Source organism: Motacilla alba, chromosome 1A (genome assembly GCF_015832195.1).
Source record: "Motacilla alba alba isolate MOTALB_02 chromosome 1A, Motacilla_alba_V1.0_pri, whole genome shotgun sequence".
Lineage (NCBI taxonomy): Eukaryota > Metazoa > Chordata > Aves > Passeriformes > Motacillidae > Motacilla > Motacilla alba.
Genome location: NC_052031.1, coordinates 27,874,214 through 28,152,565, shown reverse-complemented (window position 1 = coordinate 28,152,565; position 278,352 = coordinate 27,874,214). Strand labels below are relative to the sequence as shown.

At 38.4% G+C, this 278,352-nt stretch overlaps 1 protein-coding gene and 1 long non-coding RNA gene across 2 annotated transcripts; both read right to left on the bottom strand.

Moving 5' to 3' along the window:
* Positions 1–40,710: 40,710 nt before the first annotated feature.
* Positions 40,711–249,835, bottom strand: CNTN1 (contactin 1). Its single transcript, XM_038155003.1, has 24 exons — positions 249,671–249,835; positions 191,469–191,512; positions 115,127–115,259; positions 106,827–106,956; positions 104,007–104,179; positions 101,822–101,917; positions 100,745–100,951; positions 99,414–99,510; positions 99,076–99,257; positions 97,778–97,902; positions 95,621–95,738; positions 93,871–94,021; positions 93,273–93,400; positions 91,794–91,969; positions 80,728–80,848; positions 77,971–78,129; positions 74,612–74,761; positions 71,144–71,214; positions 67,639–67,873; positions 63,933–64,036; positions 57,540–57,726; positions 55,933–56,045; positions 54,650–54,806; positions 40,711–43,285 (listed from the first exon to the last, which is right to left on the bottom strand). Exons 3-24 carry the CDS (start codon positions 115,239–115,241, stop codon positions 43,206–43,208), a joined length of 3,075 nt encoding a protein of 1,024 aa, XP_038010931.1. The 5' UTR covers positions 115,242–115,259; positions 191,469–191,512; positions 249,671–249,835; the 3' UTR covers positions 40,711–43,205.
* Positions 249,836–264,182: 14,347 nt separating this feature from the next.
* On the bottom strand, positions 264,183–267,675 carry LOC119708393. The gene is made up of 3 exons (XR_005259067.1): positions 267,583–267,675; positions 265,155–265,408; positions 264,183–264,625 (listed from the first exon to the last, which is right to left on the bottom strand). It is a non-coding gene; the product is annotated as an uncharacterized LOC119708393 (long non-coding RNA).
* Between the last annotated feature and the right edge of the window lie 10,677 nt (positions 267,676–278,352).

Genomic DNA, 278,352 nt, shown 5'->3' with positions numbered 1-278,352 from the left:
AGAGAGAAATTCAAGGAGCAGTGAGATTGTGTGTGATCTAAGAGTCAACCTGCCCAGTACTATAAAAGCCAAATGCTCCTAAGCATGCCTGTTTAGCCTTTTAGGAACCTACCTGATAGAAATTAACTATGCTGTCAGCTTTGGACACCTCCAGCAGCTGAACAAGTGGTTTTTCTCAGTACTACATTTCTACTGTAGGCCTTGGTACAGTCAAAGGTAGATATGAGCACTCCAATGTGGTTTTTCCATATACCTTTTTAGCAGAACATTTTAATAGTAAACAAATTTGAAGGAGGAAATGGCTCCTACACCTATTTTGTGGATGAGGAGGTAGATAATTAAATTCTTTAGATTCTGGGTCAGAATTATTTGCACAAACTGGAAATTTGTGTCCGAACAGGAAACTGGGACTTCTCTTTCTCTTTAGCAGACTATGAGCAAGGCAAAGCCATCTCAAACTGGAAGCTCAGGCAGAGAAGGCTATGCACTTGACCTATATCAATACACTTGTTTGAGCGTTGAGGCTGCTTTTTCTTTATTCCCCTGTACTTTTCCCCCCCCTCTCTCTTGTTCAGTGTTAAACATAAGCTACTTGCTAGTACTTAACATGGCAAGAGAGAAGGAGCAAGAGGAGGTGAGACCCAGGCTGAGAGAAAGCAGGGGTGTGTGTGGGTTAACCCCTCACAGCTGCCAGGTCTGTGCCACCCTCCCCGAGCCAGGCTGTGCTGGCTGCCCACCCTGCCCAGCACGCCTGCACTGCTCTGCACACCGTGGGGCTGGCTGCAGCCCCAGCAGAAGCTGCTAGCAGTGGCTATAAATGTAAGGGAACATCAGAGCCTTGCCTTGCCTTGGGCCTTTCTACCTCATTTCCCTTTCCCAATCCAACTGTTGAAACCTGCAGACGTCACAGGTTTTAAATTTGTCCCTGCAGAGCCGGTCCACAATGCACTTGCTGCAGACATCTCCTTTCTGCACAGAGCGGCTCCCTAAGGGTATGCAGATGGAAAAAGCTTTCTTTTTTAGCACCCATTAAATCAAGGGAAAAAAGTCTAAGGGGATAATTTTTCACATTATGAATTCTCATCAGTTGCTGTCACTGAGAAGAGCCACTCACTCATCTTATGAGGTGACAGAGCCTAAAATGGACTGGAAAGGGATCACCTCATTGCTGATGACAGTCTCTCCTGAGAAGCGTTAAGTCCTCTTGCCCTTGCAGTACTTGATCAACCAGCAGACACCCCAGTGGCTGTTCCTAGGGCTTCCTTTCCACAAAGCAAAATGACATAAACACCTAAGATGGAAAAACAGTCACCCCAGTATTAGTAAAATAAGGTACCACAAACTGGAAGAGAAGCAGAACCTCAGTTTCCAAGTCAGCATGTCTCAGTAAAGGCTTTGACAGCTGTTCAGAGTAAAAGAAATTGTTCAGGGTATTTCTACCCTTTTGCATGTTTCTTTCCAGTGTCACATTGCACAGCCTTTAGAAAACTGCCTTTACCTATGCATTTTTTGTAGTACTAACTTACACATCAACTGGTAAGGGAGGCAAGTAAAAAATTTAAAAACATATATGGAAAGTTCAGAGTGAAATATAACAAAATAAAAATAAATAAATGTGGGAATTTTGTGGTAGGATTTTCAGAACTTTTATTTAAATAATTCCTGAATTTAAGCCTTTGAAAATAAAGTTAAATATCATTGCCACCAGAATGTGGCTGGTCTTAGTCTAAGCCAGGTGAACAGGTTAGGAAGTGTGTGCAGCGAATTTTGATTACTTTATGCATTTTAAATTGACACAGATTGGAAAAAGCTATTAGTAAGTCAAAGAAAACCAGTCAAAAATGAAAGAAGCCAATGGTAATTGGTGCATGGCAATATGGGAATCCATGCACTGTTTCAGTGTCAAACTCTTGCATGATACAGTATCAAAAAAAAAAAAAAAGAAAAGAAAAAGAATAGGTTAGAAAGATGGAAGCAATAGAAAAAAAAAAAGGAAAATGAAACATTAATATCTTGTTGTTGATATGGGCCATAAGATAATCATATAAGAATATGTTTCTGACTCTTCTATATGTTCTATTTGTTTGTTACACATACCGTGATTTATGCAGTATAGAATATCCTCTTTAATCCCATGCCTGTTGCCTACCTATACAAAATAGGTTAAACATAAATAGCCAAGGAGCACTTTCCTCCGTTGGTGTTCCTCAAATATGAAAGCTGTGATACTCCAAATATTTAATTGACCCCAAGGCCAGTCCCTTTGAGATTCAGCTTACATTAACACAAATAATGCAGTGCTAAAAAAGAAAGATTCGCTCATATACTTAAGAATTCTAGTGCACTAGCAAACATGATTCCTAGATATATTTTACTTTCTCCATGAGACATTTACAACATTGAAGTTTCATGATTGCATTTGACAGTAGAAATAATATGCAGTAATGGTTTATAGTAGTCAATCTTTAGAAATGTCAGCATAATATAGAAGCAAATATTATGAGCAAGGAGAAAGAATGAGTTTGGATTTTGTAGCTTTTCCAGCTCTTGATCTATTTAGCCTTATTTTTCTCCCAAGCCCAGTTTTCCTGAAGTTATGCTTTCAGAAATTACTTATTAATGAGTCTGAATTAAAATGCATACAATTGCTTATTCCACAAGTAGACTTAAATCATCTCAATGGTTTGTATTTTATTTAACTTATAAATAGGATTTATTGTACTTATGTCGAAGACCACCTTGACGAGTTACTCTAAAAACACATCTTGAGCATTATTTTTTTCTATCAGAATGTCATTAAAAGTAGAGAGAACTTGCTCCAGTTTGTGATTTTTTTTCTCTTCCTTGTAGGTGTGTGAGAACTGCTGTTATTTCACACAGGTGCTCCCTCTCTGCCCTCAGCAAGACTGGAAACCATGACCTCCTCTGACAGATGGTGGCTTTTTACAGTATTTTGGGTAACACCTGCAAGGGACAGAACTAAAGGAACTGCAGGGAGCTCAGATCAGTCTCCATTATCAATGCCTCCATACTTTCTGTTCCCTTTCCTCTCTCATTCCCAAGCCAGGCAGAGGGCCACAGTGGGCCTTTAACTGTGTTGCCTGGGAGCTGGCAGAGCAAAGACATGGCCTCCTGGTGTTCCTGGGGGGGAGGGCATCCCCAGGGTGACAGAAGACTGGCAGAAGATTTGGCAGAACAGATGAATGTGGTTTTCCCAAGAGATATGGATCGTGTCTGGTTCTTCTGATGTTCAGTGACAGTGGGGTTCATGTTGTCCTTTGGTGGGTGGGAAGTCCCAGGGGAAGGGCTTTCTCCTCTAGAAGTTTGCCAGGTTTTATTTAACTTTTAGGATCTTTTTGTCTCCTACACATTTGCAAGATGTGGTTGAAAGACATGAGGAGTTTAAACATAATTAAAGAGTGTATCCAAAGAGGAATGCATACGGGCAGATAAGACCAATGCCAGATCTTTTCTTAGAGACCAAACTAAGAAACAGTCTGTGCAGATAAAGCCGCAGTGAAGATGTTGTGGCTGTTTATGCTAGCACTTGAGGGAGTGTAGTTTAGCTGAACATCTCCTGGAAGAATGCTCTCAAATGAAGTGGGTATCTTCTGTTTCTGGGAATGTCAAGAGTGCTGAATTAGAAATTTCAACTACATGGTTTAATAGTTTCTACCATAATGAGCCCAAAAATGGAAAAAAAACGAGAGAAATAACTTTCTGATGCTTGAAAATGTTTTAAAAATATTTTGAGTTTGACCAACAATATCTACTCCTCTTTTTAAGAGACTCAGACCTGAAAGATCAGAGATGACATCATTAAAGAATATTTGGACAAATTAAATATACATTTTTCCTTAACTGCCTATCATCATGGATTCATGAGTGTTAATTCTGGTGTACTAATGCAACTTTCTAATGACTACCTACTGCTGCACTGAGGATTGACATGTACAGCCTGATAGTCTTGTTGTGGGGTGTTTTGTCAAAGTGCTAATACAGCTCCTCCCTGCTGTATTACCTCATCACTAATTTTTTTAACCTATAAAGGTTTTCAGAAAAGAAGCTTGAGTTTTTAGAAATGCTGAGCAGCAGGATGCTTCAGTGACATCAGCAGGAAATAAACAGGTCCAAATCAGGTGCACTTTTAGACAGGATGAACATGCTTTTTCTTCCTACCTATTAATATTGTCCTGTTCAGCCCACTCAGATGTATTTTAAGATGTTTCCACCCTTCATGCTGGAGCTGTGTAATGGATGCATCAGCTTCTGCTTGTATCACCAAAGATTCAGATCAATAACATACAATGTAGTGTAAGGCTCTGATATTAACTTCTAAGAGGCTCCCCACCTAAGTGAGCTGGATTTGGCCCTTGGTTATGTTTTAAAATTAATCAAGGCACAGCCAGATGTTCTATATTAATTTTATATTTTGCTATCATGATTTTCTCTTTTAAAGAGAAGCATAAGCTGAGGTTTGGGACAACTTTGCATTTCACCTTAAATGGGAAAACTTAGATGGCCAGTGTGTTATCTGGTATATGCAGAGGCAGGGTTTGAAATGTATTACATCTCATTTTAAGGCCAGAAAATTTTCCAAAATTAGTGGTGATTCAAACTGTAGTAAAAGCTGAAGTCCTTCCTAGATCATACATATTAATATGCCATCAGCATAAAATGTCACTTCAAATTCACTGATTCCAGTCTCCATCCCACGAGGATCTGAAGCAGCATTAACAGCTTCTGTGAAATGTTCTCACATTAAAATAATGCAGCATGGTGGTTGGAAATAGGAGAGATACAGAAAAATACCTTTTTTCTGTAGTAATCAGACTTAAAAGTTTCCAAGTTTCTTGCTCTCTACAACATCAAAATTTATCCAGCTTTGTGTTTGAGCAAGCAGTGATTCACTGCTGACTAGGACAGAGTCCAAAAGTGGCAATCTTTTTCTCTAAGGCAAAAGTTAGATGAACATGATCTTTTGGCAGCCTACATATTAAGAACTCCCCTATTCCCAGGTTCTCAATTGAGGACCTGCAGTGAGGTTAGCAAAATGACATTGAAATCTGATTTTGTACTGTTTGGGAACTGAATTTCAGTACCTCAGTCTTCAGGCTGGTTTTTGAACGTGACAGCCTTGCAAATAGTACCAGCTGTCTGCAATACCCTTCAAGCAGTGTCAGTCAGACAAGTAGGAGCTTCTCTTTCCATTAGTCCCACTTTCAGCTTTATTTTAGCAACTAAGTTATTTCCTCCTTTCCTTCCCACACAAATAATCTGTTCCTAAAGAAATCCAGCTTTTGGAGATTAATAGCATTTTGCAGTCTGTCTAACCCTTTAGTAACAACTGTCACATTGTCAAGGCCAGAGGGATCAGAGCTCAGGGTTGACTTTCCTTATTCCTAATTCTGCCTCTGACATGCCTTAGGATCTTTATTAAGTTAATTAACCTCTGTGACTCAGGGTAAGCACTGCTGTAATGCACGTAGTAATGCTTAACACAGAGTCCCACAGATGTGAGGCATGATAAAAGGGTAGAGGACTGTTATTGCTACTAATGATCATTAGTTTGAAATCATAGTCAGGCAAAACCAAGAATAACAAGACCATTACAATTAGTTGAAAGGTAGGGTTGTGATATTTAATCATCATTAAAAGGGTACATGATGAAAAATATATTACGTATTTTCAATGAGCGTCAAGAAATAACTTTGTGCGATATCTGCAGTAAAGACCATGAGTAACAGCTCTGAAAAACAAGGATCACGAAACCTTCTGGTCTTTTGCATCCAGAATAGAGGTTATTTTTCCTACTGTGTCACACACTGTGGCTACTAGAGAAAGTCTATATTCAGACATGTGATACGATGGAGCACTGAAAACTAACAAGTCATAAGTCTGTAGGTTTACCTCTGACTTTTTCATTGCTGCTATTATCTTTACTGTGCTTAATACTAATTATATGCAATTTCTAGAGAATCACAGATTTGGGTCAGAGCAAGCACTTTTGTCTTGTGTGCTGTACAAATACATTATAAGATATTCATTGTCTCAAAAGAGGTAACAAAAAGAAGCTGACGCTGTCATACAGCACAGTTGTTTATAGCTATCTGTCAATTTTTTTTAAACATTGCCTCTGGGATATAATTAGATAAAGAAAAAAACCTCATCCATCAATTATGATATTAGTGATCAGAACTGAATATTGGCAGTCTCAAAGAAGACATTCCTTTCCAGCTATCAAGAATTTTCCTTTACTGACTTGTCTCTTTCAGTCTATCAAAGAGAAGTTTTAATTTGCAGCTGAAATCCTGATCCTACGATGAATCATGTTTTCTCTTGAATGCAAAGGGCGTCTGTCTGGCAAAGTTGGCTGCCTGACCTCTGTAAATATTGTTCTATTGATAAAAAGAGGAATTGGATAGAGAGACTATCCAAAATAAATATTTTGCTGGGATCTTGAATGTCTGACTACAATAGAGCAAGGGGATGTTGCTGCATTTGAAATCATTCAGACATGATTTGAAGTGAGTATTAGTTTTAGTTGAAAAACTGTCAAAGGCAGCCTGCACCTTTCCTTTCAGAAATGAAAATGGACACCTATTTAGGGATTGCTCTTTTCAGTTTATTTTCACAGGGATTTGCCATTGGTTTTGTTGGGAGCAAGTCTGGGCTTCTTGATTTCTAGGAGAATTAAGAAAATGTTTCAATAAAGTATTCAGAAATACCAGCATGATGTGCTCCTGTCTTTTGGATGGAGGTGGATGGAAAAAGAGCCCTTTGTGCTGTCCCTATGAGAAGCCTTCATAGGCTCAGGGAGGCTTCCTCAGCATGCCCTTGGGACACATGTGCAAGTGGAAAATCAGCTGTGCATCATAGGCAGCAGACAGGCTGGGCAGCCCCAGGGATCAGGGGAAGGGAAACCTTTATGCCCCCACTTCATACTGAGGAAGAACAGAGGCATAATTTCTCCCAAAAATGTAATTGTTCCAGTGGGTTGCCTGACATGGCACATCTCCCCACTGTTTCCTGGCAAAGCTGTATCCCAAAAGATTAAAAAAAGTGCTGCTCTGTGCTGCCATACCTCCTCCTTTCTGTCCCCTTTGCTCTGACAAAAACTGCTACATAAAGCAAAAAGGGTGTGCAGAAGGAGGAGGTGTATGTGAAGGATTACAATGAAAAATCCTCAGAATAGCTGATGAGAGGTGCCTCAGCACCATCAAGTCACAACAAAAATGCTCTGATACAGAGGCATGAGTGAGCTTGTGCTGAAGCCAACAGAGCTGTACCTTTGCTTAACCAGTGACAGCCTCCTGCTGCTTTTTCCCAAAAGGAGCAACAGAGAAATTTTTCCCATCAGACACTTTTTCTTCTTATCAATAAATTACACCATGTAGCTGCTGCAATAGATAGTCTGGGAATAACAGAGGACACATATTTTTATTGGCTCATCTGTTTAAGCAAAGAGAATTCCTGTCATCAGTGCTGAGCTGTAAACTAAAATTTGAAGGTAAGATACCATCTATTTCTTCTTTCTCCTGTAACTCACAGCACTGCTGGGACTGCTGTGCAAGGGAATGTTTGTCTAGTGCATGTGACAGATACCCTAACACTTGCTGTTTATCTGGTTCTCCCTTCCTATGAATCATACTCCTTTCTGTACTGTATACCTCCTGGAAAGGGCCTCCTGTTTCAAATTTTTTTTAAATTCATGTTTACAATAAAATCATAATAAAACAATACTTTTGCAATAAAAATAATTACATTATTTACCTGGAATTTGATTCTTCTTTTCTGGAACTTTGAGCTGAACTTCCTTTTTTCCTTATTTTCTAGATCATGGAGAAGATTGTCATCTATCAGCTTTCTTGGATATGGATATATTTCAGATATGTCACCCTCTCAACATTTTGAAAAGGCTGTCCTATTTTTTTATTTTAAAGAGGGTGACACCACTTGCATCCTCAGTACCATTTGCAGGAATCAACCAAAGGCCACCAACTAAATCTTAAACATGTGTATTAGTCACTCAAAAAAAGAGTGAGAGACAGGGATGGCATTCTCCTGTGTTAACCCAAATGTTCAAAGAAAATTTAAGAAAACCTGTCCATGCCCAGAACAAAACACAGAGAACACTATTCACACTCAGAATCCACCGCCACCAGGCAATTCCCCATCACTCTGAGTGTACAGGCACTGCCCCCAGAGCACACTGAAATGCCTGCTGAAGTCATGCAAGCAGAGCAGGGCTGTGTGAGTGCTGAGGCTGTAGGAGGCTGCCCCAAGACCTCAGCTCTGCACAGTGGTGACAGTGCCCCACACTTCAGCAGTGCTACGGCCCCACTTTGTGCCTGTGACCCCAGACACTGCCTGCTCCACCTCTGCCTTAAGTGAAGCTAATGGTGGCTTCCTGGCCATGCTCCTTGCACAAACAAGCAGTGAACCTGAGGAGAAATAACAGTTTGTAAAAGGAAGTAGGCAAAAACCCAAGACAAAGAAAATAAATAGTGGTTTGTGAAAATCTCACACAGTCAAAACCAAGGGCACAGAATTTATCAGGCAACCAAAGAGAAACACAACTGTGCTTGTTAGGTTGCCATCTGCTAGACTGCAGGTCTTCAAAGCTGTCAGAGGAAGGCTGTCTGCCTTATCAAAACACATCTCCTTCTCCTGGCTCAGTGATTTAATACCATTGCTTTTGGGAGCAAAGCATTCTCCTAAGTACCACTGGGCTGCAAGTTACAAGAAAGTCTTTCTGGCATATCTGTCAGAAGTCTGATTTCTGAGCACAAGCTGAAGCTACTGGGGAATTTTGCTTTAAGTCAGACTCTAAATAAATCTCTGCATAATTGTTATTCCCTTGTTCACACTCTTCTCTTTCTGCTTTTTGCTCTAATTCTCATAGCTAGAATTGATAAAATGGGGGGATGAAAACCAGGAGAAACTTCATTGTTTTGTTCTACAATATTAATGCAACTATTTTATCTCTGGGACTGCAATGGTTTTTCACTAGCAAAACCTTGTGCACCAGTACAAAGAGTTACATTCTCGGACAAAGTTTTAAGACTCTGCTTCCTATTACATCAAAAAGCCACAGCAGACTTGCATCAGTGCATCAGCAATGCACAGAAGGATCCATATTAAATGCTTGCAGTCCTGTCTTAGAAGCACAGAACAAATCAAGCTTCCTGAATCCAGGCATCTAGTGCCACTTGCACATTCTGCCATGTCCCACTTGGTTCCTTGTCTGTCTCTCATCCCAGAGAGTTCCCAAGTGCTTGCAGCCAAACCTGGCAGTCCCTTGCAAATGTCCTTAGTGTATTTTCCCTCTTAGTAAATGTAATCAATCCACTGATGACTGCACATCTAATTTCTTTGAACCTCTTAACTACATCCCAGGATAAAAAGATCAATTCCTTGTCTTCTGTTTTTTAAGCAGAGCTTTTGCAGTGCTTGGGGTTTGCTTGTAGAGAAATTTCCACAGCCATCATGAGCACCCCTGTATACTCTGGGAAAGCTTTCTTAAGTTTCAGTGAGCTTTGAACAAAGCTCATGAAGTTACTCTTAAACGACAGCTAGAGACCTCAGCTGAGACAGACAAATACTAAATAAGAGTTAAGAACTCCCCAAAAGGTTCTGAAATTAACATCAAATAGATGTGATAGACAACAGGCAAATAAACTGCCCCTTTATAAGTATAAATTTATATATTTTTAAAAATTATACTTATTTTATAGATTTGGTTTCTACTATAAACACCTACAAACATATGGTGGAATCCAAAAAAGGAGACTACTCTTCCCAGGTCCCAGGTCAGCACTTTACCTACAAAGACATTCTCTTCACCTATTAGCTGTGAGACAGGAAACAGAGACTAGGTTCAAGATCATTACTAAGAATTCAGGAGTTAGAAAATGAATGATGACCAGGAACTTTGAAACAGCAAGGCAGTGTACATGTCCTAGGATGCCATCTTTCATCACCGGTTCAAGTTTTTCCCTTTCCATGGGTTCTTTCTTAGTGCAAAACCCTGACTGTATTCAATTAATAACAGTACAATGTTATTTTCCTTCCATTGTTCAGTGCAAGGCTGTCCGGGTTTCAGCTGGGATGGAGTTAATTTTCTTTCTAGTAGCTGGTACAGTGCTGTGGTTTTTGGATTCATTATGAGAATAATGTTGATAACACAGAGATGTTTTAATTGTGAAGCAGTGCTTACCCTGAGTCAGGGACTTTCCAGTTTCCCATGCTCTACTAGGAAGGAACTGTAAAAGAAACTGGGAGAGGGCATGGCCAGGACAGCTGATCTGATCTGGACAAAGGGGTATGGCCATGCCATAGAACATCATGGCAAGCACACAAACTGAGGGGATCTGTCTAGGAAGCACTGATCACTGCTTGGGGACAGGCTGAGCATTGCTCATTGAGTGGTGAGTAACTGGATTGCACATCGCTTGTTTCTCTTGGGTTTATTTCTCTCTTTTTGTTCTCTTCCCTTTCAATATTATTATTGTCATCATTATTATATTTTATTTCAATTATTAAACTCTTTTTATCTAATCCTAGAGGCTTTATTTTTCCAATCCTTCTCCTGATTCCACTGAGGGCGTGTGAGGGTGAACAAACTGTCTGGAGTTAAAACACAACAACAGCCCAAGCTGTCATTCTTCTCCATGAAGCTGTGTCGTGAAAGTAGGGTTATTCACATCCTCAAGAGCTCTTTACAGTGCCTTTCATTGCAGCATGTGTGTGCTTCACTGTAATTTGTAACCTAGTTTCACAAAGCCCTCTGAGACGTGGACTAAGTGTATTTCACATGTTGCAGGTTTGTAAGTGCAGTGCAGAATGACTAATGTCAAGTTGAACAGCACATGCCTGCTTAGGGCTGCAAGGCCCTTGGATGTGCTCTGGAAGCTCTGGCAGGGAGAAGTCACATCTCTGGAGGCTTTCACTGGTGAATCACAATCACTTTCTACAGAGATGTTTTGAACTTCTCCAGAGAAATGTGGTATTTCAAAGGGCTGTCTCTTGACCAAAACTGAATTTTCATAGCGACAGTAAAAGATAAGCTTCTAGTATAAGGTTTATCCTTTTGTGAAACATCATATCATAGCACTAAATTGTAAAAGAAACTACATTTAAAGTAAAAGAAGATGTGAAGTTCTGAAACAGATAGAAGTATATTCTTTATCCCCAAAACACTGGCACTACAGTTCTAGCTTTCCCAAATATTCAGGAAATATTCTCTGGAAAAATAAAATAAGTTAGATGGAAGTTAGATGGAAAATTGCATTCTGTACGGAGGAAGTTTGGAAGAGTTGTGAGAAGCTAAAAATGGGGTATTGCAACAGGAAATGTGCAACCTCAGGAATATGCTACTGGCCTCACTGCAAACTCAGAGAGCATTCAAAAAAGAGATGAAAAAGAGTGTACTGTAATGCTGAAAAGAAAGGAAATCACAAGAAGAACATGTAAGAAAATAATGACTGTCAAAAAATAAAGAATGTTTAACAGGCAGTTATCCCATAGCATGTTGTGCATATTCCTCTGGTCATTCTTACCCAGACTTGTGGCACCATGCAAAAATCCTTTTCTTGTTTTCCACTGCCAGCTCATACAGAAAAAGAGCTTGCTGGTCATATAAAATGGAGGTTATCAGCAATATTGCTAATTAATGGTGTAGTTGCCAAATAAGAAGTTAAACTCTGGCAAACATGACCTAATGTTACACAAATATGCTTCATCAATCACAGTTAAAAAATTACACAACAGGCAGCATTTTTTTTTTTTGGACAAGTAATAGAATCTAATGGCAGTTAGTATAATTAAAGGCTAGTAAGCAGATGAAAATGTTTGGGGGTTTGTAGACTTGTGTAAAGAAAAAAAAAAGACAGAAGTGTTTTTAAAATTCCACAGCTTTCTTTAACTGGTTGTTGCTTCAAACGGGAGGACATTAGTGGGAGCCCAAGGATCTACAGGCAAACCCAGGTTCAGCATGGGGAGGTCTCAGATCTCTGGGCACAATGGGGCTGTTTTGGATGTCCTCTGATGGACACAGCTGTTGCTGGCACTGATCTTGCTCCCAGCAGCCAGTGCCAGTGCACTGTGGTACTGGCATCCCCCTGGGTATCTGCCTGCTCTTGTGACATACGGGCTATTTTCTTTGTCCCCTCGTGTCCCATAAAATTTGAAGCTCTTGTGAAATACTGGAAATGTGGAGAGCTCTGAAGGGCTGTTCAGGAGATGGGTTTGCTTGGCCTCTTCCCTTTGAATGGAGCAGAAGGAAGGAGAGTCTACTTGTTTAATGTATTAAGAGCAGAGTTTTTTGAATGATGGCTTGTAACAGGTGGGAGCTGAAGAGTGCAATGATGAATAGGGAACTTCAACAGCAACCTCAAATGAGACATTGAGCAGATTATGTTCTTAGGTTTAGATGCAAGGATTAAAGACAAGGGGAAAAATCTTGCATGGGAGAATTCACTTTACTCATTTAATGAAGTTAAATCAAAGTTTTTACAATTCTGTTTCAAAACAATGAAGTGTAGTGATGAGGATGAACCAAACATTCTCATATATTTGCCCTGACTACTGTTTCCCCACATCCAAGAGAATTGATTGACTACTTTTTTAATGCTATCAGAAAAGCATTTCTCATCTATTTTAGTACAGACTTAGTAAATCATTTCACAGTAATATTTATTTAAGCAGAAAAACATTAGTCAGTGACATTGAGTAGTAAAGTTCCATTTGTGCTTGGCAATTTATCACTAGACCCACTGGATTCACATACCATCCCAGGAAGATAAGGAATGCTATGAAAAACTGTTACTTATTAAAAGGAAAATCAAAATATGAATATTAAATAGACTGCACTGTGATGGAGGTTTTGTTTTAGTACTGGTGAAAGAGAAAAGCATTATAAAAGCAAAACATGCTACATGAAAAGAACATGGATGGAAGTAGTGTCAGTTGATAGCTGGCTCTGAACCTTTTGTGAACCTGCTGATTTCAGTGGCCTTTGGATGAGGACCAGACAAAAGCCACATTTTTATATAGCAGGCAAGTTTGATAAAAGCACAGTCAGAAGCAGAAACAAAGAAGCACTGAGGAGCTTTGCAGAGTAGACAATGAAGCAGAAATAAACAGAATCATACAGCCCAAAGGACTAGAATTTGCATTCACTCACATTGAAGCCACTTGACTGATTTCCATGTAAGGAAATTTGAGCTGGAAAAAGAAACCAGAATTGAAAAAAATTTCAATATCTGGATTATAAATCTAAGATAAGCACTGCCAGAAACAGCGCATGTATTATGCCTGGCATTTGGCCCATGCTTTGTATTTCAGTTGGATTTCACTAATCACAAATCCCCAGGAGTTTATAACTTCTTCCTCTTTTCATGGGATCACCTGGCCAGCTCCCCATTATACTTCCAGCACAACTAAAGCCCATGAAACACAACCCACAAACACTTTGTCTCCTCATGAACATGAGTAAGAGCTGCTGTTTCCACTGATGTAGGACTGGGTCTCCAGTGAAAGGTTTTCCTTGTTCCAGATGAAATTGTGAAAGGTCCCTGCTGAGATGATAATGCACCAGAAAGAAGCACACAAATGTTTAGTGTGGGTTTACAAACACAACTGCAAAGCTGCCATGCCAAACCCCTTCATACCCCTGTAGGTACTAGAGCTCTTCAGGTGCCTTGGATTTTTAGCTTTTCCCAAGATTGTTTGAATAAAATGCAATTATTCAAGTGAATGATTTCAGCAACACAAGATATAGTGAATCCCTCTTTTTTGTTCCAGTAAGGATGGGATTTGTCTGACCTTGTTTTCAGCTTCAGTAGAAAAAAAGACTCTGTCTGGCTCTTAGGGCAGCCAACAACTGGGGGTGAGGGCACTCTTTAAGAAGCCCAGCCATATGCCTGCAAGTTTGTAGGAGAAATTTGGATGAGCCTTTTATTTCCCCATCACTCTTAAGTAGTAACTAGAAAGGGAGGCAGAATAATGCATGATGCCTCCCTGGAACAGAGTGTTAATGGCTGCACAGGCCAACCAGGTTGTGCTAGTGGCAGTGTAATGCTAGATTTAAGATACATTTAAATACACATCAATTCTGTTATCTGTGTATTATGTATTTTCCTGCTGATTGATTGATTCCTGAGCAGAAACAGCTTATTTTGTGCTAGATAAAGTTTTTCTCACTCCAGAAGACTTCCCTCTTCCTTCTAATGGAGAGACTGACTGTCCTGCAAGGACAGCAGAGACCTAGGTAGGAAAATGTGAGAGCTCTTCTAATGCTGTGTTGCACTGGCCCACAGAAGTTTTCTTCACTTTTTGTTCCACCACTGATTGTTGTGTTTGCTCCAGAAAATTTTTTCGAGAACAGATCTGCAGACAAGTTACATTATCTCTTAGCAGATGCCCAAGGGGGTTTGTTCTTCAGGATCCCAAACAGCTCTGCTGCCATGGTGCTTTGGCCAGCAGACTTTTCTCCTGGCAATCCAGACCAAAGGTGTGTGTGTAATTGCATCACCTTCTTGAGTGTTGTACTGGTTGTCTCAAAGTCCTTTGTGGGGAGTTTGATCTTCCGCACGCACCACAGGAGTAACACAGGCACTGCAGGAGTTTGGATTCTGCAGCAGAGGCCCTAATTTTAAATTAGGGCAATTTAGTCTCTTTGAGGATCTGGCCATTTATAAATGGTGAAAAGCAAATATCCTGTATTTGCACATGATTGACAACGAAAGACTTTGGTAAAGATAATTCATGGCTTCTCAAGAATGTCTCATGTTAACAGAGTCAAGATTTCTTGGAACAAAGTTGTGCTCATCAATCTACTGCATGTGAGGAACTTTTTCAGAAAAAGAATGTGAAAAATTACTTATGTGTCTTTAGAAACAAATATGAATGGCTACAATAGACCATTATTATGCAAAAATTATTTTTTTCTACAATCTTTATTCCTCAGGCTTCTGCAATGATGTCTTATTTTATCTCCTTCTCTGAAAACAGTACATCATTTGTGATTCACAAACAAGCTGCTTTCATCGCCTTGGAGCAGAACAATGACAATGGGAACACAGTAAAATATTATCAAGTTAGAATGGCCAAACTGCCATAATATTCTTTGTATTACAACTTAAGATGTTTTAACTGAGAGGCAAACCATGTGACATTAAGCTAGCCTAATGCAGGCTTGAATAGGCACCCAGACATAACTGCAAACCGAAACACAGCATGTGTGAAACAAACTTCACAGAAGTACCTGTGACAGAACTTATATTTGTAAATAAAACACATCTACCCAAACATCTAGAGACTAATTGCATTCTTAATTAATAAATGTTACTCAAAGCATTGTTTATATTATAAAACCTGTGGCTGGGAAGAAAACGTGTTGGGCCTTATCCACATCTATTGTAGCCTAGGAATACTCTGAGATAGGTTTTGGATGAAGATGCAGGCACTTTGAGATGAACAGGCACAAAAAAATCTAAATTTCATTGCCACTGGATTAAAAAAGAAAGAAAATAAAGTATGCTGGATCAAAAGATTGCTTTGTCCAGTCACAGATATGTAGTTTCAGCTTTCTTGCTTAGGTATCTGTGCTTTCAGCCAGTGGTCTACTCAACACCTGTCCACAAATGTTGTTCCTATCCTTCATAATAACTGTCTTGGGAAGCCTCATGTCAGTTCTGCCATGAAATAGATTAAAAGAAATACCTCAGGGATCCCAGATGAGGTACTGCACCTTTGTCAGTATGGATCACATATCGAAATATATATAGAAGATGGAAAAGAAATCTTAGTGGTTTTGTCCCATTTGATATGTCCTGTTTTGAGTGGACTTAGATGCAGACACATTAAAACATGTAATGCTAGCACTACATGTTATTTTTGACAATTTTTATTAGTCCTAAATTAAATCTAGCCTGGCTTCTGTGATATGTGTCTGACTGTCTGATTTCTTGAGAACACATTGTTTTTTACTTTGGAAAGAAAAATGAGGCTGTGAAAACCTTGAGGACAAAGATTTGCTCTACAGATGAAAATTACTGATGTTAATATTTCTATTTGTTTGCCAAAAATAAAATTTAAATGCCCAATTTTGTTATGGCAGACTCTTGCATTCACAATATTTAATTTAGTTTTTTTTAGGAAAAAAGGACATATTCACAGCAGCATAATTATTTAGAATGAGGGTTTAAAATTTTATAAGATCATTCCTGCTATTAAATTAGAAATCATTTGACCAAGGATATAATTTTACAAATCGTTAAATAAATGCTGAGTAAGCAATACAATTTCCTTCTGTTGCCTTTAAGCGTTGCACAAAGTCGTGGCACACGCTTAGATGAGACCTTTTCACTCTACTACAATGTTTTGCAATGGTTTCCACACCCATACTGGGGACTGAGAGAGGGATGACAGACTGCTTCATCTTCACTTCAGGGAAAGAAAAACTGGTTGACAATGTACTCAAAGGGAAAGAGAGAGGAAGAGGGAAAGAGAGAAATTTGTTTGGAACCCACCAATGTTATTATGAAATATCACGTTCTAATCCACATGACTCATACCAGCTACTCTCCCCAGGCTGGCCAGAAGACAAAGCACATTATAATTATGTGGGTAAGATTGGAATGCTCTGAAAGCCTACGTAAGTAGCCTGCTGGACTCCACTGAAACCCACCAAGGGCAGTAGACCTCCTAACCAAAGACCATACCTAGAGATTACAAGAGGCAGGGCTGTAGTCCAGTGAAAACACAGTGCTACTTGCAAATTGTTTCTCCCTAAAATGATTGCTCTGCTGAATGCCTGAGAAGAGTGACATCAGTAAGTGGTCACCCATGACAATTTTATTCCTTCAGCCATTTCCTATCATTTCAACTGCAAGGAAAAAGGTTTTCTTTCCTTGCATAAAACTCCATTTGAAATGAATAGGCCAGGGGAAGCTTTTCTAAAGCTAGAACTCTCACTCCTTGAGTAAACAAGAAAATTCCTCGAAGGATTTATTCATAGCAAGATTACTGTTATGGCATGGATTCTTCAGCAAAATAATTTCTTATTGTATGTGAAAGAATTTGGGCAAATGAGGACAAAAGGAGAGCACAAACTGCTGGTTTCACTGGCTGGAATAGATCAGCCTTCCTGACTAGTTTGTCCATTCTTTTGCTCTCCATTCCATGTTAGAATGAAAATAACACCCTACAACGTGTTTGTAAAAATGTCTTCTCCATAAACAAAAAATTGGTTTTGAATAGCTAGTTCTCAGTGAATTGCAGGCCACCTAGACAGGTTTAAAAAGGCAAGGTAAAAAAAAAGAAGAAAACAAGCAACAACAACAACAACAAAAAAAAAAAAAAAAAAAAAAAAAAAAACCAAGAGAAAATGTTTTCAATGTCAATTAAAAAAATCTACTATCTCAAATACAGTCTAGAACCACAGATCCAGGAAATCGTGCCTACAGATTTCTGCTTTCCTTTACTCATTCAAACTTTTCCCATTCCACTTCCATTTTCTCAAGGATCTCGGTATTTGCTTCTTTTCCTCAAATTGTTTTGCCTTTCCCTGTACCAGTCCCTGGCCATCCTTGTTCCAGTCTTCAACATGCCCAGTTCTTCTCTCCAGTTCTCTATCCTTCCCCTTTTTCATCTGTGGCTGCTACATTTTTTTCTATTACTCCTTTGCTAGTGAGGAGCCATGAGCTAACAACTTCTCCCTGCCACAGAAGGGAGACAGGAGCACATACAAAAACAAACTCCTGTGGGAAACAGGGAAAAGTAGAACTCCCACCCAGCTTACAAAAATCTTAGTTCCTCCCTCGTCCCTGTACATGAGGAATAAGGGAGTAAGAGATCCCTCCTGGAGGTCCCAGACTGTAAGAACATCAAGAAAAGGAAACACTCCCTTCTAGCAAAAGAAGAACAGATGTAGTTTGCCCTGAACCTTTAGAAATATTGCACAGTCACATCCACTGGAGAAAATAATTCATCACTTTTCTGTCTATTTTCAAATCACTCCAATTACTTCAGTTCTTCAGATTAGATCATCACCTGGCACAGGCAGCCACCAGTAGCTCACCCTGCTCTTGTAAGTCCCAGGTTTCCCAATGAAGAACTCAGGAAAGTGACAATATCCATCTTGATTTTAGTATCTTTCTTTTTAAACCCTTGCAATGATGTGAAAAAGAGCTCTTAGAGAGCTTAGATGTTTCTAGTAACTCAGTTCAAATGCCTGCCATATCTGCTGCTTTTCCCACTAGCCTACAGCTGTTTAGTCTCCTTTGTGAGACCTAGCTGGTGACCTAATCTACCTGTGGTTTATTTTTGGCACTGGATAAGAATTGTATATTCAGCTTGTGAGATTATTAAGGAATAGTGCCAATAAAAAACCAAGCTCTTCTTTCTCTGAAATCACTGAGAATATGTTACTCAAGTACAGTTTACACAGATTCATGATTAGTAAGTAATACTGGATAATTTTTTTCCTTTGTTTTTAATTTTGGGGGTAATGTTTTTATTTTTGATTCATGCTTCTTAAGTGAGGTTTCAAAGGGTAATAATCACTCTCAGTTTACCAGGATGTTGTTCGATGCTTAAGAACAAACCTTGCCTTTAAAACACCCCATCTTTCAGCTAGGATTTTTTGCAAACAACAGTGCAATGGCACTACTTGGATTTTGGGGGTTTTTTTAAGTTTCCTGAACTCGTCAGTACAGACAGAGCTGTTGAAAATAGCTTGATGCTGCTCCTTTGCCTCCTGACATTAATCATGGTTAATTAAGTAAGAATAAAGTTTGGGTTAATGCAAACAGGCATTAATTCCTGTCATCTCCCCGCTCTTAGGAGTATACAAATTGGACAAAGAGAGAAAAAACAACATTGAAAATATATCCTGGAAAAAAACATTCAATTAACATCAGAATAAGAGGTCTTGTCAGAGATCTGTTAAAATGTGTTCCCCATATTTTCCCAATAACTGCATGAAGACAAATCCCAGTGTCTGCTCAGTGAGGCAAAGGATTGAGATCTACTTTACTAGCACTAGGATAAAATCTTTTGTATCCTTGCAGCTGAATGTATGCCAGGCAGTGTCTGGCAGCAATTGTGCCAGGCTCATTTTTCTAGAGAACCTTATTTCAGAAACACTGAAATTTTCCCTCATGCTGCTTAAATGTAGAAAACTAAGCCAAATTAGGGATGAAATACAAGTGATACCCCTTGAGTGGAAAAAACTAGGTTTAGAAAGAAAGATTTAAGTAAATAGGTCTCTCCTTTTTTTTTTCTTTTTATTTGGGAAAGAAGAATAATTTAACAATCAAATTGAAAAATCTGAATAAGTGTCACTAGGTGAAACACTGTTGTTCCAACCTGTGTTGGCAGTAGTCCTGAAATGCTTCTTTCAGCTCAGTGAGGCAGCAGTTAGATATGTTTGTGTATCACTCACAGCTCAGTGCCTATCCTTAGTGAATTAAAATCTGTTTCTCAAAGGGTATGAAATACATGAGGTCTGTTACTACATTCAGCTAAAGCATTCACATCTCTGTTTCTAGATACAAGACCCACACAATCAGCTCTGTCTTTAAATAATTTCTCCATGGGCCTTCTTCACGTTCTTCATGGCCTCAGTTCAGCTCAGCCATTTGCCACCACCAAACCAATGCTCTGCTGCTCTTCCTCACCTGCTAACCAGCCCTGCAACACTAGTGCCACTGGCACTACTGCTCTGAAACTTGCTGCTGCCACATCCCCATCACAGTCTCCTATTGATCCCCATCCCACAGAGTTCTCACTCACAGTGCCCCTGCAGCTTCTGCCTGCTGGAGAAGTTTTATGGCTTACAGGAGTGGCTCCTTCTAAAAGGAGAAGGCAGGAGAAGTTGGGATAGGAGTTGCCTTCTTTTACCCTAAAAATAGTGAGAAGTTTATTTGTGGTAAAAAGGCATATTCAATACTTGAACTGTCCCATCAGCTCCCATGGTTCTCAAACAGATTCTTAGAGTGCGCTGCTGTCTGTCTTTGGCCACTTGTATTCAGAAATTGGAACTGCTCTCCAGGCAGGACCCCTGGGCAGCACATTTATACCCTCAGTCCACAGAGGGAACAGAGGGATGGGGCACTGCCAGGGGAGCTGTGAGCACCCACCCCAGGGTGCACCCCTGGGGCTCCCTGAGGGCAAGCCAGCCCTTCCACAAACCCATCTGTGACTCCCTGCACCTCCACTGCCAAGTGGCCTGTCCTGGGGACCCCCCTGAGGTGTGTTTGTTTTTGCTCTGGATAACACCAGATAAGCAGAAGCTGAGAGCCAGTGAGTGTCTGCTTTGTGGCTTTATGGATGACTTGTGTTGGACAAAAAGTGTCTTTAAAACAAAGTTATGGAAGGACATTTGCAAAAGAAAATGTGCTCCCAGCATTATAAGTTTCTCATAGCAAAAATTTTAATAAATCTTTTGATTTGGGCACTCTTTTGCATACTGTGCTGTACACTTACGTGTTGGCAGGTATAAAAGCAGGCTTCTGTTGCAGTCACAGGAAGAGAAGCTGAATTATTTACAAGGGGAAACTTTTTCAGCCTGGGAATCATAGTCAAATGAAGAAAATTAAAAATCTTGACTGCTGCACAGTCCAAAGACTATAAACATAAGATCTCCCATCTCAATTTTTTATGTGGCTAACGGACATCTATATTCAGCACAAAAAATAATTAATATACAAATGGATGCAAGGGGACCTGCTTTTCCCTGTTTTGACTCTTTATGCATTAATATGTGGTAAATACATGATTCAGCACAGAAACTAAACATAGCCTTTGAATTGTTTGTCATGGGCTTATTTTTTCAAGATTTTGCTTCTTCTATACAGTATCAGTACATTCTGTTATCTTCATTTTTGAGTTCACAGCATCACAAACCTGCTGGGTGCAACAACTCAGCTGTTTTTCTCCTCTCATTGCTGCATACAGCACATACAACTCATAGCAATGTGGAAGGGTAAAAGGAATGTGGAAGCCAGATAGAAAGCATGTTTTTTTGTAGGTACATATATTCAACTATTGCATGGTATAGATACATAAATAGCTATGCTCTTCATCCATGTCAACTCATAAAATTCATGTTTTAAAGATGCATTAGTGTATTATAACAAAGAAATAGCAATGCATTCTCATGTTCATATTACAGTGACACTATGGGATAAACAGACTTTACATTCCTTCTGTAAAAATAATTGTGATAAGGACAAGTCTCTTCTACTTTTGTTTATTGGTGTTCACTCCTCCAGAAAAAGCTTTTATTAGAAACATTGCCTTGGCCCTCACCTGCCATCCCAGAATGGGGACCTGAACTCTCCTGTACCTTTTGATGAAGAAGTGCAGTTGCCTCAGCTTTCAGAACTGGATTGCACAGAGGACCCACATTTAGATTCATGTGCTACAGCTTTTCTTTCTCATGGTAAGCAACTAGCAGAAAATAAATTTGTTTCCCCATTTCTAATACAGCAGCTCTGCACTTTTGCTAATCCTTCCTCTAGCAGAGGAACTGAGTCCTTGAAGAAATCACAAGCATCTGTCTCTTCACTGAACCACTGAGTGGGGAGAAAACCCAGAAACTGCAGAATGAGAAAACCCAGCTCATTTTGGTTTCTTTTTTACCTTCCCGACACTAAACCTGAGACAGCCATAATCACAACACTGGCTCTACTCCTTGAAAAACTTGATTAAGAGGTGGACAAATTATTCCAAGGAGATCCTCCAAGAATTATTTCCATAAAGGCAACACCATCTCACCTGGTAAAAACTATTTTTCATCTGCTAAAAGTCAAAGGAGGAATTTAAGAAATACAGAATTAAAATTTGCATAATTTTCTTCCTTGTGTTCTCTCATATCCACTTTCAGCCAAGACCATTAGTGCTTATGAGGAAGCTTTGCTTTAAAAATATTACAAAAAATCAATTATGACTGCTAGCTTTACATAAAGAGGTGACACTTGGGAGCAATCTGGATTGCTTGATAAGATGTGTTCCTTTGAACCACACACACTTGAACATGGTTAACATAATGTCATTAACCTTGACACAAGAATGTAGGTCACTGTTACAGACGGGTGATTGTATTTTGGAAATCAATAACTACATTAAGGACTTAAGGGTCATCAGTATGAGGGAGCTAATCATACTTTCCTTATGCAAGGCTCATCCTGATTTCACCCTGCATTTGTGCAGAATGTGAAATTAACTCTTTCTGTTACTAAGGTCTAGCTGAATAAGTAGAAATCCAACTAGAAGACAGGAATGAATGAGAAGTTTTTTAAATAGTATATTGCCTTAAAAAATAATAACTCAATAGTCAACTGCCTTTGCCTGGCCTCCCAGAATCATGCAGTCATGTCAGAATTGCAACTTGCATTAAAAGGTGAACAACCCTCCACCACATATTGCTGCCTGATTGCTAGGGAAAAGATCTGAAAGCATAAACCTTGTTTTTATTTAAGTAAGTATCATCATGCTTGGACCTGCCATGCTTCCTATACACCAAACAGGGATAACAAAAAACATTTTCATTTTAGAAAATATAACAACAAGGAGTAGCTAAAATTAAGACAGTTTCTAATATGAAGATACAATTTTGTTACCAAAGGAGTTTCAATCTTCAGTTCGCACTTGAGAAATGAAGACTACTGCAGCAAACAGGCTGGATTGACTCAGTTTATGTATGTCTGTAGATGGTGAGTACATTGGGACAGTCCCACCTAGCTCTAAAGCTTTGGAGCTGTCCATCTTTGCTTTTTTGGCCCCAGCCAGCAGGATAACAGAAGTTCATCATCTGTGTTAGCTGGTAATTAGTTAGTTTTGCCAGCTGTCAGCTACAGTTTTGTCAGCTATATGTCAGCTGTGTCTTTCCTGAATCTTGTAACCTGGAAGGTTTTTTTTGTGCACCAAACCACTAGAGCCAGCTGGTCTTTCTAAAACACAGAGATCAAGGCCTGCATTAGGGTGCCATTAAAAATAGACACATTTGGGGCCAGAACTCCTGAGCTATTTCTTTCTGCCAAAACAGGTTCTCAAATACTCGCTACACTTGGTCCTGGCATGGAGCAGGACCTGATTACAGCAGTTTTATTCCCTCTAAGGAAAAATCTGGGTGACCAGCATGGACTTTTCCCTGCCAACCTTGCTTTCTTTCCAAGTCATGGCCTTGCAGCCAGCGATGTGTGCTGGCTCTTCCTGGACATCACAGCTCCTCTCTGCAAAGTCTCCCCTGGGGTCACCATGCCACCTTCATACCTCTCTCCTCAAGCAAGAGTTGAGCTATAACCCTGTGATTCAAAAAAAAAAAAGAAATTCAGAGGCCCCAGCATCAGGCACACTCTTTCCCAAAAGGAAGACTCTTCCTGTACTTTGTATTTCCTTCTGGTCCTCCTGGAGGTTGTCTAGGTGGGTAACTAGAGCCTACTGCTTCCTTGTGCCTCCAAAGCTACTTGACTTTTCCTTTGTCTTTTTTTACCAGAGAGAAGCATTTGCAAGGCTTACAGTGCTCCTGGCATCCCTCAGCTTTGACCAAAAGGCCTTTTTTCCCCAGCAGTCCTTACCAGTACTCTTCTGTCTTTAACTCTCTGTTTCTGTGCCAGGATAGCTTGCAGGAATGGGGCTTATATGAGGATATAATCGCTTGGGAAAGGAATGTAATTAAAAGCAACATATAAAGCAGTTAAAAAAAAAATCTTCTGAGGACACTCAGCTGGCACAGTGAGAATCTTGCTGCGAATATTTAATTGTTTGCATTATTAAGTGCAGACAGGTTGGTTTTAATTCAAAACAAACATGGCAATTAAATAAAAATACCTATGTCAGTACAACATTGTAGCTGGAGAATTAAAAAAATGAAAATGTAGGAAACACAAATATTCAGGCTTTCAAAAAATGGGAAAGACTTACTGGATTAACCAGTTAATTTAAAAAAAAAGAAAACAGTCCTAAAGTTCTATATCAGCTATGCTATAAGGAACCAGATGAAACACTGATGCAGCTGCCTTGATCATTATTATTTTTTTATTCCTGTTCTTCCAGTTAAATATGCAACAGAACACAGAACATATAGCATCTGATTTCAAGTGCGTGTCATAAGAAATGCTTGACACATGAATTTAAATTTCTTACATTTTCTTTCTTTAAATGGTAAGATATGTCCTGTCTTACCATTTAATTTTTGAAGTCTTAGCACATTGACATACTAATTTAGGTTTTCAGTTTCTTTTCAAAGAATATATATATGTGTGTATATATATTGTTTTCAAGTTTGATGGAAATGTTTGATAGAAATACTGTCAAATATCAGATAGACTTGTGTGAGGTAATGCCAAAATTGATCAGAAAAAGTCAAAGCTAATTTATTTTCTTATTTTTAACTAACTGAGAAGGAAATCCAGGCTTCTTCTGAAAGACACTACATGGTTTTATCTGGTATATCTCTTCCGTGGATAATAACATATTAACTAATTCTTACCTGAGAGAAGTAGGAAGCATTTAGCCCTGTTTGAGAAATGGGAAGCCTAAGTAGGGAGATTGTTCGACTACCATAAATCCAGATGAGGAAACTCTTTCTGTACTATTATTAGATGTTAGGAGATCTGTATTTCTTACCAGCTGCTCAAACCTATAGACAGAATGATGCCATCCACTTCAAAGAAAATACTTAACATCTTATTCTCTGGAATGAAGTATCATTAAAAGGTGTATTTTTCCCCAAACTGACCAATCGTTCTTTTGGAACCCTTTCCTGAGCTCCTGTATTTATTTCCATTATACCCTTACTGCATTCAGACTCTGCCTAAGCCAAGTCTCAGCACAAATAAATTTTTCCCTTTTGTCAAAACTAGTCTGGGGAGGAGGGAATGGAGGGTGCTTGGATGACAGTGTTGACACTTGAGCTGCTGAGGAGAATCATAAATATGATGGTCTAATACATAATCCCTGCTGACAGGTTAGAAATCAAAGCTCATTAGCACAGAAGGAAGACGAGCATTTTAATGCCTCTGGATTCCATCCACTGCAATTAACAGCACATACAGCACATTGTTCACCTAAAGCCATAAATCACAGTAAAAAGTGTCATATTATACACAGATCCTGAAACCACAATAAAGAAAATGAGAAATGGTTTAGAAAAACTAGGGAATACCACATTTTTTTATATAACCAGTTGGAAACTAAACCTAGTGCTGAAAATATTCAAAGCCTTGTGAGATGGATGGTCCTCATAAATAAGTCTGAAGGTCTCCATTCACCTGAATAAACTGCATTGCTGTAATGCCTGTGGGTCCAACCCTACCAACCCAGGAAAGCAAGAGTATGGCAATGGTACTACTGAAGTGAATAGATGAACTTATGTGCTTTACTCTGTATGGAACTTAATATAATTTGTGGTAGAAGTCTTATAGAATTTTTTAAAGGGAAAATTAGTGACCCTTAAGTTCAAAGGATATCATAAGAGCCAAATCTGAACCTGAATGTGACATGCAGATGCAGATTATTTAAACTAGTGATTATTTCTGAGTATTTCTATTTACAGGTGTTGGATCCCAGGAAGGGGAGTTGTTAGATTGTTGTTACTGTTTAAATGCATCCTCAAATCCACTATGTCAAATTCTTTATTTTAATCATTTGATGCACTGCAAGAGGAGGCAGAACTCTTTACAAGTCCTGTGCCCTGTTTGACATCTTCCTGTGCAGATTGTCACTTAATTGGTCTCCTTTCCTGTTTAGGGCATTAGGTGGGCACACCAACCATCTGAGACAGAGCTCTGAATTGAGACAGAAAAGTGCTGGGAGGGGAAAGTGTAGTTCTGATATATTTTGCAGCCTAAAACAGTGCTGATCTATTTTGCAGCTGAAACGTGTACAGCATCAGCGAAGTGGTGCAGTGGCCTGTGACAGCACTGGGGATGCACAGGGCACTCTGATGGCCAGCACTCTGTTCAAGCATACAAAGGAGGTTCAGGAAGCACCACCAACCTGCAGCCTCCACCTCCTCATCCACATCCAAAAGCACCCATGCTGGCCCTGCAGCAGATGATATTCTGAAAAATGTTTCTTCTGCTACCCAGGTGTATCACTGAGCACTTCTTCCTTCTGCCTCAGCAAGGAGAAAAGCAGGATGGTAGGATGGTGCATGACCACACAAATTCCACATAAGCTACATCACCCTTCCCAAAAGGGTTTCTGCCAGCCCATCTGCAAGCAGAGACCAGAAACGTTTCAGTGGTCATCTCGGGAGAGCTTTGGTTTTCCTGAGGGACAAAGAGACATTATGAACCCCCCTGTTTATCAGACTCACCTCTGTCCTGGTCTGGCCTGTCTATCAGACCCAATCTGGGTGCATCCACGTCTCAGGAGGGATTGTGCAGCTCTGCAGCTGTGCAGGTGCTCTCTAGTTACATGGAAAATTTCTCAATAATCTGGGCTTGGCTGGGTGTGGAGGAGAGCACCAGGTCTCTATTTGGGAGCTTCTTGTTGTAGTAGGATATAGGCTTGGCACTGGCCATATATGAAGAGTGGCTCTTTCCTCTGTCTAATTACCATTTTGAGCTGCGGGCCAGGAGAGGTGAGCTCTTGCTGCCAGTTCCTGTGTGTGCAGCTCCTGCACAGAGGAGCCATCTGGGTGCCTGCCCAATCCCTGGTGATGGAAGGAGATTCCTCTGAGAGGAGTTCCACTGCCTCCCCCTTGGCTGGGGGGTGACTAAGGGACAGCAGTTTCACCCCCAGCTCACCCTGAGACCCTACCTTTGGGATCAGGCTATCCCTTGCTATTTTCCTGGTCCATGAGCCTTATGTTCCTGTCAGCAGGAATCTGACAGGAACATAGGATCTCATCCCTTCCCTTTGCCTTCTCTTGAGGATGCTTTGCTGCCTAGTGGTTAAAAAGAGGCATATAATCCCTTAGGAGACAGAGATTATCCAGATAGTCTTCCTAAGAGCGGTTGCAGATTGGATCCTATCTGAGGAGGAAGCTGATACTACCAGCAACCTCAGCACTTCTGCTCCATAGGAACATTAACCCTGTCGTGAACCTGAAGGCCTCCACATTCCATGGACAGAGGAACAGAACACAGCCCTGAAGTAGGTGTTTCAGGGCAAAACAGGGCTGAAATTCAGGTGTATGTCTATGTCTACCATGTCCTGATGGTTGCTCTGTCCTGATCCTGCTTGATGAGTAAATCTTTCTGGATCAAGGTTTAAAGGCAGAAATCTTTCCTTGAGTAGGAAATCTTGTCTTACTTAGGTGGTCTAGATTTTCCTGCCAGATATCTCTTTCTGCCTGTTGTAGCTGTCTGCTTCTTGTGTTGCAATCTCTGTCTTGCCCTTAGGCAGCAGAAAAAGAAAAATAATCCAGTTTAATGTCAACAACTGGTTGGAAACAAACATATTTCTAAAACACCATTATTTCATGTCAGGTGGAGAAGAAAGACCTATAGCACAGCAGTGAGAACAAGCCTCACAAATGCCTCTGCTTTTTTTCATGTTCCAAAGGTATGCATCCAGCCAGAAACAGGAAACACATAGCAGAGTAAGGGGTGGTAAAAATTTGACCTTTATGCATGTTCTGAAGTGGTCTTTGCCCCACTTCTCTTGTATTTCATTATACTACCCAAAGCACTCAGTTACACATCTGAATTTCCTCAGCTTGTCAACAGAAATTTAAGAATTTGGCTCTTTTCCTGGAAGGGTATGGCTGCAGCTGAAGGAGAGCAAGATTCTTACCATAGTTTTCTAATCAAGTGTTTTCTGTGAGCAAATATTCCTTGTCCCACCTTAAGTGTCTCTGAGGAAAGACACATGCTGTCCCATGCTCCATAGTCATCAATTATCTGAGCACTACCAGCAGCATTATTAAGATGGAAGAGAGCACTTTCCCACAGATATGCTCCTCATTTGATTTTCATGTAAAAATAATTTTTAATTAGCCAAGCAAATATATGCTGCAGGGAGCACATGAAGGCTGCTGGCCCCAGCTGGTGGGTGGATTACTCTGCTGATGTGGAAGGGACTCAGCATGGGCCTGGTAGGGGGCTGTCATGGCATCAAAGTCCAGCCTGGGCTTCACACCACTGTGATTAATGAATCGTTTTTTGAAACCAGTGGCACATTGTGAATGGCCTTTGGCCACTGCTCCAGCTTCAGTGACCACATAATTTACAGCTGTAGATCCGATGAGTGCATGATTGAGTGTGGACAGCCTGTGGCACAAGTCCATTGCAAAGGTTTAGTCGTGCTACTGTGCCACAGTGTACAGCCTTTAGAGCATCTTTTACAGCTGAACGATCACAGAAGGAGATTATACACTTGTCTTTGTGTGTTTCTGGGATCTGAATAAACCTGTGACAGCTGCAGCTGAACAAGTGACTCCTCTGCATTACAGATAAGATTCTGGCTGAAGTCCCTACAGTGTCCTCTGCTTCCCTCCCTGCCTTCTGCAGTCCTCCTTTTGTAGTGGCCACCACTGGCAGGGGTTCAGCATTTCCTTCCTTTCTCTGCCACTCTTTGGGTAGGCAACCTGTTCTCTCTGTCAGCAATCCTAATGTACTAGCAAGAGTGGATTGTCCCACATTTACAGAATCCATGTGGAAGAAACCACAAGATTTCTTAGTGGATCCACATGCCTGAATCTGCTGTGACACTTTTGTGGGCCCATATAATGAAGCCAAAAGAAGAGATCAACCTGCCTTGACCTGTTTGCTGCCTTTAGGACTTTTCTCAGCAGCCCTGAAGTTTCGCCTGAAGTAACCCAAAACTGCCTCTTACATTGTCATACTTGTTCTGTGGGGCTCCCAACAGTTATATGGCAAAAACTAACCCAAGACATTTCCAACAACAAATTAAATAAAATAAAGCAAGTACTAGCAATCAAAGATGCATGGATTCTGTGGGCAAAACCCATAACAATTTATTGTCTGTTTACATTCCTTTAAAAAACTCACCACTTACTCTACAGATGTGTTTTGACAGCAGCATTTTGGGCAGCTGCCAAGTAAAGATAAACAGAGAGAGCTGGTGCTCATAGGGAAAAGCACAAGAAATAGAAAAAGGGAAGAAAAAACCACACATGCACATAGAAAACCCAAAGGATTTTGCAAGTAGATCAGAAAATGGGAAGAGTATTTAGAAACAAGTCTGAAGTGATTGAGCATTGGGAATCACTTTTCTGAGAGGAGCCATCACAGCATCAGGACATGAAAGGTCCTACCCAGTGGGCAGGCAAGTGTGACCTCTGCTGTCCACACTGACCTGACATGAAAGCACAGGCAAGTGCTACAGGGTTGTGTTAGCCTGGCACTGTGCTCAGAGGCAGCTCTCAGCCCAAACCTGGGTTATGTCTGACCAGCCTGAGGGTGATGGGAATGCCAGGTTTGTCTGCATCAGTGTCTATGGGCCTGGGCAAAATTGCTTGGCTGAGCTATGGACTTCTTACAGGCCACAGTGGTTGATAAATTAGATGAATTGGTTAAAGACTAGGATCTTCCAGAATACAATTATGTCATTATCAATTAGAAGGGAGGTGTATTTGAACTTTCAAGGTTCTGAAAAATGTTAAAATTTCTCCAAAAAGGAAAGCTTTGACCCTGCCCTTTTCTGACAGACATTTTCTGCTTTTCCATTACTTTAAATTCTTCCTGTCTCAGTTTTACTGCTAAATCATAGACCAGTGCCACAACCTAGTGCTTCTCTCCATCCTGGCTCTTAGAAACATCTTTTTTCCCAAAACTAATTCCAGGTTTTTCTCTGACAGTTGTGCTGCTCACCTTTGAATAAGTTCCCAAATCCCTTTCCCTTCTAACTTTTCCAAAGATCTCCCTTAGAAATTTCTTCAAAAGTGGTGGTTGTAGAGTAGTTGGCTAGCACCCAAAAGTGTCTGAACAGACACCCAAAATCAAGATTTAGTATGTATATGCAGACCTGATATCTGAAAATACCCACCAGTAACACATAACAGATAGGTGAGGATATGTCTAGAAGAGAAACCAAAAGCTAGGATGCTGTGTAAGTAGCTTAAATTTCAATAGGATCAAGCACCCAGTAAATTTCACTGAGACCAAGAGAATTATAGTCTGATTGTGGCTGTATTTAATACAAACTCCAGTAAGAGAGACAGACACAAAAAAGGCAAGATTACACTTGAAAAGCTGACTACATGCATTTTCCTCAGTCACTATTTGTTGCTACTTGTGACTATATGTACTGATTACTCATTCCCTTCTGCACATCATGTTTGTGTTTGTCACACAGTGTTGTTCAAATAGCCCAGATGCTGAAGCACAAGCTGTTGCATTTTGTTGGCCAGCTGCACAAGGAAGAGATATTCTGTGCTATGTGTATATAAGAGGTACTTTTTCTTATCATTCTGTGTAAGGGAAAACAAAATACAATCTCCACCTTTTAGAAGTAATTCCCATGCTTTAAGTCCTTCAGGCCCTTATCTATGAGGATTAATAATTCTAATTCTTTCATTACTGAACTGTTGTAGGTTGAAATCAATTACACATGGTGAAGTGCTCCTGTACCATTGTAAAACACTAATGACAAATACCAAGATATGTAGCTCGTTACCAAGTTACACAAGTTAAAAGTCACCAACCTCGTTTACCAAACCTACTTATCTGATTAATATAATCTGATGAAAATACAACTTAGCCCCAAAATACATTGCCTCTGGATATTTTAAGATCAGATCCTGGATATTTTAAGACAGATGCTACCTTGAGACCACATACACCTCCTGGTTGCTTGTTAGGATGTGCTGTGGAGTGGACTGTGACACAGGGAACTGCTGCTGGCAGAGGTTTACAGTCCCTGTAGTTTAAGATATAAGTTCAGCTCTGATCTCACACACCTGAGCTTTGCTTTTCTTAAAACCTTCTGCCTCAGGAATGCTCCCACTGCCACCACCCTTCCCTGCCCAGTGTGTTGCTGGTGTTCTGCTCTCTTGCTGGGAGTCGATGGGGGAGATGCTTCAAAGGCCTTGACTGTCCTCTTTTCCTTGAGACCAGAACTGGAACATACCTCTAGCTGTTCACAAGAACATAATTATAGGTAAGTTAAATCTTGCTGGCTTATCCCCCTCTATCTGCGTATCAGCTCAGAGTACAACATCTAATGGAAATCCAGTATTTCCACAGTCCTCAGCACTGTACCTCAAGCATAAGTAGGAGGTGTGCAGGGTGTGAGGAATGTATTAAAAGCATATATATTTGAATGCCTAAATGCCTGCATTTGCCAGCCTTGCCTCCCTGGCCTCCCTTGATAGTCAGTGCAGACAGAGCGTCTCCCCCGGCGGGCAAGTCAGAGCGTATATCCAAGGCTCCTCTCTGAGTCACCCCCAGAGGTGTTACCCTCATCCCCTGACTCTGAAGGAGGAGAGGGAGACTTATTTCTCCATGCAGGAATCCCAGTTCAGTGCATAAGCCTTGTCAGTCTTACTGTTTTCCATCTTCCCTGGATATTTTCTATTTTAGTTTCTTAAGAGAATAAAAAAATAGTGAAAGAACTGCAGGTATTACAAGGACTTGAACTAAGCCCAGACTAGAGAAAATAGACTGTTGCCACGTTGGCTGAATGGAGAAACAAGCCCTGGCCAGGAATGTGTGACTGCAATGTCTAAATCTGAATGACAGACTGGGATGATACATGGTAAAGACAAACTTCCCCACTTCCAATGAATCCTAGGGCATGTATATGCCCATAAGCAACTGCTCCATGTATGGGAGGAAACTGGTTGTTTTCCAGTGCATCCTCAACTCTATGTAAACCAGGAGGTGAGCAACTAAAGAGAGATCCTAAATGAGATACCAGATAGTTCTTTCATCCAGTTTTAAATATATGAATACATAAATCAGTGTGCATGTTTATGTGTCTGGCTCCAATTAATAAGCACCCGTCCTATGCCTCAGGCTTCCTGACAAGCATCAGAATTAATAATTTAATACATGGAAGAATGATAATCTTGTGGTTAAGTAATTTGAAAGTTGGATCAGTTCTTGGCTCTGCCATAGATTTCCTGTGTGACCGTGGGCAAGTCACTTAATCTCCTTGGCCAAGTACCTCAAAGGTATGTAGGTGCCTGATCCCACCAGTTAGGCGCCACTGCTATCTTCAAAAAAGCATTGCTTAGCTGTTCCTTTAGTTGGTAGGTGTCTGATTTCTCTCAGTAGGCATAAACGGGGTTTGCTGACATCATCCTACAAATTAATGAGCCACTTTGAGGCCTTATTCAATTTCAAACTCCTGGGTCCCCACTGTGTCACAGCTGGAAAAGCTGGCTTCCAGCTCATGGGACCCCGCATGGAGATGCAGAGGACGTGCCTGCTGAGCTGGAGAGAAGCAAGCAGTTTTGGCTGGGGAAAGCACTGCCTTCTTGCAAGGGCTTTGGCTGCTACAAGTCCTTTCTCAGCTGGGAAGGCTATTTCTCATCCATCCCATGTCTGGACCCCTGCACATTCAGTTAGGTAGCAGGTAATCTCAGTTTAGGAGACATTTTAGGAATGACAGAGCAGAAGGACAGAGGTTTAAGCCTAGGCCAGGACAATGCACCCTCTGTGCCTCCCAGAAGGAGAGCAGCCATGTCTGGGCAGTGTCAGCCTGCCCACAGCAGCCCAGCAGTGCCTGAAAGCTGTGTCTCTTGACTCACTGTCTCCTCTTTGCTGTGAGCATCCATTGCCCTCCCTTTGTCTTTCTCCTAGTGTTGCTGCCTTTCCAAGGAGGAAAGCTGATGCTCATCACTACTGCAAGTCCTCACAACAATAGCAACAGGCAGCACCCTGGGGAGTTGGAGTTGTGATCTGAAACTCAGAGCAATTAAAAAAAAGAGTCCACCAAACATATTTGCCCTTGCAACAGACTGAGGGGACACTGACCAACACAGTGACAGGAAAAATCCTGCATTCTTCCCATTTCCAGCTATTGTCTGAGGGTGGTGTGTGAGGCATCTTGGCATTCACTGGCCAGAGCTGTTGCTCAGAGGCCCCTGCCCATCTTTCCAGAAGGACCCAGAAACCTGAGCAGCCCCAAGTAGAAGAATGAAGGTTTTAGACTTTGAGGACTGGATTTAAACAAGTCAGTCATGTTGTTCAGGTCTTTAGCATACCTTCTAAGCTCAGCCCGTTTATTTGATCCAAAGAAAGAACAAGGAGAGAAATTTTACACGGAGGAAAGGAGCAAACAGAAAATGCAGCACTGAAATTAATTTAGTTGGTTTAAGAAATTATTTCAGCTAAATGCTCACTTACTCTTTTAGCTCTTTTAAGATATTGCAAAGCAATCAAAATTATATAGAAAATTAGATTTTTCCATGTGTGCTTTAATGGTTTCCATAAGAATGTGTAGCTACTAAATTTCATTAACCATACATGAGAAAATCGAAGCTCTCTGAGCACAACTGAAAGGCACTGAGCTACCAAGGTAAGGAGATTTCGAGCTGATGAAAGCTATTTCCTGAGGTCAATGTACTTGTGGATGTGCAGAGCTGTCTCTACTGCATATGTTGTGGGGGTAGCAGCTTCAGTGGAGGAAAAAGCAGGCCCTAGTGGTTATTTCTCCTTCTGCTGAAAACACAAGCCTCTCTTTTTGTCTCATTTACTGGCACAGCCCAATGGAGTGAGCCTGCTTGCTGCTGCTGCTGCCCACAAGGAAGAGCTCCCAGCATGGGGGATGAAGACCTTTCCCAGGAAAGCTTCACCTGTCATTCCCTGGACAAATGCCAAACCAACCCCATTCTCTCCCAGTAACAATGGCAACTTGATGCTTCAGTCTTGATTTGTTCCCTGTTGTCAGTTGTAGCTTCTCCCTTCCTACAGTGTGTACCCAGGGAGGTAAAGAAGAACCCCACAAGAGATCTCAGCTGTGGCCAGAAGGGCAAAGGCTTCCCCAGCCTTACAGGTGAGGCTCTGAGAGATGTCAGCTGAGATCACAACTTCCCTGGCTCTTGGACAGATTCACTCAAGCTGGAATGAAAGCCAGCTTTACTGAGTTCAGTGCAAAGTTCAATAGACCAGGGTTTGACAAATGAACTCCCTGACACACATTACAGGAGAGAAGTTAGGTTCAAGGTTTCTCCTGTGCCTCCATGTTGTCAAGGAGTGCAGCATGGCAAAAATGAAAATTTAGGAACTCCTTTGTGACTTTTAAAGTTATCCAGAAAGGGCTTTGGGTACACAAATTGGGACATTACAATGACAAACAAACAAACAACAAGAACAACAACAAAAAAAAAAAGGAGGAGATTCATAAAAATAGCGCAACATTTAGAAAATAAATATTTTAGAGAGGAAAGCAATTCTTTTATACCTCTGCTGTCTGCATTCTCCAGAAGCAATCTCAGTCCCAGTCTGCTGTCATTATAGTCAGCAACTGCCATAAATGGATTCAGGCAGGATCAGGTCTGTGTTGTCCTTCTGGGAAGGTTTTTTTTTAATTGATAATGTGACAAATAGAGTAAAAAATGTGCTACTTAACAGTTTTCCCCTTCAGCTCAATCATTATAAAGGTTGATTTTTTTTTTGTTTGTTTTTGACAGTTGATCCAGCATACAGGCATTGAATAAATAGCAGATGGAGGCTTAGCCAAGAAATTAGTCTACCTGTAGGAGGAACACTGCTTACAAAATGTGGTGGAAAGGCTCCCAAAACAGCTCTTACACTACTCTGGGCCAAAGTGAAGGTTTGTCCTCTTACTGACTGGTAGAAATCAACTGTTTCCTTGTGGCCCTGAGCCACCTGGTCTAGTGGAAAGTGTCTCTGCTCATGAAGGGAGGTTGGAACTAGATGATCTTTAAGGTCACTTCCAACCCAAGCCATTCTATGATTATGCTTTGTTTTTGAAAGAGAACATAACCATTGCTCTCCGTGCTGTTTTACAGGCACATAAGCATGAAACACTTTGTGAGCTTAGTCATTATTATCCCTAATGATAAGCATTTAGAAATAGTTTATTAACATCTGGCAGTCATCAGCTTGTAATGAGAGTTCATTTTATTATATACATTACAGAAAATTACTTTTTGATGCTTAATGGACAGAAACATTAGCATCCATAATTGAAGGATTTTTTTTAACATCTTCTTTCTACATATTTTACTTATTTTCCTTTTTTATAAGTGAGTTACTTTTTACTTCTGGTTGAGCACACACTTTGCAAAGGAAAATTAACAGAGGCTTGCTGGTATGAGCCAAAGGAAGTAAAAAATAATCAAAGATATTTTAAATGGGTATTGTCAGAAAACCACATAATGCTTTTTCACGTGTCCTTAATGAAGTGTACATTTGATTTATCTAGCTTTTGTGTGCAGTTCTACCAGAGAGAAGCAAGGTGATTATATGTTTAGTATAGCTACTATTTAATCTCTGTTCTTTCAGCAGTTTGGATACACAATTAACTTACAGGTCCTGTCAGCATCTACTCATGGGATGAAGAGCTGCAAGAGGTAATTTATTTTTTCTTATTTATCCTAAGAAGTCATCAGAGAACACTAGGCCAGTGAAAAACTATTATTTAGTAAATCAGGAATATGGAAATCAGAAAAGACACCACCACTTCCTACAAATAAACATGAAAAGTGAAAAGCTTAAATAATTATCATAAATATATATATTTGCCATTTAGAAAAGTATCTACTTAGATGCGAGAACTCCCATTGTATTTTTACAAATGTTCTTTCCCATGAGATTTTTTCATCCTGTGTTTACTTGCATTTTTGAAGGTCAGAACTGGAGTTGACTTCCCTGGAGTTTGATTTTGTACAAATTCTCGATAGATATCACAGCTTTTGGCATAACATCAACATTATTTTAGTTTATATGCAATTATTCTCACAGTAGTTCTAGTTCATTAATTTCTGAGAAGCTAATACTGTCAACAAGACTTTGCTTTTCTAATGCTATCATTAGAAAGAATCTTTTTGCTTTTCATCTGTTATTTCTCCAGTGGTGTACTCCACAGTAGTAACTCCTTCCTTTCAGTTGCCCTGAGATTCCTCTGTGCTATGATGGCACAAACTCCTTTTCTCTTGAGCAGACATCCCACAGGATTTTACTTTTGGTATAATAAGGTTCAAGTATTTCACTGATAATCTAAATTTTCCAGCATTTCAAGATCCTGAAGCAAAAAAAAAAAAAAACAACCCCAAAACACATACATTGGCAACCTCTCTTGGGGCAGACAGTCTCCCTCAGTTTCTTTTATAGCCCTGGGAGGTAGCCAGCCACCCAGGTGCTCCCACCCAGCTTCAGCAATGAGCACAGCTGAGGTGAGCTCTGCTTGCCACAAGCAGAGGTGAGGGGGATCAGCCTGTCCCAGGGCTAAATGGCTCACTGAAGCCTGCCTGTCTGGCTCCCCAGACATGGGGGAGGTATCATGGAGTAGGAGCTAGGACATAGAGGAAGTCATGGAGGTACCTGAGTTGGGGTAGATCAAATTGTCCATAGCTCGTAAATCCTTTATTGATTAAATCATCTTGTCATTCAACACAAAGCCAAACTTAGGCATATCCCCCCGCCATTCTGCCATGCTGTATGTTAGAATAAATGCTGGCATCCAAATATCTATCAGGTTCATTAAGAAACTAGATTAGAAATTGCAGGTTGGTCATTTGGTAATGCGTAACACGTGTTTTAGTTTAGTTTTCAGAGCATGTGGCTTCAAGTTCTTTAAGATGTCTGACACCGATGTCAAGTCTTTTTAAATCACTGAAATATATGCTTGACCCTCCAAATCTGATTCAGAGCTTTGGGAAGAAGCCTATGCAGGGCTTGAAAGACTTAAAAGTCATGGTGGTTTCACCTACCTCTTTGGTGCACCAGAACAGTCCGTGAAATAGAGTGCTTGCAAAATCTCTTGGACACCTGGATAGTCATTAGGGATTCTTCTTTGTTTCAGAGCTTAACTAGCCATGATATTTCTTAGTGATGGCTTTTTATTACCAGTGTTCAAGTTCCTATTCAGTTTTTCTTTTGAGAGAAGGAAGAGAGGAAGGGAAAAGGGGAAAGCGAACGAGGAAAAGCGGGGGAGAGGCAAGAAAGAAAGAGAGAACAAGAGTGAGAGAAAAAGAAAGAAAGAAAAAGTACTTTCATCATGGAAATATCCATTTTTGTTTATCTTTGCTGAAAGGCTGAGTGCTGGGAGAGCACTGGACAGAATCCATCAGGTTATCAAATTCCAGCAAGGATATCCTGGAAGATGCCAAGAAGGGATATAAACTGCGTTAACTAAGTTCATGCCCCCTGTGCCCTGTGTTCCTGACAGAGTGAAGGCTTCTAGTTTTCTCAGTACTGATTAGAAAAAGAGCAAGCCAATGATTATGCTGTTTCTATATTTAAAAAATCCTTTTTTTCCTGCCTCCTGGAATCAATAACCCCCAAAGGATCAGGTTCTTTTGTAGTATACCAACTGTTTTTAACATTGAAAATTAATGCTATTTTCTAGGTCATTTGTATTAGCATGTTTGGCTCAGTCTTGAGTGTTTGAATTATTGATTCCTTCCTTACTTACACAGAACTGTTTTACCCTCTTCTCCTGTACTGCTGTCTAAGTCATCACCTCTGCAGCATCACACAAGTCCGTGCTATAGGTTGATGACAGAAACCTTTGCTGAGCAGAACCCAGTAGAGTCATTCTGTGTGCACTTCCTTGGCTCTTGGAGCACAAAGTTTAATCTGTCTTTATAAAAGCTGCCACAAAAAACTCCAGAGCTCCTCTCTATTGTTTTGTGGGTTTTTTTGCTTGAGGTATTAATTTTTGTCAGATTATGTTCCAATCCCAGTGCATGCTTTAACCTACTTGCACAAAGCTCACATATATAAATACACTCACCCTCTGTAGACCCTTTTGGATCATTCCATCACGAGCTTTTTACTAGGGATAAGTCAGGTACTGAAGCTGGCTGAAGAGTCTTGTGATTTGATGCCAGAGGAGACATCACCTTGGCTTCAGCACACACGTCAGAGGCCTGCAGTGGTACTTGGGTGCTCTGTTGCTCTGTCAGAGGAGGCTCAGAGGAGCACAGCGGAGAACTGGCTGATTTTCAGCAGCTCTTTGAGCTGCAGGTAGATCCACAGGGAGTGTGATATGCATTATTCTGTCAGAGTACAGTTAAATAAGGATCCATAATTAACTGCTTCAGTCCTGTCAGAGATCTGACAGACGCTTATTTCTCAGGATCTATAGCTAAAAATCTTCTGGGCAGAGAAAACAGTATATGACTTCATTAATGTTATTGGCTTATCACAGACTCACAAGACAAATAATAGCAGTTTAATGTTGAAGTGCAAAAGGTGGGTCTGCAAAAGCCTCACCAGAGAGTCTTTCCCTAAAGCCCAGTGCATGTCTCCACTCCCTTCATAAGCGCGGATAGAGATAAATTAAGAGTAAGGACTAAGCTTTTGTGGGACCTACAGTAACCCTGAAGATTTTAAACTGAAAACTAACAAACCCAACCTGCAGCTGGTAGTGCCAGCCCTGGGACACAGACTCCTCCACTGCTAAGTGGTTGCCAGAGGCTCTGGCATGGCTCAGGGCTGTGCCATCTGAAAACCAGTCCTGGGAGGAGCACTGGCCATGAACAGCGCCTCATGAATGGTGTCGTTAGTACAAGATTTGAGCAGCCTGGAAACACCATTTGATTCCACCAGTCCAATTCACCTACCATAAGTGCTACCACGCTGCAGGCAACTGTAGGGCAGCTGTTCATAGAGAGCTGTCTGGATGGGATGAATTCCCTGAGTTTAGTGCCTCTGGGAATTTGGTAATTTTTTAATGTGTTTCTCCCTGTGAGAATAAGAAATGAATGTCAGTGTGCAGCTAGCACAGTTATTGGCACATGGGTCCAAGTTGCTGGGCAGTCCCAATGGCTTTCCCTTCAGGGCTCACTGGATGTTGAAATCCTTCCTGTTCACATCATATGGACCTTTATAATGGAAGGTATTTGCTTCTCTCCTCCCACTGAGGAGAATTCAGTGGCTTGTGCTGGATGTATAGTTTCTGAGGCCAGGGCACTGTTTCCGTGTCTGGAGAGAGGCTTTGTGCTCTGAGGACAACAGCTCTTGCCTGTGTGCTCTCCAGTGCCCTGGGCCCACACCATCTGGGTATTTCCTGAGGAATTTAAGACCAGCCCAAAGTCAGGCAATGACCCCTAGTACCATTCACTGCTATGGTGTGTGCCCACTTGGAGCTGCATGCCATGAAAAAGGATCTAAATTTGGCTGGAGCTGGACTATCTCAGTGCAATGGAAACACTTCTCTATGTGCTGCTTTCTGCAAGCATCAAATAACTGAAGGACAGAGGTGACATTGGTAAATAGCTGCACCATGACAGCCATGAGGAGGGGATGATGCTCAGTCAGTATCTTTGTATTCTCTGTTTGGATTTGTCTTTTTGCCAGCAGATGATACTACACACTGTCATGTCCGCTGCCTGCTTTGAGAGAAAAAAAATTATGTAATACCTTTTTGTGAAGCAGACAGGTGGTGGCTGTGACAACACAGTAAAAGAACAAAAGCATCAGGTGTTAAAAGACATGATTAGATTATTTAAATGTAGACCAGAAGAATCCCATCATCAGTGCTCACCAGGGATTACTTGTTGAAGTTACCACCTAAATCATGAGCTTTTTAAGTGTTTTGGAGAATAAAAATTGGCATAACTTCCATTTTCATTCATTAATCAAGAGAATAAACCAGAGTAAAGGCCAACTAAGATGAAGGAGGTACTTTTCAAGTGTCTTTCATGATGTTAATTGGCACGGAGGTAAAAGACAAACGTGTTAGCCTGTCAAGAAAAGACAAGACAGTGCTGCTTCTCTTTGAGATGTGAACACCATTTTGTATTTTCTATTCAGGAGGATTTTTCTGCATTCTCTCCTTTCTTCTGTTTTTGGAAACAAGAATTTTTAAATGGCAAAGCAAAAGGAATTAGTGGTAGAAAAGTTAAAAAGACAAGTGGATCATCTCTGGAAGAAATGGAGAAGGGTGCAGAAGGATTTGGGAAGGGACAGCCGGGACAGCTGACCCCAAAATGACCAAAGGGATATCCCAGACCTTACGCCACCACCCTCAGCATATAGAGATGGGGGAAGATGAACGGAGTGGGGAACATTCAGAGTGATGATATTTGTCTTCCCAGTCACCATTATCCATGCTGTCTCCCTGTTTTCATGGGGATAGCTGAACACCTGCCTGCCCATGGAAAGTGGTGAATGAATCCTTTGTTTTGCTGTGCATCTGTGCACGGCTTTTGCTTTTCCTATTAAACTGTCTTTATCTCAATCTATGAGCTTTCTCACTTTTACTCTTCTGATTTTTCTCTCCACTCATGATCAGACAGTGAGTGAACAGCTGTGTGGGGCATAGTTGCTGGCTGGGGTTAAATCATGACATTTATCTACTGGAATAGAAAACGTTACCTGAAAAAATACTCTCCTTAGTTATCTCTTGCTTCCAAAAGTGCTGAAAAGCTCTCAGGATGCTCTCTCTTACTAATTTTAGGAAAGTCTTTCTATCTGTATCACCTGTAATCAAAGCAAATAATGCAGAAAAGCTCTTAAACTACAGCAATAGTCACAGGAAGGCAGGGCAAGGATACACAGGACTTCACTCTATCCACACCTTTACTATCACAAATAACCACATTGCTGTTATGAAATTAGAAAGCTCCAATTCAAAAGACAGTTATAATACTTTGAGTAACATTAATACATTTATTTAATTGTCATTTACTTTTCATTCATAAAAAGGACAAAGCACAGTCCTGTTCTACTCATTTGAAAAGAAAAGATAAAAAGTAACTAAAAAACCAGTTCAATATTCATCAGTATCAAATAATAGCAATATCAATTTTCCTGAAATATAAGGAAACAACAAATATGTCTATCTATATAAACTTTAATTAAGAACCTTGCATTTTAAAGCAGATGATACATTAGTTTGTTTTTTCTTGACAACAATTTGAAGCTGAAGGTCCCAGTCAAATTTACACAATTATATGAAACAGAAAATTCTGCAACTATCTGATCAGTATGTGACACCTACCTCATCCACGTTGCTGATTTAAAAAAAGAGAAGTGGCTTTCCTTTTCAGGTCATTTTCATGCAAAAGATGAAACAGTTTTGCTTCTTACACCATGTATTAGAAAAGTAAAAGGCAATCATGCATTTGGCAAAATATGTACTTGTGGTTGTATATTATATAAAAATGAGTCATACTGCAAAAGAACAAAACCAAATGAAGCACAATAAACCACATTTTTTTTTTGTACAGAAGGCTTACAGCATATAAGTCTCTTATGTATGAAGACAGCTCATTTTTCTTTCAAATAATTATACAATTTATGAAACTCAGTAGTGTTTGACACTTTGACATTCCTCTATAGGGGAGTATCACTTTTGCCTATTTAAAAAATTTTCATCTTGTAACAAATAGTAAAATGAAACTAAAACCATATTATTGATATTTATTAATGAAGACTCTACGCTTTTACATGTAAATATATAGTACAAAATTATACAAATAAAAGAAAGGGGTGTAAATTATTAATAGACCTATTCTTGCTTCGTGTAAATATTATTACGGACCTCTACAGTATCAGTTCTAAAAAGATAAAATCTATTTCTAAGTAGCTAGCAAGGTTGTGCTAATAAAATATGATTCAAAGCTTATAATTCTTGAAGCATCAGACATTGCACTATTACTTGAGCCAGCTGATTCAACATCACTGTGTTTCTTCATCATTCACACTCAAACTAATTCCCAGCATACCATGGAAAATGAAAGGAATGTGCATTTCTTTAACAACGTAAAAAACCCCAAACAAACCAACAAAGAAACGCAGCACTGAAACACTCTAGACACAGTCAGAACAAAAACATTCTCTATCTCTAATAGATTCCCATTTTGAAAAGGCCATAGTAAACATGTAGCTTTGACTAACAGTTGGGATCTGACTTTCACGTACTAACACACAGTTGGATCATCCAGTACTCTGTCAAATAGAGAAATGGTCTCAGAACTTTAAAACTCTTATTTACAACACTATGAACATTAGAATAATATCAAGTTCTTGAAAAAGCATATAGTTCCCCCAAATGTACGCCTTCAATACAGGAAGGTAACACCTGGTGTGTGCAGCATAAAAATGTAAATATAATAATTTTTTTACTGTGCTACTCTGCTTTTGCCATTTATTGTATATCTTTTTCTTTTTTTATATTTTAAATCTTTTCACTTTAAAAAATAACATACATTTCCTACCATTTCATGGTCCACTTGGCTGTTCTTAGCATGGACTTCATCTCCAAACTCCTAAGTGTTATATTGCTACCTTAATAATAACAATAGGAATAAGACTAAATCAAAACCAGTACATTACGCTGCTTCCCTGAAAGCTGACATTTGACTCCCAAAACCAGCAACAATTACCATAACATAATTTTTCAACTGAATTCTTTTAAGAAAAGAATATAATAAATCTCGGGTCAGTGAAGCACAGGTAAATTCCTTTAAGCTGAGCATGCTATCCATGCTCGGGTGTTCTGAACATATTTAAAACAAAAAATCTTTATCACTGACTTTTATTTCAATTCCTTCAAATTCTATCCAATAACCTCAAGAAATATAGCTCTAAATAATTAAATGTTTTTGCTTTGACTGTCTCTCTAAAAACCAGTAATCCCAATAAATGATGACGGGGCTATTCAAAAATATGCAGTACACAAAACATATAGGATAGTACAGACAGACGTAGTACTCTTACATTTATCACATACAATCAACATTTCAATCTCTATTATATTTCACAATTTGTTATTCAAGTTAAAGCACCTACGTATGGTGATTTTACTTTCACTGTACAGCCTATGTTATTGGGTTTTAACACTGTAACTTGCCCCATTGGACCGAATCATGCAACTGTCACAGATCAGCATAAGTGTTTTATAAGGCATATTGGAACAAGTTAAAAATTCTTAGCCGTTCAAAAGTTGATTTACTTCATGAAGGAGTTCCTGGATGCCTCAGTCCTCTTAAAGTTCATAGGAAATCGGTAGGGTAATTCTTTTTAAAGTGTAATTTATTTGGCTTAGGATGGTGACACAGGAATCACAAAGAATCGTGGTCCTCATTGTCAAAGGGAATCCTTTGTGTTATGTGGAGGACAAGGTGAATCCAGCTACATTCAGAATCCCGAGCAGGCAAGGACACCCAGGGCAGGCACCACTAAGACCAGGAGCAGAGTTGGTACTCCAACAGCGGCACCTGTGCATCGAACAGAAAACACAATATTGGTCTTACTCAATCTTACTTCAGCACTACTTGCAGTGGGGGAATGATCCTGAAGTCCACAGAGTATGGAGGCTGGAAACCAGCTGGCATATCTCAGCACAGCCCTTACCTGGATGAATAATCTGAAGTGGACAGAGACAAAGGACTGTTACAGTAGGACAGAGGACTCGCTCTTTTGTTCTGCAAGAGCTGCATGTTTATGCAGCATGTTTATACAAGAAACAAGGCCATTCAGGACACATCAGTGTATTTTGATTTGGCCAGTCTGACAAGCCTGGAGGTTATTATACCAGGAGTCAAAAGGTCAAAATAAATATTTAAGCATGTGAAAACAAAATTAATGGAGTCTTTGAAATGTGACAAAGCAAAGAGACACCTTTGGAAATGTTAATGCTCAAATGAACAGCAATAATCTGAGAGATGTCAAAGAGTCTGGTCCGTTTGTTTACCTGCCAAACTACAAAGTCCAGATGGCCAACTTCTAGCAGTGTGGCATTTATGACTGTTAAAGTTACAAGGGTATTTCTTAAACAAATATTTTAAGACATAAAATATTAATCTATGGCTTACAAACTTTACATGACTCGCTCTGGCAAACAGAAATAAGAATTGCTATTGTTCAGAGATTTGTGTTTTGATGGTCCAGCTCCCTGTTAAGAAGCATCTATATGGGAAAATAACCCAGCCAAACTGTGCCTGGCTGTCAGTCTTGGAGATGGGCCAAAGGAGCCTGAGAACTGGATATTCTTTCATCCCAGAGAGGGCTTGTCTATATCGGGATGGTAGATGGGCAGTGCAGGACCCAGCTTACTGCTGTCGAACACTTAGCACAGAAGTGCTTGCGCCTAGTGCTGAAGGTGGTGAGGTGCTGCTGGAACAGGCCCACTGGACAGCTCTCCAGAAATTGTTAAATGAAGAAAAACCATACTGAGAAGGTAACGCACAAACTGAGCAGCAGAGATTTCAGCAGGCCTAAAAACAAGCACAGCATGACAAACTGTGAAAGCACAGGGATTCACCTTATTTTTTCATCTTATTTTCATCTTATTTGTCTAATTTTTTTATCTTATTCATTGTATTTTTAGTGATTTATGAGGCACATGATTATTTAGTTTTTAGTCTTAAATATCAAAATAGAGGTTCTTAATGAATGAAGCCATAGGAGGAAAAAAAAAACAGGTTTTGTGTTTAAGAATATCCACAGAAAACCGAGCATTCTGCTTTTGTCAGACCAGGATAGTGCAGTTGGAAAGACACAAATAAATATTTTGAACACTTCTAATGGAGAAAAACAAGACAAAAAGTTTGCTGAGTAAAGCTGAATGATGTGAAAGAATGAGGAAACATCTGTTTGCATGTTCTTGTTCTACAGAGAAAATCTTCCTCTGAGATATTATCCCAGTGCTTACTACTCCAGAATAGTTAGCAATTCACCTCATTATAGTGGGTCCTTACAAAGTTTAGGCACTGTTGCAGAGATACATTTACCAGCTTTCTTAAATAAAGCAGGTCCTATCCTTGGACAGCACATTACCAGAACATCAGCAGGATAAATGCACATTAAGCAGATCATCTTTTTCTTTCTTGTTCGATTACTGACCTACATGTAAGGATCCACACTTCACTGCAAACACTATTTGCCATTGCATGACATCCAGTACACTCCTGTAGCTCATGAATGAAAGAAAAGTCTTGCCTAAGAATAGACTACAAGAATTAAAAGAATTAAAATTCTGTGCAGTAATGCAATTGTGATCTGTCAGTTTTAGCAACCTTTAAAAGCTAGAGAAATGCCAGATGAAGGCACAATGGATGCGTACAAATAAATATGTGAATGTAAATTAAAAGAGAGGGATTATTAAGCTCCCTCTGAAGTCTGGCCAGGTATGAGCTGGATATATATAGTGCCTAAATATTCTTTCTCTCCTCAGTGTTATAATGTGTGATCTCTCCTCTCAACCAGCATTTTATGGTTCCAATGTGCAAGCAATTGCAAACTAAAGACATAAAAATCAGTGTCCAAACCAAATCAGCATCACACAATCCAACTACCACTCTAATGCACCATGTGAACTTACTATCAGGAATAAGTGTGAACTTATTGTTAGGAGTCCTCATTTATTTTAAATAAACAAAACACATGCCCTTAAATTTGGCTGGGTTTTTTTTTTTTTTTTGGGGGGGGGGTAGTTTTGGGTTTTTTTGTTTTGTTTTGTTGGGTTTTTTGTTTTGTTTTGGGTGGTTTTTTGGTCATTTTGTTTGTTTGGTTTGTTTGGTTTTTGGTAGGTTTTTTGTGATTTTTTTTGTCTTTGTTTTGCTTTGGTTTGGTTTTGGTTTTTTGTTGTTATTCTTTTTTTAATTTTTTTATTTTTCCCCAAAAGTCCCAAGCAAAAATAGTGAAATCTTGTGCAGGCTTTACTACTGTCTGGTATAGAATTCCTTCAGCTGACAATTTTTAAGTTTAGGTCTAAACTATCTAGAGAAGCATGTAGTCAAAATGTAGTTTAACATCAAATAAAATGGGATGCATGAAGTTAACCTAACTTTTTTTTTCTATCTCCTGTTCTCGGAATCCTTTCTCATACAATGTGGTTGTTCATCTTCTGAGTAAATGAAAAGAAGAACTGCTGGATGGCTTTTCCTTCAGCTAGATTTTTATGTATCAGAGAAACTCCTTGTAAAGACCCACTAATCCACAGCTTTCTATTACTATTTTAAATTCTCCATTGCCATCTCAATCACATAACATCCAGGATGAAACCTTCACATTTCTGAAAGGAGATCCTGAATTTTACTGACATCTTGAACAGTATGCAACAGTCTTCCAAATACACTCAAAAGAAGTAAAGTCAATGCCTAAATGAAATAGGCATTAAAACAGTTCCGACTTTGATGTATTTCTTAAGCCTTTGTGACAATTTGTTACATCATTATTTTCTTTAAATATTACTTATCTTTATCTATGATATTTTTGGCCCTTTTCCCAACATCAGTGTCTTTTCATTGTGAAAAAAAAGATCTCTCACAAACCACAGCAAGCTGCAACCTCCCTTTGAGTGGGGCCTCTCAGAGCCAGCAAACTCTCAAGTGCTCAGAGGACTGCTGATGAATGCCAAGGACACAGCCTGGGCTGATAATCCTCCTCCTTGAGGCTCAACCCTTTGCCTGTGGAGATTCAAATGCATTCAACACTAGCTCTTCACTGAACTCAATGGGAATTATTCACACACTCCTTTAGGTCTGTGTGCATGTGAGTGTGAATGTGCCACAGCAAATGCACTGTGAATGTTGCTCTCAGATTTGCAAGTATGTTGGATTCATAAGTCAGGCCTAGGAGAGAGTTACTGATGTGTTTACAGTAAATTCTAAAGAACCTTTTCTTAAATTGTTCGAATTAGGCTATTGATTAAGTGCTGTTAAGTTTAAATGCTGCTAAAAACTCTAGGCCTAAATCGTTGGTCAAGTTGAAGGCTAAGTTTGGTAAAGGGGGTCCCCTTGAAACATTTTGACACAACTGGAGAGTCTCCCTCATTCCTTTGTATCTTCACCCTTCCCCATCCATACCTTTTTCCATTCTCTGCCTCCATGTAGATAATTCTAGGTTTATTTTAGTTTTAGACTGATTGATTTTATATTTTATTCTGGTTTTTCTCTGAGTGTTTTGTCCATCTAGTAAGTAGAAGAGTGAACCATACCAACGAACTTTGTCGTACTTTCGTTTTTACATTAAATCTGCTTTTGCTGATACCTTTGCTGGTGATTCTTCAAACAACCTAGAAGTTCATTCATGGCAGTCTGTCTTTGTGACTGTTTTGCAAAACAGACTTATTTTTTCCTGAAAGGATGACCAAACTCCTACTCATTTTCCTGTAAATAATACTCTCCTTTTGGTCCAGGATCCAAGGACCTATATTCCATTAGGGCTCTTTGGTTTTTAGCTCTCCTTTTTACTACAAGAAGGTTAATTGTAAAGCCTTAATCTGTTTCTTCTTGAATCTAAGTTTGTCCACTTCTGTGTGAAAAAAATAGGCCATCTGAAAAAAACTGAAGGGATTTTTGCCTGTTCCAATCATTAGTTTCTTTATCAACTATTATGCTTCATTTGTATCTCTTCTCTCAGTGTTTTCATATTTACTCAGGTAGAACAGAAAAACAGAAATGGGGTGAAACATAATTTCTTTAAACTGCATAAAAGGAAGAGGTAGGTTTGTGGTTCTTTTGACTGGATATTGAAAAGAAACTGCTCTTGTCCCAGCTGGAAATATCGTCTCCATGAAAGTATACTGCAAAAGAAATAGGTAGTATCAGCTGACATGATTCAAATTCTGTTATCCCTATTCATGGTAAATGGAAAATAATGGAACTAATTATCTTGCATCGCTGGCATAATTACTAAATCAAGTGTCCAACTTTCCCTTGTCTAGGAAACCTTTGTGCACAAGGAAATTTTCCTCTTACCTGTGCCATAAACCTTTCAAGAAAGGCACTATGGAGTGATTCACAACTCTGTGATTTACTGTTTTTACTGCAGAGTAGATGTATGGGATGCAAACAAAGCTGTCTGTCCATCTGCCCATGCTTTGGGCTGTGCTAAGGTTTGCTGTGCATCTGGGGAACTGCTTCAACTATCCTAAGAAAAATATATTTGAATTGCTGCTGATGGTCTGGGGGGTTTTTCCACCCCATGATGTTAGTCTGTCCTCTCCTACTTGAAAATTCTGTCATTGTGTTTTATTCTGAGAATAGCATCTGGAACCTTGGCATTGTCAGCAGCTGGGGCTTCTATTTCATTTATTCTAGCCCTGCAACAGACCTGGGCTGCCAACATGAAAAGATGACCTAGACTCCAAGAAAAATCAGAAAATTTTCAGTCATTGGGTTATTACGTAGCTGTCAATAAACATAGGTTATTTCTCAAATACCTCTCCCCCCTCACATATACTGATATTCATTACAGATTAAAGTTGTGCACGCAACAAATAATAGCATGAGGAGATTCTTCTGCGACCTAGGCAGAGGATCTTCTTTGGCCAGCTGGCATGTCTAGGGATTTGTACTCCTCCTCGTTCAAGAAAATAGGGATTTGTAAATTTTTCTTACAAATAAATTCAGCCCAACTATATACCAGCCCTGTCACTCTTTCTGACTTGCAAATAGTCCACATTTAAAAAACCACCGGGTGCAATGCGTAAACAGCAGAAACTCTTCAGGTGCAAAGTGGTGGCACAGCCTCCCTTCCTCTGCTCCCTGAGTACTGCAGCACCACGAGGAATGATCAGTGGGAACAAGCAGCACCCAGGGCTGGAGGACAACATGAAGAATAAGCAGACAATGAAAACAATGGACTGAGAAGCAGCAAAGAAAATAATTAGTCCAACAGGACTGATCAGCTTCAATTTGGCCTTGCTCTTCAGCAAGGTAGAAAAAAAATTCTAAATTGGGCATTAAAGTCACTGCAGAAAGGAAGAAAGGAAACAGGGATTATCACAGGAAAATGCAGACTAAGAAAACATAATTAGATATGAAAATATTTCCACTATCTGTCCAACCTTTGAGCTTGAATAGAAGAAAAAGAGAAAAAATTGAAATTAATAAGGCTTAGAAGGAAGCAATACCAATAAATTAGAATTGTGATGAAATGAAATATGATGATGAAGAAAAATCAATAAAAATACCAGAGAACAAAATATGTTAATTTAAGCATATGTATGTACCAGATCAGAGGGCATTCTGAGTGTTTTCTACTTAGTTTTTCAGTCGTGAGACAACAGCAAATATATTTTGAAAGTTAGTCTTCTTTTAGAGGAGAGCTCTTTCAGAAATGTACTTTTAGTTCAGTGGAAGTTTTTTGCTATATTCTTGTACCAGATGCAGAGGAAGTTCCAAGGTGAGGAACAAAGGACTGTCATGCCCCAGCTAGGCAGAGTCTGTTTTCTTCAGTGTTCTCTCTACCTGTGTTCTCCTCCTCTTATTACTACAATATTCTTTGCAACAGATGGGCATTTTCAAATCACAATCAAAAGATTGTGATTATACATGAGACGTGAATGATCACCTGATTTACTTGATACTAATGTGTGCAACAAACATTTGTCCCCTTTCAAACAGAAATGGAAAAAATGAAAAGATAAATAATTAAAAGGACTGTGTAAATTAGTACAGGCAAAATTTATGGATTTTCCTTTGAAAGAGCTGTACTTCAAAGTAAATACTATTTCAGGATCCTAAAACATGCCTCTGGCAAATGGAATTCATATGTGTATATATATATATGTGTGTGTGCACTGAACACAGAGAAACTGTAATTTTGTTCTCCTGCTATAAGCCTATACAATACATAAATTATTCTTTGTCCATACCACTGTTAAAATGGAGACATTAACCTGATTTCACATGTGAAGCTGAAGGTGTATGGTACTTCCCTTTCTTCCCTAATATTTATCCAAAGAAGAAGAGTAACCCTCTCCTCTTTCCCACCCTGGATGAATATTTAAAACTTGAGAGCTTCATTCTATTTTTCCTTACTCTGGCATAAAGCAACTGCACTGGGGCCAGGGCAGTTACACAAGTGGAGTGAAAAAATAACGAAGCACCATATGGTTTTAGTTCCTACTGATTGCAAGATTGTTTTGATTACACTAATATTAGTATATGACAAAGCACTGCAGTCCAAAAATTATGCAAGAGACAAAAAAATTTCTCAGCCTTTACTATATTTCAAAGGAAACAGATAAGCCTATTATTAACTCTTGAAAAAGACTCCATTGGTTAAACAAGTCATTCCAACTTTCATCTGGTAACTCAAGAATTAATTTTAAATTGTGTAGCTCATTAATTTACTATAATGGGCTTAAAAAATAAAGCTCCTTGCTCTACAACAGGCACGGGCTAATAAAATACAAAAGATCATGGCTATATTTTACACTGATTATAGCTGTATGCTGGAATGCACATATATAGAGAGTTACTTTATGATAAGAACTTTTATTTCAAGATGTTCATTAAAAAGAAAGGCATGCAAGATAGCTTTGGATACTGTTTGACAAACTTCATTTGTATCACTCTCAACTAAAATAGTGTAACCCACTGGAAGCTGACTGGCTACAAGAGAACAAAGTGGCTGCAGGCTTGCCTCCCTCTTTTGCAGGTGACTAGGTTTTCTGTGAGATGGAAGAGGATGAGGAAAACAAAAAAGATGTTTTTTCCTTGAACAAGGAATTGAGATAGAAATAAAATCTACTTCTAGTTTTGGGTTTTTTTTTTTTTTCCATTTGAATTTCAAATGTAATTATGTTAGTTAAAACATGCCACAATTTTAGTTCCAATGTTAGGACCTCAGGGCCAGTTAGTGCTCTTGAACCTGAAATATAGGATAAAAGGTGTGTGCTGGTGTCCTGTCTGGCCTCCACCTGTGTCCTGGGATGACTTTATGATGCTGAATTACATTCCCATTCATTTGTTTAGCCCAGAAAGAAGTTTTGTGCTTTTAAAAATAGATCTGAGAGAGAAGGAAAAGCAGTGGAATTTTTTCACAGCTGTATTCAAAAACAAAGAGACAAGAGCTGCAGGTCTCTCTCGGCGCGCCTTGTCTGCAGCACAGACAGGGAGTGGGAGAGAGCTCTCCTTTGCTTTTAGTTAGGCTTTAGCTAGCTGAGGCAGAGAAGTTCCTCAGACTGTGGCTTTTTCTTTTCCTGGAACTGTTCAAACCTGCTCTGGAATGAAAACCCAGAAAAAACACTGAGAGCTCACACTTGTGGCCCACTGGGGGCCGAGGACGCTGTATACCAGCACCAGAGGGACTGAGAGACACTCGGTGAGCCGAGAAACACCCACAGAACACTCTCTGAGCTACAGAAGGACTTTCTGAATTTTCCCTCTCTTCAAAACAGCAAAAGGTTTTATTGTTTATTATTAATAATTTTTTATGCTTATAAATACTTTGCTTATAAAATAAACAGGTTTTTCCACTTTTCTCAAAGGAAGTTTATCACCTGGACAGGTGGAGGGAAGGACCACTGAATTTTGCCCTTTAATGAATCATCCCTTTAAAAGTTCCCTTCTAAATTTTTCCCAAACCAAGACAACCTGCCTATCCAGAAGGCCTCAGGTCCCCTGTATTTCACATCATGCCTGTCAGAATTGCGTCCCTGGATGTAGTATTTGAGATGCCCCAGGACATCCCTGGTAAACTGGGGCATCTCAAATGCTACAGGCTTTGTTTAACATTCTGAATTACACCCTAGATGACAACTGATTATAATGGGAGCTTAGACACCTAACTCAGCCATATTATGTAGATTACTTTGGATTTGATACCCAGTGAACAGCAGGGAAACACTCACTTGGATGACACATTGATGTTGTAGACACTCCTTGTTTAAGATCCTCCCACTCCTGGTCACCATATAGGCTATTTGGAACCTCTGCCCTAGCTGCTTAATTCTCCCCATTCACTTCTGCCCAAAATTAGGTAGGTTTGCAAACATTGGAACCAGATGCCTAAAGGTCATGTAAGGCAAGACTCTCTGAGTTTGGTAAGATGCCTTATGTTTTTCTTGAGCTGTTGTTTACATATCTGTGTAAATATGTAACTTCCATTTTGGTCAGTCAAGCACCAAAACATGCATTCCTATCAAACTACATCTCTTCTTCGCAATTCTCTGAGAAAAACCGTAATCTAAAAAAAAAAATTACCTACTCTATCATTCTTTTGGGATAATTATTCCAAACCCTAATGCATTACTAGAAGATTTCCTTAAGAATAAAAATTAGCAGACATAATTTGCCACGTGTAAAAAACTATAAAAAACAATAAAACTATACTTTGTTCTGCTTTTGGGAAAAGCAGCCTAGAAATAACCTGAAATTCTTTCCTGATTGGCTGTATACAATGTGTTCCAAAGAGACTACCTTGCCTTTAGTCTATTTTTCAAACTTTCCTAAACTGAGTCCAGGGTATGCTGTCTCTGTCTAGGTCACCAGAGGCACAGTCAGTCCCTGTCTGTCTAGCTGGTGTATGGTAGAATTTACGGATGAGAACTTGTCTGCACTGGGGAAGACAGTTCAATGCAAAACTGTGCAAACCAGCATCAGCAGGGTGCTAACTCTCCCAGTGGTGCTAATTCTGTACAGGCATACTTGGGACAGGTCATAGTCTTGGCAAGACTGATCAGCTTGGGCTTGACATCGCACTGACACGATGCTTTTGGTCTGGGAAGTAATCTGCCAGCTGCAACCTAAAGGCCTTTGCACCACACCAATGGAGGTTGTGGCACATGTTTGATACAAAGATACTTAGGACATGTCCTAAAGGCAGCAGCTGCCTAAACACTTTTGCAGCTTATAAAATACATTGAAAGTGACTGTCCTGGCGTATGACAATACAACAATATATTTCAGATTTCTTTAAAGTGGTTGATTTACTATCCCAAAATAGTCTCATAGAACATGGTACACACAATTAACACGTTTGCTAAATGGATTAAGAATTCAGTCACGGGCAGATTTCAAACAACAATTATTGAAGAATGGGCACTGAATTTCTAGTGCAATTCCACACTGAACAGCTGTAGACTGAATGCAATCCATATATTTATATCAAAAGCAGCAGAAGTAAGCACCTATGGAACCAAAATGGTAAACAGAGGAAACAACAGATTAATATAAAAATTCAGACAGCACGGGGACTTGAACCATTCAAACCAACTGTGCTTTTTCGTAGCCACAGGAAAAATTAAACACAAAGTTAAAAGAGACATGACACTGTGGTAGTACTCTGCAAATTATGAGATACTGTATCCTATAAAGTAAGGATTCCAGGAAGGATTTACAGATGGTTTTGGACAAACAAGATGAACATAATTTCCTAGCCCCATGAAAGGTAATAAATGGCTAATGAAAGCCTTTCATAAATAATGCTGGAAGGAGTTAAGTGTGGGGAGGCAAGAATTTCTCTGCAGGCAGCTGAGTTGAACACAGTGCATATGCAGTGTATCTACAGTCTTAAAGGAAGTATCAGAAGCTGGAGAGGTGAAGAAAAGAGTTGATGAAATTATTTAAGACCTGATGACTGTAACTGAGGAAAAATTCAAGGCACACAGTGTTTTAAACATTTGATTAGTCACTTGGCTAGTACAGATTCATTTCTTATTGGGAACAATGTATTAGACAAAAAAAGGCTCTTTAACAACAGCTACAAAAGGAAACAACACTCTGACACCAAAGCCAGAAAAACAGAGATAAAAAAATTAGACAAAAAATGTCAGCTGTGCAGGTGTTCACTAGAACAAAATACACACAAAATAAAAACTTAATACAAAGAAAATGGTGATATTCATGAGCTCACACCAGATTATATAAGCATATATATTATTGAAAACCTGCAGATGGGAGGTTCACTCCTTTAGGCATGGGCAGCTGCCCTCGCAGTACAGATAATACAGCATAAGCATTGTTCTTTTTAAAAAGTCACATTAATGATTGCATTGCTTCTGTGACAAGAATATTGTTGATATTTAATCCTTTCTATTCCCCAAATTAATTTTTAAATTAAAAAAAAAAGAATACAATGTAAGTGATGGAATTATAACCTTGCAAAGACACTATCCAATTCCTTGATGTCTATTCATATGTTCTCTTTCAAAAAAAATAGTGCCAAGGAACGACTTAAGATAAAAAACTAACAGGAAGGAGATGTGCAGACCATGTCTGAACTTGTATTTGTAGTCACCATTGAGCCCAATTTGAATTATCCTAAGCCATGGTCCCTTCTCTTCTTTACCAATCATCCAGACCACTCTGAATTAGGGCACGTGGAGTTTCTCACTGCTTATTTATCATTTTTGTGCCACAGATCCTCTCTTCACTGAGAAGGGGAACTTCCCCAGCAAGTGGTCTGTGGATCACTGTGGGCCACTCCTTTTCTCTATTATTTTCCTTTTAGCAGCAGTTGTCAAAGGAATGAGATAGAGGCAAAAGGTGCTAGGACTATGGGGTTATTGCAAGATGACACCTAGATCCTGAGGTATGCACCATGTAGTTATGCTTGTGGGACATTACTAGAAGAGGCAGCCTAACCAGGGGGGGAACCAGTAAAAGTACTCTGTAAGATTGGCAGTGCTTCCAGGATTGAGCTGGACTGCTACAGATGTGTCCTGTGTATGTGCTATGAGTCCTCAAAACTGTTTTAAGATATATTCTTATTCTCAGTGCAGTCACCCCTGAAGGGCTACCTTTCCAATTTTGGGTCTGCCCATCTCTCAATAGCATGCAAGAGGAAAACATCAGGCCAAAATTTCCAAGGAGCGTGGCAAAGAAAAAGGGAAGTTATCCGCTCACCTGAAATTTTTATTTGGGCTACTTCTCCATCTCCTCCTTCACTGTGTGCTCGCACCTCAACAACATATTCACCATCACTGGGGACTGGGACCTCTATCGTGTGCTTTCCAGTGGAAAACAACTTGCCTTCATGCTGTCCATCTGGCCTATAAAGTACCTAGGAAAGTCATGGTAAACACAGTTATTGAAATGTTACATTTCCATGAAGATACATTTCTGTATGTATAGTGTGTCAATGAAAAAGTATTGGGTTTTTGTTGATATGAAACGCTATGTATACAGACACACGCACATATATATTAAACTTAGTGGCTAATACAAATTTTTCCATATTTACACAAGGTGAATTTAGACAGGATATCTTTTCATTTTCTATTACAAAATCATGCCACCTTTTGAAAAATAAGTTTAGCACTTAAACTCAAAAGAAATACTTAAGTGATGGAGAATACCAAGGCAGGGTGGCAGAGACCATCAAATAAAATTATGAGAACTCAGCTGGGTTTTCTTACATAAAATTTATAACCATTTTCATAAATGAGACAATTAGCAATTTCATTATTAACTCTCAATGATGCTAAACTATTGCAAATGGGATGGTACATGTCTTGTGGGACCTTTAGAAAAGATCCCATTTCTTTCTGAAATAATCTCTGTGAAACATGATTAGCAATTCCCAGGAAGGAGTTCAACTCCTCAATCAAATTTGCAAATGAAGACTATGATACTAATTTTCTTACTGCCAAGCAAATAGCAACATTAAACAGGAATTAACAGCTGAAGTTTTCTATATGCCCTGTAGTCAGCATATACACTTGCTGTGGTTACAGAGTGACTGCATGGTAGTCACTCTGCCTTCCCAGACTTCAAAAACTCATGCTTCAGGAACTGTAACCCCCATGGAGATGGGAAAGGAAAACTGGAACAATGCCCACTGATAAAAGGAAAAACTATAAAGTGTATAACTTTTCTATGCATTATTTTAAACCAACAGACAATAAATGTGATCATGTGGGAAATGAGGCTATTGCAGTCACTGCTATGAACTTACCCATAATATGATTTGCCACCCAAATGAATTTCAGTCCCCTAATATTTTCTCATCATATTGACTAAGCCCACTGGCTTTGCCCTAGGTCTACTGGATGGCCGTGATTGCTGAACCTTCCTCTTCAGCATTCAAGTGTGTGTAAGTCTGATTACATACAAAGATTCAACACTGTCTATAAAATGCACTACACAAAGCACACATAAATATAAAAAAATATTTTCAGATATCATACTTTGTATCCTTCCACAGCAGACTCGTTTGACATTGCCTTCACATGATCCCAGGTGATGATGTACCTTGAACCAGATCTTACAGAACTGATAATTCTTGGGCGCTGGCTTGGAGCTGAAAAGCAACATATGTATAATGTACACATAAATGAGATTTCATAAATGTTCAATGATGCTTTTATTAAGACATGCAAAAATGTAAAAGTGTGAAAATGGAAATTAGGCTGCCATATATATAAGTAAGGGATAGTCTCCTTCCTGGAATGAACTGCTACAGATCCAGCCAGGCAATTTTGGATGGCTTTGTGCAGTGGCTGCATTGTGGGTCTGCCTTTCTGTGTTGCCAGAATGGAAATGACCAACATTACCCTCCACTGTGTTGCTGATCACCTGTGTTTGCTGGCATGCAACTACCTTCAGAACCTCCCAGAAATGTGGCATAAGTCATATTTATTCACTGAGATCAAATATTCAATCAACTATTTACAGCCATTTCTACATCCTTTAACTCAGATCAGCAGAAATAACAGTACACCACTAGAGAAACCATTAATTATAACTCACACAGTAAGCTTATAAAATGGACTCTTATTAATGAACCCTGCAGGTGCAAGTTGCACAATACACTATTTACTGACAGAGAGCCTCAAGTTAGTTACATGCATTTTTAGCCCAGATGACTGCATTTTAAATCCACAAGATGCTTTTCTTACATTGTTCAGTCAATGCTAGTGCTAGGTATCCTCATTGAGTCAGGAACAATATTCAAAAACCTTTTATGGTACGTTAATTCTAGGGTGAGATTCAGATCAACCACTTCTCAAGGCTGCCTGAATCTGCTGCTCTGCAGCTGATGAAAATGGCAGCTGGTCACATTTCAATCTTCATTGACAACGCAGAAGGGCAGTGTATAGATGGCTAAGTAATAGCTGATCTCAACTGCTCATCATTTAGAATATTGTGTTCAGCTTTGGGATTCCCAATACTTGAAAGACGCTAGTAATCTGGAGTGAGTTCAACAGAGCGACACCAACCTGGTGGGGATCTGAACACTTGATTTGTGAAGAAAGGGTGAAAGAGCTTTACTTGTTCACCCTGGAGGTGAGACAGTTTTGGAGGGGCCCTAAGAGTGCTCTGTCCTGGCAGGGGGTTTATCAAGAAGGATCCAGGCTCTTGGACAGCATAGCAGGAGGATGAGTAACAAAAACACACAATATTGATTAAGAGTATCAGACTAGACGCTCAGAATGAGTCAGGGACTGGAATAGCTTTCTTAGAGAGGTTGTGAAGTTTTTATCCCTTTAGGTTTTCAAGATCCAGCTGGATAAAACCCCGAGCAACCTGATCTGGGCTTTCAGGTGACCCTCCTTTGAGCCTATAATCTTAGCATCTTTACTGCCCTTTGTCCCTTTACTGTCCCTTTACTGCCCTTTACTGCCCTTTATCCCCATTATACATAGCAACAAAAGAGAGGAAGAAGAATTTTAGCAGAAATTTTCCGACTAAGAAGCAATACCACACAAGGAGAAAACATTCTATATGAATGAGAAGCCATGTTTAAAAACACAATGCACATGATTATATTTGACCTAATACTCCCTTTACTTACGTGCTTTCCTTGTAACAACATCAATGGTGCTGCTGGGAGGCCCATAGCCTGCACTATTGAAGGCAGACACATCCACATGGTAGCGAGTGTTAGGCTTCAGGTTTTCCAGTTTGGTTGAATACTCTTGATTGCTCACCTGTACCCGCTGTGCTGCTGCCTCTTTATCATGAGCAGCCCAGTAACGAATCTGTAAGCATGCCAATTGGAGGATTAAATTCAACATATTTAATAATAAAGAAATTTTATAAAAACTCATTTATATCTATACTATGCATTCAGATATAAGCCAGCTACAAGAAATCTAAGAGCAATAGCATAGAATTCCTTCCATAGGCTGTAATTTTAACCAAGTTGTGTATAGGCATAAACAGAAATAAGTGTAGAATTTATTAACTAAACTTTTCTCACAGTGGTTTAACTTGTTCCCAGCTAAGTCACTAGAAGCCTGGGAGCTGGATAATTCCTTCAAAGCAAGATAATGCCTTTTTTCTTCTTGCTCTTCTGTTTTTGCATTCTACTCTGAACTTTAGGATTATTTTCTTACACTAGTAGAGACTAAACTCTGAGAATGTTTTTGGTGTGTTTTGCTTTGAATGTCTTACAAATTTAGGCCTTTTGTACTTCTATCTACAGAAAGCAAAGTATTCAGTCATGTTAGTTGCATGTGTAGGTCTGGATAGGAGTACGTAACCATTTTCTAGAGGTTTTCAGCTAAACTTGATTAGGTTTCATAGCACGATATAACATTTGTCAAAGTAAATGAAGAAGTACATGAAAATACTTACAGTATGCAAAAAACATGACTGTAAGCTTGTAACACCTTAAAAACCAAAGCCAATTAAGAGCACACAGAAATTCCATTTTCCATTCCAGGTTGGTTTTTTTTTTTTTTCCCAAGAACTTGTTCCATCCTACTTTAACTCATTATGCATTACAAAAGCACCAGGTGAAAACAGTGTAATTCCTATGGAGTGATGCCATTCCATACAGTCCCTCACATACACAGGGTCCTATTCTGCATGGCCTTGTGAGATGCAAATGAGAGTGAAACACTGTCAGTCTGTGGGTTTTGTCTGGTTTATAACCATTTGCATAAGAATAAATTACTGCACAAACCTGAAAGAGCAGAAAGCCATGCCCATTGCATTTTGGTTCTGAGTGTTTTCACCCTCAGCATTTCTGCTCAGCTTCTGCCTGACTTCATAATGAATTTTGTCTATGGTATATTAGGGTGTTTAAACTTTTTTAGGAAGAAGTTAATACTGTTGGTAAATTCAGGCTCTAGGAAAAATCTTACTTTGTAACACATCACTGGTATCCTGTCATCTTTTCAATAGCAACTGCTTTAACCTTCTGTTTTTCTGACATTAGCTGTCCATGAAAACTTCCTTTAAGGAATAGTTAGAAGAACTGATGGTCTGTCAAAGTGTTAATATCACAAATTCTCTTCTTTACAAGTTGTGGGTACAGCCCTTGTTTGGTGAGGTTTTATTTTCTCCCATTTACATTTAAATTACAATATTTAATAAAATATTGCTTTCTTTTATCTTAGAACACATGCTGTGGTTGAATAATGAGAGATGCAGGGGATTTAGCAGCGGATTTCTCTTTACCTACTTCAAATGTCTTTGGACATGAGAACAGTATCACCACGCAGAGACTACTGTCAACTAAATACTTCTTGGAGCTTTTCTCTTGTCAATGCATTTTGCCACAGTCCTTCCCACCAGTGTTACAGGTTACTCACTCTGATTACTATAAATGTGACATCTTAGTGGCCTTTGTCACTCTTTCCTGCTGCAGGGAGAATCACACTATCTGCAGACCAAACTGGATTAGCTTTTTAAGTTCAGCATGTACACCTGCTTTCCAGCAGGCACAAAAAGATAATCTTCAGTTCCATAAATGTATGTCCTGCATTTTGTTATAGAAAGTATCATCCACTAGCATCTTAAACATCAGTTTACTGTAATTTAGGCAATCACACTCATAAAAGTCATACTTATAAAGGTGGCTATTTTCCCAAGTAAACAGCCTTTACCCTAAAATAAGGCGTGTGCATCCAGTCCATTCTGCGGCCTTCAGCAGTAGAGTGGCAACCTCCACCAGATGACTGGTTTCAAACTGGCATAGATCTGAAACTGTGACAGCCATTTCAGCTGAAGGTCTGATAGTGATCTTCAAGTCAGAGCTTCTTTTATATCATTACAATTAACATATTGTTGTAGATAAGCAGGTCTTGTTGAATGCAACTCGCTGTACACCATAAGGTGTTAACACTAAGTGGCTGACTCAGGTGAGAGAGGGCGTGTACATCAGGAGCTAGAGAACGTCATGTCTATCTCTAAGTTCAAACAAGTTTCTAGCCTGCAGCAAAAGAATGTCTGTAAAGTTCTAGGTGGCCAAAAGTTTATTAACCATGACAGGACCAATGGTAGTTTTGTTGTTGACTTTAGCTGGCCATTGAAAAATAATTAATTTTTTAGCATGATCTATTATGTTAATTAAGTAACAGCTTTACCTAAAGATAGAAAACACACTTTATATGAAGCATTTATTAATCATGTGGCATATTCTGGAAGCCTTTGAATTCCTCTATCTAGCAAAGCTTCTAACAATCTTAATGTTACAGTGTCTTAATCTTTACAGTACAGGGAGGCTAATGGTGTAATACAAGAGTAACACAGAGCATCAAAAAAGACAAGCAAGAACAATGAATAAAAATGCAAATTTCTTCACCGAGACCATACTACATTTCAGACAGAAGTACTATAATTTAAAAATTACTCAAGATTTAAATCCCAAATACAATAGTTCTTGGGTGCACTGTTGTGGACTTAACTCCTATACTGTGTGGGCTACATGTCATGAACACAGAAAGTTCTTCTCTAATACACAGCCATATTTACATATTTTGACCATTGTAACAACTCCCGGAAAAGAAAAAAATTATTATCTCCCTGAGAGCTAAGAAAACTACTGTCTTCTTTATACCATTCCTACATTTCTCACTTTATTTTTAAATAATTCCAAACTTTCTTGAAATAATTTGGAAATTTCTTTCTTGCCTCTGGAATTAAACGCCACATTGCTTCAAGGGGTCACACTTCCCCACTCTACTGAATAGCCCCTTTCTCTTTTTTTTTAAAGAGCTTATATAGCAGCCCCAGACAGCTTTCTTATTTCTGGTGCTCTGCATTTACTTTGTTAGGGTAATCCATAGGCAATGAATTCCAAGAGGACACAGAAGGGGATTTCAACCAAGCTCTAGAATTTTTGTGGGAAATAAGCCAGTTGTGATTTGTGCAAAGGAATGCCTTAGCCATCATAAATTAGTGCATCCCTCTGTGCTAAAATCAGAGAAAAACCTGTCTTTCATGGTTTTCTCCTCTACTCAAACTTTAGTATACTGAAACAGTTTCTATAAGTATCATGAAACAAAAACTTCCATATTCTTGAAGGTTCTACATAGAACTGACACAAAAATATACTTTACTCATATTGAGAAAGAATGCTAATAGCATATTTCAGTCTAGAAGAGACATGGGTGGTGAGCAGTGATAAATTTGTTTAATAAAATATACCTACATTGCATAGAAGCAACACGAAATACAAATAGTGTCACTGCTGCATGCACTGCAGAGATGTGGCTGTTAGCAGTCTATTGTAAGAACTCATCAATCTTAAATTCTCTGTGTGGATGGAGATAGTTTTCATACTTTATCTCTTCTTCAAGTGTGAGCTGAGGATACTCCTCTGTAATGGCAAAATGTATCAGCTCACACTCATCACCATGGGAGCTGTCATCCTGACAGTATGCATTAGTGTCAGGAAAATCTGACTCCTCCTGGTGTGAGAAGCATTGTGTCACAGGTGAAATACCTCAGGTTCTTTGCTCAGGGCACTCCCACCTCTTAAACTCTAGCATTCAAAAGTCAATTATGCAATTTTCAAGAAATTAATAAAGACCAAAAGGAAACTGAGAAGGTGCTCTGGTGAATGATGGTTTCTATTAACCTGTGTTATACCTGAGCAGTAATTTAAAGCTAACTATTTATCAATGCCAATGGATACAGAGCCTTCCAGAGATAGTCACTAGAATTTTATAATGCACTTTCAATACTCCTTCCACCACAACTTTTAGTGCAACTTCAAAAATGCTATCTGAAGCCTTAATTTTCCAGAACAACCCTCTTTATTTTTGCCCTGTCCTATGGCTCCTTCAGGACTCATGGGGGTTCTGATCTTTAGGAACACAAGTCTTTCTTTTCATTCTCAGTGAAGAAGCATGGACTTTCCTTTTGCTGCCTTCCCCTCTACTAGAGTGAGACTGGTGACTGCCCTGGGGAAAAATATCTCAGCATTAACACCTTATTCAGCATTTTGGGGCAGTAATTTGGGACTATCAGTCTGTTCATTGTCTAGCCAGATGGAATCTTTTACATCGTCCTGATAATCAGAAGATTGTCTTAGAAAAAGGGGGAAAAAAAGGGAAGACATTTATATTCTAATGTAGCTCCTTACTGTACACATAAAAGCCAGTCAGTTCACACTGGATTTGTGAAAGTGTATTTCTCCAGGAATAGGTGGATGAAATTACACTACAGCTATCAAAACAATGCCACACCCCAAACATCCATAGTCCATGTACCAAATGGTCCATTCCCAGGATATCTCACCTTTCTAACAGTTGTTCTCCTTTCAGCCCAAAGATCTCCCACATTTCTTTCTGATTTCTTTCCTTTTTTTTTCTATTGACTGTTCCATTCATCCTGGTCTTTCCTGCTAAATCTTCTCTCCTCCCGTCTTCCCCTGAAGTCCCCTGACACAACTCAGATGTCTTTATGTCAAATAAGGTAAAATTAAAAAAAAAAAAGGCCAAACATGGGTTGCCTATGGGCATATTCTCCTACCATGTTCTTTCCATTTATCTTTGCTCCTCCTGCTTTACTACTCTATTCCCTACTACATCTCTGAACATCCATCTTCATGGTCCATCACAACTGTAATCCCAGCTTCTCTCAGCACTCCTTGCTGCTGTTCTACCCACCAGAGAGAGCAGCTGCCACTCTCCACCAGTTGTGACTCTCTACATTCCCAAAGTCCCCATGTGCATGCCTGCCAAACGTGTGTTCTGCATGTGAAGGCTTCAGTTTCTGGGCAGACTGTCCAGCCTGGGAGTGCAATGCTGCTCCAGGGCTGCTCCAGGGCTGTTCAGGCTCAGCTCACAGACCTCAGCTAGGACCATCAATTTGTCCATCCTACTTGAACTGCAAAATCCCTATGAGACACCAAACCAGTGGGCTGCCTTAGTAAATTAGGAGCTACCACTGATATTAGTGTCTTAATTTCAAACCACAGTGCCCTCTGTTTGTAATTTTAAGACTTTATGTCTGTACTGTATAAAATCAACCTTTACACTATTCTTGTTATGGTATCACAAAAGTTTTACATAAATCTCATGGAGACAGAAACAGAGATCAGGAAATAAAAAATCCCAAGCATTACTTATTTATAAATAGATTTTAAGTAAAAAAGCACATTCCATGAGATTGCTACTTATTTGTATGTCCTTATTTTGGAACATAGAGGAAAGCTTCAAGTACCTGAAAACTTAAATCCCAAGGTAAGTCACTAACAAACTAAAGACCCAAACCCCTATTTTGGGTTGCAGCCAAAGCAAGCAGACTGTGCACTGCAGATTTTGCCAGCATCCACTGTGCATGGCTGATGTTAAGACTTCCCTGCTAGAGTACTACATGGCCATTTCTCATTGCACTCAGCCTATGGTTGTTGTCATCTCTGCAGAAGGACAAGAACAATTTTCACCAGTAACACCATTGAGATGGACCAGACAGAACATGCCCTGAAGCTCTTTTTCATGCAGAGAATAGTAAAAACCATCAAGAAAACATCATTGTCTCGCACAATAGCAGTGTCTCTGCTATATTGGATTTTGACATTTTTCAAGCAGTCCCACTTACTATAGGGTTTGTGGGTGAAATATATTAATAACTGCTTGTAAGTTAAGTGGGCCAGAATTAGTTACAATTTTGCAGGTGTGTTGGAAATTACACCTAAAATTTAATTTCAATATGTTTTAAGAAGTTATAGATAGGCATTCAATTACATGAAAGAGACAATGTTCTTTCATGAAATAATGGTGCCTTTTGTTAGCTGAAAAGTGCAAACATACATTTCCTAATCTGTTTTAGTAATGAAGTACATAACACCAAAAATAATCTGTTTCTCAACATGCAAAATCTGCATGGAACATGCTAACTAAAGAGAAGTGAGCCCTAAGAGATGGAATGCCAGAGTAGGACTTATTGTTGGCTATAACTACAGACAGTAAATTAATAAATGGATTGACAGTGCCACTACTAAACTCACCTGATATCCCTCCACAGATTTATCAGAAACATGGTGCCAAGAAACAGACATTTCAGAAGATGACAAAACCTTTACGCTCACATCTGTGGGTATTTCAGTTGGAGCTGGAAGATGAAACAGATGTTAAATATTCAATCTGATCCTGTGGTAATGTTATACTTGTTTACAGGGATTCTCCTCATTTCAGCATTTTATAATATTTTCAGTATTTTATATAATTTTCCTGATATCACTGAGCTATATGTTAGTTTTTAATCTGGTTTTTCTTGAGTAAATTTCAAGTCCCGTGATGACCTGTAGGGAAGGGAAGAGGACTCTGTAAAAACAAAGCAATGACCCTGTTACTTGGCTCAGACTACATATTTTTACACTTCAACAGATTTCATGCTGAAATTTGTGTAAACTGAAAACAGCCTTTGATAAAGCCTTTGAAGCATCCAGTGATCTTTTACTAAATGGGACAGCAGCTCACATATTATATACATGAGATTTTTGAAGTTATTTACACACAAATACTCATGTATGTCGCTTAGTCCTAATAATGCAAATTTTTTGTGAGAGCAGACATTAGATACACAGCTGTCCAGTGGCACATACAAACTTGAACATAGGTGTGGAATAATCCAAAGTACGTTTCAGTAAGGCATACATCATAAAGTTGATTTTGTTTGCATTCTTAGTTCTGAACAGCAGACATGGAGTACAGACCATCATAATGCGATAGACCTTTATCCAGGGCTTAGAATATTACCGTCTAGTTTCATTTCATTGCTGCTTGAATTTTAAATGAGGTAAAGAATAAAGAAAGGCATAAACTTAGCAATGTCTGTAAAAGATAAAGTTTTCCAAGTTAACAACAGTTCTCTGTCGTGAACATTTTGAAACAAGTTGCAACAGACAGGCATGGCAGCCCTAGCTGAGGAAAGCTTTCATATACCTAATCTTCCAACTGGGCATCCAGTCAACTATGCATCAAAACAGCCACTGTTAAGAAAAAAATCACTAACATCTCTCATGAAAAGTATCCTAGGTAACAAAATAATCTTATATGCAAAGTTACCTTTTGTAATTGTCTTTCAATGGCTGTTAATAATGCAAATGTCTAATTAAAAAATTATACATTATTGCAAAATTGTTTTCACAATGACAGGAATTTAGATAAGCAAGAGGCCTGTGCACTCATTACTAGCACTCATTACTCACTACTAGCAATGGCAGATATGACTACCAGTTGTCAGACATGGAACTTGGCTTATTCTGTGGGAACACAGAAATTCCCTAATCACTGAAGGGAATAACAATGCCCAGAGTTACAACTAGAGAAACATAGATCTATTATACAACACACAAGTTAGTGAAAAAGTTGCCACTATATTTATGTGTATATGGATATTTATACACATCTGTATGGAATATTGCATGACCATATTGCTTTAAGATTTCCCTGATACCTTTGAGAAGTTTTGTTGTTTAACAGTAATTGTATCACCTGCTGACTCAAAGGTACAGAAGTACAAGTGGAATAGAAGTACAAGTGATCATCCAATCTATTCCCAAATCACTGCCAGACTCTTCTCTACTGTATCCAATAGAGAACTTTCCAAAAAATTTCATACTGAAAAGTTTCAGCTGCCAGGGCTTTTGCTGATACAATACTCTAACAATATTTCATCTGCTCATGCTTGTTTATGAGCTGCAAATAATTTAAATCCCAATTTGTCATTTAGGTTCTATAAATATTTTGCAGCCTCTCCTAAGTCAGAAAAATGGCATCAGTTGCTTTCCTCCAACCTTCTAATTCACTGTTTTTACCGATAAAAAGAGAAATCACTCGGTCATCACAATATATTCTCTTCAGTGAAGATATATTGGTCATCACACAATTATCTTCTAAGCAAAACTAAAGAAAGTTCAGGCTGGCAGCCAGTAAGCATGCTACAAGGTATGGAAGAGATTTTTTTCATGTCCTGATACCAGGAGACAACTCTCTCCTCAATGCTCTTCAGACTAACTTCCATTACATCTCTTGGAAAAATTCCCTCTAACCCGCCCTGAAGTTCCTGGATTGGATATAGGCAGTAGTCAGGGTCACAGCTCTGCACAGGAGCTCTGAGCACTACTGGTAAGGTTTGTGCTCTTGTGCTTGAAATCAAAGGAGTAGGTTCACTGAGCTTCTATTTCTTTTGCAGCCTGCATCTGGCATCATTTAACCACAAACACTTTTTATCAGGTATCTGGACTTTGCTAAAGTCAGTGTTAGAACATCAGCAGCCACTCAAGTGACCTCTTTATCTGGAAGCTGGCACTACTGCACATTTGCTTTTCCTCTGTCTTTTTGAGCTACTAGGCTCTACCAAGTCCCTGAACTTGGAGTCCATACAAACACACTTGCCACTCCTGACATAGTATGGGTAATCCTAACATAAACATGTGGGAGCTTATCAGTCAGCTGTCGATAAAGTCTCTGAGGAAAGATGGATACTTAAGTGTAATTTGACTGATATTGCTTTCATTACACCATACCTATTTACTAACACACTTATACAATTGCAAAAAAAAACCCCCTCTGTGCTGTTGCAGCAGCTGTTGAAGATGATTTGCTAAGGTGTGCTTTCCTGAGGAAAAAAGATTAGTATTATCCCTATCAGCCAGCTGGGTATTGAGGACTCTTCTGTCCTTTCTCTGTGTGTGGCCCATTTGTGAGTGAAGTTCCCATTAGTGCTAATGGGAACCATGAACATAAATCTTCCATAAAGTACACAGAGTACAGAACAGAATCGGATGTGTGAGAATGTGACCCTGTTATCATATCCCTCCTCTTGGCTCTTTGGTCTACATCTGTTGACTTTGTGGAGATTTTGCTCTATAGAAAGAAAAATACTAGCAGTTCTTTGGGTTTCTGGCAGATATTAATAAACTGCATTTTTTTAGAACAGGCTTGAGTGATGATAACGCAATTAAAGATGTTGTATATATTTCTTCTGATTTAAAGTAAACTTTCTTCCAGTACTTTCTCTCTTCTTCTAAGTTTGGAAATGTCATTTAAATTTCAATCCTAACGATCACAGCATGTGAAAAAATTACAGTGAGAATTAAGAAAAATATTTTAATGGAATGTGAAAGAGGTTTCTATTAAATTACTCACTTGATAGCTCTAACATGCAAACCAGAATAAAGTATGTAACAGGGATAATTTATATGAGACTCTAAACATGCTGGAAATGTAACTAGATACAATTGAACTATCATTCCTTCACAATTTTGGGCTAAATTCTGATACTGGTCTACTAAAATACTAGGCTTTAGTGTGGTCTGTTTAGAAGAAGAAAATTAAGCATATGTCAAATACATGTATGAAGATCAGAGAGACATTGCTGAATAAAGATCTAAATGTTTTAGGCAACCACTGTGAAGAGAAGAATTATTTTTTCTATATTCTTAAATCTTTTAACAAACTGTGTGAAGAATCTTGCATCCTGCTGTGTATTGCTTATTGCCACCAAGTACCACCAAGTGCTCTGCATCACACAGAAAGCAGAAAGTGGGAGTTGGCTGTTCAGAACAAGTGTTTTGTGCAGGCAATGCACAACCTCCCTGCTGAAGATGTATCCTGCGATACAAATCAGTGCCAAGGACCAGGTTCTACTGATGTTGGTAGTGCTGATATGGACCCACAGTGTAAAACTCATTTGGAACACTTACTCACCATCTTGTGCTGAATAAATGACAGCAGTGAGACTGAATGGCCCATCCCCTTTGTTATTAAAAGCTTTCACTTTTACTTGATACTGAGTTGAAGGTGGCATTGATTCATCCTTGTGGACATATCGGCCAATTTCAGGATTAGTAACTGTAACTCTTCTCCATTCTTTCTCACCAAATGGCTTGAAGGCCACTATATAACCAAAGTTATTGCCATAGTGGTATTCTCTTGACAAAGGCTGCAGAGACAAAAAATAAAATGTTAATTTTTGCTAAACAGTTAGGTCTAGAAATGAAATATAAATAATGCAGAAAGCATTGATATGCATATTGTAAAAGCACTGAACCAAACCTCCATTTCATCTTGATTTCCTTCAATGGCTTGCTTCCACCCCCTTTAAAAACAGACCCTGTTAGATCTGCAGTATTAGTGTATTTGCTAGGAAAACATTTTAATAACTTTTTCCTCATCTGAACTCAGTGCAACACACATCATGTTATCTCCCACAGAAAGAAACCAAGAATAATTGTGTAATAAAACAGGTGCAGCTAGCAAAAGAAGACCTAAGGAATGAGGCACAGCAGATATGTAACACAGACATATTATGCCAGTATAGGAGTCCATGTATGTGTGGAGATAGATATTCCTGCAAAAGAATCACAGTGAAGAGCAAATCTATGTGGCTGGCCCAAATTACAATTATTTACTGAAAGTCTGTCACCTAGGCAACTGGCACAGCTGATGAAGAAAGATGGACACATTCAAAGAATGACTCATCCTACCACTTTTCACTGATCATGGAGAGGATCCAGATACTGATTTAGACAACCTAGCTTCTAACTGGCAAATTCTTTGAAATTACTCCCACTTTCAGTACAGGCATTAAAGGTACCTATCCAAAGTATTTCTTAAAACTATAGCTAATTTCCTATACCTAGGAATAGTGGAAAATATGAACTTAAGGAAGACAATCTGCCATAATGGATTTTTCTTCTTTTACCAACACTCTACATTCAATGGTCCCTTCTTAGCCCATAGAGCTTTTACCACAACTATTAGACACTGCACCCAAACAGCCAAAATCACATCATTCATCTGTGAATCAGGAGGTTGACCAGAAGCATCCTTTGAAAATAAGCTTTCTGCATCACCTTTTTTCCCAATGGAAACCTCACAGAGATGAAATAGCTTGAGGCAAAGGTCTTGGAGCGGTAACACAGAAAGTAAGTATTCTCCTTAGGTATTTGCCCACTACTGAAGCACTTCAGCCAACATGTGTGAGATATTCTGAGCAAGGTTTTATGAAACTTCCATGTAGCTGATCTTCTGAATCTACCACTGTAACCAGCTGCTTAAAATAAACCAGAATTCAATCTCATATGCCAAAGTAAGCAGACTGGATGAGGCCCTAGCCTCAGAATGATTTTCAGCCAGAGCAAACTTTAGAAAGCCAGGAATGGCACATAAAAATTATACTCTGAAAAGTCTTATATGAAATTTGAAAGCAGCTTTCTCTCCAATTGCTGCACATAATAAGTAGCTGCATAGTTTGTAGAATCCACTGAAAACTTTGTAAATGGAAGAAGGAAACACAAATGGGGAAAAATGAGGAAAAATGCGCATGCTACTCCTAGCTCTCCTTCTCAGCTCCTCTTTCAAAACAAGTCTTAGAAGAGCTTTGATTACATCTCTGGCTGTCTCATTCAACCTGGGCTTATGAATCATAGAAGAAGCTGAAAAGCGGTTGGCAGCAATATGTGAACCTGCCATACATTTTGTTCTTCTCTTCTTAATTAAGGACTATTTAGAGTAGCATATGCAAATGTCAGCACATTTGGGAGAATCAATATGTATTTTTATCTTAGCCTTACAGATAGATATATTGCTGTCTGTCAGACTCCATGAATCTACAGCCTCTATTTAAAAACCCTTGCTAGACATAGGATAGAAGATTCTTGGGAAATAAATACTTGGAGCCATGCTTAATTCATCTCTCTAAAGGAGCTACCCAGAACAGATGTGAAAAGCATAACATTAGGTAAGAGAAATAATGAGAATATAAATCTGCCTGGGTCTACAGGAAATACTAAACTGGTCTTGTACTTCTGGTCTTGCATTAGTCACTATTCTTTCTCCTGGTTATATTTTCTTTGTTTAGTTTGGTCACAGCCAAGTTATCACTGTATTGGAAATGCCATAAGTACCAGTCTTCATATACAATGCAAGAAGCAGCTCTGCAGTTTGTTAAAGTTTTTAGAAGAAAAGCTTGTGAAGTAAAATAATCTATGTCTTCTGCAATTGCCCATTGAATGTGTTCTTTTGTTCTTCAAAAATAGAGACCAGAATTAAGCCAATTAGGACACATTTACTTCCTAAGCTATTAGGGGAACTAAAATACAACCTTTCCAATATATTGTAACAGAACTGTGGACCTCTTTTTTCAGAAACTTATAAATCTTTTCTTCACTGTTAAAATACTTAGGAAGACTGAATAAGTATTTTGCACTCAGTTAAGAAACAAAAAACCCCCAAAACTCCCAAATACCCCAGCCAGGAAAGCACAAATCTGATAGCTCAAAGATGTCCTGGCTATTTGTGTCATACTTGAGAACTTTTACAGATATATGATCAATCCTAAGTACAAAAAGGAAATATGCATATGGATGAAAAACTGCATATTCATTAGGAGAATCCCTATACAACAAACGTGCAGTTGGAATTATGACATCTTTACATTACTTCCCCCAAGAAAAAGCACCCTTCCTAGAGGCAATTCAGCTGCTACATATGAAACAACTATTTCCCAGAAGACACAAATGGCATAATGTGCCATATGTATCTCATAGCCTTACAACAGTGAACAGAGAGGTCAAAAGAAAACAAACTTGGTAATTTTCTCAAGCATAACACAACCATCTTTCTTTGCCAGAGGTAATGCTGCTGTATTTCTGTTTTTCCTGGATACTGATAGGCTCTGACAGCAATCCAACAACTTTTTTTAAATTTTATTTCTTCTCCATAGCTTCCCCAAATACCCTGCAGTAGATTTCAGTTCTCTCTTTCATGATGCTTTTGCCTGTGCAACTTTGTTTATAAATCCTTATCCTCTCTTGTGCTGTGACTTGTTTTCCTCTTACCTTGGTGTCTCTTTTCCCTTCTTGTTTTACCTATATCCACAGAATAGGTAAGTTTTCAAAACCATTACTTCAATAGCAGAATGAAGTCTGCTTTTAATGATGCATTATCATAGTCAGTATGTGTTTCAATCTCTTTGTTTTAGAATGTTTTAGATGATATTTTAGAAATGTCCAACACATAAACCCCAAAGGTACTCTCTTCCTCATTCCTTTTCACATACTTTTTCATGAGAAAAGTCTGAAAATTATATATTATATACAAATCCTGTTCTCACAAGACCCAGAGACAAACCCTTCACAGGTTTCAGGAGGAGCAAGATCAGATATGAGATAGTACAGCTTTCATGCCATCTTGCATGAGCAATACTTACCATCCATGTTATTGTCAGCTCTCGATTGCTTCCACCCCCTCCTCCAACATCAGAAGGAGCCACATTAGGAGCTAGTGAAACAGAATAGACAAGAACAATTACTACAAAGTATGCAGCAGACAGCTGCAAGGCCAATGAGCACACGTGGCACGCACAATTAAAGTAATGATGGTGTGCAATCTGCCAAGACTAATGTATAGCTACTGCTTCAGGAAATGTGCCAGCTGTAACCATAGAAATCATTCTTCCTTCTCCTTGTATTATCTACAAATATTTAATTGAATATTCAGGAATGGAAAATTTCTCATAAGTCCTAAGAGAAGCACACTGTGGGTTGTTTTTGTGCTTTCTCAGATGTTGGTATGCCAAGGGCTCAAGCACCTTGGACTTGCACGTGTAATTACCTCAATGGTAATCAGTGACCAGTTGCACCTACTTCAATGGATTTACTTGCCATGTGTAAGGTTAAACCTATAGGTCTATCTCTGAAGCACTGGCAGCCTAACTGTATTCTAGATTAGTAGCACATGTCTTCTAGATAGTCATGTTCAGGACGGGTAGATGTATCTGAACAAAACTGGCATAGCTATAATTTACTAATTGCATCTTACACTGACATTCTTTGTAATGAAATACAATCTGTTGATCCATCACTGATGCACAGCTGGGTGATAAAGCAGGATACTTTCGAGGACTCCATTATAAATCATTCCTACGATGTCATTTCTCTCAGACTCTTTGCACTGAGTGCAATGATTCTGTTGCTATCCTCTATGGTGTTTGTGTATTCATCTGCTGTCACTCAATATGGACACACAATGTACCACTGAAAACTTCGGACATGATAGCTTATCTACAGGGCACTAATTATGCCTCAGATATGCATGTATGAGCTATATGCCCGACCTAAATTAATGTGTTCTTTGTGTAAAAATCTTCTGATAGGATCAGGCATTTTCTCCACTACTCAGTGAAAGCCATAACTCATAGTGCTCAAGCACTACTTAAGTAAGATGTTTGCTGAGGCCTTCTCTGAAGGTCAGCTGAAGAGGAACACAAAGCAGAGCAGAACTAATGTTTTCAGACAAGATAAAAGTATGTAAAAATAAATTTGAAATTGAAATCAGCATTCAGTGCATGGTTTGAATTATTTATTTCTGTCCTTTCTGAAAACAAATTAGTGGAGATCAAGACTAAACATACATATGACAATTTGAGGGAAAGCTGAAGTTTGTCACTTGACCTTGTAGTCACGCTATCTATTATAAACATATAGCTTTAGAGCTATGTTAGAAGTAGAGGGTTGCTAGAATGCTTAAGTAGTCCAAGAAGATAAATAGACAGGCTGCCAAAGAACAGAAAAACCTGACTGTTTAAAGTCTAACAAGTCATTATTTTCAAAAGAATCTTCCTCATTCTCCCAACCATTAAACCCAGGTTTCTCTCTCTGTTAAGACCAGGTAACTAACTTGGACAACTATACTTAGACAATTACTCACCGGAAGCTAAAATACAAAAATACATATCTTTCAAGAAACCACTGTGAAATGTTATTGATGAAGCAAGCTGTTTCATTAAAAACAATTAAAAAAAATTGCACACAGTCTTAGCATGATAATAAGTCACTGAAATTAGTTATCTACCAGAAGAGAGGACTTCAAAATTGAAAAAGATGCTGAAAACTTCAAGTGTAACAGACATTATTTGTCATCCACATAGTACAACAAAGACACAGCACTGTTTGTTGCTGTTTAACACAGAAAATTTTAACAATAACTACAATATGTGGGCACGGCTTTTTGTTTTTATTTACCTTTTTCAAAATTACATGAAAATGCACATAGACCTGTGCTTACTGCTTCTGTAGTACCCTTGACATTGACAGTGCAACCCAAATCCTACTGTTGCTCATAACAAATTCCAGCTCCTGGCAGAAAACTCACTTGGGTGCAGAAGTTAATCTGTAAACTGTAAATTATTTATACCCTATTTTGTCATGACAAGAAGTGCTGACTGATGCTTAAGAAGACTCTACTACCATTTCGCATGGTTTGCCAAAAACTGTCATACAGTCTGCCAGGGCATGGTGCTGTGCCTGGGGAATCAGACAACAGTAAATAGATTCATTCTTGCAAAAGAGGTACATCCTGCTACAAAACTGGAAAGTATGCCATTTTTGGGAGCCTACAAAAAGTGCCATGAATGTAGCACACTGCAAACTACAAGATACAACCCCTATTCCCCATTCCCCACTACCCCTATTCCATTCTTTCTCTCCTTATCTGTGTCTTTTCTAACATTTTTAGAACTTCTATTGTGCACCAGATTTCTCCTCTGGATTTCTGGGCCTTCAAATGCAGCTCTTGAGTCATAAAACATGAGGCTAATAGTCAATTTTCTAGGTAGTGATTATCTTTTACTTTAGTATTAAAGCTTTTCCTTCCTTATCCAAAATAATTTAACCAATTTCTTTTCTTTCTCCCCAAGCAACAAAATTTTAATGGATTTGTCTTTAATGAATGTTTTGAAATTTACAGTACAAATAAGTTTATTTTGAAAATACTATTTAATCAAAGTTATGACCTAGCAGGTGTAATTTCAAAAGTTGTTTTCCACACTTTAGTTTTTCATTTTTAGTTTCAAAATTCAAGCTATGGGAAACAATTATAAAGAAATCTAGACTGCACGTGGTTGCTACTCTGTGGTATACAGGTTTGTTTGACACAGTCTTTGTGCAGTGATACATTATCCCCTAGGACACTGCTGTTATCTCCTCTGTACAGTCAAACTAGAATGTATTATGTGGAATAGTAACATCTAAGTCCTCATTTTGTAGAATTCATTATAAAGAGGATGTGCCTGAGCCTGAAGAATATCCTTAAATATGCTCTGAGCTATTAACACTGAGCAACCAGACTCATAAGAGAATGCATTGTTTTGGATAATGTCACATATGTGTCGTGACGTAAGAAGACACCAGACCAAACCTGCAATCACAGAAAACTGGCATTATCCAATGGAATACATATCCTGTCATGTATTCTTTAGTTAGAATACAAGCCAAATGGCAAATGGACATTTTCCTTGTTAAATACATGCATTCTTTTTCCTAAGTAAGTCCTGAACCACACTCCCAAACATGTGCATGCAGTCATACACACATAGCCTGGCTGACAGATACAGCAGGGGATCTCTGAAGGATGTAGTATGATTCTGTTTCAGTAATGAAGACAAATTTGCCATTTCATGATGTTTCTTTTCTGTCTGCTTTGATGCTATCCCATCTTCATAGTTTGGTACTTGCTTACTACAATCTGTAGTAGTGGTGCCTGAAAATATATTCTCTGCACACTGGATCTTAAAAACTGTTTTTTTTAAAGTAAAACCTAGAATTACCAAATTGGTGAAGAAAAATGTAAAAATTAAGAAACAAGTTTTAAAAATCCCTGGCATTTTCTGTTTACGTACGAGCGCCTTCAGTTCTAATCCTCGGCGATGGCATACTGGGTTCTCCTGTCCCCAGAGTGTTTGTTGCTATTATCCGGAATTCATACTCCATCCATGGAATTAAATCAATCACTGTAGCAGATTCCATATTTCCTTCAATATCTGATGGGTCTAAAAAAAGACAAATGCTTTAGAAAACAGCTTTTTCCCACTTAGGTCAGCAACAGTGTGCTTGATTGCAACAAAACTTGCACTATTCTGCAACCACACATAGAAAACAAGCAAACTTGACATTGTAGATTAGGAATATCACATTTTACAAAGAGTTCCCACAGCAGTGACTGGGAATTTGGAAACTATGACACTATCTTGGATAAACCCTTACTGACATGTAAGTTTTAACTGGGTGTGAACTAGTACATGTGGTTATGAGATTTCCTTACTAATTACATATTGTAGCTGTAGAATTTCATTTCACCTACAGACAAATGCAATGAGAAATTCATAATGCAGAAACAGTAAAATAAAAATTCATTACATGGACAGATAAGGACTAGACATGTAGGGTTCAATCAATTGATGAAGAGTGGTTTATAAAATGTGGTCCTAATTAGTGAGCATGTTATAACTTGTTATCTGGTTCTGATCAAGAAATGTAAATGTTCTTGCAATTCCTGTGAAAAGACTTGTAATTGTGTTAAGGATGAGCTTCTTTATCATAAATAAAATGAGTAACTCATGACTGTCTGCAATTCACAGACAATAGGGGTTGTTTCTATAGCTGTCTGCAGCTATGGAAAGACAGGGGATTTTCATTTATATGCAAACAAGAGTTGTTTGTCAAATTAGAATCTTGTGCTCAGAGGAGGGTGAGAACTGAGATATTCTGCACTGGAAAGGCAGCTGATTTAGAATTAAAATATAAATGCAATGACTGCAAAAAACACAGGCAACAACAGTGTAAGCACTACATAGTGACAGCACTTCCCTCTTCCTAATGATCATAACATTTCATTCCAAAGTGAGGTCTTGAAGGAGAAAGGAACACACTTTCCATTTTTCTTTCTACCTGACCACCACCCTCCCTCATCCTCACTCAAATTATTTTTCTGTCTAGTCAGTAAAGCTATTGCAAACCTCTCATGTCATCCAAGTTGTGATATAAGTGTAACATTCTTTCAATGGCCTTCCTGGGATATCTGATCTCTTAATTCAATTTTACTGTCCCACAGATTCCCAGAACCATTATGAATACTTGGCACAATGAGAATCTGAATCCCCTTAACTGGAAAGAGCAACATAAATGTAAACAACATTACATAATCCATTCATACATATTTCCATGCTGTGAAGTAGAATACATGTCTTCCACAAAACACACTCAGTGTTATGAAACCTGAGATGAATGATTTCGTTGGGGGAATAATGTTAGTAGTAATAATAACAATATTTCCAAAAGGCAATGCCAAAGCATATTTTCCTGTTTCACACATTGAAAATTAGCAGAATTAACCGATAGTCTAAACATTTGGTGACAGATCAATTTGGACTGTTCATCATGATTCATAAATAAGAAAGTTAACACTGAATCAAAATGGGAGCAGCTCGGCAATTAGGTAAAAGCTTGCAGTGATGCCAGTGATGGTTAATATGGTGATTTTACCTATTTTGAGGGAATAATTTATTTATCAAAATTCCTAAGTGTGATTCAAATGAAAAAGCAATGATTTTGAAAACACCAGAATAGTTACTTCCAACTTTTCAGAAATTAATAATCTATATCTTTTGTGTTAGTGTCTTTAAAAAGGAATTCAACAATCTGGATTCCTCCCTGTCCCACCCAAGACGTAAAACCCACTCAGCATTCTTTAGGGTAAGATTCAAAGTCTGACTTCATGTCTCAAAGACTAACTCAGTAATGCTGAGAAGCAGAGAACTTCAGAGGTGCAGAGAAGTCCATCCCATCATGCCTATAACATTGCAAGAAGGGAATTCTTCCTGAGAAGTGAGAAGAGTGGCTTCAAGTCTCTGCTCTGAGACAGACAGAATGAAGATCTGAAACCAACACTTATGTTAATTCTTACACCTCCATTTCCAGTTCCAGTAATGCACAGCACAAACAAAACAGGATCAGTTGCCACTTGAAATTCTTCGCATTTCCTTATTTTCTTTACTTGCAAAGTACAGAATGAATAAGAAATAAAATGAACTTATCCAGTCTAAAAGGACCTTCCCTCCTGCATGTATTTTTACTGAACCAAATAAGCAGTTATTTGAACAGCTATAATTTCTATATTAATTATTTTATTTTAAAGTTCAAAGAAATCCATTCTAAAGAAGACATTAAACAAGATATAAGAGATAAGAAGGGGCTGGGGAGCCTTCTGGGTTCATTTTCCAAGCTCTCTGACATAAAAAATATCAGTGCTGGCTGATGGAGGCAATCATATCCAAGTGAACTTCATATACTACATAGTCTCAAAGAAAAATATTATCTGAGGCAGAAGGGCTACTATATCTAACTTTTTACCCTAAAAAAATGTAATGGATTTTCAGTTCAATGTGTCAGTCTGTTTCTTACATGTCTGCAGTTTCAAGTGAAAACATAAATGGAAGACAATCACTGAAACTAATATTATTGTTAGTATTTAGAAATGCTGAGTATGTGATGTCTTAATTCCACAGGAAAGCACTTAAGTTATAATTTATAATGGTGGGATAATGAAACACATTGATAGGAAAATTCTGTATAGCTTGTGACAATGGTATCCTTCATAAAGCAATCAGAGATACTAGTAGCTCAAAAATATATATAAATTTATGCTTTTATGTTAAATCCTGCAAAAAATTCACATTAGCATTTCCTGTGCTCAGGTAAGTTCCTCTTTAACTGCAATTTTTGTGGCACAATGATGACATCCAGTGGTTAGAAGGATAATCTTAGCTATGTTTTCCCTAGGGGTGCCAGTTTTAATGCAATTGGAACTTAGTCTGCTCCCAGGAAAAAGCAGACAATTTTAACCAGCTTACTCCACAACAAATACAGAAATGACAACATCCACTTTTCATCCAAATTAACCTATAAATAAATTTTCATGATTCCAGCAGTTGATGTTGAATGTTTCAGGCAACAAGGAAAGAGGCAAAAAACCAGGTAGCAACTCTGGCTAGTTCTTTTCTGTATTTCTTGATATTCAGTTCAGGCCTTCAAAATGCTGCAAACAGAGCAGCAGACAAGAAACTGACAGGACAGTAAGCCTGCAGCAGACATCAACAGACTCCCTGGTTTCCTTCTACTGTGATTACTTTCTGATTAGTCAAACTTTCTTACAATCATACTTTAAACTTACTACCTTTATTTCTTCTGGCATTACTCTTACCTGTTTTGGCATCTTTCCACTCTTCAGATAGGAAGGTTTTTGATTGGATAGTGTATTTAGAAATAGGACTATGATTGTCTGTTCCACGACTCCAGGTGAGTGCTACAGAGGTGTCTCTAATTTCTTCTATTCTTATACCTCCAGGGGGGCCTGGAGGACCTGGAAAAAGAAAAAAAAATAACTAGTACAATTAAAAAATTAAATGTGCTGAAAGTATTATAGTTCATCAACTTTTAATACTCTACAGAATGATTCAGAGGACAGCTGCTCTTGCATTTTATAACTACCAAATAAAACTTCCATGATTCTTGCCTCATCAATATTGAGATAATTTTAAGTGAAAAGATGATACTTTGAAAATGTTCCTGCTCTTTTTACCAAACAAAACTGAACTCAGGAAAAAAAACCAAAAACTTTTCTTTCTCAAATTCCACCTAATGCTGACCTTATTGGGGGCCCGCCTTTAACCTACACTTCTGCTTGTGCCATATAGGCCCTGGCTGCTGGTTATGTGGAAAACCCTGTGACTTATTTTGGAGAAGAATCATACCCTAAAAGAGATTTCTATAGAGAGAGATTTCTATGAGATTTCTTCTCATTTTTCTTGGCTTTCATATTACTCCAATGTGGTAAACCCCTCATCAGGTTCAAAGTTCCTACAAAGTTCTGGTTTTGTTTTTGTGCTTCTGTTTTATATGATACACAGTTATCTGATACATATTAACTGTTGTGTAAAAACAGATACAATGCATTAGGACTACTGAGATGTATTTTCTGCTCCAACATTCAGAGATAATAATATGCCAACATGATTGAGATAATTATCCAACGACCTGATTGAACAAGTCCCAGAGAATATTAAAAAACCCAACAATCCCATAATATATTTGTCTGCACACTATTTACTGAGAAACCACAGAGAATCAAAACAAAACAACAAAAAGAATGGAAGGAGATTTCTACATCAGATCTGAACACACACTGTTCCAAATATATTTTCAGCTCCTCTTGAGCTCTTGAGCTCTTTATTTTTTTCCATACAGCTGAGCTAAAGGACTCAAATGAAATGAACTGAAACAAAAGTATATACTAGCATAGGTTGCTGTTCCTTTGTTTCAATGGATATATCCTTCAAGCAAGAAATTTCATTCCTTGGATCTCCCTTTCAAGATAAGGACTAAATACCTCACTGCACATGGAAACAGCATTTTACTCTTCACAAAGGATGCAGAAAGTAGAAATTGTTGTAAAGAGCTGATTTTAAAGATGAGGGTTGTTGCTTAACTCTCCACCCTGATAACATGCATGTTTCCTATCCCAGCTCGAAGGACACACACAGGTAAGGTCTGATGAGAGACCCATTCTCCTGCAGGACTGTTCACTCAGGCTGGAAGCTATGGAAAGGTTCATCAGCCCCAACAACTTTCCTTCTTTCTTCAGAAGATACCTCTTAGAGCTTCTTATGCTCTGGAACATAGTCTTTTCATTCTCTGCTGTTGCTTCTTCCTTACCAATGCAGTGAAACTACAGTCACACATTTGTCATATTTCATTAGATATTTACTCTTTTACTCTTGGCCTGGGTAAGATGCTGAGTCTTGCACTCACAAAAATAGCAGATGTAAGCAGAACTGCATTCATTGCAATAAAATCTGAATTTTGAGAACAAAAGGAATGCTAATTTCTTCTACAAAATAGTCTCTGAGAAACTCTAATTACTGGGTTGGAAGGGGAATCAGAAGCTTGATAAGGCACCTTGCCTTTTAATTTTTAAAAGGAATTGCTTACATAATACTAAGGCATATGAACAGATCCTACTCTTTTACTTTGCAGATCTATTATGTAGTTTCATCACATATTTGCTTTGACATTTTATCCAGAAACTGGTGACATTTCATGGGTTTTTAATACCCAGCGAAAAATTAAATGCAGAAATATTCAACTGTACAACAACCTGAGATAACAGAAGCTCAGAACCACGACACTAGCTATACTTCAGCTGCTACACAGCTCTGAGATGTGACTCGAGTGTGGGGCAAAACACAACAGCAAGGCAACTCAATGTACAAGTTACATCAGTTCTGAATTGTCAGCAAAACAGAGCATTAGCACTTCAGAATGTGTGACGCCCACAGGCATAAAAGAGAGCAAAATGCCTAAAGGACATTAACTCATGCTATTAAAACTTGGTAACAGATCTTATAGGATGTATACTCCATGAGCAAGAACAGCATTTTGAGACTGCAGTGACACTTAACAGACATGAATCAGAGAAAAACTGAGAGATGAACTTAACCTTAGATGTCTTGGTTTCTGTAATTTCAAAACTCAAAATCCTTTTAATGTAGGCCTAGTATTAGACAAAATAATTTAATCCATATAGCTTTATGAAAAATGAGAAGTGACTTAGAAATGTATCCAGGAGATACACTGAAATTATCTTTGAAATGTATTTTTAATAATGAACACCAAATTAAATGATCTAAAAATTGCTTTCACATAAGGAAAACACCCATAATCAAAAAATCCTTATTTCTTTTCAGGAAAACACATGCTTAGTTAGACCTCTAAATGTCTGCACCCAAATCAGTACCTTGAGTAGACTTTGGTGACTTTGCTCGCTTATGGACTTCTCATTTTAATTTCTGCCATCTGTTGATGAGAAATTACATATCCTAAACAATGAGAAACACTCCTGTCTTGGTGTCTTGTCTAGGTGAAAACCAGCCACATTTCTGTATTACCTGGAGAAGCTTACCTCTTACCACAAGGTCAGCTGAGGCTGAGGAGTTGTCCACAATGGTCTGAGCAGTGCACATGTACCTCCCTGCATGCCGCAGCTGGACATTTTTAATCAGCAGCTCACCATTGGATTTAATCTGTCATGAAAAGAACACTTAGTGAAACTGGTAAACATCCCTGTGCAGCTATGTGATACCTGTCTATACATCCTTCCCAACTGACTTACAGAGGTTGCTAATTCTAAAATGTAAGTGCTTACTTAGAGGATGGATCACCCTCAAACACAGATCTGATTTATAGGACAGCTGAAAGTGTCCTGTGTTTCCTGAGGAGCTGCTGCTCCTTACTGGACATGAAAAAACCAGACACCTTAGTAAGTGATTATTAACAAGTCAGCATTTCCCTCTTACTTTTTGAAGCCCATATCTGAAAACTAAACTGAGTCAAGAATTTGCTCATAAACCACAGGCACATAATTTTTCTGCACCATTACTTGCTTTTTTTAAACACATTGGCAGGATAGCATGTCATGGAGTCTTATTAACAGAGCAGGATGCTGTTAGGCTCTTTCTTTTTAAACCTGAGTTTTTATTTCAGAGAGGCTACAAGCACAGCCTAAACCCTGAGTTTTTATCTCAGAGAGGCTACAAGCACAACCTGAACAAAGGTGCACCAAGACCTGCCCTGTACTCCTCTGCCCACCCTTGCTGCTGAGGCCCCTGTCAGGCTGGACATGCTCTTCCCCCAGCTCAGCTCTCACTGCTCCTTGGCAAACAGCAGGACCCCAGGGAAGTAGTTTGCCTTTCAACAAGGCTCATACACCCATCATCCCTGACCCTAATCCTTCCTTAACACTCTTCACCAACGCCAGACTATTGGGAAATATGCAGCCATGTTTTCAGATGGCTATGTGGGCCACTGGCTACCTTTGACTGCACAGAGAGGCAAACAGAACATAGCATTTTTATCCTATGACACTTCTGAGTAACCAGATGTGCACCTGTAAAACAGGTGAGTGGAACAGAGACCACTATGTACACCACAGCTATTTCTTAATGAAAAACACATTTTATGTGGAGATTTAAGTGTTAAAAAAATAACTCGCTTGAAATATTTTGCTCATCCGTCCTACATTTTATTCCAGACAATATTACTAGGCTAAATCAATGGTTTATACATGTGCTAGTCTTAAAGGGATTTCCTAAAAACCCAAATGTTCTCACCAAAATACATCTGAACTTTCATGGGAGTAAAAGTGCTACAAAAAATTAATACATGGATTTATACCACACTATATCAACAGGGACAACCTTCAGATTTCCTAATTCCCTGAAAATTGTTCAAAAATATAACTGAAACACCCTCCCCCCCCAAAAAAAAAACAAACCCACAAACATTGAGATAACTCACTGCAATCCATAGACATTTACATGCAGGAATAAAAGCAATTCAGATGCAAAATGGTATATACAAAAAAAACCTGCAAAAATATTTAGGTGTAAGAACTAGTGCTATCATCATCACAGATGCTGGGTAACAAAAAAGACCTTTGAGACAATCTCTAATAGTATGGGCTGTGTGTCTGCATTTAGACATTCAGAAGATACAAAATAAAGCTAACACCATGCAGTTTATGTTTCCTGATTGAAAAGGATGGGGGGAGAAAGCAAGGTTAAATCTTTTCCAAATGCTCTGAAACTCAAATGAGAGCTTATAGTCTATATTTAGGGGAGATTAAAATACCCAGATAACACTACCCTTTTCCTTTCCAGACTCCAGTGAGGATTTTGGTTGCTAGCTTCAATTTCTGCTGGCATAAAATTTCAGCACAAACTGAAATCTGTCAGCATCAATTTTTTTAGGTCTAACAGAAGAATTCACATATTTAAGAAATTAGAGTGGTAAATAAATAATTGGATGAAAGAAGAATCAAGTGCACATGAAAGAAAGTGCTGGACTCTGGCTAGCAATACTTCAGCTGATTGCCCTACAGGTCAGCAAGAAAGGCAGGTTACACTGTGCCTTCTCTCTTTTTGAGTGACACAAGTGCTGTTAGCAAGGATCAAAAAGATCTGCTGGATCAGTGAACAGTCCAGTATTCCTGATACATTCCAGATAATTTCTCTCTCAGTTATTATTATACTATTTCCATGTGTATATATATATATGTAGTCACACTTTTCACTCAAGGCTAATATGGCTTTTAATTTGATTTTCCAAAATGCATGCATCCTACAGAGATGAGGAGAGTCTGGGATAGTGTCGTTTCTATGCTCATGCCTCCCCAGTTTATTAACGAGAACTCCATGCTGTGGCAGACAGCATCCTTTGAAAATCTGCTGAAATTACTGCATAAATGAACACTGTCTGGCTGAACACCTGACAAATCACATGTGAACCCTACAGTGGGCTGAGCAATTCTGGCAACAGCTTCCAGGGAGAAAAATCATTCAGGGTGTCAGTAGCTCTATGGGAAAAAAGAAGGCAGCCACCTGATCCTCTGACCTCTAAAAAATTACAAAAAAGAAGCTGTAAAAAAATCAAACTCTGATTTTTCAGTTCCTGTTTTTCATTTGGTTGTCGGTGTTTGGGGTGTGTTTTTTTTTTTTTGTTTTTGTTTTTTTAATTCTGCTTTTACTGGTTTTGGTTTTAATAAAAAAGACAAACAGTTCCCTGTTTGACTGCTGTGTATTGGTTCATTAACACTAAATGTCATCTAGAAAGAACGACAGTGCCTGTGATTCTCTGATAATTACTTGCATTTTTATCTGCAAATAAACTTAAGCAAATGCTGGGAAAAGCAATAAAGTTTAGAAACAGACCAGAATTCTCATAATCATATTATTACTTCAATGGCAAATGATTGCAAATTCTGACTGGAGCTAGTACTCATTTCTATGCTAGCACTTTAATTAAAATAATTTATTGTATTTAATAATGATGTGCCCATATACTTGCCCTAACAATAATTTCCCTTGTGGCAACTTGGTCTTATAACCTAAATGATGAAAAACAGATGGGAAAATGTAACATAATTTAAAAAATCATCAAAAAATTATAGATATGGTGTTGTATCTTGCTGCTTCAGAAGCTCTCCTGGAGCAAGCCTTTATGCAGTTGGTAATGAATTTTTCCATACCTCAGAAGAAGCCTAAGTTCTTGGTGGTAAAAGAAGAGCTTACCAAGCAAATTAAGAGCACAGGCATCAGCAAATTCTGTCCACAAATTAGATATGAATGTACTGTATGTTTTCATCCCAAAACCTCAGCTTGGCTACATTCAAAAATGCCTTCCTTAACTCAGAGAAGACTGAATCACAGACTGGAAATAGTGATAGCAATACTCAGGGATATTCCAAGGGTATCTGTGGTTCACCACTCAGTATTTACCAAGTTTCAAGCAAATACTTGCATCATATAAGCCCTATATTTATGATTTAATAGTGATGTCAAAAATAGCATTCTATGACCTATTTCTGATAGTCACTGTTTTTTTTTGACCATCACCTTTGCCACGGCACTGAATTGCCAAAAGCCATCAGAATGTGCCTCTGTACAATTAAGTATCATTTACAGGAAACTAGTGTTTTGACTGAAAACAGTGTCTATCCACTTTTGCTGGGCCCTCAGAGACAATAAAGGAACTTCTGTTAATATAAGACTTACAAGCCCAAGTAATAGGAAAGTTAACTTGGCAGAAATAGAAGAACCTGGTAAGCAGAGACAGAGTGTTTTAAATTCAGGTACTAAAATTAGACATCTGAGCTTCAGCATTGTTTAATACACAGTAGATGTAAAATGTAAGAGAATCAATAAGAAGTAATCCAGAAGAGATGGGTTTCTTGGTGATGAGATCAGCTTGTCCAAAGCTGGAATTAATGTTAAACATCTTTTTCTACTACCTGTACCTAGAATTATTAACTCTAACTGAGCTCATGTGAATTGGTTTGATCCTGACAGTACAGAATTAGCTGAGTGGTTGCTAAAGCCAGAACAGATAATCCAACAGCTCTTGAGGTATGTTAATGTAAATGTGACTACAGATATTTTCTTTCTATTGATATTAGAGACATAGGGACAACACCCCCAGTGCAACACTACTGTCTTAAACTTATTCGCCTGAGATCTTGTTTTGTTTTATAAGCCATAGTTACAGATAAATAAAAAACTCAGCAGGATAACGATGACAGTCATTCCCACTAAAGAATCTTTTCCTTCAGTGAGCTATATTTATATGTAAAGGATATACAATGTTAATTCTACACTTGAGACATGGACCAGGAAGTATTTCCAACAAATGTATTACTATTCTTCTCTGGTCACTGTACCACTGAAAATTCCTGAGCACACTGTGCTTTGTACCAGCATCCCTTTGGTAATGGGCCTTGTTATTTCACTTATTACAGCAGAAAAAGCCTAGGTACTTGCTCACTTATGCTCACGGATCACAGCTTAATGGCTGGTGACAAAAATTCCCAATACACTGCAAACTACATTTATCCGAGTAGTGTTCACTCCTGGCTTTCTTAGCTCCTGTTATCTAACTACAAATGGTACGTGAATTTTGGTAGCCTGGTAAGTCTCACAAGCACATAAATGTTACAGTCAACTGCTTTTGCAAAGTATTTTTTAATTCTAGCACAGAAGTTGGCAGATCTTCTAAACTAATTACAATTCTTTGTGCTGTAAGTAGAATAAGTTTCCTCAAAGGCTTCTGCCAGAGCAAACTGCTTGTTGGCTTCGCCCTCAGCATTATATCTTCTGCTTTCCTTCCCTTCCTTGCTCCTAACCACTGACTCCATCCATCACATTCCATGCTCACTAGGTTATTATTAGGCCATTGCCTCTAAATATTCCTTCAAACCGACCCAAAATTGAGTAGCTTTGGAGTAATACTTAGAGTCACTTTCAGCTCACTCATGTCTAAAGCACCTCCCTAACACATCATGGCACTGAAAACAGTGTATTGAGACAGTACCTTGAGAGAGTCCTGGAACTCTCTTCCATAAAAAAAAAACAAACCAGTAAGCAGTTGATTTGGTTGGCATGCTTCATCAACAATCACCTGCCACCTTAATACATTCAAACTGTACTAAATGAGCTCACTACAACTCCAGCTTTATTCTAGCCCATAAATAACCTCTTCTTCCTAATCAGTGTGTAACTCAGCTTTCCCATCTTGATTTCAACAACCAGGTGGCCTCTTCATCGGGTAAGGGAAAGGCTGTGGATGTTTTCTGATGGATTTTAGAAAAGCTTTTGACACCATTTGCCACAGTATTATCCCGCATAAACTGTTTTCCTATGGCTTGGATGGGTGGACTGTTTGCTGGGAAAATAACTGGCTGGATGGCCAGACCCTGAGAGTGGTGGTGAGTGGAGTTACTCCCATCCAGCTGGCAGCTGGGCACCAGTGGGGTACTCCAGGGCTCAGTACTGAGGCCACTCCTGTTTAATATCTTTACTGACAATGTGAATGAGGGGATCAAGGGCATGCTCAGTGAGTTTGCAGATGACACCAAGTTAGGCAGGAGTGTTGATCTGCTGGAGGGCAGGAAGGCTGGGCAGAGGGATCTGGACAGGCTGGATCACTGAGCCAAGGCCAATTGTATGAGGTCAAGGCCAGGCGTGGGTCCTACACTTGGGTCACAACAACCCCAGGCAGTGCTACAGGATGTGGGAAGAGTGGCAGGAAAGTGGCCTGGTGGAAAAGGATCTGGTTGACAGCAGCTGAACATGAGCCAGTGTGTGCTCAGGTGACCAAGAAGGTCAGTGGCATCCTGGCTTGTATCTGAAAAAGTGTGGCCAGCAGGACTAGAGCAGTGATTGTCACTCTGTACTTGGCACTGGTGAGGAGGCACTTCAAGTACTGTGTTCAGTTTTGGGTCCCTCACAGCAAGAAATACACTGAGGTGCTGGAGCAGGTGCAGAGAAGGGCCACAAAGGCTGGTGAAGGGGCTGGAGCACAGGTGTGATGAGGAGCAGCTGAAGGAACTGGGGGTGTTCAGCCTGGAGCAGAGGCTGAGGTGGGACCTTATCACTTTTTACAACTACCTAAAGTAGTGAGGTGGGGTTGTTCTCTTCTCCCAAATAACAAGGAAAAAATCTCAATGGAACAGGTTGTCAGGTGTTGGAACAGGTTAGCCTGGGAAGTGGTTGAATTATCAACCCTGGAGGTATTTAGATGTGTAGATGTGGCACTTGGAGGTGGACTTCACAGTGCTGGGTTAACAGTTAGACTTGGTGTTCTTAAAAGTCTTTTCCATCCTAAACTGTTCTATGATTCTATAATTCTATCTATTTTACTCCAATTTTTCAGTTCTTTTGAACTTTCTATTAATTTCCTGGTCTATACCTGGAGCAAGACTAAACACTTTGCAAGGAGGATTACCAGGGAAAGCAATGAAGAAAAATGGAAATTAAAATCCTTGTATATTTTCTGCTGCAGGTAACAGTGGAATCATAGAATCATAGAATGGTTTGGAATACAGATTTATGCAATAAAACTAAGTGTCTCCATAGCAATCTATTGAAGCAGGAGCATGCAGTAGAATAACTTTGTCTATCCATGTCAGCCAACAAACTGAAATTTAAAATAATGTACAAAAAACAGGCAGCTGTAAATCTCTACTCTTCTAATATGACTCTTATAGTTGAACTTGTTCTTTGTTGTTTATAAAACCATCAGTTTTGGAGAAGAAACAAACAAAGTGTTTTGGCAAACACTGTCTTCAATCTAGAATTCATCTCACCACTTTCAGAAATCTGCAGTATGAATTTTGGTATCTGGACTAATCATCTCTAACAAGTAAAAAAAAAGAAACAGGCTCTTCCATTTGTGTTACACTTATTTATGTGTGAGAAGTACCTGTCTGGCCGTGTATGTCCAGAAAATTATGAGTCTCGTCCTAGAACACTGTAAAGCTTTCTGTACTCAAAGAGAGATAAAGTAAGAGGAATAATATTTGCATAAGGAAAAAGCAAGCTTTTTAGTATTCAGCGAAGTCTACACTACTGCAAGTTAACCACAAGATAGCTGCAGGGATACAGAGGTGGTTATGCACAGACACCTTGGACTCAGAAGCTACTTCAAAGCTGAATAGAGCCTGAGCTATGGGTCCTGCAAGTTCTATGCTGAATGTATTTGTCTGCCTTTGTGCCATGTCCCTGCACCTATGAGCACTGGAGAGAACACTGCAAACTCAGAATTCACACTTCAGAGTCACCGTGGATTCAGCAGGTTTTGCTTCCTGCTCTGTGATGTCGCTGTAGAGCACGACACAGTGCAAGGCACCAAGACTTCATTAGAAGGACCGTAGAAGAGCGATTTATTATAGCAACATGTTGCTTTTATAGTTTTTCAAGATATTTACATTTACTTAACAGACACATACATTGCCCATTGGTCATAAGAAAGAAAAAAAGTTCTCAATAGGTGAACAAGGAGCCACGTCATTCTGTGAGCCAACTAAAGTCTGTATCTTTTCACTTTCTCTCTTTCATCACATTGCCATAGTGATAGCCTTGGTGTCTTCCTGGAGAGAGATATGGGGCTTTCCTTATTTTCTGGAAGCCTTCGCTGGCTCACGAGAACAGCATGAAAATGTCTTTCCTGCTCTGTAGCATTCATGACACTGAGGTGTGTCAGCCCCAGCTTGAGAAATACCCCTTTATATGAGAAAATGTGAAGAGGTAGCAAGTCAGTTGTCTCTATGACAAAATTCATCACCTGGCTTTACTGTATCTATCACCACTTACTCTTTCTTGGAATATTTAAAGAAGAAAGCTATTTGCAAGAATGACAACTTCCTGAACATTTGTACAGTAACTCAATTTAACTTATTAAAGATAAAATGGTGATAAAAATATCAGGGTTTCGGGTTCACTGATATCAATTAAGACAACTAATAAATAATGTAGCAAACAGAAATATTGCTGGTATGGGAAGCGTTTTAAAATGTATTTCTGTCATTATGTCACTCAGACAACTACAGTCTAAACTTGAACTCTTCTTAAGTCTATGAACAAGTTTCTGACTTGAAGCAGTTAAATTATGGAGTTCTTTTTCCTGACTATCCACATGAATGGACTAGTGGGACCCAACAGTATAAAAAAATACTCTTTTTTTGGTAATGAATTTAAAGGAATATTCGTTTTTGGATACTTTATGTATTTTTTAATATAAACATCTTAAAAATAATCTTTTCAATCTTTAAAAATATATGACAAAAAAGCAGATCTATAAATAACAAACAAATATTAGAGTTTTCCAGAATACTTGAAGAGCTGTATCTTTTTGGGACTTGAAAAAATGTGTTAATGTTTAGTTCCTCAATCAAATAATCAGAGGAACATTCACATGTAAAGTTAATCTATTTAATAGTAAGATTTTGAAGACTCCATTTGACTTTTGGAAGCTAAATAAATTTTTTTTTCTTCTTTTCCCTCTTTACATACTGCTGTCTCAGGAAATGAAAACAGAACTGACAAATGTCCTTTTGAGAAATTAGTTTTAGTATTAATGTAATGCAAATTAGCTTTGCCTTCAGCAATGATGGAGATACCAAAGCTTGTGTTTAAAGAAAGAATTATGCAGGTGTTTACCTGAATTTAATTAGCATTTCATTATGTCTATAGGACAATAATAATAGTATTATTTTGAGAACTGAAATACTGTGACTCTATCAAGTTTCAGCAACTTGATTTGCATAGTCACATAAATTAATGGTGATATTATCAGAGGGACAGATGAGGATCCTTCATCAACAGGAAATTATGCACATGCTTCATATACCCAGTAATCCTAATATTCACAGTGGAGTATCTTCTTCTTTTGTGTTTGTGAAGTGCTGGTGAGCCCGTTTCAAGCTATCAAGTGTAAACCAGCTCACCCTGTACATTCAAGAGAGAGCCTGAGCAAACCTGCCACCCAGTGACTTCAGCCCAGAATTGCCAGGGAGAGGGAAACTGGCAGGAGAAAAGAGAAAATCCCTTTGCTTGCCCAGGAAGGAGAAAAACCCTCAATGCTATGATACAATAACAAATGAATAGAAGAGAAATACAGAAACTGCATATTTGTCTTAATTATATCCCACATAAACCATTGCATTGGATTTGCAGAATCTGTTAAAAATTCTGCATTTGTTATTACTTAAGCACTGAACCACCTAATACCTACAAATGCAGACTTCAAATGCAATCCTACAGTCTCCTCTGCCCCAGATAAAGACCAAGGTACCTGTGGAAGAGTAACAAAGACTATTTGCACTTGCTTTGCATTTGAAAGCCCAGAATTAAGGCTTAGGAATGGAAAACTAGAAGACACCTCTGCTAAAAGAATTTCTACCAGGTTTGACAGATCAAATGCAAAACAAAGCAAGAAATATCTTTCAGGAAGAAGGATATTCTTCAGGGTATCCTGAAGTAAATTAATTGATAATAAATTCATTAACTGATAATAACTACAAACTCTTCTGATAAAGCCACTTTTACCTCCCTTCCACATCCGATTCAACAACAATTTCAGTCTGCTTTTCTGTTCTATGGGACAAATTTCTTTGTGTGACATCTGCCAGGTAGCTTAAAGCAATCAATTAAATAAAATCGGACACAGACTAATTTTGATAAAGTTTACTGGGGCTTTACTCTTTTAAGCTCTTATTTTGTCTGACACTCATTCCAGTCTTTATCTAAGGACAAACTAATACAATTAGGAGGCAATTCAAGCTTTTCCAAGGTATTCCTATGCATCAATTACTCTACCAGAGTGTAAATATGGACCTATCAAAAGTGTGACTTAATAGCCACCTGCAGGAAATGTTCTGAAATATGCCAGTGCACTGGAGAATAACTACATCCTTATTCATTCCTGAGGCAACACAAAATACACTGCAGACTACTTACTACCCTGCTACTGAGTGTGGACACAGCCTTTCAGGAGATTTATTGCAGAAAGGAGTGGCTGTCTTTGGGTTTGAATGTTTGTCAGCTGATCCTAGCATACCTCTACTGGCTTGCTGGACAAGGACATGTTCTCTCGCTGAAAGGGAGCACTGTGGCTTCTTAACTATGTCTCACAACTCAGCAAATGCACAGGCTGAGGCAACTCTTGACTCCTCAAAGGTCTGTTTTGTTCCAAATCAGACTAAAATAGTTACACTTTAAACATATTTTCCCATGGAGATAAACAGATACTGAAAGGAAAAAAGGGAATTTCTTGGTCCATGGAAAATCAGATAATATTGCCAGCCTAGGAGAAGGACTCTTCAGGGGGCACTGGTACATCATTTTGAACACAGAGTTGAAACGAAATGTGTCTGGTGTTTCCCGACACAACTACCATTAGCAACTATTTCTCTCCATATCCACAGTTTCTCTTGGAAGCACAAAAAAAATGATATCTAAATATGAGGATATTTGTATAATATAAGTCCAGAATAACAGAATAAATATTTACACAAGTAGGCAACCACTTGAAGGTTGCTGAATATTAGGCAAATCAGCATGTGATTAGAAATAACAAGGAAGGATTTCTAATAGAGATATTAATTTTAAATAAACCTGATAGGAGACTCTAAAAACATAACTATACATGCAAATACAAAGGAACTATGATTGTTCTACATGCCAAAATGAGTGCCTCTGTATTAACTTGTTTAGCTTTCTCATAAACTGCTCTTCCTCAGTGTTTACAGACTGTTTGACTCCTACCCACCATCTGGCCCAGTTTTGAGCCAAATTCCAGAAATGTTAATGATAAAAACAGGGTTAAGTAAAAATTACTGCATATGCAAACTTTTTTGAGGTAATTTGCACTCTGTTTACCATCAGGCTATCTACTTACCAGCTATTTTCACTAATAATCAGAGTGGGATTTATCTGAGGTACCAAAATACTTACATCAATTTAGAGATCTGATTTCAGGTATCTGCCTGCAAGTGTCTATGTGTCTGTAAGGTGTCTGAATTGTAATTCTATTTTATTTCTTGGCCTACTGGAACCCGAACCAACACAGAAAAGACAACTATTCACAACAAAGAAAACTGGGCTTTCATGTAGTAAATAAAGTTCTATAGTATCTTACCATAACATTCCGTTCATAATGTTCATGTTCTTTCTCAAAATCTATTACAAAGCCATTTAGAGACCAGATGAATGTCAGGTCTAATGTGGGATCATGGGATGCAATGCACTGCATGGTAGCATTCTCTCCAACGGTGACATCAACATTCAAGGGGGCTAAAGTAATTCTTGTAGCTTCTGTGAAGTTAATGACAAACATGGAAAATTCCAATAAATAAATATTTATTAAAATATAAGCTCAGCTCCATAACTGTTTGATCATACATTAAACTACTCCCTCGAAGTCTAGTTTACATATTATTCATACAACTACATTTCAAAGGACCAAACTAAAGACAACAAAGAAAGCACTTTACAACTAAAATACCTGGCTTCTGTTTAGCTGTTTAAATCTCTGAATCACATTACAACTATTTTTATTCATTGACTATGTCTCAAGTAGAAAGAAGACACATGATGGATCTTATGTGACTTGTGTTGCATTTCTTGTTTCAATGATAATATTTCCTATGTCTTAAAACTTGTCTCTTTAATGAATGAAAAGTTCTACTTGGTTAGGCTGAGTCAGATTTTCATTAGAGCATTGCAGGGATTGTGATCTTAATTTATCTATTGAGAAACAATATAATAGATGCATAACAAATTGTCTAAATGGCTACATGTGAAAAAGAGAAAACAATAAAAGAAAAGGAAGAAAGCACATCAGCATTGAGCTGTCACATCCAGCATGATTTCTGGAACAGAGATTGAAAACCTATTTGACAAACGACTCTTCCACTATCAGTGGTACTTGATAGACATAGGTCTTTCAGAATGCTGTCCTTCCTGTCTGTAGTCTACACTTATTTAGTTATTTGACTTCAGATTTAAAATACAGTAAATTAAGGATATCAGTACTCAATCAGTAAATAAAAATACTAATAAAGGAAGGTAATTTAGAAGTGCAATCATATGGATATATCCCCTTATCTCACAAATTTCATGCATATTTCTTTAACAGCAATGCTCTCTCAAACATGCTTATACCGCCACCAACAACAACAACAAAACCACCACCAAAACAAACTAATAAACAACCAACCAAACCAAACCAAACCCAACCCCCTACAAAACAAAAAAACCCAACACTAAGGAAGGTCATCACGAGTCCCATTTCTCTGAGTCATGGCCCCAGAATCATACCTTAGCATTAGTGCTAAGCTACCAAATAAAGGGAATGCATTAATATCTGTCAATTTAATGTATCTTGTTTAGTAATCTCTTATGGAAAAATCAACCCTGAAAATGGAGATATAGTGTTAGAACTGATGCAAACGTACCCAGTTTCAACTGAGCAATATGCTTTAAAAGCATCAATTCAGTGTTAATGAGCAATTAAATTAGAAAGATGTAGAACAGCTTGCAAAAGTTGTGCAATGCTGGAACAAAAATTTGGGCAGGGATTCTGCCCAAAACAAACTAATGCAACTCTGAGGCTCACCCGTCATTTCTAGAACACCAGTGCTATTGGCTTTTCCTCGGTTATTTTCTGCAAAACAGGTGTAGCGACCTTCATCCAGCTTTGTGACATTGATAATTTCCAGGCTCCCATCATCCCAGATACGTATGCTATGGAAAGTGCAAGAGAAATTAAATTCTATATTAGAAAGCAATGCTTCCTGTAGAACTGTAGTAAGTGAAAAAACAAACCATAAACATCATTTGAAAGCTCACATCTAAATAGTGCATTTATAAACATATCTACAGTAAAAATATATAAAGAGACTGCGGATTAGACTGAGGCATTAGATGTCTCAGATTGCTGGAGCAAGAGAATGTACTTCTATTCACTTGTACTCACTCAAGTATTTTTCTTATGGTAGAATTCAATTCTTAAACCAGACTGGGTAATGTTGGATACCCTGCTAACTCTTTGAATCCATACTGCCAGCAACATTTTGGCAGATTATTTTCCTGAAGTTACACATTCTCCTGTCCCTGAAGTCTGCAAAATGGAGAATCATCCCATGGGATAGACAGACAGATACATAAGGTTACACTTTTAAGGCTCAAAGTGTTCAATGACAGTCAGTACTAACCGGCTCCCATTTACAAGCAATTCTGTTCCTTTGCTCCAGGAGAATTTTGGCTTAGGAGCAGCTTTAGGCTTGCATTCAATGATTACACGCCCCCCTTTAGCTGCTAGGATTTTCTTCTTCATAGGGTTCAGTTCAAAAGTAGGAGGTGAAGCTGAAAGCAAAAATTAACACAAATACTGCTGTTAGGGATTTTACTGCAAAGTAGGTTTTTTTCCAACACACAATAAATGATAGAACTATTGAATTGTTTACAAATGTTCATTATGCAGACTAGTGAGAAAAATATTAACAACACAGAGATGTACTGGAAGTACATGGTGATCTACAAGAAGCATGAAAAATCATTACGTAGTTCTGTGCTGTGCTACACTAGAGGTTTCTTTCTATTGATTTCTGAACTTTCATCTGACTTCAATCTAACAAGATCAAAGTCCACTGAAAGTTCCTCCCTTTCAAAAGGTCTTTTGATCAGTCCTAATAAAATTCAGATTCCTGGAGATAAATTTCTTTAACAAGTTGCTCACTCAATCATAATTCCAGAGAATACTTGGGTTTACTTTTCAGTGGTTTTAACCCTTTCTACAAACTATAACTGTGTCCTTCTTATTCTTCATGGTTTTCTGTTTGGCCAGCTGGCTGTAGGTGCATTCTTAGCTGTACAAGAATACTGAGATGTGACTGTCATAAGCACCACACTTATGTCTCTGAGGTCAGATCTTTGCTTACTAATTTTTTTCTTTATTTGAAACCAAATAAAAGAAAAAAGCTTTTAATTATTTTGCATCTTGGCATACCAGCAAGATAATCATGCCAGCAAGTGTGTGCACAGCCTGAGGAAATAAGGCTATTATTTAATTACAGAAGTACAGAGCAAAACTCTGACCAATATTCACATATTACCAACAATGAATTTTGAAAACACACATTTAAAAATGCTCATTTTGTGTAAACCAAGCTGGTAATGAGTACATAGTAATGGAAGAACAGTGTAGAATTAAGCACTGATGTGCAATGGGTAGGGAAAATCAAGAATAGTTTTGTTCTTGGGAGAGTCTGAAAGCAAGTGTGAGATGGAAAGAACAGCAACTACCACAGGGAAATCTCTGCTCTAATGAAATCAGTAAAAAACATCAGGAATTGTTTGAAGGCTGAGAACTCTGGATCTGAGAGTCAAACTTTCAACAGGATCCTCCTCAGGAAAACACGGTGGACTCATAACTACATCCAGCCATCAAACAGCACAGCTATTTGTGGGCAAAACCAAATATTGTGACTTTAGTGTAAGGGGTTGCAGAAAGCAAAACCAAAGAGGAGAACAAAGACAAAGAGCTCCAAAGGCCAAGTAAGTGACAATGTGGTTTCTTAAAAAGCAGATTTTACCTCACAGAGGAGTGATCATATGTGAGCAAAAATGAAAATGCTTCTTAACCAGTTTTGCAAGCTTAAAAGTTTAGGCTGCAACTCTATGTGCTTCATATAACTTCAGCACTATCAGTTCCTCTGAGGGGAACACCAGGAAACAAGCATCATAAATACAAACAGAAAACATGCCCCACAAGTTGGTAAATTTATTCCTCAAGTTGTTGCCAAAAAAAACAACTAGAGAGCTCAAATAAACCCCATCTCACCTAGATTGAGTGAGAGTTCTTAGCTTCATCCTCACAGGAATCTGTTACCAAACAGTACTTGCAAATATAACTGCTATCTTACTCAAGCCTGAAATAGTAAATAGAGAAATAATCCCACTGACCCACAATCTTCAGTTCAGCATTTGCATAAATAATTCCATGCATGTTTTCTGCTATACACTGGTACATGCCGGCATCGTCAAAGGTCAGACTTTGCATTCTTAGTTCACCTTTCCGGAACTAAAACACAGAATCAATAAAATAACAAGATATTAAGACATTAACATAAACTACATAAGCTGAAGAATTCAGACCTATCCAAATTATTTTTTTTTTCCTTTTTCAGTATCATTGGGTTCACCTTTTTCTAAAGAAAGAGTCACTGTCATTCAATATTTAAGTTTCTGGGAAAGTCCTAGTTGAGTGTCAGTAGAGAAATTTACTCTCCAGTCCCCTGTTATCATATCAATGCCCACTACTGATTCAGAAATAAGAAACAAGGAATTAAATTAATTTTATGCACATAAGCTTTGTTATGCCATGCTCACTGGTCAGTGCTTTCTGTTGTTACATCATTTTACAACAGGAATAAGTCAAAGCAAGTCCCAGTGAGGTAGGAGTTTTTCAGAAGATTCCTCTGAGAGACAGTACAAAATATTTTCTATTACTTGTTTTGAATGTAAAAAAGCAAAAACCAGTTGTTTTGAATGTAAGAAAGCAAAAACCAGTCAATCAAAATAAGGTAATTAAGGTGGGGTATTTTGTAATGCAGATGTCAATCAGTTATTGAAAGATCATGTTAATGTGTTCTGTTTTCTTGAGAAAATAAAACTGAAAGCTTTAACTCTTGTATCTAAGTGCATTGGAGTGCATGGAGCAGTGCAAGATTAAGAGAATAGTACTTAGCTGAAAAGAGAACAGATTAAAGGAAGCATATTTTCTGACTATTTTATGTGAAAATGTTTTAATCAGATTTTATACAAGGAATCGTTGTTGTGCTCTAAATGAAAGGCCTAATTACAAATTATCTGCTTTAGAAACAAATTATATTTTCAAGGCAATTAGCATTTCTATCTTCCATTTGGAAATCATCTTATCATTATAGTAACATACAGCATAATCTTCTGGTGTACTACAGGAGACTTGCACACTGCGTTCTGCAATCCAGTATGCAGATTTTGTTAGTGAAAGCCAAGTTCAGTGGGGACCAGCAAGTAACTCACTTGTTAAATTATTTGTTTGCAATAACTACCAAAGCTAGACAAAAGCACTGTTTTTCAAGGTTTAAGCCACCTCCACATAGCAGATGGTGATACCCCTGCTCTGTCTCCACCACCATACATTTTTCTTAAGATATACAGTCAAAAACCAAGCTGCCTCATTGTCTTTTTGTTTGTTTGCCAAGAGTCACTACTGCTCAGCAGATGCAGAGCAGCATTGTGCCCTTGTATTCTCTTGGTTTTTAATGGCTTTTCATGCAGTGTAAGCACTAGACTTTGAATACACTGTTGGAATGCCTGAACAGGTTTTTCCCAGAGAAACTGTGGATGTCCCACCCCTGGAATTGTTCAAGGGCAGGTTGGATGGAGTTCTGAGCAACCAGGGCTAGTGAAAGGTGCCCCTGCCCATGACTAGGGGGTTGGAGCTAAATAATCTTTAAAGCACCTTCCAACACAAACCATTCTATGATTCCAGGATCCTAAGAGAGAAAATTTACTTTGTTTAAACCAAATATCCACTGTAATGGAATTAAATTATCAAACAGTAAACAGTATCTTTAAACATCTTTTAAATATCACCTAAACATTTGCAACACTCTGTGTCTAGAAAAAATGTGAAAAAATACAGAATATAGAAAGACCACTGATACTTTAAAAAATAATCTTGATTTTCATATCTCCACTGACTATTTTGTTTTATATTTTTAAAGACACATTCATGTTCAATGTGGTAAAAAGAATTAATTTTAAAGAAAAGCTGACATTTTTTATCCAGAGTGAAGAGCATTTACTTAAACAGGCCTGGAGAAAAAGGGATATCTACCTCCTAAACACGTGGTCAAAAGTTAAATTCATAAGTCAAAGCTGAATACTAAAAAGCCTGAAGAAATAAGAGAAGATTGAGATGAAACTTTAAAAAAAATATTTTAATGCCTCATGCAAGTGGCATCAGGAAACATTTAGATCATTATAATTAATTTTACTTTAACCTTTTAATAATGCATGCTTCAAAAAACTGTTTCACACTCAAGCCTGTGTTACCTACAGCAATGCACTCACCGAGGCACCATTCTTCAGCCACCTAATTGTTGGAATAGGCTTGCCCGTAGCTACACAAGGCCAGTACAGGTCACTGCCTATATCCCTTTCTGTGTCATTGATATGTTCTACCCACTCAGGAGCAGCTGCAGAATAAAATACACGATGCATTGTAAATCTAGCACATATATATTTAATTAGCATTACGTTGTATTAATTCCACTGCTTTTTCCATGATACTTAAACAGGCAACTCAAAGTAATGATGGTAACTCAGCAATGCGCCAGCACAAAAAAGAAGCTTTGTCTTACAATATAGATTCAAAAAAGCTTCAAACTATTTTTTATGAGAAGAAAATATGGAATTGAAATAATGGCTCCTGAATGACAGAAGACATAAGATATCACCACTTAAATTGATCTGTAGATTATTCAGTGTGGAAATTACTCAGTAGCACCATGAAAATGATAGTTAAATGACATGAAATTGTGCAAAACTGTGTACATACTGAAAGGCTCTCCAAGAAATTATGGTCTTGGTCCAAACAGTATATGTAAGAAATTAATATTGAAAATGGTCCAGCATATTTGCTTTTGCTAAGCAAACAAACCTCTTTATAAGCTTTACTTATTATAAGCAGTAATAACCTTCCCACCAATTCTGAGTTTGATCTTCTGAAGTTCTAGCACTTAACTGAGGATCTTAACTCAGAATATCTTCTGTACAGCCAGTGAAAGAGACACAAATCTTCTGAAGGTGTTCAGATGTTACGTGTGACCTTTTCATGTCATTGTTTTGGGGCATAAGCCTCAGACAAGAAGCCAAGTTACTTGGGATAATTTCACTATGAGCAGTAAGATACAGTTTTTGGTTATCTAATTTAAACAAATGTAAAAAGGGAAGTGACAGACTGTGGAGGAATAAAAAACTGTGCACAGCTAATAAGACAGAGAGCTAAGACAGAAAATACAAACAAAATAAGAAAACAAGAAATCCTAACAAACCTAATGGTCTCTTTTTCTTCACAGAAGTTCTTTCACTTCAAGTACTATAAATTGATTTAATTTACATTATGCCTATGTATAACAGGTAACACAGAATTTTCTAAGTGTATATACCAGCTATCTAACCAGAAAATTAATACATAAATATCATGCCTGGCATTTAATGCAAGAATTTTGATGCTGCTCTATTAATTTGAACAGCAGTGTGTGAGGATGATGGTACGAATCAACACAGACATCTACTGAGAAAACACAGACACTTCCAACATAAGTAAAAGCAACACAGATCATCAAGAATAAAATTGCTCTTCCTACCTTGTACATAAACTCTTGCTTGGTGTTTATCTTTTCCTTTATAGTTTTCAGCTTCACACTCATAAAGTCCTTCATCTTCATACTGAATATTGAAGATCTTAAGAACTGCACCAGACATGCTTATCTCAGCAGAGGCTGGCAAGGGTTCAAGGTATTTACTCCATCTGAGTTCAGGAACCGGACTTGAAAAGGTACAGTAAAGTACAAATGAGCGTGTTCAAGAACTGGCCCTTAAATTGCAGACTACAAAAAGAGCATTTGATCATGAAATATGTATTTTCATTCCCTGAAATAATGAAAGCAATTCGTGCTGTACAATAACTTTAAAACACACTTACTTTCCAAGAGCGAAACACTCCAGTGTCACGTTTTGTCCCAGGAGAGCGTATGTGTCCTTGAACTTCACCTTGATATCAGCAGGATATACTTTTGCTCCTAATATGAAAAGAAATATTCTAAGAAAAGGCATGTCAGAAAGTTAAAGAGCTACTAAAATTTAGGAAGTTAAATAAAACTTTTCTTAAAATTCCAGAAAAAATTCTTCTTTTAACTGCAACAGCTGTCAATTCATAAAGCACTGAACTTTTACTAGTAAGGCATAATTGTTTTACTCAGCAACTAGCTATCTTTCTCTGGATGACTAATCCTAACATTTTTTACAGAATTTCTAATTGCATTTAAAGCATGATGATGTACTGTACATGTGGGTAGACAAAGACCTGAGTCTGTTTTCTCACAAGTTTTTTTAACTGAATAGAATATTTTGAATTATTTTGAATTTAAGCTCAATTTTATCTCAGGAAGGGTATGAAGGAGCTAGAACAAGCACATATACAGTTTAATGAGTGCAAAGGGATGTCAAATCTCCCTATTAGCAATCCCTGTATGAACCCTCTTGCAGTTCTAGATGAAGAAGGCAGTGTGAATACTGGAATATTTGGTCAAAGATCACTAATTTGAAATTATATGAATTCAATCAGTAATATGGAAAATTGTATAGATAAAAAAGACACTGAAAAATTAATGATCAGTTTATGAGAACCTAGTGAATGACAGTCTGAAGTGGCATTTGGGAACCAAAAGGGAGTTTGGTTCCTATTTAGAAAACATGCAGTTATCCTGAAGAAATGGTGACAGATAATCCAGTAACATAAAGCCACAGAGGAGCCTTAGGAGACTGAGAGACACAAAGCTCTCAGGCCATTGTTGGATAGGAAATTTCATCAGGGTAAAAGGATTTTCCTCTTTCATGGGGGATTTTCTGGGGGAAAAGAAGCAAATCCTGAAGCTGCTCATCAACATTTACATGAAGTTTCTACTTTTCAGACATACTCCTTTGAACCAATGCCAAGACTAGAAAAGATACAGAAGATTTTGGGATCAGGGGCTTATCACATAAAAGAAATGGGGATTCTGGGGATAAGAACTCTCTTCTCAATGATTTGAAAGGAAATTTGTGAATTAATCAATGGAGATTTTTTTCACAAAGTTTTCACAGTGAATGGGAATGATTTGTACCTCTGCATCTGAAACACCAAGTAACATTGTGCAGCAGCCATTATAACTTGCCATATAATTCTCCTTACAGAAATGAAAGTAGTCAAGAATTAGCAAAATTACAATACAAACAGTTAAAATGCTGTGTATAGTATTTCCAATAAATACTTACGATCAGATTGCGGAATAAGTGGAATAAATTTACTGAATACACTCTTTGTTATGGAAGGGCTGGACACAAAACATGAATAATTGCCCTTATCTGATGCTTCCACATTTGCAATGTAGAGATTCCCATTTGTCTGTGACACAAATCGTCGTTTGTCCAAAGCAATGAACACTGGGAACTCATTTAGAAGCCAGCGATAACTGAGGTCATCTGGAGGAAAATACTTTAGTCAATATTAAATCTCAACACTATCAGCTATTTAAACCACAGAATACTGCCTGTATATAAATCACTTGAGTCTAATTTCTAGGTTATAGATCTTTTTTTCAGAGAGGCAGCTATGCGAGACAGATTTATACATGTCTCAGCAGCTGGCTCATTCCTGAGTACATGGAACACTGGGGCACTGCTGCTGTCAGTGCAGGTTACTGGGGACATGGCTACAGGGTGCACACCTTGCCCTGGGCACAACCATCCCACAGGAACTGAGTGGGATGGGATGAGAGAGGCAAGCTGGGTCTTGACCTCATGCAACTGAGAAGATGGGAACTGTTCACCAGTCTTGCGATTTAGACAAAACCTTAGCATATTTTAACTAGTAATATGTCTCCATTCTTCAGTTCCTTGCAGTGCTTAAACTGAGCATGAAAACGAAATCATTATTCCATTTTTACAAGGTAGAAGAGATGCTAACAGCCAATTTCATCCCTCATGATGGAACTCCAGATGCTTGAGATTATGGGTATAATCCCTGCAGAGCTCTTCAGTAGCTAATGATGAGAAAAAGTCCCTTCCAGAGAATAAATAACCTCATTTCTGACTCTCTGGGGTGCTTGTGCTGTTCCATGATTTTAACAGAAGCCCATGACCATAGCAGTTGAGGTGACTTTACTAGGTGCAATGAACAGTCAACATACGGTCAACAACAAACTTTCAAGACAGAAACATAACCTAACTGGTAATTCTCAAGCTGCACAAAAGTTACTGTTTAAGTGAGTGAAAAGAAAACTTGCAAAAATAAATATTAATTCATCTTTTACTCTTCAGGCATTGAAAATGAAGCACTTTGAGCTGGATTACCTGGGTAGTGATAAGGGGGCTCACAAAGAAGCACTGCCCCAACACCTTCTCGCACTTTAACCTCATAACGTTCCTCAGGTGGAAAGGGATCCAGATCTAGTTTTTAAAAAAGCAAGGGGAGGAGAATAGGGATTTTAACTACAGTAAATTTTTATTATTATCATCATTACTTTCTGTCCTGTAGCAATTAGTATAGAAATACAGCAATACATGGCAGATAGAAACTTGTTGACCTCTAATGCCAGTTTTGCTTATTTGTCATTACCAATGAATTTTTTGCTATTTTTGTCATCATAATTTTAAATGCCATGGGAAATAATAAAGTGATGCAGACTTTATCTCTAAGAGTAGTTAGGTTTAAAATACTTTAATGAGTATTAAGGCACTGGATCTATAAAGTATGTATTCTCAGATGGAGAAATTGATGAAGTATATGAGAGAATGTGGACTTTGTTCCACGGTTTCAGTAAATTTGACAACAAAACACAATTACAGCTGGTCAAGACTTTTCAATTCTTCTAAATGGTTGCTGACATTTTTCAACCAGTTTATGGATAAGCAAAAGAAAAAAACTTACACTAAAGATCAGACATTTTCTATATTAATGTTAGCAACTCTATTCAGTTCTTTAGAAAGAGTGATTGTAGAAAGAAATGTTTTTATAGGTGATCATTAAGAAGGAGAAAGGAAGAAATACAACAGTATAAAGAAGAATGAAAGCAGGCCTTTTTTAACAGATAGTTACAGGTTCCAGCTATCTTTTCACTATTCCTTACAGTACTTCACTATTCCTTACACTATTCCTTACAGTATTTCAGTTTACATATTGAAACACTGTATATTGGGGTTCTGTTCAGCACAATTTTTCAGTATACTATCAACATTCAGCTCATGCAGCCAGCGAGCTGGTAGGCAGAAAACATGCCTCAGACTGTTTTGGTTCTATTTTTTTTAATTTATTAGGTTTATAGGTTTACTTTTTTATCCTATTGATTATTCAGGACTGACATGACTGAAGCCTGCTGTGGGTATAAATAAATATCAATGTTACAATAAATATCAATTACATTACATAAATGTAATGTTGATATTTTCTCCAATAAAAAAGTAACAACCTGCCCTTCAATTTTTTTTTTCTAGAAGATACACTGGCCAAATACAGACTAAGACTATATTAATGATGATATGATCCATCAGCTCATTATAGCTTCTGACTTTGCCTAATATTTGTAGTCTCACAAGTATTATCAGAAAGCTGAACTTTTCACTAAATGTCTGATCTTCTACAGCAAGGAATGAATTCTACTTATGGAGGCTAGTAAAAGACAAGAGGGGACCAAACAATTAGTGTGTGAGCACCTATGGCTTTGTGAATGGACTCAAGTTAGAGTAGATTCTTTTTATTTGGGATTCCTTTTTGTGCTCTCTGATGATAAAATATATCTTGGGAAAAGGCAACTTTGTGAATGGACCCCAGTTAGAGTGGATTCTTTTTATTTGGGGTTCCTTTTTGTGCTCTCTGATGATAAAATAAATCTGGGCAAAAGGCAACTTAAGTCAAAATAAAACATAAATCCCAAACACTGTCTTAAGTCCATAAAATTTTTCCTAATTCTTCATTTAGTACATCAATTTTTTGTAATTCGTGTATTGGGTGATATGCAGGTCTGTACATGTACATGTCTTCTCAAGACTAGCTCATGACTGTCAGAAGTTGACAGAAATTTCTCCCAGCATGGTTTTTTCACTGTAGCCTAGGAGTTGGGGCATGCTTTACTAGCAAGTGCTGTGCCTTCCTCCTGCAGTTGTGCTTGCACTGCACCTCATCACCATAAGCCCTCACTTGAGCCTTTCTTCTGTGACTATTCCTCCTCAGGTTCTACCATGATTTTAAAAGAGTCTGGACATTATTATCTCCAGATCTGGCTCCATGAGTCTATTCACTTAATAATTTAACAATACCTCACTGGGAAGGCTGTTATGTTATGTCAGCTGAATGCTATAGAATATAAAATGCTTACAAATTTATTTTGTGTTGATCTCTGCAGACTAAGGCACTCAGGATACTGTTTTTACACAGTAGTACAGACACAGAACACATTAGCAGAATACGCCACAGTGTAAAACATTGGGCATTCGTAGCTAACTATAATTTTTCTATATTCTGACATAAACAACAGCTTACATCCAAAACTCAGAGTGGCTTCACTGCTCCTGACAGTTCCAAAGACATTTGACACTACACAGACATATTTTCCAGCATCCCTTGATTTCTCTGGATTATTGATAACAAGTCTGCCTCCCACCATACTGTACCGCTCCTTTGTTAAATCGATATCCCAGTTGTTGAGTTTCCACCTATTAAAAAAGAAAAACAAGATGTAAGATTGGCCCCAAAAGGCAAACTTGGTGAGAAAAATTATGTGAAAAATAACTCATAAATTCTGACAAACTAGACAGAAGTTTTTAATATACTTCTATACAAGTTTTAAGTTTTCCTTCAGCAAGAGGCACAGATTTGAACTACAGAGGTCTTTTAAACATAACAGACTTAGTTCTTCTTTCTTAGAGATGTGATATAGTTTGTTAAAAAATAGTTTCTGGCCAAGCAGTAAGAGACGCTTGAGCTGGCTGTGAATGAGCTAGCCAGTCACCACACACACAAATTCTAAACATATCTCAAATAAATATCTAAGGTCAGACTGAATAAAAATACACTTCCTCTGCACTTTTAAAGTATGGGGTAATGAGAGATTTTTTTAAACTTGCTGCAGATAATGAAAATGTTTCATAAAACATAATGTGCCAGTAAATTCACTGCAAAAACTGTGGCATCCTTCTAAAAGACCCACTTACTATTGCTTCAGTGAATTGCTGGACACTCCTCCCTTAGTTATGGTAAAACCCCACAGCCAATTCACTGAATTACTGCAATTTTCACTTGAGGGATTAAGACAGAAACTGGTGGCCCAGTTCTGACCAATTTTTACTTATTTTAAGAACTGTTAAAAAACACGGAGTGGGTATCAGTGCTCATGAGTTATATTTGTGTCTATTACTGTGTCCACGAGAGGGAGCCTGTTACCTCAGAAAGGAACTGCCTGGCTCCTATGCACAAATAACAAAGATGCAACTTAATTACATTTAAAGATCATAAAATTATTTCTGCATAAATATTTTTCATAAGGTAAGGTTAGACATTAGTATTTGACAATGATAATACACACACCACCTGTTCATTCACTATTGAAGATGTACCTAAACATGCAGAGTTCTCATTAAGAAGTGGAACTTGCTATTGTCATAGAAGGAAACAAAAACAAAAGCCAAAACAAAACAAAACAAAAAAACCAAACCCAAACACAAACACACAAAAAGTCTAATAGAAGAATTTTAAAGATGCGGCAAATAGCATTTTGATCTTATAGAGTTCTAGAGATATCACTTCAGTCCTGTAAGATATACTACATGTCAGTGTTAGAAAAAATAAATATATCCTCTATTCAGAAATATCTATGTATAAATGTCCTGAGGACAGCTCATCCTGCAACGAAAATGGCAGGAAGGACTTATTACATCCGAGATAGAAGAATTTTGACTCAATAACTAGTAGAGGGCTGAGATGAAGACAACATATTGAGGTATACTAAAAATAATGTGTCAGGAAATAAGAAAAGTGGCCTTATTCTGTACTGCAATTATCATCTCACCACCTATCAGTGCTAATTGTCAGATCTGATCCTAGACAGAGAAGTTCCGGAGGTGCAATGCAATTCTTTGAGAGTGTTTTTGCTAGTTCAGATTTTGCTGAGCCTGCAATAGATAAGGAAGAATGTCAAATTTATTCAGAACCTGTAATCATCTATAGATGGTGTGTTTACAGTCTTGCAGACAGGTTTAGGGGAGTCTCTGGACCAACTGGAAGGGATGGGGAAGTATAGCAAAAAGTATAAAATCTTAGCATATGTGATCTCTCCACACTTTGCAAGCATGGCAAGAGGAAGAAAGTGCAACAAAATGTCATATGCAAATGGTGGTTCTGTACAGGTAGGAAACCTGTTAGCAGATTTTTAAAAGTGGCAATGAAGATGTAGTAAGCTGTTTTGATGGAGGAATACAATAGTTCACCACAACACTGTAACAGATTTAATATAATAGCTAGCAGATTGATTGTTTTTTCTGTTCTGGAAACCAGTCTGGGAACACACATAAGTGACTACTGGGGACAGATCATAGGGTAATTTACTGAAATGGATTCCTTTTGTGGCAAGATATTGTCTGTCTTTAGTACAATTACAGCAGTTTTCTGCCTATGATCAGGTTGTAATTTAGTCACAGTCTTAATTCCGATAATGTTAAGTACATTTCTCTTCACACCATGAGCAGATAATAGTTGACAAACTCATGAATGCACAACAAAGCAGTGTTTTCTACAATAATGTTATTATTGTAAAAGAAGTCATGTAAGAATCTATATTAAAACTAGCTGAAATGTTTTTTCAGAATGAAGTTTTTCATGTCTTCAGTAGAATAGCTGACACATTTTTGACCACTGCCCTGCAACAGAGGATGCAAAACCAACATGGGATGTAGAGTATCCAGGTTCAACAATCAGTACTTGTCCTTTCAAAGCAAAATAGAATAAAAAAACTCCATTCTGAATAAAAAAGAACAAGACTCAAATCTTTACTAACCTCAGCTTAAGCTGGAAAGATAACCTCTCAATTTTTTTAAAGATCACTTTTTTTTTTTTTAAATTCACATATGGAACAGTATTTATTTCAGAATCTGAAAATATTTAACACAATATACTGTTTTTAATACTGATTAGATGTTTTAGCAAATCAAATCCAGGTTGAGTCTTACTCAAAAATTGTGAATCTCCTCATTTTTTCCTACCTTGATACTTCGCTCCAACCTTTTAACACAATCATTTATTAAAACAATCTGAAATAGCTGCTGAATAAAATATGCAAGATTTGTAAATCAAAACAGTAGATGTCACCTGTAAGTAGGAAAAGGAACTGCTCGAGCTCTGCAGTTCATTGAAACTTGTCCATCTGAAGATTCTTCTGGATAGATGGTATCAATAGGTTGCTCCTCAAAAACGGGTCCATAACCTTTGTTTCCTTCCTCTGAAAACAGAATAGTGTTTGAAATGAATTAATTTTTAACTAGCAGTCAAACTGAAGACAAATTTGCATCACACATTCAAGAATCAAAATGTGAAGGCAAAATAGTGAGTCACCCGAAGTTAAATTCTATGTGCTTCAGCAAAACTGGAACAGTACAATTTTAAAAAGGTCCTACACTGAAAATAATTTCAGTTTGGACAGTCAAGCTCTTAAAGGTGAATAAATGTAAAGCAGGTTTCAACACAACCTGTATTTTTTAATCTTTATCCTTCATTTGTGGATGCTGCTATAAAGTTGTTAGTGTCTGCCCACCCTTGCTGCATTCCCTTCTCCTTTATCTCCTCCAAGCATACAAGGCTGCTCTTTGGGGTCTAAGAAGCAAGACTAAGGGCAAAGGTGGGATGTTCTGGGAAAATTTTTCTCAGTAAATCCAGGATGTAACTGGTTTTTTTTTTTTTCTGTGAAAATGTCAAATATGCCTTCTAGGTACAGAATGACTCTGTGAGGAAGCAGTGGATGCTCCATATAGATAAAATTTTGAGACAACACAGTTGTCTAATTCTCTCATGTCTCTACTGAGACTGAAACAACAGTCTGGACACTTGTAAGCAAATCACAGGAGAACAAAGGAATACATGATTGCTAACAGGTTCACTATCCATTCAAGTTCAGAGCCCTGCTTCAAATCCTAGAGATGCCAGAGACTTGTAAAATGACTGCAAGAATCTTGTAATACAAGGGAAACCAACAAAACAAACACAGCTTTAATTAATAAGATCTTCAGAGATGGCTGAATAATTTAAATCAAGAGCAATGGTTAAGGATGGAAATTATTTTCAAAAGCTATGGTTAAGGATGGAAAAATCCCAACATTTTGCAGTAGTATCTGTGCTGTCTACAAAAACTTGCTACATGTCTTGTAACTCAAAAAATCTTCTCAGATCAGTAAACTTGCAGTGTAAAAGATGAATGTTCTTAAATCAAATGATGACTTTGTACTCATGCCCTTAAAAGTCTTGTGTTTGGTCCTAAAGCATTTTAGACTAAATTAGATAGTTTTTAGGAATCCTGTAAAAGAAGAAAGAGTCTCTCTTTATACCTAAGGAATATGAATTATGCCAGTGTAAAAAAAACACATATACGCAAAATACTCTTTCTGCAGGTATCTTTTTATTGTTTCTAAATTCCCTATTCATAGATGGACACTGGATTACGGTACTAGAAGAAGACTGCAGATAAAAAGCAACTTCCCTTTCAACTTCAAATCAATGGCAAATGGTAAAAGAGTCACCATTTCCCTTGAGGACAGGAGCTGGTACAGATGATACTGTTACACTGTGAGATATATAGTCAGGCAACTTAATTTTTAAAAACTAATTCATGTGATGAGACTTCTTTCAAAGAAGCAAAGAAGAGCAGCTAGAAAGGCAGAACTTTTGAGCAACGGTCTGTTTTTTTCGTATTTAAAAGCACGACACAGTATAAAGATCTACATGTTGCTAGACCAAAAGAAGAACTGATTTCAGACTGAAAAGCAAGATCCACGTACTTGCTCAGAGACCAGAATGACTACGCCAGAAACCTGATGGTATGTTCTGTGCAGTTTTAAATATGAATAACAGTCTCCAGCAGCAAACAGCCATATCATATGTAGCTGACTCTTCACCTTAGGACTCAAATGATGTTACAGAGCACTTAGGCATTTCATGGCATGCATTTTTAATGCTGCCAGCACTATTAATTATACTGAGTGAACGCCTGCTTCTCACACCTATCAAATGTGCTTTATAAAGGCACTTCTGCTGCAATCTGTTATAAATCTGGTTTCAGGTGTCTGTCTGCACAGAATATGATGTGCATACTGAATTTCAGGTATGGCAAATGATAAACCTTCTATTCTCAGCCACAAGACCACACGTGGACCAGTGATGTGAAACAGCACATGGGAGAAAAGAGAAGAGAAAGGGGCTGTGAAAAGATCTGCAAGAAGTGTTCACACTTTAAGTGAAGTACCATGACTGTGGGACAAAGTTTGGAGAGTGACAAAGGGAAGACAAAGAGTACAAGGAAAAGCACCAGCTCACTGAAGTTGTGCCTAAATGAAAAAGAAAAGTAGAGAAAGAAGAAGAAAATTGATATATTAGGCAAACTGAGATGTGATGAAGAGACATTTCCTATGTTTGGGTCCTGCTTTAGACAAGAGGAGGGTCACTGTTTGACCACTCTCAAACAGTTCCTTATGTTTTGGGTAAATTTCTTGTGATTTGTATTTTAAATTGGAGCAGAAGCTATTACCTGACTATTAGAGGCATTCTTCAGTGAATTCTGAAAACAAGATTCAGACCTTTCAATATTGCTAAAATGTATTAGGAAGTCTTTGAAAAGGTCAAGAAAATCTTTCCTCAACTGATGAGATTATAGATCCTGTATAAGAATCTTTCCCTCTGGAAGGTGGTCGTATCATTAATTCTTCAAGTGACATTTTCTAATGAGTCTTTTCTTTCTGTTTCCTGTACACCTATCTATTTCCCTAGCACTCAACATTGCCAAAATTGACTGCATGAGACAGTTGTTGGGTGTGAGTATTGATCTACCTGAAAGTGTTGTATCCAGTTACATATTTTAACATGAGAGACAGACAAAGATCTGTTGACACGGTGCATGGCTAGATTAACCTTGAGTGCTAAAGGATGCTGCACAGAGGAGCCTTGGAGTCATTCATCATCAGTTTAACTAAGTTGTCAGGCTCTGCATTAGCCTTGCAAGACCAGAAACCATTTGCTATTTAGAAGTAGATCTTCTACTGTTTTCAATATGCCAGAGAAATGAGGACCCACCCGTGTCTGAGAAGCTCATGCTCAAAAACAAGATGGTCTGAGAATGATCCAAAGTATCTCTACCAGGCATGCAGGAACACAAAATGGCACTTCCACATTTCTGAGCACTGTGATCACCAAACAAATTATGATTATTTATTTATGAATGTCAGACACTCAGCAGTAGCATGTAATGGTCTTCTAAGACCCAAGCAGGGACAAGATAGACAAGGCAAACAAGCATTAAGTATATTCATCCACTTCTTTTTTTGGAATAAAATTATTATCTCTCTTTAGAAAATGTGAATAATTCTGTATGTTGTGATAAAAAGCTTTAAATAATGTAGATTCTAGCCTCCAGTTCAGAAATGCCTTTTTGAACTTACTGTTCTGGAAAATGTCCAAGCATGAATAATTTAAGGTTTGGGGGCTTGATTGTTTTTTTTACTTCTCTAAATCATGTGGGAAAAGTTGTACTTGGCATTCACGGGAAGCTTATGTGCTGAAGCAGTAATGCGTTCATGTTGAAAAAATTCATAACGTAGCATCACCATGATGAAGAAGAGAGGGCAAGTGTAAGTCACCAAGATACTAAAGGCAAATCATTTTCCAAGAGCCAGTCAGCACTCAAAAAGAAAAGGTAACCACTACAGCACTCCCACTTCATTTTATATGAAAGATGAAGACTGTTTTTGGGAAGGCTGCCTCTATTCTTCTGGACCCAAAGGAGCAGAATTACTTCTATTTCCTATGTGCCAGTGAGGACATTGAAGAGCCCCATAGTTAATGACATAATTTCTCCTTCACAACAAGTTTCAAGTATTAAAAGCTCCAGCCCCTGGCTGAGCAAATTTCTCTACTTGTGACTAACAAAGTACAGTTTTCTTGTCTTCTCACGCTGCCAAGAGGAATGTCAGCCAATACTAATTATTGTATCTCAAACATATTCCTATTTGCCTATTCAATATTTAAATTTTTAGGTGGTTCTTCCTTAAAAATCTAAATGTTAGTTAAGAAGTGACTGAAGAGCCTAACATGTTGATCCCATGGGAATGCCAGTGACCAGCAAATTAGAGATGAAGCTAAAGTGTAATAGTTATTCTGCACAATCTCCCTACACAAGCCTTCCTGGTGCATATGAAATATCAGTAACACACTCAGAAATTCGGCATGCTGTCTAACAGCATCCCCATGTACTCATCGAAACAACTGTCTTGCACTGAGAGGCTCAGTATCTTATTGGCTTTCTTGCTTTACCAGCTTTCTCTGAAGTTTTAGTTCCTAGTGATTTTTGAAAATTTGGTTGCCTAAAAAGCAGAATGGTTTAGACATTTTTACCCCTGGACTATTGCCTCATTTTGCACAACTCAGGATAGTTTACTAGAGTGACCAGCTGCCTTCTAAGACATGATCTGACCCAAACTCAGATACTGTCTGGCTCTGCACTATCAAACCCAAGGTAAAAAGTTGAACATTTTATGAGAAACATATTATCAGAGGGACATTTTTCACTATTGATTCCTTTCATAGCCAAATGTAATCTCCTATTTATTAAGCACAATAAAATACAGGGTCTTTGCAGTTTTTGATTAGTCTTTTGGAAGAACAAAACAAGCTGTAGCTGAAGAACAGTCTTAGTTCTTTTAGTGATAGATTAGTATCCCAACTGAAGACACGCTTGAGTTCACTGATTTACATGGGAAGTAGTGGATGACAGAAAAGTTTGAAATTCAGACTTCACAACAGGACATGAATCTAACGGGGAGTTAAAGTCAACTTGGAAGTGCATTGGAGAAACGTCAGGGGGAAGTGGAGAAGAGTCAAATATTATCAGTAATAGGCATGAAATAACTTTTTTGGCAGTGGACTGACAATCACTGACATGTTCCTTGAGGAGTGGTTTGCTGCTCTCATTTGCCTTGCACTACTCAAAGTGCACTCTGAAAAGCAACTCTTGTGACAACTGTCCATTCTATCAGTAAGCGGAGACTGAATTATTTATGGCTTTTTCACCAGTTTATATCTGCAAGACCACATTTCAAGAACTAATTTACCTGGAAAATAAATACTGCTCCTGTCTCATTGCAGAAGGTCATCTCTGCCTATACCTCTGATGCACTGATTCATAAAATCTTTGCTTCCCTTCAGTTAAGTAAGTGCACATTCACCACCAATGAGAAATAGCCAGTCAATGCAACAGCTCTCAATTTCTGCTTTCAATTACCACAAAACAACTGACTAAAAAAATCAAGGTGTTTACCCCAAAGCAAACTCTAAAATTCTAAAAATATATGTATTTCACTTTGAGAAATTTTTTTTTAGAATTTTCTGCAGTGAGAAAAAGGACAATTTTAAAATGAATAAAACCCCTCAGCTTTTAGAGTCTCAGAATATCTGCCATCTCTTTAGGCCCAATTCTGAACATCTCAAGTCAGTGCAGCTTCAGTTTGCTAGCTCTCTGTTTCCCAAATACTCCTACCTGTTATAGTCTGAAGGCTCTCAACACTCAGTGAAATACATGAATTCGGAATACTTTCAGGTTTTTTGGCTGGTATCTTTGAACTTGGGGACACCCACAGGGTGAGAGATCTCAAAACAATGTATCTGCAAGCTATCACTTTCCTGCATCCAGAGCAGTTAATATCATAGTAAGTCTGTTCAGGAAGCCTGGATTGCAAAACCTAGACTACAGAGTCACACACGAGCTTGCCAAAGGCAATTTACAGAGTAGAGCCACTAAGAACTGTGGATCCAGCACCACAGAAGGCAAGAGGAGATAAATATACTTCCAGAGAATGTGTGTTTTGCTAAAAGGTGCTAAAACAACTTAAATAGTCTGCTTTCAATATCTGCTTCCAGTTACCTTGCCTCGTCATTCTGGAACTTGGTCTGTCTGGCTATTTTAATGAGAACTCATGATCTTTACTCAACAACTGTCCCCAGTTTACACATCCTCCATTAGTGTTGACACTGCCAGCATTCCCCTTGATAACAACCCGTGTGAAAGAATACCTCCTAGAACTTGACTTGATCACTCTATTTGTGCTCCTTCTTTCTCTTCAGTACCTTTCAATTTTTAACCACACTGAGAATACTTCCAAGCAACGTGTTATATTTCATCTTGGTTACTGCAGATACATATTTTCTGGATACAATGGCATTTCCACTGCCAAGAAATACATTCAAGACAATTAAGACAAACTGCCAGGAGCTCTCAAACCCATTTGAAATAAGAAACCCTCCAGAAAGATTCAAGTGCTGGAGCTGAGCAAAGACTGCAATACCAGATTTATATAACCTAGATGGGTGCCATAAACCCTAGATGATAGAAGCAGATTTTCTCTCCACTCAAAAGGTTATTTAATGATTTATGTGAATTTTTTGATTTAATGATTTATGTGAAGTAGAGCAGGTCCAGGAGCAGAGAGCTTGTGCACTACTCAGCCTTGCAGTAATACACTGGCAGTAACAAACACCCTCTGATTATATAAAACTAGGAATCTGCCACACTGGAGGGTGGTGCCATACCTTTAGAGATGGTCACAGGTCTCAACCTTAGCTTTTGATGAAAAATGCAAGCAAGTATTTATTCCATACCAGGAGATAAGTTAGGAAATATGTTTGAACGGTAACAGCACTATTAGAACCTGCCCTGGATTCACAATCCTTCACACCAGTGGCTCCTATCTTGTTTGTGGGAATCTAAGAGTGCCAAGAACAACAGACCAGTGAGAGATCAAATGAGCCTTGCTATGATAGCATCAGAGTGTACTCATGCTGCACACAGTGTCATGATAGCCCCACTCTGTTCTTCTTATGTCACTTAGTTGTTACCCTCACAGCACACGACCTTCCAATGCCATTCTCAGGAACTTGCCAGCAGCTACATTCTGGTGCCAAGGTTTTTTTGGCTAATGGGCACAAATGCAATGTGCAGAATACACAATAACATTAATAATTCGATCCTGCCTTTCAAGAAATTACCTCAACATTTGTTCTCCTTGATTGACTCACCCCTTTTATCAACCAGTGTCCAGCACTTGTTTGGCTACTGTAGCTTATTGTTTTGTTTGATGTCAACAGGTCCAGAGCAAAATCATGTGTGCAGCATTACTGATAGCACTTCACAGTCTTTTCTTTATTATTATTTTATTCTTTCAGGAAAAGCCCAGTATTGAATTGAAGTCATGAGTTTAAAGTTTTAATTTTGGTGCCATCAGCAAAGCTCATATCTTAACAAAGAAAAAAAACTCTTGAAACACACAGCAAATATATTGTGAAGGCATTGATTTTTATAAGGCATCAGTAAATCCTCCATCAAACTCAGACGTGGACTAAAGAACAACATTCAAAACCACAGAATAAAGTAATGTTCCTGCTAAACCAGAAATCATTCCTGTGAGCTCTGGACTGATTTCTTAAAAGCACTGAATTTACATCACAGTATAAATCAGATTTTTTGACTCAGTAATAAGGAATATGGTCTCACGGTAGTGAAATTGAGGCAATGCCTGAAATGACATCCCAGATGAAGCAAGTCTGTGACCCTCAAAGTAGGGAAGGATCTAAAGGCTACCTTGAAATTAACCAAAACAGTAGTACACAATGTTTGCACTTTTCAAATATTGGTAGATATTTTGTACATGCTGTGTTTGCACTAACAGAAAAATTCATCCCAGCAACTAAAACCCAGCATTCATTTAAATTGGCATGGAAATCTGAAACAAGCTTTACAAATCTCAAAGTTGTTTGGAACAGTTGGAATTTTGCCTTTTCATAGACCTCCCTCTATCTCTTAAAATGGAACTAAAATTTCAATTGCAAACATTTCTCTAAATGCAGATTCTAGAATTATGACTGAAGAATGTTTTATTATAAATGGCCCCACCTTCATTCATGAAAAAAAAATTATAATTTTTAATAAAAAATTGAAGTCAGAATATGCACAATTATCCTACTGTACTATGAAAAACTAGCACTACACTGGGCTTCTGAAAAATTATGAATTTTAGATGGTGTCAATAATACAGGATTTTGTTTTTCATTATTCTAAACATGTTGATTATCTGTGCACAACAGACAATTGATATACTTTTTATAATCTAGAGAAAGATTTCATTCTGTAAATCAAATTAGACAATGCCAAATTTAAAGTTCAGCTCTGTCTTTTTTCAAACTTTTTATTATGGCAGCCATTCTAATAAATATGCTTCCTGCCAGTTTAATTGTTCACATTAGGTGATTTGTTGTATCAGCAGAAATAAATTAAACCCCTAAAAACATTCTAATTGTCCTTGAAACACATAAAACTAACAACAGTTACTTTAAGGAATTAACACAGGAGATCGTCTTACCTGCTGCCAGGGAGTAGACAAAACAGGGTGTAATAAGATGATAGATGAAAAACCAAATGGTTATCTTCTGTTCAGCCATTATCTCAAAAGGAATTGTGCACTTCAGTACCATCATTCAGAGAACTAAAATTGTCTGTTACAGAGAAAGAAGAGAGAGTCAGTAACTCTGACATAAGGCTTTATCCCATATCACATTTGGCCTGGCAGATGATGTGACTAAACTGAATACTTAAGAGTTAATATAGGAGAGAATATTTTGAATAATAAATGCATCATCAGAATTTCTGGATCAAATTAATTATATCTATTATTCAGAGAGCACTCTGTTTCAGAGTACTCAGATTTTCTGGTGATGGTATAATACGGTAAATGGTAAAACTGAACATCCTTTTTTACATTTCTCTTCTGGATTCGATCCTCCATCTCAGTAAATACTACATTTCAATTCATGCCTTCAAAGTCTGTAAAAAAAGACTACAGTGAAACTAAAGTCCATGCACCTCTTTCAGATTCATTTTGTCTAGTATATCACTATTTTAAACTTTTAATATACAATTAATGGTCCTTCACAAAAGTGGTAATATTTTTCATGAGTTTCCCTTTAAATACTGAATATAATCATTATTGCAATGTTGTTTTCAAAGGTTTCTCTTTTCCATATGGAAAGGAGGCTTCTCTTTTCCTGTATATATACTAAAATCAAGCTAAAAAAGCATGCAGCTTCTTTTGAATATTCTAAGATTTTATAAATTATTTTTCAGACGCTTCTGTAAGATTTGTTACCACTTCCAATCTGATATTTTACTAGTTTTTTCTTGCTGGGGACTATTATCTATTTCTTTCAAGAAATGTGTCATCATGTTTGCAGTGTGCAATTCTCTAGGTTTTCTTTGATGGATTTCTTGTCACAAATATATAAATGCATCTTTTATATCCATCACAACTTGTTCTTGCTTCTTGATTGGTTCTGTTCTAGCACTCATTAAGAACTTCACACAAAGCAAGGCTTCCAGCTTATCACTGACAGAATATTGTATCTCAGCCACATGCTGATATCATCCAGCCCCCTCAGTATATTCATTTTGTTACTACTTCATGATAAAATATGCTTATACATACTTAAACACCCTTCAGTAATAAGCATCCCAGAACATGGTGCATGCTAAAAAAAGAATACTTGTAGACTAGGAACATTGTTTAGTGGTAGACTTGAGCAGTTCTGGGTTAGCAGCTGGACTCAATGATCTCAAGACGTCTTTATGAACCTAAATGATTCTATAATTCTAAAATTGCATTGTCACTTTTTGCAAGGTGTAATCTCACTGCCCCTGTTTTCCAGCCTCCCATGCCAGGAATTGATGACTCTGACGGCGATGTCCACCTTTTACCATGATACTTGTCTTTTCCATGTCAAAATTTTTACTAAATTGTTCGTTCCCAAAATCCAGATATTTTAAATCATGTTTTGAAACTGTGCCATTTCCCACCTCCAACACCAAGAAAGGGGCAATTTTAAATTACAAAGCACAAGTACAAATACATTTGACTCCCTAAGTATGGTCAGGATAAATCCTACCCTTGTTACAGAGAACCTCTCATCTGAGCTGGTGCCAGACATGCCTGCTGCAGTGTAAGTGTCTCACGTCTCCCCCTGAGGTGGCTAGGAATGTGTCCTGGTCATTGGGACCTTTTACTTCTCCCTTCTTTCTCAGAATAATGCTAAGATGTTCATTGAACATGCCTCAAACAGTGAACTTTCCTTAGAACAGAGTTTCAAGAGTGTTTTGATAAAGTCATAATGCAGGAAAAGGACAAGAAATATCGTAAGAAAATCTTCTGGCTGAGAAAGTACAGGAGCTGTTGCATGTCACATTTTTGCCCTTTTAAAAGAAGAATAAATCCTTAATAAAAAGTTAAAAGCTATATGACCCTACAATTATGGCTGTTACACGAAAACTGTGCTCAGCAAAAGACAGACAAGAGTTAAACAGTGTTTCCCCAGAACTGAGATTTATTTAGAAATATTCCCTAGAAAAAGGGCTCTTAGATTGGCAACAAACACATACGCTTACTGTAGCTGGATCCACGGAGAAATATTTACTAAATGCCTTTACCTTCCCACTTGTGTTTGCACTAAAATTTCTTGAGATTCTGTCACACAAAGGACATCCACAACTATTTCAGGCATCTACCTTGACCACCATATGAACTACTGTGTATGATTCATCCAGAAGACAGTGGTGGGTTTGATCAAGAAATGACTTTGTATGCTTTTCCAGCAGCCACGCCCAGGCTATGACATCCTTAGGATATGACACTGACGTGCCTGAAACATTTGTTTCCAAATGACATGAGTAAATTGCACAGTTATGCTGAAATAATGCACATAATTAAATAGCAAAAAAACAGGAACTCTTTAGGGAACAACAGTAATTGCACAGCAGCTTATGATGATAATAACTGTGTTCAAGTCTATTGATAGAGGAGACTGTTTAGAGCACTGTGTTCTCTGACACTATAGTGAGAAATGGAAGATCCCTCCTCCCTCTCTTCAGCAGAATTTAGGTTTGATTTGGAAAGATATAATGTCCTCTAGCTCCCCAAAAATCCCTTTTTGCTGGCTCAGAAAAAAAAAAAAAAAAGGTTTCAACAATGGCTCCAAATGCAATAAATAAGAATTGTGTCAGTAAATGCTACAAATACTTCATTTTATTCAGAGACAAAAATATCCACCCTGCCAGGATTCAAATCCTTTCTCTACTCTCATTTGTTTCAGCTGAGTGGGTTCTGTATATATAGCACAGCCATCCCTCCTGATTCATCTCAGCTTGTGGGTGAGAAGCTGTTTCACATCGCTCTGCTGAATTTTGGCAGAACTGGCTGCTATGAGATGAGACAGCACACAGGTTATTGCTGAGTGTGTCAGGTGGTAGAGCTGTGCTGTGTTACCACCCAGCTGCCCAAGGAGTGCCCCTGGCCTATCTGAGATAGCAGCACTGCTGCCAGAGGCAGCACTGTGGGCTGCAGTGCTCAGGCAGCACAGTCAACTCTTGCTCTACAGCTCTCAGCCTTTTTTCTTTGCAGAGTGAGAGGGATATTGCTGCCTAATTAAAAATCATTTCTGAACAAATGAATAGCTGAGTCACTTTTCTCCTCTGAAAAAGCATAGAGTGACTACATACCTAGACATACATCCTTCAGTCTGCACAATAAACTATCCTTCTTCTTCCAAACAAACCATCACAATTTCAGAAAACAAGTATGACACTTTAAAAATATGTATTAAAATGAGCAGGCATTTAATTACAACCACACCATGTTTAATTACTAACTAATGCTCATTAACACACTTAGGTCCCTTTCAATTGAACAATTTTCCAAAAGAACCAGTCACCACTACAGTGCCTTTGCTAGATTCAAAAAAAACCAAGTTCTGGTGAGCTGTCTGGAGAGCAATCCCCAAAGGAGGTGGAAAAAACTGGGGCACTGGCTGCTGAATGAGAAGCACATTGAATTTTGAACACAGGGACTTGCCAGAGTGCTTCTGGAGGCTTGCAGTGTCTCGTGATGCTTCATTAGGATGAGAAGTGCTCCCAGGTCACAAGGGTAAACCTGTTTCTCTACAGTATCCAACTGTAAGGATTCTTTAATCTCTCAAAATGCACTTTAGGAAAATGTCTAAATTTTCTGCTATATCCTGTGTGGCTTTCTTCAGATTTTCAGTGCACTTTGGCATTTATTTAAGAAAAAAAGACACCTATTTTACAAGTATGGAAGCAGACAGTGTTTTCCATCATTTCCCTGCTAAATCCAAACATGTAGATGACATCATTGTTTTGCAAGGACATAAAGCACTTATAGGGTAGACACAAAAAGAAATTACAAACAGTAGGTAATTGAAGTCAGTTGAATAAAGATTTTCAAGATCAAAGGCAGTAAAACAAGGTACATAATCTACCAGATTTGAAATCAAGAAGGGATAGGGATAGACAAGGGAAAGCAGAGCAACAGTAGGGGATGTTGAAGGGATGAAGAGGAGAAAAAGATCTCAATGCTACAGAGGGAAGGAATGCCACGTGGGACATGTAGGATCTGTGGGAAGAGAGAAGCAATAAACCAACTCAAAAGGGCTGGTAGAAAAGAAGGCAGAAAGGGAAAGTGAAGGAGATATAGGTAGATCAATGTGTATGAGAATTTCCAGTTGCTTCTGTCAGTACATCTCAACATTTACCATGGAAGAGCTTTCCTGAACCTCACTTGCCAAGGCTTTCAGTGTGGGAGCAGAGTGATTACTGCATAAGCCCTGACATCCACTCCGGGCTCCAGTCTGGAGCCCCAAGGCCTGAAGGGGAAGAGAGGGGGCAGAAGAAAGTGTTTAGGAGCTCTGGCATGACACACTTAGCTAGAAGAAGTAAATCAAGATGCTTGTTATGATCCTCATTTCCTGGTATATTATGATAATTATAGACATTCAAGTTTTAGAATTGGTAGAGATTCTGTCCAGATTAGACTGTAAATAGATACAACAATCAAGAAGAAATATGTGGCTCTCTACCCTTTTTCAAAAAATGAATATATATAATTGCAATAATTCACTCACAAATTAAGACAGTGGCAAGTTATAATCAAAGTCTTTTAGGAGTCACACAATACTTCAGCCTAATCAGTGTTTTGTATTTGTTTTTACTTCAGAGTCTTTCAGTGATTTTTGTAAGCATGTAATTGCTCCTCTTCTTTATTTTCTTAACAGAGTTGACGTTTTCTTCTATGATAAGTAACTCCTCACAAATCTTATTAGCTTCTCAGTATGTAGAAATACCACAAAATGTTTTAACTTAAAAAAATAATTATGTACATTGCATATTATTTATTGTATCACTTTTTGCCCTTTTGTGCTATTTTGGCCCTTGAAAATTAATTTTGTGATCAATGAACAAGTTCTGACAATCTGGGTAAAAATGTGCCATTTAAAAGGACACTGAATCTTGTTCATAAGTCAGGCTTCTCAACCATCACCCACACACAATCCAATTTACTTCTGAACCAATACTTTAGCCACTAGCACTCATAGATTTCTCTGTTACTGCAGAAGTGATGACAGACAAGTTCCTTGCCACTGCACAGATTTGTCTCATTCCAGTGGTCTGGGATTGCTGTAAGCAAAGTTCCAAACCAGCCCTGCTCTTACAACACTGCTACATCTGCAGAAGATTTCAAGTGTTAGCTGGCTCCCACTTAAAAGTCCAAAAGTGACTTTAGTTCCCTTCATAAAGGCTTGTAGAAATACTTCATTTTCTTATGATTTCTGTAATTATAACCTTTGTTTTTGACAGATTTGTTCAAGTGGAAATGGAATCTCAAATCCACCACTCACAGTACTGCCCACTGGCCCAAACAGTCCATCACCAACAGTCGTGCTTCCAATATTTTCCACTTCATCCTATAAAAAGAATGTAGCCACACTCTCCCTTTCACATGAATGAAATCCAGCTAAAAAGCACATCAATTTGATAACCCACAAGTAAGATACTCTTCTTGAACAAATTTTGCAATTTCAAGGACAATATGCAATGACATAACAAAAAAGCACAAAGCTGGAGCAACGTGTAATTCTTCCCCTCCAATAACTAAATGGACAGACACCCTAACAAGGCTGCTTGGAATTATCTTTGAAAGGTTGTGGTGATCAGATAAGGTCCCTGAGGACTGGAAGAAAGCAAAGGCCACCCCAGTCTTCGAAAAAGTCAGCCTCACCTCAATCCTCAGAAAGCTGATGTAGTGCCTCATTCTGGAGACCATCTCTATCCACACAGATGACAAGAAAGCAATCAGGAGTAGGCAATGAAGATTCCTTAAAGGAAAATCATGCTTGACCAACCTCATTACGTTCTACAATAAAACAACTACCTGGATGAATGAGGACAGAGCAGTGGGTATTTTCTGGCTCAACTTCAGCAAGGTTTTCAACACTGTCTTGCACAACATGCTCATAGGAAAACTCCAGAAGTGCAGGTTGGATCAGTGGACAGTGAGGTGGGTTGAGAACTGGCTGAACAGCAGATCCCATAGTATCAGCTGGAGTCCTGTCACTAGTACTGGCCCAGTGTGGTTTCATGTATTCATCAATGATTTGAATGAAGATGCATCCTCAGTAAGTTCACTGACAACACAAACCTGACAGGAGGGCTGATACCCCAGAGTGCTGTGAGCCCTTCAGAAGGGCCTCAGCAGATTGCAGAGATAGACAGAGAAGAGTTGTCTGAAATTCAATGAAGGTAAATGCAGGTTCCTGCACTTGAGGAAGAATGCACCAACACTGGCTGTATCATCCTTCCCATTTTCATTGTTTCTCTCTGTTTTGTCTTTTTGTTATTTTGTCCTCATAGTTTACACACCTAATATGTCTTATTTTTCTTACTTGCATCCACTGATTCATTATGAATCAACATTAATTTTCTGCCCCACAAGGGTGTTAGAGCGGTCACAGCTCAGCTAACCAACACCTCTGTAACAAAGGGTCATCTGGTAATACTATTACAAACATATTTTCAGGAACATTAAGCATCTTCTAATTTGTGGTAAGCTCAACAACTCATCTTTACTATTAATCACGAATACAGTTTAGTTACTTTCAGATCGTGAAGTCTTCCTTAGTGGTACTTACACACTGTCTTTAATCCTCACATCAGCAACACAGGGTCAGACAGACAGTCCTTACCCACACTATTTGCTCTATCAGCAACTGGTTGCTCTTTCTTGTAAGGTAATAAATAAGAAAAAGATCACTCACTATCGTAACTCACAGGCATTACTCACTTTTCTGAAAGCTTGCTGTAAGGGCTTTGCTGCTTGAAGACTGCCTGGTAAAATATTTCAGCAACAAAAATCAATAAACCTCCTTCCAAGTCCTGAGCATCCCACAGAACACCATACTACTCTGTTCCCATATGTACACTTGTACAAGCTTCCACTTGTGTCTTAAAGACCAAGCAGTTTAAATTTGACTGCAAGGTAACCAAACATACCCAAGTTTCTAAAATCAGCATTAAAAAAACAGCAGCCACTAATACAAATAAATATCCATTACTAAAACTGGGTATTCCTTCATGATAATAGAGATTTTTAGGTTACTTTGGCCAATAACTTTTAAGGGACAAAACACATTAACTTCTTAAGAAAAATTAAGTGTATAATTGATGTTCTTTTTTGAGCTTAAATTTTGTTAAAGTTTATAAAAGAAAAAAATACTAATCAGAACATTATCTTGAAATTAAATCTTAAAAAGATCCATTCCTGAGGAAAAAAAATCGTTTTATGTTTCAGAAAAATGAAATTAAGACTGTATAAAAATCTTTATCATGCTCTTGGCATTTTCACTTGATTTTCACATTTTCTTGAACTTAGTAATACCTTGTTATTCATCAGTAAATGGAGATACTGGAACAAATCATGTATATTCTATAAGTTCACAGCAGATGTAGTTATATACATAAAAATTTAACAGTTAATCCATATAATCTGCAACTTAGGACACCTTATAACATACTTCTTATTATACAGCCAAGGACAAGCTCAGTGGGAGATTTCATCTTCAAAATGCATGTTTCCTAGCAACTCTCTTGAAATCAGAGTAGCATTTTTTAAATTTACATCAATCACTTGGAGCTGTTGAGAATACTTAAAAACATCTCTTTCATCCTATGAATAAACAGTTTGAATCAGACTAGCAGCTGCAAAAAGGAGAAAAAAGGAAAATCAATTCAATGTTTACTAGAACTTGCTCATGGATTTTGGGACAATACATTATTTGTGCCTTTTGGTTTTAAGCTTACACATTTCAGAACAGATGTTGGTGAGATCCATTGGCATTTTTTATAGGTTTGAGCTGCCATCACAATTTCAAAGATCCTCTGTGTTTTAAAGACTACTTTTCAAGGATACATAATCATGAGGTAGGCTTAGCTGTGCTCTGGAGATTTTAGCAGATAAGTAACGGTTCCATTCTATTGGTTTCATGACCTACAACTAAAACACTGTTTCTGTAGTCTTCAGATTTTTGGGGAGAAAAAAAGAATAGAACTAATTCTTTTGAAAGCTTAGTTTCTTGCCTCCTAATTGTCAATTGATATTTTTACTACATGAGTTACCTATCAATGCCAGTAGAGCCTCAGAGGCGCACAGCATGTACAGAAATCTCTCCTAACACTAAGTCAACAAGGAGGGACAAGAGGACATACACCACCAGAACAGCCTTTGGAAATACCTGTGCCAAAACCACTTCACCTGACATAAGAAGTCATATTTTCCCAAAGCTACTCAGAGTCTTGATCTCATGATTGGACTTAGATTAAATCAAAGTGGATCAAGGAAGAGAATAGACAGGAAAATGGACAGGCAATGGGACAAAAGGGTCTGGTTGTGACTCTTTTGGGTGATGGGTCCCCATTCTGTGTGCATGTGTGTGGATAGACACACAGGTGTCCACCACAGGGATGGGACCAGGAGTCCAGGCCCTGTGGGGGCAGCAGCCAGAGGCAACAGAACATGTCAGAGGTCTGAGTGGTGGCAACTGGACAAGGGACCACAGGCTGCAGGGATCCATGTATCCAGGGTGCCAGCAGCTATGGAAGCTGATTAGATATGTTGGTGTGGGCATGAATGCCAGTGTGAGATTGCCAGCAGCCATAAAAAAACCAGCAAGTACAGCAAGAGGCTTGGGAGCAGGTACTGGAGTGGCTGCCAGCAGCTGGGGACAGCGGGGCGTCAAGGGCCAGGTCCTGGGCAGGGTGGGTGCCTAAGGGCAGCTATGGCAGGGAGGGGTCCAGACATGTATGCAGGTGTGCTTTCCACTAAGGGATCCATCCTGATCAGCCAGACAGCCTGACGCTCCTGGGGCTGCTTCTGATGGTGACTCTGCTGCTGTAGGTGGCCAGCCACACACAGAGCTGTGCATGCACTGGGAGCTGCTGAGCATCACTGCAGGTTCTCATGGGCACGGGGAACTGCTGCAGGCTCACCTCGCCCAGGCAACCAGATCTGGCAATCCCCCCAAAAACAACTAAAAATTCACTGAAATGTATCTGATGCTGAATTTCTACAATGAAGTGAAAGATAAGTTCCATGAGAGTGTGAGTGTTTTATCTTTGTAATGCAATACATTTGAAAACGCCAGTATTTTACCTCTGAAATACAATAATGCAATAATGTCTGTTTATGAAGTATGAGAATAATATTATTAAAACAATGACTAAGAAGTTTAATGACTGAATGCAGAAAACTCTTTAAGCCCACTTCTACGCAATAACAAGTCTATAAATATAACCAAAAGAGAATAGTCTGATTTTATACATGCAAAATATTCTGCTTTGCTTTTCATGCTTGAATATCAAGAAGAAAAAACAAAAACAAAAAACCCAAACCCAAACAGATATATGAAAGCCCAAATCCTGATCTACTGACATGTCTGCAAATATTTAAATATAGAATGAAAAAGTACAAAAAAATCTCAACAGGCAGTTGTGATTTTGTAGGAATGAAGCCTAGAAAACTTCATTTTAGGGGTCTTGTTCCAAGTTTCATATTTTGGTGTCAGAAGATACATTTCCATATGTAAATAAATACAGCTTAGGCATGTCAGCCACAAAAAGAGACATTTCTCTTTAGTTATCAAAAGTTGCACTAGGAAGTCCACTTCAATCAACTAATGTCAAATACTAAAAATATTTTAGTTGATTATTATTCTATTGAACATAGCATAGGAGTGTATTCTCAGATGCTATTTAACTGTGGTGATAAGCCAAGACATCAAAATAACCTCACTCAAAAGGTGCTGATGGCAAAATCAGGCTTTCACATCTTACAGCAACTCCATGTTTTTCCATGCAAAGGAATAGAGTCCCCAGAGACTCAGTTAAACACTGCCTACAGGTCCTGCACAGCTAATCTGTATTTACTGCATTTCTGACATGGCCCTGACATGGCCTCCAACACGGGGGCTTTCCCTATTTAGGAGCTTCTCACAAAACAGGTAAAATGAAAACTGAAGTAAATGATATCAGAAAAAGATAATCCTTTCAAAATAGGAATCGTACCATTTTTAAATATTAGCTCTGACTTGAAAGTATGAGAAAGTATGAGAAAGTATGTAGTAGTGTTAGGGTTCTGTGCTTACTGCTCCTGGTTTCAGCACTCAAGAGAGTTCAAACATACCATGTCTTTGCTTAAAACTTACACAGTGAATATGCACTAAAATTGTATTCATTTTCCCTATTATGACCTAAAGTTTTCATCTTTGGCCAAAGAACAATACTTCCTAATTCTTGATTTCCAACTTCTGGATTAAAAAAAGGGGGGGAAAAGCGTTATTATTATTATTGTTATTATTATTATTATTACTATTACTATTACTATTATTATTAAGGTTTATTTGGGGGTTACATATGACAAAAACTGTTCAACAAGCAAGGCTGGTCATTCAAACTGCACTGTTAAGTACTCATACAATATTAATATTCTGATTTTTCATTGTCTGGTACCACAATTGAAGGGCAAGAAACCCATTACCTAAGAAAAAGAAAAGCATACAATCAACTGCAGACACTGTTCTACCCAACAAAAGCAAAGTAATCAGCATATATTCTAATATCTCTGGTGATACACTAGTGGATCTACAAATTAGGAACATCCACACCTTAATGTCTTTCAAGGAAACAATTCATAGATGCTTTAATCCATTAACTTTTACACATAATTTCTATCATGCCTGCCTTTGTCCTTCTTCCTTGACCTTTTCCCCAAAGTGCTCAACTTTTCTTACTTGGTCTAACTTAAATGGAGAGGCATGTAAGGTACTTTTCACGTTCAATTTATTTGTAAAAAAAAAAAAAAAAAGTTGATAAAATTACCCCCAGATGTACAGCTGAAATGACAAGAGAACAGACAAAGTGTTACTCACAGTAACCAATAGCAGAAATTAAACAGTATCATTACCTTCTTTGGAATCTCTGTGCTTTCATACTGATGGAGATATGAGAACACAGTTTAGCATATGTAAGAATATTTTAAAAGAATATGTGAAGGATGATGCTATTTGTAGTGATCCAGAACTGCTGTATATCGCATTCTATGGTCTGCTAACGCATCTGTCAAATGAATCATTATACCAACACAAATGTAGCCATTTATTATTTCCATTTCTCAAAATACTACAATGAATCACCTTTTAAATGTACAGTGTTTGTTCTGTAACATTCTTTGGGGGTATTTGACTTCTTTTGGTTAAAAAAAACCTAACAATTTCCATTACAGTAACAACAACATGAAAAAAATCCTCTAATGGAGAAAATAACTATAAAATATCCAATATAGACAATTAAACTAACCAGGTATTTTGCATCACAGTTTTATATATCACCTTTTTCTTCTTATAAAAGAGTAGCAACAGAGTAGTTCTAGGTCACAGCACAGATAGCTTCTGTGCTGGTGGTATAACAGGAAAACCCTTTTATAAGACACTGAAATTTGACAATAAGTCACTATTATCTTAGCTATGCCTTCTTACATTACTATTTTCTCCGGTAATTTATTTTAATGCTGTAATCTGTCTTTCCTATGATAGCAAACACAGAAGTGCAAGGGCAATTTTGAAGAACTAAGATTTCAGTATTTGTGATCCCACATATGATTTCAAGTCCAAACTCTTGCAGATCATGCTTTGGACTCTTCAGCAGAAACATGACAACAACAGGAGCCTACAGTCCTATGTCAGTATGGCATACTGACACTGAAGGATTTAGGCAGAAGCACAGTGGAAAAAAGAAAATAACGTGACGGTTTAGGACCCCCAAGAACAAGGTGAGGGTTCTATGGGAAGAAAGTGTCGTCAGATTATCATGAAAAGATGAGCTTTGGAAGACATGCAGCAAACTTCACTCCAGGAGGCACGAGATCCCCTAATAGACCATGTATTGAAGAAATGATAAATAATGTACATTAATATACCCCTTTCTTGTACATGAGAATTGAATAAAAGCTACATTTTTCCTGGTATACATGGGCAAACTCTTCTTTGTCTATGACTACTATAACATGGTCAAAACCAGATATTTTGATACAGACATAAAAGAAAAATTCTCTTCATCTTTGCTCTCATATTTGACACCTGAGATTACAGTTGAGGAGATTATTTAAGACACCTTACTATATTCTCCTTACTATATTGTGTGACTTCAGACTTGTCTCTGTGTCTTAAGAGAAGAAAAGCAATTAGATTGAGGAGAAAAAAAACAAAGTAAGGAGAATTTAATTCCTTTGCTTACCATCAACCTTCTTTTTCCTTGATGTTTGTTTTCCAGTATACAGTTTGAAGAAAACAGTCACTAGTGAACAAGTTTATTATTCACAAAATATTATAGTTCTGTGCCTATAACTTATAAAGTGTCAGATTATTTAATTAAGCACTCCTGTTATTACCACTATTTTATGCTTCATGGCATATCTAAAGATTATTTCTTCTAACACATCATTAGTATTTAAAAACAAATTGTTTGTGGTTGGCAATTTGGATTTATCTAGCAAAGAGTGTGAACCTACAATGAACACCAAATGCATCTGAATGAAATACAGAGAGAATGGTCAGATGACAGTCCTAAGTGACCAACATCAAGAGCTCCTGGACTCCATTATGTTTTAAAATAAATGATGTGAGAAATGGATTTATAAAGAATTCTCAAAACCTGACAGAAAGATCACACAGTCTTGTACATCTGTATGCAAACACTGAGATAAGGTGTGCTGACTCAGGAAGGCCATGGAATAGAGATGGCATTGTTGAGAGAGACACAGAGCTAGAAACAAGTTTCACTGAGTTTCAAAATTTGGCCTAACAAAAAGACTAGATATTTTAGAGAATTAGAACTGTGAAAGAAACATTGCAGCAGGACCACATGTAAAAAAATATAGGTGATTTGTGTTAGAAGTAATAGCAGCATTGTGTGGCAAAAGTTAATAGGTTGAAAAACATTTATAAAGTATTGTAACCAGGAAATAGGTTGCCTTCTGATGGAATGGTGCTGAGTTTTACATCTCTTGTGTCTCACTCTTCATCAAGACTGATAATGGAATAAAATCTTATAAAACACCTCTCAGTTCCTTGTCTCTGTAAAAGCTGGGAAAACCAACAAAAGTGACTCATCCAGTGTCTCATAAATTTTATTGAAACCATTTAGCTAAAATAAAGTGCAAAATCATAATCATAAATTAAAATAAATTCTGAAGAGGGCTATCTGAAAGTGATAATCTGCTGCTCTGAAACAATTTAATGAATTTGACTAAAATCTGTAAATATTTTCAAGATATTTTGCATAACTTTGTAATCAAAACTGAATATGTACCTTGAAAATGGTTCTAGTTTTGTGTTCCAATCACCAACTTTTGTTATTGATTATGCATATTTAATTTTTCGTTTCTTATGTGTTGTATAATGCACTTCTCTTCCTAATTCCCTACAGACACAGGTTAGATCTTACAATAACACTCAGATGGAACAAGTCTGACAGCCCTTGTTAACAGCTCTTACAGCAGGCATTGTTAAAGTTTCCTTGAATTCAAGAGACTTTAAAGTATATCTCTTTGAGGCTATGTTTCAGGGTCACTTTGGCACAGGAAATTTCCTTTGTGATGTCTTCCCTTTCAGAACTGTATTGATGTTCATGCTGCCAGGCTGGCACACAACTGCAAGATACAAGCAAAACCCTGAAGTCTTGGGCCTTTCCCAAGTAATAGTGCCAAAGGAAGGGCATGGAAAAAGAAATTACAAGAGAAGGGTTTTGACCTGTTCAGCTTGGTAATACTTGTCATTTTTAATTAACTGTAAATTCACTCCTGGTATAACTGCAAATGAAAAACAGCCTGTTTTAAAAAAAAAAAAAAACAACACAATTAACAGTAAGTACAAAGCAGCCACAGTGTTCCTCCATGCTTAGAAAACCAAGGCATTCACTGCAAAAAGGAATAAATTATGGAACCTATAAACCCGAATGGGTCCTCTCTGGACAGCAGCAACTCTGAAAAGCATCTAAGGGATTCAGTGGACAAGCAATTTTACTGGGGTTTCCAGGACAATGCAGTGGCTGAAAGAACTGTGTGACCCTTAGGTATTAAATGACTAAGAAGTACAATTATCATGTGAATTTGCTTCTTAGAAATAAGCAAATTTGCTTGGAACTAGCATGACTCACATGTGAACACTATCAATAATTGTGATGTTGAGTGATATTTATTTAAAGAGACGTAAAAAAAAAGAGCATGGAGAGATGTAAAACATAGACATATATACAAAAAGGAGTGGAGAAAATGCCTTATGGCAAGAACTTTGCTTGTTCAACCTGTTTGGCATATCAAGGAGAGACTGGGGGATATCCTGGTTACAGGACATAAGTATGGCTTGAAAACACAGGAGTCAAAAGGGTACTGCTATCTTCTAGAGAAAGACATAATAAAACCAAAAATTTGGAATTTGATTCTGGAATTATTTAGATGGGATGTATGGTAAAATTTTAGCAAGGCATAGGCATACAGTGACATTCCCAGCTTTTGAGGTCTTCAGGAACTACTGAACACTTTTTTGCAAGGCAGAAAGTACCAGCACTGAGGCAGCTGACCTGCCTCGAAGCTCTCACTGCCTTTCAAGACCTCCAGCAGCAGATAGAAATTAGATGATGATGTTCTGGCATGGTGTTTCCCCAGAGTGGGATCCTCTCAGACTGACAAGTCTTGTTCCCTGTTCCCAACACCATTTTATATCACCTCCTTTCAGTGTTTTCCAGAAAATAAAGTGCATGCTCCAGTGAAGTTCAAAGTAGATTATTTTTTAGTGGACACTAAATTTTATTGCTCCTAATAATTAAAAATACTCCAACCTACTACTTTCCTACAAACAGCTGGGGAAGCTACAAACAAAGCTGTGATCAAGAGATCAAAAATAGAAAGGAATGATTGTAAAAGAAAAAGTTATTGATAAGAGTTCCATCAATTAAAAAAGGCCTGGAGATGATATTGGGTTATGAATTATGGTGAAAGATGTTCCATTTACATAGAAATAAATTACCTACAAGAAACAAAATCTTTATAACCAGCACACTCATCATTTCATCAGCAGCAAGATAAAGAATCAGACCTCCATGTATAGATCTCACTGCTTCTCTATTAAAACAAGCTTCATAGTACATTTTAAATTTATGCAATAGACCTTATGTCAATGAGTATTGAGAAACTTTAAACTTGATACTTCAAATGCTACAGGCAAAGATTTTCAAGACTGACTTTATATCTATTATAAAAAATATAATTTTCAAAAAATTTTCAAATATTTTTGGGCACTCTCTCCTTCCCCTTTTTTTTTTCCCCTAAGCATTTTACTCATTTCCACCAATTAATTTAAGACTGACACTTCAAATCACATTACTCAAGATGAGATGCTGCTCACTCTAACATCTACACTCCCACTCTTTCCCCAAACATAATTCACTTCTTATGTCTCATTTTTTGTTTTTCACAGAATCACAAGGTTGGAAGAGACCTTCAAGATAACTGAATCCAACCCATGCCCTAACACCTCAACTAAACCACAGCACTGAGTGCCACATCCAGTCTTTTTTTAAACACATCCAGGGATGGTGTCCCCACTACCTCCCAGGGGAGACCATTCCAGAACTTTATCACTCTATTTGTAAAAAACTTTTTCCTTATATCCAACCTGCATTTTCCTTGGTGCAGCTTAAGGCTGTGTCCTCTCGTTCTGTGATCCGCTGTCTGGAGAAAGAGACCAACCCCCACCTGATTACAATCACCTTTAGGAAGTTGTAGAGAGCAATAAGGTCACTCTGTGATAAGGAGACCCCTGAGTCTCCTTTTCTCCAGGCTAAACACCTCCAGCTCCCTCAGCTGTTCCTCACAGGGTTTGTGTTCCTAGCCCCTCACCAGCCTCATTGCCCTCCTCTGGATGTGCTCAAGCGTCTCAACGTCCTTCCCAAACTGAGGGGCCAGAACTGGACACAGCACTCAAGGTGTGGCCTCACCAGTGCCGAGTACAGGGGAAGGATGACCTCCCTGCTCCTGCTAGCCACACTATTCCTGATCCAGGCCAGGATGCCGTTGGCTTTCTTGGCCACCAGGGCACAGTGCTGGCTCACGTTCAGCCGGCTGTCGACCAGTACCCCCAGGTCCCTTTCCTCCTGGACACTGTCCAACCACACCATGCCTAGTCCCTAGCATTGCAGGGGGTTATTGTAGCCAAAATGCAGGACTCGGCACTTGGACTTATTAAACTTCATCTTACTGGACTTTGCCCATCCATCCAACCATTCCAGGTCTCTCTGCAGAGCCCTTCTCCCTTCCAACAGATCAATACACACTCCCAGCTTAGTGTCGTCTGCAAATTTAGTAATGAAAGACTCAACGCCCTGATCCATGTCATCAATAAAGATATTGAACAGAAGTGGTCCCAGCACAGAGCCCTGAGGGACACCCCTGGTGAGTGGCCCCCAGCTGCATGCAGCACCATTCACCACCACTCTCCAGGCCTGGCCATCCAGCCAGTTCCTAACCCAGCGAAGAGTGCTCCTGTCCAAGCCATGGGCTGCCAGCTTTTCCAGGAGTGTGCTGTGGGAGACAGTGTCAAAGGCCTTGCTGAAATCCAGGTACACAACATCCACAGCCTTTCCTGCATCCACCAGGCAGGTCACATGGTCATAAAAGAAGACCAGGTTGGTCAAACACAACCTACCCCTCCTAAACCCATGCTGGCTGGGTCTGATATCCTGGCCATCCTGTAAGTGCTGCGTGTTCACATTCAATATAAACTGCTTTTGGCCATTTTTGCCTAATTTAAAGCACATTCAGATAAACACATGTCCATCCATTCCACTTCTTGTCTGCCTCTGTCTAGTGCCAGGAACCAGTGGCATCAAGAACCAGCCTTTTTGTACCTTTATTTACTAACCAAAAGCTTCCTCCTATAGTACTTTACCATTGCTTGTAGGCATTAGTTGAGTCCTTGTGAATTCTCTATGGTATTCACCCCGTACGATAAGGTATGCTTTCAAATACTTCCATTATTCTCATGATTTTTCTATGAAGCCACTAATATTTATTTAATAATTTAAAATCTGCCTGAAAGGCATCTACAGTGCTTTCCTCAATCTTACTAAGTATTTCCTATTTTACTGTAGTTGAATGTCAGAGAAGAATATTTACACATAGCACTAAGATACTGATTATCTCCAAGACTCCCCATGTCTTTTTTTAAAGCCATTCACCTCATGGAGATGATAAACTAATCCACAGAAATGTCTGAATTGCACAGATATCTACCTCAGGGAGGGGGAGGATCTGAAAACGCTGAGAACTGCTTGTTTGCTTATCTTTCCATTCTGTTCTGCATTGCAGCTATTCAGTATTGAGGAAGAAACTGTTCATTCCTTTAACCTGTTTTTAAAAATCGCGTGGCATGCTTTCAGTTCTGTGAAATGCAGTTAATGAACTGTGCACAATGATTCTCTGCTAGATCTTGGCCTTCCCTATTATTTAATTGGCAATTAGTTCAACACACTGCACTGCATGCACTGCTAATGTTACCACATTACCCAGGCAGAAAGTTATTTTTTTCAGAAAGGAGTAAAAGCAAAGAAAAAGGATGTATGAAATTCCATCACTGGAAAGGATGTTTGAAACCCCATCACTACCAGCCCTTGGCAAAGACTAAAGAAGGCTAGCAGATTGAATATAACCTGTCTCCATAGGGAGCATCCTGCCAAAGCTCAGTGTGATGGTGCATAAAAGAACAGAATAAAGGAGGCTTAAGAAGTGACCACAGCATTCTTCAGATTTCTTGGCTGTAATCCACTTGTGAATCTTACAGTTTTTATTAGTTTTCCCTTCTTTTAATGAAAACTGAAATACAACACAACCATTTATACTTGCAATGTTTCTAGCTTCAATATAACGTGGAGAATTAGGAAGGAAATGATGAATACATTGGCTGCTGCTTTTTCTGCATAAATAAGACCATTATGGCTTTGGACTATAATCTGAATGCTCAGAGAAGTCAGTCCAAGTGAATCACAGATTTCCAAAGTGTGCTGAGAAGCCATCTGATTCACCACTGTGCTACTACACCTTCTGGATAAGGTTATGCAACATAAAAATAGAAACAGTGAAGCAGTGTACTAGAAGTATGTTTAAACTGTATAATTTTCTGTTCGTATTTAAATAATTTTTCTAGAAGGTTTTGTAGGATAAGAAGTGACATTTCAAGAGTTAAAACAGAAAGCAGATGATTTTAAGCACTGTATGGATTCTTTTTTTCCTAGGAAGATAATTACAGGCAACAATCTGTCCAAATGTCTCATAGAGATAAAGAGTAAGTGATGTATATAACTATTGTGCATCCCTGCCGTGATGCAGCTGCTGCTTCTGTGTCACTAATGGACTCCTCTCTTGGCAGAGAAGGAATCTCCTGTCCTTTTTCAACAGGTGACAGGCAAAAATAAATTGCAAATCCTTGAGTTGGCCTGTCAGGAAGCCAATTACCATTTCAACTGACCAGAATCACTCAAAAAGAAACACAAGGAAGAAAAAACATGACAGAAGATGACAGAAAAATGACAGAAAAAAAAAACAGAACTGGGCAAACAGGAAAAGTGGATTCAATTCTGAAAATATGAGCAGTCTCAAAATAAAATTAGGATAGATTCCTAGTAGTTGTGCTGTTTTCCTTGCTTTCTTTTTCATTTGATGGGAGTAAATGCAAAGACCAGGCCCCTGTGGATCTTTTCTGGTATCTTAACAAAACACACTTTGCCCTTGGCATGTTTTTACAGTTCATTATTTCAGTGTTTTGGGTTTTAATAGAGTGCTGCATCTTATTCAGCAGTAAGGACTGGCATGAACTTGAGAGACAGCATGGATGGAAGAAGGGGAGGAGAAAGAGGGAAGGCTTTCTCATCCCTCCAATTGTAATACACTCCACAGCTTGCCCAGAGGAGGGACGTGTACTGGCCTCATGGACAAGGGTGCAAAGAAAAAAGGATAAACGTGGTGATTTGCCTTAATAATATGCTGCCTACTATATCAAACTGGATTAGATACAGTTCATTTCCTGCAAAGGTTTCCCAAGCCTTGCTTTACATTGCCTTGTGCCAAACTAGAGAGTTGTTTCCTGTTATCCCATAAATGTGGGTTTAGTAGAAGGATACAACTGTAGTATGAAGCTGGGTGCTGCATGGTTCTGGTGGTCAGTCTCAGCATATGACACCTCCTAGTCTACAGCTTACTCCTGAATTTTCCCCCAGTACCTCAGCTGGGTAAACAATGACACCCAGGGTAGATGACAAAGATCTTTCTCAAAGATGCAATTTTACCACATGTAAAAGCTTAGAGCAAACCAATTTAGAGACTGTTTAATGAGTGGCAGTTCTAACATGATCCCTACATGTTTCTTTCCTTCAGAGCTGGCAGAAAGCATGCCAGTACATATCGTGCTGCTGGTTTCTTAATTCATAGTGTAAAATGTTTGATTTAATTTATACCTAAGAATGAAAAATCTTATAAATAATGAATAATTGATAATCGCCAATTTGCTTCCAGCTCTTATCTTCATGTTTGAATGGGTGTAAAATATGAGTCCTTTGGGAAAGGAAACGAGTGGTGCCACTGGAGGCCTGTCTGCACAAGGGTCAGATGATAGGAAGCTCAGACAACATACTCATCAGCTGCTCAGGGTCCTGGCCTTCAGCCCCAGCATCCCACTGAGCTTCCTGCCTTTGCAGCCAATAGTAAATAATTGCAGATTTGTGCATTTATACACAGGCAGCTTCTATCAGGAGGGAGTGGCTTTTATTACCCAGACTACACAGAAGCAGCTTCTCAGGGAACTTTAAATGTTTGCAGCTCCTGACATGTCTGGTATCCTGCTTTCCACCACAAAGAAACCAACTGGCTTTTTTCAAAATGTTTTATTAGAAAAAAAAAAAATCACTCTCTATCAGATCTGAAAACACTTTTCAGAATTTTCACCTAAAACTTAATTTCAGGTAAAAAGACAAGGTTGTATCAGTATTCTTATTCTTTAGCCCAGAAACACAAGGCTGGCACTCACTGATTGTCTCAAAATGGGGGAAATAACAATGTCTAAAGGTGTGCTTCTGTCTGCCTCTAGAACTGCTGTGCAGGAAATTATTATTACAATTGAAAAAGAAAAGCTTGTACCGAACAGAACTAAGTATCTAGGTAGAAAACAAGTATACTAAGCAGTAACAAAGTTTCTAAATAAAAGTAAATAATAAACGAACTGAAAATGGTCTTAAAAGCATTATGTTCTTAGCATATGGCTGCAAGTTACATGGAAAAAAAGACCAATATCTATTGGTTTTATAACTGGAATCTACACAGAGTATTTAATACAAACTGGAAAGTTGTTCGAATTCACATGTTTTCAGATATGACACAAGATTCTGTTTTATCAATGTACATCAACTATAAAAAAGACTCTTAATATAAAATAAACTATAATTATATGATCTCTTAATCTCAAAACTCATTTGACTGATAATGCTTACATTTATAAAATGTTGACTGGGGGCTTGAAAACTCAACATATTTCACTGTGCCAAGTTTGCCATTAAGAAGAGTAGGGCAGATTGCTCCAACAGACAGACCTGCCATGCCATGCTGGAAAAAAATGCTCACCAGAGATTCTGGGAATGTCCTTGGCAGAAGTAACTTCTGCTGTTCTTGAACTGCATCTTTGTATTCTGCACACCTATTTGAACACATTCCATAGGTCCCTAACCCAGAATGGGCTGAGAGAAGCCTCCCTGAGGCTCATGCATGTGCTGACCCCTGGGCTGGGGGCTTTGCTGCACCAGGGCTCTTGCCAGAGAAATGCTGCAGACACCTGTGCCCAGACCTGACCTTGCCTTGCTGACTTCAGTCCAGATTGGCAATTAAGACTGGCAATCCAGACTCTTGCCTGATTCCTGATTTCCATCACTGAACCTCCTCTGCTCTTCTTATTCAGTTATAAATAGCGAGGTGTATGTCTAGATACAAGCACACGTACCTGGGCATGGCTCAGTCATAAGAAATGGAAGGATCTGCAATTTCCATGTGTCTGTGTGTATGAAAGATGAGTGGGGAAGGCTGGTGCAGCAGGCTGAGTATACAAATGGGGACTGTAACAAGGTGGTATGTGTGGCCAGCACAAATGGTACTGGTGTCATTGAGGACACTGCCCTGCCTTGGCTCATGCAGTGCCATCCCCTGCTGAGCAGCCTGCTCTTCCAAGCCCTGAGAAATTGCATCATCTGCTTCTGAAAGCACACAAAGAGCTGAGTTTGTACACAATGGGAAAAAGACACAGAATAGGTAATTTTTATAGAATGTAACAATTTGCATCAGACATTATGAGGTCACAGAAAAACATTTTGAATTTATGGTATCCAACAGATTAAATAGCTTGTTAAATGAAAATGAAGACAACTGGCTAGCTTTCAGACCAATGAGACACTTCCATACTCTGCATGTCTGCAGGAAATAAAATGAAATTAAGAGTTTAAAACTTTCCCATGCTCTCTGTAAGCATCCAAAGGATTATTAATGTTCATTACCAGCCAAACTTCCAGTTCCATTTGTAGAGCCAGAGAAAAACTCCAGGATGATTACTGAAGCATTATGCATGCTTTTGTAATCCTGTGGCAAGTTTCCTGTGTCATGAAAGCAGCTGGAGACTGCCTACTTCCAAATGCTCCAATGCCAAGTTTGTTTGTCCCAGTTTCAGAATGTTACAGCAAAACAAAGCCAATTTGGACACTTTATTTTCTAGTTTTCTGCAACACTTTCATCTTTACTAGCCTGTTTCGAACTACCAATCTTTAGTAAATGAAGATGATTTTTATCACAAAGGTACTTATTCAAAAGTTAATTTTGCAGATATCCATTAACTGATGTTGTCTACTGCTTCTTGCCATGGTAGAAATAGTTACAATACCTCTACAGTTCAGTTCTTTGCTGTGAAAGTACATCAGACATGATGGTGATAGTGCTTTTGCTGGATCTTAAGGATAAGATAATCAGGCATTTCCAGCAAAGTTCACACTTTCCAGCACACTGAGCTGTTCAGTGATGGCAAAAGTCTGCCCATGCCCATCTACTGTGGTTTGGTGGGTGTGCAGGCCACCTTAGCAATGCTTTCCACAAGCAGATTTTGCTTTTAAATATGCTGCAAGCATGAAGGGGAAAATTATGAAATGTGCTAGACAGTATTAGAAACAGAAGTCCTGAGTGGGTTGAAAACAGTAGAGGAAACACTGACGGCAATTCCACCATAACTCCTTTCTACTGTCTTCTGAAGAACACTATTGGCAAAGCATCTCATCGGCAGTAGTCAGCAACTTCAGATAATTGAAATGGAGTTTCCTAGGATGGAACTCTTTTCCATTTACATGGTATAGACTAAGATTTTACTGTAAATGGAATCAAATTTCAGTATGTAACTAGCTGAAAGCACCTCCAATCCTTCACTGCCTCAGCTTTATTTTCCTACAGCTATTCACATTTGGATGTTTATTGCATTTTATTATCATTGGCACGGTTACACAAAATTGGCACCTTACAATGATCCTTACACATAATCATTTAGACTGAATTTGAAGACTGAGTCATGGTTAAAAATTTATTTCAATAGCGCTTTATCCATTTAAGCTGGAGGATGAACAATTCCAGAAGTGGAGCATGGAGTCCACTTCTTTGATTACTTTGATTTTCAGTAACTGTATTGCTGTAATTTCTCAGCAGTATCCAATAGTACCTTCATATGTTTCTGTAAATAATTTTGGTACAAACAGTAATTTCAATAGAGTACAACTGTTGGGCAAATACCTCTTTTATGGAGAGACATTTGCAAATGTTTGAGAGAAATGGGATTGAAGACTAGCAATAGGTATTTCAATAATTAACCTTTATAAAACAGAAATTTCCTTAAGGGTCTGTATGAAAGAAAAGCAACATACACTATAAGAACAAACTGTAGAGCACAGAACATTATTTAAGTGGCATAGGCTCTCCATTAAACCCCCTTTACTTCTTGCTGAAGAAGCTTAAAAGTAAAGGGACAAACTGCAAACCTAAAGCTCTGGAAGGATATGCACTACCACTGAAGACAGTCTGATTTTTTATAATGCAATACAGAATTCAATTTTTCTTGATACTGATTAAGCCACCAGAGAGGTGCTAAACTCCTTATTTCCCCCAAATGGCTAATATTCCAGGCATGCTCATAACTTGATGTTTCATTCCAGTGAGTCTCAGTAGTAGTCACAGATGTTCAGCTCCTATCAGAGTTAAGTCCTTTGCCACTCTAAGGTAATTGGTTGGTTTAATTCTAACATGTACCTGGCCATAATGTGAGATTTTCATCAATTAATGAAAGTACATAGTAAATGCTATAATAAAGGATACTTGCAAGGAATACATTCAACTGACCTAACAGATTAAAGGGTAAAACAATTTTAAAGAGGTTATCTTTGCTGTGAAGTCTGGTGTTTTAAATATTCCTTAGAATTAAAATTTATATGCAAATAAAAAAAATACATCTCTTTTTTTGAGGAAAAAAAAGTCTACCAATTTCATAAAGAATGAATCTCCATCATGTGCCTAGAAACCCAGCATCTTTCTTTTGCTACTCTTCTGTTTGTAGACAACAGCATTATCCTGGTAACTGTGAGACAAAATCCATTTACTGCTAATAAAGTTAAGCCAACTTGCCTTTGCACTTCAGAGAAGCTGCTTCCAGGAAACGTGCTAAAGTTCAGAAACTGCGTTGAAATGAACAGAAAAATGTGAAACTGAAAAGAAAACTGACAGAAAATTCTACAGCGAATATGTAGAAGATTTTTTTTATCCTTGGTGTGGAGAATGGTGGTACTCTCCCAGTTAGATATTACAGTACCAATGCCTGTGATACACCAACCTGTTCAGATATGGAATGTTTTAAGTAGATGAAACTTGCTAAGACTTCCTAACAAAACTTGCTTTGTTACATTTTTTTCCCCCAATTTAATACATTTTATGTTACATATCTTTCATCTCTAATGAAATATACTATTTCATGAAATTAAGATAGAAATACAAACTAAATGACATTTAAACAAAGGTATTTTGGTACTCTGGTTGGTAATGCAGTCATATATCTAATATAATTAGGTAACAAACAAAATTAGTATATTTGAAGACAAACACATTTTAAAAACTTGCTCCCTGACGATTTTTCCCTAGGATTAGTGCTGGAATGTCCTTTTCTGCCATGTTAGAATTGGGAATATGAGTGGACTTGAGTGTTGTTAAAAGTGACACTTTTACCAGTAATGACATTTAGGTTATATTTTGCTTTGATTCTTTTTGTCAACAGATCTTTCCAATAAATTGTTAGTGCTAAGAAGATTTATTCTAACAGTACTGACAGAGATAGTAACGCTAACAGTTTGATGAACAATTTAGAAACCTACCTACATTGCTACAGGGTCCTAATTTGTGGAGTTTAGACCTAAAGTTCTCTTAGGGAATTAAAAGGAATTAAGAGGGAACACCTGTTTTGCTTCATTAGAAAATGCACAGGACACTGGTTATCACTATAACTGTGTTATAAACAAGCAGCACATGTCCCAAGATTTGCTACAGAAGCTATAATATCCCACAGTTTATAGTAGCTATTTGCACGCCCTATGGACTCAGTGAAGAAAAGCAGCACTATGTTAAAATATCTATTCAAGAAAAGCATTCATGGCTTGGAAACTTAATTAAAAACAGCTAATGATTTTAAGCATGCTTCTTAAAAAAAACAAAACAAAACAACAACTAATCAAGTTAATGTTTGGGAAATCACATTTTAATAGGTGATTTTTCAAATGCATATCTTTTACAGTTGTGTAATCTAGAAGCAAAGGCTAATATTCTGAGGCACATCCTGAAGCCCTGTTATTACAAACTTAAGAGCAGAGTCATTCAAGACACTGTCTGTAGTTGGAGGAATGAGATTCCCTGACTGCAAAAACAGCTCAGCCTACCAAAGATTTAAGTGTCATAGTGGGTGATTGATTGTCTTCTTTCACTTGTCCCCTCCTAAGAGTGGCACAGCAGACTATACATCTAGCTTGTGCAACTCACTTGGATGAATAAAGATAGGTGAGACAAGCCTGGTCCCTGGCTCCTAACATTCTGACATACTAAAAAATGACAGGATCTGTATCTTCGATTCCTTTTAGGAGCAAATCTGCAAAGAGTCAGACAAAGTGCTTATAAAGAGCATGGTTTTGAAACCATTTCTGATTTAGTGACAGGGTCTGGTTTCCAGTTTTATCTTCTCTGATACACAGCATGTCTGTCTCCACACAGTCTCAGTTGTGGTCCCTCTCAGAAAAGAATATGGCATTCAACAAAATAATGAAGGTGAAAAATGGAAATAAATACATGATTTCTCACTTTGCTGAACTAGCCCCTTCATGTAAGATTGTGTCTTGGGGGAAAATACAAATAAAAAACTATAATTTCTGTTGGAGAGGCTTTCAGGATTTTTTACATGCAAAGCCCTACTACAATCCAATATTCCCAGTTCTGCTGATAGTACAAAGAAGACACAATAACACTAAGTTACTGAGAGAAGAATACAGCCTTCAACTGCTCTCACATCTCCAACAGGAAAGAGCAACCTCACAAACTGCTGAAATTATTTTTGAAAATGTATACATTTAAAAATTGGTCACTCCTTCTAATTGATATAATACATGTAGAGGGCAGCTGAATGCCAGACAGTTGTTACTGCCATTAAATTTTCATCTAGTAAGTGTGACAATTAACATCCTAACTGCATTTGTCTCATGCTAATGCCGAGTATCAAGAGACCAAATTGAGCATAACCTGTTAAAAACCTGAAGAGAAATTTAATATAGGAGTAACAGTTTGTAGCCAGCTGAGATTTACAATTGCTATTACATAAAGTAGAAGGATATATGGTTTCAGCTTCTACTGCTGACACTACAAATAAACATGAATTCATCCCTAATAGGCACTGCAGGAAATCAGCTATGCAATCTTAATGATTCTAGACTCTTTTGCTAAAGTATACAGTTCATAATCTCAAGCAGATTCCACAGTTCTATGACAATTAGGATATCATGCAGAGCAACAAAAAAAGCAATGCCAGCTGGAGACAGTCATTGAATCTCACTGTCAATGCAGCAGTAAAAGAAATCCTGTTCTACCAAATGAAAAGCAAAGATAAGATGAATTGGGTCAGGATGTAAAGCAATCCCAAACTGCCACCTTCAAATGGCTGAGTATTAAAGATCTTAGGGTAACTTTGGGTACAAGTCAGCAGATTGGGAGCTGTCTAACTGGATGTCACCACCGGATGTCACTGGTGTTTCCACAACAAGCCGCTGAACGCGCATTTATCAGGCTGCACAGCTTGGAAGTGGCAGTACTGGGAGTTCAAAACACTGCCATGTTAACACTTTTCTTTCAGTTGCTTTTCACTTTTACAACTTCTCCAATTTACTCCAGCAGCTGAAATTACTCAGTAAGCCTCAATAATACTTGAAGAAGTGAACAAAGAAAATATAATTTTATAGCTAGCAACCATACTGCTGCAATTATCCTAACCCTAACACCATGTTTTGTTTTCCTTTAAAGTAGGCATAGCAGGCCTTCTGGAATATAATCTATTGTACTAACTCTTCTGTCTACTCAACACAGAATTGAAAATTTCCTTATTGTGTCCTAGCATCTTCCTGTTCTACCACACCACGAATTTTACTGGCCAGGTAAAATGTGATACATGCTTACCACAAATCTAAACAGCAGATTTTTGCAATAGAGGGATCCCAACTGCTAAAGCTGGAAACCACCAAACTTTATGCATCTACTGTTATCTTTCTTTGGGATTCAGCCATGATATAAGCTTCCTTTCACCTAAAATTATATAGCTATAATGAAAGTGGTATTTTTGCTCTTCTGATTATTTACTGTAGTCCACTGCCAAATCCAAAAAAAAGGAAAAAAACAGCCTAATTATATAGGTGTTGTATTAAAGCATCCTCCTCTGCTGATTGGCTCCCTGAAGGAAGCAAACCTAGAAATTCACAAAGCAAAGGATACTGGAGACCTACGTGCAGCCTCTACCCACAGCTAACAGGGCACTTCCCTGGAAAATACTGTTTCTTTTAAGAATCTGGTTTTGTAGATTAATAAGCAGAAAAGATGGGGAAAAAAGTGTAGACATAATGGAGTGGTTTTGACAATGGAACAAGGATGCCAGAAGGAGGTATTTTGCTGTGCAGCACATCCATAAGGGTGACAAAAAGGGGCACAACACTGAGATGATAAAGAGTGGTGAAGATACTACACTCTTCAAGGCAGTAAGATCAAAGCTATCTGTGAAGAATTCCAGGAGATCATGATACCAAGTTACTGAATGCAAAATGGTAAAATAGCAGATGAAATTACTTTCTGATATTAGCAAGTGATGAACATTAGAAAAAGTAATAGCACATACAAAAAACCCGGGTCTAAATCAGCCATTACCACTCAACCTCCCCCACATTTTAGCACAAGTCCCCAAATATATCAATCCAGTTCTCAGCAGTGCTACTGGCCCAGTAGTGCTGCCGATGAGTTCTAAGTAAAGGCAATTGTAGTTTCACAACCAATGGTGTCTCATATGGGTAGAAAAACTAAAAAGCCTTCAGACTTTCCGACTCTTCTCTAGCTCTTAGCAGTAGCAGCAGCCTTCCAAGCTTACTACAAGCTGAGAACAATAATTTTGAGTTCAACTTAACTATGTCATGCAGTTACACCATGTTGAGCAGAAAGGGGGTGTTAAGTATGCTAACTCTAATGGGCAGCTTTAAATGAGCTGTACAAACACCCGGAGTGAACTTGCTTTGATGGAGAAAGAAGTCTCACACTGTCACATATCCACAGATGTCACATATAGCCTTCCAGGAGAAACCATACAGAATAGTCATTTAAGAAAAGTAATCCACATGAAAAAATGATCCTACCTCATGTATTTTTCATCTGCTTCTACAACTCAAGCAATCTCTCAGCTTTGCTAAGCTCCTGAATAGGAGCAGCATCTCCTCACACAATGATATGCTGCCACTGGAACCAGCTCACGCTGGGGCAGCAAACGCAAGACTTAGTGACTATCTGCACAACCTGCAAAAAAAAGTGCTGCTCTGACAAGAACCACCCACACTCCTGCACCTGCACGGCCACCCAAGCATTTGATACAATCTACCAAATGCTGCTATCACAAGTGCCTATGTGGCTAACGCTGAACAACCACTTTGACAAGAACAAACAATTTGCTTTCTCAAATCAGTGGAGCTAAACCAGTATGAGCATTCTTGCTGATCTGAAACCTGGAAAAAACATTTTAAGGAGAATACATATTAGTGCCTTGCTATTCCGAGGAACTGGAGAGAATGTGCCATATTACATGCAGGCGTCCTCTGCCTACATCTAGTTCACATTCTTTTACGTGTCCATCTTTCAGATGGACAACAGGCTACAATTTAAGTGAAATTCAGCATGCACAGATAGACAGATATTATTCAGACTACACTGAGGCATTAGCTTCTTCTTTCTCATTTAGAAAACAGTGATTTCAATTTCCACAAACTTCACGTTCTTTTGGATTTATCTGCTTTCTACCCCCTCCAGCTCATGAAGAAAACAGCTATCTTCCCTTGCAACCATGGAAAGGTCACTTGCTGCAAACTGCAAAGAGAAAACTGGCTGCAATTACTGGATGTAAGCACAAACACTCATTCTCCTCACTTGAGAAACTGAGCTGTTGCTATCAATTACATGTATTTAGCTCTTCCCTGGCAAGCATAAATGCTTGCATACAGTAATTACAGCTGCTCTGATGTCCCCAGAAGGAAGTAGGGGAAGTAAAATAAATGATAATAATTAGTTTTTATTGCTTTCCACTTAAGTTTTATGCTTTTAATTACAAAATGTTACAATTAATAATTTAAAACATATTTTCTTTTTTTTTAAACAGTGTTTCGTAAACTTAGGCCACAAAACACTGTCACTTTGTAAAAGCTTCTTGAAATCTACTGCATTGCTTGTGGGCTCAGAATATGGTTAAGCATCCTAATTGGTTTGATAGACTATATTTCACATATATGTATTATGTCTAAAAATTTTACCACTGTAATTAATAAAAATGCAGTAAAATATATTGTTTTATACCATATATGTTTAGTAGTGAAGACATAACTGAAATTTCCTTACTACAAGGTATTCCTCTGTAATAATTTTTTGTGTACAGACTAAAAAACCACAGCATTTTTATATTCCTTATATATGCTATATTCTTTTGCAATCTTAGATGCCACATGTTTAGTAAGAGTAAGTTAATTATTAGGAATTAACCACAGTATGTAATGGTATTGGTTTTTGTGGAGAAAAGACAGCAAAGAAATCAAGGTATTTATGTATGAGAGAAAGCAAAAATTATTCTTTGAAAAATTAAATCTTCAATGGAATGGTAACTCAAAACTGCATATAAATTCTAGTATTTGTTAAGCGTGATATACCAGGGAAGATTAAAAATCATCCCTCCCATTTCTGCTAAAGTTCTTTGAGGGAGCCAACAAGGTATTCAACTTATCACTCATTAACAGTGAAAAAACCTCAAAGCTGGTTACGTGTCACTAGGAAAGAAACAGAAACCTCACCAGAAAACGTCATGATGCCATCTTATAGATGCTGACATCCCCAGCTTGGGTGCTTCAAACAGTTCTGGGACTTTCATTCTCCTCCACTCCAAAACACTGTAGGTGGAAGGGTACTGAGTGCACTGAGCCCAGGGGCAGTCAGGAGGAACCAGCACCAGAGAGGAACCAGCACACCTCATGCCACGTGCGCTTCAGGTGTTCCCCTTCTGCCCAGCTCTAGTGTGGTGGCACAACTGAACCCTGGCCGTGTACCCTGAGCTGTCTGTGGTGCCAGACTGAGCTGCGGCCACTGCTGCAGTTTATTCATGCAGTGTGACAGGATAGTGTAAAACACTACGTGACCAACAGTTAATGAGGTAAGAAACCTACAGAAAGCGGTGCTATTTTTAAGAAGGTAAAATACAGCAGTATAGCAGCTCATAAGAAAAACATAACAGTTTGGAACTGTTAGGTTTTTAAGGTTTAAACCCCCAAGGTTTCAAACCCCAAGAGTGAAAAACAGGACTTGGAAGATGGCAACTCAGGAACACTGAAGATAATAAATCATTATATCCCCACATGGCTGGAACATCAGGACACATGAGAGTGTGTCCTTCTTTTTGAGAGTGGTATTTTGTAGCTTTTTAGTTCTATCTATTGCATACATCAAGTAATAAAATTGAATTCCCAAACTGTATATATCCTGCTTGCAGAGTCTTGAGGAACAGATTACTCATGCAATGTGTCCCAAAGAGAGTATTCATTTAAAATAAAGATGCATGTGAAGCACAAGTTTCATATCAGTTTCCACAGAAGAAATTCAGTTTGTGTATTGCCCATGCCTTTACAGGAAAAAAGGATAATCTGGCAATTGCCATCAAAGCCCACTCCACAGTAGGCATCTGCACTCTGGATCTCACTACTGATTATGTAAGGATGTCAAGTTTCTTTTAATTAATTCAAAAGCAATTACACAATCAAGCAATACAGAAATCTCTAAAACAAAATTAAGCTCAAAGATGGCAGCTGTGATTTGGGAATTCCCAAAGTAACAAACTTCTGGGAATAGACAGAATATTGTAGGAGTACATTATGAAAGATTTTCTGTATTTTTTTCTACTCTTCCTTCTTTATATGTTATTTCAAAGTCCTAGAGAGAAAATACTAGGCTGGATAGATAGACTATATAAGAATCTTATATAATTCCTGTTTCCACATAGTTTTGATAGTATGTACTCTGCATACAAACCAATAAATCATAGATACGTGCCCCTTTGCATCCAAAAGAAATAAGCAGAAGTTTTTTTATGTCCTTTCATTTTTTTTTATTGCAAAATATGAGCTTTTTCAGAGGTGGCTTCTTTGACTTTACTTTGCTGGTCATGTCAAACTGCTGCATAAGCCAGATGAATGACTTTGCTCAAGTACTGCACAGAAGTTAGGTGCTATTATATGTATATAAAAATATGCTATAAAACCTCTTTATACACAGTAGAACACTCAAATGTCAGTGTCAAGAAAAGCCAGGATAACCAGGCCTCTTAGTTTAGCCAGAATTGCACTGGAATATATGTCTCTCCCCTGCAAACTCAAAGGACTACCTAACACAGACAATTTCCTTTCAAGACAGTGTATTTTTGTAGTCCTTCCTGTTCACTTTGTAATAAAATGACAAAATAAACTGAACTCAATCCACATTCGTGTATTCACCATAAGCTTAAACTTCTAGCATTGTGACCAAAAGCTGGCTGTGTGGGACATTGTCCCCTCTCAAGAACTCTGTCCTGTGATCATACAACCTCCCTGGTAAAGAGATAATAAAGCTGCAAACAATAGGGTCACAGCTTCACTACAGAATTCCAGACATCACCACAGAATAAGGATGGTTGCATATGGTGTCTCAAATAGGGCCCCGTTCTGTAAAGCAACTGCAATAACTCTTTGGATGCATGAGGTTTGTATGACAGTCCACACAATGATGAAGGACAGACCTTTGGTGCACACTGACAAAAAAATTAGTCCTCCATGAAAAATAATTTTCTAAAAAAAATTAGCCGCCTATGCAAAATCATTTTCTATGACACGTATTTCGGTTTTGGGAGGAGGGGGCAAAAAGAACACTGTTCAATCAGGTAATTTCAAAGCCAGTAACTAAATCAAATGGATTTTCAGGACATTGAAAGTAATTTCTTCTGCTAAAAGCCCACACGAACCCAACATCTACTATTCCACCTGAAGTCAGTCATTTTACCACTAAGATTTTTGTAAAAAAAATAAAAATAAATAAAAAAGGAGTTTTCAGTCCACTAATTTTCACATAGTCACAAATTTATTTGCACTTAGAAATAAGACCAGAGGCAAAAATATTTGAGTCAAGAAGGGTTGTCTAAGAAGATAATTAGATAATCAGTGTATGGAAAATTGATAATCTTTTTTGATGATCTGTGTGAGGGGATTGAATCTACCATGGGCAAATTTGTGGACTAGAAAAAGTTGGGTCAGTGTGTTTATTTGCTGGAAGATAGGAAGGCCCTGCATAGGGACCTGGACAGGCTGGATTGATGGGCCAAGACCAGTGGCATGAGGTTGAAAAAGACCAAGTGCCAGGTCCTGCACTTGGGTCACAAAACCTCAGGCAGTGCTACAGGCTTGGGGCAGAGTGGCTGGAAAGCTGCTGAGAAAGAAGGGCCCAGAGGTGCTGGGTGACAGCACCTAAACATGAGCCAGTGTGTGCTCAGGTGGCCAAGAAGGGAAATGGCATGCAACAGAGATAGTGTGACCAGGACCAGAGGAGTGATTGTCCCCTGTACGCAGCACAGGTGAGGCCACATCTCGAACCCTGCATCCAGTTCTGGGCCCTTTTCACTGCAGGAAAGGCATTGAGGGGCTGAAGCGTGTCCAGGGAAGAGAAATGGAGTTTGCTAAGGGTCTGGAGCTTGTGTCCTACAAGGAGCAGCTGAGGGAGCTGGGGTTGTTTAGCCTGGAAAAACAGAGGCTGGGGGTGACTTTATTGCTCTCTGCAACTACTTGAAAGGAGGCTGAGGACAGGTGGGGCTCTTCTCCCAAACAACTAGCTGTAGAAGAGGACTTAGGCTTAAACTGTGCCAGGGCAGGTTTAGGTTACATTAGGAAGAATTTCTTTCACAGAAAGGGTGATTAGACATTAGACTGGACTATGCAAGAAGGGGGTGGAATCATCATTCCTGCACGTATTTAAGGAAAGACTGGACGTGGCACTCAGTGCCATGGCGGTGTTTGGTCACAGGTTACACTGGAGGATCTCAGGTCTTTTTCAGCCTACCTGATTCTGTGATTGGGCACTAGCAAAGTGGAAGTGCCTGCACTGCCCTAACAGGAGAGCTCATTTGTGATCCAGTGTCAGGTATAACTTGTAGTTCCTGCTTTAGTAAACTTGGGTTCTTAAAGGTAGGTTAAAAATTAAAATATAGTATTTTAAACAAAAAATTACTCGCATTTTAACGTCATGAATCTACATATCCATTTGCAGTTGAATGGAATTAGCTTGTCAGCATTTTTGAAAGCTTAATCGTGTTTACTTAAGGATTTGAGAAGCTGACTTTTAAGGCTCAGAAAAGTTTCTTGGTTCTTGAAGCTGCAAATGATGTGAATACCATCTCAGGGGCAGTTCTCCAACCTCTAAAGGTCCAAAGGTGACAAAACAAATCCACTGACATTTATCTTCAAGACACCCATTATTGGAAGGCTTCCATTTGATATTTAAGACTTCCAATAGATCCATTTTTTAATTTTACCAATGTCATACTTTACTATGTGCTTTTAGCAATATCAATAAATTTATGTATAAAAAACTGAATCTTTGACTTATTATTTTAAAATAGAATAATAGAATAACCTGATTTGAAAGGATCCCCTAAAAATCCAACTTGTGGTCCAGCACAGGACCATCCCTAAGAGTCACGACTGTGCCTGAGAGCACTGTCCAAGCGCTTCTTGCACTCTGTCATGGATTGGTGCTGGGATCACTTCCCTGGGGAGCCTATTCCAGTGCTCAACTACCCTCTGGCTAAAGAATCTTTTTCTAATATTTAACCTAAACCTCCCCTGACACAGCTTCAAACTATTCCCTCAAGTCCTGTCCCTCATCACCACAGAGAAGAGATCAGTGCCTGCCCCTCCTCCTCCTCCTCTCACAAGGAAGTTGTAACTGCAGTGAGGTCTCCCCTCAGTCTTCTCTTCTGCAGGCTGAACAGAACAAATGACCACAGCCACTCCTCACAGGGCTTCCCCTCAAGGCCCTTCAACATCTTTGTAGCTTTCTCCTGGATGCTTTTTAATTGCTTAATATTTTTCTTATACTGAGGCTCCCAAAACGACACAAAATATTCAAGGTGAGGCTGCTCCAGTGTAGAGCAGGACAATCCCCTCCCTTGCCTGGCTGGTGATGCTGTGCCTGATGCACCCCAGGACAGGGTTGGCCCTCCTGGCTGCCAGAGCACTGCTGACTCGAATTCAACTTTCCCGTGACCAGCTCCCACAGGTCCCTTCATGTAGCATTGTTCCTCAGCATCTCCTTCCCCAGTCTGTGCATCCAGGCTTACCTCATCCCAGGGGCACAATCTGGCACCTGTCTTTGTAAAACTTCATGCAACTGCTGAATGTCTAGCCCCCTTATTTGTCGAGGTCTCTCTGCAAGGCCTCTCTGCCTCTGAGGGAACCAACAGGTCCTCACAATTTAGTGTCATCAGCAAACCTATTTAATGTACCTTTGCACATCCAAGTTAGTTATGAAGATTTTGAAGAGCACTGGCCCTAAAATGGAGCCCTGGGGAATGCCACTGATGACCAGTCACCAGCCTGATGTCACCTCATTCACTGTAACCCTTTGCACCCAAACCATGAGCCAGTTGCTCACCTACCACATGATGTGTTTATCCAGCTGGGTGCTGGACTTTTCTCCAGAAGGATCCTGTGAGAGACAGTATTGAAAGCTTTACTGAAAGCCAAAAAGATTACATCAACTGGGTTCCCTTGGTCAACTGTGAAGGGACAACTGGACAACTTAGTTAAGTTCTGTACCTTTTTCTAACTCTACAAAGTTTTAATATCAAGCATCTGTATAGATAACTCTTACAGCAATTTCTAACGCATCAAGGATGCAATTTTGGGAAAAATATACTGATACATTTTATAACTTGGGATCAGAGAGGAAAACACCCTCATCCAAACACCTACTTGCAGACAATCATTTAAGACTGCAGTCTGGGGAGGCAGCCCCAGCCGGCCTCCAGCCTAGGGAGCTGACATAGTCTAAAGTATGGCAGACCTGCAAAAGCCTGAAGCACTCGGAACACACCCAGGGTCTGGCATCACTGCACTGCCAGCTTCCTGGGGTATACTGCTGCGCCTGGTTGTGATGTGTGCTGTAGGAATGGCCTAAATAGTTAATGTCTAAGCACTGACTAATATTCATAGAAAACAGATGGGTTGGAGGAGATTCCAAATGCCTGAAGCTCTTTTTTGTCCTCATCCTTCTCCTGCATGGAGTATCTGGCAGCTGTACTCTAATGTTTTCATTTGTTTTGAATTAAATTTCTCTCTGCTGTTTTCTTACCCATTTCTTTTTTCATACCCTGTTTGTGACCCTCTCTGCACATGTGTCTGTTTTAATTATGAATCTGCCTGAGTCGGGAGGGCAACCTGGGCTTGGCTTATCACAATATTTACCTGTAGGTCCAGGGAGATTTTTTTAAGCAGAACTTTCAATACTAGATTAATCTGTTACCTTGTTCTGCTCTATGGCTTGCTACAGAAATCCTCTTAGAGGTCTTTAAAAAATTTTTAACCATGGTTTAAAATAAAGAGGTTTTTCTTTTAATATGACCTCTGAATGTAACTGATGAGGTTAAAAACACTTTTGCAAACAAAATAATTCAACCCCTAATAATTATGTTCTTACATCTTATGAGAATTGTGTAGTTCTTGGAGCTCCTTTTAAAAAAGTCTAATCAATCTGAGCACATTTCATTAAAATCAGAAAAAATCTCGTTTAAAAGTAAGACAGAAAATGAATGCAAAGTCTTTAAAAGACTCAAGCACGTGTTACACATATTTGTGAGAACTTGCATATACACAAACGCTGAAGCACAACAGATCTAGATGATGAAAAATAAAAGACTGACACCTATTCCCTGATCTGATTCATCACCCATTTATTATTTAAATCTGATAAGTATCTTAGTTTGATTCAATGTCATAAATGAGTATTTCTATTAATGCTTAATAAGGCGTAAAAGTTACCATGATAAAGCCCTTCTGACCACTGCAATTAACGGTTGCTAGAACTAATATTGAAATGAAATTATTTAAAGAGAATTGCATGCCACTGAAGTACTGAAAATAATTTTCAATTTTTTTCCTGAGGTGGCATTTGAAACTGAAATCCAGACTAAGATTCATCTCTATACTATGACTTACTTCCTAATGTCTATTACAACTCCTTCAAGTCCCTCTAGCCCAGCTATTTCTTTCTCTGATTCAAAAAACCAAGTTAGACCACCTTCTCCTCCTTAACTTTTTATTCTAAGTAAATGTTAATAACAAGTAGCTCAAAGCTGAAAAGGAATTAAATTTATTTTTTGTTAGCCTTCTACAGGCTTCATCTGCTGGTACCAAAAATGATTCTCCACTGCAGCCATGGCACAGTGCATTACTGCTGTGTTTGGCTACACCAGCAGTCCTGATAGCCCAAGAAATCTTCTTGATTGCTCGTCTCAGAGCCAAGGGACTTGGATGAACAGCAGATTCAGAAACTTGACAGAAAAACAGTCAAGAGGTTTCCTGCTGTCTGGTTTCCTGCCCCACTCATTTTATGCCTCTCCAGCTAAGGAGGCCACTACACCTGATTCAACTCTATATAAATCTGGAATTGATTTATATACTGAAAAAGGCTGAGCAACAAAATATTAATTTTTATAAGAAACTGATTAGCCTCACTGAACAAACAGTCCAATCAAAGGATGACTTTCTTGAGTTTAATGACTGAACTACAGTAGTGTTTGAATAAGCTGAACACCAGGAAAGAACACCATTGTATTCATGTTGGACAGAAATCTTCAAAAGTTTGAAAAAGGTCCAGCAAATTGAAATGGGGTTCAAAAAAAAAAAAAAAAAGCCAGCACAGTATCATTTCAGTACAAACAAGATGGCCTAACTTGCTCAGTTCTGAATGAATGAGACAGGAACTACTTTAAGACTGTCTTAGAGTTCAGCCTCCAGAGGAATTTTTAACCCCCAAGGTTTTAATTCTTTTCTGGCTCAGAGGACAGAGGACACTTTCTGGTGTCATCTGCTCTGGATTCCAGAATTATGACAAAGCAAAATACCACAGGCTCCATCAGTGAGGATTTTTGACTGCTCATCAGTAAATGTACCTGATTAACTTTCAGAGCCCTCATAACATCAGGTAGGTTCACACATACCTCTTCATGGGAATATACCTGATGTCAGCAGTGAACCTGGATCAAAAAGCCTGGATAATCTGAGTCCCATGAGGTGGCTTAATGATTTCTACTCAGATTAAACCTGAAAAATATTCCAGTTGACACCACTGTCCTGAAGACATTTTGTTGATCTCTGACTATCATGGATAATACATGCACAACACCAGATGCTCTCCAATAAACCTTATACTAAAAAAGCAATGAACAAAAGCCAGACTTGTCCCTGCTTGTGCTGTAGAATGAATGACTTCACAAGGCTTGAGAGCTGTAAGAATGAAATGCATGGGCAAGAAGAGGTGCTAGTTTCATAACTACTTCTGGACTGGAGAAATATAAGTGGGACTAAAAGATTCCTTACAACTTCTCTTAACTGAAATCTTTAAAAATATGCTGTCCCTAACACATTCTGTTGTAGGCTCCCCTGCACCTATAGAATAGTTGGAACAGAAGAACAATAAGAGAACTTTTTTAAAAGTCTTAATCACAAAACTTGCCATGCAGCACTAAACTGCACTGAAACCAGCCATCTGTAGGAGCACATTCAAACTGTGTGGTACTGCATCTCAGTACAGCAAAGCCGGAGGGCAGTGATGCTACATGTGAGAGACAAGGCAGAAGGAACAACTTGGTTTCATGCCTAAGCACACTTTCTTTCCATGTTTCTGGTTTAATGTATAGTGGTGGTAAAAAAGCAGAAGAGAAGCAGCAAAATTTCCACTCCTGGGGATATGATACAAGGTAACTTAATGTGCACAAACACATCAAAACAGGGATGGTGTCTAGAAACCAGACTTCACAGAGAATTCTTCAGAAAAATACTTAATCCTGGGATTAGTTTTAGAAAAAAATTAATTGGCTTTTCATAGAATGAAATCTATACCCATCAATGGAGGGGGATTCTGGTACAACCTTCCAAAGAAGGAGCCAACAACTGTTCTTAAAAATTGATAAGTTTTTGAAAGAAGCTAAAGAACAGAATGCTTTCCTTATTCTACGATCCTGCATTTTAAAATAAAATTATATTAATACAGCACTAGAAATCACCACGTTCAAAAAATTAATTCAGAAGTAAATACAAAGCAATTTGAGTACAGTAGCATTTTATGTTTCTGGATTTTGATTACCATAAGCTCTTACACAGGCACCTGCAGTTTTCCAGATCACTGTGTCAAGCTCCATCCTCACCTCCTATTCGAGTGAGTACATGGAGGTGTTTAAGGTCAGCTTGCCATGCATCAAAGGTTTGAGAGGCCTAAGGAAATTATTCATGTCATAGTGGAAAGTAATACCACCATCCTTCAAATAATCACAATGAAAGATTAACCCTAAGAACCTTGCGCCTTCCTGCAGTAAAACTGGCAGATGGGGCACGAGAAGACTCAGGCAAACCTGCAAGCTTCACCTCTGGATCCTTTTGTAGAGAATTGTGGTGTGGGGGGATCAGTCCAGGAAGCAACCAAATGGGTGTAGAAATGTTCTCCTACATTTCAGAGCTATGAATCAACACGGACTTACCTTTAAGCCTTCCCTCTTGGCTGCACAGCCCACAGGCAGCATTAGGACACACTACTGACATATGTTGATAAGGGGCAGACAGAGAGAAATAATATCTCAGAAAAAAATTCCTATAGAATTTAGAATAATTAAGAATAACTGTTGATTAAAAAAATAGGGTGGTATAAATATGTTTACTTTCAGCTGAATACTTTGAGTTGCTTTCTCAATATAGTTGTGCAATGTAAGCGTATGGACACAGTCAATCTGGTGAAACATCTTCTAAGGAAGTAATTTATCTTAATTATTGCAAGCACAACCTAACATAACATTAGAAAATTTATCTAGATGATATAATAGGCCACGGCAAAGTAGTTAAGTGATGGCTCATGAGTAGGAATTGTTAATTAATTGATTTACAGCTATTCTTCTTCCATTAATAGCAAATTTAGGGCTAAAAAACCCCCAATATTTGCAGTTAACCATTTCTTGGACAGGACAACAAAAGTTTTTCAGTGGTTTTACTGCTGGTCCCCTTAGACAAAATACTTAATTTTCATTTCAACATCTTCACTTTTTTAAAATTATATCCATATAATTTGCAATCTAAACATAATTTTAAAATTAAGGGCTGGAGAAGACAATGTCTAAGCATAGTGTATAAACCACATCCTGCACTCCTTCTGGGGAGAGAAAGAAGAGCATTGCTTGCTGAATATGAAATCAGCTCAAGTTCTATTAACTATACATTAAAAGAAATTAAAAGAGCAAAAATTGTGATTCTCATGGTATAAAGTCTTAAATATGTTCAGCATTAAGTTCTCAGCCTCATCATAAATAACTTATAAAAATCATCTGAGTGCATTTTAAGTAGACTGATCTACATTGCAAGAATGCTGTATATATTAATAATATTATCTACAGAAATTACCAGGAAAAACCTTAAAGCTACTCCTAAAGTTTTAATTTATTACAGGCTATCAAAATATGAATAATTTTTAAATGACCAATTGTTATCAAATTTCAGCTGTTTCTGAACTGTCAAAGAAAAAACATTAATCCATTTCTATTTTTAGAATGCTTTTACCTTTCATAATACATTTGAACCAGAAAGAAAATCTTACTGGAATACAGGGAAGGCTTTAGATGAAGCAATTTTCTTTGCACTTTCTTACAGATTTTTCTTTTAAGATATTCACTTTTAAAAATGGCTGTGACTCTACACCACACCACTCCCAACCTCAGCTACTGAGATTTTCTATTTACACTTTTGATGTTAGATCAACTTTGATGAAGATGAATTTTGGTTTTATTCACTCAAAAGTCATACACAAGCATGTCATGTAGTTTGATAATGAAGAGGGAATTGACCTTACAATCTTTCAGGTCCTCTGGCTATTCCAGACCCTGGTGGCATTCCCAGAGTCCCTCACTTCAGTGACAGAGCCCACCACAGGCCACAGCTGCCAGCCAGTAGGCACCTGGGGGGGTGGCCCCACAGCATATCTAACTGACCTTCCAACCTGCAAAACTGGGTACTTGTCCTGTGGTTGAAAAAAAATTAAGTGACTAAGTAGAAGTTTTTTTTAAATCTAACTACTCAGCATTTGTTAATGAGAGGACAGGAATTTAATCAAATCAGTGAAATGACCACACCCCAAAATTCAACCATGACTTTCAAACTTGCAATTCATCTTCAAAATCCCTCACCTCAGTGTGCTGCCCCAAAGACATCACTTCTTCCCCTTATATTTTACCTAGTCATTATTTATAAATTATTATGAATAAATGAAAATTTTATTTATTTATTGTTATTTTGGCTTCCATGAACATAACACCTAAGCCTTTGTTTTATATAATCCATCTGGAATGTTCCAGCACAGACATTACTGCAGAAATGTCTCTGAATAATTAGGTACAGTGAGTGGGTTATATGTAACCAGTGCCAGCTGAGCTCCACACAGAAAGAAATACTGACAAAGATGTACAGAATATTCACAGAAAGAGTTCTGACATCTTCCAGTGCTGGACAAAGTAATTAAAATCAAGGACACAGCTATCATCTGTGCTACAGTAAAGTCATAAGACTCCCAACAAAGGCTCCAAAAGGTACTGTTCTGCATGTTCTGTTCAACAAAAACTATACATATAGAGTTTCTCAAGCATTTTATTCAAAATAAAGAAGTTTAATAAACATGGAAAGAATGAAGCATTGCTATTCTCACATTAAATTTTATGAACTTGAGTAAAACAAGAGCTTAGCATTTTTGATTTCTCCTTCATCGGAATAAAGAGCAGAGCCCAGTCCTTGTATTTACTCCCCATGACAAATCCTCCCTCAGGAAGGAGGAAGGATTGTACTGCACAGCTGCATGGCACCTACATCTAATGACTCAATCCACAGCATCAGACCCCTGGGCAGGCAATGGGTCTCGTTCCACAACCGGCAACATCTAGTGACCAGTCTCATTTTGTCATTTGCTCATTTGATCTGAGAAACACTGCTGCCAATTGCTTGAAGTGCCTCTTTCATCAGACGTTGTGGCTGAAATTTCATTTAATATAAGTGAAAGGTTTTGGATGTGCGCAAAAATCAGGGTAAGCATAGGAGGCCACTACAAATGGAAACTAGCATTAAATATCCTCTCACCCCTGAAAAAAGATATCTGGAGGTTTTTTTGCTAAGTCTAATCATAACTTTCACTTTATAACAGAATTTCATAAACAAATTATTAGTGCAAAATAATAACATTTATATAGGGCTCAGTTATCCATACTTCTTCCAGGCTAAGAGGGAAAACAAACATGGAAATGAACAGCACACATTTGCTTCTCTTTTTCTTTTCCTCCAGTCTCCATTAAAAATAGCTGACAGTATAAGGAATTCTGTAATTCATGGTAAGATGCATGCCAGAACTAGGAAAACAAAGTCACCTGTGAAATTTCTGCAGGCACAGCAGAGATACAGTGAAAGAGAAAAACTCCATGAGAGTCACCTTGAAAAGCACTAAGGCACAGCACTTATCTCCACTGTGGGGAACAAAGAAGAAGCACATTATAGCATCCAAGACACACTGTAGTACTTAAGAGAATGAAGTTTCTCTGAGAATGCCCGTATTTCTGCTTTTAAAATCTTCCATCTTCATACTTTCCCTGTTTGAGGTAGTTTTGACAGAATTTTCTAAACTCCCATTGGACTGAAAACAAGAGCATATTACAAGTGCAGAGAGAAGTGTCATGAGAATGCTTTTCTGAGCATTTGAAGAGAAAAAACAGTTCAAAAAGAGACAGGTTAATCAGAGACTACTGAACACCCACCGGCTGGTTCTGGATCAGGGATTCACTGAGTAGCTGAAGGCTGGAAGCTGGAAGGTAAAGCAAGGGAAGCGTTTGTTGTTAGCGACTGTTCAAGCTAGGATGCTGGATTAGGTCTGGGCCAGTACAGCCCTCCTCACAGTCTTGCATTATGGTCCCCAAAAAATCTGAACTGTAGCCACTTTCACCCAAAACATCCTGTGTGACCAGCTAGTCCTGGGTGTCTCAGACAGGTAAAGATGCTCTGTAGGAACAATGGCAGCAAAATAACCAACACTACCAGTTTTCTGAATACTACTAAATGCTTACTTGGATGAAGTCCTTGGCAAAGGTTCTTTACCAGACTCTGGAAAAAATGGTTCTCTTCTTTTCTCAACAAAAGCCCATTTTAAAAAAATCTTCATGGTCTGGATTGTTACCAGCCTACCAACAGACTTCTGGTTGCTGTAGCCCAGGCAGATCTTTCTAACAGAAATAACAGGTAAGAGGGTCTATATTTTATGCCAGATGTACTCAACTGTTTGGCATCTCCTTCTTTAAAGTGTTACCTCATTAATGACTAGATTCCAGGGGAAAATTAAGGTAGTCTGTTTTGTTTTTAAATGTGCCCCAAATTGAGATTCAAAGAAGATGTAAGGGAAAAGAGGAGAAAAGTTTTTGTCTTCTTACTATGTGATCCTAGATATAGCTTCACTAAAGCTCCTGCAGGTATATGTAAGAAGTAAATTATACCCAAATGTGTCTATTTCAATTTTGACTGGTTTACTTTATCTGAATCCATGTGTGAACGTGCCTTTATTTTATAGAACATACAATGTCTAGAAGGATTTTTCTTTATTTACTCCATAAGATTATAGCAAACAAGGCATTTAAAAAAACAAACAAACAAAAAATCCAAAACGCTAACCTCAAAATCACAAAGATGACCCTGCTCTGTAAATGTATCAGTAAGTGACAGAAGGTACACATCCTCTGAAGAAACTATCACCAATATCAGGAATAGTAACCTCCTGATTTTGGCCTGTAGTTTTGGCTCACGGCATCACCCAGAAGGTCTTGAGAAGTTTGGCTGCATCCCAGTGCCTGTGATCACCTGCATATGGACAGCTCTACCGTGCAGAACCTCCACAGCACCACACATGGCAGCTTGTCTCAACTCTGAAGCTGTGTTGTGGGTTGCAGCTGCTTGTGCACTGCCATCAGGATGAGAACTCTTCTTGCCTATTTAGTGAATTAATCAATAAACTACAATTTCATACAGCACATGTGGAACCCTTGGGATGCTAAAAATAGACTGAAAGATAAATTTCTCTTTCTGGATTTTTTCATGCTTCTTACTACTAAAACCATGAAGAGCAAATACACAGGAGAGTATCATACATCATTGGTGTCAAATTATTAATTAGCAAAGTCTAATTTCTCTGATGGGAAAGCTGCCCGTAGGTTTCAGAGCAGCTATACAGGCTAGGAGGACAGGAAGAGAGGAGGGGGTAACATGCTTTCCCCATGTGTTGAAGCTGCCTAGTAAGAGGATGAAGAGCTTATGCTTAAGGATCAAAAGGGAGGATGATGTGACCTGGCCCCAGCACTGCTGCTTGGGGTGCTTTGGGGTCTGAGGCACTCTCACTACATGACTCCTGGAACAGGGGAGCAGAGGAGACAGAGAGAAAGAGAGGTTAGCTCTAGGATGAGGAGATGAGAAGGAGGAGGCAAGAAGGAGAGAAACTCAGCAGAAACTGATGTACTGGTTTTTGTCCTGGCACCTTGGCTCTGCTGAGCATGTTTCAATGCCTACAGCAGGCTGTCTCAGCAGATTAAAGGGACTCTATGCACACATAGGGTGCTGCAAAGCATCAAGGGCTCCTCTAGTTAGGGTGGTATTAAAGAGGAAAAAACCCCACCTGCTACCACTGGAACTCACACACCTTTGGCTTGTATAGCACCTTATTCTTTAGCCTCTAAAGAGACTAGTAATCAACAAGCATTTCTCTAACTCCAGCAGCACAAATGCCCCCTTTCCACCCCCAGATATACATTCAAACCCTGGGATGCTTCAAATCAGGAAAAAAAAGGAAAAATCAGGTCAGGAGTTCCAAAAGGTAAATGGCAGAACGCTCTTTTTTCCACTGCAATGTTCAGTTCTGGTAAAGACAAAGCATTTGAATCCGGTAAATAGCAAAACTATTATTTTTTTCTGCAATACTAGTAGAACTATATAATTATTTTCCCGTAGTTTCCACTGTTTCAAGTGGAGTATAAAACCAGTAATGAAACAAAGTGCAGAATTCTAAAAATGCAGCCATGATCAATACAATGCTACATTACCATCACAAATGTAGTAATGCCTTAAAAAGCCAGTTTGGGATTTCTTTCTGTCTTAAGATTTAAAAAAAGCACTTATTTGTGCAGGTTAACATCCCAAATTTTCTTCCCTTCCATGAAAAGAAACCTGCATAACTCCCAAAGTATGATGTTGCTGCAGACAAGAGATCAGAAGCTACTGATCAGAAGATCAGTGTTGGCAGTAGTAGTCAATGTGAAGATCCTGAGCTACATGTAATCCATAACAAGTTCAGGTACAGCTCCTAGGCTTGGCTTACAGCCCCCATGGACAATGTGGTTGTCTGAAACCTTAGCTGTGGTAAGAAACCAGCACCGTGTTGTGTTGAGGCTGCCACTGTCAGCTGATATTAAGCCCCATGAATCCCAGTGCAGGGAAGCAGAGGAGCTTACATTTTTATTTCTTCCATTCATACTGAGCTTTGTTTTGAAGTGTCTGATTCACACAAGATATAATAATCATAGAGGAGATGATTGTGTTGCCTGGACAAATCAAGATTTGTACAAATGTAATTCTGCATAATGAAATACCCCATCAATACCAATAAATGCTATCAGTAATTCATGTACTCCTCATTTGTGATATTAGATTCATAGAATCATTTAGGTTGGAGAACACCCTGTCCTAAATCATTACAAGAAGTTGGCAAAGCTGTGGCTAAACAGGAATCACTGTATTCACATAACAAATCTGCTCATTGTGAGAGCTTCAAACCCTAGGTCAACCTAAATAATCTTCCAATCACTCCAAAGAGACCACTGTGATAAGATGTGAGGGAATCCGGAGGTCTTGCCTTTCCATGCATGGCTTCCTCATTTCCATTCTAAAACCTCTTCCTTCTGCATCACACTGAAAGACTGTAGAAGCAGCAGCAATGGAACCTTCTACTGGTTTCACTCCCATTAAACTACATGTGAATATAGCAGAAAGGACTCAATTTAAGTTACTCTAAGAAAGAGGTTTTCTAAAAGAAGAAGGAAAAAAAAAGTAAAACAAAGCAGAAATCCTTCTGATACCTTCTGATACTTCTGTCCTATTTGGCAAGAGAAAGCTGTCTGCCAATTTCCAGCTCACAGCCCTTGGCTGTTTCCCGGCTGAGACGTCTCCCTAAGGATGTCTCTGAAATATTTTCATCAAAGAGCACAAGGGAACAGCATGCTCTGCCCCAGAAGAAAGACAAAGACTAGCCAAATTTGTGACCACTCTGCAATCATTTCCTGCAGCTATGAAATCCCACTCATCCCCCACTACCAGCATTTTCAAAGGGGCCCAACCTTCCAGACCTAGAAACTTAAATCAAGAGCAAATTTAGGAATAGTCTGGTTTCAGCCCTCCATAACTGGCTACGTATTTCGGTCCATAAAACAGTTCCACCTTCCCTGCAGAGCATCAACTAGAATCTGTCACAGACTGGATACAAGGTCCTGAAATTTCTATGCACTTTCTGATGATGGTGTCTAACATGTAAGCTGATTATTTTGCCTGTCTAATGAGTTAAAACTCAATTTTTTTCAGATGTCAATGTTTTCCTATGAGAAAATACAGCCTAAACTTTTGCCAAGTGTCTGCTGGGATATCAAAGTGAACATCATTACAAGAACCTCATAGGTACAATTAATAACACAGTTTTTCATTTCCATCAATTAGGCCAATGAAATTTTGTATTTAATTTCTAACACTATTTTCTGGTCAGTAAAAACAAGTATGAAGTCTTGTGACACAAACATGTCAAACTGGTGGCATTTATCTCATGTCAAGAGCAGCAATAACACTTTTACAGTCTGCTAGGTTTCTCCACACAGAAGCAAACAGCCCCAGGGTAATCTATTTCATCCTGTAACAGGGTGCAGTGGGAAGAGCCTCATATCTAATGAATAAGATCATCGCTCCCATGCCTTTGAAGAAGGACTCAGGATGGGAGATTGGTTACTGGACTGAACAAACACTGTGTTAAAGTCATATTTCAGCACCCAGAAGAATGGCCTGTGTTTGAATTCCCTATACTGAAAGGTCTGCAAATTTTGGTACCATTATGTTATGTAGTATACCTGCTTCTAACATCAAACCTTGAGAAACAGATTTTGCTGTCTACGACTATTTTATTTTCTGCTATACTGTTCCTCCAGTCCTTTGTGCTTTACTGTACCCATAGCAGACCAAGTTTTCAGACAATAGACCCATTTTTAAAATTAAAAAATACAATGTAGCTCAAGAATCTCAGCTGAAAAAGTCTAAGTAATTTCACTGACCTACATTAATCAATGAATTTATAGCCTCCAGCCCAACAGGCAGCTGAGTAATTATTTTTATAAAGTAATCTTTAGTGTGCCAGCTTTTTTTTTAGTAAAAAATGCTACCAGTAGAAATACTATGACACAGGTTTCTCTTACTACTTTCTCCTAAGAGACTAAAGACCTCATTTTCCAATATACTGACATATTACTGTACTGTGAACAACGTCTTCAGTAAATGAGATAGAAAAGTTTCAGTTCTCTTTCTGCTCAACTAAGTCAAGTGAGTTTTTGGTGCTACCAGTGAGTGAAGTTTAACTCAACTCTGTCATCCTTTTAATTTTATCTACAGGAAAATGTTAACAGAAGGAAAATTTGCCTATTCTCAGTTAATGCTGAAAAATTAGTACTTAGGGAACAGATTTCTTGAACAAGCAGGTATTATATACACACATATTTTTCTGCTGATAAGAACTGGTAAAGTATCCAGATGTTATGTGCTCTAAATTATTTTATGCAATTGCTAATTGTTAAGTGTCTGAAGACCTATTTAATAATTCAAAGGAATCTCATATTCTCAGTGATTATTTCTCAACCATGGGATGAAATATAAAAATAAATGAATGACTAATAACAGAATATAATACAGTGAAATACAAGAAGAAAACCATTTTTCAATGTGTTATGAATAATTTAGAAGCATGCTCCTGCCTGCAAAGATACATGCTGAAGCATTTCTTTACAGCTAATCTAGGATTTTGCCCCTTTTGGAACAATACCAACTGCCTGATAATTTAATATGCATTAATTCCTGTTATTAAGTCCTCTTACTAATATGCATTAATTTCTCATCTGCTTTCTCTTTATAGTAACAAATGAAAACCAATGTTGAGCAGAAGAAAAAAATTTTCCTTTTACTTATCACAAGGCCATAACTCGGAAGTATAACAATGCTACTTCACTGCAACAGGAGTGAGAACTGATCTGTGTTCATTTAAGTTCACATGATGCTTCAGCATCAGCTCCTAAAGCTCCTGATTTTCCTACTAGTCACCCCTTCAGTTACTAACTGAACTGAATGGATCTGCTCTACAGCCCAGTGCAAGAACCAAATCAGTAAGATTTGGGAGCATGCATCAATTCTCTGATTGTAAATGTATTTATCAAAAGACAATTTTCCAGAATTAAGTCTTAAGTTGCTTAAAATCTGCGAAGCTGTAATTTGAGAAAACCAAGTACTATAATTGAATCTTTGGCTTTATAATGAGAACAAGAAAGACAATATTCCAACACGTTATTAATGGACACTTCCATCCACACTAAGCTGCTTTTTTTTTCCTAACAATATCTCTTACTAATAAGATCCTTGCAAGATTGTCCCTTCTTGACCCTTTTCTCTGTATAGCACCATGGATTATTTATTGTTATTTTACATTATATAATTAGCCAGTTATCTGAGGAAATTGTGGACAAGAACACCACCACCACCATCACTACCAAATATATATTCTTCCTCAAATTACCTATATTAACAGCAAAGAGTTGCTGGGCTGCCTTTGCTTTCCTCTCTTTTTATTCAGGCTGTTTGCTCCGTAGTGACTAAAATATTTATGTATGCTCCTCTGAAAACCTCAGCCAAAGCAACTAACAATCGTGGTCCCTAGGCAATTTCAATGGGCCCTGGGTACCTCTCTCAAATGCACTGGAAACCCCGCCATTATGTTTTAGAGAATATTTGTACTTCCAATTTTTTACCTTATCTGTTTCCTCGTTAAACAGGTAATTTAGGTACCTCACCTTCAATGTGAAAAAAACGAGAATGCTGTTATAAGATCCATGTCACTGTGATTATGGCTGTGATGCTTTTTATTTATGACAGTCAAAGAATGCAAGCAATGTCATTCACTGATACCTCTTGATACAGTAGCAAAGCACTGCAACAGCTGAGCCATATTCAGTAAATCACATATGTTCAGAATTCAATATTTGAATGTGCAATCCTCAAATGCACACATGTGAAATTCTCTCTCACAGAAATACATTTCCATTAATTTACTTAGTTTCCATGAAAACTGAGGTTAGGCATTCCCTAATTAACTAAATGAAAGGAATTTAGGAAGTTTTTTTTCTGCTGTTATTCTCATTTTTACATCTGTTTTCACAGCTGAAAGCCTGCTTAATCTTCAAATTACTCATTTTAGGTAATATTTCATGGCAGAAGCACGGAAAATAGAGTAATTCCTCCATGGCAAATGAAGACTGACGAGCATCTTTGCGAGCAGCCAGCTATCATACACATCTTCCTTGTTAGCACCACGAGAGCTCCTCCCTGCTGTCGCTGCTATCCCCGCCGTGTTCCCGGCCCAGCGCTCGCACGCCTAGCCATGTGTTGGCATTCAGCACAGATCCAGGCTTGGCCAGGCAGGATTTTTAACCCCTTCTCTCTCCCCTCTAGGTGCGTTCTCCTTCCCCAGGCTGCATCTCGCAGCCGTGGCTGCTCCGGAGGCCGGCGAGCCGGTCCCAGCCCCGCCGTGACTCAGCATCCCGCAGGCCGCCCCTGGGCTCCGGGGCCGCGCAGCGCCCAGCCCGCCAGCCGGGCCCGGCCCTGCCCTACCCCACTTCGCCGGGCCCTGCCCTGCCCTGCCCCGCCGGGCCCGGCCCTGCCCTACCCTACCCCCTGCCGGGCCCGGCCCTACCCTGCCCTACCCCACCTCGCCGGGCCCGGCCCTACCCTGCCCTACCCCACCTCGCCGGGCCCGGCCCTACCCTGCCCTACCCCACCTCGCCGGGCCCTACCCTGCCCTGCCCCGCCCTGCCCCGCCGGGCCCTGCCCGCCCCGCCCGCGAGCTGCCCCAGCACGGCACGGAGGGTGGCAAAAGGCAGCCCCGGGCGTGAGCCGGTGGTGCAGTCTCCGCACAAGGAACGCACTCCCAGGATTCAAAACCGCCGCTTCAGCCCCATAATCGCTTGGTTTCAGTCTAACAATGCCTGACCTCTGGTACAGCGTGCTTCCAGCTGATTATTTGGTAATTAACAAGCGAAGACACACTGTTCACTGAGACAAGGCTCCATATGTGTTTCTGTGGAAATGTGGCATAAGGACTCAGGGATCCAAAACTGGCCCATCAGGCGTTATTAGTTGTGAACGTAAAATTACAATGTGAACTCAAAATAAAAAGGCATTTACCCAAGGAAGGGTAGCATCCTGTTGTGAATGCCTGTGATGCTTACTGGCAATACCTTGGTCTTTGAGATCACATAGGAAACAGCTTTCAGGTTTATTAAACTAGCTGTTTCTCAATACTCTCTGACAATATATCTCGTTGAAAGTATGGGTATGTCTTCATGTTGCTGAACACAAAAGCTAAAACATTTGTACTCCTTTTTCCAAAATATGAAAATATACAAGTGCAAAAAATATCTAGAATTTTTAGCATTTACTGTGGTAATTAATTTTAATTTTAAAAAATGTAATTTAGCTTATCTTGTTTTAAAAGGTGCTATCTTTACTGTACATCTATATTAGTTAGACAATTTTCTTGAATATATCCAAAACTGTCAAATTAAAGAAAGGTAGACTGCTTTTAATTTTTTTTTTTAAATTTCCAGCAAGTTCCATAATTAGAAATAGCTGTACTTATATGTAAAATTTCTAAAAGTACATAGTTTTCTGAAGGACAGTAAGGACAGGCTTGTCTATTGACTGAATGAAAGCACAGATTTTTATCCAAAATGTAGCAGTATTATCATCTTTGTTATTTACAGGACAGACAAGCAGTAGATTCTGGAATGCATTTTCCTGACACACATTTTACTGTCGCTTGCAAATATGACAGAAAATGTACAGAAAGAAGAAAAAAGGTCAATGAAATTTCACTGTCAGTATTCAGTTAGGACCTCTAATGAAATAGATCATGTTATTATATTGATCACCTCAGTGACTGTCCTGCCCCTCCCCACAACGCAGTCATCTATAGCAGACAAAAATTGATCAGAAATGTACGCACTTGAACAAACTGCAGGATTCAAACACAGTATTTAGTCTCAGCAACATTTAAACAACCATTTAAAAATCAGACTAGTAGGATCTCTGCAGTTATATCCACCTGAGAATCCTGACTCTGCATTCCAGCCCAGGTATCTGAGTCAATGTAACCACACTGCATCATCATAATCCTTTCTCAGCATATTCCCTCTACTGCACTCAGATCCACAAATATAAAATACCCCTTTTTACCTTAGATGGTGAATTCCTTCTTGTCCTTTTGTTCACAGTAGCTATTCCAAGTTTGCATCTTTGAAAAAATACAAGGACGGTTAAACCAATAAACTTTGCAGATCCTCTCCTGCGGCAGAAAGCAAATTACAGGGAAAAAAAACCCAAAAACAAAACCAAAAAACACTTCAAACTGTGACCTCAGAGCAGAGCACAGCCGTTAGCATCCCTCAGCCAACCTTCAGCAGAAAGCAGGTTTAGACAGCACGAAAACTGGCTCTGTTCATGGCTGCAATGCTTTCAAATCAAGCATTCTGTGCTGTAAGCTCAGGGATTTATATCTTCTTAAATAGGCCGTCCCACTCAATGCTGCTTGTGTGCATGAAAATATGAAGCATTTCACTGCAGTCACTTTATGCAAGAAACTACCCCAGTCATCTTTACAATCTCTGTCACTATGCTCTGAGACTAAAGAATGAGGACAGCATGCATAATTCATGCATTAAAATTTTCTGTGCACTTCCTGCAGCAACTGTTACATCCAGTAATGGGGTATCGATCAGCTCATCGCTAAAACAATTGGGGCTGGGCAATTGCTGTGCTGCAACAAACAATATTCCATCCAAAACAGGATGCAGATGCAGGCTTCCCCCTGCAGCACTCAAACGTAACTCCAACATACATGGCATGGCATTTACATATTGCAGAGTGTTTAATCTGGACTCTGCATTTCTTTGACCTCCAAAAAATGCTGTGTTATCTGAGCCTTTTATTTGAAGTCTGTATTCTCTGCAGACTCCTTTGACCGTGCAGCATGAGAAGCAAGTATGTTTTCCTAACCCCATGTCCAAAGCACAGGGCAGATATAAAAGCTTTCTACTCCATGACATATCCTTTGCCCCATACACACCTGAACCATGTTTGTACCAGGAAACAAGTCCATTCTCACTTGAATCCTTTTATGAGAGTGCATACATTATATTCTATTTGCATAAACCCGCATAGATACATCATTTTTGTCTAGCACAAAGCACATAATTTTTATCTGCCAGAGCAATTAAAATATGTTCCAGAGTTTCTACTTCTTTCCACAGATCTGACCATCTTCCAGCCTTTTCAGCATACTCCCTTTTCCTGCACTCCTTTTTCCTGTCATCTAAACAAGCTTCATCAACAGTATATCAACCCTGTCTTCAGCCTCTGTCTTCAGCAGCCTCTCGGCAGTCCCCATCTCTGACTGCCATGTGCTTCTCCTCCTATACACACAAAAACCACAACTGCCACTGTTTCATAAGAAAAAGACGGACAAAAGGAAAACAAAGTCATGACTGAGGTGAAACTCCAAAGCAGTATTTAAAAATAAAATAACAAGGATCTTTGATTACCCTGGTGTTGCCAAACAGCACCGTGTGTGAACACTGGTGTGTGAATTACACAGACCTGTAGTTTCCTGAAAGCCATGGAATTATTCCTTACCCTTGACAGTTTGGGTCTGCTCCTTAATCACTAAAATACATCATCATCACTAAGATAAAGAACTCTTACTGAGGTTTGTATATATATTCAAGAAGTTAGTAAGATAACAATAAAATTTATTTATTCCTGGCAAAACAAAAAATCTTTATGGAACTGCAGCACAGAGACACATATTGATGAAAACCTGAATCTGGGCTAAAGTATCAACTCTCCTGCAATTGTACACATTCAGAGTCCTCCCAAGTAAGTTAAAGGAAAATTGTCTGGACTGAGCAGGATTTGGCATACAGTCTGGAAACTTGAATGAATAGAGGCTTTTTCAGCAGAAATTCAGGAAGAAGTTTTCCTTTGTTTGTCTCTCACCAAAGCAATCACCTTTCAGTACATCCAGCATCTACTGCTTTCCCTTATGCTGAGACATGCCCATAACATTTCAGTGGGCTGGCAAACATTATCTCCAAGAAATTCCCCTATGTTCATCTGGTACATCCTTTCTCAACAGCTACCAAAGCTATAATACAACAGCAGTTAACCACTGCTTTGGGATACATCAAAGTCAGAAGTTTAGTTTGTCAAATTCTTCACCCATTACAATACTGAGTGCTGGGTCACAATAATCTCTGACAAGCATTAAGCTAGAAGTTGCAAGTCGTATCATCAGGTGATGTTGTACACCTGACTCCTCAATTAATCAGATTAGAATGGGAATAAACCTCACTAAGATGAGATTCATGCCCCAGGTCATGCAATCCCCTTACGTTCACTCTGGTCATACTCTAATAAATTCTAAGTAGGAAGTTTACTGGGAAAAGAATGCTCATGCAGGCTCTGTAGACTAGTTCATCCTGCACTTACCATTACAGTGGACATCTCCCACTTCTTGCTGTGTTAGGAGCATTCTCCAGATAGATGTCTAAATTTAGATAGACAGCAGCACATGCCTACGCAAGAGTAAGATGCCCATTCTCTGTCAGAAATCTGTCAGAACCTCTTCAGCTCTTGTGGTCTATTTAAGGGCAAGTTGAATCATTCTTATGTTTGTGGACTCTGTTGATTAGATTTCTGCCCAGTAGGATCAGACTGAGAACATGTCAATCACATGTAGGTACTAAAATGTAGACCACTCAACTTACACATTTCATTCTGTCACTGTATCTCCCCTTCATGTGATTGAACAAGAATACTTCCTGGACATAGGGAAAGAGACATGGTAATTTTGGGAACATGATCACTCTCCCTATTCAAGCTATGTTTGGGATTCCTTAAAGAAAATGAGCAATTGCTTAAACCTGATTTCATATGTACATGCCACAACACAAGTGCCATATTGAACAGTTCTGTCCAGAATATGAATTTCGATCACTGACTCAGAAAGAAACTAACTCTTTGCATTTTATTATGGGATAAAGTTACATTACCACTGAATTCAGAAGTTTGAAATGGAAAATATCTCCATGTGATTGTCATTGGTACTATAATACATCTGTTAAATAACTATTTGCTTGAAAAAAACCTTTGTTAAAATGTCAGCAACACTTGCCTGATATTTCAGAATTTGTATGTAATATGGTGGGTTCCTCAAACAAAGACTTAGAAGCTCTGAAGAATAAGGTAAGTCTTACATCTATCATAGAATTTAATAAGATGAATGAACAATACAAATAGAAACTGGTACACTTTCTCTGGAAAAAACAAAGATAAAAAGGGTTTTACAATTTTGAAGGATAAGAGCTAGAAACTGGACAAACTAGTGTTTTCTTGAAGTTACTGGCATCACCAAACACAAATAGGAATGTTACAGGTATCATCACACTGAAGTACTGCCTAGGTATTTCCCTGTGTTAGACAGGCATCCCAAAAATATCTGACAATCTATGCTGACAAAAGCTGTGACAATATGACAATCCATGCTGATTGCCTTCTCTGTGTATTTAATGGTAATTTTAGCATTCCCTGATTTGCTGCTGATGAAAAGGAGATAATGAAAACACCCTGCTCTCCTTGGTTTATTCTTCCTATTCCACAATTCTCATGTAAATGAGACATTCTTGTTTTTACTAAGCCTAGATAGATGTCATAAACCCACAAGGAAAAAATACAAAGATTTATCCTTCATCATGAAAACCAGTTCCAGTACAATACACAGCCTCCCAGCTCTCCTGGAAAATTACCCTTGCAAAGCAGAAACTCCAGAATTGGGAACTTTCTCTTCAGTCTAGAATGGGAAAGAACTCATGGCATGTAAGGTTTTAAGACATACTACGCAGTAGACTGTCAGGTACTCTCAATCACAGGATCCCATTTTTAGCAGACTATATTCTGAGACCACAAAACCATTAAATGCTGCCATTTCTTATAAACATCTTACAACTCTTCATTTTATTTCTGTAATTAGTTTTTGCAAATTTTGCTGGTTTGTGCACTTCTATTTTTCATCCTCTATTCTCTCACGATAGTCTAACCTCCGCCTTGATTTATAGAATTGGGCACACATTTAGGTTGAAAAGATCCTTGAGATTATCAAGTCCAACCATTAACCTAGCACTTCCAAGTCCTGATGTTCTTCCTTTCTTCATGGCTTTTACCTTTTGCAGTAAAAATATGCAAATTAAACTCTTTAAATCTCTATCATTTGCAGTTATCCAGGCCTCAGGAAGTGGGCTCATTTTCATTCTTCCTGACATGCCAATAATTTTTCATGTTTAGGAGTTTTTACTTCTGATGTTTTGGTTACCTTGGCACAGTCTTATCCTGATGTCTCTAACTGTTGCTCTGGATGTCATTCAAAGGAACAACTTCATGGTTTTGTCTATGCTTTCTGGAGAATTTTTTTGTTCTTTTTTTCCTCCTAAAACTTGAGTACAGTCTCATCAATAGACACAGTATCAACTACTATCTCCTCTTTAGATGCTTTACCTCTACTTCAATACTACCTCATTCTTTTCAAATTGGTATCTCAGACAGTATTTCTGACACTGTAAATTCAGGCATCAGCTTAGGCTCCTCACAGACAAATTAGGGTTTTTATTACCCACCCCCACAAACTTATTCTGCCAGATTCTTTCTGAATCACTGTGTACATTCTGAATGTTATCTGTAACCCAAATCCTTAGATCATTAAATTCAGACTTGCAAAATCTTTCTGCATAATATTGCTTATATAAAATCTTTTAATATGCACTCAATTAATACCCTTGTCCAGATTCTCATCATTTCAGAAACAAATTAATCCAAAATATTGTCCTCTGGCCTGGACAAAGACAGCACCTTATCAGAGCATTGCTGCTCTGAGTGTGTGATTTCTCTCTTTGCCTGCACTTCTTTATTTGGTATGTCAAATAAAAGCAAGTTCACATTGGTTCCATGGACTACTCTCATTATTATTCTCACTTGGTACCACACAGTCCTTATTAAATTCTCAGTGAACGACTTCTGTTCTTCCTCCCATTACACTTCACTCTTTGCAGATGTTCCAGAGTTCTTCCAAAGTTACTGCATTGCCCTCCTTCAAATCCTTTCTTAAATCTTGTTTGCTATGATAATTGCAAATTAAATTGATAGCATGTAGGCTGCTCTGGAAAGCTGAGACCACTATCCTCAATGGATGATTTTCTTTCACTGTTTCTTTGCAATTCCCCATCTGTCTTTGCCTTTTATGTTATACTTTCACTCATAACTACTATGAGTAATTTTCACTGGGAGGGGGATAGACTTCTTGTTTGTTCAAAGGGATCTCTGTTTGATGACTCTGACTTTTCAGCACTACAGGAATGGAAAGTACCAGAGAGCACAGAACAGTAGAAATTTAACCCGAATTATCTCATAGAACCTATGGAGTCAGGCATAGAATTTGAGCTGGCCCCCAATTCCTACAGAGAAGTCATATGAGGCTGAACAAAATCAAGACTGCCAGTTCAGTCATTTAAGCTGAAAATGTGACTTTGATCTTCTGTGGACCACATTGCTACCAATACCTAAACATGTACCACAACAAAACCGCTGCTTGTTCTGCTTTACTGTTTAAGTCAGTGTTCCAAGATGTCAAAGAAATTATACGAAAATGCTTTCTTTTAACATTATTCAAAAATAATAATGACATTTAATACAATTATATAAATTGCATGCCAATATGATTGTCCCTACTACACATACTATACTGTATTCTGTCATATAGCATAAGCTTAAAAAGTCATACTATTTATTTATAGTTATATTATAAAACAAAAGAAAAATAAAAGATTGTCATTGGTACTGTAACCATATTTATTGGTACAACAGACTACTATACATATCAGCCCTATTTCAAGTGTAAAAGAGCTTCCATATATTCTGAGAAAAATGCCACTCCAAATGTCCCAAGAGCTCCAAGAGCCAGTTACAGACATAGAGCTGCAGAGAGTACTGCTTTCATGTTCTCCTAGGCCTTTGCACTCAAACAGCAACAAAGGCTATATCCAAGATAACACACAAAACTTCCCTCCAAATGGTTTACAACATTTACAGAGTGATTTACTTCAAACCACTGCTGATCCAAAGCTAGCATGAAGTGCAGCATGACTTGCTGCAGCGTATGCTTCCACAGACTGTCTGTAATACTGATGGGAAAATTCTCTTCTTCAGGTCTTCTCTTCATGTGGTTTTTTGGTCACATCCTTGTCATCAGGCCAATTGGCCAACCCTTAGAGCGACTGAACCTCTTCATATGTTTTGAGCTTAGGAAACAATTTGTTTGATATGTTTTTTTCCTGTATCTTTGATAATGTTGGTTTTGCACTCTACTATGCATGCTTCTTCTATGATATTCCTGGCCTCTAGATTGATTGTTCTAGCAGTCATTAGTTAAGAACTCCCTTCATTTGCTTTATTGGTGATCACAATAACAACTTACATCCCAGGACAGACAAAGCAAGCCTATGCTTGACCCGGCAGCAATTTGGTGCTGGGCTGCCTGGCATTAAAGCCAGACTCCTTCCCATATCCTCATCCAAAGACCTACAAAAATTCAGGGTACACCACAGGAATCAATTGAATTAATTGTTTTGCTGAAAAGTAGAAAAATTCAAGTATCCATTACTGTGAGCAGAAATTCAAGGCCACTGCCTGTGCAGAGCATAGCAACAAGTTCGGGGCTGCCAGCTCTTTTTAAGCATGAAGCTCAAGCCAATAAATGTTTCCAGCTGACTGAAATGCTTTAATGACAAGTCTTTTACCATACAAACAAGAGACAAACTGCTGCATCCAAACATCTTGCTGGGGTTGGGTGGGAGGGTGCCACTGGGTGAGGGCAGGGGCACAGGTAGCCAGGGGCCACAGGCAGCCCTTGCCTCGGAGGCACAAGTCCACAGCCCCTGAACAAGCAGTTTGGGGCTGGGCTGATGGCAGCCAGGGCAGCCACGGATCCAGATCACTGAACAAGACCATTGCAACTGGGCAGGCCTGAGGTCCTCCCCAGGGCACAGCACAGAGCACAGCACATGTCAGAAGGGCGAGACTGAAATCATGACAGTGCCCACTGTGCCCACTCTGCCTCTGTCTGCTGCAGTAGAGTGCTCTGCTGAACACACCCTGCCAGCTCCAGAAATCTGGGGAACAGCATGCTCCCAATTCAGAGATGTTGAGGCCACAGGAATCTGATGCCCTGAAAAAGTGTTTCAGATGCCCAACCACAGAAATACCAGCTTATATACTCTCTGCAAATTAATACTCTTGACATAGTACATGATAGTCAGAAGGCATTTTCTCCTGCTCCCTTTGTAATCTGCACACCTGGATTTTTATCTGTTTTCTACTCAGTCTGCAAACTAAGAGAAAGCATATTACATAGCTGCTTTTCAGAGTGGACTGCTGTCCTTGCCGTTGCAATGAGGGAGAAAATAAGCATGCCTTTTCCCACAATGAGCCACTCAAAGAAATACATTATTTGCTCGCTTAATTTTATTCTGTTCTTTACTAATTTTGCATGTCATACTACACTTTTGAATGAAAAAAATGTCGCTGTGATTCCTAATAAGCAGCATGAGATAGCATTTGGGTGCATGAAAATCACAGGAAAACTGAAGTGGGAGGCCAGTATTTGATCTTTATCCTCTTGTCAAACATACTTCTCAGTCAGCTCCACCAAGTGTTTCCAAATGCAGGTCAATCTAGATCAGTAGCTTGCCAGTAAAGAAGCAAAAAATGACACAAAATAGGCAGAAAGCCTCCCACTTCTGTGCTACCAACAGCCTGTATTGTCAGTGACAATCATCCTCTGCTATTCACCACTAGCCCTTTCTCCTCTCTGCCAGAGCATGGCTTTTGAATTTCTCATCTGTATTTGTTCACAGTTCTCTGACTCAACATTTCCATCACACAACACACAGTGTTAGCTCTGTCTGACCAGAGAAAATAAACATAAAAATACAAATTGAGAAAAAAAGTTATTTTCTGCTTGGGAACAACTGTGTTCCTCCAAATAAAAACTGAATCAGTTTTTGGGTTCTCAAAATCAGACATTTGGGTTCTCCTAGGAAGGATCTTCCCCTGCAATAATGTGCATTCCCAAATCCAGGAACAATCATGTTTTTAATCTTCCACCTTAGACATGCACTATGAGAAACTGCTAACTGCAAATCAAGAGACAATATGAAATGAGGAGTTCTAAATATGCATCACATTGCAGGGGGAAGAGCCTAGCAATTAGGAGAAGCAGAAAACTCCATTATCAGTGAGAATTTAGTGGAAAATCAATTAAATATGTAAATTTTTACCTTTGGGGGAAAACGCAAAATTAAGCCAGACCAGGATTATAAATTCTATAAAAAATGGGAATGAGAAGCTTTCTTTCCTTTAAGCCTTATTTTTTAACCTATATCATTGCAACTGGTTTATTTTTTTTTTTTTTTACTTCCTCCTTCCCATGCTGCATAAACTTTTTGGGGTCTTATGTGATTTTTTTTTTCCCAACAAAAAGCATATTTCACCAGCACATACAGAATAGGCTATTTCTTTGGGGTGATGCTGAAATCTGAATGAAGAGACTAATGTCTAAAACTTTGTCTGAACAGACAAAGGAATAATAGAGAGCCCTTTGTGAGAAGCACAACATATGATATGAACTACAAAACATAAGGGGTCGCCACCACTACATGGGGTATGCAAGCTCTTTTGCTTGATTTAGAAGAAGCTAAAGCAATGGTACTAAAACCAAATTCCCAATTGGTAATTCCTTCTTTGAGGAAGTACAAGCTCAATTTCTAGTCCAAAAGTGAAGTGCTACCATGACACATACTGTGGGAATATTGTTTTTGAATGAATAAACAGTAAGTATATAAAAAACAAATAAAGGATACTTTTGAAGGGGTGTGGTCTATTTCTGAAATAACGATACTTTTTGGTCCAAGAATTGTAGCATTGCAGTTTGCCTGATTTTAGCAGCAACAATGAAAATGAAAAAATGATGACAGTATCAGAAAGGCTTTTGCACACATTTAAACGTTCACCAATTTTTTTAATACATTCAAATTAAGCCACACATTTCAGAGATTTAAGAAAAAGTAAGCAATTTAGTGGAAAATAAGTGTTTCTAGTCATTGGCTGGTGTTTTTTACTGATATAGTTCCAAGACCAAACATTTTTATTCATTTGGCCAATGATGGGATGGCTGAAGGACTGCAACATTCTCCTACTGTTTGCAGAGATACACATCTGTATTGAAGTGTGGATGTTCCTGTGAAGATAAAGAAAAATTTCCAAATCTTTCAGTTACTGAGGTCTGCAAAAAGTAACAGCAGCTCCTTCACAAATACAGGAAATGTTCCATAGGAGTATAGGAGTCAAATCACCATATAAGACTAAATACCATACCTTATGGGATGCAGAAGTTATGAAACAGTCAACCTCCCCCACCCCCCCCCCCCCAAAAAATGAAGCAGTTAAATTACTGCCTTTTTGTAGTTGTCCATCATATATTTCTCCATGTGAATAGTGAGATGAATAATGGAAATGTAACTATTCGTGCATCTGAGTTGACATAAGCTGCCTGTTAATTTCTTAGTTATTTTTCACCACTTATTAACAGGCATACAGAGACTGTATTTTTGAAAGAAAAAGGCACAGTATGTTTCAAAGGAAAGGAAACTGCAGTGAGCAGTTAAAGGACATGTACCATAACCCACTGTAAGTGCCCATGAAGGAAAGTAGCAACATCAATAAAAAGTACAAATATGTAAGTATTCTAGCTACCTCACATGAAAACTAACTTCTGAACAATATCAAAAGGTACTATCCTTTTGTGTTAGTGTTAGCTTGAGTGTTTGGGGGCTGTAATTTTTAGGATTTACAGAAAATGGTGGACTCCATTCTGTATATGAAGCTTTTATTTATAACAGCAGTATATGAGTACTGACAAACAATGAATCTACGGCCAAATCCTGAAATAAATTGCAAATATACCATCTGGCACTTAAGATTTAACTAAATGTCACAGATACAGCCCACCTGTTCTGAGAAGTTTCATTATACTGAAGTTTCACCCAATTTCTCACAGAATTTATTCATTTCTATCAAGCATGAGGATGGTCTGAAATAAAACAACTACAGGCACACAACTTTAAAAGTAAATAACAAAATTTATCCATTAGAGAATTAAATATAAATATATCCATTGACCTCTAAAGAGCAAATTAAGGTAGTCTTGAACTTAAAAGTAATATTGGCCATATTCCATCTCTTCCCCTTGTTTTCAGTGCATTTTCTGACATAAAGCACATAAAAACTTTTGTTCCTATAAGACTGAGTAATATTCTAAGATAACCAGACAATGAAGGACAGGAATCCTCTAAGGAATTAAATTTTGATCTTACCAGACTACTGATATGTTATCACATCTTAAAAAGCTAGTAATCTTTTGTAGTAGGAGCTCTGGATTTGATAGATGTCTCTTACCAGTATCTTCCTCTTATTTCCTAATATAAAGCATAATTGCTGCTGCGCTGCACAAAACATGGAGCACAAATTAGTGACATTTAAACAAATATACAAGCTTAAAACTGTGGCCAGGGTTTGAGGAATTGTTTTCTAACCTACAGGCTCCAATTTTACCATAGAGCTACTGGCAGTTTCTATACACTTCAGCAGGACTCCAGGGTTGTTGTAGCGTGGGAAATGTTTGTTTCCTAGTAGCTAGTTATGTTTCTCACAAAAGTAGTTAGTTATATTTATCTGCTATCTCCATAAAAACAAGATGAGATATCAATGAACACCACTGGTAATTTAAAAGGAAACATACAAGACTTTAGTTGTCATGACATTAAGACCAGACAACAAACCCATCAGAGGTACATTTTCTCTAGTTTATCTTGTACAACTCTTTCTGTAGCTCTGCAAAGTGTCTGGAAAGTAACTACAGTGTTCATCATAAAAGAATTCCTCAAAACATGTCTAGACATAGGACAGCACAAGCAGTTGTAACATTGCCCTGTGATAGCCTTTGCCCTTCTTACCAAACCAGCTCACTTTTCTGGGTTTTCCTTTAAAGATTCAGACCTCTGACCATTTTTAAGGGAAAAAAAAATAAAAACAAACCCTAGACCAACAAAACAACACAACACACACCAAACAAACAAAAACCCAACTAAAACCTAGTTGCATCTCCAGCTTTAGTGATTCTCAATTTCTTGCCCACTTCTGTCTCTGCATGGTACTACAACACATGACATTTACTTCACATGTGACTCCAGGCAGCCACATTCTCTATGCCCTTTCCAGATCTCCTTCCACCACAGCGTTAAGCTTCTCTTGGACACCAATCATCCCCAGACCAGGAGCACTGCTGGCATGGGAAGCTGAGGTGTAAGACTTGTGATGATAACTTTGGCACCCAAGCCTTGGACTTTATCAGAATCTGCTGCTAGGAGGAAGAGCAGCAGCTCCCCACCATCCAACTGGATGAAGAAAATATGAGTTCTCCTGGCTGCTGACATCCAGAACTTTCCTTGCAATTATCCTTGGCTTATTAAAATAAAAGTTAAAGAAGACTCCTAAAATACTGTTCCATGGCAGCAAATGAGACATGCCCTGAACTGCTTCAGCATTTGAAACTGCCACTGACAGCAATACACACTTGCAATAAAGACTCTTCCCGGCATGTTTATCACAATGGAGAGTCAAGAATCAATGATGCATAAACCAGCAGAAAGATCAAGTGTGTTAGTGCTACCACTTCTATGTTCACCTCAATGAGCTGTAGAAATGCTCACTGAAAAGTAGGAACAGCTTGTCAAAATGACCCAGCCTTGGTTTTGTTACTATGTAAAGTCATTTTTATTCTCAAATTCTCCTTTTCACTGACACAAAGATCCAAGATACATTTGAAGATTACTAACTTCTCTGCTGCTTTTCTGCCTAGATTTGAAAAGAAAGATCTTTTACCTTTTAAAGGTCAATTCAGACTGCTTAGACTTTCTTGCTTTCCTCAACAGGGAGAATTTTGAAGATTTATTATCTACTCCCATGTGATCCAGACAGTCCACCTCCAAGTCACAAAGGATTTATTTTTACCATAAAATAATAAAAATAAAATAAATAAATAATAAAATAAAAAATAGAAATAACTATCAGTAAGGAAGAAAGTAAATAAATTGCAGTAAGATTGCTAAGGCACATTTATGAACTATTGGAACCAATGCTCTAATTCCTATATGTAGCTAGATTCACAGGGGAATTTACACGGTAATACTATTCATTAATAATTATTGCTATAATTCCCTTATTATGATGATCAAGGAAGCTTTAATTTGGAAGATGTAACAATCATCTGGGCCCCAATCCAGCAAAGCACTTTAAAATGTTAATTTTCATAATAAAAATAACCAACTGGATTTAAACAGGACTGACATGCTTAGGATAATCTTAGCTTTGTTAAGCCTATAATGGGAAAATCAAGTAGAAACATTATTAAAGTAGTCCATGAAATCCTGCCAGACCTTTGCCTCAATATTACACCATTATCATACATTCTCCAAGGAGCTGCTTTCTGCTAGGAGACTACCAAGTAAAATGAAGAACTTTTATAGAAAGTAATTTAGGAGAAAAAGATCTATTATGGAGCCAAGGAGTCTTAAAACAAACATACAGCAAAGAGCCAGATGATCACAAGATATCTGGTACTTAGGATTTAAGTGTCTGACCTGAAGCCAAGTGGTAGGATTTAAGTGTCTGACCTGAACAAGATCTTCCACATCTGATTTTGAAATGTTTTCTTTTCCTTTACTCACATTCTCCAATAAGCAGTTGCAAAAGCTCCTTCAGAAACAAAGACTTGGGGTAGGTAACTGGGTGCTCAGTTGCAATTTATGGAAGAAAAGGAAGAAACCCTGGAACACATTTTATTTAACATCTCTGTGACATTTGGGCTGGGCAGGAGCTGATCACAGTAGTTATGAACAAACTGCCAAGCTTCTGCACTCTTTCTGGAGAATAGATCAAGACTAGCCCTGGGGAGAAAGACTTAAGAATGTTTTTGGACAAAAAGCTCAATATAACCCAGCAATGTGTACCTGCAGCCCAGAAAGTGAAACACATCCTGGGCTGCATCCAAAGCAGGCATGATAGCAGCCCACATGAGGTGATTCTGTCCCTTTGCTCTGTTAAGACCCCACCTAGAGCACTGTGTCCACCTCTGGGGTCCCCAACACAAGAAGGACAGGAACCTGTCAGAAGGAGTCCAGAGGAGGGCCATGATGTTGATTACAGGGCTGGAGCACCTCTCCTCTGAAGACAGGATGAGACAGCTGGGGCTGTTAAGCCTGGAAAAGAGAAGACTCTGGGGAGACCTTATAGTACCTTCCAGCATCTAAAGATACTTACCAGAAAGCCAGAAGGGGACTTTTCACAAGGGCATGTAGTGACAGAACAAGGGACAATGGTCTTTAATTGAAGGAGGGTAGGTTTAGCTTGGATACTAGGAAGAAATCATTTACTGTGAGGGTGTGAGACACTGGCACAGGCTGCCCAGAGAAACAGGGCAGAGAAAATACTTCCCATCCCTGGAAGTGTTCAGTGTCAGATTGTATGAGGCTCTGAGTAACTTGCTCTAGTGGAAGGTATCCCTGCTGAAGGAAGAGGAGTTGGAACTAGATGATCTTTAAAGTCCCCTCACAAACCATTTTGTGATTCCATGATGGGATCCAACCCCTTTTACCTTACCTGATGCAGAATGCCTGCCTCTAAGGCTGTGAGCTTGTCCCAACATATCAAGACTCCCAAAAGCTACCTATCCATCTGCTTAAAAGAAGCAGTGCACCTCTTCAGAGTCCCCAATGGAAATACAATCTTTTTTGACCAAAGACTTTCTTCAGTACACTAAACATTTACAAAACATCACCAGTCATAGTGTTTAGCCTTAAATTTAGACAAGGCTTTTTGGAAGCACAGACCTTCCTTTTTTTTTTTTTTTCCCCACCAACTAGGAAAACAGTAGTGGTCAAGGAAGAGTATCTCTGAATTTCTGTAATAAAGTTTAATCTGCATTTAGCTGCAGCAGAATGATCATCCTAAATAAATTGTCAGGAGTTTTTGAAACCAGCATGAACAACTTGCTGCCTTTTTATTCTACAACATTTGATCATGCTCTCCTTTTACTTTTTTCTTTTGCTCTTATTTCAGACCAGTTGTATTCTCTGGTTATATACTTAAACATTTAATTTTATGCATAGAGTCCAGTGAATTCATCAGCAGTATCGGATAGTTAAACCCCTGCCTACACCTCTTGGCTCTTGCCCTTTTTCTCCTTCTAAATTAATTCAGCATAATTAGGAATGAAACACAATGACAAGCTTCACATAAAATCACATTTCAAATGCTCTGTGCACATTCCAGACAATTTTATAATGTAACCTACCAAATTTTAAGTGCAGGTTCCTACCTCTCTTCTCCCTGAGTGGCTAGTGACCAGTAGCTTCTATCCCAGCGTCCAGCATTTGGAGACACCCATATCCCATCTATCCACTTCCCATGTATATAACACACATCTTCAATTAGCCCTCACACCTACCTTTACACTTACATTATTGATGCTCCTCAAGTAATGTTGATGGGTTTCAAACATTACAGACTTAGAACCTTTAATTTCAGATCATACCATCTCCCTCTGCCTACCCAGAGCACAAAAAACAACCAGAACAAAAGGACATCATATTAAGGAGGCAGGAAACTAGGAGAAGATGTAAAGGCCATTTTAAGGTTTACATGTTGCAGGATGTCTTAACTCTATTAAATATAGCTCAGTACCAGAAAATACGATTACATATATCATTAACTGTACTAAAACAAATTATATTTCAGTTGCTGAAAATACAGCGCACTGCTAGTGAAACATAAGTGGATTGCCTGACTCATTCAGGCTGAAGGTTAATCCTAGAGGCTTCAGAAACCAAATGGAAGAAAAGCAAAAATCTCCCACACCACCAGTGAAGGACATTTCACTAATTATATGCCCTTCTATACAGCTCCCAGACTTGACATAAATGCTTCACGAAGAAAAACAGGGTGACAGCCTAGGTTATGAAGTTTATCTGTGTGCCATGCACTCAGCTATCTGGAAACAGCAGCAGGTGACCCGGCCCCAGGACAGGTAGAGCCCTGTACCTGATGTGGTTGTTGCCCTGCAAGTTAACCTAACAGTCCTTTCCACATCTGCACTGATGTCACAAACATATTAAACACCTTGAACATGCCATGGCATTGCTTAGGCTGGCTCATGCAAAACAAACTGTATTCCCTATTTTATGACTGTGTTGACATTATATGCCATGCTCCAGCTATGTCCTAATTTGAGATGATAACTCCACTTTACTGCCTTTTCTTCTTCCCCCTCCTCTCAAGGTTCATCACTTTCCTAACATATCCAGGCTGCAAAAAGAAGCCATGTTGTATTTAAGGAGATCCTCTAAATTGAAAGTCTGACAGGTGAGGACTGTTGAAGTGTGCCTATGTCCCAAGATCGGGATTTCAGAGCATACTATAGATGGCATAAATTCTGCAGGTATCCAAAGCTCAGCTTAATCTACTCCAACATCCTAAGAACAGCAACTAGGAGCCTAAAAGGTGTTTGCATTTCCTCAAAGAACACCTTTGTCCTTAACCTTTACTAACCTTATGCCCTTAAACACAAAGAAATGTACTTCTCTTACCCTCTATATCAGAACTATCAGTAATCTTTGGCTATCCTTTGGAATTTTGTTAACCTCTTTAGAGATGATAAACTGCCATGATAACATCAATACATAATTTTGCAAAATATGTTTCCTCTTATTAATTGTAAAACACTTTTGAAATAATTGGATTACTATGTCAATTCTTTATTAATATTATTTGAAAAAATAGGTGGAACTTGATATACAGATGGTCAACTTCTGTTGATCTAATTGTAGTTCTTCAATTATACCTTCACTGGAAGTTTTTAATCTGCAAAACAAACTGTCCTAAGCAATTACTTTGCAAAATAGCTCACCTGTGCATCAAAACATTTCTCTAAAATGTCTACCTATTCATATTTTTGAAGATATTGTCTAACCTTTTCCAGATGCTTTTATGCCTTTATGCTGACAGATCATTTACCTTTAGTTTTGATCCTAGATCCTCTTCCTTGCACTATTTCTGCACATTTCATTCAAAGTATTCCTATTTTTATTAAAACTGATCTCCTCTAGGTGCAATACCAGTTCTTCTGTGTCCCTTTTCTTACCACAGGCTCTCTGATGAGCTGTCTGGCACACTGGTGACTCAAGGAGGACAAGGAAAGGTCAGTGGTAGTCCCATCGCCCCACTCTGGGAATCTACATCTCTGACTGTCAGTCAGATGCCAAATTTAACAAACTTTACAGCACTCATAAAGGTTTTTTCTTCACTCAGCCTGGATAAGGTGTGTTATTTGATTTCCTTCTCTTCGTTCTGGCTTGATACCAAAGGCCATTCGAGCTTTTATAAAAGCAAAACTTCTAAAAATAAAGCATAATATTGGTTCAGAAGTTATTCATAAGACTCAAATCCCTTTGTCATAGTACAGTAAAAGTAAATATATTGATACTAGCAAAAGTAAGAACATAAATTACTAGCTCTCAAAATAACACCAGCGGTGAAGTATTTAAATTAATTGTGACTCCCTACAAAAATCTATTTTTTTTTAATGGTCTTCTGGAGAGACATTTAATGAGAACTAATGTTAATTTGTTGAAAGACCAGACAAAAGTATTTCTGAAGCTGTACATCAGACAGCTGAGCTATATCTCAGACTACTGCCAGAGAACAAAACCAAAAAGTGGTTCACAGCTAATAATTCTAAAGATAAAATATAAAGCAAAATAGCTTCAGCTGCATTAAGCATAAATGTACCTAGACTCAATTTTCCACTTGTTCTCATCTCTGAGGCATCTTATGTCTAAAACTGCATGGTTGGTGAATTCAGTAATTATGTACTTGAAAACTAAAACATGAACGGCAAAATTTAAAAAAATGTAATCATTTGTTCTGTGGTCAACAGATGTAATGAAACAAGATTTCCTACCAACTGAAGTCCTATTTCTCTCATGCTTCTTAAACAAAATAATTTCAGTTTCTTTCTCAGCACATGTACTTCCTGACATCTCCTCTGGGCAGGAGACACCACCTGCTATGCTTAGCCCCGAGAATGTACAAGTTGATCACTGCCAAGGAAAATATGTAGCAACTTTCCACTCAGGAGGGCACTGATTTGGGTTTTTTTCCTCTTTCCTGAGCCACAGACACCATGAAACTTGTAAGAACTTAATTCTCTTCAAGGCTTGCAGAAAATCTCACTCCTATTAGTGGGAGCTAGCAGAGCTGGTCAAAACTTGATGTAGAGGACTGACAGGCAAAAAGCAGTGCACAAACCTCATTTCCTTAAGAAACAGTAAAATGTTATACCAAATTAAAGTTCCATTACATTAGCAGTGCTGGCAGCATAAGCTCTATGAACATTTCATCAGCTTATTAAATTTGAGTTATGTAACACAAGACTGTCATAATGTAGTTAAATATACAATGAAACTATATCCTAAAATGTTTATTTTGAATTTTATACATACCCTGCACACCATAATTTATATATATGATGTATCCTTGTGTGAAGTAAGTCCCCAAAATATCTGAATTGTATTCATGGTATTTTTTTTTTCAGCTGTAGGTTCTCATCAAAATAGAAACCTTTCTAACTGGGTGATGAGACACTCTGATCCTTGCACACCTCCAAGGCTGAGCAGCTGGAATACAAAGTGACAGTGGTTGGTACCATAGCCCCAGGGCTGTGCCTAAACCAGGCAGAGCAAGGAGCTGGAGTGATTCACAAGCCAGCTCCAAGAGCTGTTCTGTTCGCTAGTCACTCATGAGTCTTCAGAGCTTCTACTTCTTGCTTAAATTTTATGATGAATATAAAGAAGCTTTAGTTTTACTCTGTATTGAAAGTAAAGGTCAAACAGGATTCATGTCTTGCCCACCCTACTGCTGTCTTTTTCATGCCTTCCCCAAGAGCGGACTGGCTTTCACTAGAATCTCAAGTTTCTGAAATTCCGCTCCCTAAGACCCAGAGCTAAAGAATTTCCTTCCTACAACCTACATGACTGTTCATACCCTTAGTTACACCCCTGAGAAACAACTAATCCAGGTTGGTTTGAGCACTTTGGACAAATAATGCTCCTTGTTTGCTTCAGGTGGTTTCCATTCAGGGAAAGCCTCTGAAAAACCCTCTGACACCTCCTGGTTTCTGAGCTTCTCATGAGGAATCTCCAGATTCCTCTTCCCAGCCCTACTCTGTGAGGCTGAGCCATGTTGCTGGCAACCAGCTGCTTGTTTCACCTGTAAAAACATCCACAGTCCGATTGCTCCTGTCAAAATTTCCCAGATGCAGTTTGGCTATTACATGCAAATGCCTCTTATGAAATGACTATAAAAAGCTCAATGAAAGCCTCCTGTCAAAACAGAGATTGTGATAAAGATGCTGCTTGCAGAACCAACACCAAATTCACACAGACATATTCCCAGCTTGCACAAACATCACTCACTTTGAAAAGTAACGTTTTTCATTTTCCATAAAACAAGGGGAAGAGAGATCAGAAACATACAGGTTGCATCTCCCACCTTAAATATGATCTTCAAGACAATTTCTCTAAGAATTGGTTATCAGGAAGCAAGTAACTGACAGCAAGTTAATGTAGCTCAGGAATGTACTCTAATACCTCACACGTGGTCTACTGAAGCACCTAATTTAATACTTGAGCTTCCTAAACAAAAGGCCTGAAATATCAATACCAGAAATTTCACTCTTCCAGGACTTCTCCAGACAAGAATGTGACCAGTTGGTTCAGTATTGCTCAACTGAATTTCACTGCAAAAACCAATACTGGGAATTTTGTAGAGTCATGTTGCAGGCACAAAAAAGCACACACGCAAACAAAACTGGAACATAACTAAGATATGCATGCAGCCACAACAGAGAGCAAGGCTCAGCAGCCTAAGGAAGAGGGAGACTTCAATCATAAGCCACAGCTTTCACCTGAGTCTGAACTTCAAAATATAAATGAAACAGAAATAAGCCTGACGTTCCTTATCCACCATGAAATGAAACATAGACCATTGTTCTTGGTTTCTATTACTGTTTCATTTAATTCTTTATTAACTCCAATGCATGTTGTGGATATGGAAGAACATTTTAATTTAGAAGAATATTTTCATCTTCAAACTCTGTTGTGAAGCAGAAGAAGGAACATTTTCAAGATGCAATCAAGCCTGTGGCCATAAAGCAATGTGCTGGCCATTTTCTCTTTTCCCTGTGTGGATCTGGTAGAGAGATGGTAGCTGGTGAATTTGTCACGCTCAGTGCTCCACACCTGTGATTTTTTATGGAAGAAAATTACTCACCACTTCTAATATTACTGTATTAGGTAATTTTTTGCTATGGTTATGAACAGGCTGGTAGGAATCTAGAAGATCTGAAAGGAATAGATGGGGGTAAAGAGCCCATACTTTCAGTCTTTGCCTTCTTCAGGCAAGCCTAAGGGAAGAGACTAATACCTGGTGAGAGTTTAGGGGCTTAAAACTCTTTTTTCTAATGTCAGATAGTTGAGAACTGGATTTCACTGGAAGCAATTATTGCAGAAGGATTGAAACAGTGACAAAGAGAAAACTGAGCTAAGAAAAATGGGGTAAAATGGAAAGGAAAAGAAGGAAACAAAAAAATCTCAACAGAAAAATAGAAATGGGAAGCACTTGGGCCATCTAGATCAGTTTGCATACCTCAGCAATATATATACATCACCTTGTACAATTTCATACTTTGAATACCTATTTTTGATAGAGCTCTAGAAACAAACTCAAGTTTCAAAATGAAGTTATCCCTAGTAAAACACAACAAGTCCCTGCAGGTCACTACCCCTCTTGTTTCTGCAGAGAAGATCACCTCTACCAATATTTTTTTTGGCAAAGCAGATCTCCTTTGCCACTACTCAGATGAAAAATGTGACCACCTCTCCAGAAGCACTCTGCAGTGATGCAGACTCAAGTCTATCATGAACATCAGCCAATCCACCTAACACCAGCATCACCTCCAGCTGTGGAAGCCACTTTTCTGACCTGTCCCATAGCTCATCCCCTGGGAGAACAGGCAACCAAGCTGCTGCCAAAACAGACTCACTGCTTTCCCATCAGCTCCCCACACAGCTCTTCTCATCAGAGCAGCACTGAGTAGACAGCAGATGGTCTCTCTCCTCTCCACATGTGATGCACACCCAAAAGCTGAACTTTTCACACCATTATTTCAAATAATATGAGTTTTTTTTCTATGTTACTTCAGTTTCACAGTGAGTAATAATCTAATTTGCAGGAGAAACTGCTTAAATCTTGATGTTGTTCTGGCATTTTCAATGCTCTGCATTTCAAGGGAGATGCTGGTAAGTTCTGGAGAAACTTTCAAAGGCTAAAACAGTAGCCAGGGTACACTCTGTATTAACCAAATACTTCAAAGAAGATTATTAAGATTCTCTGAAGCTTATTCTGTGCAAGCAATCAAATATCCCATCCTACTGCATCCATAGGAGTGACTAAAACAGGTATCATCCAGGAGAGAACTATTCCATTTAAACCTCTTGTTTATGAGTATGCATTTATGTGTGTATAGACATGTAGGTGTATGCAGATGACATTAAAAAGAAATAAGGAACTGTTAGCAGCACTGCTGTTTAAATTACCATGATGAAGGATTAGCAGAGCACATGGAACTCAGGAATTTGCTATATCTCATCTGCAAAATCCTGTATGCACTATTCAGTCGTTTATAATTCATGTTTGGATCAGATTGTTGTCCAGCTCTCAGTTACAAAGTACTATGCTTCTGCTATTCTTTTTCAATTTTAGAATGGTATTATTTTGAAGAATAAGCATGAAATCTTATATTTTAAATGGAGAGCTATATCCCAAAAGGCTCTCAAGCAAACTCAGCAAGGACCAGGAAATCAGCTGAAGGTGCACTTTTAGTGTGCAGTTTTAGTCGTCCTTGAAGTGATAAACAGGAGAATTATATACTAATACATAAACATTCTTAGAATGTATATGTAATTTCTGCCTTTTTATTTGGTATAATTAGGACATTACATGATATTAGTGAAGTCATTACTAGTATTCTGCATTTAGTTCTTGAATTAACACCTTAAAAAATTCAAGACCAAGTGAAAAGTTTCTATTTAGTCATAGTTGTCAAACTTGCCTCAGGCAGGACCTAAAGAACTTCAACCTCCCGGGTTATTCAGAAGAAAGCTAAGATGAAATTGTGTACTCCACAAATACCAGCAGACAATAACAGTGGGTTTGGGTGGGATTTATACAGCCTGTTGTTTAAAAAGTCTGTAGTGTAAACATTAATCTGTGATCTCTTGATTTGCTTTTCAGTAACAAGCATTTTTAATAATGCAACTATCAACAAATGGAATATCTTACTGAGAAATCTTAAAAAAACAAACCCATGCATTTCAAATTAATGTCCGTATCAAGGAAAGGTTCTGTGGTCTGAAACTATCTAGTAATTGCTTTTGGGTCTTAAAATCTACAAGTAACAACTGCTTTGCATAATTATTGGAAGGTCCAGTAGGCACTATTTTGCAGACTTAGTCTCTTCACAGTGAAAAACACCCATTGTTCTTGATGCAAAGTGAAAACTCACATATCAAAGATGTCAGAGTCCTGCAAGGCCATTTGGCACACTCAGTTTTCATCCATATGAATTACTTTGTATTTACTTGGTAAAACTGGCAACACAGAAAAGTGCATTAATGTCTTGCCTTGATTCAAATAGGCTTCACCACACCTGTGATCTAAGTGCCTGACACAGATGCTTCCTTCCTCAAGAACAGGAGGTGGTGTTTGACCCCAGCATCAGTTCCAGGGGTGGGTTAGACAAATATCTGGATAATCTTCCTCCCACTAGCTCAGTCTAGGGAGTGCAGTGTTGACACATGAACAAAGGAAATGTTTTGAGCATCTGCAAGTACTCTGCTCCTCATCTACAATAAATTAAGTTGTTTATGCAAACAGTGCTTCTGAGCAAAATATAGCTTAATTTTCTTTTGCAAATGAAGGGCTTGTGGGTTATTTTGGGAACTTGTATACACCATCTCTTTACATCAGTTACTGTGTTTCCTCCAAGGCTACTGTCTTTTGTGGTCCATTCCAGCAAAGACTTCCCGGGACATTTCCAGGGATATGTATCTATGCCTGACACTCAGCATTTGCTGCTGGTATGACTGTACTCACGGCTTTGCAAGAGCTGCATATGTGCTTCCATACTGTCCTGCCAAAGTCAAAGGATTTTGCTGCTGGAGCAATAGCACTTGGGAGGTGCCTTTCAGTAACGTATCCATCACATTTTAACCCCAAGCAGGGTGGAAAAATACTCAGGCATGTCAAGAAACTGCTGCAGCAACTACACTGAAGTATGCATGTAGGAAAAACAAACTTTAAAAACATTTAATGTTGAAGGCACATGGTCCTGCCTATTTCACAAGAAAATTAGTTGAAGACACAAATACAGTTGATTCAGGCAATCTTAGCTAGACATACTTCATCTTTTCACAGTCCCTACTGTGTCAAACATCTGAGCAAATTATAATCCTAAACAAAATTTTCTGAACAGAAAAATGGCAAGATAAATTACCTGGCCTGTTGCAATGTATCAGTGTATCAATCAATAACTCTATTTCTGCAAATTTGCAGGAGTTTTGTAAGACACTGCTGTGCACAGTGCTATTGAAAAAAAATCTGTTGGTTTTCTTTTAAACACAAAAATCTCAAAAGCACAATTAACTGCACTGTTGGGAAAACTGGTGTGTATCCAAAACAGCTCACAGGTGAAGATCTTTTATCAAGGAGACAATGCTAGACATTTACATTTCTGCCAGTTGGCTCCACAAGAGGAGCAGACCACTCCAACAGTACAAGGATAAGAATGTGGAGCAGCAGAAGCAGAAGCAGTTGAGTAATTCATCTCTCTTGAGAGGAATGATTGCACTCTGTACTGGCTGGCACAAACTCTTGAACAACAATCTACTATGTGGAAAACAGATTGGCCTTTATACTTTGCTTAGGCCTTTACCAAGAGCATCTTAAAACACTTCAGTAATTTGAAAACAATGCCTCCAATATAAAAGGCAGATGCATAGTTCTAGAAATTAATGTACAATAAGCAGAATCTATCCTATGAAGGCCTTTCCAGGGAAAGGCTGATTGGACCTGTTTCTGGTCATTTAAAAATATCCAAAAGGAATTCAGCAAGACTGTTGATAAGTATTTAGTCTGAAGTAACAGTTATAACCAGACAGAATCTTTCATGCTTAGAGGCATTGCAATGAGGAAGAGACTCCATTGCTGCACAGAAATACATGTATATATGAAAAGCACTAGTTTTGAATGCCTGGATATTTAATTAGCTCACAGCATACCTCACACACCAGCATTACTTCTGCTGAAAACCTGAAGAATTATATACTTGCCTCTCAACCTTCTCTTCAAACACATGAGAGCCATCGTGTTTGGTCTTATCACAGAACCACATCTTTGAGTCAGACACCAAGAGAGGGACACAACAGGCACTTTGTGCCACTTTCCTGCAGCCTTGGCCCCAGTGCTGTGTTCTGCCAGAGAGTGCTCTTCTGTGGCAGCTCAGCATGGCTCAGTTTCTCTCCCAGACCTGAACAAAACATGAATGAGTAGCAGATCCTACAAACACTGGCTAATCCCATAAAGTCAGAGAGTAACAGGAAGGCTGCAGTGTTGCATTCCAGCTGCACTGCCCCACCCCCAGCCTCTGTCATTTTACATAACAGGCAGTGTGTAAAGATGGTGATCAGAGCTGTATGCTCACCATGTGACCTGGTCCCTCTCTGCATTCCAGGACCTCAGGAGAGAGCTGTGCAGGACACCAGTGACTTACTTCCAGCTGCTTCCTTCCCTGGGGAAAAGCACTGAATTACACTACACCTGACCTGCATCTCAGTGCAGCTGCACAGATCCACAGCACTACCTGATGAGCTTGCAGGCAGGTGCCCTCTCCCAGCAGAGATGAGCAATGCTATCTGCCACTACAGGAAGTGCACACTCCTGCACTTACTCCTTCCACACCTCTGTAAGGATCTTTGTTCTTCATTTTCTCAGGCAAATAATAAAGGAAATATTCATCCTTACTGATGACAAAAATAAATTAGAAACACAATCAGGAGATTGTGGTCATTTTGAATGAAGACAAAAAGCATCAGGTATATCCAGTGGCTCCCAGGATCATGAACTCATTTATACAGGAAAAAAAAAGTAGTTCTTTAATTAAAGAGAGCAACAGCACATGCCATACCAGTTATGGGCTTATTGGTAAGGAAAGTATAACATATACTTGGAAAATTGAGTGTGAGGAACAATGCAACAAGGGTGCATAAACTCTTCCTCAAACAGAAAAGGAGTGTGTGAACAATTTCATGGATCTCATCTCAAATAGGGAACAGGTTTCAGGAATAAAAGATCTGTCTCATAAATACCTATTCCACAGAAAAAATGGTGCCCTTGTAAGCACAGAGGGCAGAAGCCCTATGAACATCTAGCAGCAGTGTACATGTGCTGCAAGTTTGAGAAATGCTATTGGCTCCAACAGATCTGGCTGATAAGAAGCTTCACTTATATGTGAATCGTACTAAGAGCCTAAGCACAGCTGTGTAAGGATTGGAACTAATACAGTGTGGCATGATATACTCATAATCCAAACAGAAAAGTACTGCCAAACTTCCAGAACTCTGATCAGACAACTGGAATCACAAATAACTATTAATAAACTGCACTTACATCCTTGTTAGTGAAGAAACCACTTTTATAGAATGCAAATCAAAACAACAGATGAGTTATCTTTCTCCAGAAATTATACCATAAATCAGGGTCAAAAGACTGAAATCATTCCTAAAATGTATGCCATCTCATTAGCATTGAACAGTCCTGTCATACTATACAATACATATATATTAATGAACCAGCATATAATCCACATACTGTCATATGTACAAAAAATCATGTCTTAGTACTTTGGAAATGGATGAAACATCCTGATAAATATTTGACTCTATAAGAATGAATTAAACAGTAAAACTGGGGATTTTGGGGCTATTTATCAGACAGGTTAGCTAAGGATGATTAAAAACTTCAGTCTGATCCACACTGATTTGTTTGTTAAGTTACAATTAACTGAAGCAGTATATGAAACAGAAATGAAAGGAGGAATTTCACAAAAAAACCCCAAACCACAATGAATACGAGAATTACTGTCATTTGCTTATATTGCACAATTACACAGATCCCTTGGGTCTAGTCCTACAGAAACATTCAACAAAACAGCTTGTCAATATATCAGTCAAAACTCTGAGGTTCTACCTCTCAGAAAGATTACTTTAAACTTGTATGTAAGAACTGAAAAAATAAAAGTCACCAACCTCTAATAAGGTAGACTGTTTCACTGCAGATCCAGAGCCAGTATCTACAAATGAATAAAAACAGGGTTCACTTGTTTGCTCAATCCTCAGTTTTTCAGTTACCAATTGTCAGAATTTGTTATGCATATTTTCATGACATTGTCATACAATCAGCTTTTAACAGATGTTTCCGGCATTCATAAATATGTGAGTTTCCAGTTAGTCACATTTTTGTATAAAAATGGGACATACCCATAACATTCTACTAAAATTAAAAGCAGAGTAAACCTGTATGTTTTTTTTTTTCCTGATTACTTCACAACAAGCTATTATAGGCTTCCTTTAGAAATTGGCTTGGTGAAGATTTAGCTACTTTTTCAAGTTATTAACACATGAACACAGAAGCATTTTTAACATGAGAAAAACTTGATCCTAGAGTTCTCTCCTGAAGTAAATTACACAGAGATGCCTGCTCAGACACATACTATCACATAACTCCTGCTTTCTCTAACACAATTCTTCCCTCTGTGGTATCTCTTCTGACTCCTCTTTACATTTGTCTCCATCCATCAAATTTTGGCATGCCCTTCCAGAAAAAAAACCCCACAAAATTACACAACTTTGGGTGTGACTTCATTGTCCCAACCCTTTCTGATTCACAGCTGTAGATGCTGTCAAACTACTTCCAAATCTCAATTGCCTCCCTTAGGAGTTTGGGCATTACATCCACTATAGATCTTGATCAGTGGATCAAGGTAGGAACTACATCACAGTGGCACTACTTGCAACTTTCAAATGCTTCAAAGATCTACAGCAACTCCAACCACTGCATATTACAGAGAACTTGCCTCAGAAGTCTGCTACATAAAAGAATAAGATTGTCAGCTCACTCCTATCTCTGTATTTCCTTTTGCAACTGTAGTTCATTCATATTATATAAACAGAATTTTTAATTTGTGTTCATAGCCAAAAGCTCAATGATTTAAGTACGTAAGATATGTAATTATTTTAGATATATAAAGTCTAATGAGTGCTGTAAAAATCCAGGCACTCAGGCTCCAAAGCTGCATTACTCTGTAAGTAGTTTAGTCAAGGTGTGCTTCTTACTCCCTTTCTTTTGTACTCTGACTTCCTGTACTACTTTTCACTGAGCTGAGAGGAGAAGATAATGACTGTACTTTCAGGCTCATCCCTTCTCCCTATTTGTAGGTCAGTTAGTGTACATGTTAAGACACCTGGGCTTAATCCTTCTGCTGCTGCTGACATGGACAGAATATCACGGTATTTCCCATCTATAAAACTTTATTATTTCTACCTCCTTGTAAACTACTACTGAGAACATGTGCATAAAACTAATTTTGACTACTCTTACAGAATCAGACAGAAAAAAAACCTCACTTTGCCAAGCCTAAGTTTTATTCTCTGTTCATTTTCTTGCTGAGTATATGTTTGCATGGTCAGAAGTCTTAGTAACTCATAAAACTGTTTTTTAAGAAAGACATTTATCTTGAGCATGAAGTTTTTGGAGTAACAATTTATTGAGTACACTATCAGAATACCACAATATATTCTGTCATTGTTTCAGCTCTAAAGAGAAGTTTACATGCTTTCTGCAAAATTGATTAGCTGGGTTGGAAAATAAAACAAAGAAAAATCCAGCATCAAGGTTCTGAATGGTTTTCTGAAATGGCAAGCATTTTAAGAAGGCCAGTTTCTTATTAGAGTTCTCTAGGCTAATCACATATTTTTCTAAAGCAAAGGCACGAGAACTATTTACTACCATGTTCAGTGAAACTCCCTAACACTGCTAAACAATAGTCTTTCTATAACTTTCTCCATATTATTTTCTATCATCCCTTTATTGTACACCAAACTTTGCACTTCTTGTTAAAAGATTTACATTTATATAGTTCAACTAAAGCTTATAACTGCTGTGCAATGTAAGAAGAAAAAAAAAAACGGTTAAAGAAACCACCAGCAAATTTAGCCCTCACAGCTCAGCAGCTCCCCTGCCCACATACCAAGGCACATGAAGGAAAGGAGAATCTCCAGCAAAATTCACTCCTGGTATCTAAATAAGCATTTTCCACAGACAACTCTGGAAGCCATCAAACCACATCCCTCTTTCATATGTGAAGAACAGCACTGAACTCAAAGTATTTCTATCTACTGGTACCTGAATCAAGCCACTGAGTTAGCTGAGAAAGCAATCGTATTCATTTTACAAGGATTCACAATATTGCATCAGGTGTCATGAAAACAGGATTTGATCATTTTAGCTCATAACATAATGAAGACAGGCAGAATACTTTTTTTTTCAGTTTTACCCCACTTATACCATTCACAGTGGGGTGTAAAAGATGATGAAGTGATTTGCATGAACCTCCGGACAAGAAAATTTATAGAAAAACACACAGAAATTTAGAACATCTTCACTTCTTCAGCCATAATCACATTGTGAAGCAAGAGAGAGCTGTGATGGATAAAGTTTACTGCTGAACTCAGTAATGCCAAAGCAATCATAAGGAGACCTTGAAAACACCACTTTCAGACTTTGCTAATCAGAAGAACCCATCAGTTCAGCACCAGGCACTGGCTGTGCACAGCAGTGGTAAAAAAAAAAAAAGCCATTATAAATTAACTTCCACTCAGAGAAAAGCCCTTTTGTAGTACTTGTCACATATATGAATACGTTGTGGTTGACACTGTGGGAGGAGTACATCATGCAAAAAATCACCCATGGACAAGAAACACAGGGAAAGTAAGAACTTTACCAAGCTCAAAGATGATTACTTGGTTTGCATCAGAAAGATGCTTGTATCTCCATGACCTACTTAGGAATGGCTTCTGGCTGGGAATACAGTATACAGAATCCTGCCTTAATAAAAAACATGCATTGTTTTTTGTGCATGTCAGGACCTTAGATATTCCAAGTTTCAAAGATACACAAAGCTGTTGCCTTCCTAGAGATATTAAGGTTCAATTGAAAAATCAATATGCTAGTTTGTTACACTAAAAAAGATCTTGGTACAAGCCGTTAGACAAAGCATTTCTAAAGGTGTAAATTACATTAAAATTTCAGTTCTGACTCGGAACATTAAGGACTTCAGACATTTCTCTAGTAGCTTTAGTCAAAATGTTAGTAATAATTTCCCACCCTTCCATAAAGCCCTCCTCTGCATTTCCACCTAATCACTTTAATTATCTTTTTTCTTCATCCCACACATATGGCCTTTCCTGCATTTCCTTCATACACCAAAAAAGAAAAAAAGCCTTGAAAACTGTGAAAAAATTATGTAGCTTAGCTCTTTCTGAGACTATTGTGTAGAAGTCATACCAGTCTTCTTTAAGCTCAGACATTAACTCACCTCACATGCTGAAGGCCAGCCTTAGAGTCAGCTGAAAAACAGGCACAATCACAGCAACATCTCATCACCTTCTACTGGCTGCAGGCTGTTCCATTAGCTATTTAGGTCTGCCAACAGGGCAACTAGGTCCATGAGCAGTACACATCCAAGGTCTCACCCTTCTCCAGATGAACTCATTGCAAACCCAGGCTATGAACAAGTCAATTCAGCGGTGCAAAAGAGAACAACTGTCAGTGTGCTAGGAGCCTCTGCAATGCTTGCTCCCTGTTTATTCTGATTTTAACTTGGGGCCGAAGCTTAAGTCGCTGCTTTCACAAGGAATTAAAATTGAGTATTATAAGTTCATTCATACTGGAGGTGTATCACAAAACAAAGAGACAGATGCGGCTCCTGCCTGGGAAATTACAAAGGCTCTTATCCTGAAAAAATTTACATATCAGGAACTTTATTCACGTAAGTAATCATGCAGGACCAGGACCTTATTTAATCTTTCTTCAGAAACTGAGCCTATACAAACAGCAGAAGGATGCTGCCTCCACTTTCAATAGCAAATCATTCATTTTATATTATCATTCCACCAGTAATTTAGCTGTAGTGTTGCTAAGAGGATTTCCAACATATTAAAGTATTATTGAAATAATATAACTATTTGCATTTGAAGAGTATATTGTCTATTCCAAACAATATGGCAGGAGATCCCCTCCATGTATTAAGAAATCTCTAACTAATCACTTTAAGGCAATGATGTTACCCACTGAAGAATATGAAATTCTGTTCAAAATCTCCTTCATAAGCCATTCGTTATGCAAGACAGAAATGGCTTCTGGCAAAGCAAAAAATATCTGCCTGTGGCAAGCTAAGTGTAAGTACGAATTTCTGTTGCTATAAATACAAAATGGGGTTTAAAAACCACAAAAAAACAAACCAAAAACCAAAGGTACTTGCTTTTTTACAAAGACACAAATTTTCTTCTGTTTGATTAAACTACCCTTTGTTCTAGAGAATCTTCAAGCTTGTTGTGTTAGTATTGTTCCAGAAACCATGTGATAACATAAAATTTAGTTACGTAAGTTACCATCCTACCACATACTAAAGCACTAGAAAACATTAAAAGTCTCTTTGTAACATCCTCTGGGTGTGAGATGTAGTATTCCAAATGTCTTAGCTGGGGAAAAGTTAGAATCACTCTAATCTGCAAGCCTCCTCATTTCTATACTATTTTAATGCTGAAGAAACACCAGCAAACCAAGAAAATCCTCTATTACATAGCTCCCCTCACCACCTACATACCATTTAGTGACAGTCGGGCAATTAAATAATTTTATCTAAAAATATGAGAATATTTAATTCTCAATAGCCAATATTTTGCAGGAATCAGTAAATTTTATTCTACACTCAGCAGAAAACAATAAATAGCACAAAGTGAATTTCTAAGTGTTATTTTCAAGCTCTGACTTTGGTGACATTCATGTACCTTTAAATTCATTGAAGGACAAAACTAGATTATTAGTTATTGGATTTCAGTGATCCAATGAGCATGTTTGGACAGCCATAGATTTTGCTTATACATTCTACTTTGAGCATTAGATGCATAAGATTCTGTGAGGTGTCCCTGTTTCTAGCATGTGCTGATTATGGCTGGGATAGTTAATTTTCTTCATGGTAGCTGGTATAGAGATGTGTTTTGGATTTGTGACAGAAACAGTACTGATACCACAGGCAAGTTTTAGCTGTTGCTGGGTAGAGCTTACCCAGCCAAGGCCTTTTCTGCCTCTCACCCTACTCCACCAGTGAGGAGGCTGGGGGTACCCATGGAGGGGACACAGCCAGGACAGCTGACCCCAGCTGACCACAGGGATATCCCAGACCATGTGGAGTTGTGCTCAGCACATAGAGCTGGGGAAGGAAAAGGAAGAGGAGAATGTTTGGAGGGATGGTGGTTGTCTGCTCCAGCTACCACTACCTGCGATGGAGCTCTGCTTTCCTGGGCATGGCTGAACACCTGCCTGCCCATGGGAAGTGGTGAATGAATCCCTTGCTTTGCTTTCATGCACAGCTTCTGCTTTACATATTAGCTGCTTTGATATCAGCTCACTAGTTTTCTCACTTTTACTCTTCTGATTCTAACCCCTATCCTACCAGGCTGCTGGTGCTCAGTGGCCTGCAGGGGTTAAACCACAATATAGCTCTTATCTGGGTTTGGTCACAAGCACAAATGACTCAGACACCCTCCTGTGAACAAGTTTCATTCACATAGAAGCAGTAACAGCCATACAAGTGAGATCACTCTGTGCACTAGGTCATTATAAATGTACATCTATAAAGAATCAGGTATTTCAGTAAGTATTCCAGCTTAGGGTGGTATATCCAGTATAAAATACCAAGGATGTTCTTCACCATTGACCAGAGCAATTACCAGCCCAGTTAAGGCTATATTTGAAAAGTGCTTTCCTATTTTACATAAAATGTACTAGGAAGTGGAAAAAAAAATCACATGTTTACTGACTCCCTCATTTTCATGTATTGTATCACTACTGTATTTGCTGTGAAAGATAATGGGACAGTTTGAAAAAAAAATAGCTGCAATAGAAGCATTTACTGAAATCAAAAGCATCAAATCAAAAAGGTTTGCCTGAGTGAACCAAGCTCAAACAATTTATCAAGGGCCTCCAAATTTAGGGTTGTCAAAGACCTGTGATATATTTCTCCTAGTACACAAAAGGAAAATCATCTTTTATCCTCAAGAATAATATTAGCAAAGTGCATTCAACCAGCTCAGGCTGAGTTATACTAACAACCCTGTTCACCTCTGGACATGGAGACCTTCAATCCATCACTGTAAAATTTGATAAAAATGTTCCAGGAACTGCCAAAAGGTTCATATTTAATTACCACTGGAATCAATGGAATGAAATATTGCAGAAAATTACATGTTCTACATCATTTAAGTTTTCTGATTCCTGACTTCTGGGTTTCAGAGGTAGCCTGCATTACCTTCTAAACCCTAATTCATCTGGTTTAGAAAGAGTAATTAATTTCTACTCCAAAGAACATAAAACTGTCACCACTTCAAAGTATGTTCCACAGGCCTGGATTTACTGGGAAGAGCAAGGAGCTGCATCTGCCCTTGTTTCTATCATGCAGAACACCCATTAAATAAATGATCCAATTCTTCATTACAGGCTTTTCAGCTGGTGAATGCATGCCCAATAACGAAAAAGAGATCTGGATTTAGCTCTACTTATGAAAAGAGAAAGGACATTGGAAACAACCAAAAAATTTTAGTAGGAGTTGGAGAAGGATTGCCTTAAAATTTCTGTCAGGTAGCATGACACTAAATAACTTAGTCTAAGAACTCCAATTAGAAAACCAAAGCACTAATAATTCTGCAATTCTTAAGGTTTGCAGAATCTTTACTAATATGTTTCTCTGACAAAATCAGATGTGGTATTCAAAATACTACTACCACAAGTATCAAGTCTCAGGAATAAACATACTAGTGCTTGAATGGTTTGCAATAAAATAATGTAAAAAAAAAAGGAAATTAGGTATTCAGGTATTAGTTTTTTTTTCATTTTTGTGCATGGCACTGAACAGAGCTCTTACAAGCATGATACATTAAAAACACTGCATTTTATTTGTGAAATACTGTTAGGACATTTTCATTAAGAAAAGGTACCTGTCAACAACACACAAGAATATATACTTCTAGCTGTACTAGCAAGCAAAAGTCCTCTTTTATATCTGGCTTGTGCTTCCATCTTGCTTAGCAATTCACCTATGCATGCTAAACCAGAAAATACTTAGCAAAGTTTCTTTGCATTTATTTAAATTTATTTATTATTTAAATACAGAGCAATGCAAGTTGCTGCATGAGCAGATGACTGAAGAAGCCTTAGATACATGAATCCTGCAGCTTTTCCCATCTGCCTTGCCTCAGTAAGAATTGCAGCTCCTTGCCTTGCCTTTCAGAAATACCCACTATGCCATGGCACCTATGACTGATGTCCACACTCTGTAAATGGCTCTCCAGGTGTCCACACAACCTGCCATAGATCTCACTTAAGAACTCAACAAGGTGCAGCCAGTTCTGCAGGTGTGTGTGCTTCCAGCACAACAGGTAGCTGTGAGGTAACACTCCTCCTTACTGGGTCAGTTGCAGTTATTTTGAGAAATTGCATTTGTTCTCAAGCTTCTATTAGAAATTGCACAACAGGTACAAAAGTTACCAGAGAAACACCTGTGAATGCACAGGACTCAGTACACAGTATCTATGTCTCATTTCCTTTAAAAAAAGGCTGAACAATATGCAGGCCCTTGTTTTTCATTAAATGTTTCTCTGGAAAACTAAATACTGATGAAACCTTCAGCATGTCATGGGCTTTTCTGCCATTCCACTAATGTAAACCTCACGCTTATATACATATAAGCCAGGGAAACCAGCTTATTTTGGGCAAACAAGCAAAAATTTTTCCCTGTTTATAACTTTTCTGAAATTATTGAATTAATGAAAGTATTACTTTATGTAAAATTGCTTCACTGAAAAATGAACTATATTATCAATTCCTGTCACATGAACTACCATCTCTAAATGTCAGATATTCCATCTAGTGAGATACTGATCACTCGGATTGGATTCATCCTGAATTAAAATTTAAATCATTTCTCTTCTATCATGTGCTCCCTGATCAAACTAGCTTTCCATAGAGGCATTTTTTTGATGTTAAAAATAAACATAAAACAAAAAATGCTTCCTTTAAGTCTAAAAATGTCATCAGTAGTAAATATAGCTTTTCTTTTCTTACTGCCCAATTTCTGAAATGTCAGCTCATATTCTGTGTTGAATGTTTTAATGATTTTATCTTGGTGCCCAGTTAACCAAAGTCTCCTGTGTAAAATCAGTATGTACAATTTCATGGTTTGGCAGAATTAGAATTCTAGAGGCAGAAAAATGCTAATGCTGTTTACCACATTCATGCCTAAAAGTCCATCTACTAATTTTTCTATTAAGCCAGCCTGCTGGGCTTAAAAGCTGAAAGTCAGAAACCTATCTATTAGGCATGCAGCCAGATCAGAGCTTCACAGACTTCTTGAGCCCATTAGAGAATGAATTACACTACCAGGGAGTCATCTCCCTTCTGAACCAATACAGTAAGAACATCCAAGCACGTGTCTTACCGTAAGGGTATATAGATTTGGACTTACAATTAGCTTAATAATAAAAATGTAAGGTCTTGCATAAGTATCTGCTGAAGAGACTGACCTTTGCCCCAATACAGACTAAACAGAACTATACACTTTTACACTTGACTACCTCAAAGGAAGACAATTTTTGAGGGAGTATAGGTGGGAAAGAAAAGTGGATGTAACACCCTTTATCTTTTTTCTGCAAAGCTTACGGCCACAGCTACAATTTCCCCGAACTGGAGAAGAGTGAGAAGGATGACAACATAAGCACTTCTGCCTTAAATACAGGACAGTTAACGTGGGAGAATAACGGTGCTGAAGTTCTGATCGTCTGTTTTCCATTTCTACAATTCATAGAAAACAGATTTCTCCGCTGGCAAAGATAAATAATGCACTGAATTTTAGGATTTTGGATGACATCACTGACAGGAAAGAAAACTAAGATAAGATCTTAGGGATATAAATGGGCCCATGTAACTAAAAATGAGAATAGGACTGTTAGGAAAGTACTATGAGAGCTTTCCTAATTAACATTATGTATATTATGTCAGATCACAGTCCAGAGAGACTGGGGCTGTTACCTGTATTATATCACACAGCACAACACAGCTCCACCTAGCCTGTGGGGATTTCTACCTGATCCAGAAGATACAGATCAGCTGTCTGAAGAGGAAACACAGCTCCAACAGTCATGCTTCTCCTGTGCCTGAAAATGGGGCCACACTGCATGGCTGCTGTGTGCTCTGCCAGTACATGACAAGAGGTGAGATATTTCCTCCTATCCACACATGGACTGCTAAAACCCCATTGCTGCAGCTGCCAGTGAGTCATGAAGCTTGGATCCAGCAGAGTAAGCTATTTCAATGTGCAGTGTTCAGTCCCATCAGATTTCACAGTCAGAGGAAACCAAGCCAGGCAAATGACACGTGGGAAGGAATGAAGACAGAGTAGTGCAGTAAGTTTTTTTCTTTTGTGTGCACACAAAATGTTTGCTATTCTGATAATAAGTGGATAATTTCTAGTCCATGTATTATGAAACATTAAGAAAATTCTTACAAATAACTACCATGAAAGAATATTTAGCTTCTAGGTTGCTCTCATTCCTCACAAGGGATATATTCTGTGACTGCTTTCAGAAACAAGCTCATGAATTATACCAATTAACCACAATTAATTACCAGTCTGGTTTTGTCCTCTGTCTCATCTGTTTTGTTGACAGCCATTGACAGCCATTACTTTGCTCACAGTACCATGAGTGCCCACCTGAGGGAAGAAAACCTCTTTGAACCGCAGAGAACTCCCTGATCTTCACCAGGTTATGGCAATAATATTTACCTTTACTTTGCTTTCCATCCCTTCTTCTCTTAGTAAGGATAAGGGAATTAAAAAATGCAAGGAACAAGCAATAAATCACTACTGAGTATTAATTTCTGATAAAAAAGGACACACATCCCAAAAAACCCTTACCCTTATATCAGAAGAAAGGAGGGAAAACAGACAAGTCAACAGTGGACTGTGGCCCCCATTTAATAGAGGACATGTTTGCTGTTCTGGCCCATCCTTAGAGTCATGCTACTCACTGTCACCATGGACTGAATGGCTCCTGCAGCATCTGCCAAGAAAGGAGCTCCCCCAGACTATCCTTCACCTCCACCTGAGGAGAATATCAGACTGAGTAAACGCATCTCCTCTTCTGCAGAAGAGACCATTAATGCGACTCCTTTCATTGCAACAACTCCCTCCTACCTCTTAGGAGATCACATCTTACTGATTCTTCTTGACAAAGAGAAAATAAAATCCTTTGCCCCTATTCCAGCCTTTACTACAGATATTCTATGGCTCTAAAAAGTCTTGAAAATTCTTCAAGTGCTTATATCTCACAAAGATAAAGAATTAGGAAAAAATAAATGTTGATTTCATTATGTGACACTATGTTTATGTTACAAGGTTCCCTCTTACTTTTATAGTTATTTCTAGAAAGCCTTTGCCAATAAATAAATCACTTCTTCCATCTGAGCTTTGATAAGACTTCATAAAATAATAGCCAAATTCTGCTCTGACTGAAATCACTGTTATAATTTCCACTGATCAAACTGGATGCAACAACCTATAATAAATGTACAAAATTAATAATGTCCACATTGTCCTAGGTTTCCCTTTAAAATATGAACTTTGAGAAGGTCATTCATGGTTGCATATTACAAAAGTACTTCAAGAACAGATGTGCACTGCTTAGGAAACTCTTGCTGTCTCAAGAATGGTGCTTTGAACCTTGCCCTACAAAATGTGGTCCCTTGAAAACAGGGAGCATATGTTTGTATAAACCAAAGATGATGCATTATATGATGTGCAAAATCAAGATTTGATTTATTGTTTGCTTTTTTTCTTTCAGGAGCACACATACATTACATTAGATGTATGTTTATATATCAAGGCTAAGATTCAAAATCAAAGGTTATATAAAACAAAACAACTTTAAAGAGAGTTATAATATGCCTTTAAAGACTACCAAAAGACAAACTTATCTCTGTTTACACCCCTATCAAACTTAAATTCTGTTTGTGTCCATGCTGAGTTGTGCCTCACAACTGGCTGAACCATACCTGGTGAACTCCCATGCCTCCCGTAAGCCTTGGCCTGGTCTGACTGGACAGCTTATGAAACCTGGCTATACTGCACCAGTTAGAAGGCTAAAAAACCAAAAACAGCTTTAGAAAAGAACATTATAAATGTCCTGTGTTCCAGCAAATAATGGACTTTGAAACATGCTTTTTTTCCCCAAAAATCTAAGTGGATATCTTCCATGTGTTATGAAACATTATTCTCACTGGGACTGCTTTACGCAACTGATACGCTGAAAAAATCTTTTCCAAGATAGCATTTTTTATTGCAAGTAGGAACTGGTTCCTCCATTCTATTTCAGATCTCTCATTACTAGGTTAGAAATCAATGTCACATGTTTTGTTTACATTGTAATTCTCAAAAATATCTCTTGTGATGGGGAAAAAAAAAAAGGCACAAATTTTGAAATGTTTTCCAGTTGGAGAATGAGCTTTGGGATATAACAAATTTTTTGGTTAGAAAATGAAAGCTTCTTGAAGAGGATTTATGCTGTATGTTATACCTGCACCAGGAGGAAAGTGGAGGAGGGGTAGAGGAGGATAAGCCACAAATGAATATAATGAGGACTTTATCTGGATGGGAATTTCTGGAAGATCAAAATGGTTTACAAAATATTAAGGAAGTTCCTCCTACAGGAAAAACACTGCAAGATCTGTGCAGATGGTTAACATTCTTTGCTTACTTATTTTTAGGGCTAGTTATTTAAGAAATGCTTTTAGTTTTCTTTTCTAGTCTACCTCCCATAATTACGTATTTTTGATTAAAAAATCAAAAAAAAAACCTTGTTTCCATTTGCCTGAGTGGTCCAATCTCTTATTCTTTTATTGCTTTTTAAAATTTTATTAAGAAAGCCGTAACAATCAAACTAAGTAGCCCATGTTTTTCTCAAATCTAATTTCTGCTGTGCTTTTTCTTTTTCATAGCTTGGAGAATGAGGGAGGATTGTTTGGTAGGCCATGGTGTCCCGTAGCAAGCAAACTACATTTCTGAAATTCACATAAATAACTGATGAGAAAGCTATGTCAAGCAGAAAACAAATAGGAGAAAAATCTTGCCACAATTCAGATAGACACAGTGACAGATTCATTGCTAAAAGTATGGTATAATCAAATTGGGATGGCTTTCATTAGATTTTTTTTCACTGTTAAATCTATTCAAATAAATAAGGTTTTAGGCCAGCTAGGAACCAGCAAAAAATAGGGCAAGGGACTAAAATACTATATTCAGTTTAACTGACATATCAGAAAATCTGGAACTCAGATCTATATATGCAGTGTCATAAAAGTATCAACATTTCATGAACTCTCACTCTGAATCCAGTTGTCACTGGCCCTGCAACTTCAGCATCCTTAAATTTCATCTTTCAAAACAAAAGATATTTCAAAAGTGTGGAAAGTATCTTACTTTCAGATAAGGTAGTCTGCTAAGTAGCCTGTTACCTGGGTAGGAAACCAATATTCCAAACTTAGATATTTTAGCTTTGGTTTGATACTAGGTGAGCTCAAGTAGAAGACAAAATATTCCAGGCAGTCAACTGCCTAAAACTGTAAAACAGAGCTGCTTTTGTATAGTTCAACTCAACTACTGACTAAAGCCATCACCTTTGGCTTCTTAAGTCAGAACTCATTCTACCCCAAATGAGAATTTCTTATGCTTATCACGAGTGATTTGGAATTAATAAAGGAAGATATCTGAAGATTCTACTAAAGTTGCTTTACTCTCAAAAAAATTTTTTTTACTCCATCATCTCACTGCTTATTTCAAGAACTATCTTGAAAATCTCCCTTGAGATTATAACTGTAGATGGGAGCTGAACTGTACTGCACATTTGACAGATCCAACCAACCATGTGCAAGCATCCATGAACAATAAGGAAAAATATAAAGCTTTGCAGCAGCGTCTTTTTGGATGCTCTAAATGCAGAGTATTTAACTAGTTTAGCTGCCAATTTGAACCTTCATAAAAGTTTATATAAAGTTTCCTGTGTTTTATAGGAATTTATAAAAACTGCTCCTACAGACTTCCCCAATACATGCTAAATTATCTCTCATACCTTTTAATTGCAATTTCTTGGCCATCCAAGAGAGGCCTAACAGTGTGCATTTTAACTCCTCCCACAAGTTTAAATATATGCATGTAGAACTGTTTCTGATCAAAGAATTTTAATTGAAATCCTCAGAATTTGAGTTAAATAAAAAAGAAAACCTACTTTTCCTCAGTGAAAAGAGAATCAGAAGGTAAGGCAGAAAAGTCTTGGTTAGAAATATTTCAGTTTTTATTTCCATTTTTCACCCTGAAAACCTATTGGGAAAACATCCCTTTCCATGTTTTTTTTTTTTTTTTTTTTTGTTTTACTTCTGCTATTTACCTTGCAAGAAGGAATTTCTACTATGGGCAACAAAAATCTTTTACTGTATCTTCCAACTGAAGGACAGGAAACTATTATAATTTTCTCAGTTACTAACCCTGGACCTTTCCCTAAATATCGTCCAGAAATTCTGAGCAGCAGTTTCTTTCCAGAGTTAAAGCAGAAACAATTCCAATATAATGTCAGTAAAAACTGCCTGTAGTTGTAACTTCTACTCTACAGATTCTCACCTTCACATCAATTTGTGGTATGTTTGGCTGTATGTTTTGTGTTGTGCAGGCCTCTGAAATAAACTGGTCGGTGTAGCATCCCTGAATGCCAAGTGGATAAGCAGATCCTAGGAAGGATGCTCACCAGTATTTTTCAACAGCATTTTTATTAAAGGATCTGTAATGTCTCCTATCACCTTGTAATGTCTTTTAATGCAAAGGAAAAAACAGATGCTTACTTGTCACTAGAGATTGAAAATGTATTTTCTACAAAAATGATTGCTCCACATCTTCTTTGACTGCTTCATCAGTTTGCAGATTGCTGAAGAAAAGCTTCCTATTTTAGGCCACACACTACCTTGCAAAAAACCCCTATGAATGCAGGGAATAAATAGTAACAAGAATACAGTCAGCACAGAATAACATTAATTGCTAAAAAGAACTCTTGATGTTCTAAATAATAATGCACTATCCATCTCTGAATTCTGACAGACAAGAGTGGACAAATGCTGAAGTTTCATTTTGGTTTTTGTTCAACAGCTGCTTTTCCTAACCATCCCCAGTTGAAGAACTCCCAGGACTCTGGCACACATTACAAATCCCAGCTTTCAGCAGATGTTGACAGCACAGTATCTCCCTTCACAAAGAGACTTTTATTCACATAGAAGCTCAATAATTCAATAAAAACTTGACTATGCAGTAAATGAACTAACACAAATGAACTTAGGACATGGCAGGAACGGCTTATAAAGCCCCTGGGCAGTTATCACATTTCTAAATTCTTTCTAGCATGTGGAGAGGAAGAAGTGTTGCTGACCCCAGGAGGTGCAGCAGAAGCTGTACAGGACCCTCTGCCCCAGACTGCAGGTCCCTCCTCAGTGGGAGGATTACACTGACTTTTGCTGACGTTGGCAGCCAGCCAGTTCTGCAACAGAGAGAGAAACATACAGGGTGCCAAGTCCCAAATTATGGTGAACATAGACACAGGGATGCTGAATCACACTTGAGGGATTAAAGTCCTTCTTTCTCCACTCCCTTTTTACATCAAAGTGGGGTCGAATTCTTTGGTTTCTGAGCCATTTCTGATTGCTCTTTAGAGCAGCAAGTGCTACTCCAGCCCTCCTACAGTTATCCTGTGCTTCAGCTACCACAAGCTTTTTTATAGCATGCTATTGACAAAATTGTTCAAACTAGCCCTGACAAAATATACGTTATACAAGCCAATAGGCAGAATTTCAGGGCTGGTTCTGACAGTTGTATGACAGTTCTATTACAGCACAACTACACCAGAGCCTACAGGAATGAAACCGTGAACAAGATTTATTTTTCCTCCACTAATATAAAATACTTTGAAATTATAAGATGAAACTAATGCTCAGCTCCTTGTTGTCACTGCAAATGAATGCATACATAAAAATTAAATCCACTGGACTTTCACTGTAAGACAGGCTACATTTTCCATACAGAAACTTTAGCCTATATTGGGTGCTCTTCTCATATATGCTTATATTTAATAGGAATTTTTATGCTATGGTCACTTTCTTACAAAAGTTTCATACCTATTCCGTGTTTTCCGGCGAGCAGCTCCTCTGAGCACATCCTTCCTCTCTCACCAGGTAACCGACTGACTCCACTTCCCTTCCTGCTTTAAGGCATGTCCTCTTGACAAGCCAACCCACTCTTTTATAGCTCCTATTGTTCTTACTAGTTACAGCTATGGCTTGTTGGAGTTAGGCCTTCTCCTCATTTTGATAATTAGCCCAGCTGCAACTTCTTAGGGGTAAGATTACTTTATATACCATCTCCATTCTATCCCCCCACAGGTGCTTCACTGGAGAATGTCTTGGAAGCATGAGCAACCAAAAAAGGGGCACACAAACATGTTATTGTGCATTTCTGTAAACTATCTTCTTCCTTTGAAAGCAACTAGATGTTGGGTCCTTGAATAAGGCTAACACACAAACACACACACAAAAATTCAAAATAGGCTAGAAAAAAATGGACCATGCAGACTGCAAACATAAAAGACACCATGCTATCTCACAAGGCTTTAACACATGAAACAAAAATGAAAAGAGAAATATAAGAAATTAGAAGAAAAATTAGTCAAATTATACACAGCAGCCCAAACAGCTGTATGAATCTTGTGAATGTAGTGTTTGAATTTCACACAGCATTCACATGATATTTCTATAGTCTACATAAAAAACAGAAGAAGATATTTTTTTTTTATATGAGGCCCTAAAGTAAGTATTTGGTTATTGGCTGCCAGAAGAAAAACAAGTGAAGCATTCCTTAAGCTCCTTGGGAATTCATATCTCACACCTTTTTTTCAGTCTTGTTTCAATCAGGACTATGTGGCTGGAGTGTTTGATTGTTTATTCCTCTTAGCAGTCACAAATGCCAGAGTCTGGAACATGACTTGCAGCCAAACATACTCTTTGACAACACCTGTTAAGTTAAATAAAAAAGAAAACCTACTTTGAGGATAAAGCTCAATGACTTGGCTCAGGGGAAAAAAAAAAGATCCTCTTCAGTATTAATATAGTGCAATAGTTCTTCACAATAACCTGTCCATTGGAGACCTCAGGGAGGTATAATTACTAATTTCTGATGAAAAGGTACAGTGACCAGAAATTTTTGTTTTTCCAGATAGCAACAGCCTTTCATTCAGGATGTTTTCCCTTGTAACTGAGGGTGCAATCATTTCTTGGGTGATAACTCACTCGCTTGCAACCAGTGCAGGAATTACCAGGCTGTAGGTAACAGTGTCAAAAACATCTGCAGATGGAGTCTGCTTCCCTCACGGCTAGGGCTGGCACTTCTTGCTGGAGAAATGATGTGGGGAAGCCAGCAGGCTTTAAAATATACTGTTCTTAAATATAAATCCTCTGGTGTCTTAGGAGCACTGTATTTAAAACATAGGATCAGACATATTTTATAATAATAAAATTATGAATTCTTCACACTTTTGTACACAGGAGGCAGATTACTTCCCCAGAGAGCAGAAATAAGGCAAACAAATACTTAGATTTAAGCACACACAGAGCCTTGCCAATGAGAGCAGGGCATGCTTGAGTTTTACTCCAGAGCAGCACCACACCAGCAGATTCTACAGCTCCCTGAGACAGCTTTTTCTAAATAAACGTGGAGTATCTCTGCCAGTGCTGTTTCTCTTGTGAGGCAGGGAAGAAGGTGGGGTTTGAAGTTTCCCCTGGCAGCTCTAAGTCCCCATTTCCATGTTGCAATCACAGCTGGAGCAGATGTAGCTGGCAGCGACGGCCAAGTGTTTTGCAGCCAGGTGTATTTCCAGTCTCAAGCACTGACTCTTACACTTCTGAGGCATCTGTTTGGTTTTGATACCAAACCAAAATCTGTGGCTAAATAAAGGGCAAGAATATTAAACCATGCAGCTGACTCCCAAGAATTAAATAGTAAAGTAGAAGAATTTTCTCTTTGGTCTTAGTGAGACTGATCAAATCCTATCGTAAATCTGAATCAGAACTGTATCTTTACTGTGCAAAGAGAATTGATCAGCAATATAAACACGGGACAGCAAAACAGTAATTTCTTCTCCATTATGGGAATTGTGCAACCCAAAATAAATATCTTCCTATCCACCAGCTGACTGTAAGCGTTATTTTCAAGGCTGACCACTGCCTGCTCTATTTATGTAATTTAGAAGTTTGAAGTATTTATACAAATAAAATCCAGCACGTGGTAGAAATCTGGTTTTGTTTGAACAGGTCCAAGGCACAGACTATACTAAGATGAATTTTTTTTCTGACAAAAACGGAAAAATGTTACTTTACTGAATTTCTAGCTAGTAATTGTTTTATTTAAAATAAAAACTCAGGTAGTATTGGAAGGACCAATTTTCTCAAGACAAATTAAATTTAAGAGAATTCTTCCTATGTGAATTGGAACATACTGCTAATTTCTTATTTTATCTGATCTTCCTTAGTCATCTGTTATTCTTATTATGTTTCTGTGTACTTTTTCTGTGTGCTGTACTGCATGTACAGTATTTATTTTCAAACCAAAATACTCTTAACAAAATTAATGAAACAGCATATTTTAACTGAACTCTTTAAGTGTAGATTGACTAAATAAGGATATTAAAAGAGGATTACATTTTTGAAACCTTCTCCATATTTTACTGTGGGTTTTTTATTACAAAAAAAACCCCACAGAATTGTACCATTGCTGTTTTATAGAAAATATGAGAGTGAAGTCAGTTTTTTGCAATGAAAGTTTAAACTACTGTTGTGCCAGGAATTACTATAGCTTTATTATTTAGTTTTCTGCGTGATCCTATCAAGTTTTTGTCAATCCTCCCTGTTTCCAAATTTGACCCTGTTTCCAAATTTGAGTGTTAGTAGCAACTTTGGAGGGATGGAGAGAGTCAAGAGAGGTGAAAAATCTCTTCACTTCCTCATCCAGTTTGCTGCTCAGTCTCACTGAGAGAGAGTCTCTCTCATATAGAGAACTCAACCTTGTTTTCTACAGTTCAAAGAAAGAAGGAAAATTCTAACTCCAGCGCAAAACATCAGCGGGTTTACTTTTTGTATGCTCAAGTAAATTATTAGAATTTATGTAAGATTAAATATCAATGTTTTCATGGTAAATTGACATACATTATCTAATGTTTATTTCTGTAATTTCATTTTGTTGTATTCCCTGCTCATTTTGCATTCTGAAGGAGAGAAGGGCAGTTTTTCAGCTGACCTAATGAAAACACTGCCATGACAAATGAGAAACCAACCTGTGTGCAGTGGAGTCTGGCTGGAGAGAATGCTAATTCTCTGCCTCAATACTGCCTTCAAAGAGATTATTCAAGGCTCCCTCTGACATGGAACACAGTGACCAGCCAGCAAATGCTGCAGATGAAAATAACCTTTATAAGTTTTAACAAAAAGGTGAACTAAAAAAAGCAATCAGTCTTACCCTTAATGTTTACTATTAGCAGTGAATGAAGTGACTTTATTTAGTGCTTATTCAGTAACTTTCACTGACAGGGTTTTTACTGTGGATCTTTTAATTATTAAATCAGCGTAATTTAGCTACATAATGCAAAAGATGCAAAAATAAGCCATAGGAACTTGATTTTTTTTTTAAAGTTACCTATTACTGAGATGTAGCTATTTCCTAAAAAACCTGGAAAAAGGATTTAAGCTACAGTTTTGCAAAAACTACATACACTGAAGATGTGAACTTACTGTCCTTGTCAACCAGGTGGAGTTGTTTATAGAATTTAAGTATCAAACACCCAAAAGCATGAAGACAACTCAAATGAAAAAAATGAGGCTCAGCCCAAATCAATCAAAGCTGCATGAATGAACCAAAGTCAGCAAATTAATCAAAATACTAAGAGTAATGAAAACCTTCTTAAAGTGACAAAATGTAAAAGTGGAGAAATTACCTGAGATTTCTAAACTTCTACCTGCAGAAAACCAGAGTGATGTACAGTAAGTAGCTGATACTACCCTGAATGCACCTAACTCATTAGTACTAACTTTTTTTTTTCCTGAGCAGTAGTCTTAATGAATTTGAAACTTACAGGAAGTGCCTAGCCCTCCTGAGAACTGAATCTTAAAACAGGACACTACCATGACAATTCTATTAGAAGGCACAAGTTTTTAATATCTAAAATTTACGAAGTAATTTAAATATCTGACAAGAAAAAAAACACAGGTTACCAGCCTCACATAAGACATACTTCAAAGGCAGAATTGAAAACAATATATATTGTGTAGATACAGCAGTTAGAAAAAAAAAATTAATGAAGTCTTACTACCTATAGCAAAGAACTTGGACAACTTGCAGAGTTCACATTATTTTTAAATGTATTAAATAAAACCCCAGAAAATACACAGTTCTTCTTAAATCTCACAAATAAGGTGTATAATACTATTTAGGAGTCTGTCAACCCCTCTAATAGCCAGATGCAGGTGGTGAACTCCATAGCTCAGTTGTACTTTGCATCCTTTTCCCAGGGCACACAGCTCTTGGAGCTGCTATGGGTATTGGAAAAATATTGAAACAACTCATCCAGGAACAGCTGTTAATTGTCCCCCAAAATGCTCCTCTGACGGAGAGAGAACATAATGCTTCACCTGTGGTTTCCCAGGATAGATTCCCTACCTTTAGGCATCCTGCCATGTCACAGGGCACCTGTCTGCTCCTGCACATTTCTAGAAGGTGTTTCTCCAAACTATTCTGATGCTCTGTCATTCTACAAACGACAACCATAAGTGAATGGACTGTGGTCCAAGTACACATTCTGTATTACAGTGACCATTTAATAAAGCCTTTAAAACTCCTCAAGTGGACAACTGCTTCTTGATTCCCAGGAACTACTTTCCAATCCAAGATTATTACTAGCTAACTGATGGCAGAATTCTTCAACAAATCCATCCTCCCTATCTTCGGCCTGATGATCATAAATGTCAAGACAGCATTACTCGTCATTATTTATCCCTCATTATTTTTTCCCTCAGTGGTATCTGTATCACTTGATTCCACCAGTTCACTATGCATAAACTTCAAAGGTGGTAATTTTTAATCATCATGTTTAGTTGTATGATTTGTAGTTTCCTATTATGTTTTCTTCCATTACAGTTACAAGCAGGAAAAGGTAAAAGCACTATCTTTCTGCTGCCATTTGTTATCTTCATAACTTTACATCAGCTTTGTATTAGCTCTGTCTTGCCTAAACGGTCTGAAGAGGTATTGAACCAAGGGCTTTGATGCTCTTCTTACATTATTCATGGGCAACTGTCAAAGCATCAATAGAGAGTCAGTAAACCTTTGTGCACAAGAAAAACAGAAAGCTACAAGACACACTGCACAATAGGTAGGTATGTAAATCTTTCTTTTAAAGAAACCTACTTTCTAGGTAGAAGATTTACATTTTGCATGCATCAAGATGGATGCTTAACATGTTTCTAGGATTTCTAGGATGATGTGGAACACCACCCCTGCAGCCCTGCTGGCCTTCCCCCACCCCCAGCAGTTTTGGGCTTAGCCATGGAGACACATTTGAACCATCCCAAGAGCTGCATTTGGCTGAAACTCTCTGGCTTGGCCAATTTTACAGTAACAGAAAGGGCAGATGCAGTGGACTGGAGAGACCTCTTTTCACCTAAAAGTAAAGTAAGACAAAGGCACCTTGAGGAAAATGCCATTTGGCGTTTTCGTGTGATCAGAATGAGATTTCATCCCCTGAATAAATCTTAAAATGTCATCCAAGTTCGTTCACACAACACACTGGAACACAGGTCATGTAAACAATCCCTTTCCTTCCAGCCATCTACATCTTTCAGAAATTACTAACAAAAGACATCAGTCTACAAAGACCCATCCCACACTGTTTCCTCCTCATTTACTTTCTCATCTCTTTAGGATCAGAAGTTGATAATTGCATTTGTCTTAAGGGATGGTAAAATGGGCAGTGATCTTTCTTACTCACTTATTTTATACAAGGAAACACTACAGCAACACTGTCATGAGGAGGTCCCTTCCTCTCTAGCACTTTCAGCGACTGTAAAACTCACCTGTTTCTCTTCTTATTCAAAAAGACCTTGACTCTGCTGAGAACTAGCACCTTCAAACACATAACAGGAGAGTAATGCTGTCCCTGTGCTCCTGAGAAAATATTTTTTCTGCATAAGGCAGCAAAAAAAGAATGTACTAAGGGGTACAGAACAGACCAAAATTACTTGGACCTAGTTTTAAGAAGCAGAGTTAAGCAGAGATGAGGCAAAAGCTATAGCTTTCCTGTCTAGTGGACATTTGGATAATGATGCATGAAAGAATGGAAATTCATTCGTGCTGCCATGTTTCAGATCTGCATATTCCCAGACAAGAAATGCATACACTCATCATTGGAGAAGACAGAGCAGAACCTTACATATTCTTTTCACAGGACTATTTTTGACACAGTAACATGTCTTCAAAACTAGGAGTCACCCCACATGCACATTCCCACAATTTAGCTTAGCATGTAAGGAATTCATCTGAGGCAGAAAAACCTCAGCTGCACTGGGCTGAAAGTCAGGTCTTCCAGTTCCTGGTTAGTGCTCTCCAGAAAAAGACAGCTAACCCATCCTCTGACTGTAAAAGGTTATTTCTTTCAAAAAAAAAAAACCAAACAAACCCAACAGCTGAGACCATATTGGATTTTGCCATAGGTCTGCTCTGACATGAAAGCATATGAGAGGTTCTTTCTTTAAACACATGTAGGACACTGACCTTTTCAGAGGATTTAGGATTTAGGATGAATCTTAAATCAAGATTCATCCCATCTCATTACAGCATTTCACTGAGAGGTCCAAGTTACAAAAGCCACCATGCAGTGTAGGCTTATTATGTAATGAGTGGAGAGAGACAGGCACTTTCAGGCTGCGATTCATGTGTTAGGGATGCATTGGCTGCAAAGAATAGCACTGTTTGAAGATGGAACAAAACCAGTGTAGGAACCTGGTGAATTATCAGTCAGAGAAGATACCCACTGTATTAGAAACTTCCTATTAAAGGGGGGATTAGGATTTGGGCACCAAGCCCATTTTTAGGCAGAGCTCTCATTTAGATCTGTTCTTTTGCCTATTTCTTAAAGCAAATCAAAAGTTTAAGAAATAAAGTAACACTAGAATTAACCAGTTTAATACCTGGATTTGCAGATAAAGATGCAGTAAGTACCCTGTGCTTGACTCAATTCATAACAGTGTGTTAAGCCTTTAAAGTTCTGAGGGCAACTGTCAACACTGAAACATCTTATTCTGCCTATGTCATCCCTTTACTGCTAAATTAATATTTATTATTGCACAAAATAGCTGCAAAATGCAACCATTCAATTAATTTGTCTTTAGGAGTTATGAATAATGACAGGTACAAAATGAACTAATAACTTATGGTCAAAAGCCATTAAGGTAAAATGACTGTATTTCTGAGTATAAACACAAGAAACAGTAAAACTTTAACAATGAATCAGGCAGGAATTCAAATAATAAAATAATTGTTTTCTGGCTACCTGCATCTTCCCTGAACTTGTCAAATTTCTTTAGACAAGTTATTACGGATCAAATAAATTTGGACAAAATATGTTCTTATTCAACTGTAAAATAATAACTTTCTCTACACTCGCCAGTATATGCAATGCTGACAAATTATGACCCATACAAAGATTCCAGAACAGGAATGCAGGAATAGTACCAATGTATGAATTATAAATAATTTGTATTATTAATTATTGTTTGTAATATTAATAAAATATATGGATTATTAATAATATTAATACACAGTTCATACATTGGTTGTGTACTTGGGGACAGAACAGCAGAATGCCTACTTCACCTCATTATTTTTTTTTCTCAAAATATGATATGTAAGTATCTAGTAATGAAAGCTAGGTAGTCACTAATAAAATACTTATTTTAATTAGCTCAGTTAGTAGATGGTTGTATTGAGTGAAAGAAAATGGCATTGCTTTTACAAAACTGTATAAGAGAATGGTAGCTCAATATACAGAACATCACCTCTAAACTGTTTCTCAAAAATTGTTAACAAATACCTTTTTCTGTAATTTGCTGATCAGTTGAACAAGTTACAGATTTGCAAGGTCAAAATGAGAATTACTCAAGAAAGGAAAGCATTGAAACCCTGCAAAGTTCAGGGCTGACAGTCTGAGCACAAAGCAAGGCTCTCCTCTAAATGCTGCTGCCCAAAAAGCTGAAGAAGATGTCTGCTTCATCATCCAAGTTAGTCATCTGCACTGTTGAACTCCTGGAGGAAGGACTCTCCTTTGGGGGAGCCTCCTCCTCACTGCTGACTGCAGAGAAAGCACAGAACAGTAGTTTAACTGGACACGCCTTCAAATGACCAAGATTTGCTTCAATGTCTAGATGAGTCACTGGTTGCCCCCAGCACCATGGACTTCTTCTAAACCATTTTTCTTTTTAACTGCAACAGTTCAATGATCCAGATCATTGTGAGGGCTTCCAAGTACTAACACCAATATAAGCCAGAAGACAAGACGATCCAGCTTCAACCAAGGAGGATGCCAGATCTTCTCTATTGATGGCACAGCAGATTTATAGAAGAATAAAGAAAATCGCTTTTCACAGTACAAAGAATGCCATTATTTTCTCAGTGTTTTTGGAGCAGAAATTCTTTCTGCCTGTACAAGCAGAGAATTCACTGAGTAGTAGTTTACACTTATAAGTAGAAAATTCTGCTTTTTAATGGTTTCTAATAATTAACTTTTCTGATGATTATTTTAGCTAATTAACTAATATTATGAAATTATATTGGATGCCAAAATTATAGTCAACTAAATCCCATGATTTTATTTGATCTATAAATAATTACATGCTTTATCACTATTTCACAGACAAAATAAAATTATCTCAGCTTTACAATTCTAGAAAACAACCTTGACAGTTTTAAAAGCATCAATATCAGATACAGGAATCAGCACTATCAGATATGGGAAGCTAGATATTGGAGCTTTAGGCAGGTGAATGGACTAAAATGACACTGCAGAATGGAAAGGAGTTTAGGTCACTGAAGAAATTGTCCTGGTGAATATACAGCCTTATATAGTTACAGTCTATCAGCTACAACAGGTATAATAAAATTCTGCAAGGTTGTCTCTCTAGTTTCAGAAACAAATGTATGATTTAAAATATTTAATTATAAGCCAAAGCAATTACAAAATCTGAAGTGCTTGTGAATAGCAACACAAGTTATAACTAGTGGTCAAAACAAGAACTGGCACTGGACTAACAGTAACCCAGAAGATAGGAAACGTGGCAACAGTAAGATTACTCACAATGTGCAGCTGAAGAGGAACTGGCAACATCCCACACATGTGTTAAACAGCTGGAGGTGCAATTCCCGTTCCTGCTCTGAGACAGGGCTCCTACCAGCATCCCAAGTACACTTCCTAGGGAGTGGAGAAAGGAGAGATGGCAGGGGAACCTGGCAGCAGGTCAAGTAATGCTATGAAGGAGCTGCACAATTGTAATTTCTTCAAGGCAGTAAAAAACCTACATCTCTTTTTTTTGGGGGGGAGAAGCAGTTAGCCAGTTGTAAAAGCACAGTACCCAGGACACCAGCTGGTAGATGGTGCATGACCTGGAAAATAAAAACCAATCCAAACATACACAGAGGAAATGTAGCTCAGGTCTAGGCAGCCAGACCCCACAGAGCAGCTCTTCAGCTGGGGGACATAGTATTCAGCTATCAACCTGTCTCAGAGAAAGAAGTTTTTGTGACATATCCCGGGACAATTTCCAGCCAAAATTAAACACACCTAGTCCCAGGAAGACAGAGGACTACACACAAAGCAAGGAACTTCTGACTGCACCTAGTAAACTCATAGCAGACCAGAGCACCAGCAGTGGAAAGTGGCCCTGGCACAACACACAAGGGCCAGCAGGACCACCTGGAAATACAGGCACAGGAAGACACAGTCAGAACAAGAGCACTCTAAAAACTCTCAAGAATACTCTACAAACAAGCTCATATCCAACAATGGCCATTGCCAAAACGAGATGCCAGCTGTAGGCATAGATGTAGCTGACTCCCTCTAAACAGTTCAGGCAGATTCCATTGTTAGTATTCAAAATTTGGGAAATATAGCTCCGTGCAAAATCCACACACTCGAAGGAGTAAAATGAGGGAACAGATGATGAACACTTTGCTGGATCTGCACAATAGACACTTTGAGAAGCAAGACAACAGAAAGAATTACAAAACCAGCAATGGAGTCAATATTGCAGAACAGCTGTCGAGGCAGCTTTGCAGATCTAGCTTCAGATGCTTAGCAAGCATAATGGCATCAGTTACACCTAATTCACATTTTAAAATACTGAGTGCCTACAGAACAAGTACCAGTGGGGGAAAGGTATTCTATATAATACACTGACAAGACAATTTCTTCAAGGAATTGCTCTCTCTTCAAGGAAGATGCCAAAAGAGACTCTAGTCTCAGTATTCTGACCCTTTAGCAAGTGACAGGAAGCAGTAAAACACAGAGTGGTTTCCTCAGCCTGATGAGAAAGCTCAGTGAAACAAGCATGTATGTTGCCACTGGCACAAACCTCCAGCTTCTCACTTACTGTAAATCTGCCTTTTTTATCTCCATTTGATTCAAAAGCCTCCCAAGTGAGAGACCAAAGAAAACAACTTCCCCTCTTCCCATGAGTGTAGTTTCCTCTGCACACTCTCAGTTCCATTCACACAAGAACACAACTAAGGACCTTAACTCCCGTGACAAAAAAAGTCATGTGCCAGCCCTGCCCCATAAACCCCATGCCACATTCCATTGTTACTGCCTGATTTTATATATTCAAATCCATAAAAGGATTTGTTGATGCTTTCTGCATCAACAATTAAAGACTATAGTCACCCTACTCCAGAGTGCCAAGGGGTAACCAGGAATACCCAGGCAGCAGACTCATCATGCCCCACATCTCCTGTCTCAGCAAGCAATCATACATGCAGGGTTGACCAACCCACAGAGAAGCTGCTACCTTTTATTCCCATTAGTGAATTTAATTTTCTCAATTAGATTCTGAAATTCCCCTTAATGGTTTCCTTAAATTCACAGACTAGGCTATTTTTCATGTCATCATGTGAGCGGGCAAATGTGTAGTAACAAATTTGGTTGTACATAATCTATTTACTGGGGAGAAACATCATTGCACCAAGCCATTGTAACACTAAAAATAGTAATTTGTTTGATTCATTTAGCAATATTTAAAATTCATTAAATTTATAATATTTTTTAAAATTGACTAATTTTCATAGCAATTGATTAATTACAAGGATGTTTCAATGTGATTGAGTACCCAATCTCTGCAGCAACTGTCATACTTTAAAAATAGCAATGAAGTATGTTTCCCTAATCACTAGCTGGAAGTTTAATTAGTTAAATGGTGAGTTTTAGCACTTACTTTCAGAAGAGATAAAATAAATATGAATTATTTTTTCCAGTAATGTGCATACTGTCCATGCCCCTCAAAAAGACAGTGAACACAGTCTGGGAAAGTTTGCATTCCTTTCATATCCCTTACCAACCCCTGAGGCATATACTAAATATAACCAGGGTTAATTTTTTTTAAACCATTTATTTTTCAATTTATCAATTTATTATGACTTCATACTTGGTGACGCCATAATTTAAAATCATTCTAGGCTGGTTTACGACAGTAATTAGTTCTATATAAAACCCAACCGCCTTATTGAACATAAAGTAATGACATTATCCCTTCAGAACACAAACTGAATTGAAGCTACCTAATAAATTCTTTGAGCAAAGACAACACATATCACAGAGAACATTATTCTACCATTAATTTTTATTATATGACCAAAAGTAGATCATAGCAGCTCATGAGCAAAAAGAGCAAAACCAGATGCTCTAATTGTTAGCCCAGAGTTTTAGCTTCTGTTAGTAAACAGAAATGCTAACAGGTTTTTAAGTCTTTATTCTGTACATTTGTACATAATATTTAATCTGAAGTAACTGATACTTTTCTTGGTAAAATGGGAGCCTTTTGTTCATTCTACACAAGAAACTGCTGATGGGGAAAATGCATTACTCTGTTATCAGAAACTTTTTACAGCATTGCACATTTTTTTTTTTTAACTCCTACTCTTGAACAACTTTAATAGATAGCACACAATATTTACTTTCTTAGTCAAATAAACCCTCAGCCATTGCTATTTGACTTATTTTATTTCAGATTTCAAGGGGAAAACTCAAAAAAGCACAGTAAGGAAAAAAAGTAGAAAATACTTCCACAAAATTAACATTTTAACTTTTCTCTTTTCATAGCAAAACACTACTCTATATCAATCAAAATTCAATTGAAATTTCAAAGAACTTTAAATTCTGTGAATTAACTGAGTTTATTTTAAAAGTGGCTCTTCATTGTCCTGCAACTCTGGATTATCAGTGGTGTAAGACTAGAATTTACATGCTAATAAAATCACATAAAAACATCCAGATAAAAAGCAGACTGCAAGAGCTCTGAAAAGACTCAGTGTTTCACAGCTATTTTTTCATTTTTTTTTCCTATAAAATGTCAGTTAATTTGCTGACAAAGTATTTCTAATAAAGCAGTATTTTCATGCACAGTATTTTTTGTAATATGTAAGCATGCTTACATACTTAGATTACTGCATTCTCAGTACAATTTCAAAACACTCCATAAATAAATAGTTTAAACCTCTCACATGAAAACTTTTATGCTATGCTAAAAGAATTCATCATGATTCATCATGCAGGTGATCTCTGATCACATTATACTTGAATGAAAAAAAAAAAAGTATATCCAAAATGGTAACTTCAGTACAAGTACAGCAGCCTTTTGCCTTTTATACACGCAGAAGAGCAGTAAGGAAATGTTTTGCCAGGTCACACAGAAAAAATTCCAATCATCTTTCTTAGTTGAATCACGTTTTAAACCTCAATAACCACACAATGTAAAAGAAAGCCAGCCAGCAAAGATTGGTAGAGTGGAAGTACTTCTTACTGCTAACACCACTAGTCATATGTCCTTTTGCATTAAGTGAAATCTTCAATCAAAAAACCAGAGAAGGAAAGGCAGCGAGAAGAGATGGACAGCAGTGAAGCTGCAGACTGTGGTGGAAGAACACTCCAGACTCCCAATGCCCGGATCTCCCAAACTGACTTGGTGAATAGTCCTGAAATAGCACAGCAAGGTGATTGGAAACACCATGCAAAGCAGGCTAAAAATCAAACATCTAGCTCACTTGAGCTTAAAGATCAATCAAAAGGTGCATTTTCTCTGCACAGCGAGCCACAGGCAGCGCCATGCACAAGGTTGGCTGTGCGGGCAGGAGCTCCCTTCGCACGGCGTTGTTCTGAAGCACTGAAGCACATTCAGCAAGGTGATTGGAAACACCATGCAAAGCAGGCTAAAAATCAAACATCTAGCACACTGGAGCTTAAAGATCAAAAGGTACATTTTCTCTGCACAGCGAGCCACAGGCAGCGCCATGCACGAGGCCGGCTGTGCAGGCAGGAGCTCCCTTCGCACGGCGTTGCTCTGAACCACTGAAGCACATTCAGGACAAGCCGCACAGCACGGAGACATGGCCTCATCAACATGGAACAAAGCCATCACTGGCACCGGCAGCTCATCATTTACAAACATGTGACTAACATGAACATAGTGGGATCTTTGTTCTCATTCTGAAGCAATTATCAAAGAAGATTCAATGTGGAAATCTGACATAAAGGCATGTGCAAGTAGGAAACTTCACGGGATTTATCTGAACACAGGCTTCAAAGACTAGAGTTTCTCATTTAGGGACTTAATATTAAAAAAAAGTAAAGTTTAAACTGCTTCATTTTTCTGCATTCACGGAATGATAATGAACTTACTTTGAAAGGTTTAAACTAGAATTATACATTTACTTGACTTTTATAATAATATCTATATAGGAAAACTGTGACTGCACACTTAGACCATTATGAGGTTAAGTATGTCAGGAAGAAAGTTTAAAAACTGGCTTTTATTTGGAAAATCAGTTTAAAATTTGAAATTACAATATCAGCAGAAGCTGATTTATGACATCACAGTATCAAAATATTTAATCACTCTGCTGCTTCACTAATTTTCAATGCTCATCACAAAGCAAGAATAACCATCTGTAGCTCATCTCTTTATTTCAGAAGTCCAAGTACTTCAGTGGTCTGGTGAAAGCTGTTCTTCACACATCCAGAAGCAGAAGAGAGAATCCCAATGAAGCTCTCCTCCTCCAGCCTTTGGAGTGTGGAACATGAGATAGTTACATGGCTGCCTACTGAAAGAGCTCTACAATTGACCTGCCAAGATTATTCTTGTGTGCCACAAAAGGTGAACCCAGGTTTGCCACATCTACCTGCTGGTCTGGATTAAAAGTCTTAAGAGTTGATCAAAAAGTAGTATCAGGCTATACAGATTGACATATATTCTGGAATGCTTATCAAATAAGTAAGCTGCCCTAAAAGAGCACCAACATTAATAATACAAAAAAGAGTGGGAAATATAATCTCTTCTGAGATCTTTTTCTGTCCCTTAGGCTCTCAGCAATTTCTAAAAATATTTCTGCCAACATATTGTTTTGTGTCAAATAAAAACTGAAGACATTTGAGGATACGATCTTTGGTTTTTATGCCTCATTGTTATAAAATTAGCCTCAGATTCATTTTTCAGAACAGAAACAGTTTTAAATATTAAACATAAAGAGTGTGCATCTAAGACTTGGACCTGTGTTTTACCTGCAGAACATTTTGCAACCTGTTTCTGTCCTGGGAACTGAATTTTACTATTTTCAAAAAAATTAACATAATTTTGACTGGAAAAAACCAAAAAAAGACAGCCTACATCAAATTTTTAATGCTGAAACATATCTAGTATACAAGATTGGTATGCACAAATGTCTAGTCTATTTGTGTTTACTTTCAGCACACCATTTCAGAGACATTTTTTCAAATAGCCACAATATTAATATCTGCTCTTCATTCAATGAACATTCATACTGAATAGTTCTTGAATGTTCAGAGTGTATTAGACATATTTCTTTTTCTAGTTCATTTTTGTGTACTTACAATTGCAAATTTCATTGTACTGCAGCAGGCATTTAAAAAAAATAAAGTGGTTGGTTGATTGGTTGATTGGTTGGTTGGGGTTTTTTAAGTGAGATTGGGGAAAAAATGGAGCAATTCTTTTTTGAGTGAAAATCTACTACATTCCACTTCCAGAGTTAAGAACACAAACAAATCCATCTAAAAATTTCTTCAAGACAGGCACAGTTATGGAATGGTCTTTCAGATATGTACAAATGCATTCAAACATCAGCAAAACCATGTTTTCACCTTTCCAGGCATATCTGCTTCAGGCCTCACTTAGCATTGCAGAACTGTCATTCCACAGGACTTTCTGCATACTTTCAGTCTGATAAACTGCCTGAATAAGCTGAATTATTTAAGTAATGCACTGAACTATTTAAGCACATTTATCACCTCCTATCATCAACTTATTTCCTTCAGAACCCCTCTTCCAGAGAAAGGTGTTTCCTATTCAGTTTCTTGTGCTAAATCACACTCTGGCATAGTCCCTCTACCTTCCATCGTGAGTGACAAGTGAGGAGTATCACCCAGCCCATTTTTATGGCAAACCTGGGCTAAACTCAGGTAATGAGCATGTTGTTATTATGCATCTCCACATTGGGTAGTTTCAGAGAGATTATTTCAAAACAGAATGGTGAAAAAAAGGCTTGAAATCCTCTGAACTAGTCTTTCTTTTTTTTTTTTTTTTTTTTTTATATACAGGTCGTAATCACATTCACTTCATGTTCAGAGAAGTGTAGAATATGTCTACTCCTCCTGAGTGATTAACTCAGACATAAATATCTACCTTTTAGATGCCTCAATTGGGTTAGATGAGTATCAGCAAATTATTTAAGAAAGCATTCTGAGGGATCACAAAAACATCTCAGACTTCCCCACACTTCCCAAGGCCTGAACACAGAACTGCAGAGGAGCAGGGCTGCCACAAGTAACAGAAAGACAGCAGCAATGGCTCCATACTGTGGACACTGTCCAGATTTTCTCAGCTTCTACCTAAAAGAAAATGTTTGCATTTGAGACTCAGCTGACACAACTCTTTTGCCTTTAAGAGGAAGATAGAATCATCTAAGGGAACTAATTATGGAAAGGAATCTGTGAATAACTATAGAAGTAATCTTTTCTCACTTCCCCAGTTAGACGGGGTAAAAATACTTCACAACATTTCCAAGGAGTTAACATAATTTGTTTCCAACCTGTTTATGGAGTATAATTCTCAAGAGATCAAATTTAATGAACAAGGATATGTCTAAAAGGAAAGGGAATACAGATCAGAAGGTACTTGACTGAAACTCAAGCAATCAAGCTTATGAAAATATTTAACACGCATGCAAAGCAGGAGATAAATGAACATTGGAGAAGGCATTTTTAATCACTCAAGTAAATTCATAACTGCAACATAAGAGTAACTTGATTGGAATTCATGTAACTTAGTAATTTTTACAGTAGAAAGGCTTTTCCTTGCTTATTAGATTACTGAATTAGGTGGTTGAAGTCTAAAGCACTCTAATGTTCTTCTAAGAACTTGGGTGAAATTCATTAATTCACCTGATTCTATTTTGAAAACTTCTCATGAGCTACTACAACTCATTGTTAATTGTAACGTCACACCAAGAACAACACTGAATAATATGGGTTAGAGGCTTTGCCTGGCTACTCTGAAGGAATCTACTTTTATTCTGGTATTTGCTGTGTCACACAAGTTGCACTATGCTGAGGATGCTGCATAGTCTGTCTCTGTTTAACTACTGGAAAATTGCCAACAGAAATAAAATTGAGAAATTGTTTTAATGAAGCGGTTTCCTGAACAATCTTGGATGAAAAGTCTCTCTCCATTCAACTTTTGAGCTGTACCTCTATCTCACTCGTCATCTCTATACTTCTGTAGTCTCTGTCATCTAAGGATCTTAGGGCTTCTGCCAATATTCATTACACTTCATGGCAATCTTATATGGAAAGAAACTAATCACATCACTTTATGACAAATAAATAATGAAAATGATGTAAAGTAAGACAACATTATCATGGATGTAAACTACTTCACTTAAAAAAAATCTAGGCTCTTAGGTACTGGGTTTGTTTTCACATAGTATAGATTAAATTAATTACATAGATTACATTAAATGTTTTACATACACTTTATGTTTCTGAGAAATTAGTTTTTCCAAAACTGGTTTTCTGTTTGGATTAACATTACCACATATCCAAGTTTAGGTCTTTTGCCTGTATGTCTCACTACAAAGCAACATACTACTCCTGTAATTTTCTTTGCCAATAAGCTGCCATAATATATTATGAAAAGCCATATATGCTAGAGAGAGGGATTCTTGATGATACACAAGGTAGTTAACACTTAAGGACACTAAACCACAAGTGATACTTTTAGCTTTCTATGACAGCAAAACTGAGCAATGACAGGACCACCAGGACATGCACTTGAAAAAGACTCTATGACCAAAATGGCCATAGTAACAGTTTATATGCATGTATAATGCATACCACCAACCATCAACAGTAATTCTTGCATCAAGGTCTCCTAACCTCTGAAAACACTAACATGCAGCTTTTATGAAATAGAATATCCAACTTGGTAAAGATTAATCTAAGAGTAAATAACCCTTCTCTTAAAAAAACAAGCAAACATTTTACTGTACTTTACTGGAGTTTTTGCATTTTCAAATTTGAGCTTTACAGCCCTGCTGCATTTTGTCAAATTAAAGGGCTCTCCAACAGTAGCTTTCTCTTCCCAGTGCAGGTACTCACAATCTTTGATCAAGTCAACTCTGAACTCCTCTTTATAAACCAAATAAATTGAGCTTAAGTCAGTCACTGCAAGGTGTTTTTGCTAGACCATAAAGTATTTTTGTATGAGCTATATGCCTTCAGATCTTTCACAATAATGAAAAAAATTCTTTTGCTTTGGAATGTATGTGCAAGAACTAAACAAAGCACTAACACAATTTCTTAATAAAATTAGCATTTATTATTTCATATGATCGATAAATTAATTTGGAGACTTCTCATATGGCTATATAGGCTTTCACACAGTTGCAGAGAGACCTGGACTCGATGATCCTTGTGGTTCCCTTCCAACTCAGAATATTCAGTGATTCTGTGGAGCTAAAAGGTCTCCTTTTTCTAATTCATTATTTCACATGTTCACATGAACATACTCCTGTACATGTACACACAATCTTTGTGTTTAACTGTGCTGATTCAATTACTTACGTTTCACAATAACTTTAGGATTACTGCTATTAAAGTAATAGTAACATTTCAACACACAACACATCATATTTCCTCTCTGTTAAGGAAATCCTAAGGCTCTTTCATTTAATGGATTTATGGTGTATTAAATGCAATTAATGAAGCTTTATTTAGTTGAAGGAAACAACCACATTTTCACAGGATTAGCAAACTTCAAATTGTATTCAATCAAGAAAAGCATTAGTCATACTCATCTACCTGTATCTTATAAATTTCTAATGTTTTTTCTCATGTGATAGAATTCTTGCTTCATCATTCATTTCCAAGAAACATGAATTACACTTTTGTGCGTGCATTAAGTCATCAAAATATTTACTTTATAAATGTTGCTTTATTACTAAGCACTTAGCTGTATACGTGTATGGAACCAAAATTAAATCATTTTTGCAGCTGTCATTGTGCCACACATTTCTACAGTACCAGATAAATCCATAATCACGCTGCTGATTGTCAGCAAAACTACAATGGACAGTTTTATATAGTGCTGGCAAACAAATGTCACAGAGTCCTCTGAGAGCCATGCTGTGCCATGACTGCTGCATGCAACACACTGGAAAATCCTGTCTCTGGAAGGATTAACCACTACTCCCCTGCCAGTAAAGACTGAAGGCCACATAAAAAATGAGATAATTGACAATTAAAGTGTTGGGAGATTGTAAGTGATTTAGTCATTATTGGGCTTGATCCAGTTCTGAACGAAATAACTGAAAGAGTTCCCCTGACGATGCAGACTGTAAGCAACACTACTAAAATAAATCCTATTCAAGTATAGGCTTGAAGTTGTCTTCTATATTTTACACATTTAGAACTACTAAGAAAAGCAAACTGCTGCCACTTACAAGTTTCATTTTTAGCACATATCCCTCTGAAATACTTAATTAGGTAATCTAATGTTCCACTTTACTACAACATTTAGCTCTGCAGGAACACCAATAAATGGTAAACAAATTAAATACATAGCAAGACTAAGGTTTTTTATGACACCTCTTCCCCATTCAGTAGGCACAATAAACATCAACCAGTTCATAAAATAATCAAATATTGACACTTCACCACTAAAGCCGGGTATCTACTACAAATGGTGATGAAATTAACAGGAACTAATACACTAAGAACATCCATCATTGCTGCCTGTGTTGTTTTTTTATCCTCTTTGCATTTCCCACCCTTTTTCATTCTTCATCCATTATCTCTTGTCAGAAATGGCTTATTTCAAGGACCCTGAGGGATTCTCCATGAGCACACCTAGTCTTTCACTTGTTTTAAATGATAATGCTTTCACTTAAAATAAATGTTACATTCTGAAACAATTTCCCCAAGACCAAAATATACATTTTTTTTCTTTAGTACCAGTTACATTAGGCCTTTCTGAGTAGTTTTTGCTCAAATATATGCTTCAAGATAATTGCCTTAGAATTTAATTTCATCTTAAAAAAGTGTAAAAGTTAGTGTGACCTACTTTATGATACTTGTATGCTGACACTGCTTTCAAATGAACATCTAATTTGTACGATTAACGACACAGGTGAACAGTTTGATGGGATATGGGAATTGTTCACCCTGAACTGAACAGGAAAAAAGAATTAAATCACTCCACAGATACATGACAGAGAGGTGTCTGTTAGTGGGTGAGGCTTGCATGAACTAACAACAAAGCCTGGAACCTTGTTATCAGAAAATGTTCATTTGTAGCTTCCCCATAATTTTTTTAGGCAAAGTTCTGATGACTTAACAGTACTTGTCTCCTACTTAATGCTAGAGTAGGCCACCAAGACCTCTGTGTGGCTCTGTCCCAGTTACTGCAGTTACTATGCTGGAGATTAAGATAAAACAGAAGTGTTAGTTCATGGCAAAACCAGTGCCAATCTGCTTTGGCTAAAAGACATCCTTCTTAACAAACTAATGTTTTAATTTTATGCTACCATTTCTAAAACTATTTACATGATCTGTGCAAAATTATAATTGCAGCATATTTACACTATCTAGGTGCATTGTTGACAGTTAGATCAGTGTGGTAGCATGGAAGAAATTGTTGGTTAATTGCTCAAGAATTTTTTCAGAAGCACAGGCATATTTTGCAGCTATTGTTGAGCCCCATTCTCCTAGACTGTCCCCTTAGCAATTAACCCAATTAAGTGAATTTAAACTTAGGTCACGCAAGTTTATGACTTCTAGCAGTAATGTTTCTGACAATGGAAAAGGCACCTGTTGTTATGCACCTATATTGTCCTGAGTTTCCATGGGATTGAGGTTGTATTGAATTTTTTTCCCAAAGCAAGGATGACAACTTCCCAAATCAAAAGGATCACCACCTGTAGTTCTCTAGGAGCCATACATAGTAAGCAGAATGAATAACAGACCTTGAAATAACTAACTGAATTACTGAATTAGAGAACTGAGGGAAGGGGGGAGGGGGCAGTGGGGGCATGGAGGGAAGAATAAGAAAATGAAGTGGAATTAAACTACTAAGAACAACCCTATTTTATCCACAAACAAATCTTATGACCAGCATGTGTTCAGTGAATAACACTCCACTCGAGCTGGAGAATATTGAGGATATTTGAAGCAGTCTCTCAGACTGTGCTGAAAATAGAGATGTAGTCCATGCAGATCAGAAGGGGGCCACTCCTTTTTCCTTATGGCTGGGGATGTGCCATTTTGCCCTCATTACAAATGCAGAGAGTATGCTTGGCCAACAAACACACTGAATCTAAATACTGAAAGTGATATTATCAGTATAGTTAGATCTACTATGCTACCCTGTTTGTCCTTGGATAGGGTCTCTTAAATCACCTATCACATCTTCTTTTCATGAAGGACTACTCTTAAAGTGATTCCTTGTAGGCACTGAAGTTCCCCTGGCACTAGAACTCTACTACTCAGCTCAAATTGTGGACATGACTGTGTGCTATGGATTTGAGTCTGTTGCACACTTTCATACCACACTCCATTATTTGCCATGAGTCTCTAAATCACTTCAGCAGTGTCACTGAGTAATTAAAGAGGTGGTTAGATCAGAGGCATGAGTACAACTCAGAAACTTTCTTTCTCAAAACCACTTCTTCCTCTTGAATCTGGAAACAAGTTCTCCTATTCACAGGAAGATCTGCCTTGGGAAAGATTAAGTGCCAGTGTCATCTGTCAATCCACAGTGAGTCACTACAACTTTCTTCAGCTTCAGAACAAACTCCCAAAGAAAAATGTGATCAGTACGTGGTTGGCACAGATGAATTCCCACACACCCAGGCTCAGGCATTTTGACTGGAAATAGAGAAAATATTTCTCTGTCTCAGCCAATAACTTGAAGCAATCACAGATGGCCCATTATATTACATACGCATTTATAAGCCAACAAACCCAAAGAAAAGCCTTCTGTAGAATAATATAGAGCCTGGTTACCAACAGAAGTTTTTCAGACTGAAAGAAGAGAAAATTAAACGTACTCTTCTAAGGGATGGGAAAAAAAATAGTGACAAAATCAGATTGTAAAGACCTTCATAAACATGTCACTTCTGCTAAATATCTGACCAATGCATGCAATACTTAGAATTTTTAAAAATTTGGTATGGTCTTCAAGGTTATCTGTATTATACAGCTGTGTCTACTCTGGAAATTAAAGATGCTCTGAACCATATTACCTGACATAGAGTTCCGCTGCCATATGCACACTACTACAACCTTTTATGACAGAGCCAAGCAGACTCCCACAAACTCTCTCTCCTGGGAAATTGTTTGGGACCATATTAACTCCTGAACTATGCTCAGGATTGTTTCTGCATGTCCCAGCAAGAAACCCTTCGAACAAGTTAGCAGGAAAAGCAGCTGAACATAGCTCTCTTGATTACATAGTACAGATACAAGGCAAGTTCCTAAGATTATTTCCAGCAAGAGGTACGAAGACTGAATATTACTCCTAGACATTTACATATTAGGCAGAACCAGTATTCCAAAAATCCTGCAGTTAGCAGTTTGTGATTCTAACTGAGCATTGATAGCACCTTGAGTCTGAATATCTAGATACTACTTGTGAAACTTACTTTTTCTTCCATTTAAAAACTCATATTTTTCTTTGGCCTCAAACTTTTGTCTAATCTCACTGGTAATATTCAAATACTCATCTTTTTTGTGTTCATTAGAGGAGCTGCACACACGATTCCGATTCCGCAGCAAGTCTAACCACAAAGAATTTAAGATGTTCTTCTTTACCCATTAAAATTTTGAAAGTTGTCTCAATGTGGTCTCAGCATACTGACACTGACTTTGTTTGGCATCCACCTTGCCTCAGTAGAGTCACTGCACTTGAAAATGGAGATGCTATGGCTGACAGTGCTGAGATCCCCTTAAAGCTGTACAGAATCTGGAAACAATAAGCTTGCAATTTTTATACAACATGCATACATGAATACACACACACAAGTAGCAACATGAATTCCTAGCTCATATGAAAAAGCAGCTGACATTTGAATTACTAACTACAATGTCATAAAAAATAATGGATGTTGTCAACTAAGAACTATATATCTATAGTTCATATCCAGATGTATAAAGATATCTAGAGATATATCTACACATCTGGACCCCCACACTGAAGTCACTGTGCTCTGTGTACACTCCACTGCCATATGTATTGTTCTCAAGATAAAAAGGAGCTTGTTGTCTGGCCCAGACTACCTTCTCTGTAAACATTAACTTCCATCCACAGTCACATCGTTATAAGAGAATAAATTTCTAATTAAAAAAATGTCACTTCAAACACAACAGACAGTCCTTTTGGTCTTTCCACAGTAAAACCCAAAACCAGGAACAATATTAGAACTAATAAGTATAACAGGACTTAAGATATGTTTTCAGTTACCAGCAAAGCAAAATAAATTAATATCTCAATATGATTCTTGAAGTAATTTCTTTCAACTTTAACCCATCTTACGCACCAAATCATGAAGACTCACTCACTAGGCTCTTGTTGGAGATGGTGCACAGGCCAAGAGCTGGCATGGCCAAAGGAAACACTGCAATCTTCAGTGTAAATCCAGACAGCGCTTAAATAAATAAATCCAATTATAAAGCAGAATTTAGATATGACAAATAAGAATAGAGGTGATCTTTTTATGCATTTTTTTCTTTCAGGATAAGAGTACCTTTACACTGCTATTGAACAAAGTAAAAATTCCTCCATCAGAATGAAATAAAAATATAATGTTAAAATCTTGTTCCACACAGAAATTGATCAAACTAAAATTACCTTTAGAAGGTTACATTTCATGTTAGTGACTCCACAGAAATGAAGACATTTAAAAGATCAGTAACTATGCTGCTAGTGGTCATGAAGTTATACAAAATTTAAAAAAAAATAAATTTGGTGTAATTAAAAATTGAATTGTTACTTTTATTAAAGATAAACCAGTAGACATTAAGTCAAGTTTAACATGACATTTAAAAAAAAAATTAAGTCTCTCTTGGATAGAAGAATTTGACATTCCAACACTGCACGGTGACTCATCCACCTGACCAGAATGCACTGGAATAATTTGCCTCCAGTAATAACAAGCAGCATATTGAGGCAATTATGATCAATTTGTCTGAAACTCATGTGTTACAATTCTCTGGAGTATTCTTGAGGAGTCTTTTTTACCAGGAATGTCACTGGGGCAATGACAGAGAAAGAAATACTGATATCCCCTGGATATTAGTACAGTATTTGAAGCATTGATTGTATTAAAATTAAACTACAAAATGCACCTTATGCAACAACAACAGAAAAACAAAGCTGTCTACTAAATTCGTGATCAGCCAGCAGGACTAACATCAAACCATTTATTTAAATAGATAGCTATTTTTCTTCCTTTAAGGTTTGGCCCAAATCTAAGCTATAATGGAGCTTAAAGCACTAATGGTTAGAGAAGCAGTGTTTCTCCTAAATGATAAGGCAGAGAAGGTTGCAGAACATTTACATGTAGCTGAGATATTAATCCATATAACCATGCAGTTCTCTGTTTCCATGGCAACCATTAGAGAAGAGTTTTCACCCTGAAGGACTTTTTCTTTCATGGTACTACTGGAAAGCTGCCATTGGAACAGCATTGGTTATCTGTTGCTCACAGCACAGGAAATTCAAGGATGTGTAACTCTAACCTTGAGAGAGGCTGAGCCCACTGAGACCAGAGGGGAAAAGTCAGGCAAATCCACATGGCCTGAGTATCTAACTTCGCATCCCCTTCCACTCAATTTCCTCCCAAAACCCCACTACTGGAAATAGGTGCATACAAGTTAAGATTCATTTCACCTGAACAAAATCATCATAATGAAAGGGAAACAAATTTGAAAGAACAGAAGCAATTCCATGCAAGAAACACTTGGCATCATGTAGGAGCAGAGTCCAGCCCCTCCTCCAGATGTAGTTGGTGTTGCTCTGGCAGCCTGGCCCCCCATGGGGGCTCCTGGCCACCCTGCTCGAGTGCCTCTTCCCTTGCAGTCGAGCCAGCCGCCTGCATACAGAGGGAACTGCTGGAAGAAGCCAAGGCATAGAGTTTACAGACCACAGCTCAAGAATGAACCGAATAGCATGATATGCTCACACAGGATATTTAAAATAAACAAAACACACAACACAAACACATAGGATATTAAAAAAAAAAAAAAGAAACACAAACACATACAGAGGGAATGGCTGGAAGGAGCCAAGGCATAGAGTTTACATACCACACCTTGGGAATGAGCCAAATAGCATGATATGCTCACACAGGACATTTAAGAAAAACAAAACACAAACATTTTTGTAAGGAAATGCTTTATGGTGCATTTGAAGGAGTTGACACTTCCACAAATATTAAAGAACTCTACTTGGAAGATTAAAAACTTTCATTTAATATTAGATTAAAGCAGCTTCCCAGGAATATGCCCTATGCTCTCCTATAGCAAAATGTAGATCCCACGGGCATCTTCCTTAAGAAGAAAGCTCCTGGAGTGCCCTCTCCTGAAACACCTCCCAGATTTCATCTCATCTCTTGAAAGCTTTCTCATAGCTTCCCATAGCCTGAATTACCAACAGGGCAAGAAGTAGGTCCAAGCTATTTACTGGTGCCTTAGAGCAGATCAAAAAAGCCAGGCTGAATCTCAGGTTAAAAGCTTCCTGAAAAAAACATGGAAAAACTGATTCATCAAATACTTTACAAGAAAGGCCAGAAAATAGGGCTATATTTTAAAGGCAATTGTGACAGTTGTCTGTGGCAGAACAGCATTTAAGAAACCACTGCAGAGTCTGCACTCTTCCATTTTTTGAGGTAGATCAACATTATGAAACATAATTACATTATGAGTTACATAATTTCATAATTACATTATGAAACAGAAATCATATAATATAAATCATAAATAATCTTAGACTGAAGAGGAAATTAAAATGTCAGTAACATGAGATTTTACCCCATAATCCAATTAATTTTTTAAAAAGCAAATTATATTAAGGGATCATTTTCCCCAACTATTCAAAACAGCAGGTCAGCTCAAAGCAAAGCATGCTAACATACTGACATGCTCAGAGTTTTACTAGGAAGCATGTGTATTTTTAACTCTTGCCATTTATGTCTGATAAAAATGCCGAATTTCTATCCATTTTTCTGCTGTAACCAGTACACTAATACTGCAATATGTGAATTCCAGTAACTGAAATAACTTCTATTTTAAAAGCATGACTAAATAATACCTTCATAACAAGCATAAAGTGGTTACTCAGATACACATATCCAAAAAAAGTAAACAAAGAAAACCAACTACAAGAATAAAAACACACTGTCTTATGTTTAAGAACACAGGAGTTATCTGTGTTTGCTTGTTATCTCTGCTAGAATACAGGATAAGAAGTATGCAGAAGTTTTTTTAAAAACACACAAACAGCACAACAAAAAAAATCATGATAAACCCCAATGAAACAAAAACAAATCTCAAAACAAAAACCAAAAAACTCTCCCACAAAAACAAAACACAATTTATTTTTTTTTCCAACTCAAACAAGCTTCCATTTAATTCTAAGATCACTTTGGATTCTTAGACAGAAAATTAGCTGGTTGAAGTTAGTTTATGTGGTAGGTTGACCCTGTCCCCTCCTCATCTGGACATAGGTGAGAATATAGAAAGCAAGGCTCATGGAAAAACATCAGGGAGAAATCATTCACTAATTACTATCACAGCAAAAACAAGCTCAGCTTAAGGGAATCAGCTTAACTTGTGACCAGTCAAATCAGAGATGGGTAATGAAGAGGCACTGATGGGTTTGGTCATGGCCAGTGGCAGGTCTGTCTTGGAGCCAGCTGGCACTGGCTCTATTAGACACAAAGGAAGTTTCTGGTAGCTTCTCTCAGGAACCACCCCTGTGACCCCCCACTACTAAAACCTGGCCATGTAAACCCAGTACATATTAGTAAATTCTCTCATTGCTCAATGAAAATATAATCTGTTGAAAAAACATATGTTTATGTAGGATTGCTACCTGCATTATCAGGTGGAGAACGCCAAATCAAAATACTTAAAAGTTCTAAATTATAATACCTGGAATGACTTAAATTTTGGAGTCATTAATAATATATATTCACATTTATCTAAAATGAGCAAATGTGTAACTACTATCTTTTGTATAACTATAAAATTTAGTATCTGAAAGTATATCTGTAAAATACTACTCTGATCATCTTTTCCTTACACTTTGGTCTTCCTAAATTAAAGAGAAACATTAAAATATCACTACGACAAAGATGGGAATAACTCATTATATTTTTTTTGTCAACTAGTTTTTATTAATGTTTTTCTAGACAATTTTATAATATTTCTTACTAAATTCTAGAGAAACTCACAAACACAATCTGTAAACAGAATTTAGTTTCTCAGTAGGACAGAAATATATTTCTAGGGAGCTGAAACAACAAACCTACTACCTTCCCATTTATTAAAAAAAAACAAAGATTGAAAACATTTCCACATCTTCCACAAAAATACTTAAAAAGAATGTAAAATTTAAGTTAAATATTTTAATAACTCAATGCATCTGTTTTGATTCATGTTTTGTGCCTCAGGACTTCTAGACTGCTGGTTGTTCAGATGGCTCACTCACATTTATTTGTACCAACAAATAAACAAAAAATCTCTACCAGGGGATCATTTCAGCAGTCTGGGGATGGTTTTTCTCTTTTGTAAGAGATCTCTAAATGAGGTCTCTTAAGCTGTAATAAGTTGTAAAAGTGACAGCTTTCTTAAGTGATTTCTAATGTATTTTTCCTAGAAATTACCAAGTTATTAAAAGGGTGATCTCTAATAAAAAGCAAATTCTTCACAGACAAATAAACTGAAATCAGTTTCATGTCTCCACATAGTGGGAGAAAAGTCAAAGGCAACCCTCACTTCTATTTGACTAGAAATTCAAGTTGAAACATCATCATCATCTCTTTTCTCATGAAATCCAATCATGCAAATACTTAATCAGTGACCTGTCAAACTCCTCCTCATGACAGTATCAGTATCAAAAAATGATGCCCTGAGGTTTCAATATGCATTGACTTTCTATGGCTCCACTTAGTGATAAACCCAAAACCAGAAGATAAACCATGACCTACTTCTTCCATTTTACAGATTTCATTTCCTGCCTCTAGTGATAACCACAAGACTGCTCTCCAGGGACTACATGAGCATCTGAATCCGAGAGGGAAAATGAACATAATCCCAAACTCTTAACAGTCAAAGCTGAAGTTTAGTCCCTGAGAAAAGAACATCCTTGCACATACCGTATGGGACAACCATCTGTCTGAATACATCAACAGAGAATATTTTTGTCTGAACAGCTATCAAAATCCCCAAAAGGAACATAAAACTTGCTCAAAATTAAATATAATAAGCATTCTAAAACTACCACTATGCAAAAAACCCCACCCCAAAACAAAACAAAAATCCCCTGCAGCATTACCTATTAATTTAAACTGAAATAGATCTTCCTGTCATCAGGCAATGAAATTCAGTATATTTCCTCCTCCTTTGCATGCGCGATAATTATTCAAACTTTTTTCTACTTTTTCCTGTGCTTCCACCTTTTGATAGCTTTAAGTACTAGGGAAAAAAGGGAAAAAATTGGTATAAAATACAGGACATCAACAAAACCAGCATGCTCACAATTCTCCATGCAAACATCTGCAAGAGCATTACTTGGTATATCACTCCTACAAGGACCAGAAACCCGTATCAAATGGGTTCACAGGAGATAAAACACTGTGCCTAGAAAGATAACAAATACAAGCACTGTCTTTAGGGGATTATGTGCTGAGACTCTGCATGTCTGTGAGCTAAACTAAGCTACAGAGGCAGATGAAAGGAGATAAATGACACTGGCATATAGTTTAAAGAACTTGCTATTAAAGGACCATTGAAATTTGCAACTGTTCAGACAGTAGTTGTGGGATCAGTGTGTTCTTCCCAAAGTATTCAAATACGTAATCATATTATGCCCATATTAAGAGTGGTGACAAATTCAAATTGTTTAGTTACATTAACATAATCACTCAGAGAAAAAAAAAGAAAAAAAAAACCCACAAAATAAGACACAGATATTATGTCCCTGAGAGAATACACGCTTTTATTTAATTTTCATTAAATCTAGTTGTCTAATTTACTTGCAGGTTCTTAAAAAATTAATGCTAGATTCAGAGATATTGATATGCCATTTAAAAATACATTCTAGTGATTCCAAAAGAACCTGAACTAGATTTTTTTATGAATTAAGGGGATTCCCACATCACTGTAAAGTTACGAAGTAAAGAATGACCCCAGAACTACTGAGCTATTCATCACATTAAATTGACAACCCCATATAGTGAAACCATCAAGTGCACACTCTGCAGCCAATATGCTCAAAGGGACATATCAGATCCAAATGAAATATTTGGGTAAATAAAAATCTAGAAATTAAATTAAAACACCACACTATGTTTCAGTCTATATCTAAGGATATATTAAATACTAAGTAACCAGGAAAACCAAAAAGCAGGGACATAACATACTTGTCCTATATAATGACAAATCCAACTAGCTTGATATCTCCTCCCAACACTCACAAGAAATTCAATTTGAAAGTTGAGCTGAAGAATATTAAGGATGCTTGAAGCAGTCTCTTAGACTATGCTGAAAATAGAGATGTGGTCCATGCAGATCAGAAGGGGGCCATTCCTTTTTCCTCATGGCTGGGGATGTGCCATTTTGCCCTCATTACAAATGCAGAGAGTATGCTTGGCCAACAAACACACTGAATCTCAATACTGAAAGGGACATGATCAGTATAGTTAGATAGAACAATCTTAAAATAAAGATGCCTGATTCTGCAGAAATAGTTCACTCAGTTATAATAAATATATTTGTATTGGAATTGCATTAGAAGGTTAGATAAAATTGTCATGAAATGCATTTGATGCTACACATTTTTTGTTAATATTTTTATAACAATTGGAAAATGGAATTGAACTTGGTCGCAGTGGAACAAATAACAAAATCTCCACAGAAGTAAATTAGAATACAAAATGGAAATTCAAAATTCAAACTGATTACAGTTCAATTCCAAATATAACAAGAAGATTGAAAGAAAATTGAGAAAAGTGTTTCACAAGTCAATGACACCCCATTGCAGTTTTTCAATTCAGTGGCAGCTGTACAAGGATTGTGTTGTCATAAAAATCCCATTGCTGGGAATTTCTCTAAATGGACTCAATAGAAAAGAGCAAACTAGAAAGAGAACCTTATGTGCTGAGAAGGTGTCTACCAAACACTAACAGGCTATGGAGATTTATTGTCCCGTTGCCTTCTCAAGACATGAAATGACACCCAGAGCCCGTGGCAGGTGTGTGAGGCCCCCAGGCCGTGTCAGTGCCAGCGAGGGGCTGTGTAGCTCAGTCCCCGTGCCAGGTGTCCCTGGAGCTGGGCACCCACAGAGACACCGGCTCTGCCCGTGCTGCTGGGGCACCTGCGAGGGACCCTGTGCACACCTGCCCAGGGCCACTGTCACACCAGAGCGGCTCCTGGGAGCCAACAGCCGGGCTGGCTGCACACGGGTCACTGGGAGTGACGGTGTGTGTGACAGGGTGTGGGTGACAGGGTCTGTGTGACAGCATGTGTGTGTGTGACGGGATCTGTGTGAGAGTGTGTGTGTGTGACAGGGTATGTTTGTAACAGTGTGTGTGTGACAGTGTGTGTGTGACTGTGTGTGTGGCAGGGTCTGTGTGACAGCATGTGTGTGTGTGACAGTGTGTGTGACAGTGTGTGTGCAGCAGGGTCTGTCTGTGTGAGAGTGTGTGTGTGTGAGAGTGTGTGTGTGTGACAGCGTCTGTGTGACAGCGTCTGTGTGACAGCGTCTGTGTGAGAGTGTGTGTGTGTGACAGGGTGTGTGTGTGACAGGGTCTGTGTGACAGGGTCTGTGTGTGATAGCGTGTGTGTGACAGTGTGTGTGTGTGACAGCATCTGTGTGTGGGATAGGGTCTGTGTGTGATAGCGTCTGTGTGACAGCATGTGTGTGACACCATGTGTGTGACAGTGTCTCTGTGTGACAGGGTGTGTGTGACTCTGTGTGTGACAGCGTGTGTGTGTGACAGTGTGTGTGTGACAGGGTGTGTGTGTGACAGGGTGTGTGTGTGACAGGGTGTGTATGATGGTGTCTGTGTGACAGTGTGCACCTGCAGGGTGGGAACAGTGGCACGAGACAAGCAAGTGTACCATGCAAGTATCTGCTTTTAATAATAGCCTTACTTCAGCCATAGAAAAAGCTTAATTGATAAAAGTTGCTCAAATACATTTTCACTGGAATCTGTCTCTCTCTGACTCACTCCCTTATCAGGGAAAAGAGAATTTACAAGCATGTTTGGATGCTCTAAATGACATCAGGACTTAATCTCCTGCATACCCTGACATGCATCACAACACCTGCAGACAAAGTACAGTGTCAACACCTGTTGACAAAGTATTTTGTCAACATGCAATGCTGTTCTTTATACAACATGTCTCTGAAAATGTACTCAAATAAATGGGTTTTTCACACTTTCATTACAAAGAAAAGGTACTACAAACTGCAAGACATGATCAGCTCAGATGTCCTATTCGATGCATGAAGAGACTTCACTAGCCCCATAGAAGGACAGATTTCTCTGAATTCTGTAATTCTGGCTTTAAGTACACTGCGATTTGTACCCATACACACTACCATAATCTCCAATAACTGTTCAAAGCAAAATACACTTTTAAGTATCTCTCAACAGTAATATCCCACAAACCAACTCACTGTTCCTCCATTAAAAATATAAAACAACACAAAAGAAATCCAAACTAACAAAAAAATTAAAGAAAAGAAACATGAATTAGTAAAGAAACATATTCTCAGATGCACAGTATAGAAAGCTGACTTCTAATGAAAGGGAGATTTTTTTTGTATAACTGCAGACTGACAACATTTTTCTTCCTTGTACAGCAATATCTTTTGCAACTCATTTCACACAAGTACCCCTGAAGTTTTTCCCAATCTGTATCCTCTTCAATTTCTAAACATTCTTAGACTGGTTTGCAGAGATATAGGTGAGACTGAGCTGCTGGCTCTTAGTGACACAAGTCATTCAGAGAGCAAGTACTTCTTCCTCATGCTGCCCACATAGAAGCCCTTTTTCTTTGAGAAAATTTAATAATGGCTGATTTTCCCAGGAAAAGGAAAAGAGAAAGAACTTGTCTTAGAAAGCCTGTATTGTAGCATAAGAGAAGAAGGCAATTTCCTTACTCAAATTCAATGCCAATTACCAAGCTGTGCAACTCACAGCTCTCACTGGGAGCCAGCACCTGCCAACTGTCACTAGACCAACAGAGAGAAAAGAGACACAGTAATGTTTTCATACACTTCTGCAGTCAGAATTAACAAAATAAAATTAAATCATGTTAAAAAAATCTAACCAAAACACTACTTGCAAATGTCTATAAAAGGTAAGAGAGTATTTCTAAAAGTCTGCAACAAATATTTCTGCTTTGATGTCTCACTGCACTGAGAAAACATGGTCAGCAAATTTATGAGCAGTCCTAATCTAGAGTAGGGCAAAATCAGACTATTTGTTTTAAATTGTTGATGTGAATTTAAACTCATGCAAACAACTTCAGACTGAAGAACAGAATAAGCTAGGCAAATTAAGAAATGTGTATTTGACCTTGTTAGCTACTGCCTCCTCTGACCCAGCTTCTCATCACTCCCTATCCTGAGATGTGAATTGCTGAAGTTCTCAGGCCATCAAGAGAACTTCCAGGGAAGATGAAAGAACAATCCAGGATGAAGGCCTGGTTTTCAAGTTTTAATGAGCTTCGAATTTGGAGACAAGCATGGGTACTAACAATGTAACAAATTGATATATCCAGCAACAGAAAATTTTGCTATTTTTCAGGAAGAGAAAGTTTTAAAATGTCACCCAAATACACATACTGGCACTTTTTCATATGTAATAAACGAACTCCCAGGGAAAGGTCCCATAGAACAGGAATAATGAAGTCAGAATCCATAAAATTACCCTGTAGATTAAAAAATAAAAATAAATACACTTTTTACATAAATTCTTAGCAACATCCTGAAGGATTGTTTACAGGCAGCACAAGTGTCTGTGTTCTGTGAAGTTACTTCCAACACCTAAATATTGATATTCTATACTATGGTAAACATCTTCAACAGAGAGCTCAGCCCAATCCCAAACTTGCATCTGATAAAGGTTAACAGACTAATGCTAACAGCTAACAAAAAGTCCTCTCATTTAAATTCACCTATTTTTAACTCTGAATTTTGTGTTCTGACAAAACGCTCAGATGAGGAAGATCAACTGACAAGCAAAAAATTACTGAAAATATGTATTTAACAACTGATTCTCCCAGAACAGGCAAGAATTAGCTCCTGGACTCTTTGGAATGATTGCCTATGTCTTATGAAGCTGAAGTAAAATTTCCTTCCTGGTACACCAAAATTTCAAAAATTTAATTTAGTAGCTACACATATAATCATATTTCCTTTTTAATTATTTTATTATCTTAGATTACAATGGATCCAAGACAAATGCCAAATAACTGCCCTTTGGCTGCTTGCACACCCCATTAAATAGCACAGTATCTAGCCAGTACCCACATAATAAATGTTTTACCCTTTTAGAAAGGCACTTAGTACTTATAAAAAAAAGTTTAATATCTCATTAAACCTGGCAGTCCTTGAAAAATAGGCCAAGAATAGCCTAACTGTTTGGAGTGCTTTAGTTTAGACAGTCACAAACCAGTATGAAAACTGTTCTACCTAGAAGCCTGCTAACCTTAACAATGGCTGTCTAGAGACAGGTACTAAACTGCTGGAATAGAAATTGCGTTGCAAGGTGCTCTGTATGCTTCACTGTCCTTACATTAATCCAGTTTTCCTTCAAGCTGGTCTGGAAAGAATATCTGAAAGCTGAATAATTCTGTTACATAAAATATATAGGTGCTTTGGTAGTATTAAATAATCACAGAACAGTAAATTCTGACCTGTTTTCAATGGTTTATGTGATATACTAGAAATTTTTTGACAGTGGCCAAAAAAAACACATGCATCCCTCCCACAGTCTCCTTTCTTCTCTTGGCACTTGTACCACACCAGAGTGCTTGATATTTGTTGGGTTTTGGGGGGCTGGTTTGTTGAAGCTTTTTAAAAACAAAAAAGCACACAGCACACACATGGAAAACCTTAGTGACTATTTGCAGGCTTTATCTAATCACTGTCAGTTTAAATACTATGTTAGCAACACTGCCAAGGATAAGATCAGCTAAAAATATTTAGTAGGTCACAAAAGCCTGCTACATGAATGTAAATAAAACTGAGGTAACACGTAAGTATATGGTAATGCACTAAAGTATATTTCTTCCAGAGTTGTCCTAGTTAAAAACATAAAAATTAACTCCTATGCAGCTACTCTGTGCTTCCTTCAAGTATATGCATAGGCAAAGTCTGGATTATATGAAGATGCTGTAACTTAAGATACAAATGTCACATTTGACTGGAGTTAAACCTTCTAAAAAAAACCAAAAAAACAGCCTTTTTATCTTTAGAATGCTTCAAATAAGATCTCATAGAAATGAGACAAAACAGGTTTTATGGTTCAGCCACATTTAAGACTGGGTCAGCTGGTCTGTAGAGAACCCACAGAATGTATTTCTATAAAAGAATGTGAGCGGAAGTGGCAACAGCTGTGCTTTATTACAAACCTGAGGCTGTTTAAATACAAAACTTTCTTTATGCCTTTAGGTTTCTGTAGCAATCTCTGCTATTCTGAGTAGCAGATAAGTAAACTCCCATTTTCACAACAACAAAATACTTGGTTTAATCAAATTTGGTTTTTTCTGTGTTTCACCTACACAGTTAAGTGCAAATTAACCCTATTTCTCACATATACCACTTTCCTTTATGCCCCAAAATCATACTTTGGAATCACCTAGCCTAATAATAAATGAACCAAAAAAATTGCTGGTAATAAAAAGTCATCATGTCTTTTTCACTCAAAGCCCTTTAATTATCTCCAGTATTCTTAGCTAATAAACCACAGATCACCATCACTTTAAACAAAAAGCAATTTAATATTTTAAAACAATTATCCACTCTACTATCCCAGAGGGAGAATTCGTATTGTTCTTAGTCCTGTTTCATAGTAAACATGTAATTTCCGAGAAGAAACAGGGAGAGATACTTCAGTCCAAGAAATTCTTCAAGTAATGACTCATTTTTTGCACATATTGACAGAAGATCCCCAGAAGAATAAAAAGCATCGTCTACCAAGTAAATGTATTTGTTCATTTCAATAATGCAATGAAATTAAGTCAAAGTAGTTTTTACACTGACATTTTAATAATGGAATTAGTAACTTCTAAACTCAGTTCTTCAAAATCATCCTGCTTGAGATTATCTACTTCTCTTCCCTTTTGTTTTTGGGAGTATTTAATAAAATATTAATATTACAGTATTCTTCAGTTCACTATCTTAAAACAAATAGGAGTGCATGGGGGAAAGAACTTGTATAAAGCTATGTTTGAGTATATGAATATAAACTAATGTAATAGTGACTGGATGAGGTCAATGTGTCAAATAAGACAGTCAAGTATTTTTTCCATTAAGGATTTTTTTTAATAATTTTAATTAGGTTTTGCCAGAGCTTTCCAGACTTGTATTTTATAACCACTAGCTACTTAAAAGGAAATTAATTCTTCATCGGAATGCTTATATGCTCACACACATAATCTCTTTATAAAAAGACAAGAATTATCAGGTAAATTGGCTGTTATAGGAATTACCCCATACATGCATTTTTCAGTTAATGCCTTAATAAAGTTTGCAAAACTCCACTTTTGAATGGGGCAGATCAACACCAAGAAATGAAATAGGCAATGAACTATTATGGTGAGGCAAAGGAATTAATATCTTATTCAGCATTCCCTTAAAACTCCGACAATAAACCTTTATTCCCACACTGACTAAAAAGAAACCCAACTAAATAAAGAACCCGCAACCAAGGGAGCCAATGAATCCATCTAACAAGGCCCAATGCAAAACTGAAACAGAAAATGTTTAAACAACAAAGTGTAAGTATCAACCCAGATGTTTAGAATGGAAGTCAGCATTGGCACTGTTACAATAATTATCCTTCAATGGTTTTGTTAGGATTTTGTTTGGGTTTTATTTACTTGTTTTACAATATTTGCTGAGTACTTATGTCAAGAAAGAAATAAAAGCAATCAAAACAAAAATCATACATTATTTTTAAGTGCAGTAAGTACTGAACTTTCACCTTTATTTCAAAACCAACATATTACAGTCAAGTTGTAGACTAATTCTGCCATTGGGATGGCCTGTTTATGCATTTTTCAGGGATATCATGGCTACACCTAGTCTAAGAGGCAGAACTGGATACTTCTTCAAAACATGCTAAAAATTTTTGAAAAATTTCAGGGTCAGGAAAAGTCAGAAGGACAAGATATAATAAAAGTACAGAGCAAAGAGATTTCAGGAAGTGACAACAAGAAGGCAAAAAAAGGAGCGTTTTAGAATGCCTGGCTTCCCAAGATCTATTTCAACAGCAGCTGCCCTCCCTGGGAGCTCCTTTATAATGAAAATCTGAAGTGGAAACTGCTCAATATTCCGAAGTTCATTTTTATAAAAGAAGTAAACTGTAGACTGCTGATGAAATGGGAGCTGGGCTTCTGGCAATATACAAAAGAGAGATGACCTTAATCTTCAGAAGAAGACATTCAGAAAACAAAAAAGTGTTATTTCTAGCTGCTCCTTCTCATTCATCTTAATTATTTTCTTTTTGCTTTGCTCGAAATGATCATAGTGAAAAATGCAATGCTTTCTCTAAAGTACTACTAGTAACAGCAGAGAGTTCACACTTACAGAAGAAGCAAGCCTTGTCAACAGGTATGTTATCCTTCTAGGCACTTTCACAAGTTTGCTAATAATACTTGGTAAAGGAAAATACAGTCTTGCTCTACAACATATACACATTTAATGTATTTTACCTTTATTTAAGATCTTATCAGTGAGTAGTTGGCAAGACAACTGATTGCCTTTATCAAAACAAAGTCAGCTTTATTCCAAGTTTCAAAGAAAGCATTCTAGTTGGAAATACAGATATCTAGAAGGAAGCCTTCATCAAGAAATATCTGAGGTATATGACTTCTCTTTTCTCACGGAAGAAAAAAACTGGCTTATTTCTCCTAAGCTCTGATGAATCTTGAACATGAAAACCTCTAGAAAAGACATAGTGAAAAACAAAACTATATGTGAAAGGTTAATTTATGTTATTCATAAAATCAAGAAAGTTCTCAAAAAGTTACATATTCATCCCTGCACCACATATTAACTGAATTATAAGTAGGCCCTAAGAAAAAAAAAATCAGCGTTTTTACAGTACACAAAAATTTAAAATTGCATGGATTTCTGTCCTGATGGTGGAAAACACAGAATTTCCTATCTCACTGAAGCTAGAAGTGTTAGAACCAGTTATGCTTCTAACAGTTGTCCCATCCCCCTGGTTAAGACAAGGCACAGTTATCTCCCCATTCAGTAAGCACCAATCCTTCTCAGAACAATTAACACTGTAACTAGGAACAACACTGAGACAACACCAAAAGCCTGTTCCACTTAGCAGCATCAGTGTTTGTTTTAAATATTTACATTCAGATTTTGAGTATGAGATTTTGTATTGAAAATTTAATTTTTATAATGAACAGTTGTATGAATAGACCCAATTCTTTTTTCCTATGAACTTAAAGATTACAAGTTCAACTTAAAGATTACAACACTTTCAACTAGTTACAAAGTGTTAACCGACACAGCTACTGAATCCTGTTATAATCTCCCTGAAAACAGACCTATAACAAAACATCTAGCCTAACTAATCCACAGGAAATCTAGTAGCGCATTTAAATACAATTACCATTAAAAAGTATAAAGGTAGTTCAGTCTGTAACATTATTTCATTCACACATTGAGTATTTTGTCTATTGGCACTGCTATCCCTCCCCTTTCAGAAAGTGCTGTTCAGACTGTATATTGACTTTCTCCCCTCACCCTCTGAGAATTACAGAATAACCTCATAGGATATTTCATGCTGTAAGACAAGTCAGAAAAAGGGATGTCATAGGATAATTCATATTGTTAGGGACGTCAGGAGGTTTGCAGCCCAACATCCTGCTGAAAGATAAGACATTTGGTCAGGTTACTGGGGGCTTTATTTTTTAGTCTTGAAAGCTTTCAAGAAGAGAAAGTGCACAACTTCTCTGAGTAACGTGTTCCAATGCTTGACTGAACATATAAACATCTCTCTTTGATTTCTACAAACAAATTAAATTTAGCAGCTAGTAAGCTGAAGTGCATTACTCATATTTTATGGAAAAGAAAACCAATTTCATGGGAATGTAATGCAGCAGTAAATTCAAGTCCATGTCTAACAACTCTGGGTACTGGCTTGACTAGGAATAACTAATAGTAAGGCTTCTGTTCAACTCTTGCTGAACTGGAGAAAATTGAATTGTCTATAGTAAAATAGGATGTTTCCAATAAAGCTATAAAAAGATCACTTATCTCATGACTAAATCCTGATCTCTCTGCTCCAAGCTAACTCATTTACATGGGACCAACATTTCATCTGTCCACTACATGTCAATTGTAAAAACATTATGCAAATAAAGGCAAAGAACTTGTCAAATATGTATATTTATATTTATTCATTTTAAAACACTCTATCACATTAATTATTCTGTCTGTAGTGCTAACCATAGCTCAACCATGTCCCTTATTTCAGACACAAGAGCTATTAAGTTATTGCAAATACTATTTTACCACATCCAAAAGACTACCTTATGTAAACAAAACTACTCTGGTGCAGTGGTAACTCCACCATTTTTATCCAGATCTCAATTCAGTGAGATGCTTACATCATCTTTTTGTAAGTATTTGTCTCAAGAGACTTTAGCAAATCCTTGATATAAAATGAAAGAAATTAGTATGAATACAAACAAAACCCAAATCATCCCTTATTTTATTTGCCAGCACAGAACCCTGCAAAACTTAGCTGAGTTAAGCAAAAACACAGGATATGCTACAGTCAGAATTGCTGAATTCTCTGCATAAATAGGACTATTGAGGTTGCTCGGCATTTCTACAGTTTACTACTACTTACAACTTTGTCCAAGTGTCCTGTGTGTCCTTACTTTCTGCCAATGCATATAAAACATTTACTTACATGTCTCACTGAAAAATTTAAGATTTCAATTTTTAAAAAGGAAAACCACAACAATTTTTCTTCAAAAAATGTTTGTGACTATGGCTTGAAGTCATCATCATAGACAGGCTTTGAGTTAATGATATGCTCTTTCAATTATCTCAGAAAATGTAACAAAGACCAACCAACTTCTAAGAAGAGAGTACTGTGTTGTTTCAGAGGAGAAGAACAAAAGCCACCTTACAGTCTCTGAAGAAGAATAAAAATTGAGACCAACGTCTGCTAAAAGCACAGAAAAAGTGACTGGAGACTGCGGAAAGGAGACTAGACTGGGCTGACATAGCAAATCAAGATGAGGAGGCTCCAAGGAATAAAGTAAATTGAAGGAAAGCTGACAGGAAAAAAGCCAGGAGACAGGACTGGGTGAGATACAAAACCAAAATTTGGGATGGTCAAGACCAGGAATACCTAAAACACTGAGACCAGATACAGGATGATAAAGGCACTGTCGTTAGGATACATATAAATGAAGAAGTGAAAAGGACCATGCTTGCAGAAGTCCTGCAAAAGAGCCCTCGTGCACCACAACACATCCTAAAACCTACAGTACAAAGGACTTCAGTCTTGCACCACCTTCCCACTACCCGAGCAAATGCACTACAAATGACACCACTCTGGTTTACCACTGCTGTACATGAAAGGGACTGCACTCCCATAATATCACTCATGATGGTAAAAGTTCAGGCACTTTTTGTAAAGGATTAAACTTTTCTGATTCTCTTTGTAACCACTGTAGGTCCAATACAGTAAAACAATAAGAAATTTACTTGGATAATTGAATTTTTTTTCCTGCATTTTCTTGGTTTGTTGTTTGTTGGCTTTTCTGTTTGTTGGGTTTTTTTTAATTCCCTAAAATTTAATTTTCTAGGTTTTAAGGACATTTATGGGACATGTATGCATGCATCTTTTACTTCACAAACAAGACACAAGAACATTATTAAGTTTACTAAATCAAGCACTCAAAAGGTGTAAAATGACAAACTGTTGTCTGTGCAACCATAATTAACTTCCCTTGAGTGTTTTTGGTTTTATACAATATACTTAAGTAGACATGTGCTTCTTATTCAGTTACCTTATTCAGTCACTGAAGATGATACAGAACTTAAGGCAGGTAGGACTTGTTTTACCTACTGAAGAACTGAGCTTGCAGAAAGAAAAAGGGACAGGGGCTCTATAATATGCCACAAAGACTTTAACGGCTAACATTCTCTCTATTGTAGTTGCCTTCATTCCCCTTACAGTGATGCAGCAAACCACTTAACCTAAAACTTCTGCACTTTGTAATTAACAGTAAATTCCTCTTTTTCCGCATTCACTCTGCAGATACACTCACAGATGTGGAGCAGTCAGGACTGCTGCAACAAGCAGTAGCACGTATAACTTGAGCAAACACATTTACAAGAATTGTAGAAACTTCAAACTGGACACCAAAAGTGAGTGAATAATTTTCACCTGACCCTCTTTGTGCCTTTCTTCACCACCTGCAGAAGTGTTGTCTCACCTTAGGTAGTGTTAGATAAACTACTAGTACCTTGTGGGGCATTCTGATCACATACTGATAAGCACTTAAGCAAAGCTCACACAGATGTTATCAGTTCTGTCTTCAAAGCAGAGCTGAGTAACACCAAATAAATAAATCATGGGCTCACACAATGATCAATGAAAAATACTGAATTCTCTTGTGAGCTCAATCTATCCCATGCAGTGAAAGACAGGATTCCTGTGGGAAAAAAAAAAATTGTATGTGATCATGTAATTAAGACTGTATCAGAAGTACATGCTCAAAAAGGTACTTAAAACCTCTTTATTCCATAACCTTAATAATGTGGGATTTCTCTACAAAAGGCGTTTAAGACAATTTAAAATTCTATAAAATCAAGTAGGTTCTTGCATTACCATGAAGTTGTGTTGAGGTTACACTACTTTTTAGCACCACTTAAAAGTGAAACTGGAAATCTCTTGCAGGTTTAGAACAGCATTGTGGATAATACAAATATAGACCACGGCAGAGTGTTTTGCTTAGGTTATTTTTACTTTCTGCAAAATTTAGAGATAGAAATTTTTTTTATAATGTCAGCTATTGCTAAAGAGAAAAATTAAGCAACTGATAACATATAACATATATTTGAATGCAAACGACCAAACAAAAGATTCATACTACCAACAGTTTTCAGAAACATTACGGTGAGTTCTTATTAAAGAAATTTTGGTGCATTATCATTTAAAGAAGAACATGGACCAAAGATCATCTTTTCAGAGATCTGTACAGTATTTGCACTACAAGGACATTTGGAAGTTACTAATGGTAGATGAAAAAACATGAGAATTTTTATAACTTCAAGTTATTTCAGAAAGCTTTCCCCTGTGTTATGTAATTTCAAGGCCTGTGCTCATGATTTTTAGTGGTTTACAAGTAATTCTATACAAAAGAGTGAAACTAAGTAACATATTTGTCAACACCCTCTTTGATACAGCCACCTCTGCACAGGTGGCTGCATTTTAAAGGCGTATTTTCCCCTAAATTGTACAGCCTAGCAATTACATAATGGCTTATTTTTAACACGTTAACAAACCCTTTTTAATGTGCTTTAATATAACTGTACTATAATATTGTTATATAACTATGACTCTGCTAGAATATAACACTCGAAAACGTTGGCAGCTCAGAGGTCACACTTTGCTTTCATTACTAAATGGAGCATAGTTGATTAACTGCATAGATAATCTCCCGTAGATTTCATAAACAGAATTAAACAGCGCTTCATAGAGCAGCTGCAATTCCTAAAGAGCCGCTCACGGGCGCGGCCCCCCGGGGCAGGCTCAGCGCTTCCAGGTGCCTTTAGCGGCGCTCAGCAATGGCATTTCTGCCCTCACCGGCAGGTGCCTACAGCCGCCTCGACTTACTGACATTTGCGGAAACGCGGCACTGAGAAAAAGGCGTTATTAGCATTTTACAAGGAGAAAACAGAGTGAAACGCTATCATTTTTACTGCAAGAAGGTGCACTGAACCCACCCCCCCACCGAAAAAAAAACCCAAAAAAACACCAAAAACCAACACCCTTTCTAGCCCGTCACCACTAAACACACCCAAAACGCAGATAAATCGGCGCACGGCGCAAGGCCGCGGCTGCTCCGGCACACAGACCGTGGTGCTGAAATGATGCGCTGGAAGACCACGGTACGGACGGTTTTTACACACGCTGCCCAAATCCATACGTGCGCCGTGGGAAACGGAGAGGAAACCGCGCACGAGGCTTCCCCTGCGGCAGCATCCCGGTCCCCCGGCAGCCAGCATCCCCCCGAGCCCACCATCGGCGGGGACAGCACTCGCCGGGGGATTACCCGGGGCAGGCGGCCCACTTTTGGCAGCCCGGGGTGCCGAGTAATCCCGTGCCCAGCGGGCAGGCGCCCTGGGAGGGGGCGGCTTTCCCCTGCCCGCCGCGCTTCCCGAGCCGGGAAAGGGCCGCCGCCCCCGGCCGCCGCAAAGGAGGGGTTCCACCCTGCGCCGTGGCGGGGCTCTGGGCTGCCCCGCCGCCCCGCACCTGCCCCAGCTCCCCGCGTTCCCCCGGCCGCACCGGCAAAGTTGTGATTCGCCGCGGCTGAGGGGACCCGCCCGAGGCGGCGCGTCCTCCCCAGCACCGCGCGGTGCCGGCAGCCGCTGACCGCTCTGCCAGCGCCGCTCGAACGCGGGACCCCGCTGCGCCGCCGAGCGAGCCCTGCCCTACCTGCGCAGTGCCGCCGTACGGCCGGGCTGTCACCCCGCGCCGTCCGCGCCTCCGCTGCGCACCGGGCACGTCTCGGACGGCCCTGCCCGGCCGGCACGGCTGGCTCGGCTCGGCGCGTCCTTGCCCGCCTCGGCAGGGCTGACAGCCGCCCGCGCGCCCCCGCCCCGGCCGCGCGCGGGGCCGCCGGGGCCGAGCGGGGCCGAGCGGGGCGCGGGGAGCGGCGGCGGCTGATTGGACGGGGGTGATGTCACTCGTGCGCGCGCGAGCGAGCGGGAGCGCGCGCGAGCGGGGCCGTGAGGGAGAGCGGGGAGCGAGCGGCAGCGTGCGGGCTCGTGTGCCCCGTGCCCGAGGCGCGGGAGGGGAGCCGCGATGGAAGCGGCGTGCCGAAAGTGGGGCGAGCGGTGCCGTGGGGCGGAGGCGCCCACCGGCCGGCAGCCCTGGCTGCGGTGGGCGGGAGGAAAGGGCCCTCTGCAAAGCGGGAGGGGCGGAGGTGAGCGGGGCCGGGGGCGAAGTGGGCTCGGCGTCCCTCCGTCCGCGCCCGTCCCGCTGGCCCTGACGCGTGCCTGCAGGTGGAACAGCACCCCGCGCTCTCCAGGGAGCGTGTGCGGCACCGGCTGCGGCTCTCACGGAGACACGCTCACACGTAGCCACAGACACAGGCACAGATTGATACGGGCGCAGGCGTGCGCGCCGCACATGCCCACAGCACGGGTGAAGCCCAAGTTAAGCTGCTGCCCCTACCCCCGAGCGTGGCTCTCGACTGCGCCGGCATCCACGGACCGCATCGGACAAGAGGCGGGAGCGGGGTAGACTGCAAGGATGCGGCTGGGCAAGAGTCGTGATGCTCGGGACCCCCGACGGATGTGCTCGGCAAGGCCAGGTTCAAACTTTCAATCATACCCTCCTCACAAACCAGGAGAATGATTTTGAAATGACACGATTTGTCTTCAGCCTCAATTTATTTTCTGAACTCTGTGTCTTCTCTGTAGGACCATATTTCTTAGTTCTTTTTCATTACCACAAAGACTAGCTATTTATTTTTAAAGCATCTACTTGTCCCTTGAGCCCAAGTCTTATGGTATTTTCCACATTATGAGTTGCAGAAATCAAAACTACCAGAGGGGAAAAAAAAAACAAAAAACGAATATGGGGCTTGCTGCATACACCCTTGTAGAAAGCAATCAAGTCCAGAAAAGTGGAGATATGATCCACTGAAGATTCACGAGCTGCCAAATTTGTGACGACTGCTGCAGGAAGGACTGATGAGGGATGGAACATGGAACCTAAAAAATTTTGAGACACAAGTTCACACTGTATATGAAATGCAATTTTTGAAATGCAGGGGCTGCAACCATGACACTTTATATTTACAGAGAGTGACAGATAAGACACAGTTACTAGCAAGCACAGCAGAAATAACACTTGACTAGGTTGCAGCACCTGCATGACACTAACGACCAGAGAGTGAAAAACTTCAGCTAGTCCAAGGCCCTCAGACTCCTTGTTTCTTCATGATCAATCCTTATGGTGGGAGTAACACCCAAGCAACATACATTTTCCCTTAAGAAAAATCAGGTTCCTGCCATTCCTTTTCTCCCCTGACACTTGAAGTAAGGAGGGGAGGACTACTTCACTTACAGCTGTCATCTTGGGTAGTTCTCACATGTCTAAAAGGATCTGAACTCTAAAACACAAGATAGCACTGACTTTGTGGCTTTACTGTTTGCTGATTGCACCAAATACGGTTATGTCAAGTTCAGTGAGCTCATACTCTCATGACGATATGGATCAGAAGCTTGTTCAAGAATAAAAAATATGGTTCATTAAGACCCTCAACCCATCAGATTTTCATTTAGTCACTTCAGAGTTGGAGGTTTAGACTTGGGTCTTTAATTCCTGTGACTTAATGCAATACTGACCATTATACATGTACACAAACATTCAGAAGAGGAGAAGAGCTGTCACTGTTAGTGTGCTCTCAAAGCAGCCAGGACAGAGATTACATGCCAGAAAATTGGGTGGTTGCAGAAGTGCAGAAAAAAATGGGAAACAAGGATTGAAAAGCATATTAAGGTAAACAGGTTAGATTATGCATATTGGCACAGTATATAGTCATGAAACAGAAGGCATTTGAAATATTAGTGAGCTTTGAATCTCTGGCACAGACCTCAGTTTTTAGACACCTTAACTGCTTTCTTACGGTGAGGACTAAAAAACAGTTTCAGCCCTTGCTAGGATTTAGAGCACTCTTACAACTGCTCTGAATGGCACTGTTCATTGCCTCAGGCTGCATTTGCTGCTAGAAGCTGTAAAACACAAAGTCAGCTCGAGGATGAGTTGGTGAAGAAGTGCCGTGGCGTGTCCCCTCTGATGTACAGCACGGGCTGCTATATGCTCTGCCACTGTGCATTTAACACTGACAGTACTCTCTGAAGGATGTTCCTCCCTAATATTCAGTAATTTCAGTTTGTGATTTCATTGCCAGAAGTTAAGATGGCTGTCTCACACATTTTGAAGCAGGGTATTTTTTTACTTAAATATACCAGTGGGTGTCTCTGCACTGCACAGAACGACTCTGTCTCTCCTTTTGCTTGATTCAAATGTCCTTTGCTTGAGTCAGGGAGTCAGTAAAGCACAATAGGAACGGAAGACATGCTAAAAGCAGAAACAGAGTGTTTTCAGCACCCTGTGCATTTGTAATCATCAGCTGCTCACTATTCCATAACACTCTCCTGACAATCAATGTATTTTTTAGTTCATATACATACCTACATCCCTGGGTACTTGATTTCTGTGAGGGATTTGCTCTCTAGAAAGAGTCAAAAGTCATTTGGGATCAAAACATAAGGATGAAATAGACATAGCTTCAGCCTGCAGCACTTATGGAGGGACAGCAACCACTGACTTGCTATTTTTTAAAATATTCCTAGGATCCACCATGGAAGGAGGGGGTGGGGAGTGGGAATATGAAACAGGGACAACAGCTTTCTGTTATTGTAATAAAATGGAGACAGAGGCCAGCATAAGCTTTATGTACCCCTACCCAGTCCCAGCAATCTTTTAGAGGATTAATGAGATTAGAAGCCCCTATTCTTTTGCTAATGGCTGTTTATTTGAAAAATGGCTTTTCTTGTAAACATCCAGAAATGACCATATGTTACTCCATACTCCAGTGCTGCCTTGGGATACTGCTAAAAGCAAAGAATTGATACCATCTTCCGACTGCAAATTTTACAAAAAACAATTAATTTGCCCTGCAACTCTTTGTCTATGGAGTCTTACCTAGTTGAGGGTAATGCTTTAAGATAGATTAAGACTATTCCTTTGAAGAATCTTGCTGCAGCTTATGCTGCTGAAGGAAGTCTAACAATGCTAACAATCCATTTTAAAATCCATGGTTATTTGAATTCCACATGTATATTTGCAGAGATAATTTGAACTCTGGCTATATCCGAGCCTATCATCCATGAAATTGACACACGCACGTTCCTTTTCATTGCTCCCAAATGTTGCAAAATATTTCCCATGATATTAAATATTTTCAGATGAAAGGAAGTTTTAGAGTCAGACTTAACTGAGCTGAACACTATTCTTGTTGAATTCCAAGCTTTTCACAGTGAATGAAACACATCAGGAAGGTAATTTTAATTATTGGGCTTAAAATAGAATGTATGGCAGGACTTAAGGTTGAAATTAGATTCTGTATCATATGAGTTTATTCTCAATAGCTTGAAGTTTAATCATTGAGGCTGTTATTTCCTATGCTTGATCTCTTTCATGAATCAAATGTTTCTGGAAAATGATTCAGACATTTTTGAGGATGTTAAATTATAAAATTAGATACTTGTAATGAGAAACAACTTTTCAGCCATTCTTGTAATGGGAATACTGTGCCTATATCCCTCCTCAGAAGGGATTAAGAACTTGAGGTCTGGCAAAAAAAAAATAGTAGCTTAGAGCTCAGACAGTTTTGGTTTTTGTTTTTTTTTTTTTTTTTTTGTAAAAACAAATATATTAATATCTGACAAAGAACTGGAGCAGGAGAGAAATTAAGAGGATGACATGATGATATATTTACAATCTGTTGATCACTGACTGGTACCATATGCTCTGGATACCAGTCCAACTTTGGTCATTAGGTTGCTGTAAGTTGCACTGGAGTGAGTTTAAGAAGCAGTCACATCGTGTCATGGGTTGGGTGAATATAACATTAGGTTTTCCTCTCAGCAGGCAGATCTCAGCTTTCCTGTGAATCTACCCACAAATGAAAATATTTATCTTTTCCTTTAAATTCTTTTCTCTATGAGCTAATACTAGGATACCACAGCACAGGTGACTCAAGTGCAACTTCAGAGAAGCAGAAAGTGCCCAGATTCTCTCCAGGGTCAAAAGTAGAATCTCTCATCAGTCCAGTCCATATTCCATGGATGCATATAGCCAGATGCACAGACACAGGGTTCTCACTGCAAAACAAAGGACCAAACCAAAAATACAGGTATGCAAAAATACAGGTATGACAAGATTTTAGTATCTTCATTTCAGTGTATGCATCTAAGATACAAAATGACATGTAAAAATTACTAAATAAATTGCAAAAATCTCAGCAGCTAGATAACCTTTTTATATCAGAAATGCTAAAAATTTTCCATATACTTTATAGGCAAGGGAGAAGGTAGATAAGATTACCTAAAGTCAGGGCTGAGACTGGCACTTGAAGCTGGTTGAATGGAGAATAAAGAGCACATCTACTGTCATTGAAAATAAAAATGACTGAAGTGGCTTGTGCAGTGACACATACACTGTGAAAGATATGGAGCTTAGTTCTCCTGTCTTGATAAGTTCTTTTAAGCACTTTCTACTATTGAAATCATGCTGCAGTGTAAGGCTTTCAAAAGAAAATACACCTATTTCAAAGAAAGTCACTTCATTCAAACCTCAGTAACAATGCAAACATAATCTTTACTTTGGACTCTGGATTTTTGTGTTCTTTCAGCATCATTTTGTGCGGATAATATATAATGCATATTTCTATGTCACTTTTTATTTGCTTTTTAAAATAAAATATTCATCAGCCATACAAAAAGAAAGAATTCATTTACTTCAAAGAAAAGGAATTTCTGTGCAGTAGGATTCAGCTACAGCATGCTCCAGTTTTCTGAACAGTATTAAACAATTCTTTGATGATATTTTAAGATCTTCTAGAAGGAGCATTTCTAATGGAAGACTCTCAGTCACAGAAGGTGCTTGTTTATTATATACTTAGCAGTAATACCAGATGCTTTCCCCTAAGGTGTTGCAGATGCCTTGGACTCCTAGTACATTTATTTGTATTTGCACTAGCCTGCTGGTCATTGCTTATCAGCAATGTGGGATTTAACCTCCTTTTCCTAAATCCTATCTCAAATCTGCCTGACAGGACAAGATGCAGAAGCTGATACAACCCTGCCTGTTTGTGGGAGGAAATGGGAGAAAGATTAGTGCTAAAAATTGTATGTCCACTGTTATCTCTGCTGTTAGTTGCCATCAAGGTTAGTAGTGGGTGGCTTCTTTGTTGCTGCCATTGTCTTCAGCTGGGGAATATGGGCATGTCTGTGTCAAGGCTGCAGTGCTTGCAATACTGCTCTGAGAAGATCTTGCCATTCAAATGTCTAAAACAAAACAACCAAAATATCAGCTCAGTGGTAATGACACAGCCAAGTTTACTGCTTGCTGACACATTTGCTTGATGATCACTAGTTCAGGAGATAAGTACATCAAAGTAATGTACTGGAACAGCATCAAAATACATCACCAAAGACTACCATCATCTTCACTTAGTTTTAATTCTTATTCAGCAGTACAGCCCTGCTTAAATATCACATTTTCTATGTATCTTTTGTTTTCTTAATATCCTGTCTTAGGGAGCCTAACCTCATCTTATGAGGTCAAAAGTTGTACTTCAGCTTTTCTTTCCATGTGTCCTGATAAGATTAGGCATTGTGTGGATGCCATGGTGAGCTTTTATGTGACAATGTAGAGGCTGAAGAGCATGCTGTAGCCCTACAGCTACAACATGGGGGACACAGAAATCTGTCACATACCTGCTAGTGCAAATGAAAAGACTACAACCCTGAAACCTCCATTCATATCTGAAATCTGTTTGGTCACCTTGTCTTGACTACATGTGCATGTAGGTAAAGATACAGATAGATGATAGAGAGAGATGGTATTGAGAGAGATACAGGCATGTATGCATGTTCCTGTGCACCAATGGATTTAGAGCAATTTTCATCTGGAAGAAAATAATAAAAAAGACTATGTCCTAATTTTCATCCAATAAAATCTTGTCTTTTTGAGCTCCAAAAAAGTCTTTAATCTTTTCAACTAAAAATGACAAAACTTAATGTAAAGAATTCTCATGGGACTGATGCAAATTGGCTGCTCAGTAGTTGAGATTTGCTAATAAAAGGCTAATCTTTAAACTTGACCAGAAACTTCCACTTCAAAAGATTATACTTTTTTCACTCATGTTTTTTCAAGCAAGGTATTTTTCTTCTAAAAGGACACTAAAGTAGAGAAATAAAGGGAGAGGTAATAAAAGGCTCCAGTGAATTCCTTGGTGGTTTGGTGCAATTTGTGCTTAGCAGATACAATAATTCAGGGGACAAAAACCCCAACAATTACAGTTGACAATTAATGCCTCTCTAGTTCCTAACATGTTTGTGACTAATCACAACAAACTGCATTGTTACACTGCAATGCACACAATTCCTCTGTTCAAAGGGTACTTTAGAAAGAAAAATTTAAATTCAGCCTATTATCCATCTGGTTTGGGTTTTTTCATCCAGTGACATTCTAATGGAACATGTAGAAACTGTTCTGAACAGCAACCGGAACTTGAAGGTCTCTATCTTGGATAAATGACATTATTTCTTCTTCTTCATTTCTCTCCCATTAAATCTTCATTTATTTTCCACAAAGCTTCATTTGGACACTCTTAATCCTGCTGGGATTTAGGAGCTAAGTGTTACTGGAATGCAGTCTGTATTTGGGAAAATACACACTTCATACAAGAAAATATAACATTCAGGGAATTTAAGTTATTAGAAGCTATAAATTTGTATGATACAGGTCTTAGACATCTGAAGTGACAGTTAGGTGGCACTTAGGTCCTTTTGTTAACCTGCCTGTCTGCTGCTCTGCAGATATGTCAAAACTAAGTTGTAACAGACTGGTCTAACCTCCTCATACACCAGCTTGACCTCTACTGAGGAAAGATAAAAGGCTGTTGATGTTAAATACTGGGAGTTTTTTAAGGTTCTCCATAATAGATACTGAGAAAACTGGGGAGGATGATTTAGATAAAAATTTGTTGCCTGCCTACAAAAGTAGTTGGAAACAAATACTCAGGGTAATTAGCAGTAACTCAGAGTCAAAATGGGAAGGGGTCTGAGACATGTGACAAGGGCCTTCCTTGGCATGGTGTACCTGCATTATTGATAGGAGCAATAGAGAATACTACATGGCTGACTGTGGCAGAACAGTGGAGAGAAGGCTCTAGGCCAGAAACAAGAGGTAGGACACAATGATTATGTGGATGATTGTGGTTAGATTTATTGGTAATACAGTATCTAAATATTGCCAGTGCAGCACATAAATAACAATTCTATCATCTATTACATGGATTACAGTGCACTCAGGCTGTGGTCCCTCCTGTTGAGTGAAGCACTTCAGTGAGACCCACTTGCTTTCTAAACTTCCAGGTGTGTATCAGTCCACTTAGTCTCAGATTTGCTCAACAGTTTATTTCTAAAGGGTAATAATATAAGCTGGTTCAGCTAGAAACATGCAGCTTCAAAGTCTTTGGCCTTTTAGAATTCACAATTAAAAGCCACAAAATATCTATGTAGCTACTTCAGGATTTTATTTCCTTGTTTGATTGGATCTTGGTGCTTTTCATTGACGCATACAACAGGGAATGCTTCCTGTCTTTGGGCTGAACACACCCTGCATAAGGTCCCTGCTGGGGCATGTGTAGAGGTAGCAGTCCACTTAGGAGACCAGTTTACCCAACTAGCCCAGTCTCCAGCAGCATTTTATACCTATATGCAGGCTGATGAGCTCCAAAGTAAATGGCAAACTCTTCATCTCCCCCCTCTCTGGAGCATGTTAATTATGCAAGCACCTAGATGGTTCCTCCTGCAATACCCACCTGGTGTTTGCATTTTTGGACAAACCACATTGGCCATCAGAGATGGAGAAAGGGGGGTGGGGGCAGGGGAACAATGCATGCAAAGACCTACCACACTTATTAAATTCAAAGATGGCAGTGAGTCAGCCTGACAGAGGACTGGTTACTTCAAAGCAGAGTGGGCATGTGGAGAATCCATCTGAGGAAAACCAGTGTACTGTAGGAGAGGATCCGTGGGTTATCTGAGATGATTCCCAAGCACAGGAAAACAGTGTCATAGTGTCTCAAGAAAAATCACACATTGTACTGGGAACATAAAAAACAGCAACATACCAAAATTTGTAAGCCAGTCCTTCCACCCACCACAGGTCTGGCAAGGTTTTATACCAGTACCAGGTTTATTTTTAGATGTGACAACAAATGGATGTGGAGCAGTTGGACAGAGCTGAGACATGCTGAGAAGAGTCACTGTGTTGTATGTGAAAATCAGACAAAATGGGATTGTTTAGCTTAGAGAACAGGGAACTAGCTGGTGATGTGACAACAGTGTGTTACAGAAAAGGTGGAAGAGGTTCACCTGTTGTTCAAGCCCATAGCAGAGAAGACAAGAAGTAGTGGCTATAAATTACAGCTAGGAACATCAGATGAAATACTAGTGGTTTGAAGTCTCTAATTTGGAAGCTTTGTAAAGACAAAAATAATCTCAGTAAAGATGACCTTGCCTCAGGAGCTTGTCTGTAGCAGGCAATCTCTTTAAAGCTCCTTTAGCCTTGTGATTGGTTGTCTTATTGATGTCTAAATCTCAGCTAGACTGTTTTCGTGTCTCAAGAGCCACAGGCACTAGCAAAACCAATTCCTGGGTATCTTCAGTGCCAATTTTAGGTTATCCATGCCATAGCAATATTGTATTCTGAAGCTGTAAAAGTTTATTTTGCCTGTATTATGTTGCATTAACTGAATGATGATGGAAACACCTGCTACTTTCTATAAGAAGATAGTGCAACACAAACAGTGGGTACTTCATTTATTACCCTGCCTGGCACCTGCTCAGCCGTACCATAACCTGTCAATTTCAAAACAGAGAAATCTGCTGGAAATACCAAGGCAGCGCCTGGATTAATCTCACCTACCTTCCTGTGTCTACTGTATAAATGCCTACAACCACACAACTCATGCTGATCTCCATTCATGGTGAACAGCGGAACTAGGCAATTTCAGGATGTAATTCATTTAACTTACTGTAGATGTCTGTCTCAGGGTGAGATGAACAGAAATGCTTATTATTCTCCATTGACTAGAGGGATACTTGATGTATAGCTCAGATGGAGAATTCTCCATGGTAAATATCCTCATTCTCTAAGAAAAAATGTATCTGCTGTGGCTGTATTCAGAGTCTAACACTATTGACCGAGCAGTATTAGATAAATAACCGTGGTGACCAGCAGCTGTTTCCACCTCTCAGTTAACTCCTACAGTCAACTGCAGGTAAAACTAGGAAGTAGAAATTATAAAGCTGAAATGACTGACCATGTAAGAAGGAAGTGTCATGTAAATGATGTTAAAACCAAAGAATGAATATGTAAAATCAGGGTAAATATCTTTCAGCTTAAGAGTCTGTTGATTGAAACTGCTGTGTACTGGTACTTATTTTGAATTAGAATGACTGTGTAGATTGAAAAGCACAATATTCCTTCCCTTGGGCACTCCAGTTGAAGTGTGAAGGTTAGGTTCATGCTATGTATAGAGCTACATATTAACTATCTGATTATTGTATTTTCAATCATTAAAAATAATCTAAAAGAAAGGAGCATGTTATGTTGGTTTTTTTTTTTCCTTTCCTCTGTTAGGATTTTATGTAAAACACTGTTTTTAATTGAGAAAAGAACAGAATGCACTCTTTAGCCTCAGTGTCTGAGTATTTAACCCTGCCTTCCTCTACGAAATCAAATTTATTCCCACAAGATCACAGTTTTCTTTTGTTCTGGACTCAACAACTATGTTAAATTAAACAATATAGCATTGAAACCTTACCAGATATACAGGTGTTTACCAGAACTTCTCTTGAAGACCAGGCATCCTGACTGGTTCCATGATTCCTGGCTGTTCTAATTCGCCCTTCTTTCTTCTTCTCAACTTCTCCCTCTTCAGCATTTGCCCCTGGTATAATTCTTTCTCTTTATTACAATGTTCTGTTCTGGGATTGCCTAAGACAGTCAGATCCCATGCTAATGGTTGCAGTATATGTACCCACTTAGCAGAAGCCATTAGTTACCAGATTCTATTCTGAATATTACCTAGTGCAGTGCTGAAATCATTCTCAGTCAGTCACTTGCAGGAGAAAAACAGAAGAAAACTCTTAGCTCTAGGGCTACTAGAGACAATGTTTCCTCAAGTGCATAAATTTTAATTGTTTTTTTATTGCTTGAGGATCCAGAATATGGAAGCCAATCAAGATGAACAAAGATCACCCTCTAAAAATTTGCCCTGCACACAGACCCCTGAATATATATTGCATCAGCCTGTATTTCTTTGTGCCATTGTGAAAAACCTCATCAAGTCTGTCAGGAAGTAAATAGTTTGTATATAACACAGAATAAGTTCAGTTGATGGAATAACTAGGGATCTCTAGAAGATTTCTGAGAGTTCAATGTATATTACCCAGATGCATTAGAGTCCTGAAATAGCAGGTTGAAGAACTTTTCTCTGTACAAGTGGGTGTTATGCAGCAGTCCCTGGAGCTTCATTATAAACATATTTTTAGATAGCTATTTGAAGTCATGTTGAGATGAAAAAAGACTATGTGTAGAAAGAGATACTAGTTAATTCCACTCCTTTTGTAACAGCTACAATACTTTACTGTTCTTTACCGTGAAATTTTGACTCCTGAACAAGTTTCCATGGATTTTCCAAGACAAAACCCCGTAATCTTGCTAAAGGGGGGGCGGGGGGGAATATACTATACCTTGTGAAAAAGTATTAAATGTTTTTTTGAAGTTTGGAGTATTTGTAAATTTAGTGTGCATTTAAAAATTGCACACCAAATTGCATTTTAACTACTCAACCAGCTCAAACCTGTATTTCCTAAATATCAGCATATTTTTAAAAAGCAATACACTCAATTTGGCTTTGCTAAAATGTATCACAAATAAAGCTGTTGTGTTCCCCTAAACTACTAAGCACTGGAATTCAGACATTGTTAGAGAAATTTATTGCCTTTTTGTCAATGTCTCATGCACAGATTGAAAAGATCCTTACACACAAAGGCTTCCCATTTCTGATGAGGTTAATGAAACTACCTACCATTTTCACCAAATGGCGAAATTTGCTGGATCAAGATCCTAATTTCCAGCTTAGCATTTTAAATACAGTAGGAAAAAATGATTCATCAATATTTAATGTGCGTATTTACTTATTTTCGCGTGACCTCCAGATAACTGACATGTTCCAGACTGCAGTCACCGAAATTGCACTATAAATAAACAATATAGACGCAAAAAGCCAAATGCACAGGTGGGTAAATTAGCAGATCCCAGAATGCCACAGGGTTATTGCTCTCTGGAGTTAACACTGAGAACAACATTATATCCCCTTACTATGATTTAAATAGTCTCCTCAAAAGAAGCAGGTGCTCCAAGCAAGAGACCCAAATAGCTGTGAGATATTCCATAACACAGTAGGAATACAAAACAAACAAAAGATCAGAGAAGAGACTGAGTGCGAGTCAGAATAGAGTGCAAAAGTCTCTGCTTATTCCCCTGGTGTTCAGCTTGGGTTGAAGCAAGATGCAGATTGTTCCTGTGTGGGTGAGCAAGGACTGCCTTGGAAGCAGATGCAGATGAACCCTTGAGCTGTGTCCAGGCTGCTTCTGATCTGGCCTTAGTCTGCAGTGCCAGTGATGGAGAGCAGTGAAACACCATCTAACGGGCCCCAAAGCACCCCCAGATCCAGGGTCATGTGTGATGGGAGATCATTCAGTTTCTGTTTTCCATTCAGTTTCTGTTTTCCATTCAGTTTCAAACAGAATCTGAAAATCAGCTGTGTCCAGTTAAGTTCAGCTACATTAAGGACATGAGGACACATTTCAGGCATCAGCAGTGACACTGTCATGCTGTGAGGTGATACTTTCCAACAGACCCAGTCATCTCCACAAAATGCTGCATCTACATGCCAGAAAGGCTCCTTCTGTGTACAAACCTGACATCAGTAAAGTATAAAAGATGGAACTGCCAGTAACGATCCCATAGCAAACACCAATTTTAAAGCCATATATACAGAAAGCAAAAAATCAAGACCAGAAAGTCACTGTTAGGTAGCAAAATAAATTTTAAAAAAAACCCAACAAAACAAAAACAAAACAAAACAAAACAAAAAACCCAAACACAAAACAAGCTAGCAGCCTGGCAGCAGTCTCTTTGGAGCTCTATACTGGTTATCAGCTCACAGCTGCTGAACACCAGCTGTGTGCACCTTATGTGGCAGCCCACATGCTATTCCTGCAGCTTTCCAAAGCCACCCCCTTGGTGAGCTGACCTTTTAGAGAGATTCTGGAGAAGGAATACAGTGTTTTCTGCCTGATCAAAATGAAGGTAAAGTTGCTGAAAATTAAGGCTTTGATGTATTCCAGATATAAATTACTAGCCAGCAGTGTGCTGGAGAGAACAGAGGGCTGCTCACACCACACCACAGGTTCAACACACCTGAGGCTGATGAGCTCTCTGCTGCTGTGCTGGTGGAACTAAGAAAAGTAATTGTAACCTCTACAGCCTTACTGTTCCTGTTGCTAAAGAGCTTCCTATAGGTGTCGTTATTGGAGTAACTGTACTGTCAATGTCACCATATATTTGCATTAGGAAATTTTGTTCAACTTACCTTCATTATTGCCAAATAAGGATGTTTTTAGATAGCTTGTCATTTTCCATGTGCAAATACAGTCTTTAACAAATTCCTAAAATGCTGATGTTTCTCTTCAGGAAACCCTAGAACTTTATCCTTTGGAAATGGTCTTGTCATTAGATGGGGATGTAGTTTTTGTGCTGTTACTTCTGTAATTTTGGTCAAACTCAGGCAAATGACTGCCCAAGTGAGTAAAGACTGCCACTGTTTTACAGGTTAAAGGTGTAATGCATCAGGGCACAATAAGCACGACTGAGTCAAAATATATTCAGGCAAAAAAAAATTAAATGTGCCATGTCTGGTACAGAGACCAGCTGGCCTGACATTGCCCATGGCATCATTATAATCTCTCTCTGTACAGCAGGAGGGCCTCATTGCTGCTGCCTGCTGGGAAAGGTTCCTGGCTGTGCTAGTTTCCAAATGGTGCCAGTGAACTGTTTGTCAGAGTGCTTGTTGGTCCAGATCAAAACTGTGCCATCACTAAAGAGTGCAGACAGGTGGATGTCAGTACCCCAAGACTGTTTAATTTACTAGTACAGCTTTGACCCTAGAGCTCCTATGTGTCATCCTCACATACAAACATGCTTCATACTTCCTGTTCTGCAACAAGCTTGAGTTGCATGAGGAACAGAGAGGGAATCTGTGTTTGCCCAGAGTTACCTGTAGCAAGCCAAACTTACTTGAAACTGCTTTTTTTGCCAAACTTTAGGACACCCTTTTTCTCACTTTGGGGTACTGGTATTGTACTAGAAGCAGCTTGACTTAATACCTGCTAGGTTAGATGTGCTGACCAAGGTGGTACTGGACCAGACAGACCAAAGGGGAACATTGGAGATCTGGCTATTAGAGCTACTGGAGAGACAAGGAGTGCCTGGGCAGGGGAAACAGCATCGGGTGGACAAAACTGGTTGAAGATCTGTGACTAAAATTTCCTGTTAAATAATGCCAAGCCATTTCCAGGGTATATCCACAGTGCTACTTTGCATACTACTTAATGTATGCTCACTGAGACAACATCTTGGTGGAGAAAATAGTCTATGCTTATTTTGTAAAAAAATTACTATAATCCATGCATTAAAAAAGCAAATTAAGCTTGAGCAGAAAAGTTTCATTTGAGCGTTTTGTAACTTTTTTGTGTTTGTCTTTCCCACTTCAATAACAAGATTTTAAAACAGATTTTCTGATTTGACATTTAAGATAAAATGCCTGAATATGTATTTATCCTTTCTCTACAGAGATGCTGTGAACATCCTGGTACTCTGGGTAAGTCCAAACACTCTAGGAAATGCAATTAGAAATTGAAAAAATATAGGTAACAATATTTTCATTTAAATAGTTTAAGCATATTTACTGGTTTGCTTCAGACAAAATTGCCATAGGCCACCTTTCAGGCTGAACTCAGGAAGGATGGCATATGTACAGTTGAAGTGCTTTTTTTGCCCCTGCAAACATTAGCAACTTACAGCTGAGTAATAAACTGCTGAAGAACATGTTGCTTTATTGGAAAAATGAGTTGAGGACAAAGACAGGCTGTAGTTAATTACACGCTATACTAACATCTGAGAGCTCTTCACTGGTAATCAGAGCAGATATTCTCTATTTGGTACAAGACATAGCAAAGGAATTTGACAAACTATCTGTCTGATGGTAAAATTAAGAACTCATTGACTCTCTGGGGTGCTTAGAGTTGTAAAGAATTGCCTTCAGATAGATTACTTGAACTCTTGTGTTTTGTACCAGCATCTGTGCAAAATCAAACCAGAGGAATTCGGTGTTGGTTTTATCCACAAAGACCATCCTCCAACAGCCTTTCCTGCTTTTCTGGTAGGGAAGCTGTGTCAAGCTATTTCAAAACTTCACCAAGCTTTAGACATGGAAATAAAAGTGATGACCTGAGAAAATACAAATGAGATTTGGATCTCTTTTAAATATTCCATCAGTTGGACTCTAAACTAACGAATATAATCGAGCCTTTGCTTTGCAGTAGCAACATAGGATATAATTGAGATAATAAGTCAGAGAAAGAGACTTAAAAGGAGGCAACCTTTTAATACAGAGCTTACATTAACTTTTATTTATTCATCAGATCCCTTATTGGAATTATGAGATTTGGAGGCACAATATATACTCATTCTGTCACGATGGCATAAAACACCCTTATTGTTTGGGCTCAGTTGTGTGTGCATGAAACAAAAAGCTAACATAAGATTAAAAATGGGGTCAAAACCAGGGTGATTACATTTTTTGTCACATCTGGCATTTGATGATTATTTCAGTGTCTTACAATGCAAGAGACCAATTCCATAGGAAATGGGTTATCCATACACATATCATGAGGCAAACCAGACTCTCTCCTCATACTAAAAAAATGTTCCCTTATCTCCCAAGAATACACTGTAGATTCTCTAAGATTCCACATACCTGTTGGTGTATTTTTGAATCAGGTGCAGGGATGAAATTGCAGCAGCACTGTGAGGGCACAGGTTTACATCACCAGCAGACATCACCACCCTCTCCTGACCTTTATTTTCCTTGACCTTTTTGGACATGTTGGTCAGTATGTGATTGGAATAGTCAGTGGGTTAATGAGGATTTGGCTGGCACTCAAACAGCCTGTGTTCCTGCGGTTCATGCAGTGCCAGTACAGGGCTTGGGGAAATACACTGAATTCAAGGCTGGGAAAAAAAATGGTCACAGTTAAGACTAAAATTCTAATTAATTTTGACCACATGCTCATGAAGGGAGCAACTAGACAAACTGCATGGTTTTGCAGGACTGTATTTGTGAGAAATGCTTCCAATAAATACCAGAGATTAGCAATACTAATAACCTATTAGCAATACTAATAACCTAACTAAATACTAATAACTAATACTAATAACCATTCAAACATTTTTTTTAAATGTCTGTCCCACATTAAAACCAGAGATTTCTTTTCTCTCACGTGCTTGCCCTTTTTTTTTTTTTTTCCAGGATTCATTTTTCAGTTCCTCAAGACCCTTATCCAGGTGCTTTTAACCAACTCTGTGTCCCACTTCTTGTGGACTTCTATGCAGCCTGAACTCCACACAGCTATTTATGTGCACCACTAAAGATTTCTGTGCCTCTTAAAATCTGGGCCTTAAACACTTGGGTGGCTATTGTTTGGTTTTTTTTCCAAATGAATGTGGAAAGGCTCCAGAGGTGCCAGTGGGAGGTCAGAGGGTTGATACACACTGTGTGTTCAGGGTTGTATAACATGGGGAGAAACTGCATCTTAGATTTCAGGTTGTGTACAAGGACAAGCTGAGTGTGCATGGGAGCATCTTGGAGGCAGTCCAGATTCCAGGTTCTGTCCAGGTTCCAGATAGCTCAGCTAAACATAGAAGGGATGATGGGGTCACAGTGAATTCAAACTTTTGTGAAAGGGAGCAGATATTCTCAGCAACAGACCCTTTTTCTCACCATCTGCACCATTGTACAGTACTGCAATGTCTTAAAGCCCAAAAAAGGGGAATAATTTCAGGCTCTACTTTTTGTTTCTACATAAAGAGACAACAACAAACGACTCTCTGGAAATGCAGTGGTTCTAAATATTCTTCTTGGTTGCTTCTGAGGAAGTTTAGGAAGTTACTGGCTTTCAAGTATTCATGACCAACTCTGCAGGTCAGTAAAGGGAATGCAAAACTGGTCAGAAATGGTGTCTCTACACAGAGCTAAATCCCATGTAATTTGGGAACTGGTGAGTGTTTCTTCATTTTTAATTATGAGGGAAGCCTTCTGTTAGAATAATATTTTGTCCAGCATTATGTATTCCCTTCATCTAGGGAGCTGGCAGGGGGAGAGGAGAGAAGCTCTTCAGGCAGTATAAGTTGAATTTAATGGGATTCACAGAAGAGATTTAAGGAGCTAATCATCCTTATACTGCTCAAGTTCAATTTTTATCCCCCAAAGCTACTAATTTTTTAAGCATGTATTTTTGGCAGTGCTTTGCAGCAAATATCTCCCCTTGGGCACATAGAAATATGCAGGCTGTATTATATAAATGAGCTTCTTTGCCATCCCAGTAACCCATAAATGCCAGTGACACATAAAACTAGGTATTCCCTGAACTCAGCAGGCTGACCTAGTCCTAGCCTTACACTTTATAAAGTCAGAGGAGGACATACTGGCAAGCAGAGCTACAGTCCTTAGATGCCAGGATCCAGAGTCAGAACTGACAGTATTGAATGCCCACAAAGTGCCATCCAAACATGAGTAAGGCTCTACACCAGGATTCAAAAAAATTGGTGCTTTCTCCTCTGTCAACCAAAGTAAAAGCCACAGATGGCTGTATGTTTGATATTTCAAACATATATTTATAACAGACATATTCCATTTAGAGAAAAGAGGTCTTAGAAAATGCAAACCAAGCAAAATATTTCTTTGCATACATTTATCCCTCCCTCAGTTACCTCTATTGTGAGTACAGTGTGATTTAAATTAATGGAGTAAGAGGAATATTGTCCACAGTTTGGAAGGAGATATTTCAGAACTATTCAGGCACCCCTTATGCCTCATAGACACCTTGTTCTCATTAACACAATGCTTATCAAGGAGATGCAAAGTGTTTTTATTGGTAAAAAGTGAAAATAGAAATAGAAAATAGAAATAGAAATAGTAGAAAAGTGAAATAACTGTGAGTTTTGGGGGTTTTATCAACTCACTTTAGATGAGAGAAATACACAGCCTTGCTTTCCATGAGTTCCCAAAATTCCTGGTTTCTTTTCAACATATCTTGAGCAAGTCTACTATCTCCATAACACATCCTCCTTAAAACACAAGGACATTATTTTAGCATACTAAATGCAAGGACAGCTGAACAACTCACCTCACAGCAGTTTCCTTCAAAAGGAGTGTGTGTCCTGTGTCTATATGGCAGAAGAGGGTCATTCATCGGTGTCTGGGCTCACAGCCCTGCACTGGGAGACAGCCAAGATTTGTCTGAAGCTGGCAGCTCTGCTGCCAGGGGAGGCAAGCTGTGGAGAGTTTCCCATCATCTGATAATTACTGCAGCACACTGAAAGAAGAGTAGGGCTGAAATTGGCCAGATCTGGAAGGGTTGAGATGCCACCACCATTTTCAGCAAATCTTACAAAGCTCAGGGCAGCCCACATGCAAATGTTAGAGTCTGTCCGTCAACTCTGTCCCTCCAGGAGTCCCAGAGGCAAAGCTCCCAAATGGTTCCTGGGCACAGGAGGGAACAATGAGCTCTGAAAACACTCAAGAGAAAAGTAAGCCCCTCTGCTGACCTCAAATTCCATTTTAGACAGCTGTATTAAAATAAAAAAATACCTTGGGTTTGACTACTTCAGTTTTCAGAATTAGCACTCAACCTATGCAATGATCCTCCCAAGAGGCGTCACATTGCTCAAACCCTCCTATGAGTCCTTACAGGTTTTCAGCTACCAAGTGCTTGGCAGCAATTTTTTTCTGTATTGTCAAACATTTTCTGTATTTGCTTGGATAGAAGCAGTTAGAATCTTGTAGGTTAAGTGCTGGGACAAGGCTGTGAAGATTAGTAAGGACTGTAAAGATACAGTAAAAAACACTTGGAAGATAATGGGTTGTTATACAAAATTTTGAGTGATTGTGGAAAAGGCCAATAATAAAAAGACATACAGAAGAAGAAGAAAGTCAGTGAAGATGAGGAGCCAAGGCTACCTGGGTCTTCCACCTGATTGGCATCTTGAGTGTAGCAACTGTGGCCATGTTGAGAAAGGCAGAAAGAGCCAGAAATCTCCCCAGCTGAATAAAGATGGGGGATTATATGCCAGGGAGAATACCTGGATCTTTTCAAAGTATTTTAAATGTATTTATCATGTAGTCACAACACTGAAAAGTTCAAAACTGTACTACATTTATTATATCTTTTCTACCTAGGCAGAGAGGTCCTCAAGAAAGGCAGATCAGTGTATACTGCTTATGCTACCTGAAAATAAAATATATCCTATTTCAGGAGCATCCCTCTTTTTGAAATCTTTATCCTTACACTTGAAGAAGAAGATATGTAAATTGAGATTGCCAAGATTGTCTGTGGATTTGGATGATAAATTTGTATTTATTCCTGTAGAATTTGGGGAATGGGATGTTTCATAGCAATTTTGAATTATATTATTTTAAATTTTTTTGATTTGTTTTCTTTGTGCTGCCATGTTGATAACCTGAAAGATATGCAATATCACATACAGTAACAACAGAAGCCATCATTACACAGGTGGCCTACTGAAGGCTTATTTTATCACATTTTTATAACACTAACATGCTCATTAGAATACATAATCATGTTTATCAGATAAATGCCAAAACCCAGTAATCACACAGTCACTAGGAGCTTCTCCTGCACTCCCACAAAAGCTGCCCTCATTTACTTTCAAACTTGTGGCTATGAGCCAGTGTACATGGGCAGCCTCAACTTATCAAACAAGGAGCTGCTTCTTCAGTTGTGAGAATCTCGCTGGCTGCAGACCTTCGGTAACTTCTGATGCCACTAAATCAAAAGCCTGACACAGTTCCTGAATCTGTGAGAGAACTTGCTTAGACTTACTTCATTTCTCCCTTAACCAGAGCCAAGCTTTCAAACCTGCACAATTTCTGTGATATTTGTAAACAGCTGTTAATACAGAACTAGACTCATCAAACATTGTTTTGCATTCTGGTAAGAAAAAATAATTAGCATAAGCATATTTCTATAATTACAGTAAAAAGCTTTGCTTTTCACGGTGCTAAAACTTATTTTTAATTGGATTTACAAACTGAATTAGCTTTATATAATTGCTTAGGATTCTGTAGTTCAGCTGTTAAAAATCATTATCCCAGCTGGCCCCGAGCAGTCTTTCCCCATGTCTGACCAACCAGTCCTGAATACAGACACATGTGAAGTGCTGCCTCGTGCTCCAGGGGGTGATGGAAATGCAGGAAGCTATCAATAGCCAGCTCAGGCTAATGAAAGCACATCTCTGCAGGGCCTGATCAAGCTGATGATTGTTTGTTAATTATATGGGGCAAGTTCAATGGCATTTCCCTGCAATAGTTTATGTCTGCTTGACCATGATATCTACTCAGTTTATACACCCATTTAATTACATTACCTTTTTCATACTGGCAAAATGCAGAAACTCTTATTAAATGAATAATTCAGAAATAGATGGGGTTTTGCCAGTCTTATCACATAAACTCACAAAGAATTTTCATTGTGGATGTATGCAACAGAAATAACAAGGTCTACTTACAGTTTTGTTATCTAATGTCTCCTTTCCAAAAGAGAGTTCTCAGCCTGTTCTGTGTAGCTGCCCTTTTCATCCTTACCTCTGCATTTCTACCAAGTGAGCTGTCTGTGACTGCCTCTAAAAGCCCCTCTGCCCACATTTTTCCTTGCTTTGTGAAACTTCTCTGCACAGAGATTTTACAGCATTTATGGAAGTAGAAATACTGTGTCATCCAACTCAATTTCTCTTTGTTTTCAGCATGTCAACTCTTATATATTTTCTTGGTATCCCATCCTATGTGAGTTTTTATGTCTCTTTTTGTTCAGACTTGGGTCTCATCTTGTCTCACCCTTGTCTGAATCAGAGTAACAGCTCCAAACAGTAGCTGCACTCCTCCGCCTCCTATTTTTTTCTCTCTCCAAATATTAGTAGTTCTGTCAACTCTCTGTCCATCACTCTGTTTCTTGGAAAAGGAAAGTAGTCTTTGTTACAGTAGAAAGGGAGTCTTTTTGAGGCCTATACATTTTCTGCACTTGCTAATGTACAGCCCATGAAATAGGAAAGGGACTATTTTGGACCAGTAAGAGTGTTTAGGGGCTCCTTTGACACTGCAGAGTCCAGATTTGTTTCGTTTCCAATGCAGAGAAAGAGTGCCAGTCATGGAGTAAAGGATGTCTACTCTGATATGTACACTTAAGGTAGAGCCACAGGAAGCATCTTTGCTCCTGAGACATGGTCTGTACCCAGCCAGCCCATAAACAATGATAAATGGTTCAGCTGCAGGTCTGTCTTCCCAGAAATCATTTTATACATAGCTCTGGAAACATTCCAGTTAAGCAGTCAGATGTGTTATCATAGCACCAAGCTCTGACCCCTGGGGTTACATAGGATCTGCTCAGAACTGGAGTCTCAATAATGTTTTTTTCCTACTCTTTACAGACTTTTATACAGCTTCCAAATCTGAATCACAGTAGCTGTATTCAGTGCCTGAAAAAAACAGTTTCTATTCATTATCATCCCTCTAGTACTCCTTAGGCTGCCAAATTGCCATCAGTGCTTTTACTCTTAGTTTGTATGGATCTTCCTGTCCTACTGGCTCAGCTTCCTCTTGTGTTCTGTGTTCTTTCAGGAATGATAATTTTAAAAGATACCGTGCATTTGTTTGAAATAATATCTTTTCTCAGTGGCTGAGAAAAGGTATTTTCTCCAGCTGCAGGCTAGGGTGCTGACTTGCACATCTCCTACAGCCATTCACCTCAGTACAGGCCTGTGAAATCACGTCACTGATAGCTGTGGACCCACCACAGGAGAGGGCTGTGGGACCTCACCTCGTTGCCATGCCAATTCAAAACAGAACTGGGCTCCAAGGGCTCCAAACAGTCAGGGTTCAGCTTTTCTTTCTACAGCTGTGTGGACAAAACTAGAAGCTTCGTGAAGTATTATTTTGTCAATTTTTGGGTTTTGGATGGTATCTAGACATTCGCAATTGATAACTGAAATGCTGGGTGATGGATTATTGCCATCAATATAATCTCAAAAATTTTTGTATGATACCCATGTGTATTTGTAGCCATTTTATCTTCTTGGGCATAATGTCAGGCTATTTTTCAGGTACATATCATGATTTATGCCCTTTCTCTTAGAGTGAAACTTATTTCACTGCAGTAATCACAGTTTCCAGTCTACCTTTTATCAATGACATCAACTCATTCACCAGCCTAATGCTGCATTATCTCAGGAAAATCACATTGTTGTGGTGTTACCTTTCCCCAGAGGAGGCTGAATTGCTTTTATTACTTCCTGCTTGAACAACTGCTAATCTCATCTCTGGAATTCTTCCAGCAAGAGGACTATACTTCTGACATGATGGATTCAAATCACCCACACCACGATTTAACGGACTGAGATATTTTTCTTCAAGGGCAGAGATTTGATTTCTGAGAGAATTTGTTATTTAAGGACAAGTGGGTTTTTTGCACAGTTCCCCATTTATCCTCCTGTTTTAATGAACTTGCCCCTATTTTGAGTTTTTCTGATTCCAAATTGATAATTAATTACATCTACAGCAAGACTCTATAAAGATTTACAACCAGTAAGTTCTATGATTTCTGTCCCCATTCAAAATGTAAATTTCCCAGAATTTGTTGGCCCCGTTTTCCTGAATTAATTTTCCAGACTGTAACATTTTAGTTTGCTAACCTGAACTGCTAAATCATCTGCTTACATTTAAATCTAATATTCAGATTCCTAAACTTTACTGATTGTACATAGTAAGGTTTAGGGCCAAGAGCTTATGAGCAGTCACGGGCCAAATCTGTATCATACCCAGCCTTCACCAAGGTAATGCTGTGGCTGTATCCTCAAAATTCACTGAAAGGACACTCCCATTCCTAAACTAACAAATTAAATTCCCCTGAGATTAGGCAGTAAATCTGCAGCAATGAACTTCTATTCAAAAAGCTTTCAGCTTTCACATTGAATAGAATACCTACAACAGGGCTCCCCTGGGTCTGGGGAAGGAGAAGATATCTGAGGATGGTGGCAGAAGAAATCAGGAGTCTTTCCCTTGACCACCAAAAGCTCCTCCCCACCCACCTCATTCCCTTTCTCCATCAGCCCTCACACAGTTCCTGTAGTGACAACTACATTCTATGTCAGCTTGTTCAGGAATCTCTAAACAATATTACTGAATGAATTTGTGTACTTTAACTTCTGCTTTTAGCTGGAGATGAGTATACTTTTTATAAGAATCTGTCCCTTAAGCAACACCCTTTCAGTTCTTGGAGAAGAAAATAGTTTAAGCTGGTTCCTTCTGCTATGAGAGACTGATCCAAATTAACATCTTAAAGAAGTAAATGGATAGTGGCAAGTTCCATGGGTCCTGCTGTGGCTCCACTTTGTCTTCTAATCCATAATGTGCATTTCTACTCTTAGCAGAAGGATTTAAGACATGGACCTGAGACTTACAGTTGGCTGCTATTTAAGAAAATTTGCAAAATAGTGAAATATCTTATCAGTGTGTCTTGTGAGAGGATAAAGATGAATTTAAAGTCAAAAGCTAAGTTGTTTTTTTTTAAGCAACTTAAACTGGATACAATCACGTTTTTAGTATCACTTAGTATATTGGCATCTCTAAAAGCCTCACTGTGTTTTTGTAACATAAATAATAACAACCATAACAGATTCCTTCTGGTAATGGATCTGATCTCATGGAGGAAAATCACAGACATAAGAGTAGAAAAAAGAGACTTATTTAATTGAGATCTCTTTTCCACGTTGACTGAATTCTGATAGTCCCGGTTTCTAATTTTCATAAAGAAAAACCTGTCTGTTTACAACCTGTTCAGTTCTACTCAGTGGGAGCAGTTTGACATGGACTGAGGAGCAACTCTGTTCTCTTTCACTACCAGAAGGGCACATGGTGGTCAGAGCAGCACAACAGCAAGCTGAACCCACTGAAAAAGTATATGGTATGAACAGTGAAAACTGATCTTATTTCCATTAACTTCCCCACATAAATTTCAATTTTCCCTTAAGGCTATTACACACAGGAAGTTACTAATTTTGGAGCTGATAACATACATGTCTCTAGTCTGCCACTTGTGTTTGACTATCCAAAACATAAAATAGTGTTTTCTCATCTTGGAGGTTTTAATGCAGTGTGAGGCTCCAAGGGGGCTGGATTCTGAGAAAAAACTGTGCACCCAGATATTAGGTCCATTAACAATGAACTTCATTTCTAAATGGAGAGTGTGACTTATTTAATTATCCATTTAGTGAGAACATGATTGCTAAATACCCTTTAGAATAAAGTATTTACATCAACTCAATTCTCCATGGATGTCTTATTAACTACTATTTGGTGGAAGAGTGGCTATTACTTGGGTCCAAAATTGTTCTTTTCCATCCAAAAAAGAACTATTTTAAGGCATCACACAAATGTACATGCAGCAATGGGCAGGCAGTTTCCTTTTAGGCTTGGGCAGTCAGCCATTCACGTTTGGCTTCTATTTCAAGGTTAATGCTTCCTTCATGTCATAGTGGCAAAGTGTTTCTAGGTGGATTTATTCTTGCCTATTCATAGAAAACCAACACGAAGATCTTAGGGATTAATTTCTTTCAAAGCTGCAGAAGTAAATACAGCAGTGGCAGGAAAGTCTTGTTTTGGTCACTTACACTGTTTTTATCTCTACCTTTTTTCTCTGGTCTGTTGCTTACCTATTTCCTTGCCATCCTCACCCCTCCTATGCTCTCTTCTTTGGCACTTACCCCTGAATTCTGTTGGGGTGTTAATGCTTGAATCAGTGTATACGTGAAAGTGAGTACCTTAAACTGAGTACACCTACATCATATATGCTGGCCACCCTATGTATACCATACATGCATGTTCTTTGATCTGTGCACTTTGTCCTGTTCATTTTTGCTGTTAGTTCATGTCCTTAAAAATGAAAATATTTTTAAAAACCCACTTTAAATAGACATCTTTAATAGTGACTATTTCTTTTGTCTCAAGCAAACTATGGAATTTAATTAATTTAATTCTATTATGTTAAGAAATAGATCATGCCATATGAGAGAGAAAAGAAAGCAGCCTTGGAAAACTCGTAAAACTCATCTGTGATCACAGAGCAAAAGATGAGCACTGCCATAAAATATGCCAGCCACAAAATCAATTACTCTATACTGTCATTAGTTGGGGAGAGTCTTTAACCTCACAGAATAGTGGAATATTCTCCCTACTAGCTTGGATTTTATTTCACAGTACAGTGAACTCAGTGGGATTTTGCTTTCTGGTAGGCATGGTCACTGCTCTGCTTGCAAAAGTACACAGGCAGAGCTGAGTTTTCTAAATCAACTATTTTCTCAGAAAATATTATTGGGTAATTTTAGGGAGTTTTATTTAAAGTTGAAGGATCCCTTCCCTCTCTCCCCCTATCTCCTTTTTCAGGGTGGCACATTTGTCTCAGGCCCAGGAGTGCAGCTAAGTGTATGTTCTCAAATTAAGGAAGGTGTAGGATGAGGTGGTAGCCACAAGACCAAGGAGTACAGACATGGTCTTGAAAACTCTGTGTAGACCCCACTTCGCAGGGGATGAGCTGCCCCCACTGAGGCTCAGCCTGACCCTCCTTCCCCCTCCCCAAGCCTAAAGCTGTGGTAGTGGTGTGGGATGGTGTTCTTCCTGCAGCATGGCTGTAGTACATCCTAACTGGCATATGGAACGTGCTGAGGCAGCACTGAAGGGAGCCAGAGCTCACACAGTCCTGTCTCCATTGCCAGCTGGGAGCAGGTACCTCTGAGACCCTACAGAGCACTTGCAGAGCCCTTCAAGACAGCCTGGTAATGAGCTGACAGCAGTGCTGTGGGGCTGGTTGGGGCCCCAGAACTGAGCCTGGACCAGGGATGCTTCTAATTAACAGTGGAGACAAATCCACTGAGGCCAGGGCAGAGTCAACAACACTCCAAATGCATGTTTGCATTAGGGCTTAACTTCAGTTGTTTGCTTTAATGCGGAATGATGCAAACTAACATGTTCCAAAGCTACACTGAACCTTAGGAACAAGGGGAGGCTTCAGCACTGGTTTGAATGTTCTGAGAAATTATGACTGAAAATACCTGGCTATATGTATATTTCAGTAGAAATATGTATATATGCTGAATGTGGTTTGGGCACACCTGTTGAAAATGTAGGGGTGCAATTGGTAATTATAATATCACATTACTAACACTTGGCCACATGCAGCTCAGGTATGTGCAATTTATTTTAATCAGTATATATTTTAATTTTATCACTTCAAGGTGAGGCATGTTTTCAGCTTATTATTATGTTAGAAGGTGAAAAAAAAAAAAGTAGTGGATAGATTAATGAATTTGACAACCTTTCTTGCAAGGGTGGTGCATGGACCCATGCCAAAACTGGAGCAGGATGCCTGGGGCTATTCAATCTGGCCAGTAACCTTTCAATGCACATATTTATCTAAACCATTTGGCACAAGCGGCTGTGTGGTACTTAGTTGCCAGCTGGGGTTAAACCCAAAGACATTCAGTTTTAGAAGAGTTGAACTCATGCATTTTTAGTTTGTTACCTGTTGCTGTTAGGAGCAATGAAACATGGAGAGACTTACAGATCTCCTGAGCAGCACTGTGATTCACAGCCACCAACCTGCAGCATCTCAGGAGTATACTCATTTTGCAGGACACAAGCTCTCAGGATTTACTCTCTGAGTGTTTGATGCAGTGAGGACAAATGGTTTTTTGTTTTGTACAGGAAAATGGTGTGCATCTGTGTGTGTGTGTACTCATTTCTGAAGGGTTTTTTGGAGGTGAAGATCTACTGTAAAGGTAATGTGCTTAGGAAATACATGCTTTTGTCTAAATTCTGGCTGCTTTACATGGGTCTCAAGTATCTTTATCAGAACTAAGAAGCCAAAAGTCAACAGAATAGTTCAGAGTGTTGTGTTGACCAGCATGCAAGGTAAGAGCACAACAGTGTAACATGCAGTAAAAAATATCCTGTTTATCACAAGGTTAGTCAAGAGCGCTAATGGGTGGTCTATTCACAGTATAGTCAGGAGCTCATTTTCAGTACTTAAGTTTGTCTGTCCTATCCACAGCTGCTGGATCAACACTTATTACATGTAACAATGTGAATCAACAGCAAAGCACAGTATCTAGCCACTTGATTTTACATAAGTCACAGCTTATCTTGGGAGTCAATCACTACAGCAAGACAAAAGGGAACCCGAGAATGACACATGGCTCTCCACACCGAAGCATGCCCTTCCTCAGCAACCATGATACCCTGTTTTGGCATTAGCACAGGTCACTTGTGATCAGTAATTCCAGGCAGAGTAATTCAGGAGGGGTTCAAGCACATAGCCCCAAGTCCTGCTCTGTCTCCGTTTTTGCCTTGCAGCAGGGTCAGGGGATGCTTGCTGTGGAGACAGCTTGACTGACAGCACCAACATCACACTGGCTCAGAGAGACTGGACACAGGGTGATGCTGGTTTCCCCTTTTTCTCTGACCAGGCAGGCTCTTCCCATGCTGGCAAAGGAAACACATTAACTTATTCTTTGGAAATAATGCTTTCTGCACACTTTCTTTGAGTGGGCAAAAGTGGCTTGGGGCCATTCCCATGATGAAGAACCTCATGACACTGGTAGGCTGGTGTCTCCTAACCTTGGTAAATGTTCATCTTTGTGCCAGTGCAAGTCTCTGCCCTGTGATCTTGCCAACTAAGGTGGGCATCTTTATGTGTCTTTGCTCTTCTACGTGGTAACACACTGGTCTATGTGTATTTGCTGGCCTGAATTAAAGGCACACAAAGCCTTGGTTTACTCTTTATTCCTTTCATTTTTTTGTATAAATAACTCCAGATGTGTCAGTTTTTTATAAAGTTACATTTAAAATACATAATGAAACATTTGTCAAGACAAAGTTAAACCAAGTGGCCACAGCCACCCTGTTTGCAGGAACTGTTTCCAGTTCATGCCAGGTTACTGTGCGAGATGTTCATCTAGCACTTTGAAGGAGTGGAAAATCACATGTGCATCAAGGATTAGCCTTCCTTAAGTGACTTTTCTCCCCCATAACTCTTCCTCTCTGTGATGGTGGTAGGATTTAGCCCTGGGTGAGAGCCCTGCCTTGGAGAAGAGCTGGCTCCTTAAGGTGCCTGTAGTGTGGAGGAATTGTAGCTCCTGATGTGAGACCAGAACATAAACTAATGGCAAGACTTTCAGCAAGGCTATAATTTCTGCTCCTATATGCTTCACTTTTTGTTATCTTCCATAGAAATCAACCCCCTAACGCCCCCATAATTTACTGGTTTTTCATTTGTCTTGAACTAGAGCAATCCATGTGTTTCATACATTAGCTTTTATTTTGTCACTTGATGTAGCTGAACATTTAAAATTCAGTATCTGTGTATTTTCATACCATTCAAGTCTGACATGGAAAGCTGCTTTGACAATAAAATCTGAGTTACAGGGAAAGACTTGCTACATGCGGGACTAGGTTGCACTGATTGTCACATCAAATTTTTGACAGACATTATGGTATACAATAATCTTTCTCTGAACATCCTACTGAAAACCTCATGAACCAGTGATGGATAGATGCAAATCACTTTTGAAACATATTCTACTAGACATAAAAAAAAAAAAAAAGCCTGACACACAACAAAAACCAGAACTAAACCCGCAGAAAAGCTTATGAATGATAGTGAAATTTATCCTGTTTCTTCTATTTTTTACATGGAACATCAAATTCCAGCCATTAACATAAAAACTTTTATCTACAAGTAAAAAGGATATTGCAGTGATTCTCTCCAAGCTTTTATGTGTAGAATTAAAATGTACACCCTGAGAACAAGCCTCATAAAAACATGGACTAAGCT

Coding starts and splice junctions, on each gene's coding strand:
- CNTN1 (XM_038155003.1), bottom strand. CDS start 115,241: ATGATGGTACTGAAGTGCACAATTCCTTTTGAGATAATGGCTGAACAG. Junction 100,952..101,821: donor GCCCCCTTATCACTACCCAG/GTAATCCAGCTC, acceptor ATTTTCCTCCAG/ATGACCTCAGTTATCGCTGG. Junction 91,970..93,272: donor TGGTGTTCTAGAAATGACGG/GTGAGCCTCAGA, acceptor TTAACTTCACAG/AAGCTACAAGAATTACTTTA.